Source organism: Callospermophilus lateralis, chromosome 14 (genome assembly GCF_048772815.1).
Source record: "Callospermophilus lateralis isolate mCalLat2 chromosome 14, mCalLat2.hap1, whole genome shotgun sequence".
In the NCBI taxonomy this organism is placed as follows: domain Eukaryota; kingdom Metazoa; phylum Chordata; class Mammalia; order Rodentia; family Sciuridae; genus Callospermophilus; species Callospermophilus lateralis.
In genome coordinates, this window is record NC_135318.1 from 79,805,337 (window position 1) to 80,086,367 (window position 281,031).

Here is a 281,031-nt window from a genome sequence, read left to right on the forward strand (position 1 = left end):
CATGTGCAGTGTTGATTCATCTTCACGGCTTTGGCTTTACAACGCTTGCGGGAAGCCGGACTAACTCACAGATTTTCCGCTTGAGGCACATGGATCACAGTCTTTTTGCACCTAGAGTCACCGCACTTTGGCACTCAGTATGCGGCCAATGTCAAGAGCAGACCCACCAACAGAGTTGAAGCACTCAGCCCAAGCGTAGAAGGGTCAGCAGAGAGGACCCTGCCAAGATGGGGACGCGGCCAGAGTCCATCTGTGATGTGCTGTCAAGGGATTGTGGGTGGCTCCAGGAATGCCTGTGCCCACCCCGCTGAATGGAGGCTGGAGTGGCCCCCAAACCACCCAGAGATGGGCTCTGGTGGTATCCCAAAGGAAGAGGCTGTAACCAGCAGGAACAGTCCAGAGTACTGTGGTGGGCCCCGGGGATAGTGAGGGATGGGGGCGTCCTGCCAAAGGTGTCTGTAATGAGGGGCAGGGGTGGCGTTTATATGTACAGAAGGGAGGGTAGTGTTTTGGGGGAAAAACCTAAATGCCATTCCGGAGTCTGGGAATTCAGGACTCTGCTTGGGCTCAAGCCTGCAGGACCTGCAGCCAGTGGTCATAGCGCAGCCGAGGCACTGTCCTCTCATTCGGGATGAGAGGCAAAGCCAGGACTGGGGGGCTGAGTGTGCAAGTAGCCACAAGGTCCTGGGTGTGTTGATGGGGGGTTTGTTATGCTCGAATTCGGGACCCCCAAAGACCACCAGAGACCCAAGATCGATGTAAGCAGCAAAGAGGTGTTTATTGTGAGCTAGCTCAGTCCTCCGTGCACACACACAGCAACTGGTGACGCTGAGAGGCCCCGAGCCCAGGGTTTGCAGCAGTTTTATACATTCTTTGGAGAGGGCAGGGACTTTACATACATCATAGCATCCCTTAGCAAATCATCACACACTGCAGGAAAATCAAATAACAACTCTAAAACATGATTAGCACATTCACTGGCGGGAACAAGTTGGGTAGGGGTGATTGGTCAGTACAAAAGGGATATTCATTTGAACTGATTGGTTTAAGCCAAGAGGGGTGTACGTGCTGAACTACATGGTTTCCCAACTTGTTATCAACCACCATAAAATACTGGGAGGGTCATCTGGCATCCCAGGTATTTCCCTGTCTCATGCTGATTGGTGGCTGCTAGGGGGCTGCTATGGATCCCCACCTAGCCTGACTGAGTCAGGGACACCTGGCACAGCAGATCTCTCCTGCTATTTGTAGATAAACAACTTAGCAGGGTGGGAATGTGCCTAGGAGTGCTCTGTGGGTCTTTCCAAGGACTAAGGTCTTGTCCCTTCCTTGGACAGGCTTTGCTCTGAGATAGAGGCTGGTTTTTCAGGTTCAGAGGAATTTTCACTTCGGAGGCAGAAGGAGAAATGAGGATCTGCCAATCATGAGGCTGGCTGAGGAGGCTGCAGAAGGAAAGGCCAAGTGGTCCGAGGGGAAGGAGACCCAGGGAGGCCTCTGAGCTATGGTGTGGGCTGGGCTGTGGGCATCAGGGCTACTGCCCTGAGAGCCACCAAAGGGGTGTGCTCGGCCATCCTTGTCCCTTAGTTAGCCTCCAGGGGTGGAGCCCTGGTGCCCAGGGTCCCCTCACAGTCCCTCATAAAATAGGCCCTTCCTCATGTTCCCATGAGCCCCCAGACCCTGTGAGCAGTATACCCCTGTCCACCACCCCACCCCACCCCACGGCAGGATGCAACATCTGAGGCAGAACTCCTTCTCCGACCATCCATGCCAGATGCCATGTGTATACACTCACGCCTTAAAATTAAGGATAAGCAGAGAGATGGAGGGGAGGCTGGAGCCCCCAGCTACAGGGGCTCTTCCCAGCAGGCTCTTTGTGCTGGGTCCATGTGACAGCGGTGCCCACATCTTCCCCAGAACAATATGTGCACAGGCTCTCCACTTGAAGGAGGGACAATCATCCTGGTGATCTTTGTCAAGTCATGAAACTGTTCCCCAAGGCTGCATTCACTCGGCTTGTGTCCCGTGAGCCATGAGGCATGGGGTAAGACCAACCAAAAGCCCTGCCCCCGAGTGGGAGACCAGGGCCCCGGAGACCAGGGCCTCTTACAACTGTAAAACGATGGTTTTCTCCTTCACTCCACATGGTGTCTTCCTTTGAGAACTCCAGAAACATTTTGTAGCCCAGGTTTTAGACAGAGCATCAAGTTACTTATAAACAGAAAAATTTTAAATCAATTTTATGGAATTATATTTTCACATAATAAAAGTCAAACAATTTCAAGTGCACAGTGTTTAGTTTTAAGAAAATGTCTGTGTCATGAAACTGCCACCACAATCAGGATGTAGAAAAGTCACCCCTTAATACTCCCTGCACATCTGCCCAGTCTTCTCACTCCATCCAAACGCCAGTCAGCTTCCTGTCCTTCTAGATTAGAGCTGTCTTCCTGGAGTTTCACATAAATGGAATCAGACATTAGGGACTCTTTCATCATTGCCGTGGTGTCTGGGAAGGAGAGAGAGAGGACAGCTAGGGACAAGACACACTCTTCAAGGACATGCCCCTGACGGACTTCCTGCAATTAGACTTGTTCCTGAAGCTTCTGTCTCCCCCCATAGGGCCATCAAATTGTGAATCCGCTATTGTATTGATCCACTGAGGAGCTCAGACCCCTCAAGGGGCAATTCCTCCCCGAGAGCTCCACCTCTGAGCATTGCTGCATGGGGACCGAGCCTTTGAGGACATTCCAAGTCTAAACCCCAACGGTGGCCTCAGCAAAGCAGCGCTCCTCTTAGGAGCCTGGTGGTGCAGAGCTCTGAGAATGAGTAGCAGCTAAGGTGGGAGCTTTGCCCTTTACGACCTCACCTGGGAATTCCTGCGAACCACTTCCCTGTGCAATAGGCCATGACATCCTCACCCAGATCCAGGGGACAGGGACAGACCCACCTCCCGCAGGGCGGGGTCAATGCATTGCAGCTGGTGTGTGAGACACCTGCACTGTGGGTGCCGCTCCATGTCAGTCTGCACAGAGCATGAGATGTGTATCACTAGCCCCACTCTGAAAATGAAAAAAACCAGGATTATGAAGGCCGAGAAATTCACCCCAAACTAGTAAGGCCCTGTGCTTGCTATCTGCTTTGCGTGTTCCTTTGCTCAGGACTCTCAACCCAGGCCTTTAGGACGGGGACCCACACCCTCCCCCATATACCTCCCTTCCCCCATGCCTCCCCTCACCCACTCCTCCCGGTCTCCCACATCTCCCCGCCCACACACACACCTCCCCTCCCCCACACCTCCCCCTTACCCCACACCCGCCCAAGTTGTTGAAGATGGTGGGTGGGGCCTGCCTCCCCCTGCAGCTGGCTGTCCCACAGCCCAGCGTTTTCAGCCTCCAGCTCTGCTGCCTGCTCTTGGGTTCTCACTGTTCCCTTCATGCTCAAGGCTGGGCTCTGCCTCCCTGGATTTAACTGTCTGTCTTCCAGGACGTAGCCCTTGTTGTCCCTTTCCATTTTTCAGGCCAGCCTGACGGTATGGATATACTTGGCCCATGCTGGCCTGGCCTATGACCAGAGGACTTGGACCATCTGAGACATCCACACCTCACCCAGTGCCTGTTTGATGGGAATAAGCAGTGACACCAAGGTCTCGAACAGGGCTGCCAGGGGACAGTGCGTTATTTTTCAGGGCTCTTGCTTGCAAGTGCCAGAAGTTTTGGGATCACCTGTGCCCAAAGGAGGGATATGCTGGGGACACTTACATAGCACAGGTAAGGCAGCAAGGACGCGGCCCCAGAGTCAAGAACCGAGGATAGAATACTGCTCTCCTTCTTCCCTTCACTGTGTCTGTGTCCACTTACATCCCTCCTAACCCTGAAGACCTTCTGCATGAAGAGGAGAGCAAGAGCAGCAGCCTGACCCAGACCTTTTCCATCCGAAGGGGATTGTCACAGTTCCTGGATCGCAACTAACAACTCTCAGGGGAGGGTTCTGATGGACATGCATGAGGAGGCACCACCCTGGACCAGTCCGCCTTGGCCAGGGAAGCAAGTGTCCACAACCAGACTGGACAGCTCCAGACCCATCCTCAGACCTCTAGACTGGACCGCTCCAGCCTTTAACACACAGAGTATTAAAATGGCTTAGTTACAGATTTTAATTAAATGTTTTACTTTTGCACATTTGTCATGATGGGTAAAATTGTGACATATGCAGTCAAGGGGAGAAATAAAGAATGTCCACACGCTTCTGCCCCGGTTCAATGCTTTACTCACTCAAATTACTCCATACATTTTCACTCTATAGGTTCTTAATCAAGAAAATGACAATCCTTAATGCTAGGTACTGCAATAGACATAACCAATTCACAGCAAACAATTCTAGATTAATTAATTCACAGCAAACAATTCTAGATTAATTCTAATCACTGCAAAACACCCTTAATCATGATAGGCTAATGACAGACATTCCCTCTGCATGCTAAGTTCAAAAGTCTTAAGCCTTCAGCTTTGTGTCCAGCGGATGCACACTCACTCAGACTGTGGTGACCAGGTCCGGAACCAAGGCAGGCTTTTCTTGGCGTGGAGTGGATGACCAGTTGAGGAGAGGGGCATAGGGAGAAGTTGTGGTTCTCTCCAAGGTCCAGACGAGGCGGTACTGTTTGAGAGCGGTAGAGCGAGGATCATGCAGAGGATCAGGAAATGATGACAAGTGATGGGATGTCAGGTCCTCATCAGGCTCTCTAGCTCCAGTGCATCCTTGTTCCTGCTGCTGAATCCCTGTTCACTTGCTCTATTATTTATACTAAATTTGGGGGCTTTTGACTCCCCTTTCAATCCTTATCAGCTACAACTGTATTTTTCTATGACATCATTTACCCTGGGATCAGAAACATCTGGTCTGGGGGTCTCCACCCTGATCTTCTCACCTTTCCCTCTTATCAGGGGAGGGCAGCCTGCCTGAGACTACACTCTGTTTATCAGGGTGAGGGGAAGTGACTTATCTGAGGCCACACAGGAGGGCTCTGTGGGTGTGCCTGGTGAGACTGCAGGTTTCAAACTAGAGTTTTTAAAATGGAGTTGCTTAGGCTCAGGCCTAAGGCCATTCTCACAACATGATATTCACATCTGATCATGTGACCATAAGACAGGGTCTTACCCAGGGCCTTTAACTAAGCACCCTGAAACTTCACCTTCATCTCTGGGTGTACCTGGACCTTATGTTGGGTTTCTGTATTAATATCAATATTTAAGGCAAAAGTCTGTTCGCCATCAAAATTCTTTATTCAGCCCCGGAATGGACCAATACGGCCGGTTCTTCAAGAGTGGATCAATCTCTTCATATTTTTGTTCATTTGCAGCTGAAACACTGAAACCCCTTAGGATCATACAAAAGATACAAATATGCAGGGTGCGCCCCCCTTGGGATGTGAGAGCCCCATAGGACCAGGGCCTGAGGGAACAGCAGAACCTGGCCACACCATCCTGCAGGGCACCTTCCCACCAAGCCACTGGAGGAGGTCTGCACCCTCTGCTGCTTCCCCTCCCCCAGGGTACCTGCAGTTAAGCTACAGATATTAGTCATTATATGGTGAGGCCCACATTACTACAGGAAGCCCATTCAATTTTCAAAAATTGAAGGAACGTTTTTTGGAAACTTTTTTGATAATATTATTTAGCATCAGGCATCAAAAGCGGTAAAAAACTTGTATACCTCTAAAAATTTGGTTTCTGGGAATTTATCCTAACAAAATCATCATAGATACACTTAAATAAATAGCTACCAATGTGTTCATTGCTAGGTTATTTTTTAATTGATAGAAATTGGAACTAGGATTAGGTGTGCTGGTGCACACCTGTAATCCCAAAGTCTTGAGAGGCTAAGGAAGGAGGATTGGAAGTTCAAGGCTAGCCTCAACAACTCAGTGATATGCTCAGCACTTTAGTGGGACCATGCTCAAAAGTTTTATAAAGGGCTGGGGGTGTGGTTAGAGGCAAAGTGACCTTGGTGTTCAACCCTCTGTACTCCCCCACCTCCATAAGGGGGGTGGGGGGAAGAAACAGAAAGAAAGAAGGAAAGAAATTAAGAATAAGATGGGGACATGGCTCAGCAAGAGAGTGCTTGCCTAGCACCTGCAGGCCCTGGCTTCAATCCCCATTGCCACCAAAATAAAATCAAATAAATAAAAATGGAGCTAACCTACGTGTCCACTGAGGACACTGGTTAAATACATGATGACTTAGTTATGAAACTCAGTACAACACACTGGTCAGAGTGGCAAGGTGAAGAACTGTGCAGGATCTACTTTAAGAGAAAAAAATGAAATACTTTTAAGGACATGGAAGAAGATCTGAGTAAATGAAAACAAACAACCTGCTCTTGAATAGAAAGACAAATGTCACGCCAACACCAATTCTTTTATATATATTTAGTTGTCAGTGGACACTACACCTTTATTTTTTATTAATTTATTTTTATGTGGTGCTGAGGTTCAAACCCAATGCCTCACACAGGTGAGGCAAACACTCTGCGTCTGAGCCGCAGCCCAGCTCCTGCCAACACCAACTCTATGTTGATCTACAAATTCAGCATCATTCCGACCGAGAAGAGAACAGTAGGACAGAGTGCAGAGGGCAGGGGGGGCCTCTCAGGTCAGCCAGCTGACTCCTCTAACATGAACCCCGAGGTGTAACACTGCAACCATAAAAGCAGAAAAATGGGGAGAGTTTTGAATTTTAAACTATCAGTTTTAGTGTGGGAAAGGCCCCTGCAGAATACGATCCGTGTAGTCCCAAAATTATGAAAATATGACTACATAAAATTTTGACAGGAAGAAATACCATGAGCCATCTGACGAAGAAAGTGACCAGCTGAGAATGACATCGAAGTGTGGATGATGGACAAAGCCTCGTTTCTCAATATGTAAACATTTAAAAATGAATCAATAAGGAAAACACCCCTAAGAATATGGGCATCTACCGTTACAGAGCTTCACGTCCCACGTGTTGGAACAATGTTTTTAAAACACTTGTACTTAGCTTTACTGAGGGGTGAGCTTCATCTGCGGCTGCCTGTGCCAGCAGCTTGTGCCCTTCCCCTGCTGCCCTGTGTCCCTCGGTGGAGGGGAGGGAGAGCACTGGGGACTGGATGGAGCGCGTTGTGTTCCCTACAAGCCTGGTCCTGTTAAAATGAGCCCCACTACTATGTATGACTCTAACACTCTGATAAACACACAAAAGGAGTCATTTCTGTTTATATAAAAACCCTGCCTGACCATTTTCCAAACGTCGTTGTGCCACTCTGCCTTCCCACTGTGGCCAAGACACGGGCCTGAGATGGCCAACTTATGGCTGCTTGACCACAGTTTGGAAGTTTGGTCGATCCACTCTGCTGCTTTGGGGCCCCTGCCAAGGCAGCACCTCACAGCAGGGCCAGTGGCAGAATAAAGCCAGTCACCCCTGGCCAGGAAGCAAAAGAGAAGGGGAGGACTGGCTTCTCCTGAGGAGCTCCCACTGGACCCCACCTCTGAGGCTCCATCTGTGGACAGCCCACGCTGGGAACAAGCCTTTAATACACAGGCCTGCAGGGGACAGTCGGGACCCTGCACCAGCAGCGGAGAATTCCAGCTGCTAGATCAGTCCTAGTAATTGTAGCCATTCTTCGGTGTCTGCAGAGAGAAACACCTCGGGTTCCCATTTCTATTTCCCTAATGATGGATGGTGCTAAACATCTTTTCATGCATTTTTATTTTGCCATTTTTATTTTTTTTCTCGGTGAAATGTCTGTTCAAATATTACATAATCTAAGGACTCCGCCTTCTTAGTCCACCATTTCTGGGCCTGTCTCAGTTGACTGATCTCGTCTGCTTGGAGTCAGGATCTCCACCTGATGATTCTTGTTTGTGTGTCACACTTTGGCTTAGCCCATTTTCCTGCTGTTATGACAGAACATCACACGCTCCATCATTTATTTGAAAAGGAAATGTGTTTCTCAGAGCTCTGGAGATTGGGCAGCCCAAGGCTGAAGGGTCACATCAGGGGCCAGTCTTCCTGTGGCATGGTAACCCAGCAAGGGCCTCGCCTGGTGAGAGCAAGGGGACTGGGGCCACAGAAAGCAGAAGAAGCTGCATTCCCTATGGCTAACCCTCCTGGGGAGATCCACCTCAACTCTCTCGGGGCCCCACCTCCCCAAACAGCAACGGCCAGGTAAATTTCCACCCACCTTCTAGAGGGATGTTTGAGCCATAGCAGAACTGTGGATTTTATTTTAGTGGGTGCTCAATTTCTTTAAGGTGTATGCCCAAGCACATGTAAGGTGCTTGGGATCAGTCTGAGCCTTTTGAGGCTTGATTTTAAATTTTAAGGAAGGTCAGTGTTTCAAGACTCATTTAGGCCCACAGGTAAGATGGTATCCTTCTGGGGACTCTGTGTGCTGTGTGCATGGTGTGTAAGAGGCCTCTCTGTTTCAGCTGGTGTGAAGATAACCACCCGTGTTGCGTGGCCTCCTTCTTCCCAGTACAGCCCCCCTCCCCTGTGGAATTTCATCCTGTGCCTGCTCAGGACTGGATTAGTTCAGCCTCTGCCCTGTGCGCCCGGGGGTCTAGCCACTTTGCTTCTCTAAGCCCTGGTCTCTGCCTCCCCTGCTCTGTGGTTGCTGGGCTCTGGGTTCTCCACCTGCTGGGACAGCGAGTGGTGAGTCCAAGACTCTCCTCATTTCCATCTCCCTGGTTTCTACTTGTTTACAATAGGAGGGCCTTTCCCCTGGCAATTGGCACTTCATGGGGGAAGCAGAAGTCTTTTTCCCGTTTTCCATTTAAAGAATCCTAGCCAAGAACTTCGCCCAGTTTGTCTGGTGACCCTCCTGCTTCCATGAGTCAATCAAGGTGGGGACGACAAAGGGCAAAGGGCGCAGAGTCAGGATTTTTAAGGTTGGAATGTGGGAGAATCAGACCCCTGTAAAAAGTGGAGAGCTCTTTTCAGAAGCAGGAAGGGCATGCGCGGAGGTGGCAGAAGCAAAGAAGACCAGGTTCATACAAAAAAGATCTCAGAGTGGAGCAGGAGACAGGCTGTAGGAGCCCCATGGTCCAGAAGGCTGAGTTCATTCCCAGCCCACATTTTCCAGGGTCAAGGACAACACAGAGGGCGCAGTGTGCAGAGATGCCTTGTGCAACAGTTGCACTGAGACAGATAGAGGGTTGCACGGCTCTCCTCTGCCTCCCCTCCTCTGCCCGACCGGGAGGAGCCCTCTCCCACCTCTCAGGAGAGAGCTGCGGCTGGTCTATTCTAGACTACACACATTTGAACCCCATGAAGAGTTTTATTTTGGTAACTGAAACTCCTATTCTTCGCAACAGTTGAACCTGAGAATTCCACCTGAAGTGTGGAGCGTGCTCTGGGAAGGAGGCAGTGTGGGTTCCATCCTCTTCTGATAATGCCCATAACCCATCTTCCAACCTCTCCAGGGTGTGTGGAGGGCCCAGGAAGGACGTCTCAGGAGGCCACCTTGGTGCCTGCTCTCCTGGTCTGGTTTTGGCATTCCATCTGCCTAGTGAGTGTTTCAAACCTTCCTCTGTGGAGACTTGTTTAACTCTTTCCCCTTGAGTGAGGTATGGTGAGGCCAGAGGCAGACCAGGAGAGGGAAACTGGAGTTCCACACTTCTGTTCTCCCAGTTCCCTGGGGGATCAGGGCCCAAGCAGGGTCACAGTCAGAGGAAGGGAGGACCTGTCAGCAAACACCACCCTGTGGTTTAGGAGGACAGAAAAGCGGCAGGAGGAATACCAGGCTCAGGAAGGGCTGACTGATGGTTCCAGTGAGCTCTGGCCAGAGCTGTCTCCAGTGTCTGGTCCTTGACCCTGGAGTCTAGAGTGGCCGCATAGTGGCCTGGAGCATGAGAATGTGATAAGAAGAGAACTGACTAGTCTCCAGCCAGGACCTTGAAACTGAGTCAAACAGCATTTACAAACCTCACATCTCAGGTGGGTTGTGGGTTCCCTGGAGACGCCTGACCACAGAGGACACCAAGGTGCACCAGTCTGTCTCCTGTCTCTCTCCAGCATGTTTGTATATACACCTCCACCTCTATACAGCCTCTATCTGTCTGGCCCTTTTCTGCCAAGGTCTGAGTTCACCTTGCCTCTTCCCCAAAGTCCTCGTGGGCGAATTCCTTAGAGAAGGCTCACACTGGGTCTCTCCTATGCTGCGGAATGTTACAGGCTGTGAGCATCAGCAAGAGAACAGGCACAGAGACAGCACCACAGAAGACCCGGGTTGCTGCAGGGTGGGAAGCTGGCAAAGCGGAGGGGGAAGACATAGCTCTCCTGTGTACCAGAGGGCCATCCAGGCCCGCCACAGGGTTGAGCAAAACTGGGCTCCCGATTGGAGTGCAAAATCTAGGGGCACCATGAAATTCAGTGGTCAAGACAAATACTATTTAAAGCAATGTTCTTAAAGTACATTAAAATGTTTACGTCGGAGCCACAGTGGCTCCTCGGGCTCCCGACAAGGGCAGCGGCTTCCAGTTCACCCAGCCCTTCAGCAGAGGCTTGAAGAAACTAAGGCCAGCAGCGAGGCCCCGAGAGTATGGTGGCGGGAGGAGACAGCTCATAGGAAAAATCCGAAGCACCTGCGGCAACAGAGCTAGGGGCAATTTGGGAACCTATGGCGATCCGGTTGTAGGCAGGGACGGGATTGAGTGGGGATTCAGGAATCGTCTAGGGAGACACAAGCCTAGGGTTGTTTCTTACACAGTAATGGCCTATGGGGGACAGAACCAAGAGGTCAGGTCTGGGTACAGGCCAGTCCCTCAGGAGACTAGCGCATTATCCGAGTGAGCGGTGACAGCATCCCACCCAGACAGGTGCAGATGGACTCCCAAAGACCCCGTGCGGATCTGGGTTTCCCCGGTGACACCAGGGTGGGCGGCTCCCAGTCTCCCGCAGGGTGCCCAGGGCGCGGACCCGCCCGAACTCTCCAGGGGCTGGGGCCAGCGGGCGGGGCGGTCCCGCCAGCAGCCTGACCGCGCGCCGCCCAATCGCTGCGGGCGCGGAGCCGGGGCTGGGGCCGCCGCCCGGACGTGCCGCGGCTGCGCCGACTGCGCGAGAGCCAGGCGGGCAGAGCGCGCTCAGTCTGGCGGCGGCGGCCGTGCGCTCACTGACGTGCCGAGCGCCGCACCGCCCGCACCGAGCCGCGCTGCCACCGGGCCGCGCCGCCGCCCGCCATGGTGTCATGGATCATCTCCAGGCTGGTGGTGTAAGTGGCCCTCGCCCCCTCCCCTCCGTGCCCCCTCCTGTCCAGCCCCGGCCGCGTGCCCCTGCTGCGCGGGCCCGGCGCCGGGCTATTAATACCCGGCGCCGCTAAATTTAGCAGGTACAGTAGCTGCCCGGGGCGCCGCGGGACCCGCGTGCAGAGTCGCCTGCGGCCGAGGCGGGGGCTGCGGGGCTGCGCCTCGCCGCGCCCCAGCCGCTTTGTTCCCGGTGGACAGACTGGCAGAGGCCCCGAGGGGCGCGCCGCGGTGACACGCGTCTCTTGGGGAGATGCCGGGGTCGCTGGGCACCCGCCCCGGCGCCACGCTTTTGTCGGGTGGAGGCGACAGACAGAGCCCAGACACGCGAGGGGTGCTGCCCAGAGGGTCAGCGCGCAGACGGTGGGGAGACGGAGGCGGGGCCCCCGGAGGTCGGAAAATACTCCTTCTTAGGTTTCTCAGATCCACAGCGGCAAAGGCAGGTGGGACACAGGAGGACGGCTGTGAATCTTGGGGTAGACACCTGCGTCCCCCAGGTCTGATTTCTGTTGCAGGGGGTGGGAGATGGGGCAGGCGTCTTCAGGAATGCTCAGGAAGTCTCCAGGTGACAGACGGCCCCCAGGGCGGTAGCACTGACACCTCCAGGCGCAGGAGAGCAGAGTCATCTGGGGTGAGGCCCGCGAAGTCCTTGGGGATGGGCGTGGGGGACGTTTTTATCCTAACCTTCCCCACCGGGGGCAGGACAGATGTGCCACCTGCTCAGAGCAGCCAGGGCTGGTATGGGCCTGGGGTGGCTAAGGGGCACGGGCCTCGGCTTTTCTTTGTCTGAAAAAGAGGGGTCTAGAGGATTGTGCCTCATCACTGCCTGCGTTTGACACATGGTCGCGTCCCCTCCTTCACTGATTCCAGAGCAGCAGGCGGGCAGCGCTCTCAGGTCCTTCCCAGCATTGTCTCGGGCACCTCCCGGCTCTCTTCCAAAGCCAGTGCCTTGCCTCTTGCCCCCTAGTCAGTCCCTCAAGGCCCCTCCACAGCTGCCGCCAACTGTCGTTTGGCTTGAGCTGTACCTTGAGAGGGCATGCTGAATATTTAGAGGATTCCTGCAGGCAGAGCCCCATGAATGACACCGGAAAGCCTGGCAGCCCTTGCCACGCCTCAAGCCTGGTCAAGGCCCTTCTTGCCTTCAGGGTGGACCGTGATCTCTACATTTACCAGTGGCTGCTGCAGGGCCCTCAGGGTGGGGCAGCAGAGGTTAGTGGGCCTGACTGGTGCTCTCTACGGGTCCACTGGGCTGGCGTGAGAGCTGAATGGGGACAGGAGACCATCTTCAGTTTTATCAGCACCACCTCCCAAAGAAGGGGGTGGCCTTGCAGAGTAAAAAGCAGAGGCGGATGTGGGAGGGGTCTCTGTGACCATTCTTTTCCCAAACAACCACATTCTGCAGAACCAGACTTCAGAGAATTTAAATGACCCTGAGAATTGCCACCCCCTCAGGTCAGGGGAGGGTTGGTGGGATTTGGGCTGTTGGTCCCACTGGATTCCAAAAGGTCAAGATGGGTATCATCTGTCCCCCAGTCCCCGATTCACTATTTAAGCCCAGTGTGAAGTATGAATTATTAGCTCCACTTTCAACAAGCAATAACACCTGTTTTACATAAGTAATACCTGCTCATTATAGGGTAACTAGAAAATGTGCATGAGCAGACTGGAAATCATGCACTGTAGCACTATACAGAGATAATTAACAATGATTTTGAGGGGCCTATTCTTTTTTAAATTTTTTTTTTTTGGTTGTGGTTAGACACAATACCTTTATTTTATTTATTTATATTATATGGTGCTGAGGATGGAACCCAGAGCCTGGCATCCTCTAGGCCAGTGCTCTGCTGCTGAGCCACAGCCCAGCCCTGAGGGGTATTCTTATGCATATATGCCCTTGTATTGACATTTTTGATCCAAGGGAATGGTTGATGGCCCAGGACTACACATCTAGGGGAGCATCTTAGGAAGGGGGAGGGATATTAGGTTTGGACTCAGAAAATCCATGGTTCAAATCCTACTTCTACCTCTTGCCAGTGGTCCCAGGTCCTAGCCCAGATCACCACAGAGCTTAGTTCACAAGCTAATTAGCCCCATGTTGCTGTTGCATTGATTTCTGTGACACACAATGGGTGAACTCCTCAGCACCTGGAGAGTCCCGAGTCAATGGTGACTCCTCTTGTCCTCCTAGGTACACCACAAGAGCATGGAAGAGCTCTGGAAGGGCTTTTTTGAGCTGGATTCCCTAAGGGCCAGTAGCCTGAGTAGGTGGGCTCTGGCTCCAAGCCCCGGTTTGGCATGAGCAGCTCTCCTTTGGCTCACTTTATATGTTGGGGTTTTAGGTTAACTATGATGAGGAATATATCTGGGTTTAACTGCTAAGAAAAACCACTTGTCTAGTCTGCCCCACTTCTCTGTCCAACTGCGGAGGGAAGGAATGTCCCTTGCCCAGAGACAGAGCTGAGCTGGAGGAGAGTAAAGAAACTGGACTTTTTATTCAAAACCCCTTCCACCTTGGGCACCCAGGGGTCATGCTAAACTGAGCTCTGTCCAGCTCCTGAGCTCCCTGGGAGAGCAGCCTACGGTTCTGTCTGTAGTCCCATTTCCTGTGAGCAGTCTTTTCAAGGTTGTGTCAGCCTTTGTCACATCAAAGAACATTAAAGGAAGACCTATTGCTGTGTTCTGAGGATGGAGAGGGAGTGCCTTCCTGTCTTTGTGGTCCCAGGCACCCCCCCCAGGGGCCTAGAGAGGAGCAGATGGCCCCCGGGGACAGCTGCCTGAGTGTCCAAAGGCAGTGGTGGCTTGTCTCCCTCTCCAACCCCTCGCCCCTCCGAGGGCTCTTTTTAAGGCACCTATGCCACCCAGCAAAGGTGGTTGCTTTGAAGAGATCAGAGGCCCTCAGTATAAGGAGGGACACTGTTTGGTGCTGTTCCCTGGGAATGGAGTCCCTGGGTGGGCATCATGACAGGTCTGTGCCCACTGGGCACAGTTCACTAAGTGGGCATCAGTTTGAGATGCTCCTTTCTTTCCAGTTACTATCCTCCTTCGCATACCTGGGAAGAATTAATAAAGAACTCTTCAGGTGGGCCCTGCAGACAGACAGTGGGACGTCTGCTCAGACAGGAGGCTGGGGGCTTGCTGCTCGCCTTGTGTAAAATACTTTGTTTTCTTTACAAACAGCTCAAGGCCTAAGCTACATATGTTTCACCCTGGGGAGGATATGTTCACATGTACCTCTAGGGAGGGGGACACAGACGTTCTGTGACTTGGGAGAATGTGCCCTTTTGTAGCATTTACTCCAAGAATCAAATGTTACTTCATTGTCTCTGGACCCAGTTTTGGCCAAGGTCCAGGTGGTTGGCTGAACAGAGCTTCCCAGCCCAAACCCCGCTCACTGTGCAGGGAAACAGGCTTACCTCAATAAGGTTTTCTGAATGACCCACAGCTGGGCAGGAAAAGAATTCCTTCCACCCTGAACATCTTTTTAGTTTTAGGAAAGCACAGGGTGGTGCTCAAGACAGAAGCTTAGCTTAATGGCTGATTATCTGGCCACGTCCCAGGAGAGCACTGTGGGGGGCTCCTCCTGGGTTAGGATGTGAACAAGCAGGAGAGGAAGGAATGTGGGTTGTCCTCAAGACGTCCAGATCACAGCAAAGCAAGCGCAAAAACACAAACCCTTAAACATAGGCTTAGCCCCTTGGGGGCGCTGCCATGTCGCCCCCTCAGGACCTCGGTCAGAGGAAAAGCTCAGGAGGGAGCGCAAGGGGCTCTGGGCCTCCCCCTCTTTCCTAAGGGCACCGCCCACCTGCCCACTTGGGGACCAGGTCCCAGGAGTCTTCCTGGCTCTAGGGTTCCTGCTCTTCCAGGCCCCTTCCCCCACCTGGCCTGGCTGTACCACATCTATTCCTAAGCAGGAGGTGTCCTCAAGGAAGTGACAAACACCAGCTTGGGCATCACTGCGGTTCAGCTGCCTCATCATTGCCCGCCTGCTGGGAAGTGGCTGCTGAGGCTTGTCCCCACTGTCGTATGGGAGGCTAGCTGACAAGGGGCCTCACCTGCTGGTTACCGGTCCTCCCTCCTTCCTTCTGAAAAGGGCATCTTCCTTGCAGGTGTATTATTAGGGGTGGAAGTTCATTGCCAAGGACGAGGACAAGCCTCACATGTGCCCTGGTCACCAGCCACCAACAAGAGCTGCAGATGCCTGCTGTTTAGCTCTGAGGATGCTCTCCTCTGCTTCTGGGCTTTCAAAGGCCCTAAGGGATGGGTGGATGGATAATTATATACAAATCATTTGTTCCTTCAGATCTTGTCTGTCTTCACACAAAATTACATTGTTGACCCTTTGGGGAGTTTTAGTGACTCCTTAGAAAAAGGGGATGTTGATAAAGGACAGAATGTTTGGTGCATGGTGGAGGGGTGGGGAGGAGCCTCGATGGGCAATCAGGGCAGCCCTTCAGGCGTGGCACGGGTGCTCAGGGCAGAGGTAGCACACCTGTTTCGTCTTTAGCTGTGGTGTGAGCTACCTGTGAGGAGCACGAGCCTGGGCTGGGCTCAGTGGGGAAGAAGTCCCAGATCCTGCAGGGAAGGGGGCTTTCTTCCTGCTGCTGGTCCAGGGTGGGTTCTCCCAGGCCTAGCCCATTCCCAATCAGGAGAAGTGTGCCCACTGTGAGAGGTACCTGACTGATAACCAGAACACCCGCTACCCTGTTCCTATCCCTTCCTGTCCTGTCCCGGCTACACCTTCAGACACCTGGCTCCTCGGGTCCCAGAGGCTGCAGCCAGCACAGGGAGCTGTCTAGCCAGTGCTCTCTATGCCACCTCCTTCCTCTTAGGATCATGGTACAACTGAGTACTCTCTCCTTTGCTCTCTTGACACTGACAGCCGGGTTTCGGTTGGTGGCACTGCCCTGTGCACATTTGCAGGTGTGCTCTTTCTGGCTCCTCGTTGGGGACTGTGACTAGTACTTCAGGCTGCAGAGCAGTCCTGTTCTCTCTGGTCTTACACCCGTCCACTCCTGCTCAGTGGGAGGGGCAGGCAGGGGCTCAGGCCCAGGAGTGCACTTCCCTGGACACGGCATTGGTCCAGAGGTGGGCATGTGACTGGACTGAGCCAGCAGAGCTTCCCAGGGCTTCTTGATTTGGAGCTGGGAGAAGAGCTGCACCTACAGGGCCCGGAGTTGGAAAGATGAGGCCATGGGTGCTGGCACCTGCTGAGCCCCAGCCCCTGGGGCAGGCGGATGGGCCAGAGTGGAGAGGGGGAAAGCAGAGGCGGGCAGAGGGACATGGCCGAGGGAGGAAGGGGAGTGTCCACTGGTTCCCCAGGTCCCGTTCCTATCCTTGCGTGGCTCAGTGTCTGTCCTAGGGCTGGGATGGAGTGGACTGGGTGGTGGTGTGACTCCCACCTATGTGGCTCGAGATACAGAGGTTCCTTCTGTGCTCTGTGCTCTCTGTTCACCGTGGGCTGGCCAAAGCTCTGCCCATGGTAACCTGGAAACCCAGGTGACGCCATCGCATTCTCTCGGGTGTTACTGCCACATTGGACACAGGATGGACTGTGAACTCTTAAGTACCTCCACTGGGAAGTGGAAGCCTGTCACCTCTGCTCTGGCCGTGCCTGAACTTGAGCAGTGGAGGGTCGTGTGGTCACCCAGGTGTCCATGAACAGCCGGGAACCTCCAGAGGTGAGCAGTGAAGGACCCCACCAGCTCTGCACACCTGGACCTGTCCTTGGCACCAACAGGCTGTCTGCCCCGCTCTGGGGCCCTGGCACTGCCTTTACCTTTACCTTGGAAATCTCTTGCTCCCTCCCTTTCGTTTCCTTTTCTTTGTTCTGTTTTGAAGTCAAAACAGGAGGAGGAAGACTTGGTGGTCTTCATGGTTTTCTTATTCTTTTTAGCCATACATGACAGTAGGATGTATTGGAAATTCCACAGTATGACTTACTCTATGGCGGATCCCAGTCTGTGGCTGGGCCTTGATTTTTGAAGAGAGATCAGGGAGTTTAAGGGCTGATGCCACCCATGGCCGGCGTGCTGGCCCCCCACCACCACTGCGTGCCTTCTCGTGTCCCCAGCTGCCTTTCTCCAGGAGGCCCCGCTTGCTCTCCTAACTGGAGGAAGAGTCCTGTCTTCTGGGTCCCCAGAGGGGCTTTGGTACTTTGCACCTTGTGATATGGTGGTCTGTGCACTTCTCCCCTTATGGGCCATTTTTTCCTCTCCCTCTTCTCTCTTTGCATACAGTAGGTGCCTAACATGTGCCTGTGGCTCACGAGTGAGTTACAGATTCCCTATTCAAGGTGTGGCCTGGACACAGGGTGTGGTCACCTGGAGTTCCAGGCGAGGGTGTGTTGGGGTTGGGGTACATGTCACCCACCCACATGAGGGTGCCCTCATTGGCTGCAGAGCTGGATTCGTCCCAGGCCACCTCTGTGTGCTAGGCTGTGGCTGTGTACTGGCCCCAAGGGGTCCTAGCCTGCTCTGGGAGGTCTGAGTGGCGTGACCAGCCAGGTACCTTGTACAGGCGGCTACTTAACGGCCACCAGTAAAATCTGTCACCTCTGGGCTTGGGGCTGGCATGGGGGTACCCAGTGAGCCTAGGGTGGGGCTGGCGGTTAGACTGCTGAGGACAGTGGGCTGCAGCCCTCCTGGAGAGAGGGAGGGCTGGCAGGCCGGGGGGGTTCTGGATTCTCATGGAATCTCGATTGGGTTCTGGAACCTGTGAGGACTTTCCATGAGCGCCTGCAGCTCAGAACCCCTGGCCCATGGGTCTCCCTCCTGAGCAGTTGGGGATCCTGGTTGCCTATGGGCACTTCCGCCCAGGCCTGTGTGCTGCGAAGGCCTCTTGAGAAGTCTCAGCTCCACCTTCACAAGGCCCCAGTCAACCGTGGCTCACACCTCCACGGCTGCCACCCCGCTCCAGCCCCAGACTGCTTACCTGGACCCTCCAGAGCCCTGCCGCTGTCCCCACTTGTGTTCCTGCCCCTCCATTGATTCACTTGAGATGTGCTGTTTGGATAAGGCTTCTGTGTGTGCCAAGGTTCACGTGTGAGAAGCTTGGTCCTCCGTGAGTGGCATTGGAAGTGGGCCTTTGGGGAGGTTCTTCAGCCCAGCTGGGGCATGACCTGTCCTCTCTGGCTTCCCTAACACGTGATTTCTTCCTCCCCATGTCTCACCCCATTGCCATTCACCAGGAAGTCACACAGCCAAGGGGTCCTCATCAAAAACCTGTGCAATGCTTTTGGGACTTTCAGCCTCCAGACCTGAGCTCAGTAAACTCTTTTTCTTTTAAAGTGAGCCTGCCTCTGGCATTTTGTTATAGTAGTTGAAACAGACTAATGCAAAATGTAAGATGGGTCACCTCTTTCCCCTGCTGTTGAATAGCTGTCTGTAAACTCACACTCCGTGGAGAACCCAGCTCGGATTCCTTACCATTTTCAACAGGCCGGGCTCCTGTCCCCTCTGACCTCACCTTGGGCTGCTCTTCTGGGAAGGTAAACCATGTCCACCCAGCAGGCTTTGCCCTGGCTTCTCCCTTTGCCCCCAGCTCTGCCCCGGGCTGTCCATGCCCTCCCCTGTCCAGTTAGGGCTCCGCTCACATCTCCTCCCCCAGAGGTCTCTACCATGATCACCTTCTTAGAACCCCCTTCCCGTCACCCCCTCCCCTGGGGTTCGTGGAACTGCGCTTTTGTTTCGTTTTCTTGTTCACATCCCTCTCCCCCAGCATTGGTCTCCACCACTGTCCACACTCATCTTGTTCACAGCTGTTTTCCCAGGCATGGAGCAGTCCTGAGCACACAGTAGGTCTTTAGAAATATTTATGACTATGAAGAATGGTTCAATATTTTCTTTGGGGTGAGAAGATCATTTTCAACACACAGTTTATAGAAATTTGATCTGTGATGGTGTCAGGAACTTAATCCCTCTACACCTTGGTTTTCTCATCTGTAAAATGAAAGATTTGATTTCTGTTCCTGGAAATATGTAAAAATAAATAGTCTGCAAACCCTCCCTAAAGCTGAATTTAAAACTTGTAAAAAACTTGGATGAAATATCACAGCAGCCCTCTTACAAGCTTAGCTGGACTTTTAAGTAATGACGGGTGGTTTCCAGGATACAGAGAGGAACCACTGAAGTTAGAAACACAGAGGACAGGTTACAGTGATGAAGGACTTGGCGGCCAGGTGTGTATATGTCATGTCCTTCCGCCCAGTGACCTCCTAGTGACTTGCCAGGATGGCAGCTTGAGCAGCTAGTCCCAGTTGGGGGCCAGGGCTCCACTTTCTGAAAATGTTTTAGTGTGGGAAATGGAGAGCTGTGCTTTGTGGCCAGGACGTGGGCCAGGGGGCACTAGAAGGCTTGACAGAAAGAAAAGATACCATTGATGGGCACTAACCATGCCTTGGGCTGCCTTACAAGGCAAGGCCTTCCGACCCGCAAGACTGTTCTGAATACTTCCTTTGTCATGGTAGGTAGTGGTGCAGGGAGAGAGAAGAGTTACGGGGAAGATCTTCAGTCTTGCTGGTTAGGACTCCACTCCTGCCCAGGAATGATGATTGATTGATTCGCTCATTGCTGGGCTGATGGATTCATTGATTTGCTGCCCTTTTATTGACCATTTGCTATGTGCCAGGCACTACTCTGGGCACCAGGGATATAAAGATGAATGAGTTATGGTCCGCCTCTGAAGAGCCAGTTTCTGGACATGGGACCTGATCTCAAGGGTACCTCCTGCCTGGCCAGGGCTCTTTTTACCATATGTACCTAAAATACGAACATAGGTACGTAACCTTCATTGTAAGAATGTATGCACTTACTTATCCTTGAGCTCTTCTGGTACTGGGGATTGAACCCAGGGTGCTTAACCATGGAGTCACATCTCCAGCTCTATTTTATTTAGAGACAGGGCTTTGCTGAACTGCTTAGGTCCTCGCTAAGTTGTTGAGGCTGACTTTGAACTTGGGATCCTCCTGCCTCAGCCTCCTGAGCTGCTGAGATTACAGGCGTGCCCCACCGCACCCGGCTCCATTGAATTCTTGACGGACATTTGGGTAGTTTCTAGATTTTTCTTTCCCCCTTTGTTCTTGGAAAGAGTGGTGCAGTAAGCTCTCTCACGTGTTCCGGGCTGCACAGGTGCCTTGGGATTGGAATGGCCGAGGCATGGGGCATCTGCATCTTCCCTCGACTGACTATGTAGCCAGCCCGGGAAGCCTTCCCTTCCTGGAATTGTGAGGATGTTCTTCTGTGTTACTCCTAATGGTTTTGCAGTTTTCCTGGCCCATCTGGAGTTGATGTCTGTAAATGACGTGAAACTGCAGCCAAAATTCTTTATTTTCCATGTGAGAAAGCAATTGTCCCAGCACCGTTTGTCCATCAGCAGGTTCATCTGCATGGCAGGCCCTGCTCTGGCATCTTGAGTTGTGTGGCCCTGGGTCAACAGAGACCTTCTAGGAACACCTTCTCTTTATGCTGTACACAGAGCCACCTGCCTGGCCCGCACCAGCACCTGTCCTGATCACCAGTGCTCTGGAGGGGTGTCTGGCTTAGTGAGAGTTGGTGTTGAATTATGTGCTTCATTCGACACACACACAGCTTCCCAAACCTGTTGGTATTTGATTGGAACAGCATAGAAGACACAGAGTGACAGAAAACTGACAGACGGGGGTACACCAGTCCACAGTGTGGCATCCATTTATGTAAGTCTTCTCTGACGATCTGCAATACAATTTTGTAATTATTGCTGTAAACGTCAGCCAGGCCATTCTTTAGATTTATTCTCAGGTGTGTGATGTCCATCAGTGCCATCATATTTAGGATCTTTTTTTTTTTTTTGGAGGGGTGTTACTGGGGATTGAACTCAGGGGCACTCGACCACTGAGCCACACCCCAGCCCTATTTTGTATTTTATTTAGAGACAGGGTCTCACTGAGTTGCTTGGCTCCTTACTTTTGCTGAGGCTGGCTTTGAACGCGTGATCCTCCTGCCTCAGCCTCCTGAGCTGCTGGGATTATAGGTGAGGCCACCACATTTATGGCTTGTATTTTGGATCTTAATAAAACTTCCATGTGCAGCTGCCTATTGGTGAAGTGGCCTCCCAGGCCTCGGGTTCTCCTGGATTCTCCTTGGTCACACCCTCTAGGGTGTCTTTGCAGTCACACTGGCTGCCCTGCACCTGGTGACTGCAGGTGGTGAACCTAGAGCCCTGGAAGGGCTGGGGTGACTGCTGGGGTTTCAAGGGTGAATGTCATTACTTGAGAGCCAGTTTGCTAAGAAAACTTTTATAAGGAAAGGTGTTATGTCGGTGCTTCTCGTGAGATCGCTGTCGGCCTGTCAAGAGGCAAACTGTGCAAATAATCTTACCGTTAGCTCCACCCAGCCCTCCTGGGTAGACTCTGGATAGTTTATGGAGATTGGGTTGCTTTCTCCAATAGAACTGGCCAGTAGCAGAGATCATCAGGGCCATCTTGAGTTGGTTTTCGTAAATGATGTGAAGCAGAAGCCCCCAATTTTTGTTCTTTTTTTTTCATGTGAAAAAACCAATTGTTCAATTTGTAATGGATTTATTTATTTTATAATCATTTATGATTTCTTTTTCTATGGGAAGATTTTAAACTACGAATTCAGTTTCCTTAATGGCTGTAGATTTCCTCTTTCTTCTTGGGTCAACATTGTTTTAGGACTTAATTTGAGTACATTTTTCAAATTTGCTGACGGCTGACTAAGCTGTGTCTCCGGCTGCTCCTCCTTCCGCGCTCCCAGTGGGCATGGGTCAGACCCGTTCCTGGGGCTCCTTCTGATGTCTTTCTCTGCCGCTGTTGCATTACGGACCCTGCATGTCCTCAGCCATGGCCAATCTGCTGCTGAACACATCCATCCATGTTGAAATCTCAATTGTCGTATTTTAGAAATCCTGTTTAGTCCAGTTCCAGACAGCGTGACTGCATCATATACTGCCTGTTCTTTTTATATATCTTAAATTCACTTTCATTCCTCTAGACATATTCGACATGTTTATGTTGGGTTTGGGGTCTCACTGTTCTGACATCCCAAATTGTCTTTGAAGGGCAGTTCCACCATCCCATCTCTGCTTCTGTTGGCTGTGTGTGTGTGTGTGCGCGCGCATGTGTGTTTATGAGTGTGTATGTGTGTGCATGTGTGTGCATGTGTGTATGAGCATGTATGCATGTGTGTTCATGTGTGTGTGTGTGCCTGCGCCTTACTTTTGCTGAGGCTGGCTTTGAACCTGTGATCCTTCTACCTCAGCCTCCTGAGCTGCTAGGATTATGGGTGAGGCCACCACATTTACTGCTTGAGCTGTGTATGCGTGTACATGTGTGCATGTGTGTACATGTGTGCATGTGTGTGTGTGCATGTGTGTATGAGCATGTATGCATGTGTGTGCATGTGTGTGTGCATGTGTATGTGCATGTGTGTGTATGAGCGTGTGTGCATGTGTGTGCACGTATGTGCGTGTGCGTGTGTGTGGGAGGTGTGCTGCTGGAGATGGAACCCGCGCCATGCATGCCAGGCAGATGCTCTGCCACCGAGCTGCCCCCAGCCCCTCAGAATCAAGGTAGGCTGTGAGTTCTGTACATCCTTTCCCCTGTGAGCTGGTGTTCCTCAGGACTTCATCCCTGGGAGTCCTTGGAGGCCTGGGATAGAGGCCAGTTCTTCAGAGGAGTTTCGCTTTGGCTTCTGCTGGGTGTCCAGGAATACTTCCCATATTGGACCACTGGAAAGCAAATTCCTGAAAAAAATTATTTTTTAAAAGTTTTTTTAAAAAACGTAGGCATGTAAATTGGGGCTGCTAACGTACATGAGGGCAGATTGCTGGGTACAGATTCTCGGGAAGTTTTCTCGCTGCTACTGTGGGACCTTCCTTTCCTGGACCTCCAGGCAGGTTGTGGGCTCTTCTCTCTTCCCCCTTCACTGATGGTGTAGATCTTTGGAGTCAGTATTAGTCCTCTAGAGCTGCTGTAACAAAGGCTACAAACTGGTGGCCTAAAAAGGCAGAAATGTGTTCCCTCCCAGTTCTTGGGGAGGCTGGACGTGAGCGTGTTGCAGGGCCGTGCTCTCCGGGGCTCTGGGGAGTACTGGACTTTGGCTTTGCTTCTGGGGCTGTCAGCAGCCTGGCCTCCCTGGCCTGCTGACACATCCCTCTGAGGGCTGCCTTTGTCATCACATTCTCCCCGGGTCTTGTGTCTCCTGCCCCCTTTTCTAAGGACACCAGGATACTGGGTTACAGCCTACCCAGCAACTTCCTCTTCACTTGATTACAACTGTGAGGACCCTGTTCCCAAGTCAGGTGACGTTCACAAGTGCTGGGGCTGGAACTTTGACGCGTCTCCTCAAGGGACGCAGGTCCAGCCTTACAGAGGGACGTCCTGAGCCAGCATTACCCTGTGTTCTGGGGACCCACAGCCTCACTTCGTGAACCGGGAGCTCCTTAGGACCGCACATTCCCAGGCTCCACACCTATGAAGGAGGACACCAAGGTCCACCAAGGTGGCCCAGGACCCAGCATGTTGATCCCCTCTCCCGACTAAAGCCTTGCCGCGGTGGTGTCTCTGCACCCAGCGGTCACGCCTACAGTCTCTAGTTCAGCTCGTCACCTCAGTGGGAGCCTCACTTTCCTGGGGCTCTCCTTGGACCTGGTTTGCTTCTTGGCATCCTGGCGTTGATATGGTATGTTGAGTTATTTACATTGCTTCCATTTTCAACTGTGAAAACCTTTGGCTCTCACAAGGAGTTGAAGGCTTGGCATCAAGCGCAACTGTTGGTTCTTACCTGGTGTGCTCCCTCTTCTGCATAGCCTGCCCCTCCTGCTGACCTGGGCCCCCCAGCACTGCCGCTTGTCACCCAAGGATGAGATTATTCCCTGAACTCGGGCTTTCAGACCTGTTGGTCTCCGGACCCCTTTACCATCCTAAAAACAAGATGTCCCTCAAAAGCTTTTGTTTATGGGGCTTATACCTTTTCAATATTTACCACGTCAAAACCTAAGATGGAGATATTTCAGATATGTATTTATTAGTTGAAAATAATAAAAACCTATTTATTTTACACATTAAAATACATAACACATGTTTATGAAAAATAGTTACATTTTCCGGAATGAAACAAAGTGGCAGGAAGAGGGCATTGTGTCTTTTGCAGGTGTCTTTTGGTCGAGGGCCTCGTGGAGTGGCAGGCCAGTCCCGAATGCTCACACTGTCCCAGCGTCTACACCTCCAGAGAGCCAGCTGCTTTGAGCTAGGCAGACCCTACCCAACTCCCCCAAGTCTCAGGATACTGCAGTCTTTGAGGTTTATGAGGAGGGGCTGCAGGGTCAGGAGAACATGGAAGACACTGGTACTGGCTCCCTATGCACACCCCAGGGAGAAAGAGCAGCTGAGGAGGGCGGGATCGGCTTCCAACCACGCAGGGGCCAGGAGAGTGAATTGAAGGAGCCGTTGAGGATGCCCTTGTCTGTCCACCTGTGCAACAGGTGAGCACTGTGGCTAGGCTTCCTGTCTTGGCCAGCAGGTGCCCCCAGCCTGCTCAGCCCACCTGCCGCCTGTCTCAGGAGAAGCTGGATCCACAGTCTGAGGCCAGCCTGGGCCAGTCCTGCCCGACAGCGCCCTCGGAGCCATAGGCTCAGCCCCTGTCTGGAGGCACTTGTCCAGTCTAAGCAGGCTCCGGGTTGGGTGGTGGTTTTCCTGCAGGTGAGGATGCCAAGGCCACAGAGTCCATGCCCTGGGCTGACAGCAGGGTGAAGTCAGCTGGGGTTCTGCATTCCCAGCACCAGGCGAGGAGCTGTGTGGCAGGGTGACATCGCTAGGGGTGGGAGCTCTGATCCCGGAAGGAGAACCAGAAACTGTGCCCGTCACTGTGGGCCGGTCTCCCTACCTCAGCACTCTACTTGGAAGTTTGTGACCTACTCTCTAGTGTATCGTGGGATCCAGGGTCACAGTGTGGTGGCTCCTGGGCTGAAACCAGCCCGAAGATGCCCGTTTGGCTTGCAGTTCTTAGATTTGAACAGTTCCCAGCATTTCAGCGGTAGAGATGCACCTAGACCAGATTTCTGACTTCCCCTGAAGACTCCGCAGACCTGGCACTGCAGGACGGCTCTTGGCGGGCACCATCAACAGGTGAGGGCTGGCTCCCTGGTGCCTGCTCCCACTCCCTCAGCCCCCGGTGCCCAGGCTGTGAGGTCACTGTCTTACCTTCTGCTGGTCTCTCTGTCCCTGGCTGGGAGCTTACCGGGCATCTCCAGAGCAGCCCCGGAGGCCATGTTCCCACCCCTGTTCTTCTGTTGAGGTGACCAACACTCACACTGGCTCCACGGGGTTATGCAGGAAAGCAGTCCTAGATCTTGTAATGGAACACCTGTTCGGGAACACCTATGGAGGAGGGGCACAAAGCACAGACACACACACAGGGAAGGTGCAGACAGAGGATGGTAGACAAAAGGGGTGCCTCCCCATCTCTGCTGTCATTTTTAATAACCCCAGAAGTTACATAGTGCCCCCACCAGTGACTACTTCAGCCAGTGTTCCTCTAACCCTGAGTGCTGGCTAACTGAGATAAGGTCCAGGTGGATGCAAACACAGATCCCCTGTCCTTCAAAGGATGTCACTGGGTAAATCAGGTAGTGCATCCACGCAGTTATCCTAATAGCCTCAGCGGGGAATCACTGGGCATTCCAGTCCTGGGAATCAGGGTGCCCATTGCCCCCTGGGAGTTTGCTCACTAGGGGACACTTCCCTGTCTATTTTCATGGTCAGAATACCTACAGGCTCTGCCACTGAAGAGCCCCGTGGCCTGCATGAGTGACTTGTCCTGTCTGGGTCCCAGTCTCCCTACTCAGAACAAGGGGGTTGGGTGCTACTTATCACATTGCTTAGCTCAAGAAATGGGGGGAGTCCAGCCGAGCTGCAAGAGGAGAAGGCAAGGAGGAGGGGTGATGGGGCAGAGAGGCCAAACCCTCTCGAAAGGGTCTCTGATATTCTGCTTTAATCTGTTTGCTTTGCTGTGATATCAACTCTTCTCCCAGAACTTTCCATCAAATTGACTATTTGCACTGAGGAAAAAGGGAAAAGGCTAAATGCTCACCGGGCTTTACACCTGTGCTGATGCCTGTCACTCCTGAGTGGTCCCCGCAGCATGCAGGGAGCGGCCAGTGTCACAGTATCTGTGCCTCATTCCCCTGACCTAAAGGCACACTTCGGTGTATTTGCCACAATGAAATCAAGGTGTACTCTGTGGACAGGGACCTGTACTGTCCCGGAGCAGTTCCTGGGCCGTCTGTGCACACAGTCTCACTTGACCCTGGCAGAGGCCCCGAGGGGTGGGTGAGCAGTCTGAATTTAGAACAGGTAAGGAATGTGCCCAGCTCTTAATCTCAGCCAGGACCCCAATATGAACCTGTCTGCAGCCTGTGTTCTCCTTGCCTGAGCGGTGCTGCCAATCCGTTGCCCCGTGAGGAGGAGGAGCCCTGGGAACGCAGGAGGACTGCAGGCCACACTGCTGGTCTGCTGTGGGAAGCGGGTACGTGCTCTTCCACATGCTGGGGTCCTGTTCTCCAGCGAGGGAGGCATTAGCCAGGTGGTTTGAGAGGAGATGCAGGGAATGTGGTGGGTGTGTCTGAGAGACCAGGCTGGCTTGGGAATTCCTGTGGGGTCTTCTGGGAGCTGGAAGGAAAGGTAGTCCCTGCAGTCAAAGCAGAGCCTTGTGTGTAGGGAGAGGCCAGCAGTGAGGAGGAGAGTGGGAAAGCTGTGTGTCTGTGTCAAACTTGAAGCAAGAGTTGACCCAGGGTCTTGGCAGAAGGAATGGACAGAGGCTGAGTTGGCAGAAAGTAGGGCAGAAATAATGGCAGGACTTGAGCCACAGATGTATACAGGGGAAGGCATGTTGGAAGTTGCAGCAGAGTGCAAGGGCAGGCACCTGCCCTTGGTCCTGGAGCTGGTGACAGAGGGGCGACAGGCACCAGCATCTGCCCTGGCTGGAGAGTGCCCCGTTCATGTCCACCTAGTCTCAGAATGTGCCCTTATTTGGAAACAAAGTCTTTGCAAGTATGGACCTAGTTAGGGTGCGTTCATACTGGATTGGGGTTCTTCCTGATCCAATGACTGGTGTCCTCATAGGAAGGAAATTTGGGCACAGTCTGAGACATGCAAGAGAACACCTGAGACACCTGGGCCAGATTGGAGGGAGCCGCCCCAGGCCAGGGCATGCTCTGCAGCCGCCAGAGGAACATGGCCTGCTGTCACCTGATTTCACACTCCCAGCCTGAAGAAGTGTGAGAATAAATGCCACCAAGTTTGTGGTGCTTTGTTATGGCAGCCCCAGGAAGCAAATGCTGTGTCCCTTGTCCTGAAACACCCCTGAGCCCTGGCCTTCCTATTGCAGGAGACAAGGGCCACTCAGCACAGCTGTCCTTGCAGAACCATCGCAGGCCCCAGGACTGTCCCTCTTCTTCCTAGTCCTCTTAATGAAGATATAGAACTCTGCCTTGTTGTGCAGGACCCTTCATGATGGGACCCTAGAGGACCTTATTCTCACTGTTCCTGTGACTATCCCTGCCTCGCGTGAACTTCCCACACCTTGACTGGGGTCACTGCTGGCTGCCCCTTCCTGATTGCCGTTCCCCATGCCCCTCCGCGGCTCTATCCATCCCCCATTGCCGCCTGCCTTCCTCCCCTGGACCCTTCTGGTTAACATGGATTCTTTGTTCTGCAACTTCCGCGCACACACCAGGTGCTGAGCAAGCAGCCCACACAGAACTCTGGAGACAGTCTGCAGCTTCCCCATTTCCTAATTCATGGATTAATTTCTTAAATTTCTGTCTGGCCTCTGGGGCTCAGGGCTTGGTTGCCTGAGGGCAGACAGCCTGTGTCTGTTTCCTTTCCTTATCTACAGGCTGTGCATGCTGTGATGACTTAACAGGTGGAGATAAGAGGCAGCTCAGCAGTGGTGAAAGATAATCTTCCTGGTCTGGGAAGATCAGAAAGAGGAAAGGTCAGCTGGGCACAGCGGTGCACCTCATTCCTGCTACTCTGGTGGCTGAGGCAGGAGGATCCCACACTCAAGGCCAGCCTGGGCAACTAGCCAGACCCTGTAGAGATAAGTAAATAAACAGGACTGGTGTAGCTCAGGGGTGGAGTGCCTCCCATGTTGATACCCAGAACTTTACCCCAAAGAAGGCAGAAAGGAACTTGATAGACTCCTTCTTGACCGTTAGGGTAGATGGCATGTCTGTGTCCATCCCTGGACCACAAGTTCCCATCCTTCTGGAATTCCAGACTGCTTATCCGTGACGCAGCAACGATGTCCTTGAGCACCTTCCCCGTACCTGGTGCTGTGATAGGCCCAGGGGAAGCCTAGGCCAGCACCACAGCCTGACTCCTACTCTCCACACGGTGGCCTTGTTGGAGGTAGGCCAGGAGCCAATGGGTACTTTCTGACCCGCTTCCCAAGCCGCTCCTCCAGGCAGCAGAGAGCAGGTAGTCCTGGAGGGCACGAGGGCCCCGGCAACCACATGTGTGACGAGTGGTGGGGAGTGGGGGAGGCCGACCGACTAGCCAGGCCAGTCCTGTCTCCCCTCCCTGGACGCAGACCTGGATGCAGAGGTCTGCTGTGGACCCAGGTCACGTTTGGGATTGTGGCTCCTCTGTGAGGTGTTTGCAGGTGGAGCCTGTGGGCATGGAGGAGTGGTGGTCGGAGCCCTGGGGATGGCTTCGCCACAGGAGGACACCTAGGCCAATCCTAGCCCAAGAGTCCTCACCACAGGCGTAGCCCAGGGGCGAGGGGAAGTAAACTGTGCTGCAGAGGAAGCCTTGGGTCTTGTTCTGCCCTGGTGCCTGAGTTGCCCAGCTCAGCGGCCACGTTCTGGGTGAAGGCCACTGCACAGCATACACCTGCCCAGTGTCTTTCTCTCTGGGTCTCTCTGCAGAGTGACCCTCAGCCAAGATAGCCTCTAGGATAGCCTCGGCAGGCCAGCTGAAGCCCAAGGCAGGCGCAAGGCCTTGGGGACAGGGCCTGGGCTCAGCTGGGGCCAGTAGGAGGCCCGGAGCTACAGCGAAGGTGGGCAAAGGGGCGGGGGGCGGTAAGAGAGCCTGTGGGGCTCCCCTAAAGGAGGTGCTGAGGGGAGCTCACCACAGGCCTGGGTGTCATGCTGGTCAGCAGCTGAGGGGTCCGTTGGGTGTAGGTCAGTGGAAGGAACCGACTGCGCTGGGGAGGGAACTTCAACCAGGCCACCATGAAAGTGCGACAGGCGTGACTGGGTCCTAGCTTGCAGATGCCCAGGCAGCAGCCATGCTTAACATGTTTATGGCAGCGGGGGCAGGGGGATGGCTGAGACGTCCTGAGAATATCCAGGCTGCAGGGGGCCTTGTATGCTCCCTGGGACTCTCTGGTTCCGGGTTCTGGATGTCAGAAGGCCCGCTGCCCGTGGGTCCACTCCACAGTCTCCATCGCTGACACCAGCTCCAGTTCTGTTGCTTCCAACCTAAAGACCCCTCCCAGGCCCTCCCATTCTAGCTAGGAGGAGGGAGGACAAGGGCTGGCCCCAGCCACCAGGGAGGGGCCTGCAAGCTGTAGTCTGTCCTAGGGCAGCTCCTGTTCCAGGCCGTCACTGCAGCCCTGGGGCAGTTCCAAAGCCTGTCATCCTCTGCCACGGGAATCCCTCTCCTATGTCAGTTGTGCCACGCAGTGGAGACCCACGGCCATCCTGGCTGCCGGTCCATCTAAGAGGCCAGGCGGTGTGCACTGGCCACAACCAAGGGCTCCCTCTTTGCATTTGTCTCCCTCCTGTTCTTGTGACGTGACCCACAGTGACATACCAAGAGCAGGGGACCTGAGCCCTGTCACAGGGAACACTTAACACCTGAGCCCAATTTGGTTCCTGTGGTTGTTTTAAGGTGTATTTTTAGATGAGTTCATTAATTGGAATGTGTGTAAAAATGGGGAAAATCACTGCCATTTCCACCTTGCCTCAACTAAAGGGACCAAAGGGAGCCTTCCTGGGCTATTCTACTTGTGAGGTAATTCATAAAAACACATCGTTGTCACCGTACACATTAAGATTCTGTATTCCACTGTCCCCTTAACACGGTCACAGCAACAGTGTCATATGTCTCATGAATCTCCCTGTTTTTTGGAGGTCCAGGAACTGGCCCTGGGTTTTGACCACTGAGCTGTACCCCAGCCCTTTGTTTTCATCTTTATTTTTAGCTCTTCAGGCATGTGCAACAGTAGGCAGAAGCCATGTGTTTGAGCCTAGTCCTCATTTGAATTTTAGGAAACCCCAAATGTCAGTGGCCTGCAACTGTGACAATATACATACTGCCTCCTTATGCAGACGCCCAGGCAGTGCAAACCTGAGCCAGTGGACACTGTTATGTTGATGTGCAGAGTGATGATCTTAAGCCAGTTTCCATGCACACACTCTGATACTTCTTCAAATCTGTTTCAGTCATGAGTATGAAAATGGTTAGATCTGGGCTAAAAATAATTCCTATAACCAAAAATAACAGCCTGGTGTTAATGCCAGCTGAGCTCCTTACTAGACCACCGTATTTTCCACCTACTGAGTGACACCTTGACACACAGGTGTTTGCATCAAAAAGGCCACATGCACAGTGGTGTGTCCTGGCTGGTTATGCACACGCTGTGCCCAGAGGTTTAAACTGGACCCTGCTTGCGCTTCCACACGCTTCAACCTTCTAACAAGTACTTTCAAAGAGGGCAGAACCGTTTGGAGTCACGGTTGTCATTCTTTTCCCTTCAGACCAAGGATGTGACCAATGACCTAGTGAGAGGACTTGGCTCAGCTTAAGGCAGTCCTGTCCATCTGTATGTGCCCTCTTTACAGTGACAGTCCCCTGGCATATACCAGTGTTGCTCCAGGGCCTCTGTGTCCATGACAGTGCGCCATCTCGCCTTCGTGCTGTGTGGGTGGAACGCAGGGCTCCATCCTCATGGCCACCTGCATGCTGCTGGCCCCACCATGGGCTTGTTTGGCCCTACTATTCAGGGCCGTCACTGATGACCTCAAGTTGAACATCCTTCCCGGGTCTTCACTGTGAAGGGCGTTGATCCCTGGGGTGTGGTCCCGAGGGAAGTCACCCACTGGAAGCCGGGCACCATTTCTCATTCCAGTTCTGACATCGTCTCATGATTGTCAGCTGCTTCTCTCCTCTTGAGGACCTAGGGCTGCCCCTTTCCCATCTTCGGTTTGGACGTCTGGGCTACTGAAGCAAATCTCTCACCATCTTATCCTGCAGGGTGAGGACGGTTACCTGGCGGATGTTCAGCCATGCAGTCTGTGTGTGTGATGGGGGCTAGGAGGGTCCAGTGCGCAGGGCACAGGGGCTTCTTTCTTGGGTTTGGTTCTTTATCTTCCCTGACAAAACCTTCGGCCCCTCCCCTACCGTCAGCAGGGCAGCCACCAGGAGCAGTAGCGACAGCAGGAATCACGTCCCTGCCATTGACTTCACATCACATCTGCTCTTCATATTCATGCTGAAAATGTGCTTCCTGAGGTTTGCAGAGGAAGTGACAAGAATCCACTGTGGGTGGGCCGTCATGTCCCAGAGGAGCGCAACTCCATCCCCGGTACTGCTACACGGACTCCCACCCTTCATGCTCTCTGGAAAGACTCTACCTAGAATCCTGGTCCTTCCAACCCAGCGGGCTTGTTCATCTGCTGCCTGGGATTCTTGCCGCTGCTCTCCGCCCAGTCCCGGGACCTGGAGGCTCCCCGCTGTCGATAGATCCCTGATCTCATCCTTAACAAGCTTGGTGAAGAGTTTCACTGGATCTATCCTGGTTGACATTGCCCGTTCCTCTGTGGAGATGGGTTTGATGTCAACCCATCTTCGTTAGAGGATTGAGCGCTGGCTCCAGCTGCTGTTGATTCCCAGGCAGCTCCAGGGTCAGCGATCGGGTGACACTCCCAAGCAGCATCTTTCTGGCCGAACAAACGCTCTGCCCAGGCAACACCAGGAACAGGCTCTGAAGGGGTGTTGGGAACCTACAGCCAGGAAGGGTCTCTGGGTTGGCCAGGGCGGCTTTGTGACACTCAGTCCCTCCCTTCTGGACGCAGTTCTTTTCCAGGATGACCACACTCCCCTCCTCAAGAAGAGGGACACAGCTGCCAGATGCATCCCACTCATGTGGCTGTGCAGCTCTGTGGTCTGATGCGGTAGAAGCTGGACATTCTCTAGTCGGGGACCGTATTGCTGTCCTGGCAAGCTCCACGTTCACTTTCTCTGGCCACCTGTGCCTTTGACCTTCCAACAAATCTCCTTCGAAATAAAGCCTGCCCCTGGAGACTGCTGGCATCAGTGGTGTCCAGATTAATCAGGGGAAGAATGTATGAACCCTTCTCCCCAGCATCCCTTGTTCAGGCTCTGCTGTCTCTCATACATTCATCAGGAAGCTGTCTGTCACCCCACGTGTCCAGGACACCTTCACACACTTGAAACTCACATCCAAGCTCCAGGTGGATGAGGGAGAAGCAGAGACCACAGGTTCATCAGACTCCCAGCTGATACCACCTCTGCCCATCAGTACCTGGCCCTGCCACAGCCTCAGCCAGGCCCCTGGGCAGCCCCTGGGACGGTGCCATGGTGGCTACCCACGAGCCATGGCAGAGGCCTTATTTTTTGAGCTGGATTTCACTAATTTCTTAGGTCCTCACCAAGTTGCTGAGACTGGCCTTGAACTTGGCCAGCCCCAACTGAGTCACTGGGATTATGGGTGGTTATGTCCATTCTAGAAGGCCGAGCACAGTTGACTCAGCTGTCACACAAGCCCCTCGGTGTGGGAGAACCATGAAGGAGCACAGGAGATGTCAGATTCGAGTGTCGATTGTGGCCGTTGATTGTCGTCTTGCTCTGTGTATGTGACTGCACGTAACGGTCAGCCTGGGGTCTTTTCTCCATGCTTGAGTCCATGCAGTGGAGTTGTGGATAGACACATGTGGCTCTTTCAAGGGCTTCTGGTGTATGTCATCGAATTCTTCTCAAGTAGTGCTGGTTTTCCCACTGCCCGCCCTCCCAGGCCCCAGCCACAGAGAGGCTGTCAGAATCTCACTGTGGGTCTTCTTTCCGAGAACCTGCATAAGTGAAGTGTGGGATGAAGACACGGGTTCTGTTGGCGTCCTCTGAGGTTGGGTAGCAGAACTGCTCCCAGCCACCAAGGTGTGGCTCAAGTGACACTCCACAGGGAAAGAAACGCACCTGATAAGGTTCCAGGAGCTGTCCCTGCTGGTGGGAACTCGGTGCCGGTATGAACTGGAGTGGAGAGTTTCTCTTGGAAATCCTTCAGTGGATAGTGTTAATTGTTTTGTATGATGAGTAGACCAGGTGACAGGCTGGGACTAGGTTACTACAATCACATTTCTCTGCTCAGATGTTTGTGTGTCCTGGGTTTGGGGAGGGGGAGGTTGGGGCTTGACTTGGGAGACCTGAGGATGCAGGGTGCACATGGGGGACTTGGCCAGGACTCGCACCCTCTGCAGGGTCTGGCTGCACTGGTAGGTGTGGGCCAGGTTGTGGGATCCGGAGCAGCCAAGCCGGGGTCCAGAAGGCATTTGCTCCTCTGTAGAATCATTCAGCAGCTAAGAGCAGAAAATATGGTGATTTTAAAAGCTGTGGGCAGGAAGGGAATGCCAAACGGTACAGCTAATTTAGAAAATAGTTGGGCAGGGCTTTTCATTAAGTAAAATGTATACATATGACATGTTTGGCATATGACCTGAGCACCTGGCCAGGAGGAACGAGAACATGTCCACGAGGACACAGGACACTGCTCGCATGACCTCAGCATTCTATCTGTCATGGTCAAGGGTTGGAGTGGGAGTGGCCTGAGGACAAGGCACCTAGGCGGAGGACTCTAGCAGTGAGGGGCAAGCTGGTCACAGGTTCTCACAGTCCCCCAGGAGTGGAAGGAGGAGGCCAGGGCTGCGGAGGACCAAGGACTGGCTCCACAGAGAGGTGGCCAAGAGGGAAAGTTCAAGGTGTGGAGCCTGCTGGATGGCACTGCTGAGGGAGAGAAGCAGGGGTCACACTGGACAGGAGGCAGATGGGCACCACAGATGGATGGGCAGAGGGCTCTCAGGTGGGGTCCCTGTGCCCGGCTCAGACCTGCTGAGGGAGAGAGCCAGGGATCACACCAGGTGGGAGGCAGAGGGATACTACAGATGAACGGGCAGTGGGTGCCCACGTGCCCAGCTCAGACCTGCTGAATGGTGGCCCAGAGGTCTGTTCCACAGGCTCTCCTGGTGAGCCATGCATGTCCTCGTGGGCAGCTGTTGAAGATGGAGAACTGTGTGGAGGTGAGGGTGTGCTATCCGAGGAGATGCTGGAGATGGGAGAGAGCAGGGGGCCAGTGTGGATGCTGGCCCTGCCCAGGGGGCACATAGGGCAGGAGTGCCCTGAGAGGGGACTTGGGCAGAGAGGGACTGAGGCCCTGGAGGCTTCATGGGTCAGCTCTGTGAGTAGCAACAGCCTGCATCAGACCATCTTGGGCAGAGGGGACATGCATAGGAGGGGCTGGGACCAAGAGCTGCCCAGGTCTCGAGGAAGCTCTCTGCCCTGCCCCTTTTTCTCCCCTGGGCCAGTGTCCACTCAGCTTCCCACCCTGTGCCTGCCTTAGGCACCAGTGAGGGCTGGGGCAGACTTGTCTGTGTCCTGCTTCTTCCCTCCTGCCCATCTGTCATAGCACGAAGGGGGGACGCTGGTGTCAGTTCTACTCTCCTCTGAAGGCACCCTCCTCTGCTCTGGGGAGCGCATGTTCAGGTGCGGCCACCCCACAGCTGCTCAGGTTCACACTGGGGAGTGCATGTCCAGGTGCGGCCACCCCACAGCTGCTCAGATTCACATTGGGGAGTGCGTGTCCAGGTGCAGCCACCCCACAGCTGCTCAGGTTCACACTGGGGAGTGCGTGTCCAGGTGTGGCCACCCCACAGCTACTGAGGTTCACAGTCTTTATTTTCAGCAACCCGCAGCTGTCTCTGCCCTGATCCTAAGTTCCCTGGGGTGGGGGACCTCAGGGGCCCAGGTTGGGCTCCACCGTGTCCACAGTGCCTCTGGCTGGTCCCTGGCAGCCCCTGGCGGGGTGGGAGGAGGTGGTCGTCATGGGAGACGCGTGCCAGGCAGGTCTGTTGTGGGTGTCTGTCCCATCCTTGCCAGCGCAGGCTGCGGGAGGAGATGGTGGGCGTTTGTCCTGAGAACAGAGCTCCTCGGCACCTGGAGCAGGCCCGGAGCTGTGCACCAGGTCCTAACCCTTGGCCTGGATGCATGGGGGGCACTGGGGGGGGGAGAATTGGATCCCTGTTCATCTCCTGGGTGCAGCCCCCCTCCCCCGAATGTCTGTGACTCAGTGGGAGCACCACGGCAGTGGACAGGGTGGACAGTGGACGCCTGAGCCTACGTTCTTGGCCAGGGGCGAGGATGCTGCTGGCTCCCTTCCCTGCTAGGCTCAGCTTGCTGCTGGCTTAGTGCTGCGCTGAGTCTGGGCACGTTCTTCAGGGCAGCGTCCAGGAGGGGGAGGCTTTGCTGGCCCCTCTCTGGATTGTGGTGACCTACTGCCCTCGCTCATCTGTCTGTCCACTCATTCACATTCACTGCAGCCCTACTGTGTGCGCCTGTGGGTCCACATGCTGGTCATCCAGCTCCATCTGAGGTCAGTGAGGTCCAGGGATGTTCCACTTATCCCCGAGTCCTGCTAGTGATGGATGGGCAGTGAGTGTGGCCAACAGGAAGGGGAAGGAAAGGAAAGGATTTTAAACAAGTAAAAATCACAATTGCCACTACTCAGAGGTACGTTTTGGAGGGGCCCTTAGGACATTTTGAAATTACCATGTCTTGCTTTTCCACTAAACATTAATACATTAATACTATTCTTTGTCCACAGGGTTCCAAGATAAGATTCTAGTGACCTTTTCATGTTCCATGGCTGATTCCGTCTTTCTTGTTGGATGATATTCAATTTTCAACATGGAAAACATTTATCCCTTAATCTCTGTTTGCCTCTGATGGTTTCTTTTGGATGAATTCCCAGGAGTGCAGTACTGGCCAGAGGAAGGCAGCGCTGTGACGGTTGAGAAGGACCTGCCTCTCCAGGACGCTCTGCCAGCCCTCCCCCCTGTGGGGTCTGAGGACTGGCTTTGTGGGGTCTTTGTGTGTGAGGTGCTGGGGTGGAACCCACCGAGCCACACCCAGCCAGGTTGGTGGATTTTAGAGAAGACGGGGAGTAAGGAGCTGAGCAACGAGGGCCTCTTGACTGGCCCTGGATTCAATTTGGAGGAAGGGGCAGCGATTCTCATGTAGGAGCCAGGGTGGGGGTGGGGGGTGGAGGAAGACCTGTTATGCCGCAGCTGGAGGCCTTGGGTGACAGGGACACTACTGTTCTGCGCCTTTCCAGGCAGGCTGGGCCAGGCGCCCTCTGCAGCCCTCAGCCGCGTGAAGTGGTCGCATGTCCATTCAGGTGGAACCTGGGCTTTGGAAGCCCAGCTGGGTTTGGAGACCCTCTGGGAGCTACAGAAAAGGGGTGTGGGTGAGGCGCAGGCAGCTTTCCCTGTTGGGGAGGCCATACTGTGTTCGATTGCATGGGCCTCCTGGCCGCGAGGGTCCAGCAGCAAGTGTGGGCTCTGAGGCTGAGTCACTTGCCCGCCACTGGCCTGGGAACTCCACTGCTGGCCTCTTGGGTGTGCACGTCTGTCCAGGCACCAAGAGCGCCCTTGCTTAGTCTTCTGACGTGGGTCGGAAGGAATGGGTGCCGTTCAGAGGACACTGAGAAACACAATGAGCTCCGACCAAGCTTTATTTCTAGCTGGTCACATATAGTGACGCCTTTCATGAATCATGTTTTAAGTTGACATTACGTAGTTGTCACTCGGTAAATTAAGAAGTGAATTAAGGGCTGCACATGAGTAAGACCGAGAGGAAGCCGCCGGCTGGTGAGCGCCCTCATGCAGGTCCTTTTAAGACTCTTGCTGCATGTGGTCCTTGAAGTGGGGATCACTGTCATTTCTTGTTTTGAAGAGAGGGGGATTTTTAATATCTCACGTCATCAAGCCTGCATGTGGTAGACGTGAGACGGGCTCTGTCCCCAGTGCCATGCCTGCCTGGTGTGTAGGGGCTCTCCCGCCACCTGCTCTGCTCCCGGGGTGGTGGGGCCGGTGCTCTGGAGAGCCTGCCGAGGCATCTGCCATGGCTTCCCTCTGCTGAGCGTATGGAGCCAGCCCCATGGAACTTCAGAGAGGAGCCCGTGGACAGCACCCAGCTTCTCTGATATCAGATCTTCTGCAGGGAAATGGAGAAAGGAGGTCGTTTTAGCTAAAGAGGTGAAGTCTGCACTGGATGAAGGAGAGAAAGCTGCAGGTAGCAGACTCAGGTCAGGGGATTGGTCTGTGGGGGCTGGCCTGCTGGGCTATGGCGCTTCTGTATCAGTAGGGTCCAGCGTCCTCCAGGGCCTGAGCTTCGACTGGGTGGGCCGGCAGGACTTCCTGTGGCCACACCAGCCTGGTCCTGGTGCCACCTCTGCTGCAGATGCTTCCGAGCTTTGGAGGAAAGATGGGAGTGGCGGGTACCCGGGCATACTGGTGGGCTGTGCCGGAGGGACACGCCCCATGTCCAGCAATCTGACTGCCGTCTCTGCTTTGTGGTTGAATTGTGGGGTCACTTATCTTTGTATTTTTCTTGTCCATATTTAATTCTTTCTGCAGTGCACACAAGTGAAGTATGTTTATGTTAACTCTGAGCAGGTTGAGCCCAGTGGTTAGCTTTGCCTAGGTCAGTATCCATTGGAGGTCTGCTCTGGGTGGCCCTGGGCTCAGTCCTTGCCCTTGAGGAATGTGCAGCCCCACGTGGAGGGACGGTGTGACTACAGGGCCAGCAGGCTGTGTTAAGGGCTGGGTGGGGCATGACCCTCCTGGGGCATCCCCGAAAGGCAGCACTGGACCCTGGCCATAGTGAGAGGTCCTCAAGCAGGGGCTGTTTCATCCTCGGGACACATCTTGTTCATTGCCACTAACATGGGTGAAGGAAAGGCCATGTCCTCTAGTGGGTAGAGCCTGGAACAGCTGTAAGTGTCCCACCAGGCACAGGGCAGAGCCCTGCCTGACCTCCATGTCAGAGGGCCACTGCTCTGACCCATGCTCTGGAAGCACACACAGGACTTTGGCAGACAGAGGTAGAGAAAGAGCACTCGAGGCCTGGAAGACGATGGCCAAGCCCAGTGGCAGACACACGTGCGGACCTGGGGGTTGGTGGAGGGCACATGAGGCTGGCGGAGCAACTGCAGCTGGGTGGTGGAGGCCTTTGGTGCCACGATGAGCAGTTTGGACCTTCTACTCCAGGCACTGGGGGCCTTGGCAGTTCTCGAGCAGCGGGATTTCTTCATTAAGAGTGGTGTCCCTGGCTTTGCTGTGGCTCGCTCCTCTGCACGGTCTGGAAGCTCCCAGGCCAGGCTTCTGGTTTGCCTCCCTGTCTATCCATCCAGAGGACAGCTCCATCAGCACTGCGCCCTGCTGATCCGGGATCCCGTCTGCTGGTGACAAGAGTGCAGGACAACTGATCCTTCTGAGCACTGTGCTTCCTGCTGGATTCCCAGGAGCACACCCCAGGGCGGGTGGCTGTCCAGAGCTCCTCCCGTGACCTCGGCACCGAGCTTGGTTGTGCCAGTGTTGGCAGTGTCTTCTCGCCACCTCAGGGTGCAGCTGGAACGTGGGGGTCCGGTTCATGTCCAGCGACGTCCCCGCAGCGGAAGCCACTGTAGAGGCCAAGGCTGGTCCTGAGTCCAGTGGAAGAGCTGGGAGTTGGATGCCTGTGCTGGGGAGGCCCTGCCCTGCACTGGGTGCACCCACGGTAGCACCTCACCAGCTCCCACTGTAGCTCACCCAGTGTCCCTATTGGCCACACCTGGGACCACAGTGTTTTAGAGTGAGGGTTTCTTCAGATTTTGGAATGTTTGCATATATTTAATGAGCTATCTTGGGGAAAGGCTCAAGTCTAAATACAAAGCTCATTTATGTTTTGCAGACACCTTATGTACACAGTCCAAGGCAATTTTTTGGGGGGGTGGGGGTACCAGGAATTGAACCCGGGGGCACTTAACCACTGAAATGCAACCTTGGCACTTTTTATGTTTTACTTAGAGGCAGGATCTCATTAAGTTGCCATCCTCCTGCCTCAGCCTCTGGAGCCACTGGAGGCACGGGTGTGGCCACCGCTCCGAAGGCAGTCTATACGTTGTCAGACCGTCTGCATTTTGACGGTGCCCATCATGTGAGGTCAGATGAGGTGTCATGCACCTGTGGCGTCATGCTGGTGCTCAAGGAGTCCTGGATCTTGGGGAGTTTCAGATTTTCAGATTGGGGGTACTCGGCCAGTAGTTTTCAGATGTTTTCTGAATGAAAGAAGAAGGGGGTCAAGGTGCGGGGAGAGTGTGATGGCCTGGGATCACCCAGCCCTCGGGGTCAGGGCTGAGCCTAGAACCAGGGTCCCTGACCCCTGTTGCCCTCCCCTGGGCCACATTTCCCTCCACGCCAGGGACCCAGTGCTGCCTCCTAGGCCCTGACCAGGCACTGGCTCTGCCCTCTGGGCCCCTCCTGTTTTTTGCTCCCTAGACCAATCAACCAACCTAAAAATACCCTGCCTTCTGTGCCTGCTGCTGGATTGCTCTGTAGGTGGGGACTCTGGCTACCTTAGCTACGCCCCCAGGTGTCCTTAGTGGAGTCTCTGCCTAGGTACTGATTGGCAGGCCAGGGAGGATGGGCTGGGAGGTGGGATGCTTCAGGGTGCTGAAGTTTGGACCAGCCACATACAGGGAAAGGGCGTGGCGTGGACTTGTTGGTTGTCTTCTATTTGGGGAGGGACCCAGGCTAGATCTCAAGTGTCCTTGGGACATGACAGAGCCTTCTAGAAAGAGGTTCCTCCCTGAGAGCAGATGGCAGAACCAGCGGATGGGAGGAGGGTGCTTTCTGGTTCCATGGAGACCCTCCCCACACCTGCAGAAATACCAATGGAAAATACATTCCCCTCCCTGCCTGACCCCTGAGGCTCTGTCCTGCAGGCAGTGCTGACCTGGTCTCCAGCCATGTGGCTCTCCTGGGTCTTAACAGGTGCACGGGGTGACAGCCCCCCACAGGACTGGTTGAGGAGCTCCCACCCTGGCTCCGTGCCATGTCCCCTGGTGCTGGGGCATCGGAGTGCATGTGCTGTGCTGGGACCTCCAGCTTCCCGGGAGGAAGGGCTTGCAGATGCTTGTTGCATTTCCAGTTACTTTAGGGCATGTCATCCCGCCTGACCCTCCCACCCTCCCCTGCAGGGACAGCAGGTGAGCTCCTGACTAGTGTCCAGGGTTCAGGTCTGCTCAGCCCTCAGCAGGCTCACTGGGCCCCCGTGCTCCACGGTCTCTGAGGTTGTCCCACTTCCCGGGCTGTGCCTGAGAGTTCAGAGGCTCACAGCCGGGCAGGAGGCCGCCACATCCCCCTCCCGTGTGCAGGCCACTCTGGGGCATGGAGCCTGGAGCATGGGCAGGTGGTGGCTGGAGCAGGACCCAGGGAAGTGTGCTGGGGCTGCCTGTCAGGTGGGCACCAGGCATGTGGCTTGCACCCTGGAGGGAGGTCCCCAGGGGTGGGGTGGACCAATCTGGTGTCAGCTCTCCAGCCTTGTCAGGTGGGCTTGTGTGTCAGGTGTATCATGTCCAACAGCCGGCCCTCAGCATGGCAGGACGTCTCTCTGCGAAGCTCAAGCTCATGGTCAAAATGCGTGTTCAGAATGTTCTCCTGACGATGTCCAGTTGAGGTCAAGACCTCTGTGGCTTAGTACCAGGCTGGACCTGGAGTCCTGAATGCCTGGGACTTAACCTGGGTGACCATTTCACTCCCCATGTTCCATTTCTGTCCTGGGCGGTGGATGGCAACAGTGAATTCCCGAGGTCCCACACATGTGGTGCCCATAGGCTGCCCATACTGTGGCGACCCAAGACTGCCCTGCTCACCACAAGGACAATTCTTACTTCCAAATGAGACTCCCTGGTGACAGGACGTGGCTCCCCGGGGCCATCCCATATGCCACCTGTAGCTATTCTGTCGCTTCTCACCTCCCCATGCGCAGAGCCAATTCTATCTGATATTCTTAGAATGTTCCTCTCCTTCCTATTGACCTAGTTATTTCTGTCCTCAGATTTGCAAAAGCAAATGGCACAGTCTCTTTCTGAGGCAGTTGAGAGGAACCTCTATTTTCTCAACAAAGCAAGCTGTTTGTTTTATTTTAACCTCTTAAACAGCATTCCACCAAACTTAGATCAGTTCCAAGGATCGTTGTTCAGAGTATTAAAAAAAAAAATAGTCATTGTTGAGACTGGGCCTCTCCTTGTGCACGGCGCCCAGGAGCTGGGACCTGGGCCTCCGGCTGGCGTCCTCCCAGGGAAGCGGGGCCTCCTACGTCATAGCAGGGCAGGTACACAGAGCTACCTGTGCCCCCTCTGCCCCTTGCCACTGTGCCACACTGTTCCCGGACCTCCACTCAGGAGTAGGCACAGGAGGACCCCAGCCAGAACCTTCCCGAGCAGCATCTGTGTTTGCTGACAGCCACACTTGCTCAGAATTAAGACACCCTGGGAAGCCTGTCAGAATCTGAAGGAGCCCTGGCGCCTTCCCAGCCTGCCTCTCCTGGGGTTTTGTGGCCTAATCGGGTGGCACTGGACCTGAGCCGCCGACATCTCTCTCAAGCCGCCTTTGTTCTTCCTGAGCAGGTGAGACTGGCCGGGTCTGGGCTAATCTGCTTTCCCCTAATTCCTCCCTCCCCTGGGTTAGGTGGCAGGCCATTGTTAGCTTCCCTCAACACGCCTGCTGACAGCCAGTGTCCTGAATCCCGTAATTACTTACAAGCTGCACAGTTATTTATAACCAAGCCACCTCAGATCCTTTGTACAAAAAACACCCAAGATATCAGAAACATTTCTTTCCTTCTTTTTTACTGGGGTTGGAACCCAGGGCCTCATGCTTACTGAGCACATGCTATCCCACTGGGCCACCCCCAGGTCCAGTCTTGGAGTTTTTTTTGGTACTGGGGATTGAACCCAGGATCACACTACCACTGAGATACATCCCCAGCCCTTTTTATTTTATTTTTTATTTTGAGATAGGGTCTTGCTGTTTCTGAGGCTGGCCTCAAACTTGTGATCTAGCCTCAGCTCCTGGTATGTGCCGCTCCACCTGGTAAAATAACTTCAGAGAGAACATATTACACAGCTATGTTGCTCTCTACAGCCAGAACCATTTTAAAAATATTTGCGTTGCCTACTAATCTCCGCTTCTGGTCAGCGTTGGTTTGCAGGTCACAGGCACACACTGTGCAGCCAGACTCAGGACTTCTTCACCTGTGAGTTGCACTTAGAAGCTCTGCCTGCTTCCTGCACCTGCTGACTCCGTGTGCTTCCCCCACCTGGCCCTGGCTTACAGTGGGCAGGAGGCCCCTCTGGAGCACGTTCTCATCAGTGGACCCTCTCGGGCCTTATCCTTGTGCTTGGCTCATCTCCCCAGCACCCTGTCCTCCTGGTCACCCACGTTGCAGTGTGTGTCAGAGTCTCCTCCTTCTTGGGGCTGAATAACCATCTGTTCGTGCACTGGTGGATCTCTTGCTGCAGTGGGCACAGGCCCCTTGAGGCAGAGCTGTCTTCAGGTCAGCTCTGTTCTGCTCTGCTCTCTCGCTTGGTGATCTGGCAGGTGAGGACTTAGCCCTGCAGCCTGCCAGCCTCTCCCAGTGCCAGGGTTCCCACGTGCCACTGGCCGGAGCTGTCCTGTCTGCCCAGGGTTGCTCGGTGTAGTCAGAGGGGCCACACCAGGACCTGTGTAGAGCAGGCTGCAGACTCCTGGGGACAAATGGTCACTTGGGACTTGGGAGAGGCCCTGTGCCGTGTGCTGGCCGCGCTGGCTGCACTCCTTGGGTGGCTCCTCCTCTCCATCAGAGCCAGCTCCTGCCTGTCTCTTCTGGCGTGAGGCCGGCCCCAAGGGAGCCCTCTCCTTGTCCCTTCATGGTGTCTTCTTCATGTCTGGGGGCTCACAGGAGAGGTTTCCTGGGCCCGAGGCTTTTACAGTGGAGGGATCAGAAAAAAAATCATAAAAACATTTTATTTGGGGCAGAGCTGGGAGTCCAGTGCACAGATGCTGACAAGCAGGTGCTGTACCGCTGAGCTACCCCCACCAGGTCACGGAATCCTGATGGCCTCGTGGCTGGGACTCAGGGTCCAGGTGGGGGACCCTGGCGCTCCACTTCTCTCACGTCCACTTGTTTGCTTCTCTATCTTTCTCTTTCCCCCCACTTTAAAGATCAGGGCACAGTTGGCACACAGTGAGGTCTCTGCCTCTCTACTGCTTCGGCTGCGAGCCTTGACAGACGGGCACCGGGGTCAGCTCTGCCTCGTCCCCAGGCCTGTGCCCCATCATCCCCGTGCCCTGACAGCCCCGTGCCCCGTCAGCCCCGTGCCCCCGACAGCCCCGTGCCCCCGGCAGCCCCGTGCCCCATCAGCTCTCCAGGCCGGCCTGGGGTGGGCGTCTCTTTCCACCTGTCTTCACCTCCTGGAGAATGTTCTGTGGACTTCAGAGTCCACACAGTGGAGATGCTGAGAGGGAAGCTGCAGTCCCCGAGAGCTCAGGGCTCCACAGTGGAGGCACCAGGCTGTCACCTTGCCAGGTCCCCGAGAGCTCAGGGCCCCACAGTGGAGGCACCAGGCCAGTCCCCCTACACTTGGCCCACGCATGTGCCCCACCGCCCACCCTGGGGTGAGGCACCTGCCACCCAGGGTTCTCACTTCTCTTGTGTCTGCTTGTTTCCTTCTTTCTCTTTCTCTTTTCCCCGACTTTAAGTATTGGGGCACAGCTGGCACACAGTGAGGCGCCTGCCTCAGGATGGAGCTCGGGCCTTCTTGAGGCATGGGTGGGATTGGGCAGAGCCAGCAGTTTGAAGCTGGGATAGTTTGGAGCCAGCAGCTCAGCAGCTCTGTGACTCAGGACTTTAGGGAGTGGACAAGGTTGCAGGTGGTGACTGAAGTCCCAGGTCCCAGTGCCACCTGGTGGCAGCAGGAGAGATCTGTCCCATGCCCCTGCCTTCCCCAGAGTCCCCCGGTACCCGCCTCCAATGGCCCATGCACACCGTGCAAACCTCTAGCTGTCCCCACAGAACGACACCCCCAGTCCTTGCCAGGTGGGAGCCAACAGGGCACCTGCTGAGCAGGGAAGGCCCCAAAGACACCAAGGCCAGTTCCAGAGCCCTGCACCCTTGTGCCCCCCTTTCACGGAAAGACAGGAAGACCTGTCCCTCTGGGCTTTGCAGAAGCCCTCTGGGAGGAGGAACCTCAGCCCTCTTGTGGGGGGGCTCTCAGATCTGGGAGGGGGCAGCAGAGACTGAGTTTGGCGGCTCAGACGGTCACTGTGCACAAACCTGTTCTCTTCAGCAGGACCATGATGACTGTTGTTAGTTAGTTTTGTATTTACATGTGTGCGTGGATGCCTTCCCTTCAGGGACCCAGAGCACACAGTAGATGCTCAACAAATAATCAGTGAGTGAAAAATGTTGTGGTGAAAAGAATTGGCATTTGAAGCTGGGTGGGGTTGGTGCACACCTGTAATCCCAGCAGCTTGAGAGGCTGAGGAAGGAGGATCACGAGTTCAAAGCCAGCCTCAAGCCAGCCTCAGCAACTTAGTGAGACCCTGTCTCAAAATAAAACAAAAAGAGCTTGGGAATGTTGCTCAGTGGTTAGGCATCCCTGTGTTCAATCCCTAGTACCCAAAATAAAAAAGGATTGTCATTTGAAGTTGCTATTTCTGTAGGGAAATAGGGACAGGAGCAAATAGCTGCCGTGCATGCACGTGTCTCTGGGGCCTGAGTCTCCAGCTAAGGTCCCCTTGTTTAACTCCACAGTGGCTGCTGGGCGCTGGCGCTCTCGTCTCCCCACTTGGGGGAGGCAGGGCAATGGGAAGAGTACCCACGTGCCCGCAGGCGTCAGTGCCGGAGCCGGTTCACTCTGCAGTCTGATGTCTAACGTCAGCCTCTTTCTGTCCCACACCATTAAGCTGAGTTTCTTAAGAATAGAAATCTCTGTAACTTAAAATAAAAACAAAAATGAGCCAGAGGTTTGAGCAGGATTTGGAGGGGCTGGACGATGGTGATGAGCGGCGGGGACTGGGGATGTGCAAAGTGGTTGTTCTCCGCTTACCTTGGAGGACTCTGTTTTCTTCGTTTCTAAGCTGGGCTAGGAGCATTTCCACAACCCAGCTGAAGTCGTTTTTTGCACACAGCTCCAACGAGGCCATAAAAACCCCTCTCGAGCTCAAAGAGGCTGCGTGGGCTAGGAATGGCTGAGGCCTTGGGGGCCTGGGTGTGGGTCTCGTGGGGCAGGGGATGGGCCCGCAGGTCCCTGACTGGAGGCTTAGGCTGTAGTTTGCAGTTGGTGAACGTGACTCCAGTCATCTCGGGGTGCCATGCAGATCAAATGAGCAAGGAAACCAATGCGATGCTTAGGACGGTGCCTCCCAGCAAGAGCTGTGTAGGTGTCCCCTGTCCTGTCTGCAGGGAGGGGCAACAGGGAGCTAGGGACAAGGCTGACGGAGGGATAGAGTCCTGCAGACCCTCACATCAAGGGGAGGAGAGTGGGGTTCATTTCTGCCCTGCCAGATCAGCTCCTCCAAGAGGGCCCCGGTTTGTGAGCTGGGCCTTGAGATGGTCTGTCACCTGGTGCATATATAGGGCCCAAGGGAGGAGGTCCGCACCCTCTGCTAGACCATGTCCACACAGGGATTCCTGTGGTTGGTGGCCGACAGGCAGTGTGTCCTAGTGGGGCAGAGATGGCTAGGGGCTTGGACAGAAGTAGTCCAAGTCGTCCTCTGACCAATTGTAAAACTCAGTTTCACTGAGCCCTGTTTCCCACCCACATCCTGAGGAAAACCGTGTCCTAGGAAGGTCAGAATTGCTGGTGCCTATGGGTGAATCTGCGCGTCCCTTGGGCACTGAGAGCTCATCGAGGCGTGACCTCTGGGGCCAGATGCAGAGGGCTGGTTCTGGCTTCCTCCCCTCCCCCTCTAGCCTTGGATTAGAAGGCCTAGCGGGGACCTGTGGCAACCAGGGCCCAAGTGGTTTGCTGTGCCTTGGAAACCTGGGCCCCTGGGCCAGACCTGGAGCTCTGTGTGCTGAAGCTTCTGGGTCCCTGTCCAGCATGAGTGGCAAAGGCCAGGTCTCCCACCACGTTTCCGGCCCCAGCCCACCGTGTTTCTGAGACCCTCCTAGCACGCGGGTATCGGTGGACCTTGGAGATGCCGTGTGTGGTGGATCCTCTTCTTGTCACACTGGGGCCTCTGACAACTAAACGTCCTGTAGCTGAGAGCTCAGAGGCCCAGCCTCAACTGGGCCATCCATCTGGAGACACAACTCAGGGCAGGCGTCAGCTCCTCCAGGTGCCCTCGTGCTGAGGTGGAATAGGTGATGTCCACCCAGCCCTGTGAGATTGGTGTAAGTGTCAGTGCCGAGTTTTGACCACGGGCACCGAGCGCAGCCAGCACCGGGTCTAGGGGCAGCTTCTCAGCCCAGCACCCCCCTAGCCACTCCGCAGAAGCCAGCGCTTTCCGCACCTCCAACCAGGAACGTGGCTTTTGTCCCTTTAAGTTTGCCTTTTCCAGAACAGCAAATCCTAAAAAGGAAAATCCACCTGGGGGGAATCACCCTGCACAGGCCACCGCAAGGCCTCGAAACTCCGTGGCTCCTGACTCGGCAAGGCCGGGTCTCTGAGTGGGGTTCCGGCACCACGAGGAATCTAGGGGGGTCAAGAGGCTCTCAGCACCACCCACGGCCAGAGGGCCTAGAGCAGGCAAAACACGCAGACCTCGACAGGGAAATTCACAGCGCATCATGAAGAGGCCTAAAGGAAAGCAGGAGGAAACGGAAGAGGCCACATTCAGAAGGAGAGAGCCTGGCAGAGATGGCGGCTCTTCCCAGCCAACATTAGAAATTCAAGGAAATCCAAATAAGGTTTCCCAAGGAACTCGACAACCTATGATAAAACAGGCAGGAAAAGGGCCAAGGATGGCCATGAGGATTTTAGCATCTCTGGACTTGCTCTGAAGCTGTGGTCATCACCATCATGGCTGTTCTTAAGATGCTGGTGGGGTGGTGTTCACACGGTGGCCATGGAACCCCTGCATGTCAGGAGGCTGACCACACAGCAGTGGGCAGGGACTCCACAGCTGTACCTGGGACGATTGGACGCCTTCACAGAAGAATGGAACCAAACCCCAACTTCCATGAACTCCAGATGATAAAAACCTAGTAGTGAAAAAGCAAAAGTTAAAAACTTTTACAAGAAAATATGTGTGAATCCAGGCACATTGGCCATGCCTATAATCCCAGCGACTCAGGAGGCTAAGGCAGGAGGATTGAAAGTTCAAAGCCAGCCTCAGCAACTCAGCAATACCTGTCTAAAAAAAAGGAGGTGGAGGGTGCTGAGGATGTGGTTCAGTGGCTAAACACCCCTGGGTCCCACCCCTGTTACACACACACACAAAAAAAATCCAGTCATGTTAGTACATTCCTGTCATCCTAGCAGCTCAGGAGGCTGAAGCAGGAGGATTTCAAGTTCAAAGACAGCCTGGGCAATTTAGCAAGATTTTGTCTCAAAATAAAAAATAAAAAGGGCTGGGGATGTGGCTCAGTGATTAAGCACCCCTGGATTCAATCCCCAATACCCCAAACAAAAATAAATAAATAATAAGAGGAAATATATGAGCAGACTTTCCTCAGTAAGATATGTTTAAAAGAGTGATATATTTGTTCATTTACAATTTAAAAATTTCTACACCACAAAAGGTATTACAAACAAGTTAAAAGAGTTTGTGCTGGGAAAAGACTTGCAGATCATCTGTCTGAAACAGATCGTCACCTAAAGATCACTAAGAAGATAACTTAAGGGAGGGACATCAACAGGCCAGGTATGCAGCTCAAGTGGACCACAGGCGTAAGAGGTCAGTCGACTTCACCTGCAATGAGGAGATGCAAACCCGGGTTCCATTTTGCACCCATCAAACTGGCAACGCATTTCAGATCTGACTGTATTCTTCTGGCAAGAGAAGGGGCATCAGGACTTTCACTCAGGAGGGAGTAAATACTGGTGTCACTCTGCTGTGGGTGGGCGTCACCTGGTGGAAGTGCTGTGCGTGTGACCCAGCAGTTCCATGCTGCCTGTGCCCTAAGGAAATTCTCCAATGTGCCTGAGGATACATGTATGAGGATGTCAGTCATGGCCGTGTGTGTCCTGGGGAGAATTGGAAAGAATTTACGTAAGCCGCAATGTGGTCATATAGTGAGGTGGCACATGGGTTCAAGAATGATCTAGAAAGACAAGTCTCAACAGGGATCACATAAAGGATCACAAAACATAAGGTTGGATGAGAAGAACACAATGCCTTGGAATCCATCCAGTGAGATTCTGTTCCTTTGCCCCAAACAGGGAGAACACGGTACTATCCATGCATAGCTCGTGTAGTTAACTCATTATGTCCCATCATCCTGGATGCAACACCTATAGAATTCTATAGAATCCCTATAAATTATTCAATATAGGTTATTACAAGTGTCCTATGTATAGGATTGATGGCACATAATGGGCTTAATAAAATAATGTGTGGATGATAAATACCAAATTCACAACTTTGGGGGCAGGGGAAAGGATCATAGCAGGAAAGTGTTTATGAGGGACTTCAAAGGTCTCTCACTTAATTTTTTTTCCATATTTAAAACAATTGTAACACATCTATTGGAATTCCAAAAGGAACTCGGGAACCACAAAGCACCCTTCCATTGGAATAGAGAGCAAAGTTGGGCATGGTAGTGCACACCTGTGACCCCAGCATCTCAGGAGCTGAGGCACGAGGGTCACAACTTTGAGGCCAGCCTCAGCAACTTAGAAAGACCCTAAGCAACTTAGCAAGCCCCCAACTCAAAATAAAACAGTAAGAAGGGCTGGGGATGTGGCTTGGTGGTTAAGCATCCTGGGTTCAATCCCTAATAACAATAACAACAAAAAAAGTATAGGCAGCAAAGCAGCCCAGGAGAGTCACTTCCATTAAGGTGAGAAAAAACGGGGCTGGGGATGTGGCTCAAGCGGTAGCGCACTCGCCTGGCGTGCGTGCAGCCCGGGTTCGTCAGCACTACATACAAACAAAGATGTTGTGTCTGCCCAAAACTAAAAAATACACATTTAAAAAAAAGAAAGGTGAAAAAAAAACTGATTCATAAGTTTTTACCAAAACCCTCAGGGAATAGTAATTATAATTTATATATTTTTAACATTAAGAACATAAAGCACAAAATATAATCAGTGTAAATTTATATTGCTTTGGATGTTCAGAGGAAACAGGATGAACTGGAAGAATTTTGTGCAAACTTGTTTTTTTCAATGCAACACACCATCTTTTAAAAATTCTTAACCATAACATGTGCATCCCGAGTCCACAGACCATGTATGTACCAATATACACACATGTGTCCATATGCCACGTGTGTACCTGCATGCACACGTGTGTCCCTAGACCATGTGAGTACCTGCATGCCCATGTGTGTCCCTAGACCATGTGTGAACCTGAATTACACATGTGTGTCCCTAGACCATGTGTGTACCTGCATGCACATGTGTGCCCATGGACTGTGTGTACACACATGCACATGTGTGTCCATAGGCCATTGTGTACCTACATGCACACGAGTGTCCATAGACCATGCGTGTACCTGCATGCACAAGCATCTCCATAGACCATAACCAGCATGCAGGGGGAGAGGTCGAGTGTGGGAGTACTGTTTCTTTAGAGTGGTTTGTTTTATGGTGGAATAAACACCTGTATAAATAGGCTCATTATTCTGCTTACACTTCACATTTTAATTTTAGAAAAACTATTGCTAGCGTTGATTCTAGAATGGTCAGTGCAGTTTAAACTGTTTAAAATGCAGTTTAAAATGGTCTTGTGGTTTGTGAGTCTTGGACTCAGTTGGCAATGGCAGCACTGGAACCTGTAGTGGAGCCCCAGCCTGTGCAGCGTCTGTGGCCCCGGGACAGCCCAGCGCTCCTCCGGGCACCTGGATGGTCAGTGTGTGAGAGCAGCACCTCCCTCCGCTCAGAGCTCCAGGAGGGGCCTCAGAGCTGTGTTCCCCGATACTGGCCCATGAGTAGGTGTGGTGCCCACCATCTTGGACTGTCCTTTTCTACCTGAGCACTTGCTAGGACACTGGGCATTCTCTTAGGGCAGATTGGCCTGGAGGTCAGGGAAGAGTCCATGGTGTGAGGACCAGGAAATAACTCGCTGGGCCAGGGTTTCCAGCATGTCCTGTGGGCTCTCGGCTGGAGAAGGCCTGTGGGGCGTCCTGTCCTGTGCCCTGTGGACATGTGCCCTCCAGAGGCCAGCAGCACCCTCCTGGCTATGATAACTGAAGGAGCTCCAGGCGCCGCCCAGATGCCCCTGGACAACGGAATCGCCCTGCTGGGACTGCCGCCTGGAGCGTTGTGATCCTAGGGAGCCTCTGGCCACCCCTGCGTTCTGGAGGGCTCAGATGGGTGGCATGGGGGGAACAGCCTGAGGAAGGCTTCTAACTGGAGCAAGAGGGGCAGGGGCACAGACAGGGGAAGGCGGCAGCAGGCGGGCACCCCTGAACTCTGGAGAGGGTTGCTGGCCACAGACATTGACATGAGGAGGAGGGTGGGTGCCAGCCCTGGGCCCCTGGCGCTGTGAGGCTCTGTCATGGACACCCCACTCTGCCTGAGCGGGCCTGAGCCTTGATGGAGCCTATACACATTTGACCACTCTCCTCCTGGCCTCTGCAGGCTGTCACTGGAGGGTGGACTACGTTCCTTGGGGATAAATGACAGTTGTTTGATCATTTCCTCAAAAGACACATATCAGGCACCCACTTGGTCAGGGGCTCTTCCCGGCGCTTGGACCCTGGTGGTGTGAACTGGGAGCCCCAGGGCCTTGGTCTGTGAAGGTCGTCCAAGATGTCCAGTCTCAGGTGACAGAACAGGCCAGCCCACTGTCCATTCCTAGCCTTAGCCCTAACCTGCAGTCAGCCCACGCGGGTGAGCATGCCCAGTGCCAGTGTTGCCTGAAATGTTCCTAGGGCTGCTGCTACTCAGGGCCACAGGCCTAGAGGGGCTGTAGACACCCCAGAGGGAGAAGCGCAAGGCTTCCCAGTGGGGTGCTTCTCTTGAGCTCCTGAGACAGGCCTTAAAGGGTCAGTGGGCTTTAACAAACCAGTCCTGGGCTGGGGAAGATCCTGCACTCAGATGGGGGCTCTCAAAAAGCCTCCAGAGTCACAGGTTGCTGGCACCTAGCACACTGGGACAGCTGCTGACTGGTCACCCGAGGCCTTGGGGCTTGGGGGTGGGTGGGGGGGCTGGGAAGGCACAGCATGGTGTGGAGAGGGCCTTGCGGGGCACCTGGTCTGGGGACACAGGCACCAGTGCCCCCTGGCTAGGATTGCTGCATTCACTGCTTTCCTCCAAAGCAGATTCAAGCTCCTCCCCCAAGGGGTGACATGCTAATTGTCATTGAGACCAAAATGCAAATTCGTCTGTGGTGGGACCCAGGGGCAGGGGCTGGCTCCCAGCTGACCTGCCCAGCCCCAGCCTCCAGGCAGGGGGAGGCCTGCCTGGTGGACACAGGTGACATTTCCTCAGAGTGGATAGTGAGCCTGAAGCTTTGCTGATTCAGCCCACGCAGTGGCCTCCCTCTGGATGCTGAGACCTCAGACCCAAGGTCAGGAGTGTCCAGGATGGTGTGACTTCACCCTGGAGCTTTGTGCAGTGAACGCCTACTTAGCGAGCACTTTACCCTGTGCCGCTCACATCAGACGGAGCAGACCATCCGGTGCTGTGGACAGGGCATGGAGTGAAAGCACACAGTCCCACTGGTACTGTGGTCCCTGCTCCTGCTTTTTTTCCCATGGTGTGGGGGTGGAACGCAGGGTCTTGCATGTGCCAGGCAAGCGCTCTACCATGGAGCTACACCTCCACCCTTTCTATTTTCGTATTTTGAGGTAGGGCCTCACTAAGTTGCTGAGGCTGGCCTTGAACTTGTGGTCCTCCTGCCTCAGCCTCCCAAGTTGCTGGAATCTCAAGGTGTGCTGGGATGGCCACCCTGACTGGCTTGCTTCTACATTTCAGGAACAGTGGTTAATGTGGGGTGGGGATGCGCTGGGGTTGACCAGGTTACGGTTACAATGGGAGAAGCTTATTCTGGCTACAGGATCAAAGATCAAGTCCAGTTGGGCACGCTGTGTGGGGCTTCAGAGGGGGTCAGCAGCCGGAGTGGAAAGGTGGCCTTTGATTTCAGGGATCTTGGCTGCTCAGCTGGACCTCCACACTTGTGGCCTCTGTGACCCCCAACCATCCTTTCATGTTGACAGACTACAAGTTGAAGGAAGCAGAGGTGGGCTGGGCCAGGGGGTTTCCAGGTACAACCTCCATCAGCAGGAGGACCTGGGGGCCCAGGTGGGAGGGACCCAGCCCTACAGCAGCCTTTCTGTGCCTGGAGGGCGGTTCCTGGCCCCGAGACAGACAGCTTCCCCCAAGTAGGATGAATGGAAGCCACACTTCTGCTTTCCCTCTCTCCCATACAGGCTCATATTTGGCACCCTCTACCCTGCGTACTACTCCTACAAGGCTGTGAAGTCCAAGGACATTAAGGAGTATGTAAGTAGAGCCCTTTGCTGCACGGCGGGGTGGGGGGGAGTGAGGGCTGGCCGCAGGGTTTGCCCTCGGTAGTGGGCCTGTGGCTGGTGGAGACTCCTCTGCAGTGGGTCCCAGTCTGGGCCCTGAGTGTGGTGGGAAAGCAGAGCTGCTCAGCCAGAGGACAGGGTGCCCATGCATGAGTGACCTCACCACTCTCAGCCTCAGTTTCCTTGTTGGGACACACTGTGGACCCTGGGGTCAGCCTAGCATGGTGGGCAGGGTACCTGTCCTGGGGTCTTCCTGGTCTTCTTCGGCCCTACTCCAGCCTGCGGTTCCTCCTGCTCCGGGGTGGGCCTGTTGCTGTGTCAGCTGTTTGAGAGCAGGCGCTGCTCACCACCCATCGGTATCCCCAGCAGCTTGCAGAGTGCTGAGCACGGGAGAGGCTGCAGAGGACCCCTGGTTGGAGGGTCCTCTGGACACTGTCCATGGACATGCTGGGTCCTTTCCACAGAACTGCTAGGCCACCCTGATTGACAGGCATGTGTGGTGGGGGAGAGAAGGTGCCCTCACCCTGGAGGACACACCCAGCTCTTTTCAAGATGGTGGACTTGGTGGAAGCCTGGTCAAGGCCTGGCTCTGAAGTTCAGTGGCTGCAAGGCTAGACCAGTGCCTGAAGTTCCAGGAGCCTCCGTGTCCTCCCTGGGCAGTGGGTGGGGGATAGCAACTGTCTCTTGCTCAGATATTACCTGGCAAGTTTGACGCAGGTAAGGAAATCATTCAGAGTGGGCCTGGAGGGCATTGCTGCAGGTTTCCCGGAGCCCTGATGAAGAAGCCGGCCACCCTGGCCACCAGCCACTTTGGCCCTCTCTCCCAAGTCCCCAGTACTCCCTGCCTGGCTGGTGCTCTGCTGCTCCTAAGCAGGGGACCGGAGGGGTGGTTCCTCTGGAGACAGTCCCTGGACTGCGTGAGCCTGTCTCAGCGAGCACACTGTGGATAGCGGTGACGCTGCTGGCACAGAACCCGCAGGGCTCGTCTGACTGGGCCAAGGCGAAGCCCCAGTGGCCTTTCCTCCTGGCTCTTCCCCTCACAGGGAAGCGGGCCAGGGAGGGCCTTGTGGGTCAGCACGGCAGGGCTGACCCTCCACTCCCCAGGGCAGAAAGCCCCAGCTGAGCTCAGCCTGGTGTGCTGCTCTGTGTTACTGAACTCGCGGGGGTCTGGCGTAGCCGGGACTGGCAGCCGTCAACACCGAGTGGACACTGACGCCGGGCAGCTGTCCTGTGGGCCCCAGGGGAGATCCGAGGTCGGGAGGCTTCTAGGTGAGAGTGGGGCCAAGGAAAGTGGAGCGTCGGGGTCCCTTTCTCTGCTCACACTCAGGTCACACACCACACGCTCAGTGTCACACACAGTCACAGTGTCATAGCCAACGTCACAGGCACACGTGCTCACACACCCACACTTGCTCTCATTCACATGCACACACACTCCTTTCCCAGTGGCCCATTTGAACAGAAGAGGAGCTGGGGGTCCTTGACACTCTCCCGAGCCTCCATCTCGCAAACACACCTGCTGGAGACACTCCCTGGGCTACCCTGGCCTCTCTAGCTCCCTCCTGCTCCCTGCTGGTGACTGTCCCTGGGCTGCCCTGGCCTCTCCAGGTCTTCCTGCTCCCTGCTCCCAGGCTCAGCAGAGCCCCTCCTAAGTCCCTGCAGGGCTCAGTGGTCTCCTTTTCCCTGTCAGGTGGCAGGTCACCAGGGACCCCCTGCCGGGTCTGCAGGCGCAGCCTCTTCTGGGCCTTGTCGGGCGGGCCTCCTCCTTGGCAGACTCTGCAGGAAGCCTGGGTCCTCCTCCTGGAGGCCACCTACACCCTTGGCTGGTGGTCCCCACTCCAGAGCCAGCCTCCCATGTCCCTGGGCGCTCTGTCACATCCCTTCTCCTTCTTACCAGTTAGGACGCTTCTCCTCTTCTAAGGACAAGTGATTACCTGGGGCCCAGGACACCCTTCCCTCCGGAGGCCTTAGCAACTCCTCACGGCCACCTCGTGGGGCTTGGGTGTGGGTGTCCTGGGGAGCTGTGCACCACACCCTCCTCCCCTGTGTCTGAATGGCCAGCGCCCTGTGGGAGAGAGCACAAAGTACATGAGTTAGGATCACTAAGTGATGCAGAACATGGGAAGGGAGAAGGTAAACCCTGCAGTCCGTCCTCACGAAGCTGGTCAGGAGATCACAGCAGTGTTGGAATCTAGCATTCAAGATGATTTCTAAAGGATGAATCGTGACTCTCAGACAAATGAAAATAAGGGCATGTTGAAGATTTTCTTGAACTCCTTAATTATTGTGGTGACCCATAGGGTGTAAAGTGGTTCAGAGGTGCTTGGGTTAACACGCCAGATCCCTGCAGAATCAGGATGCTCAAGGCTCGTGCTGGGTACCCTGCACTCCACAGAATCCATGCCTTCCCCTCCCCGGGTTCCTCTGGCCCTTCCCTCTTCTGTCACCCTATTCATGCCTGAGTGTCCTTGGTTGGCACTTGGTGAGAGGGCTCTCTGTGCACACTGTGAGAATGAAGGCCTTGTGATCTTGCCTTCGCAGGGTTTAGCAATGAGCCACCACTTTCACCTCCAATGGGGACAGTACAGGGAGCGCCCACAGTGGACCCCCAGTCCATCTACCCTGGTCCCCCTGACAATCAGGATTGTCACTGCATTGAAGCCTGCAGGTTGCCCTGTACCTATATTCCAGTGAGTGTCTTGAGGTGGCCAGGTGACATTTTGTTGGAACCATCTCGTACTCCTGGTGGATGCAGCCACCTCTCAGGTAATAAAGCCATTGAAAAGCAGTGTCAGAGATTTGGAGGTGAGGGCAAGGGTGCCATGGGTGAGCTGGACCGCAGCCTGTGTGCGTGAGCAGGATCCCGTCAGACGCCGGCCCTGGTCCCGAGGGTCCCGGTGAGTGGCACACTCTCACGTCTGAAGCACTCTTGAGGCAGTGCAGGTGGTGTGGCTCTGTGGACCACATTGTGAGCCGCGAGGAGCTGCCATTGGGCTGAACTAGGAGACAGGTCACCCTAGCTGCTTGGTTCCTGAGCCTGGAGGCCCTGGCTAGGAAGTAGGGCCATGTGTGGGTGACAGAGTCAGAGAAGAAATGCACCCAGGACAACACACCCACCCAGGAGAGGCCAAGCATTCCGTGGGGCTCCCTGCCTCAGGGCCAGGCTGTGGGGTGCACAAGAGCGGAGGCTCCCCAGAGCGTCACCTTGTCACCCCATCTCTGTGCTCGGAGGAGGCCCCTGGCGAGAAGCAGTGAGTGGGGTACAGCACTGAGAAGGGCCCTCCCTGAGCCCCTGGCCCCAGTGCTGGGGGGGGCCTGGGTGTGGCCCCCTCCATAAGGCTCTGTGGGAAGGTAGAGGGAGGCAGGCTGAGAACCAGTGGGGAGCCGTGTCAGCTGGTGCTTGGCCACGGCCACGGTGGCGGTGGCTGGACATAGGTTCCACCAGTGAACACCCGATGGAGGCAGTGGAGAGGATGGCCCTGGACGGGCTCTTGTGTGTGGAGGGTGTACATGGGACGAGTCTTGCTACTTCCACATGCTGTCAGTCCCTGGGAGCGGGCCTCCTGCTGTCGGTGAGGCCACGGAAGCCCGAGCATCAGGAGTTCCCACTGGGGAACCCATTTCCTGGTGGTCACAGGCGAACACGATTCCCATCTCCGGGGCACCCTGTCGGGCTGCATGTGACCCCTCAGGTCCTGTTTGGGGGAAGCATTTTAAGGAGGGGGGGCATGATGGGAGCTTCTCCAGGCTGACAGTCCCCCATGGCTCCTCGTTTCTGGGGGCTCAGCCTCCCTGCTTGGTCTGTCTTCTGGGGACCTGTTGGGCCCCCTTGGGTGTCCTCTGGACACTCAGTCCATCCTTCGCCCTTCTCCCTAATTGGCTTTCTTCACCTTCTGTTGGGTGGTGCTGTGTCCGCCTATCACTGGTGCCCGGCTTTGGCGGGTATCTCACAGCCACGAGCAGGGGCCCTGGCAGGGAGCATGGGTCGCCTCCCAAGCTGTCTTCTTCTCCAAAAGCCATTTAGATGTGTTTCCCAGTATGCCTACCCGCTGTGCACCTTTGGGAGCCATCTTCTCTTTCCCACCCACAACGCCCACATCAAAATCATGTCCACCCAGTGCCCGATGTGTGCCAGGAGTCGGAGGAGCGGGCCAGGTGCTGGGGACATAACCACATGTGAGAAGGGCTGCTGCCACCTCAGGGAGCTCCATCCACAGAACAGCAGAGCAGCAGCACGCACCTCCGCAAGGCTCAGTGAGCGCTGGACAGCCTGAGGGGCACTGGGGGAGGGATGGGCCACCTGGGCTCCAGGCACTTCCTAGAGGCTGAGGCTGAGGCCAGGGGTGAACCTGGAGACAGAAAGTGGCACTCTTCAGGGAAGTGGAGTGGGTGGGCGTGGGCAGGGGTGTAGCGGGAGCCTGGAGTGAGAGGCCAGGGCCGTCAGTGCTTTTCAGAACCAATGCAAGGAGTTTGGGTTTTTTTTCACAACAAGGAACCACTGGAGGGTTGAGCTAGGCCAGAGGATCGCCCATCTGGGATCAGGTCACTGTGCCTGGAGTGAGAGGGCAGGATGGAAAGGAGGGTGGGGCAGAGCATGAGGGGCAGCCGCGCTCTAGACAGGTCTGAAGTGAGGCCAGCCAGTGGGTGGGGAGAAGACGGGGTCAGGGGGAGCTAGAGGTGAAGGGTGCCTGGTCTAAGGTAGGCCAGGGGTCTAGAAAGCCCCCAGCAAGGGGTGGAGAGCCCGAGAAGCGGCCAGTCAGGCAGAGAGACGCCGGACAGTTTGGCCTTTGTGGCTTTTCAGGGGTGAGGCCACCAGCAGTTCCTGGCACCCCTTTAAGAATTATGGGGTGGAAACCCTGTGCTCAGGGGGTGCCATGTGCCCTGCAGGTGAGGACAGGCCGGCTGATGGCAGGGCAGGTAAGCTGCAGAAGCCTGGCTGACCACTTTCCAGGAAGGGATTTCCCTCCACTGGTCCTCCTGGCGTTTGCCTGGTTTCTCATCGGGGTGTCTAGCTTTCCTCATGTGGACTTCCTTTCAACAGGTGTCCTTAGCTGTGTTCCCAAGAGACTCGGGGAGAGGGTAGATGGCCTTGTTTTCCTGGCCCTGCCCTTGCTCCTTGCTGCATGGGGAGGCAAGGGGAGTGCACAGTGTCCCGACCCATCCCTCAGCGCCCTAGTCCTGGAGGGTTCCCGACAGCTCTCTGTTTTCCTACAGAACCTGTGGCATTCCCAAGGACTTCCATGATGACATGGCCTGAGAGTGGCAGGGGAGAAAACCTCGCTTGTCCCTGGGTCTTGAGGGCCACAGCCTGTTTCCTCAACCTTGGGGATGGGTTTGTCACAGGACTTTCTCTTTCTTTTGGTAGATATTTTGTTATCAAGGTGGGCAGGTTCCCTCTCCCCACTTTGCCGAGAGCGCTCATCACCGTGGTTGTTAGGTTGTCACCGCGGTTGTTAGGTTGTCCATCACTGCGATTGTTAGGTTGTCTGACACCGTGGTTGTTAAGTTGTCTGTCACCGTGGTTGTTGGGTTGTCACCATGGTTAAGTTGTCTGTCACCGTGGTTGTACTCATACGCGGCTGTCTGTTGCCCTCTTGTGGAGAGTGAGTGTGCCAAGCAGGCAGTCCAGATGTGACAGGGCCCCTCCAACCTGGGGCAGTTCTTACCTGTAACAACCTGTCACCACGGCTGTTAGGTTGTCTGTCACCGCGGTTGTAAGTCGTCACCGTGGTTGTGAGGTTCACTCTCTGTTCTGTTGTGCTGCTGTGCTGTCTCCTGGTACTGGGACGGAGCCCAGGCCTCGCGCATGCTGTGTGTGTGTCTACCGTTGCCTGATGGCCCTGCCTAGACTTATTCCTTATCGATTCAGCTTTTTTGATAAATAGGAGCCCTTTGTACCTTCTCTTCCTTTTTCTCTTTTCTTATCTTTTTAAAAAGCTGCCTGCCAGTTTTGACATCTAGGTCATCTATGGATCTGTTTCTGTGACACTTCTTCTCATACTGGGGACTGTATCTTCCTGTCCCTTTGCCCATGGGGATTTTTATTGTGCTGGGCTTTGTGTAGGACACATGGTAGAAACTCAGCCATCTGTTGCCCTCTTGTGGAAAGTGAGTGTGCTAAGCAGGCAGTCCAGGTGTGACTGGGCCCCTCCACCCTGGGGCAGATCTTACCTGTATTTCAGTTCTGCCTTTAGTCCGAGAGCTGATCCCTTAGTGCTGACATATAAATTTTATTCCTAAAGTTGGCCCCCAGATGTCTCATGAGAGCTTCCAAAATATTGCCTAGGTCCCTCAATGAGACAGGACTTGAACTCCACGCGTGCTTCTCCTGCAATGAAGAGAAACAGAATTCCTGCCCAACTCCCTCAGCTTTCTGTTGATTTGCTTGTTTCTTTAATGCCAAAGTAAACATTTCGGAGTTTCATTGGTTCTGTGCCACTCAAGAGCTGGCCAAGGATTTGAAGGCACATTACATGTAGACTTGGGGGCCTCCCGACTCTGGGATTTCCTCCTCTCCACTCTGGCAACTCTGGGCCTCACACTCCTTTCTCCAGTCTTCACCCAACAGGCTGCTGAGTCCCAGGCCTCGGCCTGGATTGTCTTCAGGAGTTCCAGTGGGGCTCTCCCTCACGCTCCCCTAGGGCTGGCCCCTCTTCTCTGCCTCTGCCTCATTGCTCAGGGACCTTCAAGTAGTGGTTTTGAAGGGTTTTGCTGAGGCTCAGCAACGGCTGTCAGGAGGTCAGCCCGGCCCTGGCCACTGCACAGGGCTGAAGGGGAAGGAGCCACAGGGGAGCCAGCCGGTAAAGGAAGCACTCAGGGGCATTTTGCAGGAGCTCAAGAGAGAGGGAGGGGGCAGAGAAGAGAGAAAGGACGTCACCAGGGAGGGACTTGAATAGTCTTGCAGGTGGCCCTGGGGCCTGCCCACAAGAAAGGGTTCTAAATGACACTTGAGGATGCTTGGCCTGGTACAAGTCCATCCTGGGACATCACTGTGGAGGCTATGGTTTTGGATTGCCAGATGGTAGTCCTAGCACAAGGGCCAGGCTGTAGCCTGGTCCTCCTGGTCTCTCCCTACTCACCTGAGGCTACGAAAGGCCGCCAGGGTCTAACAGGGTCGGATCTGACCTTGAGCCTGGCTGGCTGTGGGAGGGCCATTTGTAGGCCCCATTTCTAGCCCCAGCATATGGAGTACAGCTGGACGTGAGCTGGGAGGGGCGGGGAATGGACAGGGGCCACCTGGGTGCCACCAACACCTGCCCTTTCTCCTAGCTCTGTGCTGTCTCCCTGCAGGTCAAGTGGATGATGTACTGGATCATATTTGCACTTTTCACCACGGCAGAGACATTCACAGATATCTTCCTGTGCTGGTAAGGACTCTGGGAATGGAGACATTTCCAGGACAGTTTTGCTTGGTAGGAGGCGGGAGGAGGGGAGGGAATGGGAGTTAGGGCTGAAATCCAAACCTTGGCGCAGGTGCAGTCCTGTTAATTGGATTACTTTTGATGATGAGGTCTATAAAATTTGTTCTTCAAGTACATATTTATTGAATGACCTTCAAGAGCAGGTGTTGTCCAAGGCACTAGGGATACGGGCAATACAGGCCCAGTCCCCCAATTAATGCACTGGGTAGAGGATTTATATGTCAAAAGAAAAGAAAAAAGGAACAGGGGACGCAGTGGTGCCCACCTGTCACCCCAGCGGCTCCGGAGACTGAGGTAAGAGGATTGCACTTTGCTACTAATGTCTTTTTGGTGGATATTTAATTTGGTTCCTATTTTATAAGCAATACAGCTATGCTTAGCAATGGAATGATTAAAAATCATCAGTTCTTTGCATTGATGTGTTGTATCTTAGGTGAAGGGGCCGTGAGTAGTGCCTAGTATCCTGTTTATGGTTAAAGAGCTGGGACGCACACACAAGTGAGAATGTGTATTGAAAGGGAATAAACAGGGCCTGAGTAGCTCAAAAGCACTTCGCAGTCTTGTCCCACAGACCCTAATCTCACAGCCTAGGCACAGGCTCTTAGGGTAGGCCATACACCATCAGGTGCTCTTCCTCGTAGCTACACGGAGGGGCCTCCTCTGACTACAAAGCTCATGCAGAAGTTCCTCTTCCAGGCGTTCGGGCTGCACATGCATTCACATGTTGTGTAAAGAAGCACACACCAGCCAGGCATGGTGGTGCACACTTGTCATCCCAGCCACTAGGGAGGCTGAGGCAGGAGGACCACAAGTTCCAGGCCAGCCTGGGCAACTTAGGGAGACCTCAAAATATAATTAGGGGGGCTGGGGCTGGGGCTTCGTGGTGGAGTGCTTGCCTAGCATGTGTGAGGCCCTGGGTTCAATCCTCAGCACCACTATAAATAAAGGTATTGGGTGCAACTACAACTAAAAAATAAATAAACATTTAAAAAAATATATATATATAACATGTACACTCAGAAAAATGAAAAATTATTTCTTATCTGATTCAAATGTATGATGTCAAGATCATTGTATTGTCATGTATAACTAATTAAAACAAATTAAAAATGGGGAAAAACATATATAAATAAAATTATGGCTGAGGATGTGGCCCAGTGGTAAAGATCATTGTATTGTCATGTGTAACTAATTAAAATATATAAAATTAGGGCTGAGGATGTGGCCCCTGGTTCAATCCCATTAAAAAAACATAAAGCACAGGAGGCTTGCTCACAGCTTCTCTGTAGACCTGGCCACCCCAAGACCGTCCATCTCGGGGCCTGGGGGCAGCCACTGAGACAAGGCTGTGTGAGGTGCCCCAGGGCCTCTGTCCACTGTGCTTGCTGGGGTGCGGTGTAGAGGGGGGCATATGGAAGGCTGAGGGCTCCTGGAGGGCAGGTAAGGGAGTCTTCGCACCTGTGATTGTGTTGCCCAGCACTGCCCCTGAAAGGTGCACTAGCAGGGGACGTTCTCACTTAGGAAAGGGTCAAGGGATGAGGTCTAGGGGTCGGGTGGGAGGAGACTCTTCCTGCCACACTCCTGGGCCTTTGGCTTGGTTTTAGCTTTGTGCTGCCTGACCTTCTTCTTTTACATAATAAATAAAGGAGCTGCAGCATTACAGGCGCCCCTGGCCGCTGTGTGGCCTGTGTGGTGCCTGAGCTCAGACTCACCGGCTCTCCCTGGGCCTGCAAAGACTGTTTTCCAAGGTTCCTCCATTGTTGATCACCAGGGCACTCCTGGGGAGGTGGTCAGGGGGAGGTAGGGGAGGTGGTCACAGGGGAGGGGGGGGAGGTGGTGGTCACAGGGGAGGTGGTCACGGGGGAGGTGGGGGGGGAGGTGGTCATGAGGGAGGTGGTCACACTGTTCTTTCAAAGCTTCCTTTTTCTGGGCAAGAAACATGAAACAATCCTGCCAGGAAAGTGCCCCCTCGTTGCTGAGGAAATATTCTAGAAGACCTTATAGAAAGCAGAGGGGTCGGGACCTTAGTGAGGAAAGGAGGAGAAGGTGGAGCTGCAGATTGGGGTGGGTATTCTGTGTGAGCAAAGCCTAAAGCGACTTGTTAGGAATTGTTCCTTTTTGGTGGTGCACACCTATAATCCCAGCATCCCGGGAGGCTGAGGCAGGAGGATTGCAAGTTCAAGGCCAGTCTCAGCAACTTAGTGAGGCCCTGTCTCAAAATAAAATAAGGGGTGGGGTGTGGCTCAGGGGGGCTCCCCTATCGGAGCAGGTACCTGGGGAGGACTTACCTTTTTGAGTCTTTTAAGTCTGAGGACTTACCCTCAGACTGTCACAGGTGACCCCAACATAGCATCATGTTTTGTTCTAATCAGGTGTGGTGAGCCGCAGAGACATGGAGATGACTGTCAGGAAGGAAGACGTTAGATATGCTCAGAGATCCCTAGAACAGGAGGAGGGCGTAAACCACCTGGAAACTAGAAGTCTAAAATAATTAATGAAGAACAAAATACAAAGAGTCAGAAATACATTTATGAAAGCGGAGCCCTATACATCTAGTCCCCGTGGGTGCTGGAACGAGACCAAGGAAAGATGGCTCTGGAGGGTTATTTAAGGGGGACATCAAGGGCAGGGGCAAGGTTCCAAGGGTGAGTCTGGCTTCGTGATGTCAGTCAGCAGGTTGATTGGTATCTCGTCAGGTCATACCCATCTCAGGTGCTGTGTGGGCCCCGGCAGAGTGGGATAGAAATTCACACTGTCCCTGGGCAATTGGCCAGAAAGAATGTCCACTGGTCATTCCCAGACACCAGATGTTCCTATCCACTAGGCTCGATGTGCGGTGACCCACACGTAGCCCATGGAGGGCTCGTGACCCAGGAGACTGAGCCATGGGTGCATGTGCGCAGGCGTTTCATGGGCAGAGGAGGAGCTGGGACTGGCCTCCCTATGTGGGCTGAGGTGTCCACGTGCCCAGCCTGGAGTTTCTGGGAGCCTAATGGAGGCGCGTCTTCTCATCTCCCCAGGTTTCCTTTCTACTATGAACTGAAAATCGCGTTTGTGGCCTGGCTGCTGTCCCCCTACACAAAAGGCTCCAGCCTCCTGTACAGGAAGTTCGTGCACCCCACGCTGTCCTCGAAAGAGAAGGTAATGTGCATCCCAGGAGTGGAGGCCGAGGACACGGTGCGAGGGGCAGAGCACCAGGTTGCAGGAGCCCCCTCGCTGGGTTCCTGGAGCCCTGATAAGCTGTTCCTACTAATCCCTTTTTAAATTGTTTCTGTAACACTTTGTTTTCTTTTAATTGTTTACTTATTATTATTATTTAATTGTGCCATGCGTGGGAGACAGTGTAGAACTCAACACCTGGATGCGATATGCAATGATCAGCCAGGGTAGTGAGCGTTTCCACCCCCCGAGCATTACTCAGCCTCTGAGCCTTTCAGCTCCTCTCCTGGCTCTTCCTAAAATATACCAGGGCCATTGTGAACTGCAGTCGCCCCACCTGCCATAGAACAATAGCATTTACTCCTACCTGTGCATCTGAACCCAGCGTCCCACTTGCCTCCACCTTGGTCTCTATCCTACATTCAGATGGCTGTGTTCAGCAGCCACCTATGAGGCAGAACATGAGGTGCTTGTCTTCCTGTGTCTGAATTAGTTCACGTAACACACCATCCTCCAGTTTCTCCACTTAGCTGCAACTGGGAGGACACATTTTTTTTAAGGCTGAATAATATTCCATTGTGTATGTGTACCACATTCTCTTTATTGATTCTTCCTAGATGAGCCTCTGGGTTTGTTCCATAGCTTAGCTTTTGTGAGCAATAAAATGAAGGACAGAAGCTATATGATCATCTCAACAGGTACAGGAAGAAGCGTTTGACAAGATCCCACATGCCTTCATGGTAAAAACTTCATCATGACAAAGGCCATCTAAGCAGACTCACAGGCAGTGTCATATGAGTGGGGAAGGCTGCGAGCCTTTGCTCTCAGATCCAGGACAAGAGAAGGGAGCCAGTTGGCCCCTGGAGGTGAAACACCTAAGAACTGGTCAGAAGCCCTGAGAGCCGATAGGCAGGAGGCAAGGCCATCCCTCGAAGGGGGAGGTGCTTCTGAAACCAGGAAGAGGCCCCGGGCTCCGAGTCGCTGGGGTCACAGGCCTGCGCCACTGGGCCCGCTGATTTCTTTTCTTTTTTTTTTTTTTCAAGTATGATTTTGGACATGTTAGGAGTAGTGGTGAAATACTATACAGATGTTATTTATCATTATGGATTGTAACATATTTCCGTCAATTAAAATGAGAAGTAAAACATCCATTGCAGTTCACTGCCCCCAGCTGAAGTCCCTCCCCTTGGCTGTGGTTGGCCTTCTCCTTCTGCAGATAGGATTTTAATGTAACTATTTACAATTTTACATGGAATCCTTTTTGAAAATACTTTTAAAACACAAGCTGGGAGTGGGGGAATGTGCCACCCATATGTGGGAGACGGAGGCAGGAGGTTCCTGAGCCCAGGAGCTTGAGGCCCAGCCTCCAAGCAAAATCAAACCCCTTGACATGAGTAGCAGTATTTATGTTCTGAGGTCTCTGATGTGTTTGCACATGATACACGTCCACATAGTCTCAACAGTGCCCGCCACAGTGGAACTGTCCCTTACCACTGCCCACACCGTCTCATCTTTTCCTGGGGAAGGTGATTCTGCAGTGGACATCACCAGGTGCACAGTGTGGTTCCTTCTCCATCTTGGAGTAAGATCCCAAGGACAGGATTATCGGGCCAAAAAAGTCCAATATTGTGTAATTCATCGGTTGTATTATTTTCTAATAGATCAGGCTCCATGGCACACATCTGTAATCCTAGCAACTTGGGAGGCTGAGGCAGGAGGGTTGCAAGCTCAAGGCCAGCTTCAGCAACTTAGGGAGACCCTGCCTCAAAATAAAAAGTAAAAAGGGCTGGGGCTGTGACCCCTGCTGGTTCAATTTTCAGGACCACAAAAATACAATAGGAGCCCCGTGGAGCTGCTCCCTACAGCCTCTGGAGGTGGAGAGCCCTGTGTCCCGTCCTGGGGAACTCTGAGTGGAGGCCAGGCAATGGCTGAACAGGCTGCTGTGGAAGTTTCTGGAAGCTCTGTTGGAGTGGAGCACTGTTCCTCAGTCCCCTAAGGGGGATTAGGGGAGTGGGTCCATCTGGACCTGGCCTCTAGTCCTGCTCGTCCTCCCCCTCCCCCAGCGCTGGGCCTCCCCTGCAGCCTGATTTCCAAGTTCAGGGCCCTGCCTCTCAAGAGCTGCTGAGTCACTTCTGGGGGATGGCAAGGTTAGAGGGCCGTGGAACGGGAATCCCACTCCCTCTGAGCACAGAAACACTGCATGCTGGGCTTCGAGCCAGCTGGAGGCCAGGTGTCATCATCTGGCTGAGTTCTGAGATGAGCTCCTGAGCCTCAAGCAACCCCAAACCAGTCAAGAAACCAGTGCCGCCCTTGGCTTTGTGTGGAGGAGACCTCAGCTGGTCCCTCACCTCTGCCTTGTTGAAGGGCACCAGCGCCTTCCTGGTTCTGCTTTTGCTCTGGAGTCTGTGAAATGGTCACCCTGGTCAATAAGTAGCAACGGTTTCCTTCTTCATCCTAACCCTCTTGTCCCCACACACATGGCCATGCTGGCTCATAGACCTCAACAGAACAGCAGGACCCCAGGGCCACCTGCAGGGGTCAGCAGACCACACTTCCACCTATGAATCCAGCTCCGCGTGGTGCTTTACGGAATGACCTCAGCCAGGCCTATTGAGCCACGGGTTCCATGTCATGACTGTACCCTTTCCCCAGGAGACTGTGGCGGCCTTGCAGCCATGGTCTGCAGGGTCGGGTGGGAGTCTACCCCAGCTTCTGGCCGTGGCTTCTGGAGCAGCCACGTCCAGGAGGCAGGGGCTTCACAATCCCAGGCCCTGCTGGGCCAGCCCTGGGCTGGTCTCTGTCCACTCCCTGCCCCTCGCCCGTGTCCCTTTGGTCTGCACAGCCCACAGCGGTACTGGTGGCTCTTGGGTCAGTGAGAATCCCACGGGGAGCTACCAGCCTGGGAGCTGGGAGGGCAGGAGATGGCCGCAGCTGCCTGCTCAGCGCACCCATCTTCCCTCTGACAGGAAATTGATGACTGCCTGGTCCAGGCGAAAGACAGGAGCTACGATGCCCTCGTGCACTTCGGGAAGCGCGGCTTGAACGTGGCAGCCACAGCCGCTGTCATGGCTGCTTCCAAGGTACCATGCTGCCCGCCACCTGGGCCCCAGCCCGCCCTGCTCCGAACAGGTGCCAGGTGGGGCAGGCTCAGGGTGTCAGGGCTCCTTGTCCTTCTGGGGTCCTTTGAGAATCTGACGGGTGAATCCCGCCATCTTTCATACCCACCACCCGTGTCCACACACAGGACTTGGACCGTACCCTGAGCCCTGAGGTCCCAGCCGGCCGCGGGATAAGGGCCCTCACCTGCTGGGAGCTGGGGAGGCCTGGGGGCAGACAGGAGGGCACGTCCCTCAGCTCCAGGGTGCACAGGGTGCCACTGGACTCCAGTGGACGGGTACACAGACCACCTGAGCAAGGGGCGGTCTCCCCGCTCCTTTGGCCCAGCAAATGCAGGAGAAGGAGCCCAGGGCCCCAGGGTGAGCTGTGGGTCCCCATGTGAGGGGGACGGGCGAGCCTGACAAGGAAGAATGTGTGGAGGAGCCCGTCCATGGGACAGCGATGTCACCCACGTGCCTCCCCCCCCCACCTCATCAAGAGCCCTCTCTGCCCCTTCCTGGCTCCTTCTCTCCTTCACTGTCATTCCTCTTGGTCATTGTATCAGCTGCTCTTCATGTCCTCAGACCTGAACAATTAATCCACCCAACATGTCCTCTAGGAGTCAATTTGGCAGGTGGCCCCAGCGTCTCCGGGTGACAGCCGGGTGACAGCCCCTTCCTGGGAGCCCAGTTGGGGGCTCGAGGTCTGCCGTCAGCTGGCAGCGGGAGAAACAGCTGCTGCGTGTCGGGAGATGCGTGGATGGGAGGTGGCTGTCTTAGCAGAGGGGTGTTCTGGTCTCCCATGGGGGTGGCAGGGCTGGGGATGGGTGTGCAGCTGTGGGAGGGTACAGACTGTGCTCCACGGGTTCTGCGTGCATGGCAGGATGAGGTGTCGAGTGCGGGCAAGAGGGAGGTGAGAGTGCAGGCAGGTCTGAGGCTGAGTTGGCCGCGCCCTGTGCCAGGCAGAAGCACTGCAGGTTCATGGGACTGGGCGCAGAGGCTGTGGCTCTTTAAAAGCACCTCTGCCTGAGGCCAAGGAGCGCTGCAGGCAGGCTGGCAGGGTGGCCGTCCACACATGACTGGCTCCTTCTGTGTCACAGACCGCAGGGAGGCGTCCACTGCACACAGCCGGCCCCCGCAGTGCCGCAGTCTCTGGCTGGGCACAAATCACGAGTCTCCACACAGCTTGTAGATTCAAACAGCAATTCTTTATTCCCGAACTCACACCGGCCGTCTACAAACACGCTCTGGGGGAATCCACGTTCTCTGCCCAAATCCACTCTCTCCCAAATCCACTCTCTGCCCAAATCCACTACTCCTGGGCTTCTGTCTCCCAAAATATACTGTCTGACCCTAAGAACTCAAGAGGAACTCAGCAGCAGGATACGCCCTATTCTAAAGGGGGAACACCCTAATCTCCTATTATGCTAAACTGCCCTATTCTAAAGGGGGAACACCCTAATCTCCTATTATGCTAAACTGCCCTGCTCCTTGAGCAAGGTCACCTTTCAGAAGTCCTTCCACTAGACAGCATGGGAGTAAGCTGGCAAGGAGATTGTCATACCTACTTGGCTGATGGCTCCCAGCACCGCAGGGCCCTGCCTACCCTCCTGTTATAGCTGCCCACACTGCCCACGCGGTGAAAGAGCCCATGAGCGGCTTTGCAAGGGGAGTTCTGGGCGGTGTCCCAAGGAGATCCATCAGGACCCAGGAAAGTCCTGGATCCCTAGAGCCTTCCGTCTGCAGTGCAGCAGAAAGGAAAGAGAACAAGGAATCGCTACGTTCTCAACACATTAGGACGGCTTTGCACCAGGAAGCCACAAAGCCCCTCCTGGTCCCCCTCTCAGTCCTCTTCTGGTCTCTCAGAAGGAAGACGGGCATGGCTGTGCTCAGTGCAGAGTGTGAACGTGGCACAGTGTGGGGACGTTGTAGGTCACTGGCCACCCAGCTTCATGTATGTGGGTTCTGTCCTGCTGGTGACTTCCACAGGACGGTCCTTTCAGGTCTGCCTCAAGCCAGAGTTGCCAGAGCCTTGTGCCACCCTGGATGGGTACTGCTGTCCCCAGACCACTGGGGGGTCCAGGGCCCACGGCTTCCCCAGCCTGGCACCTCCAACAGCTCATCTGGGACTGAGCTCTGGAGAGAATGCCTCTGGCACCTTCCAGGTGGACCAGCAGGGCCCACAACTTCCCCAGCCAGGCACTTCCGATGGCTCATCTGGGACTCAGCTCTGGAGAAAACCCCTCTGGCTCCTTCCAGGTGGACTGACACAGAGAAGTCTGGTTCAGAGGAGAGTGTGCTCTGCTCTCTACATGTGAATATTTGCAGAGAAGAAAATGTCTGTCTTCCAAAAACAAGGCCCTCTGCTTTTGAAACAGATGTGTACTTAAAAAAAAAAAAAAAAACAAAGTAGTCAAATCCAAAAACTCATGGCGGCTGGGGTGCCCATCAGTGGCTTCCATAGCAACAGTGGATCATGCCAGGCAGAGTCAGAGGTTGGTGACTCACCAGCCAGTCCAAACCTGGCGTTCATGTCCAAACCACCTCGAAGCTTTGTTTTATTTTGTAGTAGATTCTCAGATGCGCTGAATGAGACTCTCAGGCCATGCTCAGGTGCGTCTCTATTTTAACAAGTTCCCCAGGTGATTTTTAAGGGGCTGGCCCTGCACAGGTCGCAGAGCCAGGAGTTCAGGTGACTAGGGTGAAACAGCTCACTCTGCACCTTTCCTGGGACTCAGACTTAACTCCTTGAAGCATGAGGAGTGAAGGCAGTCGTGCGTGTGTGTGCGCGCGCGTGTTTCCCCAAAACTTAATGGCAATTGAGGAATGTGCACACATGCCAGCTAACTTTGGGGACACCACGTGTCAGCTGACTATGGGGACACTCAGAGGTTCATCAGAAGGCTCAGGCTCAGCGCACATACCTGGCCTGTGAGCCTGCTTTGAGCCATAGGTACCGTCAGCATGTGTCCTCACTGACTGACCTGTCCCTGCACAGCGTGACTGTGCTGAGGACTGCAGACGCTGGCCAGGTGAGGCGTCCAGTCTCTCCCCTCTCCCTTTCTATCCTGCCACAGCTCCCAGGAGGATGCTACGAAGCCTAAGGAAAGATCAGGATATCTTGTAAATTCATCATCATGCAAATATAGATTCTTATTAATGCTAATATATCTTAGAACTGAAAAAACTAAAATGAAAAAACTAGACACAGGGATCCCCCAGGACTGCTGACCCCTCCTGAGGGTCTGCATCCCTATCCCGGGGGATGCACCTCTGTCCAGGTGTCCTCTGCTGCTTGGCTGGCTCTGCTCCTGGCCCCTGACTCCACCAGGGGAAAAACTGAGTCCCAGGACTTTTCAGGACTAGAATTGAACATCTCTTTTTAAAAAATAACACTCTCTAGGGGGCTGGGTAGAGTGCTTGCCTCACACATGTGAGGCACTGGGCTTGATCCTCAGCACCACATAAAAACAAATAAATAAAATAAAGGCATTTTGTCCATCTACAACTAAAAAGACCCTTAAAAATAATGTTTTCTAAATTTATTTGTTCAGCAAAACACATTCTCACGTGAAAGGGCGACCCTGGGAGAACTAATGGAACAAGTTGCACAACTGTGAGTTCTCAGGCCACCTTATGCCCCTTGAAATCCGAACAGTACACTAGTCCCTTCCATCCACTCACTCTCAGACCTGGTGAGCCAACCTTGCTTTGATGTGAAACTCGAAAGGTGACGTTGTTTAGCCCCTGAAGACCCTGACCCTAGAGCAGTGCTGACAACACCAACCATTATAGTTGCCCACTGAGAGCACTGCCAGTAAGACCCACATCCTCTCAATCAGGGACTCTTCTCCCACAGTGGGTGTCCAGGTGTGGGGTCCCCAACCCCCAGGAGTCCCCCAGTAGTTCTCTCCTATGGAATGTCAGTGTCTCAAGGTGAGGGGCTCTGCCTTCCTCTTTGCTTCCAGCTTAGAACATGAACAGCACCAGGATGATGCCTAGCTGCCTACCTCATCGCACCTGGTCGAGGGCTCTGAACATACACTTCTTTGATCCCTTCCTTCCTGCTGTGTCCAATACAACAGCCACATGCCACATCTGGCTATTTAAATTGAAATTAATTAAACTAACCCTAAAATTTGATTCCTCAGTCACTCTGCCCCCGTCCGGAGTCCTCAGTAGCCATGCTGGCTGGCACAGCATATCACATTTCTATGGCTGAAGGAAGTTCCACTGGGCAGGCCTGCCCCAGCCCTCTGTTAACACTCTTGGGTTCTCCTCCGTCTTGTTTCCACCCTGGACCTGTAGCTGCTTTGGCTTTAGTAGGACACCCCCAACCCTTACCCATTGAGCTCTTGGGCCTGTCTTTATAAGGTTTGCTGGGAAAATGGAGAAGCTCAGCTGTAGTGGCACCCATCCTGTGGCCCTCCGCCTCCCTGGTCCACCCAATGTGGCTCCACTCTTCAGACCTGCTCCCCAAGCTCAGGGGCTTTGCCTGCAATTATGGCCTGCAGCCACCAGGAGGTGACCAAGCATCTAAACAGCCAGGCCAGAACCACCAGGAGATAAAGGATCATGTTTTCTTCTAAAAAAAATTTCTCAATTTGCCATAAAAGATAGTTACAGAATCGGGCTGAGGCTGTGGCTCCGTGGCAGAGCACTTGCCTGGCATGTGTGAGGCCCTGGTTTCCATCCTTAGCACCACATAAAAATAAACAAAGCCATGCTGTCCATGAGGGACTATAATAAAAAAAGTTTTTAAATAGTTATAGAATAGTTTAACATAAATAGGGAAAAAAAGTCCCCTCCTTGCCTCCCTCCTGCCCTCACCTCTTATCCACCAGTGCTTTATCTAAACCTCTAGCTGAGTGAAGTGCTGCTTTTGAGCCACAAGCAGACTTTATTCTTGGGATCGGAGTCAGTCCAGAAGCACGTGCCCTGTGATTTGGGCTCCTGGCTGACCAGTTGATTCCTTGCCTTTGTTTTCTCTCTAACAAAGAGCCACCTATCCACAGCTCACCAGAGGGCAGGCACTGATTTTACTCCCCCGCCTCAGCCTCGCTTATGAGTCATTTCCAAGGAGGGAGAGAAAGCAAGGGCTGTACCTCTCCAGGTGCCTGTGCCCTTTCTGGGTCCACCTGTGACTGCTGAATCTGTGGGCCTGGGCTCCTGTCTGCCCCTCCCACAGGGGAAAGCTCCCTGGCGGCTGTGCCAGCCCACATTGCGATAACCCTTCTTGTTCGAGCGAGGACTGTGGGACATGGGTTAATATTTAGGACTCACCACAGCAACCAGCTGTAAACACCAGCATGCTCTGAGAGGTGTGGACAACCTGCAGAAGACACTTGGAGGGGCTGCCTGCCCTCCAGCTCCCGCCGCGCTCACACCGCGCTCACACCCAGCTTCTCACCTCAGAGCCAGTCTCCGTGGGACCCAGGAGGCTCTTCCCGCTGCCGCTTGATCCCAACCTGGAAGACCTAGTCTTGCAGCCAGCCAAGCAGGAGGCCAGGGCAGGAGCTACGGCCCAACAGACAGCCCCTCTGTTCTGTTAGCCTGGAGGGTTAGCCTGCCTGAGGGCGTTGGGGAAGAGGCTGGCCCAACCTACAAGGTCCAGAAGACAGCCTAAGGCTCTCACCAGGGGATAGCCACATGGCCTCTTGGCTGTGGGGCTTGGAACCCTCTGCCCTCCACACATGCCCGCTCCTCCCTGGCGCCTCCTCTACATGGTGGGCTCTCTGCCCCCGGCCTGCTCCTCCCCCTCTAACACATCTCATGCTTGTCCCTTCAGCAGCCATAAAACACCCGGCTCCCCTACTGGCTTCTCTGCCCAGGGCTTGGGCCTCGGCACCCTTAGTGGACACTCCCTAGTCCCAAGTCTGCCCTGCCCTGGGCCTGTCTTTCTGATGACCACGCAGTCACCATCTCTCAGGATGCCAGGCTCCAGGTCTTGGCCATTCTAGAGGCACCACCCTTCCCCACTTGACCTTCAGGTCCTGGCCGTTGGACTTCCTCTCCTCTCCCTCCTCCCTCGGCTTGGACAGGTGCTGCAGCCACTCAGAGTCCCTGCCCTTCCCACTTCCTGCCTGAGGCCTGCTGTCCGACTGCTCCCAGCATTGGGCCTGGCTCTCTTTCCTTTGCAGCCCTTGGTACTTGCCCACAGCACCAGCCCCTGTTCTCGGAATCGCCACTCTCACTACGCATAGAGCCGCTCTCCTGCCTGCCTTTGCCACGTTCCTCCTTCTGCTTCTCTGAAATCCTGTCCACGCCTCAAGGTCCTGTCTGCCCGCTAGAGCCTCCTGTGCTCCCAAGTGGAGCTGGGCTCTCACACCCTAGTCCTCTTCTGTTGTGGTCACTTACGTTTCATCCTGCCCACGTCCCTGAGAGGTGCTCAGTGGGTGCTGAGGGAATGGAGAGTCTCGCGTGTTCTTAGCTGCCTCCCTAGGGTGGGCTTCCGGGACAGCAGACCCAGGGAAGGGGCCAGCCCTCCTCCTGTGGTGTCCTGTGAGCCTCCACTCTGCCACGGGGATGGCGTGGTACCTGCGGTGGAGCAGTTCTGAGCCAGTGCACAGCAACCTCCTGAGGGCAGGGCTCATGGCCAGTGCTGCAGAAGGGCCACCTGTTAGGCTCCTGCTCCTAGGTGAGGTGGTCCTCCCAGGCTGGTCACGACCTCTTCACTGTGGAACAGAATGACACCAGCCAGGCACTGGCCCTGGGCAGCTGCAGCGCAGACTTGGGCGGGTAGGCCATTTCCACTCTGATCCCCTCCCACGTGCCCTGGCCTCCTGGCTGGGCTTTCCCTATCAGGGCTTCCTCCTCCAGCTCCACTGCCCCAGATGGAGGGTCCCTGGGGACACCTGCCATCTGCCCATGGAGAAGGAAGGCAAAGGGGTACTGCTGTTCAGGAAGGGCCTCAGCCGCCAGGGCCACAGCCTCTGCTTAGGGAAGCAGCAGAGCTGGGCGCCTCGGCAGGGTCTCCCAGCTCTACCTGCTGAGGTTCCCAGCCTGGGTCCCATGCACCACCCCACCCACCTGAGCAGAGCCCTGAGGGACCACCACCCACCAGTGAGGGTCTCAGAGTCGGCCACACCCAGGCTCTGCAGGGTGGGCTCCAGCCTCTGACCATCCTCTGTCAAACCCCTAAGGAGCTCGGAGGGTGCATTGTACCCCAGGACTGCCAACCAGGGTGCCAGCCAGGGCTGCCAGCCAGGGCCACCAGCCAGGGCCACCAGCCAGGGCTGCCACACAGGCTCCCGACCCGAGGCAAGCATGGCAGCATTTAGATGCAAGTTAAAGAACCTGGACCCCATGCTGTGTTTCCATAAGATGCTTCCGTTTCCATGAAGCTCTCTCCTGTGGAAAGACGTTGGAAAACGCGTGACCACAGCTGCACTTGCCACTAGGGATGGATGTTTTGTCCTGTGGATGTCTGTCCTGTCCTCTCTCCCTTCTCACTGTCCACTCACTAACCCCCTGGGCCTTTGCTCTAGGGCGGCTGGGCCAGGTAGAGCGTCCAGCCAGATGCCCATCTTGACAGTCATGTGTGCAGGTCCCTCCAGGTGGTCTTGACACTGTCAATGCCCATCACTGGGCACGAGCAGTAGACCCTGGCCCTTAGTGCTGCCCTGACTCCCTGCTTCTCCCTCTCTGGGGCTCTGTGGGCACCCCACTCCCACTGCCCCACCAGCCTTGAGGGTTTGGTTTGCCTGCTGTCCGTCACTAAGGGCACCTCCCAGAGGGAGCCCGGGAAATCCAGTCCTTCTTCTCCGTGTCCATGTGCCAGCTGCAAACTGAGGGAAAAGAGGAGGAAGCCCTTGGGCCAATCCTCCGTGTGTGCAGCCTTAAGTTTTCAGAAGGTTCTGACTGTTCTAACATCTGCTTTTAATACCCACCCACTGTTCACCTCCCCGCCCCCACCAGGGATGTGTTCAGGTTCTGGTCAAAGAACACACCTTGCCACCAAAGCCCGGTTTTCCATTCCTATCCCGCGACCTGCACCAGGGCCTCCTCTTCCAGGTGGGCCCACACAGTGTCCTGAAGGTGCCTTGGGCTTCCCACGCTGACACCCTGGCCCTGCCCATCCACCTTGCAGAGGCCTCCACTGATGGCCCAGTGTCCAGCCAGCAGTGTGACCTCCCCCCCCCCCGGCCCGTCACATGTTGCTGTCCTTATTCCTGGCCCACACCTAGCTAGAGCTGACCTCCTTGGACAGACCCCATGGCCCCCACCCCACCCCTACGCAGGACGCCACAGCCCTGGCATCCCAGCAGGGCTGAGCCAGTGACGGGGAGCCAGTGACCAAGCCTGGGTGTCCCGGGGGGGTGAGAGGGTGACCAGCCCTGGGCATCCTAGGGGGGCTGAGAGAGTAACCAGGGAGCCAGTGACAGCCCTGGGCATCCCAGTGTGGCTGAGAGAGTGACCGGGGAGCCAGTGACCAGCCCTGGGCATCCCAGCAGGGGCTAAGAGAGTGACCAGGGAGACAGTGACCAACCCTGGGTGTCCCAGGGGGGCTGAGAGGGTGATCAGCCCTTGGAATCCCATGGGGTCTGAGGATGACCAGGGATCCAGGGAGCAGCTCTGGAACCCCAACAGGCTGAGCACTGACCAGGGAGCCCTGAAGGAGGGCAGGAGGCGGACGCGGCTCTGACCACTCCACATGTCGTCTGTGCCCACGGCTGGGGCTGTCTCTTCATTTGTGTCCCCTCTTCCCCTTTATCAGGTGGCTCGACTCTTTCACTTTGCCTCCTCTCTGGACCACAGGGAAGGGCAGGTAACCCTGTGGAGAGGTGTGACTAACCCCAAGCTGACCCAGTTGTGGCTGAGGCCCAGCTGTCCCTGTGGCCCTGGTCTGGCTCAGCGGCGGTGGCTTCCTGCCCCATGTGTGCGGTGCTTGTGAACCTGTGGTCCTCCGGTGCCTGGTGGTGTGTCATTAGGTAGCGTCTAACGCCTGCTTAACCTCCAGGGTTTCCTCCCTCGCTGCCTGGACTTGCCGGGGCTGCCGTGGTGGGCGCCTGACTCCTTCTCTGGGCTGGTGGGTCCCATCTTCCTCATGAGCAAGGCTGGCCTCCGTGCAGCATGAGGAGGCTCCTGCCTGGCTCTGGGGGGTGTGTGCAGAGTAGGCCTCACTGTCAGCGTGGGCGCCAGTGTGGGGAGTACTAACCTGTCCAGCTGTGGGAGGGACCTGGTCTTACTAGTGGCTGCTGCCAACTGCTGACCACTAAACCGGTTGCCATTACTGTCACTGTGCCCCGTAGAGCATTAGATTCCGCGTGGTGTGGATGGGTCGATGCTGTGTGGTGCCTCTCCTGTGGCTCGCGGGTCCCCGGGACGAGCACCTCCTGGAGGGGGGCAGTTGGTCCCTGGTGGAAACCCCATGTCCTCCCTCTCGGTTCTGTTTTAACTGTTTCCTTTGCTGTTTCCAACCCTCCCTGCCAGTGTCTGGTGTAGGGGCATATGTGAGGGTCACACAAAGCCTGTGCTCATGAGATGGGGACCCCAGGGTGGCCTTGAGGACTGACGGGTGAACCATGCTGCTTCGTTAAAGGGAACACATGTTCCCAAATTCTTCAGGGACAAGAGGGGGTGTGGTGAAGAGTGAGGCCCACTCCTCGCAGCCGCCTGCCCGGAGGCCTGGGAAGCGCGCCTCCATGGTCAGATGCTTGCGTGGCCCCCACCCTGTAGCACACAAAACTGCACCAACCCCCACTGTGGTGGGTGGAGGGTGCCGCTCAGGGGTGACCCAGGCTGAGAAATATGCTTCTCTTTCCACCTGGTCCACATCTTCACCCAGCCAAGCCCTCCAAGGCCAGTTCATGGGCAGGACCCCAGGACTCCTGGCCTCTCACTCTGCACCCCCTGACACTCTCATGCACTCCTGTGGCCATACCCAAGACCCCCCTCACAGGATGCTGTCTGGGACCTGCAGATATATCCGGTGGGGTGGGGTCTCCTGCTGTACTGTACTCAGGCAGCAGCTCAATGAATGGTGACATGGACATCTGTTCAGCTCCCTGACCCTGGTGTCCATCAAGCAGAGTAAAGGTCCAAGTCTGCAGTAGCCAAGCTGGAGGGGAAGCACAGCAACTAACTGTGCTGGAGTTAAGTGACCAGCATGTGGCCAGACAAAGCGCCTGGCTGCAGTAAGAGCAGCCCAGAGCGCAACAGTTAGCCAAGGTGGCTCTGCCCTGTGCAGCCGGAGCCCACTGTGTCTAAGGACTGTGGCTCTGGCATGCTGACATCTTAACTACCATCTAAGAAGGCAACTGTTGCCCATGAAATTGGGACACAGTGCTAACTCGTTTTCAGGAGCCTTCTGATTTCCGTAGGGGACAGGGTGGATAGAGAGCTACTCCTGTCCTATGTATCCTTGGCCCTGCCCCGTCAGTCTTTGCAATGCTGGTGACATAGGACCTTGACTGGCTGACTCCTGGGAGAGCAGATGGACACGTGTGAGGCCCACTCCTGCTTCCCTCAGATCTGAGCATGTGAAGAACCGGCAGCCACACTGATGGAGTCTGTCCCTGGCCATTTATATGGGCTTGGGTTCCTGGGGCCCCTCCCGGTCTTCTGGGTCAGAATGATCTTCTCCTTCTCCAATTTCAACAGCAGCTTAAGTGCCTCAGAAAGTAGTGGGGGGGCTCTGTAGGGGTGCCTGAGGGGGTCATCTCATCGAGTCCTCACCAGCACCCAGCTGGGCAGCAGCTCCTCTGCAGATGGGTTCTGAAGTGGAGAGGCGGAGGGCACCATTTGTGCCACAGTCCAGTGGAGTACAGACCCTGCCTCCCCACAGCTGTGTCCTCGTCTCCTCTTCCTGTGGCCTCTGATGTGCACTTGGGTTCTTATTTGCACTTTTCTCTTTTCATAATTTGTCGGACACTGAGCTGTCTTTTTGCCCCTTCCTATTAACACCCGATGCAGGGTGCTACCATGGAAAGTGCCCAATAAATCGCTGCTCAGCGTATGAGTGAATAACAAGGAGAGAGCGCACCAGCAAGCGGCCACCTGGACCTGCCGTCAGCCTCACGCAGCTGCACTCAGGCATAATTATCTGAATATCTGCTCACATTTCCAGAATCAATTTCAGCCTTCCAAACTCCAAATGGCAGGCTGGGGTGTTGCTCAGTGGTCAGCGCTTGCCTAGCATGCCCGAGGACCTGGGGTCCATCCCCAGCACCACAAAAATAAAGAAATACATTACACATGTCACAGAAACATTTCTGGATAAAGTGAGCTAACCATGGCTGCTGGCTGTGAGGTTTGGATGAGGCCCCAGGAAGTGGGGCCTGAGAGCCTGCCTCCTGCCATCTAGAGCAGAGTCTTAGTTCATGTAATGTTCTCCAAGCATTGCGTGGCTTGGGCTGGTGCACTTGTTTGTTGGTCTCTGATTATTTAGAGTTTTCTTTGGATTACTGTTGATTTGCAGCACACAGTTTTTGTACTCTGGTAGGTTAGGAGCTGCTATCTCACCTCCTGAAGAACTGCTGCTTTATTGACCCTGATGGTTCTCCTAGCACCCCCGCCCCCGTCAGCTCTCCATATGCTCCTACCTTGGCTTCTTTATCCTGTCTGAAACTTCGACGTCAGCGAGTCAGTGTGCTTGGTTGGTTTAATTATATTACTATGATTTTTTATTAAGTAACATGAAAAATTATTAGGCCTGTAATCCCTCTCACTCGGGGGGCTGAGGCAGGAGGATCAAGAGTTCAAAGCCAGCCTCAGCAACTTAACAAGACCCTGTCTCTAAATAAAAATAAAATGGGCCGGGGGACATACCTCAGTGGTTAAGCATCCCTGATACCCCCACAAAAAAAGGAAAAAGAAAAAGATCTCTGCAAGCCCTCCCCCCCATCTCTGACAGCCCCTGCCTCGCAGTGTGGGCCCGGGCTTGTTCATTGAACTCACAGAGGCCTGAGTCCTGCCCAAGCAGCTCTGACCACTTCTTGCTGATTTGGGCTCTGTTATTTCTGTGTACGATACTGTCCCCACCTCCTGTGGACCTCCAGAACCATTCTTCCCTCCATTATCCAAGTAAACTACCTCTCCTGTCCCCACCACCACGGGCACCTGAGGCCATCAGCACGGGCTTCTGAGCTGCCTCAGTTCACTGACTTGCCTGAGCGTTGCTGCCCATCACTCTTCCCCAACCCCAGGCATTTCTCAGTCTCCTGCCAGCCCTGTCCTACCCAGCTGAGGCCCATCTGGGTGAGGCTGGCCCTCGGGTGCCACCAGGAGCACCTCACTCTCCATCGAGATGCTCTTCCTACACAGCCAGTATAATGATTTTTCCTGATTTCTTAAAATAATGATGCCCCTCCCAGGACTCACTCTGTGGCTCCTTCAGACAAGGAAGTGACCATGATCAGTGGGTTTTAAAAATAGACCATTTTCCTTCCCGTCCGCACCTTGTGGATATTTTGCGAAGCGCAAATACACAGCGTGAACAACGAGCCTCACGAACAGTGACAGCTGCACAGACAAAAGAGGCGAATGTCGCCGTACATTAAAAAGCCTGTTCTATTTCCCTTGAAAAGACCAAGGACTGAGCCCGTCAGGGTCTGGCTTTCTGACGAGATGCTTGTGTGTTGAGAACCAAGGAGACGCAGCTGGATGAGGACCTTCCTGTGCGCGTCCAGGGAAGTCGCGTGGCCCCTGGTGGCAGGGCCTGAGGCGTGGTCCCCTCGTGGTGTCTGCTTGGGTCCTCAGCTCTCCATGGGACTGTCCCCAGCTCTCCGGGCTGACTGTCTTGTGTCCAGCACTGCCCTCTGCAGGGTCCATCTAGGCCTTGACTCCCACCTCGCTGGCCCTCAGGTCAGGGCTCCTGGCCTGGCATGTCTAGCCTCTGATGTGTGTCCCCTGTGTTGTGCCCAGGGCCAGGGCGCCTTGTCAGAGAGACTCCGGAGCTTCAGCATGCAGGACCTCAGCACCATCAGGGGAGATGGCGCCCCTGCTCCCTCCGGCCCCCCTCCACCTGGGCCCGGGCGGGCCAGCGGCAAACACGGCCAGCCCAAGATGTCGCGGAGCGCTTCCGAGAGCGCCAGCAGCTCAGGTAGGTGCGCTCCACTGCCCCTCTCCCTCTACCATGGCCTTACTTCTCTGAGAGGCCAGTCCACCATGGGCCGTGCACTCTGGCCCTGGCCCCTGGCCCTGCCACCAGCAGAGGTGTCCATCAGACCGTGCCAGGCCAGCCAAGGGGCAGTGCCACTCACCTGGAAGCTGGTCTGGGACTCAGCTCAGGGGCAATAGGTCACCTGCATCAGAGGGTTCTGCCTCCATTTGATCCCCTGGAATTTTTGGGGGGCAGTAGTGCCAAGCCTCGAGGCCACAGAGAGATGGACGGGGCCCTGGAGCCCCTATTGGTCTCTTCTTCTCTGGCTCCACACTCCCAGGGTCTCACCGTCTTGAGCACCTGAGTGCCTCCTCTTCACCCCACGTGGGCGGCAGCCCTCTTCCCCTGGACATTTCCTTTCCTTGTTCTCTGCTCTTCCCGCTCATCCCCGGCCACCCATTCACTGCAGGCCCCTGTCCCCGGACTGGCCAGCCCCCCCGGGGGTCTCCGTAGGTCTGGGGTGAGACCAGACGTGGATTTCTGTAGAGGGGCCGTGCATTGGGGACCCCAGGCATCTGACCCATCTGTGTGGGCTTCAGGCTCCTGGACAGCGGGGCATGGACTGGGGTGGAGCACTGGGTCAGAGCGCACAGTGTTCCAGATGTTCCCAGGAGCTGAGGGCAGCCTGGGCTCTCAGTAGAGGGTCCACGTGGGATGTGGGGCTGGTGCTGGGTCAGCTCTCCCCTCTGAGGCATAAGGGGTGGGAATGGGCCATTCTTGTGCAGTCTGTGGCCAGGACGTGTGCCTGGCGTCTGCCCCGCCCTAAGCATCCCCACGGGACCCCCGGCCCCCGAGACCCCCGTGTGCTGAGGCCTAGCCTGCAGCAGGCTTCCATCCTGCAGACCTGGCTGAGCCTCAGGGGTGTGGAGCATGAGCCTGTGCTGCCCTGGGAACAGGGACTCAGTCAGAGCCAAGGGCCCCCAGGTGCCCTTGGGATGTCCCCTGTGCTCCTCTGCGGGTTGGAAGACTGGATTTTTGGTGAGAGGTATTTTAATCCTAGAAACAGGGCAGAGCTGCGGAGAGGGCCTAGCCACAGGGTGAGGGGCACCTCTGGAGGGTTATCTCCTGAGGGGCCCCTCAGAACCCTGCAGGACGGGCCTTGGGGATCACACAGTCTAACCCTTCAGGCGGAGCCCAGGCAAAGGACTGTCATCAGGGTCACCTTTGGTGGGCTGCAGGCGGGCACAGGCTCCTGGCTACCAGGCAGTGTCCTCGGGTCGTCACCACACCAGGCTTCACAGTGCACCCAGCTTCTGACCCACTGAGCACTGCCCAGGAGTGGCATCGCCTCTCCCATGATCAGCTGCTGAGCCTCAGGAAGCTAGAGAAGAGGTCCAGAAGCCAGTGCAGGGACCCTCGCCGGCACGTGATCTGGGCAAATGCTTGTCCTCTCTGAACCATGGACTCCTCATCTACACACAGGAATGCCACTCTGGACCCAGCCAGGTGGAGTGCTTAGGACTGGGCCTGGGGCCAACGTGCAGAGACCACCGTTACCCATGCTGGTATTTATCTCACCCAGGAGAGCGCTTTGTAACACCCAAAGTGTCCAGGAGGGAAGGGGGCTGCCGGCAGTAGGGAGATCCTTTGCGGGATGAGCTGAGCTGGAGTCCTGCTGTGGGAGGAAGTGGTGTCTCTGGCCCTGCAGCCCCTGTCCCCGTAGAGTCAAATAGAGGAAGCAGGCCCAAAGGGGTCATGCACCGTGCCAGGGCTGCATAGCACCGGAACCCGGGCCTCCTGCCTGGAACTCCCTGTGGGTGTTCAGAGCAGAACTGTGCGTGAGAGGCTTGGGTGTCTAAAAGAGGATGTCTCCTGGGTCTAGAGCATGCTCTCTGCCCAGCACCAGGTAGACAAGGGCTGGGGATGATTGGATTGGGAGTTGGTCTGCACCTGGCAGCAGAGCCACCCTGGTGGCTGACGCTGTGCTGCAGTAGCTACTTCCGCGTTGCCCTCCCCTGGGCTGGTTTGGGGACAGGGAAGGGAGATGCTGATCCACAGTGAGGCTGGGTGGTGCTCTTCCCAGATGTTGTCGGGCCTAAAATAAAAGCCACCTCAGCAAGGAAAGGTGGCCCAGGCCCAGGGCAGGGGCAGGAAGTCAGCCCAGCCTGCGTGGCCTCAGATCCACAGGGGTTGGGCAGGGTAGAGCTGGGGAGCCACGGGCTTCTGCCAGCTGGGCCCGGACTCCAGGACTCCACCAAGCAGAGGCTGTACTTGTCCCTGCGGGGCCAGGCCTGGCCATGGAGCTTCTCAGGACAGTCCCCATGGGGCTCCAAGGAGCCGATTGCGCAGCTTCTCCTTTACAAAAGGGACAAGTGACTCTGATGGGCCGCTCAGCACTGTGAGGAGGGCACAGGGACAGGTGCAGGCTGAGAAGGCTCCTGGAGAGACACGGGAGAGGTGGCAGCTGTGCCCACGGAGTCCTGCGGACACTGGAGCCACGGATGGGATGCACGGGTGGGTCCTGAGCGCGCAAGGCCGTGTGAGGAAAGGACAGAGCAGCGTGAGGTTTAGGTGACGGTTCACACAGGACAGAAGTGTGTGCCCTGCCACAGGCAAGCCTGCAGGGACACACTGAGCAGGAAGATGCCCTTCCAGGCAGGGGGCTGCTGCCTAGTGAGGAGGAGAGCGAGTGAGTCTCAGGAGGAAGGCCGCCAGGCCCCAGCAGGAGGCAGAGCTCTGCTGGACCCATGGGACACTGGGGAATGAGGAAGAGCCCTGTGCGTCTTGAGAAGGGGGCGCAGGAAGCTGTGATGGAGGGAGGCAGACGGTGCCTGCGCGGCCCTCTGCTCTGCAGGCTCCTGGCAGGGGACCCAGGCTGCCTCCCTCTCTGGCTGCCCGTGCCCCCTGCACAGGTGCCCAACACACCTGGCACGCAGGGCGCTGCCTGTGGTCTGAGGAGGACGCAGGCCCTGCCACCAGGGATGGAGAAGGACGGTGCTGCCCGGCGTCCCACGCCCAGGCAGGTGCTGCCAGTGCAGCCACCCCACTTTCTCAGCGTGTGGAGCTTCAGGCCCTTGAAGGGACAGGGCAGGCAGGGACTGAGGTTGCCCTCCCTGCAGAGGGGATGGGAGGGACGGGGCACTATGCGTGGGACGCCTAGCGCTGGCCACAGGGAAGGGCACACAGGGAGTCGGAAGAGTGGATTTGGATCAGAGCAAGTCCTTAACGAGCACCCACCATGTGCCAAGGCCCAGCTGTGCTCCAACAGCCAGGGAGCAGGTGGGACAGCAGCCAACCAGGACTTGGGCCAGACGGCCAGACACTGCGCACTTCGGGTTCAGGGACTAGTCTAGGCAGATGTCCCAGAGAACTTTCTGAACCCGACGGTCTGGAGGAGAGGCTTCTGGGAGTGGGTGGTTAGAGCGATTTCCTGGAAGATACCTGAACCTGCCCACACCTGCCCTAGGGCTGCAGGATGCGAGGCCGGCTCTGGGCACCAGGGGACCGCTGCTTTGGAGCAGAGACCCTCTTCCTGGGAGCCCCGTGCTGAGCGCACGGGGATCCCCACCCTCTCGGCCTCCCTGTGCCTGGGGCTGGCTCCTGGGTGGGGTCCTCACTGACGCTGCCCCCGTTCCCACAGTGTGCACCTGCTGCGCCACCTGCAGGACCCGGAAAGGTGAGTAAGCAGCGTCTCCAGCCCCCGCAGCTGCTAGCTCGCCTCAGGAGGGCCTCTAACCCGAGCAGGGACCTCGGCTTCCTCCCAGCTGCATGGCCAGGGGGCCCAGTAGGGTCACTCCTGCAGAGCAGACACACTGTACTCCTGTGGGTAGTGTTTGGGGCGTGTGCAATACCTTGGGGGCTGCAGTCAAGATGGCGGCCAGTGCGCCCTCATCTGAGGGGTGGAGCTGGAAGTTCACATCAATGTGGCCTCTAGTGGCCGTGGGCCAGAGGCCTCAGTTCCTCTCCACATGGCCTCTCTAGGGCCGCTGATGTCCTTGCAGTGTGGCAGATGACTTGGCCCAGAGCAGGTGATCCCAGAGAGAGGGCAGGCAGGAAGCCACAGTGCCCTTCATCACCTTGTCTCTGAAGTGGCCAGTTCAAAGTTCTCATCCTGTTTGGTGGAAGTGAGTCACCATGTCCATCCCACATCAAGGGCAGAGTTAACCTCCAGCTCTTGAAGAAAGGAGTAACACAGCCAGGGGCTGTGGCCATGCCTGTAACCCCAGCAACTTGGGAGATGGAGGCAGGAGGGTTGCAAGTTCAAGGCCAGCCTCAGCAACTTAGTGAGACCCTGCCTCAAAATAAAATAAAAAGGGCTGGAATGTGGCTCAGTGGCAGAGCACCCCTGGGTGCAATCACTAGTGCTCCCCCCCCCCCAAAAAAAAATGTGTGCAGTTATTGCTCAGTCACCACACAGTCATGCCTCCCTGTACTGTGGGAAGTAAGGCCCAGGAACTTGCCAAGACTCTGCAGTGCTGGAGCCCTGTGGTTCCAGGGGTGTCGTCCTGGTGCAGCCAAGGGAGCCCTGGTCCTGCTTTGCCACTTACGAGCTGTGCAGCTTTCTGTGAATCTCCTAACTACTCTGCGCCTTAGTTTCTTCATCTTAAAATAGAGACAAAGGTCCCTGCTTTCCTCGCTGTCTGCACTGTTGTGAAATGGTTGTGCAATGGTTGTCGAAGGACTACTGTTTCCAAGGACTGCCGTTAGTGGAAGCACCACACACTAGAGTAGCCAGGAGACTCTAGGGAGGGAAGAGGCCTCCAGTTCTGGACAGGGACGCCTGCTGCTGCCTTCACTGTGTGTGACAGCTTGGTGGCCTGCTCCTGTTTGCCTGGCCTTAACTGGACACACCAGGGACTAGACGGTGCTGGACTGTCCAAGCCCTTGTGGCCCTCGCTGCTCCCCAGGGAGCATGCGGCTTGGCTCAGAAGGAGGGAGGCCCCAGCCTGCAGCCTATCGACTGCGTGAGGACACGGGGTGGGCACACACTGCCCACTGCTGCCTGGCCGCTGGCTCTGGTGCCGCTGGGCCAGCAGAAGCAGGACGCTGTTAGGTGGTGGGTTGGGCTAGATGGCCTCTGCAGTTGCAGCAGGTGGTACTGGGGAGGTTCACTGGGGCCATGAGAAGGCCTCAGTGCACAGGATGCTTCCCTCCAGGTCCCCTGGAGTGGTGTCCTATGGGGGCCGCTCTGACCGAAGCCTGGGCCCACGAGTTGTCCCGAGGACCCCTGAGCAGAGCGGGAGTCTCCTAAGAGCTGTAAATGCAGGTCCCAGCACAGGACGGAGGGTGGAGAAGGACGAGGGGTGGCTGGGAGGCTGATAGGCGTGGGGGGCCACGAAAGCCACCCAGGAGCGACAGAGGCGGCTGCTGATCTGTGCTGTCCTTTCTGCCTATGCACCTCGTTCCCTCCCCGCCCCTATAGCCAGTTCCCTCCCCACTGCCCACCTCCCTTTCTCTTCCTCTGCCATCAGGCCCCACCTGCCCCCATGGACAGAGAACTACACTCGGGATGGCCACCCAAGCCCAGGCACAGAGCACCCCTGGGAAATGGTTTAGGGGGGTCATTCCTCTTGCCATCTGCTAGGGAGAGTGGTGGGAGGAGAGAGTTGCGCTGGGCAGTGTCTTTCCTTGGCCACGCAGGAGCAGCTGTGTGTGTGTGTGTGTGTGTGTGTGTGTGTGTGTGTATGGGTGGGTGTGGCTCTTGCCCCAGGGCCTCTCCTAACTGTGTTCTTCTCTCCCCATGGCGGTGGCGGACGTGGATGTAAGTGTCGCGGCCTCCTGGGCATGCTCTCCAGACATGTTTGCTGGCTAACGTGTGCCGTGTGGGGTGCTCACTAACCCGGGGGGGCTCTGCTGCTCTGTGGGGGTGGTCCAGGGCTGGCTGGAGCAGGGGGTCAGGGAGGAGCAGGAGGTCAGGAGGAGCAGGTGGCCAGAGAGGAGCAGGAAGTTAGGGAGCAGCAGGAGGTCAGGAGGAGCATGAGGTCAGGGAGGAGCAGGAGGCCAGCGAGGAGCAGGAGGCCAGGGAGGAGCAGGAGGCCAGGGAGGAGCAGGAGGTCAGAGATGCTTGCCCTTCTGCTGGGGTATGGCCAAGGTCCTTCTTCCCCACAAGGAGGAGGACAGGAAGCTGAGACTCAGACTTACCAAGCAGCCCCCTGAGGCTCAGAGGCTGATTGAGGACACTTGCCCTTGGGAGTCCTAGGGGAAGAACATCACACTCTTGCCATCAATGGCTAGGGCCTCCGTGGCCAGGGGTGTTTCTCTTCTGGGAGCTGTTTCCGGCCCCCGACTGCCCATACCAGTGTCCCTTGCTGCAGCCTCTGCTCCGCTGGGCACTAGCTCTCTATTCCTGCTTGAGTAGCTGGGCTCACCTGCACTCTTCAGGGCCTGGAGGGTCACTCTCTCTGACCCTTGGTCCTTGCTGAAGGGCGCAGTGTGGATAGCACGCGGGAAGCCCCTCTGATGGTCATTGTTATCCTAGTAATATGTGAGTTCCTTGTTCACCAACAGTGCGTCCAGGCCAGGAGAGTGGGTTGACTTGTGAGATCCCCTAGGATCTTGAGGGGACACTGGGCCACCTTGGCGCCCACAGGCATCAGTACAATGAAAGCCCTGGGGCAGGACTGAGAGGGAACCACATGTGGGTGTGCAGAGGCACAGACCCCACCACACTCAGCCCCAGGCCCAGGATGGGGACTGCCTCTGCAGGCCTGCCTTGCTCAGGGGGCCTTGGGTCCTGGATTATGTCTCGTGCTCCTCCTGTGTGTCCAGTTGATGGGTGCCAGCTCTGACTTGGGGCCAGCACATCAGAGGACATGGCTGCTGTGCACCCAGCCCTGGGCAGGTGCTCAGAGGGTATGTGGGAGAACCAACATGGCCACACACCTCAGGACACTGTTGCTGGCCTGGGCTGGGAGCCCACGGGAGAGCCAGGCTGTGTAGCACCAACGGCTTGGTGCAGACCCTAAGCTTTCCAGGTCTCTGGTGCGGGAAGCCCTTGGAGGGTCAGTCTTCCCAGAGGCCTGTGAGATCGTGGGCGTTTAATGTCCTGAGTCTGGCTGGACTTGGGCAGGGAAAGGACCCGAGAACAGCCTAAACACAGGGTAGACAGGCTGAGGGAGGCACAGACTGAACCGTGCCTGGGAGATGGATGCCTCAGGCCCTCCCTGAGGTGCAGCCTGGGCAGATCCCTCCCCAAGGCAGCCGTGCTCTGGTGCTGCCCCCCGCTGGCTGCCACGGAGAAGGGCAGCAGAACGGAAGAGGCTGTCCAAGATGAGGTGGTGTTGCTTTGCTGGGCCCCTGGGCCCCTCTGCAGCCAGTCCCCTTGGTGGAGACAGTGGACTTGTTGGCTGAACTTTTTTTTTTTTTTTTTTTTTTTTTTTTTTTTTTTTTTGGAGCAGTATCAGGTGTCCTAGGAGGAGCTCAGGTTTCCATCTGCAGACAGAAGGGTGGTTGAACGAGGTAGGCGAGGGGCCCTGGCTCTGCCTTCTGTGACTGGCTAAGGCAGTGTGTGAGGCATAGGAGGCCGAGACTGTGGACATCAGATGAACTGAGCGGGCAGGGACAGCTTACATCTCAAGGCAGGACATGGGCAGACTCTGCAGGCCTCCTGTGGGTTCTTCAGGGCAGCCTGAAATAGGACCCTTGCTGTCTTATTTTTCCAAAGCAGCTACATTCAGACTCCTTCCTGGGCTCCTTTGCTTTCCAGGGCGGGGGCCTTGGAAGTGCGGGTCTGTGTGGGTCATCACTATGGCTTCCAGGGTGCTGCCTCCTGTCTCTAAGAGTGTGGAGCTGGCCACCCAAGTGCAAAGCAGTGCCGTCACGGTTGCATGTATGATGTAGGTAGCTGGGTTCCCGCGCGTCACCCAGCTGTCCTGTCTAGAGCACAGCCTTCCCTGGCCAGCCGGGACAGCCGCAGGTCTGGACCACGGGGCCGCAGTGTTCCCACCTCCTCGGCTGGTGTGGGCTGAGCGTGAGTTGCCCTGTGCCCAGTGCCTTGCCATCGTCCTCTCACAGCCCTGGCCCTGCAGGGAGGCCCCAAGTCCTTGGTGCCTCCTAAACCTGGGCTGCGGCTGTCCTAACAGGCCTGGCATGTGGTGGAGCCTAACCCCACCCTGCCCGCCCCTTCCTCGCTGATGCCTCCTGCGCCCTCTCTCCTCGTGTAGACTGTACACGCACATTCAGTGGTTGAGGGAGATGTGGACGAGGGTGGTGTGAAGGCCTGGGAGCCCCTCCAGGCCCACAACCCACTGGCGTTCTCTGACGACGAGGAGGAGGACCTGCTGGATTTCATGTACAAATATAAAGCACCAAAGAGGATGGATCCGCCCCTGGAGGTACCGGCGTCGGGGGCTGTGGGTTGGAGCGTGTGTCTGCCCAGGTGCTTTGCTCTTGAGACCTGGGTGCCCCAGCAATGGCCTCTCGGGATACCCAGCACCCCCTGGTGCTAGGGTGACAAGATCTCCCTTCAGCAAACAGGCAGGACCCACCTAGGCGCCAAGGCTGGGGCAGTGGGAGACAGAGAGGAGGCAAGGGATCTCGTTTCCCTTGACATCAGCGCTCTTAACTGCGGCGATGTGTGAGGAAATCGACCTGGAGAGTCTTGGGAAAGGGAGAGCCCAGACCTCGCTGCTTGGTGTCTTTACAGATGGGCCTTCTCTTGTCATCTCCAGCACACCGAGGCACCTGGTGCAGAAAGGCTGGTCATGAAATGGCCTCGGGGCACAGCCCTTTAGAGTTAGCAAGGCGATCATGTCCACAGGTGTGGACGGGTGTCTGCAGCAGGAGGGCCACACAGGAGCTCACAGGCCTTGCTCTGAGACATGGGGGGGACTCACCAGTCATGTCTCGGGGGCAAGGCCAACAGACTCAGGGACCCCAGAGACATCCTCTCTGTCCCCTCAGTCTCCTTTCCAGTTCCCCATCTGCTGAATCCTGAGGTCAGGGTGGGAGTCCCTCCCCAGAGTGGAGACCCCTGGAGTGAGATGAGGAGGAGTTGCAATGTCCCCGCCTAGCACAGTGGCCAAGTGTCCTGGTCACCCCAGAGCCGTGCTGGGACCACCCCTACCTGCAGGGTCCACCAGGCTCCTTCTGAGATGAGGCACACATGGGCCAGTCTTTGAAAAGCTGGGAGTGGCTGGAGCCCCACCTGGCCCGGCCTTTCAGGCTGGTGGCCGAGCCCCTCTGCTCCTGGGTTCTGAAGCTGCACAGCCTCCTCGCCGCCTGCTTTACCTGCCAAGAGGCTGGAGTTAGGAAGCGGGGTCACCCCACTATGGGCCTGTGGCCAATGGTGGCTGGTGAGGGGGCCCACGCCTGCTCTGGTCCATCCGCTCCCTCCCTTGGAGCAACCGCCAGGCACTGACCTGGACGTGGGCCTGCCCCCAGGAAGCAGAACGCCCTCCACCCATACTCAGGTGACGAGCCATCATGGGCAGCTCGGTGGGCCAGAGGCAGTGAGGCAGACTGCTTGCGTGTGGCGAGGACTCGGGAAAGCCTCTGCAGAGGGGGCTTTCCAGGTGGTGCCCAGGGGAGAGTCGGGAGGTGTAAGAGGATGCAGAGTGGACAAAGCCCATGCACAGGCACGGGCTGAGGGGCTCTGCAGGAGAGGCCTTCCGGTTCATTTCCCAGCAGCTGGGGCCTATGTCCCATGGAAGGAGGGCCTCGTGTGAGAGTCCCCTGTGGGCTGAGGGGACCCTTGGTGCAGTTCACTTGCCTGTGAGCTGTGGTTTGTGGAGCACAATGGGTTTGCATCCTGAGCGGGCACTGGGCCCTTGAGGCTGTCCCAGGGGACGCAAGGCCAGCGCGGAGGAAGTGCAGACGTAGCAGAGGCCAGAGCAGAGCAGTTCTCCTCTGCGTCACTACTCCCCTCTGCGTCACTGCTGGGGATAATGAGACAGTGCCCTCTGCACAATGCTCCCCGGGCAGCCAGGGACTGGGGCCCATGGAGCAGCCCTGTGGGAGGCTCCGCTTCACGGGGTGCGTGGAGGCCCAGGGAGACCCCTCTGCTCACTGCCGCACTCCTGCTGATGTCCCCATGCAGCCCTGGTGCCATCCTGAGGTCACACGTTCGTGCCACACGGAGGGGTGTCTGTTCTTTTCTCTCTGCCAGGCACCGCCTAGACTCCTGAGATCCCGCTTCAGGAAGAAGAGTACCTCGTCCTTGGCCACCGAAACCACGTGAGTGAGATGAGCCATCGGCACCAGATCCACAGAGCGTCTCTCCTCTGCCTTAAAGAGCTGGTCACCATCCAGATCCACGCGCGGACTTCGCCTTGCCTCACGCCCTTTGCCTCTTGGGATTTCTCTTTCTTCCCTCCCCTTTTCTTCTCTTCTTCCTTTGTTTTGCTGGGGAGAGGCTAAGGGAAAGGTGATAGTGGGGTGACTGTCATGCCTTCTGAGGTCGGTATGTCCCCTCCACTGGATGGTCACACAGAGAGCAGTGTGCTTTCAGAACGTCAGAGATCTCCCCTGTGCTGCTGAGTTGTACACTTGTAATTTATCTGTTGCAGACTTAGTTTTTAGTCCTGTAAATGCAAACAAAGCAATTTTTTTAAAAACTTTTTTTTTTTTTTTGTTCTTGGTACTACTCCTTTGGACTCTGATGAACATATTTATGGCTTTGGCTTAACATAATGAACTTGCAAGGGCTGCCAGAGGTTCCAATAAGTGAGAAAACTGTAAAAACAGAATTGTTAAAAAAAAAAAAAATCAATTCTAGATCATGTCTCTGATGTGCTTTTAAAGCTTTCAAATCCAGCTACCCTGAAGGAAGATGGTTCCTTCTTGCCACAGTTGCAAGGCGGCAGCTCGGAGGGCAGGGGCTGGAGAGCCCAGCAAAGCCCCCGGGAGTGGGGAGGGCACAGGAAGCTCCACTCCTGCCTGGGTCTGGGCGGCCTGCAGAACCCCTGTAGGGTTTCACTTGGCAGTCTTCCTGGGCATGGGCACTTTGCAGAGCTGCTTGAAGAATGTTGAGGGTCTCGAAAGTGCTTGGTGAAGTACTGTTTCTCCCTCGTAGTGATCAGTGCTGATCTCCCCAGGCAGAGGAGCCTCCACTGAGCACCTTGCAGAGAACAGAGGCAGAAACAAGTGCTGTTTCAGATACGCCCCAGCAGGCGGACACACCTCACCAAGGGGGCTGGAAACCCTGGGCAGCTGTGGCTCCGCCTTCTGCTCCCTTCCTGACCTGCGGGATGTGAGCGGAGCCAAACTTGGAGGTTCCACACAAGCCAGGACCCCTTCCAGGGCAGTCCAGCTCTGAGGGAACTCCCTGCTTAGACTGGAATTTTGAGCAGCACCTGGATGAAGTGACAGTGGATCTGAAGTAGCTGCCACCCCAGAGCTGAGCCAAAACGTAGGACTAGTGTATTTGTGCTTAGAGTTGGTGTCCCTGTGTCTTGCATGCCTTGGCCACCGTGCAGGTCTCATACAATTGGATTGTGTTTGTTCTTAGACTCGCCCTCAAGGCTAGAGAAGTAGTGTCCCAAGTCACTCAGAGCTGTCAACCCGGCTGCAAGCAGGCCCAGTTAGAGACCCACCCAAGGCCTGCACACGGGCTTCTGTCGTGCAAAGGGGTCTAGACCAAGTTGACTGTGGCCAGACATACACACTGGAATCCCTCCTTCCCACAGGGCCTCTGATGGTGATTCTGAAGTTTATAAAGATTTACGAAAATCCACCTAAAAGTAGTTTCGAGGCTGAGAGGTCAGAGGCCTCTGCTCTCGGTCTCTGGCCCACACCCCCAAATTCCTGAACCTGCTAGGGAAGAAAATCCCTGCGTGGTCCCAGACGAGGAATGGTGTACTCTTTACAGTGTGTTTACTTAGTTGGGCATACTCAGTGTGACCAGAAACAAGTGCAAAAAGCTCAAGTGATGCAGCTTTCTACCAATTTTTTTTTTATTATTTTGCCAAAATAACAATAGCTTTAACAATGGGTCATGCTGTATTTTTGATTCTACAATGGAAAGGTGGACAGGTCCAGACTATCAAGTGTGCCAGAGCCAGCAGGGTGCACCCCACCTTGTAGAAGCTGTGCAGTCAGTTCACGGTCAGAGACAGATGGGAGGCACCTGCTGCCGAGTGCCCTGTGCTTTCCCGGTGCCAACTAGGGAGTCGCCTCTTGGGGACACACACGCACACCTGGGAGCAGCCGTCATGCTTTTGGCAAACGTGTTTCCTCACCCACCACGCTGTGTATCTGTGTGAATGCGAATGCCAATCAGTGTGCAAGTAGCGGTGCGTTCTGTTTAGAAGATGCCACCGGATGATTTCAGTGCGTGACTTACGGACACACTAGCTCGGAAGTCTGACTTCCCCTTCATGATGGTTAGCTGCTGGCCTCCAGCACCTGTTGCTTCTGAGGTGAGTGGGATCTCCTGCTCTCCATCCTCAGCAGAGCCTTGCCACCACCCCCCTCCTCAGCCCTGCTGGCCTTTACGTGGGTCCTCTGTGATACTGTCCATGTGTCTGTGCAGTGCGTGTACACCACCACCATAAGCCCTCCCCTGGCCCCGCACAGCACTCGAGTGGCAGAGGACGCGCTTCACCCTGTGGCCGGACACGCAAGGAGCAGGCGCTGTGGACAGCGACTGTGCTCCCTGCTGCCTCCACAGGGCCATCGGAGATTGGACTGTGCATCGAAGGGATGTGAATGACAGTATTCCAAAAGCTGACGTTTGCTGTTTTGTTATAATGCTTGAATAAAGTCTTAACATCTTTCTTTTAAGAAATGTCCTTGTAATATTGGGCTTGAGGAAAGGAAATGTTCCTTAAAAATCTGGAAAGGCCAGGACCAGTGGTATGCCTGTGATCCTGGCAACTTGGGAGGCTGAGACAGAGGGATCACAAATTTAAGGCCAGGCTCAACAATTTAGTGAGAACATGTCTCCAAGTTAAAAAAAAAAAAAAAAAAAAAAAATTGGTCCTGGGGATGAAACCCAGGGGTGGTTTCACCCCTGAGACACATCCCCAACCCTTCTGAGACAGGATCTTGCTAAGTTGCTGAGGCTAACCTTGAACTTTCAATTCTCCTATCTCAGCCTACCAAGTCATTGGGATAACAAACATCTACCACTGCACCCAATTCAAAGGAAAATTCAGAAAAGGGCTAGGGGAATGCTCCTGGGTTCAACCCCAGGACCGCGCGTGTGCGCGCGCGCGCGCGCACACGCACACACACACACACACACACACGGAACCTAACAAGGATTAGAAACAGAATGCTCAATCACCAGTTGGCATGGAAACTTGGCCCCATGTGAACTGCATAGGATTATGGGAGGAAGAAAATTAAGTGATACTGTGTTTGCAAAACCAGATGATCTCCCTGACAGCATCAATTTTACAGTCTAAAGATCATCAGTGGAGACTGGGCAGCTGTGAAGACAGAGTAGCTGGCTGCAATTCTGCAGAGACCTGTGGTCTGTTGCTTTCCTCCTGAGCACTTGTCCACCTACAGACGGGGGCACCTGTGCAGATGAGGAGAGCGCTGTACATGCACAGCGCACGAGGTGGAGTAGTGATGACTCAGCCCTGCAGGGCCCACCCTTCAATAGTAACAGGTGGGCTCAAGCCTCTTGGGTGGCCATGGAGACTTGAGAATATCAAAGCCAGGCCCATTTTCGTTGTTCTTATAGTCCCAGAGTCTACCTGTCTGACACAAGAACTGTGCCTGTTTGACAAGAGGCAGCAGAAAAGAAGCAGGTTCAGAGGGCAGCAGGGAGGAGGGGGGATAGGAAGGCTGGAAATCCATTCTGTTTTTCATTGAGCCAGATCCAGTGCCAACAGATTAGTATTGACAAACAGCCAGGCACAGTGGGGCACACCTGTGATCCCAGCAGCTCAGGAGGCTGACGCAGGAGGATCAGGAGTTCAAAGCTGATCTCAGCAAGAGAGGAACTAAGCAACTCAGTGAGACCCTGTCTCTTAATAAAATACAAAATAGGGCTGGGGACATGGCTCAGTGGCAAGTGCCCCTGAGTCTAATCCCTGATACCCCACCCCCCAAAAAGAGTTGACAAATAACAGAACAGCAGTTATAAAATGTCAAAGATGAGCTGGGTGTGGTTGCCACACCTGTAATCCCAGCAGCTTGGGAGGCTGAGGCAGGAGGATTAAGGCTCAAAGCCAGCCTCAGCAACTTATTGCGACCTCAGCAACTTATTGCACTTCAGTGAGACCCTGTCTCTAAAAGAAAGAATAAATAAACAAATAAAATTTCAAAGATGAACTAGGCATGGTGCAGTGGTTACTCCTGTAATCTCAGTTATTTGGGAGGCTGAGGCAGGAGGGCAAGTTCAAGTACAGAGCTGGGGATGGCTCAGGGGTAGAGTGCTTGCCTAACATGTGTGAGGCTCTGGGTTCACCCAGGACTATAAAAACAAACCCAAAACAGGTGAAATAATAGTGTTACAAATGATTTAGTACTTACAGTATTACATCAGTCACTGTTGATTTAGATTAAGAATTTCCTTTCGCTGTCAGAAGACTGAGGGTGACAGAGAGGACCCCGGGAATCTGACTCCTGTCCTGGGACGCATGAGCGTACCTTTGGGAAACTTATTTAATGCTGAGCTTCTGTGTCCTCTAATTTAAATCAGGAGTCCACGGCGATTCCTCTGCATGGCTGGCATGGAGTTCAGCAGCTCTGTGATTTGGGCCCAGTCTTATAACTACACTGGGACGTGGTGGGTGTCCAATAAATTCTATACTTGAATAGACTATCCACACACTTTCTGAATTACGAGCATGCTTGAATATCATTTAATGAGAGCTGTTTTACTATCAAACTAGAAAATAGTTTTTTTAATATTTATTTTTTAATTACAGGTGGACACAACATCTGAATTTTATATTTATGTGGTGCTGAGGATGGAACTCAGGGCTCACGCATGCTAGGTGAGCACTCTACCTCTGAGCCCCAGCCCCAATAAAATGGTTTTGATAAGCCCTCCTATCCCCAGAATGGAGTGCCCACGGGCCCATTTACCTCAGCCCTTCTCTGGATGCTGAGGCCCTGCCTGCTGGTCCTCCTCTCTCCCCTGCTGTCCCTGGCCTAGAGAAGCTGAGTTGCTCTGAGGCCTGCAACAGACACTAGTCGTCCATGTTCACATCACCATGGAGGCTGGGAAAGGGTCCTGCTCCCTGGCTTTTAAGATACCTGTTCACCCCACAAGAGGCGTGCCAGAGAGCAAGAGCCTGTAACAGACACACATGGCCCTCTGGCTTGAGAACATTCTACTGATGCCCCTTTTCACTCAACGACCCCCAACTTCCTGCTGATGCACCTTGACTTCAATGTGCTTACCTCCCTGGCAGGAGAGGAGCCCATCTTGCCAACCCTGGAGGAAGGGGCCGGCCGGCACAGCGACCCCCCTCATTCTATTTAGCAGTGGCTTTGACACAACTGTGCTTTCTGAAGCGCCTCCCGAGGAGTCTGCTGAGGGAGCTGAGAGCCACTACCAGCCCTCTCCACAGAAAGCCTGTGTAGCCACCTGCATCGCTCCTGAAATCACCTCCCCCTCTTAATTCTACAATGCATTTTTGGAGTATTTTGGGAAGAGTTTACTCTTACATATGAAAATATGAAACCTCAAGAGGTCAAACTGAATTTGAGAAATACAACGTCCCTTGAGATGTGGGTACAAAGTCTTTGTCTTGTACAGCCCAGTCTCAAGAGGGCACCTCACACTGAAAGGTTACGAATTTACTCTTCTATGAAAACATCCCGCACCAAAAAACTGCATGAGGGGGCTGGGGATGTGGCTCAAGTGGTAGTGCGCTCGCCTGGCATGCGTGCGGCCCGGGTTCGATCCTCAGCACCACATACAAACAAAGATGTTGTGTCCGTCGATAACTAAAAAATAAATATTAAAATTCTCTCTCTCTCCCCCTCTCTCATTCTCTCTTAAAAAAAAAAAAAAAAAAACAAAAAAAAAACTGCATGAGAACCCCCGTGAACCATGCACTCAGAACTCAAGAGGCCAGGCGTGCGCCTCTTGTGCTCATCTCTAAGCAAAACTGCTCCTGTCACCAGTCTCTGCTCCCAGTGAAGCGGCAGACAACCGAATGGGCTGGGAGCTCCTGATCTAGGAAGAGCCGATCCCTACACCAGAGGTGACACCAGTGAGGCCTGGGTATGTGGGAGCCCCCCAGCTGGAGTCTCTCCACAGATGAAGGTCAGGAGATAGAACCTCAAGGCTATAGGCTGCAGTTACTGCGAGGGGATGGGAGCTATGCCTAAGCAGAAGCCCTGCAGAGGGGAGCAAAGAAGGCAGGCTGCCCACGTGCTGAGCCAGCAGGAGTGGTGAGCCAGGCGCCTGCAGAGTGGCAGCCTCCCCCCGGCCCAGGTGGGGCTGCCGAGAGGGTCCCAGCTCCTCTGAGGCTGTGTCCTTAGATGGGGTCACTGCTGGGACTCACCAGCTGGCATTAGTCTTCTGACCTCGCCCTCAGTTTAGATTCCTTGCATCTAAAGAAGCCTAACTGGGGTGACTAGTGAAACCAGCACTGAGGTGAAAAACCACGCACAACCTTGAACTCCAGTTCCTTGGCCAGATCCCAGCACGCGTAATCACTCACTGTAAGACTTCCTCAGGTTTAATACTGGTGTTGTGTGTTTGACATCAGCCAGTACAATTCACTTCAAGTCCTAGCTCACTCGTTAGCAAGGCGTCACGAGGACAGAGCCGAGACTCTTCTCTACACTCTGAGGTTGGTGCGATCGTGGTACTTTTGATAGGGGTCATCGACGTACCAGTTCCGCCTCTTCCAGAAAGATGTCGTCATCTTATCCAGGAGTTTACTCTGGGTTTTATTGCAGAACACGAATTCCCTCAAGCGTCTTTTTCTTGCAGCTGTCTTTTTCCATAATTTTTTTTTATAACCAGCCTGCGAGATAATATTACAGACCAGACATATATCACATTATGTAAGAAATGACAGGTTATTTTCACAACTCACGGTTCTTGGGCCCAGTGGGAACAAACCCAGACTTCCACAGGGCTGAGAAGCTTTGGGGAGACATTTTTAGTGGGGAGAGGGTAGAAGAAGCATTTGCAGTTTGAAAAACATATATTAACAGATAATTTAATGTTTCAGAAAAAATTATTTAAATTAAAATCACAGAAAATAGGCTGGGCAGGGTGGTTCATGCCTGTAACCCTAGTGATTTGAGATCCTGAGGCAGGAGGATCACAAGTTCAAAGCCTGCCTGGGCAACTTAGCGAGACTCTGTCTCAACATAGAAAATAAAAAGGGCTAAGGAGGCAGCTCAGTGACAGAGCACTCCTCGGTTCAATCCTCAGTACTGAAAGAGACAGAAAAAGAAACAGATAAACCTTTTGGGCAATTTCTAAGAAATGGAAGGAGGGAATAAATAATGAACATTAGCCACACCTGGGTGGAGCTATGCCAAAGAAAATACTTTGTTTTCCTACATTAGAATTAACCAATGCAGGTTTTTTTGTTGTATTTTTTTGAAACATTTCTTTGAACCAGGCATGGTGGTACACGGGTAGATTGAAGCAGAAGGATCAATTTCAAGTTTGAGACCAGCCTCAGCAGTTTAGTGGGGCCATGAGAGATTTACTAAGACCCTGTCTCAAAACTAAAAATGGTGTGGGATGTGGCTCAGTGGTAGAGCACCCCTGGGTTCAATCCTCAGTTCCAAAAGAAAAAAAGAAAAATCCAGTTTGGTGAAGCAGGTTGTTCTGCACACAGTATACCGCTGGGGGCACTGAACTGGAGCAGGAGTTATGGCTGGAGAGTTTGATCAGGCCCTTTATAGTCACGTAAGGGGTCTGGAGCCCAGTAAAAGGGATACAGGAAGGAAGGAAGGAAAGCCAGCCATTCTACGCAGGACCAGCGAGGGCTGGAGATAACTAATATGATCACAAAGGAGAGCAACTATCTCTAAGGACTCCACAAAACTTGACCCTCAGAACTCAGTTCAGCTGCTCCCAACGCTGACTGCCATGGGAGACGGCCCACCACTCTGCTCCTCCCTGGAAGATGGTGCTGCTGACTGCTGTGGGACACGGCCCACCACCCTGCTCCTCCCTGGAAAAATGGGCTCAAGAGTTTTAGCCAACCGTTTACCAACAAACCCAGGACTGCTTTTGAAATGGGATGATCTGTCAAACAAGGAGGGGCCCGCCACAGCAAACACTGTGGGCAACACAGGGACGCTGTCTCATGGGATCACTGCAGAGGCCTGCCAGGCTCCATAGCCAGAAGAGCTCCGGGTAAGGCAGGACAAGGCGTCGAGAGGTGGAACTCTGCATCAGGATGTACTCAACAAGGCAACAGCAGGAAGACTCACCTTTCTCCTCAGCCAAAGGCCAGAATGAAGTCGAAAAAACCGGTAGATGACAGCTTTCACAGTCTTTCTCTTGCCCTTCCGAGTACTGCAGTACGTCAAGGTTCTGACGGGAGGCTTGAGGATGTTGGGGAGCAAAGGGGCCACTCTAGAATACATTTTAAAATGTTAACGAGTGATCAGACTGATTAAGGGATAACATCTAGTTCCACACAGCATTCAGGAGTAAGGCGGCTCCACTTAAATGGAGGGGAACTTTTAATATACAATATACTCCAATGATTCCACGAACTACATGCAAATAAGAACAGCAACTACCAGCTGGGCCAGTGGCTGTGCCTGCCATCCCACTACTTAGTAAAACAGCAAGTTCCAAGCCAGCCTGGGCCATTTAGCCGGACCCTGTCTCAAAATAAAGAATAAACAGGACTGGGAATGTAGCTCAGTGGCAGAGCACCCCTGAGTTCAATTTATTACTGCAAAAATAAATACATAAATTTTAAAAAGAATATCAACCTTCACCAACTGCAAGCCTTCTAAAATCCACCCCGGCTGGAGATGCAGCTCAGTGGTAGAGCACATGCATAGCACAAGCAAGGCCCGGGGTCAATCTCTAGCACCAAAAATAAATAAAACCCATTCCTTCTTCAGACACTGTGAAAGAACTTATCCGACTATATTTTAATTACCTGATTTCTAATCCAACTACCCACCAGATATAAACTCCTTGAGGACTTCAATGTGTCCTTTTGTCCTTTCTGCCAAGTATGGTGCTGGGCACCCAAGGGTGCTTACTTGCTGACCAGGTAAAGAACACACACCACCCAGCCTTATAGGCTGAGCCTCTTGTCCAGCCTCTGATTTGCCTGATGCTTCTATCAGGAAACCACTTGTGCATCAGGAGAATGCTCTGGGCTGGGGATGTGGCCCTGGGTTTCATTCCAGCATTGCAAAGGGGGAAAGAAACAAACTTTTAAAAATGTGCTCTGATTGGCAGTTTCCACTGCTGGCACCTGGGTATGTGGATGTCAATCTGAGCCTCCCACTCGGTCAGGCACAGCCGTACAATCAGCTCCAGACAGGAAAACCACATCATTTGGTTCTCTGATGTCTGACAGGAATGAGTATTTTTTTATTTTCTGTGGTGCTGGGGATCGAACTCTTGGGTATGCTACACAAGTATTCTACCATGAACCTCACTCCCAGCGCAGGCATGAATGTTCTTAAAATTTTCATGCATTATATTTATTGAAACACACTCTACCTATTAAGGATTGTAAGATGCCCACACGTCAGGTTTCCCACAAGCCTGGGAGCAGAGCAAACGACGGGCGTCTGCACGTGACTGAGCCGCCCAGTGGACAGCACAGAGTCAACACAGGCACTCTTGGCACTGTTCCTACAGGCTGAGGATGCCAAGATGTTCAGGGGCCGCAGGAGTCCTGTGAAAAGAGGGAGCGCATGTGCTTACTCTGGTACTCCAAAACCAACATCAAGATAAGTTTAGGGCTGGGGATGTGGCTCAAGCGGTAGCGCGCTCGCCTGCCATGCGTGCGGCCCAGGTTCGATCCTCAGCACCACGTACAAACAGAAGTTATGTCCGCCGAATACTAAAAAATAAATATTAAAAAATTCTCTCTCTCTCTCCCTCTCTCATTCTCTCTTTAAAAAAAAAAAAAAAAAAAAAAAAAAAAAGATAAGTTTATAGTCAATACATCACAGCAGCCAAGGGATGAATGTGGTTAAAGTGTTCTGCGCATCAGACTCACCCAGGGAGCTTCCCCCTTTATTACTGAGGTATATCTTACATATAGTAAATTTAATCCATTTTATGTGTTCAATTCAATGATTTTTAGAAAAGTTAGAGAACTGTACAACTGTCTCTGTGGTCCAGGCTGATGTGTTTGGTACTAGAGGACAAGGTATGTGGGAGATTCATTCCCACAGATCTTAAGCCTGGGGAGGGGGAATAGCAAGCAGGTCAGACACCCCAGTGGAAAGAACAGAGTTCGAGAGCAGCATTAGAGGCGAGAACAGAACAGGCACTTGAGCTTCCTCTCAAAAGTGCACAGAGCCTCTGGCTGTGGTGAAGCACAAGTGGGGAGGCTGAAGCAGGAGGACGTAAGCAACTTAGCAAGACCCTGTTTCAAAATAAAATATGAAAAAGGGCTGGGAATGTAGCACCATGATAAAAAGAGCCCCTGGGTTCAATCCCCAGTCCCAAAAGGGAGGAACAAACTTCAGGTAAGATGAACTGCAGCAGCAAAGACCTGGGGGCGGAAACAAACACAGGGGAGGAGACCAGATCTGTGGTGAAGCTGCATATTGCTGGCAGGGCTGCAGTAGAGAGGCCTGGGGACAAACAGTGGGAAATGAGACAGAGCAGGTCAGAAGGCAGGATGGAGAGGACAGAGGTGAGCGGATAGGTACAGTTTTCGTCACTGTGTGGCCATTATGCAAATGACAACCTCTCTGAGCTGTGACTGCACTAGTCCACTAGACTGTGTCTCTTGTGGGACTCAAGAAGGCACCTGCTGGCCAGGAGTAGTGGCACAAGCCTGTAACCCCAGCAGCTCAGAAGGCTGAGAAAGGAGAACTGCAAGTTCAAAGCCAGCCTCAGCAACTTAGCGAGGTCCTAAGCAACTCAGTGAGATCCTGTCTCTAAATAAAATATAAAATAGGGCTGGGGATGTGGCTCAGTGGTCAAGTGCCCCTGAGCTCAATCCCCGGTACCCGTTCTCCAACAAAAAAAAAGAAGGCACCTGCTAAAAAAGTTCCAAAGATGACTGAAATGTCCTAAAGCTGGAGTGCATGATAGCTGCACAACTTGCTAAACTTATTAGAAGTTCCATTAACTTGAACACACAAAACTAGTAACTTTAGATTAGGCAAATTCTACCACAATGAAGGTGGTTTCTAAAAAAGCTCCACATGAGTCGGATCTCAGCCAGGACCCAGAACCACTGCCTGTTGTCCACTGCACTGGTCTCGCCTGACAAACAGGCATGTGGGGGCGGAAGCAAAGTGCCAGGGTTTGATTCAGAGGATCTGCGTTCTGGTTTTAGCTCTATTACTTGCAGTGTAACCATGGGCAGGTTACTTAACTCCCTGTGCCCCAGTTTCCTCAAATTTAAGTTAGGTTAATTATGGAGTGATAATGAGAATTAAATGAGATAAAACATTAACGTGATTGGAGGAGTGGTTGGCCTAACAATACATTAATGAACGCCAAGAGCTGCGGAGTCTGATATGGTGGGGCACGCCTTCAATCCCAGCTACCTGGGAGGCTAAGGCAGGAGGGCTGCAAGTTGAAGGCCACCCTGGGCAACTAGCCAGACCCTGTCTCAAGAAAAGGGGGGCAAAGGCTGCAGGTGTGATTCAGTGGTAAAGTGCCCACCTGGCAGTGCAAGGCCCTGGGTTCAATCCCAAGCATGACAAGGACAACAGAAAAAGAAAGAAGAAAAAAGACAGACCAGGGTTAGAGAAGACACTGGACACACCTAACAAAAAAGAATACACATCCCCAGAACACATGAGGCATTGCTAAAGTCAGTGAGAAATGCAATGAAAAATGAGCAAAATATTTAAGTGGATATTTCATAAAATAAATTCAAAAGGCCATTACACATGTGTAAACATAATAAGGCTCATTACTAATCAGAGAAACACATATTTAACTTCACTGAGACACCCCTACATTGTCATCAGACTGACAAAAATGTGTAGGTGTGACAATACTGAGTGTTGGTGAGGATGGGGAGCCTCCACTACTGGGGTAACCATAAATGAGCACATGGTGTTGGAAAGCATTTTGGCAACACCAGGCAATGCTGAGTATACACACATACTCTGGCCCAGAAGTCCCACAGCTAGTTTTACACACGCACCCTTAGAAACACTTGCACTTGTGCATGGGGACACAAGATCAATCAGCTTTGTGAATGGCCCCCAGACTGTAATCACCCGAGTATCCGCCAAGAATAGAAGGGAGGGTCATGGAGTAGTCACATAAGAGAATATTACATCTAGCAATGGGAAAGCACTGACTCTATGTGTGACAGGAACCATCTCATACAGAGGCAGATGCCAGAGAGTGTGCTGTACGAATTCGCCCGACAGTTCAAGACAGGCAAGGGAACTTCTGTGCATTACTAGGAGGTGCACATAACAGATGCTAAAACCACTAGGGAAAGGTCAGCCAGGTAACAAGAGCGGAAGCAGGGCACTCTGGGGAGGCGGGCAGGGGCGGAGGGGCTTGTCCTGATCCGGTATGAGCTACATGGGTGTGAGCTACACGGGTCTGCCTTGAAGCTGGTAAGCCACATGAATGATCTCTTATAGGTGTTATAATCTGTGCGTGTGCACACAACACACTGCTGCCTTCTCTTCTCATGCACACTCACACTCACACACACACACACTGTCCCATGTAAGAGCTCTCCCCTGTGGCGGGGAACTGCGTGCAGCGCTGCTTCTCTTCTCTTCTTGGGCACACTCCTTCTTGGGCACACTCACTCATACTCACACTCACACACTATCCCATGTAAGAGCTCTCCCCCATGGCGGGGAACCGTGCACCACTGCCTTCTCTTCTCTTGCACACTCACACACACACACACACTGTCTCATGTAAGAGCTCTCCCCCGCAGCGGGGAACCGTGCACCGCTGCCTTCTCTTCTCTTGCACACTCACAGACACACACACACAGTCCCATGTAAGAGCTCTCCCCCGCAGCGGGGAACCGTGCACTGCTGCCTTCTCTTCTCGCGCACACTCATACTCACACTCACACACACTGTCCCCCCTGAGAGCTCTCCCCCGCGGTGGGGAACCGCACACCGCTGCCTTCTCTTTTCGTGCACACTCACTCACACCCAGTCCCCCCTGAGAGCTCTCCGTGGCGGGGAACCGTGCACCGCTGCCTTCTCTTCTCGTGCACACTCGCTCACACACTGTTCTCCCTGAGAGTTCTCCTCCGAGGCGGGGAACCGCGCACGGCCTGCCCTCTCCTTCCTGAGCGCTATCCTGACACACAGGGTCAGTCGCTCACCGGCCGGGCGGTCTGGACTGTAGTCGGCGGGGACAGACGCGGCCTCGCCCTCGCCCTCGCCCCAGGACCCCGCGGAGGCCGTGTGCGCCCGAGTCGCCCGCTCGCACCGTGCTCCAGGAGCGCGGGGACATTGCCTCTCTGCTCAGCCTCCGGCCGCCAAGCCCACCCCGTCCCGCTGGGCCCCTGCGAAAGCAGGGGCGCCGCGCACCGCTCTCACCGACCCGAAGCGGCTCTCAGGGCTCCAGCCAAGACCAAGGCGGCCATGTTGCCGCCCTCGCTATGGCGGCCGCGCCGGGTCTGCAGGCGCCGAAGCACAGGGGACGGGCCAGATCCGGGGCCGAGTAGGAGGAGTTCGGAGGGACGAGGGCGTGGCCAGTGCCGCCTCCGCGAGGTAGGGAGAGTGAGTAGGGGAACCGAGAAAGGGAGGGAGAGCACGCGAGTCTCGCTGGGATGCTTGAGCGTCCTCCGGCCTCGTCCTCCCAGCAGCTGGGACTCCCGGAGCGACCGCCGCACTAGGCTTCTCAAAAAAGTTCTGAATGCGTGTTGGAAAGATCTATTTAAAGTTCACAACGTACTTGAAACAACTTTCTTTCCGCTCTTTTATTGAGCTTATTTTGGAGAATAATACTTGTTAATCTTCCCAAACTGGAAGATATTAGGATAAATGAACGGGAAAAAAAATAGCAATGTGATGAAAAATCCTTTTGGAAAAAAAACTGAATGGCAATTATAAACCAAGTGGATGTAAATATCCTAGACATCTTGCACACATTTTTAGTTTTGTTTTGGGGCTTCTCTCTACCAAGAATCTAAAACCTCAGAAGCATGTGTATTTTTAAAATTCAGTAACACACACTTGTTATTTTACAGTAGCATCTCAACTGCTTCAATAATCCTACATTCCTTATTTTATTCCTGAAAATTAATAATCATACATACTTTTCTGATATTCATTCATTCAAATGGGGAAACCCAGCAATGAAACCCTATTCTGTGACATCTTCTTCTTAAGAAACACCCAGAGATAGTCCATGCATATACAACATTTATTGACTGGTGGAAATGGGTAAGGACCAAACACCTTGTCTCAAGGAGTCACACTCAATAAGGTCACAAGTATAGAACATAATTAAGACAAGGTTGATAGGGGCTCACTGGGGCAGATCAAAGGAGAGGAGGGAGGCTTCTGGTTGGAGCCATCTAGAATGAGGAGGTACATTGTAAGATGGACCTTAACAATGGGGAGGATTTTAACTAAGGTAAGGACATTCATTTAGAGGGGTGGTTCTTAAAATTTTGGTTTTAGAAACTTTTACACTCTGGCAGTCTGTGCTTTACAAGCAACTTGGGCAGCTGAGGCAGGAGGATCACTGAGCTCTTGAGTTTGAGACCAGTCTGGGCAAAAAGCACAGTCCCATTAAAAAAAAAAAAAAAAAAAAAAGTTCATCCTCAAGAGCTTTCACTTATATGGATTGCATCTATTGGTATATATGGTATTGAAAATTGAGAAAAATTAAAGTTATTGTGTCAATTTCCTATGACTGCTCTATCAAGTTGCCATAAACAGTTGCTTAAATGACAAAAATTATCTTATAGTTCTGTGGTAAGAAATCCAAAATGAGTTTCACAGGGCTAAAATCAATATATGCCAGATGCTGATCTCTTGGTGTCTTGTTCTCAAGACAACTTTTTTTTTCTTTGGTGCTGGGGATCCAACCCAGGGATGCTTTGCCACTGAGCTGTTATCAGCTTCATATTTTTTTTGTTTTGAGACAGGGTCTTACTAAGTTGCTGAAGTTGGTCCTGAATTGCAATGCTTCTGCATCAGCTTCCGTGGGATTAGAGTCCCTGAGATTACAGGTGTGCACTACAGAGCCCTGCAAGAGATGATTAATCATATCTACAGAATTCCTTTTCTCATGTAAGATAACATACTCCAGAGATCAGGAAAAAGTAGACATCTTTGGGGGACCATTATTCTGCTTGTCACACTTAGTAATTTATTTAAAAATGATAAGCCAATCAAATTGGCACACACTTGTAAATTCTAGCAACTTGAGAAGCTGAGGCAGGAGAATCAGAAGCACATGGAGGCTGAGGAGTAAGGATTTGATATCACGAGGAATTAGAAAAGTAATTTTTAGGGCTGAGATCTTGAAGCTGAAGAGGTTGCTAAAGAGGTTGAGGTGTAAGTCGTGGATGTGGCTGGACAGGGCCATAGGAGTACTTTAGCGCTCATTGGCATGGAGAGGTTCAAGGACGAGTGTTGGGTCTCAAGGACGGGGCGGGACTGTCAAAATACTAAACAAAACAGGAGGCTGCTCTGGAGCCTTTAGGTGATGGGATTTGAAAACCGAGTATCATGTGATTTCTAAACGCACGGAACACACACAGCCATAATTATCTTATTCTTGATAATTTCCAAACTAACTTCTGTTTTGCCAACGAGTGGTAGCGCGGTTGGCCTCTGTAACACACTCCTTCGCCCTAAGTTACTAGCAGGACCTGAACGTGCTGGCGAGCACAACGGCAGCCAACACCGGTGGTCTCTAGGACATCAGGCGACGGCACTGGTAGTCCGCCACGCTGGAGCCTAATTCGTGTTCAAGCCCACGTGCTGGCCTCACCAGGCTCGGCGGAACGGCGTGAAGCGGGGACCGCGCCGGCTCGCCTCCAGCCCACCCTAAACCGCGGCCAGCGTTCTCTCTAGACCCACCCGGAGCGCGTGAGGCAGAGGCCGGCCCGCACCGCGGCCGTAGCACCACCCCAAAGCGAGTCGGCTCCATTGTCTACGCAACTCGGCCGAGTAGCCTCCCTCCTACGGAACCTCCAGCTGTAGGAGACGGCGGGCGGCTTCTCGCTTTAGCCTTCCCGAGAGGCACACGCACCTGCCGCACCGCGCAGCTCGGGGTCCAGGTTTGCTCACCTAGGGACCCCGGCTCGGGCTACGGGACCGCGCCCAGCGCTGCTCGGAAGGAGAACCCGCCCTTCCGCCGCAGGGCGAAGGGCGGGGCCGCGCGTGCGCAGTGGGCGGGCGGCCCAGCGCGGCGGCAGAGCAGTCGCGGGCACGCATGCACGCGGGCACGCACGCACGCACGCACGCACTGCTTCTCTCGCGCCGCCGCGGCCGCTCCCGCGTACACCGGCCTCGCCGTCGGCTAAGTCAGGATGCTGCGGGTCTGTCAGCTGTCTGGCGTGAGCGCCGCCGCCCAGGTGAGCGCGGGCTCCCCGAGCGCGCGTAGGAAGTGATTCCGGGCGGCAGCGGAGAGCGGGCCGGGCGCCGCCGGGTCGGGCAGGGGCGTGCGCGGCACCGCAGGACGCCGGGACTGTCGCCGCTGCGGGGCGGGGACAGGGACGGAGGGGGCCAGCCCCCAGGCCCGGCGCCTGTTGAGCGCGGCGGGTCCCGAGGTGAAGGTCAGGTGGAGGACTACAGCTCCCGGCTGGCCGCGCGGCGGCCGGCCGCATCACTAACGCAGAGGGGTCTGCGCTCCCCGGAGCCCGCAGCTCGAGGGTCCCGTCTGTAACCGGCTGGAGGGACTCGGGATGCCTAGGAACACCTCGGGCTGCTCTTACACTGCAGAGCAGCTTGTCGTGGATGGAGCTGAAACCCCTGGTACTCGATTGAGGAAGGACAGAGTCATGACCTTGTGCTCATTTTGAGATGAGCCTGGGGTTCTGCGTCTCCAGGCGCAGGGACGACTGTGGCTGCCACTCAGTTTTGTTCTTTCTTTTCTTTTTAGTTTTTCATAACTTATCAAAGTAACTTCTTAAAATTGAAAATAAGAGACCTATTTTCATTGCTCACGGTTTGCAGAACATCGTTATTATTTTGGCAGAATGTTGTATTGAATTGGATATTGTGACTCCTGTACTAATCAAATAAAATCCCTAGCCTTAGTGAGTTAGAAATCATAAAAATCAAGCCTTGTTTTTCTCTTCTAGTTAGCTTCTCTCCCTATTCATTGCTGGGGTAAAATAAAAAAAGCAGCCTCTTCCACAGGGAAGTGGGGCCTTATTAATTTTCTATTGCTACAAGTACCACAAATTTAGCTCCTTAAAACAACACCCATTGGTTGCCTGACAGTTTCTAGCCTGGAAATCTTTTGTGAATGATTTGGATTTTCAGAATTACACAGGCTGCAATCAGAATTATGGCCATGCTGTGGTTCTTATTTGGAGATTATTTTCCAAGCTTATGCAGTTTGTTGGCAAAATTAAGTCCCTTGCAGTTGTGGAAGTAAAGAAGAAAACAACAACATTTTCTTGTTTCCTCTTGTCAGACACTGCCCTCGGCTTGTAGAGGCTGCCATCAATTTCTTGCCATAAGGCCTCCATCGGCCATTCAGTAATATGCATATTTGCTTTTTTGCAGGCTACCAGGAGCTTGTCTCTCAGACTTCAAAGTCTCCTTATTTCCCTGCCTTTGCTCTTTAGACCTAGTTTAAAAGGCTTATATGATTAGGCTGGGCCCACCTCAATAAATTTCCTTGCCAGTCAAATCAAAGTCAACTTTTTAAAAAACGTCACAGTAAAATATACATACTTCCTAGGTCTCAACAAGGATTTCTAACTGTTAACCGTCTTGAAATCACTATCTTATAAAATTCTTTGGTTTATTTTTACCAGCTCCTCAATCATTTTATAGATTTGATAGTATAGTTTTGTGTAACTCTGCACCTTTGGCTTCTCAAGTACTCTCTTGGGTTCCATCTTACCCTTTGTATCTTTTTTTTTTTTTTTTTTAACTGAGTCAACTTCTTGTTTGAACTTTTATTTTTAAAATATTTTTTAAGTTGTGGTCCTTTGTTTTATCTATTTATTTATATGTGGTGTTGAAAGTCAAATCCAGTGGCTCCTCATACATGTAAGGGAAGTGCTCTACCATTGATCCACATCCTCAGCTTAGTTTTTGAACCTTTAAATACACTCTTCCTTCTCTAGTTATATACTCTTTTTTTTTTTTTTTAAAGAGAGAGGGAGAGAGAGAGAGAGAGAGAATTTTTTAATATTTATTCTTTAGTACTTGGCGGACACAATATCTTTGTTTGTATATGGTGCTGAGGATTAAACCCGGGCTGCACGCATGCCAGGCGAGCGTGCTACCGCTTGAGCCACATCCCCAGCCCTAGTTATATACTCTTATTGGGGATGACATTCACTCTCAGAACTTTAATCCCTAAGCAGATGACTCTTCAGGCTCTTCTTTGTAGCTTTGTATTCAACTTTCTGAATTTTCATTTAAATTTATCAGTTGTATACATACTATTCCACTTCATCAAACCCCATCTTAAATGTCTTTCTGATTTTACTTTTACTGTTCCCTTCTAGATCAGTTCTTCTTTTTTAAATGAGACAACTTTTTTAAATAGCTTTATTTTATTCATTAATTTTTAATGTAGTGCTAAGGATTGAACCCAGGACCTCACACATGCTAGGCAAGTGCTTTACCACTGAGCCACAACCCCAGCCCATGATAATTCTTTTTAATGTGGAGTGCTTTACCACTGAGCTACCTCCCCCTGTTCTGTTCTGTTTTTATTTCCAGACAGGGTCTTGCTTAGTTGCCCAGGGTGGCCTTGAACTTGTCATCCTCCTGCCTTAGCCTCCTGAGTCTGGGATTACAGGCCTGTGCCACCATACCAACTAGAGTCAGTCCTTAATATAGTGGTTGTAAGGGCTTTAGCAAACATGTCATAGCCAGGTGTGCTGGCAGAGGCCTGTAATTCCAGCTACTGAAAAGACTGAGGTAGGAAGGTTGCAAGTGCTAAGCCAGTCTGGACAACTTAATGAGACCCTGTCTCCAGATAAAAATTTGAAAAAAAAAAAAAAAAAAAAAAGACTGGAGATTTACCTCAGTTGATAGCACACTAGATTCAATCCTCACTTCCACAAATGAACAACAGAAAAATTCCTGTCATGCTCTTCAGTGACATCCCATCACACTTGGAATGAAATCTAGTCTCTACTTCTCCTGCCAGGCCCTTCATGGCCTGGCTTTTTTTCATATCCCATTTTTTATACTCTGCCTTACTCTCTGGTGTCTTCAGCACATGCCTCTCTTCATGGGTGTTTCTCTGCCCCCAAACTTCCCATGCATCTTTGCGTAGCTCACTCCCATTGTGCAGGTATTTTCTCAAATATAAGCTTCTCTTCAGAGAAGTCTTCCTTATAAGGTAGACTTAAGTGCTGAGCGTGGTGGCATGGTCCTGTAATCCCCGCCTCTCAGGAGACTGAGGAGGAGGAGCCAGCTTGGACATCTTAGCAAGACTTTGTCTTAAAATAAAAAAGGCCTTGGGCTGTATCTCAGTGGTAGAGTGTCCCTGGGTTCAATCTCCAATACTGCAAAAAAATAAAATAAAAATTAAAAATTAACAAAGAAAATAGACTGATGACCGCTCTCTTTCCTTGCACCACTGTTTTTACCCTCATCCTCCTTTGTTTTACTTTGTAGCTCTTAGCACTACCTGACATCATAATGTGTATTTGTGTGTTTGCTACATTTAACATGCAAATTCCACAAAGGGACTGTGTCCATATGGTTCACTGCCATTTTTCCAGTACTGACAATAGTCTCTGGCTCCTGCTAGATTCTTAATAAATAAATATTTTTGACGTTTGAGTAAAAAAAGAAATGTGTTTCATGAATTTTTCTTAATCTCCATAAGTAAATGTGACCTCCTTTAAAATCTCCCATTGGTTTTGGAACCTCTGATGGTGTATTAAGCTCTCCAGAGAAACAGAACCAACAGGCTATGTGAGTATGTATTTATTTATGTATGATAATGTGGGTTCTTGTGGTCATGGAGGTTGGCAGGTCCAACACCTTCAGTGTGGCTTATGGGCTAGTCTCGGGAGAGCCAGTAGTACAGTTTTAGCCCGCAGGTCACCAATTTCAATGTTAAATCTTTTCTAAAAACACCTGCCAACTTGACCCAAAACTAACCCATCACAGATGGTATCTTATTCTTCAAGTCTGGACTCACTCTTAAATTCCTTACACAGGAGTATTCAGGAAAAATTATTTGTTCTCTTTCTTTCTTTCTTTTTTTTAAGAAAGAGTGAGAGAGAGTGAGAAAGAGGGAGAGAGAGAGAGAATTTTAATATTTATTTTTTAGTATTTGGCGGACACAACATCTTTGTCTGTATGTGGTGCTGAGGATCAAACCCGGGCTGCACACTACCGCTTGAGCCACATTCCCAGCCCTGTTCTCTTTTTTTTTTCCAGAAATGAGCTTTAGAACCTTGATCCTTCCTGAGTTTACTTCTCAGTTCTGGTGCTTTCTTTTTACTCTCAGTTGCGGTATCGCTTCCTTCACATGCACTGGTCTTTTCTGCGAAGAGGGAGGAAGAAGAGGGAGAAATGCTGTTGTCCTTCAGGGTCAACTAAGCCCGCCTATTTAACTGAGACCAGGTTCCGAAGTCTAGGATTAAAATTGCCTGTAGTAGAGGTAGGCTGCCAACCATATGTGCTAGAAAAGGTTTTGCAGATGGTGCAGCCTGTTTGCCCATACTGATACTGGAATCCTTTAAACCACTCCTCATTTTCATATTCCCAGACTAATGGCTTTCAAACAATTTTGAAATACAACTTATATAATTTAGTATACTGAGTGAGATTATATAAAATATTCATGTTATGCACAGTGACCAAAGAAGTGTCACATTTATTTTTGTTTTTTCAAAACAATCTAAACAATTTAAAATTAACTAATAAGTCACAATTTAGTTTTGCTTTTTAGGATTGTTTTGTAAAATGACACGTTTCAGAATTAACCAAAGTATATTTCTGTTTCAGGTTAGTTTACCCACGTAAGTCGAGTAAACCACAGTGTATCTCCCTTAGTCTAGGATGCACATTCGCTCTTCTGCAGTGCTGTTTAGTCTGCCATTGCCATAACTGAAGAGTAGTTTTCCTCTTAGACATACAGTATGTTTATATTAAGAGATAATGTTGCTTCAGTTTCAATCTCAGTGAATTTTTTAATGGATGTACTTTTTAGCCTTAATGCATGATTCTTTATATATATATATATATTTTTTTTTTTTTTTTAGTTTTCGGTGGACACAACATCTTTATTTTTTGTGTGGTGCTGAGGATCGAACCCAGCACCCCGCACATGCCAGGCCAGCGCGCTACCGCTTGAGCCACATCCCCAGCCTAATGCCTGATTCTTATAAAATGTTTTAAGTTAACCATAGTAAAAGTTACATTATGTGTTAATTTGTATACCAGCTGTGCAAGGGGCCATTAACTTCTGGGTGCCTTTGGTTTTGGTGGAAGGAATCCTTATGACAAGACACACCAAACAGTCAGTTATGGCAACCAGCAGAGTCAGTGGAGGAAACCTGGAATCTGCAGGTAGGGTTCCTCTGAAGTCTGTTGTTACAGGTTTAATATCGAGGTTGTGATGTTGCAGTGTGATTTCTTTCATATGTTCACTTCAATTTGGTAGAACTAAAGGAATAGAGGATCCCTGCAAGAACGTTACTAGAGGGTTGGATGTTTTCTCTTCCTTTTTGGTTTGTTTTTTGTTAAAATCATGTTTCTGCAGGTTAGGAACAGCAGTGATAACTTCATAACTCTTATTACAAAGTTATATGTTCAGACTTATTTCTTTGAAACAGTATTCTTCTTTTTAGATCATTATTAATAAAAAGGAATTCAAGAACTAAAAAGTAGCCAATATTTACAAATAAAGAGATACTGTAACAGTACTTAAGAGAGTACTCTGGAAGCCAACCTTATATTTGGCAAGGACTTCTTAGATATGACATCAAAAGCACAAGCAATGAAAGAAAATAGAAGATAAATTTTGTTTCATTACAATTTCAAATTTTGTGCACCAAGGGACACTCAAGAGTGAAAAGAATGAGAAAAAAATATTTTCAAATTATATATCTGATTAGAGTCTAGTGTTCAGAATAGGCAAAGAACTCCTACAACTTAACCCTAGAAAGACAACCAAAATAAAAAATAGGTAAAGGCTGGGCACAGTTGTGCAAGCTTGTAATCCCAGTAACTCAGGAGGCTGAGGCAGGAGTAGTGTAAATTTAAGGCCAGCTTCAGCAACTTAGTAAGTCCCTGACTCAAAATAAAAATTAAAAAGGGCTGGGGAATATAGCTCAGTGGTAAAGTGCCCCTGGGCTCAGTCCTCAGTATCAAGGGAAAAGAAAAATATTATGATAAAGTGATTTCTATTCTTTTTTTTTTTTTCAAATAGAAGTGAAACTCCTTTTGTCACCATTTTGGGTTTCTTTTGGCCAGAAAAGATATTTTTTCACATTTTATTTTTTTAAATCAGGGTTCATTTTATAATTTATGGTGTGTCATTTAATAGAAACCATTTTTTTCTTTCATGGTGGTACATAAAATAAATTTCTTATCAATGTTTTATGAAAAAAGTTAGAATTTAAGGTAACCTTTAAAAAAGCAACAGTATCCACAAACATTCCAAAAAAATAGTGTGAGAGGACTAACCTTACCAGATTATAAACTTAATTCTAAGATTTACTTGTTAAAAGTTTGCTTTTATTTATGAATAGGTAGATCAGTGGGACAGAATAGGAAGTCAAGGTTGTAGAAGAATTTAGGTGGACATCACCCTGAACTGGGCACTGGGGGGCCACCATCATGGGACATGGAGGAGCTCAAAGGCAGTGCTAGGCCTCTGGTGCTGCTGACCCCAGCCATGGTAACTGCGGTGCAGGGCCAGCAGAGGCTTCAGGGCAGACTGACAAGAGGCAAGATCTCAAAGAGAGGCCATTTCCCCTTTGGAGGAACAGATTATTTTGACTGAACAACTTGAAGGAGAAAGATGATGTTATTGTTAAAGGGATCTCAGAAAATGTGACTTGAAATGAAGTGACCTGTGGATGGAACAGCAGCACAGGGAAGGGGTTGTCTGGTAAATAGTTTAGTGAGTCCAACTGTTTTTTTTTTTTTTGGGGGGGGGTATTGCCCTGTTAAACTTGATCAAATAAAGAACAGTGGATTGTATATTTTAAATTACCAATGTAAAAATCCCATGTCTAGATACTTTTCCAATGGCTACCTAACCTTGCTGTACATAGTTAGAGACACTAGTTCTAGGACCTGATCCTTTTCTCTTTCTGGCTAGCATCTGGAATTGCCCAACAATTCTTTTTATTTCATAGAGAGAGGAAAAAAATCCCTGTCTCAGTTACTTCTGTGGGCAAATGTTCTCCTGAAGAGTTTCTGTCCTCTCTGAGTGGTCTTGGTAGAAGCCCTGTGAAGGTCGGTGTCCAGAGCTTAGGATTATTACTGAAAAGCACTTTTTTTGTGTGTTATGCAGTTTGTGTAAATTGTCACATACAATACTTTTGTGCGAGTGGGAAGGGGCTGGGGATTGAACCCAGGGCCTTGCACCTACTAGGCAAGTGCTTTGCCACTGAGCCCCATCCCAGCTCTCTTATATAAAGTACTTTAAGATGCACAGTGCAAGCCGAGAGAGAATGTGGCATGAGGGAATATCCCCTGAATATTCAGGATGTTGGTTCCGATTGATGACTTTGCCTTGAAAAGTACTTCTGACCCTGGGGGAGGGAGGAGGGTTGAACAGTAATGTCTACTCTAGCAGAAAGTTGATTCACATCAGTGAATCCACTAGAACACCTACCTTGGAGGAGTGGGCGGAGGGTAGAGGGACCTGATTGTGGAACTAGAGGACTGGGCCTTAGTGGACCTATGACTAGAGCAGGGGCTTCTGCAGTGGTGAGGAAGGAGCTGTGTTGTGAGTAGAGGAGCATCTGTCCTTCTGTGACAAGTGCCAGAAATAGGTAGTAGCCAATAGGAGCACCTCAGTTTCTTTGGCTCCTGAGTTCCTATGTGAGGGTTTCTTTTTTCAATCTCTGAAAGAAAGCAGGAATGTAAGATAGACCTAAATAAAAAGACAACTATTATATTTATTAACTTTATATGTTGTATACATATTATATTTGGTCAACTACAAATTTATACAAACACATTTGTACTAATAAAAATTATTGTCAACCTCTATTACATTGTCAAAAGTTCTTACATTTTTTTTTTTTTTTTTAAATGAGATCTGACTGCATTGCCCAGGCTGAACTCAAAACTCCTGGGCTCAAGTGATCCTCCCAGTCAGCCTCTTGAGTAGCTGGGACTATATTACATTCCACCCAATTTAATTTAATTTTTTTTTTTTTTTTTTTTTTTTTTTTGGTGTGGGGATTGAACCCAGGGGCACTTAATCACTGAACTGCATCACTTTTTTTCCCAGTTGAGGATGGATATAATAATTTTATCTTATATATTTATTTTTATGTGGTTCTGAGAATTGAACCCAGGGCCTCACACGTGCTCTACCACTGAGCTACAACCCCAGCCCTGAACTGTATCCTTTTTATATTTTATTCCAAGACAGGATCTCACTGAGTTGCTTAGGGCCCCACTAAGTTGCTGAGCTTGGCTTTGGATGCGCCATCCTCCTACCTCAGCCTCCCGGGCTGCTAGGATTTACAGGCAGGCACCACTGTGCCTAGCTAATTTTAAATTCTTGATGGTAACCCAATAAAAATTACAGAGAGAGAGTGTGTGTGTGTGTGTGTGTGTACGTGCATATATATATATATATATATATATATATATACACACACACACACACACACACACACATGTATATACGCACACATAATTATAACCGGTATTCCTTAGGTATAATTTCTTTTTTTCTTTTAATATTTTAACATTATGCTAAAATACGTAAGGCATTTTTAGCATTGTATTTCTCTTAATGTAGAATTAACAGTAGAATGCAGAAATCTTAAATATTCACTTTCTGAAGTTTGATAAATGCAAATACTTGTATGAACATGTATCTTTTGGGAACACAATTCAACCCAAAAGCTGTAGGACCCTTTAGATAGTAAAACATTAGCATCACTCATAAGTTTCCTCAGGCCCCTTCCCAGTTACTCTCAATCTCCACACGCATAAGCCACTGCTTATGTTTCTTTCTACCATGGATTGCCTTTGCCTATTCTGTACCTAACATAAATTTTCTCAAATGAACCTTCGTGCAGGACTGTGAGGTCATGGCATTGTTTGTGTAAGTGGGAAGCTGGAGAGCTGGTGCATGCATTCAAGCCCACCTCTTAGACACAATTTTATTAAGGAACCTAGAGAAAGCATTTCCCTCCTGACTTGTTGCAATTTGATCTTTCCATATGATATTAAAAAAATATATTTTAGGGTGGAGGGTGTAGCTTGGTGGTAGAGTGTTTGCTCAGCCTATGTGAGCCCCTGGATTCAGTCCCCGGCACCCAAAAAAAAATTTAAAAAAATATATTATCAATGCAATTAGTTTGAAATTTCAAATTGATATATGTGAATAGTTTATCAACACCTTCCCCAAATAGTATTTGGATGCTAATTCATTTGCTGATTGTAAGGAATTTATAGATTGTAGGGATCCACAGATTGTTAAGAAACACTTGGGTTTTTTTTTTAATACTTTATTTTTAGTTATAGATGGGCACAGTACCTTCATTTTATTTATTTATTTTTATGTGTAACTGAGGATCAAACCTAGTGCCTCACACATGTGAGGCAAGCACTCCATCACTGAGCTACAACCCCATCCCTGGGTTTGTGTTTTACTTTGACTTGGGTTTGTGTTTTTACTTTGATTAAAACAAATCAGGAGGGCTGGGGTTGTGGCTCAGTGGAAGAGTGCTCGCACCTCATGTGTGAGGCACTGGGTTCGATTCTCAGCACCACATATAAGTAAAAATGAATTTTTATTTTATTTTATTTTATTTTTATTGGTTGTTCAAAACATTACAAAGCTCTTGACATATTTCATACATTAGACTCAAGTGGGTTATGCACTCCCATTTTTATCCCAAATACAGATCGCAGGATCATATAGGTTACACATCCACATTTTTACATAATGCCCTGTTAGTAACTGTTGTATTCTGCTACCTTTCCTGTCCTCTACTATTCCCCCTCCCCTCCCCTCCCATCTTCTCTCTCTATCCCATCTACTGTAGTTCATTTCTCTCCTTGTTTATTTTCCATTCCCCTCACAACCTCTTATATGTAATTTTGTATAACAATGAGGGTCTCCCTCCCTTTTCTCTCCCTTTCCCTCCCACCTCATGTCTCTGTTTAATGTTAATCTTTTCTTCCTGCTCTTCCTCCCTGCTCTGTTCTTAGTTGCTCTCATTATATCAAAGAAGACATTTGGTATTTGTTTTTTAGGGATTGGCTAGCTTCACTAAGCATAATCTGCTCTAGTGCCATCCATTTCCCTGCAAATTCCATGATTTTGTCATTTTTTAGTGTTGCGTAATACTCCATGGTGTATAAATGCCACATTTTTTTTTATCCATTCATCTATTGAAGGGCATCTGGGTTGGTTCCACAGTCTAGCAATTGTGAATTGTGCTGCTATGAACATCGATGTGGCAGTATCCCTGTAGTACGCTCTTTTAAGGTCTTCAGGGAATAGTCCGAGAAGGGCAATAGCTGGGTCAAGTGGTGGTTCCATTCCCAGCTTTCCCAGGTATCTCCATACTGCTTTCCAAATTGGCCGCACCAGTTTGCAGTCCCACCAGCAATGTACAAGAGTACCCTTTTCCTCACATCCTCGCCAGCACTTGTTGTTGTTTGACTTCATAATGGCTGCCAATCTTACTGGAGTGAGATGGTATCTTAGGGTGGTTTTGATTTGCATTTCTCTGACTGCTAGAGATGGTGAGCATTTTTTCATGTACTTGTTGATTGATTGTATGTCCTCCTCTGAGAAGTGTCTGTTCAGGTCCTTGGCCCATTTGTTGATTGGGTTATTTGATATCTTATTGTCTAGTTTTTTGAGTTCTTTGTATACTCTGGATATTAGGGCCCTATCTGAAGTGTGAGGAGTAAAAATTTGTTCCCAGGATGTAGGCTCCCTATTTACCTCTCTTATTGTTTCTCTTGCTGAGAAAAAACTTTTCAGTTTAAGTCCCATTTGTTGATTCTTGTTATTAACTCTTGTGCTATGGGTGTCCTATTAAGAAATTTGGAGCCCGACCCCACAATATGTAGATCGGAGCCAACTTTTTCTTCTATCAGACACAGAGTCTCTGATTTGATATCTAGCTCCTTGATCTACTTTGAGTTAACTTTTGTGCATGGCGAGAGGAGGGGATTCAGTTTCATTTTGTTGCATATGGATTTCCAGTTTTCCCAACACCATTTGTTGAAGATGCTATCCTTCCTCCATTGCATGCTTTTAGCTCCTTTATCAAATATAAGATAGTTGTAGCTTTGTGGATTAGTCTCTGTGTCCTCTATTCTGTACCATTGGTCCACCCGCCTGTTTTGGTACCAGTACCATGCTGTTTTTGTTACTATTGCTCTGTAATATAGTTTGAAATCCGGTATCGCTATACCGCCTGATTCACACTTCCTGCTTAGAATTGCTTTTGCTATTCTGGGTCTTTTAATTTTTCCATATGAATTTCATGATTGCTTTATCTATTTCTACAAGAAATGCCGTTGGGATTTTGATTGGCATTGCATTAAACCTATAGAGAACTTTTAGTAATATTGCCATTTTGATGATGTTAGTTCTGCCTATCCATGAACAGGGTATATTTTTCCATCTTCTAAGATCTTCTTCTACTTCTCTTTTTAGGGTTCTGTAGTTTTCATTGTATAAATCTTTCACCTCTTTTGTTAGGTTGATTCCCAAGTATTTTATTTTTTTTGAGGATATTGTGAATGGAGTGTTTTTCTTCATTTCCATTTCAGAAGTTTTGTCGCTGATATACAAAAATGCCTTTGATTTATGCGTGTTGATTTTATATCCTGCCACTTTGCTGAATTCATTTATTAGTTCTAGTAATTTTTTTGTAGACCCTTTTGGGTCTTCTAGGTATAGAATCATGTCCTGCAAATAGTGATAATTTAAGTTCTTCTTTTCCTATTTTTATGCCTTTAATTTCTTTCGTCTGTCTAATTGCTCTGGCCAGTGTTTCGAGAACTATATTGAATAGAAGTGGTGATAGAGGGCATCCCTGTCTTGTTCCAGATTTTAGAGGGAATGCCTTCAATTTTTCTCCATTCAGAATGATGCTAGCCTGAGGCTTAGCATAGATAGCTTTTATAATGTCGAGGTAGGTTCCTGTTATCCCTAGTTTTTCTAATGTTTTGAACGTAAAGGGATGCTGTACTTTGTCGAATGCTTTTTCTGCGTCTATCGAGATGATCATATGGTTCTTATCTTTAAGTCTATTGATGTGGTGAATAACATTTATTGATTTCCGTATATTGAACCATCCTTGCATCCCAGGGATGAATCCTACTTGATCATGGTGCACAATTTTTTTGATGTGCCTTTGTATCCGATTTGCCAGAATTTTATTGAGGATTTTTGCATCTAGGTTCATCAGAGATATTGGTCTGTAGTTTTCTTTCTTTGAGGTGTCTTTGTCTGGTTTCGGAATCAGGGTGATGTTGGCCTCATAGAATGAATTTGGCAGCGCTCCCTCTTTTTCTATTTCCTGAAATAACTTGAAAAGTATTGGTATTAATTCTTCTTTAAAGGTTTTGTAAAACTCCGCTGTATACCCATCCGGTCCTGGGCTTTTCTTGGTTGGTAGTCTTTTGATTGCTTCTTCTATTTCATCCACTGATATTGGTCTGTTCAAATTGTATGTATCCTCCTGACTCAGTCTGGGCAAATCATATGACTTAAGGAATTTATCGATGTCTTCACTATCTTCTATTTTATTGGAATATAGGTTTTCAAAATAATTTCTAATTGTCTTCTGTATTTCTGTAGCATCTGTTGTGATATTGCCTTTTTCAACCCGTATGTTAGTAATTTGAGTTCTCTCTCCTCTTCGTTAACATGGCTAAGGGTCTGTCAATCTTATTTATTTTTTCGAAGAACCAACTTTTAGTTTTGTTAATTTTTCAATAGTTTCTTTTGTTTAAATTTTGTTGATTTCCGCTCTGATTTTAATTATTTCTTGCCTTCTGCTACATTTGCTGTTGTTTTGCTCTTCCTTTTCTAGGGCTTTGAGATGAAGTGTGAGTTCATTTATTTGTTGGTTTTTCCTTTTTTAGAGGAATGACCTCCAGGCGATGAATTTCCCTCTTAAAACTGCTTCCATTGTGTCCCATAGATTCCGATATGTTGTGTCTGTATTTTCATTTATCTCTAAGAATTTTTTGATTTCCTCCTTTATGTCTTCTGTAACCCATTGATCATTCAGTAACATATTGTTCATTTTCCATGTGATGTAGGATTTTTCCTTCCTTCTTTTATCATTGATTTCCAGTTTCATTCCATTATGGTCAGATATAATGCATGGTATTATCTCCACCCCTTTATATTTACTGAGGGTTGCCCTATGGCATAATATATGGTCTATTTTTGAGAAGGATCCATGTACTGCTGAGAAAAAAGTATATCCACTTGATGATGGTTGATATATTCTATATATGTCAGTTAAGTCTAGGTTATTGATTGTGATATTGAGTTCTATAGTTTCTTTATTCAACTTTTGTTTGGAGGATCTGTCCAATGGTGAGAGAGGTATGTTGAAGTCACCCATAATTATTGTGTTGTGGTCTATTTGGTTCTTGAACTTGAGGAGAATTGTTTTATGAACGTCGCAGCACCATTATTTGGTGCATAAATATTGATAATTGTTATATCTTGTTGGTGAATGGTTCCTTTTAACAGTATATAATGTCCTTCCTTATCCCTTTTGATTAACTTAGTCTTGAAGTCGATTTTATTCGATATGAGAATGGCCACCCCTGCTTGCTTACAAGGACTGTGTGCGTGGTATATTTTTTCCCAACCTTTCACCTTCAGCCTGTGTATGTCTTTTTCAATCAGATGTATCTCCTAGAGGCAGCATATTGTTGGATTTGTTTTTTTTTTAATCCATGTTACCAGCCTATGTGGCTTTATTGGAGAGTTTAAGCCATTTACATTTAGAGTTACTATTGATATTTGGTTTGTACTTCCAGCCATGACTTGGGTTTGTGTTTTTACTTTGATTAAAACAAATCAGGAGGGCTGGGGTTGTGGCTCAGTGGAAGAGCGCTCGCACCGCATGTGTGAGGCACTGGGTTCGATTCTCAGCACCATCTTTTTTGTGGTACTGGGGAATTGAACCCAGGGGCCCTCTACTACTGAGCTACATCCCCAAACCTTTTTATTTTTCATTTTGAGACAGGATCTTGCTAAGTTGCTGAGGCTGAACTTGAATTTGTGATCCTCCTACCTCAGGATCCCAAGTTGCTGGGATTATAGGCATGAACCACACTGTGCCTAGCAGAAAATTGGTTTTTGAAAATAAAATAATATTTTGTTCAGTGAAGATATTAGTAATGAAACTGTGGTGTTTTCTCTTCTAGACTTGTCTCTGTGGGAAGCTTGTCCTCCGTCCATTGCGACCATGCCGAAGATACTCAACTTCCAGCAGTTCTGGGTATGCAGTGCCTCCTTGAAACCTAGCTTTTTACTGTATGCGACTGAGTGGTGTATATGTGTGTTTTTTTTGAATATAGGAGTCGCTACTTAAAACCTTTTATTAAGGAATGCAGTCTTTCCCCTTACCCATGGTTTCAGTTAACTGTAGTCAACTGAAATAACATCTCACATGATTACAAGAAGGTTGAGCTTAGTAGAATCATACTCGGAGAGAAAGAGACCATATTCACATAACCTCCTTTATTGTTAGAATTCTTCTATTTTTTATTAGTTATTGTTACCCTCTTAACTGTGCCTAGTTGATAAGTTAAGCTTTATCATGGATATATATGTTTAGAAAAAATAGCATATGTAAATTCATTACTGTCTGCAACTTCAGGTATCTTCTGGTGGTTTTGAAATATGTCTCCCCTGGATAAAGGAGACTACTGTACGTACACTGAAACTTGGCTATAGTATTTTTGGAATGCCTTCTGGAGCATTATTTATTGTAGGTGAAACTTTGCTAATGCTGTTCCTTTTGGATAGTGGTAGTTGGAAGGCATTGAGGCAGACTCCCACCCCACCCCACCCTCCCAGGGTAGTCTTCCATGCTATAGCAGTAGGTTCCCATCCTGAAAGCAGCATGTTATAACATAGGAAAAGTTTGTTAATTCTGTTTGATATTTTTTCATCTTATGTTTGTAAAGGGTTTACTTTATTGTATTTTATACAAGTGCTTAATTAAGGAACAGGAGCTTTAAACATTATTAATAGTTCTTTTTAGGGGAGCCAAAAGAAATAATGTGAACATCTTGGGTTTTGATTAACTTCATTCCTTCTGTCCTAGATATTATTGTTTTTTGTTACCAATAAATAAATGTTATTCTATTGCAAACATGTTATAAATAAATCAGGAGGCTGGGTATGGTGGCACATGCCTGTAATTCCAGCAACTGGGAAGGCTGAGGCAGGACAATCAAGTTTGAGACTAGTCTCAGGTACGTAGTGAAACTCTGTTTCAAAGTAAAAATAAAAAGGATTGGGGATGTAGTTCAGTGGTAAAACATCCTTAGGTTCTATCCCCAGGATTTAAAAAGAAAATCAGGTAAAGGTGATGTTTGGCTGTGATGGTGAATCAGGGTAGAGAAGCAGAGGTCAGAGGTCTTTGAGACTCCTTCCCTGAGGCAAGTAGATGCAGGAGAGCCAGGAAATAATACGTGTATGTGCTTCCATTCCTTCCACCCAGGTTGACTGCAGGCAGGATCGCTGGAGCGGGTCTGCTGTTTGTTGGTGGTGGTATTGGAGGTACCATCCTATATGCCAAGTGGGACTCCCACTTCCGAGAAAGTGTAGAGAAAACCATTCCTTACTCAGACAGACTCTTTGAGATGGTTCTTGGTTCTGCACCTTATAATGTTCCATTGCCAAAGAAGCCGGTAAGAGTTTTAAACATTTTTTCATTGTATCCTATGGAATAGTTTTAAAAAGCAAGCTGTTTTCATCTTGAAAATAGTACACATGTCTAATTCAGTGCAGCTTGCCAGGTGCGTGCTAGTTCTCTTCAGACTGAGCTGTTTAGTAATCTGCACAGGTGAATTCTAGCCTTTGGGAGTTTCATAGATACTCTGAATGTGTGCCACAAGGATGAATGGAGCCACAAGGATGATCACTATGCTTTCTACATGGGTGACTGGAGGAGGTGTGCATGGCAGAGGTAACTGGGTACAGTGTGGTTGAGGGCAGCCCGTACCCGAGCAGCTCTCAGGCTCTTAATTGGAACACTAAAAATATAGTGGAGAGTGGCCATGATACTGAACCCCCTGGTGTGGGCAGCAGGGGCTCTTTTCAGACTCTAAAACAGAGTCACAGAATTTTCAGCTATATGCTGGTTGGTTGACAGGAATATTTTCCATGTTCTTTAGAGTTCCACTCCCCCCCGCATACATACCATGCTTAACATTTTGGCTGGGGGTAGGGGGTAAATTAAACTCAGGGGCACTCACCCACTGAGCCACATCCCCAGCCCTATTTTGTATTTTATTTAGAGACAGGGTCTTATTGAGTTGCTTAGTACCTCCCTTTTGCTGAGGCTGGCTTTGAACTTTCTATCCTCCTGCCTTAGCCTCCAGAGCTGCTGGGATTATAGGTGTGCACCATCACACCTGGTGAGGCTTAACTTTTTAAAAAAATCATCTTAAATATTTCTTCACTGAAACACAGTTTCTTCTTTAAGCACACACACACACACACACACACACACACACGCGCGCGCGCGCACACATACACACACACACACACACACACACACACACACACACACGAGCATGGATTTGTGGCATCGGTATTAGGCATTTTTTTATGCTGTGAGGCTAGATGTGGCTTATCAGTTCTTCCTTAGGAACTGTGTGGTCTTCTTTTCTCCAGAATCTCACATGGTCTTGACAAAGCCTGTAACACAGAAAATATTTGGAAAAACAGATATTCTCAGATTTCCTCCCCACTCCCACCCCAACTCCACTTTTTCAAGTATTCCTTGCTAGTTTTTTGCATCATTTATTCTTTCATTGGAACTTTAAAATATCTGTGGCAGAGGGAGATAGTTGCACAGCTGCAAAGAGCAGAATCCTGTGGATTTGATCTAAAATCCTGGGTCTATTTTAAGCTATAGCACCCCAGAGAAATGACTGGGAGCAGTTCTGGGGACACACAATTCTGGGGTCAGACTGAACAGTGGATAGCAGTGGGATCTGTTTGCTCAGCAGGACTTCAGATGTCCTTCTTTGAAGATGAGTGCCCTCTCTAGATGACTGTGGGATCCTGCCATTCTGCTTAGGTATCTCGCAGAGTATTGCCACTTGGATTGCTGGGCATGGCTGCACTGCACCACCTCAAAAATCACATTTCTCGTGGTTTGCTTTTTTTTGGTGGTCTTGAGGATTAGCCCTCAGGCCTTGAGCGTCACTGTGCTCCACTCCCAGTCCTCTGATTGGCTTTTTGAATTGAGGGTAGTCCCAGGCTGTCAGGTTGCTGGTGTAGAATTCTCTTCATCATTATCCTTGTTCTCCTAAGTCTCCTATCTTGTTTATATTCCTTTTCTTTTGTCACCACTGTCCTCACCCTATTCTGGCCTTTGTCACTTTATATCCAATTATCTTTTGAGTTAGACCTGTTGCTCTCTCCACAGTCTTTCCCATCTTCCTCCCAGTCTCCATTCCTAGATTCTCCTCCGAAACAGTCTAGGCCGTTCTCATGTCAGTGCCAGAGAGCCCTGTAAAATCAGCATTATCACATTCATGATGCCACTTATTAGGAGTGTTCACACATTTTCTATTCTTTAACCACAGACTGAAAGGTAGAGTGCCCTTAGAGGTCGTTGCACTCTGAGTAAGGAGCACGCAGCCGTTGGGGCCCTTTGTTGCTGGGTCAGTGGTCTTTGCTTGTGCGTGGGCTGCCATGTGGTACCCCGGCAGTCTAGGTCTGAATGGTTCTCGTGTAAACCCTCAGCTTTATTCCAGTTGGCCTTACAAAAAGGCCTTGTATTTTCCACATCGCCGTGTTAGTAAAGTGGCAGTTAGTTCCAGGCCCTGTTCTAAGAGCCCTGGTTACAGCAGAGAAGCAAACAGAAGTCCCTTGAATTTGCGCCCTTTCCCGAGGGCGTCTTTCACCCAAGGGCTTCACTTCTTTGCCTCTGTCCTTCACTGCATGGGCCTATGTGCATCTGCTCTTCAGCTGAATTTTCATGGTATTAGTGTTTTTATTTTTAAAACATTTATTCTACTATTGTGCATTGTTACCAACTTGTTGCTTTCAAAAACTATGCATTTCATATGCATTTTCGTGTTAACCCTTATAGTAACAGCATGATTATTTACTAAAACAGAATCTTTGGGAGATGTGGAATAGGACTTATCTAAATGAATACATGTTATGTTCTTTGGTGAAACTTTTTTTTTTTTAATAAATACTATCTATCTACCTATCTATCTATTTATCTATTTATTTATTTATTTTTATGTGGTGCTGAGGTTGGAATCCAGGGCCTCACACCTGTGAGGCAAATGCTCTACCACTGAGCTACAGCCCCAGCCCCTATCGTGGAACTTAATATTCAAAAATGTCATTTCTTATATCTATTTCATTCAAATTTTTCTTAAATATGAATATATTTGAGAGAAGTCATTTTATCATATACACACACATATAGTCACTATCACAGCTCTAGTAAGAATTCTAATGGATTTTCCTAATTGGTAAGGAAGTAGATGAGATGATTTTAGTTTGATCCCCAGTACCGCCAAAAATAAATAAATAAGAAAGAAATTTTGTTAAAGTTCATATGGACTAGCCAAGAACATTCTGGAAAAGTGTTGGGATAAGGAGGGTCAGAGGACACTTTTCCAAATGTTGATTTTGTTATAGTGCTGCTTAAATGAAACAGGGTTTGGCACAGGACTAGAAATGAGGAGTCAGACGCAGTGGCACCCATCTCTAATCAGCTGCTCAGGAGGCTGAGGCCAGAGGATTGCAAGTTTGAGGTCAGCCTGAGCCACTTAGAAAGACCTTGTCTCAAAATATAAAATAAAGGGCTGGGGCTGTAGCTCAGGGATAGAGCCTGCCTTGCACATGTGAGGTACTGGGTTTGATCCTCCACACCACCTAGAAATAAATAAATAAAGATGTTGTATCCATCTACAATTAAAAAAAATATTTTAAAAAATAGAAATAAAAAATAAAAATATTGGGATGTAGGTTAGTGGTAGAGCACCCCTGGGTTCCATACCAGTGCAGGGCGGGGTGTGTGGGGAGAAGAGTAACAGCTGGACTGTGGTAGAGAAGCAGTGCATGAGGCCTGGGATTGGATCCCCAGCATCACAAGGTAGTCAGTCAGTCAATCAGTCAAACAAGCCCTCAGCAGTGGCTGCTCTTCAGGTATGCAGACAAGGACGTTCATTGCTGTGATGTTTGTAGAGCTAAAACAAAACAGGAAATAATTAAATGTCTGTAAGTAAACTATTTGACTAAATTGGGGATACCCTTACTTGAAGATAGTATGCAACCAAACGATTCTTGACTTGGAAGAGAATGTTCGTGATATATTGCTGAGTGGAAAAAAAAATCAGATTACATGTTAATTTTTATAATATAACCATATTTTAGTTTAAGGGAAGAATTGTATATAGTTATATATTATACACACACATAATTTTGCTTTATTACTTGGCAAATATGGCATTTGCTTAATATGGTTTTCATAGAGTTGTTGATGCATTTAGAAAGCTAAATTTAAAATTTGACAAAGTCATAAAAATTAAAACATTTAAACCTACAGTTGCCTAAATTCAGAATTTTGACTACTATCTGTGATTATGAAATGCATACTTTTGGCCCAGAGTCTGTTGCTGAATTTCTGAAACTTTAACCCAGTGCCCTTTGAGACTTTTTTTTTTCAAAACATTATTTTCTTATAATAAAAATAATACCTAACAAAAAGCTGAAAAATACAGATAATCTACAAGAAATATGATTACCTGTAATTTTACTCTGTAGTGCATATAATGTTGTTTCTGCTACTCTTTATTTTTCTAAACATAAAAGTTTTATGAATAGTTTTTTACTTATTTAAACATAATGTTTTTTCAAAATTTAGCATTATATCATAACTTGTTTTCAATCTTGCCATTTGTTCTCACAAACTATTTTTGAATGGTGACAAAATGTTTAATTTTCTTACATTTTAACTGGCACAGGTTGCATTCAGTAGCACATCATTTAAAAAATATTATTATAAAATACAGTTAACATTTATATTAAAAAATGATTATCATTTCCATTTTTAAAAACCTATAGTGGAAGCTGGGCATGGTGGCACAGGCCTGTGATCCCAGCAGCATAGGAGGCTGAGGCAGGAGGATCACGAGTTCAAAGCCAGCCTCAGCAAAACTAGTGAGCAACTCAGTGAGACCCTGTCTCTAAATAAAATACAAAATAGGGCTGGGATGTGGGTCAGTGGTTGAGTGTCCCTGAATTCAATCTCTGGTACAAAAAAACCCTATGTGGAACTTCTGTATTTAATCAAGATGGAACAAAAGAACCTGATTTAACTTTGCTGCTTGAAAAATCTATAAAACTGGACAAAATACAAATAAACTAATTATAACATGTAAAACACTTTTTTTTTTTTTGGTGGAGGTACATCTAAAGCCCTTTTATAAGCTTTATTTAGAGACAGGGTCTTGCTAAGTTGCTTGGGGCCTTGCTAAATTGCTGAGGCTGGCTTTGAAATCGTGATCCTCCTGCCTTAGCCTCCCAAGCTGCTGGGATCACAGGCATGACTACTGCACCCGGCATAAAGCACTTTCGTGTTTTGTGTAAAACATGTTTTCAGACTCTGTCCACCAGTAGAATAGTTGTGCTAGAGGGGAATTGGAGGTGATCCCTAGGACCGCCTGCTCTTGGTGCTTGCGGGGTTTTTCCAGACTGTAGCATAGGAGGATAATCCCAAGCAAAACCTGGGAGTCTACAGGGTGGAGCAGGTGGAGCTGTGTCTAGGGAGGTCAGGGTGACTGCAGCTTAGATGGTGGAACACTAGAGAGAACTGCCAGAAAAGAGGCCCATGGAGAGATGCCATCTCTGGCAAGGGAAGGAATTGCCATAGGACTCTCCAGGTCCTGAATTCTTCACTGTGAGGTCAGCTAGACTGGTTTTGGAGGTTCCAGTTCATGACCAGTTGGGTGTGTTGCTTCTGAGCCTGAGGTGAAGGAGAGTGTGATGGCAGAGTGGCTCACCTCATGGCAGAGATGTGGGGGAGGGAAGGGGACCAGCTGGTGAGGCACGGAACAACCACTCGCGCATGTTGACATTAGTTTGCCTGTTACAGTGAGTGCGTGTTTCCTGATTTCAAAAGTAACTTTTTTCTTTGCAGTGTTGGGGCAAAAATAACATTTTAATAAAAAGAAAATGGTTATATTTCTAGTTGAGAAAATGGACATATTTCTAGTGGTGTATTTCAGAACCCCTTCTGTTTAGCAGTCATCTTAGAGATTCCCAAGACCCACTGCCAAGTCCTGGGAAAAAGTAGGGACAGCATAGGTGGTCAGCGTAAGCATTCCTCACTCAGCAGTGTTCTCCAGCAAGTCACCTGCAGTCTTCTTGATGAATAGTGCCTTACATTGAAGGTGGGCGGTAACTGGGAGAGAGGAGAGCAGGTCTTGCTTGCGAATCAGTCATGTAACTTAGTGTGTAGTCACAGGAATCCTGGAGAACAAAGAAACAGCTGGCTTTCATTTTGACTCCATGCCTCTAACCAGTCATCTACTTCTGAGCCTTGTGCAGAAGACACCGTGATATGATTCGGGAAGGAGTGGAAATACCTTGGTGTCGTGCTTGTGAAAACAGTGGCATGTGGAAGGGAGGCCAAGTGGACCCCTCAGCTGTCTGAAAAGAAGCTTTTGGTGCTGCTGAAATGTGGGCGAGGGATGATGGCTTCTCTCAGTTTGGTTAATAAAACATAAGTTGCAAATGTTGATAACTTTATTTTAAAAGCCTGAAAGATTTGACTTTAAATATTACTCTATGTTACCATTTTTAAAAACAGGATTTCATCTTAAATGTTGTTTTCATTTCCAAGATTCAATCCGGTCCACTAAAAATCTCTAGTGTGTCAGAGGTAATGAAAGAATCCAAACAGCCTGCGTCACAGCTCCAAAAGCAGAAGGGAGACACTCCAGCCTCGACAACAGGTACTCGTGTTAGAACCATTCCTCTGAGACCATAGACCATAGGTCATTTCAGTGCATTTAGACCCAGAGTCAGCGGGAGGGCCCTGCCTGTAAGGGCTCAGGGACCCAGCTCACATCCTGGAAAGGAGGAGTCTCACCTGAACCATTGCTTATCTTAGGGGTTGAGTGGGGCATAGAATTGGGTGTTACTATGAATAGTTATTGAGCACTAATTGTCTTGTCTACAGTGATTTTATTTTTCCTTTTCCCTCTTCCCTCTCTGTTTTTCTCTCCCCAATTTGCATTTTAAGATTTATTCTCTTTTTCCCACCTTTTTCCCCCTGCTTCTTCATAAGTTTAAAATCCTGTCTTCTTTCTTAATGATGTGTTTGTTTTTGTTTTTGATATAGGGTATTGAACCTAGGGGCAGTCAACCATTGAGCCATGTCCCAGCCCTTTTTATTTTTTATTTTGAACAAGGACTCACTAAGTTGCTTAGAACCTTGCTAAGTTGCTGAGGCTGGCTTTGAACTTGGAATCCTCCTGCTTCAGCCTCCCAAGCCACTGGGATTAAAGGCAGGTGCCAGTGCGCCTGGAGTGAAAGTGTTTTGTGTAATCCCTGCAGTACCGCTTGCTTTTGGGGTTTACCAGTAATCCTGTCCTAATTTACAGCACCTGGCTGATAGGTCTGTTCAGTATACTCCTCAACTCCTTGTTTCTGTTTGGTTAGTCCTTTCCATGACTAATCACCCGACTCCATTCACAAGTATTCACTGAGAATCTGTTGCATGTCAGACGTTCTTCTAGGTAGTAGGGACATAGCAGTGAACAAAACAGCTCAGAATCTCTGCTGATACTGTTGGTGGGGTGAGGGAGGGAGATCATGTGAAATGAAACAGGCAGAATATATAGGGTGTCAGGATGCTGGGAGAGAGTGTTGCCATTTTAAATGGAGTGGGTGAGGAAACCTGACCTGGAAGATGTCCATGAACAGGTTAGAAGGAGAGAAGGGAGGCTGGTGGGGAAACACATTCCAGGAGCAGGCTCCTTAGTGCCAGGAGATGCTGAAGCTGGGAGGAGTGAGAGGGAGAGCAGCAGGCCCATGTGGCAGCCTCGGGCCATCCCACACAGTTTGCTTCACATGCCAAGTGGAGTGGGGGTGCTGGAGGGTGCCCAGCCGGGGAGTGACACCTGACTTGGAACAGGGGCTCACTGTTGTTGGAGCAGATGAGGGGCCCAAAGCAGAAGCATGGGGACCAGGTAATGTCTCTCAAGTGGAGCCTTCAGGTTTCTAAAAAACAATTTGTGTCCTATTTTATTGCTTTTTCTCATTTCATTTCTAGAATGATATTTTTCTCTTTGTTTATAAATTTGCAGGCCCTTGATTTCTTAGCCTTCCTTTTTAAAAATATCATTTCTGATGTGATTTTTTTTTTCTTGGACTAATTTCTTTTCTTTCCAAACCTACTGTCAATTGTGACATTTTCTTCTTTGTTTTAAAACTGTCATCTTGTTCCTGCTCATACCTCTTCTTTTATCTCTGCCACTCTTCAGAGCAATTTAAAATATCCTTTGGTTCATTGCTCTCCTGTACCTTTTCATTGCAGGCTTTCTTTTCATGTGCTACTCTTCACAGTACATAGGTCTCCTGCACACTTACTGTGTGTTCAGGGCTTACACTGTTACTAGAAGTCTTGTGTCAGATTGAGGAGGGTAAAAATGCAGATAGATGCCCACAAGACTTCTGTCTTTCGTGTTTTCCCACTCTTTCTCAATTGTGTGTGTTATACATTCAGTGGACCGTGCCCTGTTTGTGTTTTACTCACACACAAACATGTAGATGCATTTGTGTTTTTAAGAAGCCAGATGTGAAGTGGGAAGTAATGGTAGTAGATTTCTTTTTTTTTTTTTTTTTTTTTTTGGTGGTGCTGGGGATTGAACAGAGCAGTGGGCATGCAAGGCAAGCACTTACCAACTGAGCTATGTCCCCAGTCCATGGTAGTGGATTTCTATAATACCTTGAATAATATATATTTATAGCACCTACAGAGGCAGCTCAAATTATTTCTGCAGCAGGTGATACCCTTTCCGTCCCAGCCCCTGCGGTTCAGCATGAGGAATCTGTAAAAACTGATCGCCCTGAAATTGGTGGAGGAAAACCCACACCTGTAACCTCAGGTAGTTTAATTATTTACATCACTATGTAAACATACATTTATATTGCTTTTAAGTTTGCTGACTTGCTTAGGACATTTTCAGAGTTTGTAAGTCTGAATAAATCTTTGAAAATAAAGAAGTCAGCGGTGGAGTCTTGTTTCTTCATCTTGGAATTGCTGAGATGATGACATGGTTTTGGAATTCTTAGCCACAGAATGCCCCGGGCTGATCTAAGTGGTTATGTCCTATTAGCTCTTGTGTGTAATTCTGTCTGAAACTTGATTTCCTCTTATTTACTTATGCTGCAAGAGGAAGCACCCTCATCCCCTGTAAGGGAGCGGCCACCCGAAGAAGTCGCAGCTCGCCTGGCGCAGCAGGAAAAGCACGAGCAAGTTGAGATTGCGTGTATGTAGAGCGGCAGCCTCGGACCTCGGGTCACCTCCCTGCTGCCGCACACCAGCAGCACAGGCTCATCGTCACTCAGTGTGGTGCTGTTTGTCTCCTTAGTGTCATTGCTCTCCACCACCATCTCTTCATCACTTGTGTTCTTCATCTAAACTGCTTCCACCCAGGCAACAAGGGCTGTGTGCTGTTGACAAACACTCCAAATAATACGTGCACTTTCTCCATTTGTTTTATGATTGTTAATGCTGAAGATCCTTTTTTCCCCCTCCACTGAGTTTGGGGATTGAACCCAGGGGCACTTCACCACTGAGATGCATCCCCAGCCCTTTTTATTTTTTGAGATAGGTCTCATTAAGTTGCCCAGGCTGTCTTAGAACTTGGGATCCCCCTGCTTCAGCCTCCTGGGCAGCAGGGATTACAGGCCTGTGCCTCCATATCCAATCGTGAGGATTCTCTATACTCTTTGTATTCTTTATACTCTGAGGAATAGAAGTTGATTGTTCATGTTTTAGCATGTTAAACTTGTAAATTTATTTGTCACCTAGTCTCTGGACTCTCACTGTTAACCCTGTTCTTCCTGTGTGTGGGGAGGAGGATACTGAGAATTGAACTCAAGGGTGCTCTACCCCTGAGCTACATTCCCAGCTATTTTTCACAGGAGGATAAATTATTTTAATAGACTGTCATAACCACAAGGGTAAATATCAGCTTACCATTGATAACATTTTTGTTAGTGCATCATAGTGGGGTTCATTTTGATATCATAGATGCATGGAATTTAATTTGCTCCACTTAAGTCCCTAGTACTACTACTTTTTTTTTTTTTTAAAGTTGTAGATGGACACAGTACATATTTATTTTTATGTGGTGTTGAGGATAGTAGAACCCTGTGCCTCACATGTGTGAGGCAAGTGCTGTGCCCCTGAGCCCCAGCCCCAGCCCCAGTCCTAGCACTATCTCCTTCTCTCTCCTCTCTGTCCCCCTGCTCCCCTTTCTCTGTTCTCCTGGTCTTCCTTCTACTTCCTTACTCCTTCTACTTATTGTTGTTTTGGGTTTTTTTTTTACTTGGTGCTTTACAGAGACACATAAAGGTGGAATTCCCTGTGGCACATTCACACAGACGTGCACAGAGCATGACCTCCTCAGTTTCCTTCTGCCCCACTTACCTTCCCTCTATTGATTGGGATCTGCCTCACTGCCTGTTTTCCCCTTATTTTGCTCTAGCTTCTGCATATGAGAGAAAATGAATTCAACTGTTGACTTTGAGTCTGGCTTATTTCACTCAGCATGATGTTCTTCAGTTTCATCCACTTACCAGCAAATGCTGTGATTCCATTCTTTGAGATTGAGTAAAATTCCTTTGTGTATATATACCACATTTTCTTTATCATCTGTTGATGGGCACCTGGGTTGGTTCCTTTCGCTGTTGTTAATTGCACTGCTAAAAACATCGATGTGACTGTGTCACTAGAGTATCCAGGTATTTATCCAGAACTAAAATCAGGATAGCTTGGTCATATGGTGGTTCCATTCCTGTTTTTTTTGAGGAATCCCCATACTGCTTTCCAAAGTGGTTGTATTAATTTGTAGTCCTACCAGTAATGTATAAGTGACTTTTTCCACACATCCTTGCTGGCATTTATAATTATTTGTATTCTTGATGATTGCCATTGTAACTGGAGTGAGATTTGATTTGCATTTCCCTGATTGCTAGAGATGTTGAACAGTTCTTTTTTGTTTGTTAGACATTTGTATTTCTTCTTTTAAGAAATGTCTTTTTAATTATTTTGTCCATTTCTTTATTGCCTTTTTTTGGTGTTAAGTTTTTTGAGTCTTTTTATATTCTGAATGTTAATCAGTCCCCTGTTGGAAGAGTAGCTGGCAAAGATTTTTTTCCCATTCTATAGGTTTTCTTTCATGCTTTTGTTTCCTTTGCTGTGCAGAAGCTTTTTAATCTGATGCTGTCCCACTGATTGATTCTTGGTTTCATTTCTTGATCTTTGGGGGTCTTGGTAAAGAAGTTGGTACCAGTGCCAGTATATTGGACTGTTGGCCATATGTTTTCTTCTGGTAGTTGCAGAGTTTCTGGTCTAAATCCACTATAGTGTTTGATCCACTTTGATTTGATTTCTGTGCTGGATGAGAAGTAGGAATGTAGTTTTGTGCTTCTACATATGCTATCTGATTTCTCCAGCACATTTGTTTAAAAGTCTATCTTTCCTCCAATATATGTGTTTGATCCTTTGTCAAGGTTCACATGGCTTAAGGTTGTGGGTTGTGTCTGTCTCTTTATTCCATTGATCTTCCTGTCTGTATTGGTGCCAGTACCATGCTGTGTTTGTTACTGTAGCTCTGTCGTGTACTTTGAAATCAGGTATTGTGATGCCTTCAGTGTTGCTCTTCTTGCCTGTATTGCTTTGGCTGTTCTGAGTCTTCTATTCTTCCAAATGAGTTTTAGGGGTTTTTTTTTGTTTTGTTTTCTCTTTCTGTGAAGAACATTAGGTATTTTAATGGGGGGATTCCACTGAATCTGATTACTCTTTTACAGGTGGTATAGCCACTCTGATAATATGAATTCTGCCTATTCAAGAACATGAGAGGTCTTTCAATCTTTTAAGATCTTCTTTAGTTTCTTTCTTGAATGTTCTCTCTTCATTGTTCCTTAAATTTTCAGAGGTTTTGGTAAATTGCCAAGGATAACTTCAAACTTGTGATCCTCCTGCCTCAGCCTCCCAAGTCCCTGGGATTGATTGCAGGTGTGTGCCTCTGCAGACATGTTAGTACTCATGTCTGTCACTGGTGAGATGTGGGGCATTGTGCACATTTCTGGTTTTCAGCTCACAAACATGTGCCTTTTTAAATTTTAATTTTATGTTATTTTTCAAGAGTTTTTAGAAAGATAATAGCTACCTCAAATTTCCTGTCTGTACAGTACTGCTGTGTGTTGGTTTAAAATCACGATGGCAGCTGTTGTGACTTCTTTGTTTCTCCAGAGAGTGTCCCTGTTGTTTGCCTTCTGCCTGTTTCCCTACTCTTAGGTTGGTTCTTCGTGGCTCTGGGGAGCCCCCATGTTAGGAAAGGGAAGAGTGAGCATGGGTAGAGGGCAACACTTTGGCTCAGATTTGAACTTTAGTTTTTGTTTCCTTTGCATTCTTTTGAGATCTTGGCCATATTACAGATAGTTAAGGATGTTAAATAAATTACTTTTCAATAAGTGAAATATTTCAGTATGTTTTTCCCCACTTCGTTGAATATTTTTAAATTTGTATGTTTCTTCACTGTTCAGTTTTCTCCCTTTATCACATGGGCATCTTGAATTAAGTTATAAATTTGAGATGCGATGTTTTTTGCCTTATCTTCTCCTTTATTATTTTATTTTTTCGTTCAGCTTCTCCTGCCTTTCATTTTCCGAGCAAAGTGGGAATGTCAGGTTTTGACCCTCGGTCTCCTCCTCGACCTTACTCCTGGGGGTGTGTGATTCTCACCATGGAGCAGAGAGTGGTGAACAGATGGTGGAGGCGGTGGTGCCACGTGCCTCTGTGAGGCAGCGGCCTGCTGCTGTGCCTGGACGTCCACCCTGGAGGCCAGCGTGCCCCTTGCCCCCACTTGCTCCCCCTGCTCTCTGCCTGCCCCATTGCAGCCCCCTCCTTTCACCTGTGTTACAGAGGTGCCCTGTGCTCCGCAGACTTGCCCCTCATCTCCGGCTCAGCTGCTCGTGCACATGCTCACCATTTGTCTTTATATCATCTGCTCGGTGTTTCGTAGTTTCGGGTCATCTCTAATAGCAGTTATTATTAAATTGGTATTCTCATGGCCTTCTTTCTTTAAATAGCTGTTTCCAATTTAGTATAAAATCATCCCTTTACTTTTGGAGTATAAGTCTTGAAGTTTCTTTGGAGGTATTTTGAGGCAGCATATACAGATGTGATCTTACGTAGGTGGCAACCCCTCCAGTGTTGATGTCTGCTCTTTTTTGTGCCCTTTTGCCTAAAATCACTTTCCATTGCAAGCTCCCTTTCCTTTTTTTGTTGTTTTTTATGCTTGTGAGTGCGTGCGCGTGTGCGCACACACACACATTTTCCCCCCATTTATTTCATCTTGAATTTTGGTAATACATGATTTTTTTCTCTTGGGTTTTCCTTCTTGCTAAGGGATTGAAAATAGGCACCTCTTTTTCTCAGTCAGTCTGTACAATTGTTATTTAAAATGAGGAAAGCTGGTGGTGATATTTATATATAGCCTTTATAAATGTGTTCTTTCCTTGTTTTTTTCATTTGAAATGTGTTAGCCTTGTTTAAGCAATTTTTTCCTTTAAAATCCCCAGTTTTTATTTGAAAAATCTCACATGTTCATAAAAGTAGAAATAAGGTAATAAATCTGATAGATCTATCATCCAGATTATATTATTATCTACATTTTACTGTACTTTTTATTGGTACTGGGGATTGAACTCCGGGGTGCTACTCTAAGCTACATCCCAACCCTTGTCATTTTTTTATTTTGAGACAGTGTCTCCCTGAATTGCTCTGGTTGAACTCAAACTTGCGATTTTCCTGCCTCAATCTGCCAAGTAGCTGGGATTATACCAGCAAGACTAGTTTACCATACTTTTAAAGTGAACTTTGAACCTACAATTTGGGTCCCTTGTGATTTTATTTTGTTTTACATGTTTTGGGGAGTGCAGTGGAGACTTTGTAGGAAAGAAGGATGTTTTGGGGAGTGCAATGGAGACTTTGTAGGAAAGAAGGAGTTTTTAAGGTTATTAGGGGGAAGGACTTGTTTTTAACTATTCTTTTTTTCTCTAGCTCTAGCCAAGAGCTTAGAAGATGCTCTGAGCCAAACTGCTTCCGTCACTCTGCAGGCTATTGCAGCCCAGAACGCTGCCGTCCAGGCCGTGAATGCCCACTCCAGTGTCCTGAAGGCAGCCATGGACGATGCCGAGGTGAGCCGGAGGCTGAGGTGTCTGACATATACCACACAGGCTTCTTCCTCGTGTTTTGGCTTTCTCCTGCTGAGCAGAAACAGTCTAGAATAATTGTCTTTAAAAAAACAAGCTGAGAGCTGGGCACAGTGGTGCACACCTGTAATCTTAACAGCTCAGGAGGCTGAGGCAGGAGGATCACGAGTTCAAAGTCAGCCTCAGCAAAAGCAAGGCACTAAGCAGCTCAGTGAGACCCTGTCTCTAAATAAAACACAGAATAGGGCTGGGGATATGTCTCAGTGGTTGCGTGTCCCTGAGTTCAATCCCTAGTACCACCACCACCCCTCCCCCCCCCAAAAAAAAAATCCCAAGAAAAGTCTTTAAATTTTTTAGTCAATTTTAGGTATGGTGCTTTATTTTTATCTCATAATACTAATATGGTATAGTTCAGATTTGCTCTGATACTCTTTTTGTTTGTTTGTTTTTTGTTGTTGGGAATTAAACCCATGGGTGTTCTACTCATTGCCCCAGCTCAGTCCTATTTAACTTATAATAAACACTTCAAACAATAAAGCAATAAGCTGTGAATCTTAGCTGGGCATGGTGGCATGTCACATTCCTGGCATGAAACACTCAGGGTCACTCCAGAGGAACTGGGCTGCACAAAATAACCACACAAGAGACAGAGATACCTTTTTCTTTGGGGTCCTGTGATGGCTCCTCTGACCTTAAGGGTTCACAGAGAGAGCATATGCTGACCCCTTTTATTGAGGAGAGCCATTCAAATGAGGCAAGGAGTCAGGTTTCAGAGGGTTGAGTGTAGCTTTGTGGTGTCTGCTGTCAGCAGGTTGACCAACATCTAGGAAGGCCACACCCAAAGGCAGAGTAAGAGAAGGGGACCCACAAAGAGCGTTTCCATGGAACATTCTATCCCAAACAGGGCAAAGGGGTAATATCACAAAGGAACAGGTGAGCGTAACTCAACCCATGGGGCTGCAAGAAGGCACACCTATGCATGAAGACACATTTTGTTACATTTTTACGACTTTCAAAATCGAGGCCACAGTCTACGGCCACTTTGATGTGACCAGATCACAGGAAGTGACCCACAGAGCCTCACCAATCAGGAAAGGAAATTTCTGGTCACATAGTACAACGGCCTCCCACAGTGGCACATACCTGTAATCCTAGCATCTCAGGAGACTGAGGCAGGAGGGTCACAAGATTGAGGCCAGCCTCAGCATTTTAATGCAACTCTGTCTCAAAGTAAAAAATAAAAAAGGATGGGTTGTAGCTCAGTGGTCACATGCCTCTACATTCAAGTCCTAGTACCACTGCCTCCTCAAAAATAAATAAATAAATAAATAAACAAAATAAACTCCTGAAAACACCCCAGGGTAAAGATCATGCATGACTTGTAAAATTGCACTGCACTGTGATTGGGTGGGTGTTTAAACACTGAAGCATGCTGTACACTGTTTCAGTGATATGTACCTCCAGCATGTTAAATCAGACTACTGACAGTAATTGCTGGAAACTGCAGCCTTTGAAAACTTAAGAGAAAGCTGCATTTTATTTGAAGTTCAAGGAAAAATATAAATATCAGAATTTGATCAGTTAGCACAGTGGAGACTGCCCAGGCTGTTTAATGTGCTGTTTATACAGATATGAGAAGGCTTGACATTCCATGGTGTCAAGCTGGGTTACAGCCCAAGGGGTGAATGTGCTTCAGAAGAAACAGCTGGGACCTTTAAATGCCTGTTTCCACTTTGGTGTAAGGCCATGTGGGGTAGTGTTTCCTCTTCCCAGTGAATGGACACTGTGTAGTGCATGTTTGACAGCACAAAAATCTGTTACAATCAAGATTTTACTACTCAAGGACACTATATGAATATAGCAGTTAACTAAGATTAGGGAGTGTTAGCTAATGTTAGAAAATAACTAGGAAAACATATGACCACTTTTTTCAAATATTAAAGATGGATTTAAGTCTTTCTTCTGTAAAAGAAGCTGTAGGTGCACATAGTATCTATACGACATTCCAAATCACTCTCTCTCTCACAGCTGTATTTGGAATACTTGGACTTGCCTGGCTGTGGTGGGGTGGCTGCCCCTTGGACCTCTGTAGCAGAAGTACCTTCAGTCAGAAAGACAGCGAGGCCCCCAGACGTGCCATGGACGTTGGCCTGTTTGACAAGTCTGTCTAGTGGTTAGGAAGACCAGATCCTGGTAACAGCATATGCTAGAGTCTTGGAAAATTTACTCCCTACGAGATGCCACACAGCCCACACCATAACATCTTTTATTCTTAGTGCTGGGTGGAAACCAAGGCCGAGTGCTCCATCACTGAGCAGTGCTGTGCCCACCCCCGCACCCATTCTTGGTATACTTTGAGGATGGCTGAAGAGGGGATTCACTGAAGACAGCAGCTTCATTATTCACTCCATAACATTGAATTTGCTTTGTCACTTCCTTGTAACAGTTCACTAGAGGTGTGGTGGCACACACTTGTAATCACAGCTACTTGGGAGATTGAGATGGGAGGATCAAAAATTCCAGGCCTACTTGGGAATCTTAGCAAGACACTGTGTCAAAATAAGAAATAAAAAGGGCTGGGTATGCAGCTCAGTGGTGGAGTGACCCTGAGTTCAGTCCCCAGTGAATAGAGACACAGAGAAGAAAAGTACCAAAAATTTCTTCGAATACTATTATTTATTTAAATATTAAATAAACAATATAATATTTATAGCAGAGGTCTTAACCTGAAGTTGTGTCTGTGGATAGAATTTAGTGGCTTGTTGAATCTGGAACAATTTTATTTTCCCTAGCCTGAAGTTGAAATGCTGAACCATTTTCCTGAGGTATGACTATCTATAAAAGCTGCTGTAGTTCAGTTTCCACTTGGGTCACAACAGAAAGTGCTTCTCACACCGCATTGTGGTGCTTGCAGCTTTGTTTTCAATATGTCTGCTCATCACTACTTCTCAGTTGGGATATTTCTTCTTCTAGATCTTGGTTACTACTTCACAAAATTTTCAATAATTTTATGATTGTATTTCAGTGTATTTCGAGCTCCGTTTTGAACATTTTGTAGTTTGATTTAAAGGATTTAAAAATGTTATTCTGAGATGCTCCTCAGACTGCCTCTGTGGTCCAGTGCACTGAAAACAGTTAACCCTGCCTCAGGGGGACTGGCCTCCAAGTTCTGTTGATGATGGGTATGACTTTAAAATGGAGGCCAGATCCGGTGTCACTGAGGCTGAGTGAGAGTCCCTCTGCCAGCCCTCTCTGGAGCAGCCCAGGGCTGCAGAGGCAGAGCTGGAGATGTGGGGTGAGCATGCAGGCCCAGACCCTCTCTGAGTCTGCACTCCTTATCCAGGCTGCAGCAGCCCCCATGCAGATGTTTTGAAACACGATTATTGAGACAATTCAGTCGTCTTCCTAGGTGAGAATATTGCATCTGTTGATAATCTAGTGTGCTCCTCTTCATCTCCAGGTTCCCTGCATAGTGTCAAGAAAATGGGCTAGAGGGTGATTTTGCTTCATACCTGAATGTAATGCATGCAGTTTAAACTATATGCATTTGGAAAAAGGAAAGAGGAAAAATTAGCCCAGCAACATTCTGCTCATTCAGTGTGTGCTACCAATCTAGGGGAGGACAGAGCTGTTACTAGTCCACACCACAGTGGTCTGGGTTGCCTGGCACCTCAGTGTGAGCAACATGTTGCATTGAGTGTGATTATTAATTTTTTAAAAATATGCCATGACACCCAAATATAAAACAGGTTTGCTGAAAAGCCACAGTTACTCCCAAAGCTGGGGACGGAAGGGGGATGTTGGATCTGCCAAAGGGAGATGCACACACATGCACTTTAAATTCAGCCCGGGACCTTGCATAGGCTGAGCAGGCTCTTTACCACCGAGGCGCCCCTTCGAAGCCCCTTTTAAAAACATATAAATCACAGCCAGGTGCAGTGGTGCACGCTTGTAATCCCAGCAGCTCAGGAGGCTGAGGCAGGAGGATCGCAAGTTCAAAGCCAGCCTTAGCAACTTAGTGAGACCCTGTCTCAAAAACTGTAAAAAGAGCTGGGAATGTGGCTCAGTGATTGAGAGTCCCTGGGCTCAATCCTCAGTACCAAAGGGGGAAAAAAAGTGCGTGTGTGTGTGTGTGTGTGTATATATATATGTATCACATGCAATTAAATTCACCTCTGGAGATTTTTTGTTTTGTTCTGTTTTTTTAAACTATCATTGATTTACACCTTAATGTTTAGGGAGTCTGCACTACTCCAAAACATTAAAAAATGCTTTAGACTATGATTCTGGTAGTCAGACCTATGCAGTTAAGAGAATGTTAAGTGTTGGCACTTTATTGAAGAATGATTTTAGAATTCACGAACAATTCATGGAAAGGTCTGGGTCATATTTTCTTTTGAGAATTTAATAGCAAATATCTCTCTTTGGAAAATAGTTGTATGCAGTGGGTTGCATACTTCTTGTGTCCTTGTTTGTTTACACATAATCTTGTGAAGAACAGTTGACATGGGCGGCTGTGGAGTTTTTGTGCCTCACCAGGAGGCTCAGATTGATCTCCTACTGTGGTGAAACTTGGCATATAAATATTTACGGTTGAATTTCATGTCACACACTTCTGTATTTCCTCTTTTTGGCTTGTCCTGTGGTGGTCCCAGCATTTAGGCATGTTTTTGTGATCAGCATTTTCTGTTCAGGTTGCAGGTGAAAAGAAGTCTGCCCAGTGGCGCACGGTGGAAGGCGCCCTGAAGGAGCGCAGGAAGGCCGTGGATGAAGCTGCTGACGCCCTTCTCAAAGCCAAGTAATTACTCATGGACTTGGACAAGTAATTAGGGCCTCCTGGAGGTTTTCTACCCTCTGAATGGAATAAAGAGGAGGCAGAGAAATCTTTCTCCCTTCTTCTGTGCTCTTATCTGAACTGGCATAATCAGGAACATGTAGGTTCAAGAAGAGAGAAAATGAAACATAATTAAGCCGAAATAAATTTGGCAGAAATTGACATAAAGGATCTCATAAAATCAGGTTTGCTGTGGCTTATTGCTTAGGGGGTATGTCTACACATTTCCTGAGCTTCTGCTGTAATCTCAAAATTTTGCTGGAATGGTTGGGAAGTTCCATCAGAATTTAGAAGGTGGGTCACAGTCTATCTGTTGCAATACAAGAGCCCCGAGTGTGTCTTCTGCTGCCCTGACCTCGGCTGAGGGTTTCAGCTCTAGGTGAGAAAGGCTTCTCTGCCTATTGACCATAAAAAGCATCAAGTGATTTTTTGGTTTTTTGGAATTATATTTCTTAGGACTTTTAACAAATGTATATGGTATTGTCTTTGATAAAATTGATAAGGAGTTGTACTAAACTGTGTTTTATTTTATTGGTTTCCAGAGAGGAGTTAGAGAAGATGAAAAGTGTCATTGAAAATGCAAAGAGAAAAGAGGTTGCTGGAGCCAAGGCTCACATTACAGCTGCAGAGGGGAAGCTCCTCGACATGATCGTCGGTCTGGACAGTGTGGTCCAGAAGGTCAGTTTCCTAAGTCTTTGCAGTGTTCTGTTTTTAAATATAGTTATTCAATCAAAATACTTTAAGAATTCAGGAAAACAATAAAGATTTCTATCATCTCCTCCCCTTCCCCTGCAAAGACTATTGTTACTATTTTATTTTATTTTTTCAGTTACTGGGGTTGAACCCAGGGTCTAAAATAGGCCAGGCACATTCTCTACCACTGAGCTATATCCCTGGCCCTTTTTTTTTTTTTTTTTTTTTTTTTTTAAGAGAGAGAGAGAGAGAATTTTTAATATTTATTTTTTAGTTTTCGGCGGACACAACATCTTTGTTTGTATGTGGTGCTGAGGATTGAACCCAGGCCACACGCATGCCAGGCAAGCGCACTACATCCCCAGCTACATCCCCAGCCCTCCCTGGCCCTTTTTATTTTGAGACAGGGTCATGCTAAATTGCCCAGACTGGCCTCAGACCCCAGGTAGCTGGGATTACAGGGTGTGTGCCATTTAGTTGTTACTGTTTTTAGAAACCTGTTTTGAATGTGAAGTAGATTATTCAGTATTATTGACACTTTCTATAATAATAGTGGTTTTGGTCTCCAGCTGTTGTCACTTAGGTAAACTTCCATCTTGGTGCAGATCTTGGGCTAGGATTGCACTCAGGTGATCTATGTGGGTAGTTGCAAGACCCAGAGAAAGGGGGCAGAGGGAACAATATGATGGGAAAGGGCCTGTCCCTGACATTGGAGTAGGAATTGGAAGGAGACAGAAGAGGTTCGTTTCCCTCTTGCTGAGCTTTGGTTTGCGGGTGTTGCCTGCACATTCCTAACCAGACCTGAGGGATGTCTGTGGTCCTCATTGCTCAGTTTAACCTATGATACCCCTGGTGCTTGTTCAGGTTCAGGCTGCTCAGTCCGAGGCTAAGGTGGTGTCGCAGTACCATGAGCTGGTGGTCCAAGCCCGGGATGACTTCAGACGAGAACTGGAGAGTATCACTCCAGAGGTCCTTCCTGGGTGGAAAGGGATGAGTAAGTACCATTGATGCATTGGGACGGTTCTTTCTCCCTTTGACTTTTAGCACTGCTCAGCTACACCTGCTTCATGGACTCCACGCTCCTTTGAAACATGCCATTGGTACAGCACACTGTTTCAACCAGTTGTGACAGGTGGCATACTCTGACACTGCTCCTGTAGCTTTCCCCCTGGCGAACAGCGTCAGCCAGTGTTTAATTCCATGATGGTACAACCTTGATTCTACTAAAATGCTTTGCATCCCTGGGATCGTTCAGTCCTCTGGTCCTTTAAAGCTATTTGTAAAGAATTGCTTGAAGCACACCTGTGACTGCTTTGTGTAATAGCACCATGTTGAGAATTCCCCTGGGCCCCAGTTCCTCTAGAGAAGGAAGCCAACCATTTGGCTGTCCCTTGGAGAGCTCAGGCTGCCGGGGAAAAGGTCTAGTAAAACACAAAGACATTAAAGTATGGTCCTCGCCCAGAGGACATTGGGTAGTGTCTGCAGACATTTTGATGACACAGCAGGAGTGTTCCTGGCCTCTGGTAGGAGAGGGCCATTGGTGCTCCAGAGGGCTGTCTGGCCTAGAATGTCAGTACTGCAGGGTGGAGGAGCCCTGTACTCAAGAACAGTCAGGCCCCTGCAGTGCTGTCTCTGGGTCATGATCAAAGATTTAAAAATGTTTAATTTTTAAAACACATTCACATGTGGCACAAAAATTAAAAGACCCACATGGCATTTGGTGTGCTTTGCTTTTCACTTCTGCCCATGGCCATGCCATTCCTCTGAGGGTAGTCAGTGACTGATCCTTGTGTACAGAATACATGGCTTCCCCATGCCCGGCCCTCAGGGAGACTCCTCAGGGCCTGCACCACGCATTGTCGGTACATTTGTTACCAATTGTTTTGCCCTCAGTGTTCTCATTCCTCTGAGTTCTTAAGTGTCCTGGTGGTGTTCGTTACGTCCAGTCCTTTTTCTGGGCTCTCTGTAAATGGACAGTGCCACACATGTGGAGCCAGCACTGTTGAGCAGTGTTCTGTGCCTGGCCCTGTGTTCTGAGCACTCCTCCTGTATTGGCTCATTATGGCTCACAGCAGCCCTATGAGCTGTGTTGTTATGATCTCCATTTTACAGAGGAGAAAATGGAGACTCTAGGAGGCCAAGTAATCTGGCCCAGGTTAGAGGTAGAGGCAAGATTTTTTTGCTGCCTGCTGGCCACACAGTCCTTTGCTGGAGTGATTCATACTGGCAGTGTAGGGCATCCTTTTGGCCTTGAGAAGAGGGGTGATGTGCTTCCCACTAGGGAGATGAGAGTAGGAGGCCCGGTGAAAACTGCTGCCGTGATCTGTGGGCAGAGTGGCACGGGCATCTGCTCTGTGTCCCAGGCCCTGAGTGGAGTGGGTAGGAACGAAGAGGAGCAGCTTGGGCTGCAGTGTGGCTCCCAGCGTCTGGAGAAGGTGAGGCGTGCACGCCCTGGCCCAGCGCTTCAGCTCGGCATGTGCTGCAGGGGACTCAGGCCTGTGCAGGAACTGCGGATCTGCCTCAGCACCTCTCCAGTGCAGATGTTGAGGACAGGGTCCTTCGCTGTCATGGAGTTTGTAAGAACATGAAAAACAAAGCCGAGTATCTGTAAGAAATTAAAAAAAAAAAAAAGGCTGAGTCTCGCACCTGCCCCAGGAGCTCCAGGCTCAGAGCTCACGTTATGGGGGTTGGGAGAGGAAGCCACTGAAGGGGCAGCTGGGTGTTGCCGGGTGGACTGTCAGCATTCAGGGGACCTCCCCTTCATGGCAGTGGACCACAGAACACGGAGCCATGTGTATGTGCCACATCAAGACTGGCCTCGCCCTGGCCTTGTGGAGCCTCTCCAGTCCTTCCTGCAGTGTTGGGCAGATCCTTGTTCCTTTAGTTGACTTACAGAGGAGGCAGTTGACTTTAGGACTGCAGGGTCTTTAGGAATTGCCTGCTGAGAGCTCTCTGAGCTCTGCTGCTCTCCTCTGGCCTGGGGCTCATCCTCTGGCGGAGTAGCATTCAAACTTCACAAGGTTACAAGGTTCTTCTTTCTCCTTACCCTCAAATTGGACAGCGATAGTTTTTTTTTTTTTTTTTTTTTTTTTTTGCACAGGTTAAATGTGCAAGTGTTTAAGAACTTCTAAAGAAAGAAAACAATTCTTTTTTTTTTCTTTAAGAGAGAGGGAGGGGAGAGAGAGAGAGAGAGAGAGAGAGAGAGAGAGAGAATTTTAATATTTATTTTTTAGTTATCGGTGGATACAACATCTTTGTTTTATATGTGGTGCTGAGGATCGAACCCGGGCCGCACGCATGCCAGGCGAGCGCGCTACCACTTGAGCCACATCCTCAGCCCAGAAAACAATTCTTGAGTATTTGGAATGTCAGGCCTGGTTCTGAGAACAAACAGGACTATTGGCTTGCTCTGAACTAATGCAAATGGGAGGGATGGAGGAAAGCTGGGATTTCTGTGATAACTTGATCACTTTGGTCAAAGAGAAATGAGTCCCCTTAAAACCAAGATTAATTTTAGTATCAGTGGTTCTCTTGTTTCTAAAATATTATAATTTACCTTGATATGTGTTGTTTTAAAGTCCCTTTAAATTTTATGAAATAAACTATTATTTTGCATCTCAATGTTAAAATACCTTTTCCTTGTGTAAATTTCTTGTTCTTTCTTGTCCCTTTTGGATGTTCTTGTTCAATGATCAGTAAGCAAAGTATGTACATTTCTTTTTTTTAAATGGCTCTTCTTTTTCTTTGTAGGTATTTCTGACCTAGGTGAGTAATAATGTGTATTTTATGTTTATTTAAACTTTTATTTATTATACTATTTTATGTGGTGCTGAGGATCGAACCCAGTGCCTTTCTTGTGCTAGGTGAGCGCTCTACTGCTGAGCCACAACCCCAGCCCCAATGTTTAAAGGAATTTATTTTGAGTCTTAAAAACTCAAGTCTTTTGATTATGACTATTATTCTAAGCCATCTAATTAATATCAAGTAGAATTGTTACATGTGATAAGTCTGAATTAGGTAATTTTGGCAGCCATTTGTTCTCAGGAACAAACGTGTTCCAAATGATTGGGAGCTGTAGATGTGAGGGCGTGTGTGTGTTTTCTTAGGTTTAGCTGTTGTTTTGAAGAATTCCAAATGCTTGAAAGCAGGGAGACAGGCACCATGACCTCCCTAGACCCATGACTCGCCCTTGGCAGTCGTCAGCCCCGGGCCAGCCTGGTCTCCTGTGCCACATCTCCCCCAGCTCACGTCCTTGCACTTGTAAGTGCTCCTAGTATGTTTCTGAAAGCACAGTCACTGTGACACTGTCTTGCTGACACTTGATCCCATCCTGTCATCAGACCTCTCCCCACTGGCCCAATGGCCTCATGTGGTACATGTTTACAGTTTATTCATGTCTCTGTCCAGAAGAGGGCACCCACTGGATTCACTCAGTAAGTCCCTTAGGCTCTGTTGCTTCTCAACTTACCTGTTACTGGGTCATTTGTCATAGAGACTCCCCTACATTTTGTATTTCATTGTTGGAGTCATAGTTCTTGACCTGTGGCATGTTTTGGCACCATCGTGGAGTGTGAAATTGAAAAAGAAAAACAAAAAAAACCAAACTATAAATAATCCAGGATTTAAGTCCAAATGAGAATGTTTAGGTGTGAATATTTTTAAAAACTCCACAAGTGATTCTGTGGCCAGCTCTGCTTGCAGATTATTGTCTTAGATAAATTGTGTTGAAGAAAAGGAACTAACAGTTGTTAGGCAAGAGTGAGAGAATTTCAGTTTGATTTGGGTTTTGTAGAACACAGTCTTTATTTGGATGGCTGTTGGGACCAGTACTAGTTATGCGTGAAAGAAGGTGTAGAAGTGTTAGTATGTATGAGCTTTATTTCTTGGTACTGGGGATGGAACCCAGGAGCACTCTGTCACTTAGCTGTCCCTGCTTAGCATCCCCACTCCATGTCTTTTTATTTTTTATCTTGAGACAGGGTCTTGCTAAGCTGCCAGGCTGGCCTCAAACTTGCCATCCTCCTATCTCAGTTTCCCAAGTCATGGGGTTTGCAGGGATTTGCCATCACACCTGGCAAACTTTAGCTTTAGAAGCAAAATGATAGTAAATTGGAAAGCTGACTTAAGTTGGTTCAGGTTTGAAGAGCTACTCTGGGTTCTGGAAAAGAGCTGGTCAGGCACATCTAAGGCTCACCTGAGTTCTTTTTGCAATTGACATCCAGTTGTTGGATGCTGGCTGTCAGTTACTGATCAGGAGACTTTAAATCTCTTCACACTAGCTACATTTTGTCTTTCCTTACAGCTGTAAAATCATAGTCAAATGAAGCAAATGCCCTTGCAGTGATGTATAGTGTTGGTGGAATCATCACCTTGATGTGGTTATCTGTTTAGCTGACAAGCTGTCTACCGATGACCTGAACTCTCTGATTGCGCATGCACACCGTCGCATTGACCAGCTGAACAGAGAGCTAGCAGAGCAGAAGGCCACAGAGAAGCAGCATATCGCGTTGGCCTTGGAGAAACAGAAGCTGGAAGAAAAGCGGGCGTTTGATTCTGCAGTGGCAAAGGCATTAGAGCATCACCGAAGCGAAGTGCAGGCTGAGCAGGACCGAAAGGTAGAGTCTGAGACTCACTGCTTGACAAGTAATAATTAGGGCGTCCAGCCAGACCCTGGTCCGCAGGTAGCTCCGCCCAGGTCCAGACAGGCAGGTCCAGACAGGAGCTGCACCTGTCCGTCTTCACAGTGGCGCTTCAGCCCTTGTTCTCATGGTCAGTACTTCCGGGAAGGACTGACCTAATGGAGTTCCTATAGCTTGAGCAGATACGGAAGTGTGAGTGCTGATAAGCTGCTTGGATCCAGGATGACCTGGTTCATCTCTCGCAGCAGTCTGTCCCTAAATAGCATTACCAGAAGAATCAGTTGAATTCTGAATATTTTTTTAGGCCTTAATTTTATTTATTTTTATGCAGAGCTGAGAAGTGAACCCAGTGCCTCATACATGCTAGTCAAGCACTCTGCATCGGCGCCCAGCCAGCCCTGCGTGTGTTTCTGCCGTATTGTTAGCGAGGGGTGGTAGTTACCAATGAAGGCAGCAGCTCCTGAGCTATCATTCTGGTTGGCAAGCACGGCAGCTCATCCTCCCTTTGAAGCCTGCTCTTCTTAAGCTGTAGAGCCTGCCCTTCCTGGCCTTTCTCCCCCTCGTTGGCCCGGTTGGCCTCCTATACGTGGCCTCTACCTACTGCTGGCACATTGTGGAGCCTGTCTTCACTTGCTGCCTCCAGTGCTTGCTCTCCTCCTGTGGCAGGAGGCTAAATGCCATCTATATCAGACAACCCACTCCCAGCCAGCAGTCTGCTCCATAGTCAGAGCACCTGCCTCCCAGCCCCTTGGCTTGCTTCTCTCTAAATGAGTCACCACCTACCTTGTTTGAGCCAGAGCCCTGCATGGTTATTCTCCCACTGCCCCATGTCCAGTCCATGCCAGGTCTTCATCCAGAGTAGACCCCAGACCTGTCCACTTGGCTTCCATCACCTCCCCCTTCATCCAGGTGACCATCGGTTTTCGTACCTGTTTCACATCTACTTACGCAGGCAACACCATCTGTCCACTTGGCTTCCATCACCTCCCCCTTCATCCAGGTGACCATCGGTTTTCGTACCTGTTTCACATCTACTTACGCAGGAAACACCGGTCGGCACCACACTGCTGAACACCCCTCCATTAATGTCAAGTCCAGATTCTTCTTGTGGTTCTGGGATCAGAACTAGCCCCTGTGCGTGGTAGGCAAGCACTCTCCCTCTGAGCCTCACCTCCAACTCCAAGTCCAGGAGTTCAGAGTCCTGGCCAGCCGTTCCCTGAGGGCTCTGGGTCCCCCCCTCCGGCCACAAGCCATCCTGCCCTGCACCTCTCTGCTGAGCTCTCTGCTGGCATATTCCTTTCCCTTGATCTTCCTGCTCTTCACCTGCCGCATCTTTCAGCCTTAGCTCTGAACTTGGATGTGGTCTCCACAGCAAGGCCCTCCTGGCCTTCAGTGGACAACACAGTTCTGGACTGGTTTCTGCCCTTCCACCCTGTGTGTCCCTGCTGAATGGGAGGAGGTGGGAGCTGCTATTGACCACTCCTGCCCAGAGCCACACCTGGAGAGGGCTGCCTGCGTGGGGTGTTCCTGGGCTAGGGGGGCGCGGGTGAGAAGTGTGCCGGCCTGAACACCAGTGCCTCAGTGTCCACCACTGCTGGTACTACAGACGCAGTGTCCACCACTGCTGGTACTACAGACGCTAGAGTGGGGTCTCGGGTTTCATATCCTGTGCCTCAGAAAAGAGCCCCGAATTCAAGGTCCTCAGTGCTCACTGGCTTGTAATGTGACTCATGGCAAATTGTTAGGCAAGACCTGCTTGGCTTCTCATATTTTTGGTTTGATGTGGCCCATGTTAAGTCTAAATTCATTTGAAAATAAGCTGTTGGAGAGCACTGCTTGGATCCAGGATGATCTAGTTCATCTTTCTCAGCAGTCTGTCCCTAAAGCAGTATCAGAAGAAGCTTTTGAATTCTGAATTTTTTTATACCTTTATTTTGTTTATTTATTTTTATGTGGTGCTGAGAATTTAACCCAGAGCCTTTGATTAAAAGAAATTGTTTGGCAGGGCTGGCAGTGTGGCTCAGTGTTACAGTGCTTGCTTAGCAGGCATGAAGCCCTGTGTTCCATTCCTAGCACACACCCCTCAACAAAAAGAAGAAGAAGAAATTACTTGCAAGATACTAGTTATCTCATTATTCACCACTGATAAAGTGGAGGCCTGAAGTGTCCCCTGAGGTCACGTGGGCCAGAGTTCTGCAGTCTCTTGCTTGTCAGGGTGTCCTGATTCGGGGAACAGTCTTTTGTTTGTGTGAGTTTTCTGTTTTCATGGGGGCAGCCTAGTATGTGAGGGAAGCACAAGTCTCCAGGCCACATGGACCCCACCTAGACTCTGATATCATCCAGCTGTGAGGCCTTGCTTGAGCTGCTTGGCAGGTTCAGCCTGGAGTCCTGGAGCCAGGGAATGAGAGTGTTTGTGTGGGCCTTGTAGGGGATCAGCACACAGCCACTGTCACCATGGTCACCCGGTCTTCTGCTTCTCCTATGGAGAACTGAGAACTAATCATTGCCATGTTTGTCCTCACAGGTGGAGGAAGTCAGAGATGCTATGGAGAATGAGATGAGGACCCAACTCCGCCGCCAGGCGGCCGCGCACACTGACCACTTACGAGATGTCCTCAGGGTGCAAGAACAAGAGCTCAAGTTTGAGTTTGAGCAGGTGAGGCCCCTTGGTGAAGCTCAGCTGCCCCATGGCCTCTTCCTCCTGTGTGGTGCTGGGATGCACCCAGGCCTGGCCATGCTGCGCGGGCGCTCTGCCACTGAGCCGCACCGCCCTTCTCTCCCTCTAGGGTTCCAATGGTGTCACCTGGCCTTGTGGGGCCTGTGTGTATCTACAGAACTGTCACTCTTATCACGGGGTCTGTGTGTGGGGTGGTCGAGGAGTTCCGGGGTGCGCCTTGCTGTGTGGGGCTGCCCTTCCTGCCTCCTCTCCGTGGACTTCAAGCGTGTGCTTGTGTTCAGACTGATGACCAAGAGCTTCCCAGAGAGACGTGGAGGCCACAGCAGAGTGTCTGATGCCTCTAATCCCAGCTCGCTCCTCCCCACCTGGCATCTGCAGGAACTCGAGCAGGTCTGTCTTCTAAGGAGTGAGGCTTTCTAAGTAAGGAAAGCTAGGAAATTGGAATTTGTGACAAGATAAGTTCCATTTGGGTTTTTTCTTCAGAGAAACATGAAGGGCTAATCTCTTCAGTAGAGGATTAGAAGATGATCTGTGTTACCAGCAACACAGTGGCTGACTTTTGCAGTTGACAGTTGGTTTCTAGCTTGAATAAGTCCCATGAGAAAACCAGAGAGGACGATGCACCACATCTGAGCCTGCTCCTGGGGTGCGGGCCCCGTGGTGGGACGGAAGGCCCCTTCTGGGGCAGCGGGGCTCTTCTCCAACCACTTGTGCTTCATTTCAGGACCTGTCTGAGAAACTCTCAGAACAAGAGTTAGAGTTCCGTCGCCTCAGTCAAGAGCAAGTTGACAACTTCACCCTGGACATCAACACGGCCTATGCTAGACTGAGAGGAATCGAGCAGGCTGTGCAGAGTGAGCAAGTCCCTGCCTCCTCGCCGCTTCATCTCAGTGCGGCTTCCTGGGGTCTTGCGTCATGGGCAGCATGCTGACTCTAAAGTCGCTCTCCTGCATTTCACTTATTTCCTGGGACGTTGGCCCTAGATTTGAGAAGCATTTAACAGGTGTCTAAGAGGAAATCAGATAAGGGGGTGCTAAAGGCCAACTCTGACTGATCTGTACTACAGACATGAGATAGTTTTCAGGCTGGTCACCCCACAGTCTTGCTTGTGTGTCTGGTACTTGGTAGTGAAGGCCAGGGAGGACCTGCTCTCCTCCCTGGGCACTGGAGGGCTTTCTGGAGGTGATGTGCTAAGTAACCCCTCTTAAGTGGATAGGAGTTATGCTGAGGCCTCATGTCACGTTCCAAGGGACACATGCTGATGGCGAGAGTCCTGTGAAATACATTTTTTTGGGATATAATTGAATCTCATTTTGCCATATTAAAAAACAAAAAAGCACAGTACTTGGGAGTTTTCAAAATCCAATCCTGTCTTGTGAGTTCATTGGGAAGTCTTCCTCCCTGTTCTGTCCCCAGTATTGGGGGTTGAACCTGGGGTGCTCCATCCCTGACCTCCACCCCTAGCCTGTTTTATTTTTTTATTTGGAGGCATGATTTCCCTAAAAGCCCAGGTTTCCTTGAACTTGGGATCCTCCTGCCTCAATCTCCCAAATGGCTGGGATGACAGGTTGGAAGTATTCCATGTTTTTTGCAGCACAATTTCTGGTGACCTTAAAATGAATCTTAATAGTACCATGTTGCTTTTCAAGTACTAAACACAGAATATCTGACTTAGCCCACGAGTAGTAACGCGTGTACAGTTTGACCATGTTCTGTCCTGGGGCCTGGGGGAGAGGGGAAGAGTCGGGGCTTTGCTACACACAGTCCCCTGGTCTCTCCATGACTCCAGCAGCCATCCTTGTGGAATTGTGCTGAGCCAGCTGCCTTGCCTGAGAGGTCCTGGGGCCTCTGCTGCCCTCAGGGACGGGCCTGCTGTTGAATGCATTGAGAAAAGACTTTGCCTCTCTTCCTTTGCAGGCCACGCGGTTGCTGAAGAAGAAGCCAGAAAGGCCCACCAGCTCTGGCTTTCCGTGGAGGCACTGAAGTACAGCATGAAGACCTCGTCCGCAGACACGCCCACTGTCCCGCTGGGCGCTGCGGTGGAGGCCATAAGAGCCAACTGCTCTGACAGTGAATTTGCCCAAGCCTTAACTGCGGCCATCCCTCCAGAGTCCTTGACCAGAGGGGTCTACAGTGAAGAGACCCTGAGGGCCCGTTTCTATGCTGTTCAGAAACAAGCCCGTAGGGTAGCCATGATTGACGAAACCAGAAACAGCTTGTACCAGTACTTCCTGTCCTACCTGCAGTCGCTGCTCCTGTTCCCACCTCAGCAGCTGAAGCCGCCAGCAGAGCTCTACCCCGAGGACATGAGCACCTTTAAACTACTCTCATACGCCTCCTACTGCATCGAGCATGGTGACCTGGAGCTGGCAGCCAAGTTTGTCAACCAGCTGAAGGGGGAGTCCCGACGAGTGGCCCAGGACTGGCTGAAGGAGGCCCGGATGACGCTAGAGACAAAGCAGATAGTAGAGATCCTGACAGCGTATGCCAGTGCCGTGGGCATAGGGACCACTCAGGTACAGCCAGAATGAGGCCTGGGGAGTGGGCAGCGTCACCACTTACATCAGAGACAATAGCTCTAGATGAAGGGTTTGCAGCAAGGGTCCCAGAATTGTCTAGAAACCTGGTTCTGATCCTGTGTGAGTGTCCACACCTGTTGCATCTACCCTCAGTCTACCTGCTATCATGTCACTGAACTCCAGGGTGCCCTCTTTGCAACTTGTGTAACGTGTCCTGCTTCTCAGGTGTTACTGATGAGGCTCGTGAGCCAGTCCAATGATGTTTGTGATCCCCACTATTGATTCTGCCCTTGGAGCAAACTGAATAAAGCGACACAGTGGAAACCAAGCCTCTTGTCACTTTTTAAAAGTGCCACTGCTATTTTGTTATTGTGTGCAGAGAACATTCCTCAACAGCAGCCACAGACCTGGGAACCCTGGTCCCAGTGTCCAGGCAGTGGGCTAGGGTCACCAGAAGACCAAGTCTTGCTTTTCTTGGCTTTGAAGTTTTAGTAAAGCAATTGCTGCTGGTCCAACTTGAAGGAGGGATGTATGTGCCAGGTGCCTGTGTGTTTATAATTGGGGACCCATCTTTGTTGTGATGCTGCTTGCCACCTGCAGGAGGAGGAAGTCATTCCACGTGGGACACTGTGCCCCCACTGCTGTGCAGCCTCACAGAGCAGTCCTCCAACCCCTGCTTCTGTCCTGCGCTATTGCCCAGGCTTTGCTATTGCCCGGGGTAGGGGTAGTGAGCCTGGAGTCTTAGCAAAGGGATTGAATAATTTTGGGTTTTACCTGGATCTTCCTAGGACCCAGAGGACTTTCTTGTTTCCCCTTGTTAAAGATGGGGGTGATGGCCATGTTGGATAACCAAGCCTGTTTTCCTACCACTGGACTTTCACTTCCTGAAGACTCACACTATTACATAAAAATATTGCCCGTTTTTTCCCCTAAATTGCCATTTTTTATTGGGGTTTATATGTTCATAAACTTAACAAGGAGGCATTTTTATCTGCTTAACAATCTGCAAATTATGGTAAGGTGCTTATATTTCTGCTGGTATTCACCAGCCCTTGAACTTAAGTAGCATTGACCTCATCTTTGATTTTGGGATAGATAGGCCTAGATTGATGTTAACATTCCTTATGTTCCATCCAAAATATTCCTTATATTCTTAATTCAAAACACATAGAGTCTTGGACTGGGACACCTGGCTTTATGGCAGGCCCTTTGTGGGTGAAGGCCTTCCAAGCTATTTTCCGGACCCTAGGGAGTGGCACAGAACTGTAAGTACATCCACTTGCAAAGTTCAGCTTACTTGTCACATCAGAAGTTCTTGAAATATGGGTTGTAAGGAATTTTCTTGAAGCCCAGAAGAATGGCCTTTAGGTGTATTTATCTGAGTTGACCAGAAGCAGGCAGCACTGAGGGGTGAGGCTGGATCTCCATGTAAAACCACTGACTTCTGTCTCAGCTCCCCACCACCCCAGCTGAGGTAGGAGGTAGGTGTGGCTGAGAAGAGGAGGCTGCTTGGCCTGGGTTCTTTGCTGTTTGAAGAATAGGCAGCCAAGGACCAGGCTGGGGAGGTGGGCAGGGCAGGGCAGGGCAGGGCATACAGGTCGGCTGCACTGCAGCAGTCTCTGAACTGCTGGTGTCACTGCTATCTGAAGGCCACTCAGAGGAAACTCCCACTCTGCCCATGTGCCTCAGCCTCAATCTGATCTCCCGCTGCCCTGGGCCTGACTGGTGCAGGATGGTGTGAATACTTCTCAATGCAAACTTTCCAACTTAACACTGAAAGTCACTCAGGCTTCTGAACCAGTGATTTAGAAGAATGTGTAACTTTAGGCTTTTTAAAAACTACTTCTGTATTCCTTTGATTTATACCCTCTGCTTTCTCTAAATGGTTCTGGAGAGAATAGTCTCCAAGCCCCAAAGGATGCACAACAAGAGCATTGAGTTAACACAAAGGAAAACCTCAGGCCACTTATCTTCCCAAGTCCAGGGGTCACCCTTCACCTGACCACAGGTCTGTGCTTGATGGATCTAGACATGGAGAAAAGGGGGTCCCCTGCCAGTGTGTGAGGGGTGCTGGCTCCTCCAGCCTTCTGGGGGGGGGGGGGGAGATTTCTTGGGGTTGTACTGGGGAATGAGCCCAGGGATGCCACTGGGCTATATCCGTGTCCCTTACTGAGAACAGGGTCTTGCTGAATTGCTGGGGATGACTTTCCCGTCTCCTGAGTCACTGGGATTATAGGCACGTGCCACACTGCCCAGTGTGTTGGTTTTGGAAGAGTGGCGAGACTCCATTGGTACCAGTGGTGAAGTTTGAAATTTACTGCTCTTGGACATTCATCTATAAAAATCCTGAATTTTGCTGAGCTCTAGAAAGCATTCCTGGGCTCGATCCCTAGCAGTACTTCCTCAGAAGTGTCCACGGCTGGGCAGGTCCAGCTGGACAGCACTTTGTGATGGGCTCCACTGTGAACCAGCAGGCTGTTCAGGTGCTTGCTGCACAGACCTTGGGTAGTATTCCTTTGACTATTCCATGTCCTAGCATGTGGCTGACACCAGCCAATATATCTTTCCCTTGCACAAAGTCTGAGATGACCCTGCCCACTTACACTCCTGATCACGACCACAAGTCGTTGAGATTTCAACCTTGTGGACCTACACAAGTAGGTCCCTGTGTGCTCATCTCTGCTGCAGTGGAACATCACAGGCACCTCCCAACTGCCCGTGAGGGACTTGGAGGCCACCAGCCTCTCCCTTAGGTCCCACTCAGCACCACGCCTTCCTCCCCTGCTGAGGGTCTGGCCATTCCCACCAAAGCCGAGTTCAGGTGTTGTAGGACAAATGTCCTGTGCAGAACATGGGCACACAGCCCGGGCCCTACACTCACTTTTCCTGGCCTCGTACTTGGTTGTGTCCGTACAATGGCTGGGATCAGTGAATCTTCTGCCAAGGGTGACGTTCAGCACTTACTAGGACTCCAGGGCGACTGGAGTCAGCTTTTACTACCATTGGGATCTCCTGCCTGCACACTGAGAGATGTGGTAAAACAGCAGGAGTCCTCAAAATGTCCTACTGAGCCAGGCACCCGCAAGTCCGTAGCTCGCACCCACTGATGGTGTCCTTCTGAAGTATTGCCAAGGCCCACACCCTCCTCAGACCCCGCCCCTCCCTCCTGTCCCAGGGAAGCCTTGCCCTGCTTGGCTCTTCCTCTGGATTCACTTGCTGCTCCTGCAGAAGCTGCGTCTCTGTGCCTGTCCCAGCTTCAGGAAAGGCTGAAGGCTTCCTGGGTTTTATCACGGCTCTTTATGTGCCCCTCAGCTCTGGGGTCACCCACCAAGAGCAGCATAGTGTATCTCCTTTAAATACTGAGGTTTTTCTGAACTCAAGTCTGGTTCTAGCTGGATCTGAATCACAGCTTAAAATTCTCCTCCATATGTAACTTGTAAACACAAACTCTCCCTAGGTAAGGGTCAGCTGAGAAATGTCTGTGGTCCTGTTCCACTGGAGTGGGTCTTTGAAGAGGAGGGGTCTGGGGCTTCGGTTGGGGCTCAGCAGTGGAGTGCTTGTACCCATGTGAAGGCCTGGGCTCGACCCTCAGCACCACATAAAATAAAGGTACTGTGTCCATCAACAACTAAAAAATCGGGGCTGGGGATGTGGCTTAAGCAGTAGCGGGCTCGCCTGGCATGCGTGCGGCCGGGTTCGATCCTCAGCGCCACATACAAACAAAGATGTTGTGTCCACTGATAACTAAAAAATAAATAATAAAAATTCTCTCTCGGGCTGGGGATGTGGCTCAAGTGGTAGCGCGCTTGCCTTTCATGTGTGCGGCCCAGGTTCGATCCTCAGCACCACATACAAAGATGTTGTGTCTGCCGAAAACTAAAACATACACATTAAAAAAAACTCTCTCTCTTTAAAAAAAAAAATTATTATAAATAAATAAATAAATATAATAAAGGTATTATGTCAATTACAACTAAAAAATATTAAAAAAAAATTCTCTCTCAAAAAAAACAAACAAAAAACCACAACTAAAAAAATCATTAAAAGAAGAAAAAAAGGGGGGGGGTCAGAGTCCTGTGGCACTAAGACGCCCTTATTTTAAAACAAGTGCCTTTCAGGAGAGCAGCGTGAAGCTGAGCTGCAGAGCAGATGGAGAGCCACAAGAAAGGCAGGCCACACAGCCAAGGACTCTGGCACATTGCCAGCTGGCCACCCACAGGTGCCAAGGGCCAGTCCTGCTGGCAGGCTTCCAGGCCACCAGCTTCTCCCTTAGGTCCCACTCAGCACCATGCCTTCTGCCTGACCCCAGTCCACTTCTAAGTGATTACCACACTGGAATGCCCACCCTGTGTGCTCCATTAAGACGCTTCCAGGGGAAATGGGAACCAGGTTCTCAGGATGTGTGGGTCCTGGCCTAGGGAGGATGGCAGGGTGGCTGTGACATAGGACATACACCGCACAGGTCCAGGGCAGCGCATGGGGCACACAGAGCAGCTTGTGAGGGAGGAAGTCCTGGTGGGGCGGATGTTCCTGAGAAGCCCGACAAGCAGCACCAACCCCTTCAAGAGGGCACCACCTGCCCTGACGGGCCTGCGCTCAAACTGTAAGTGCAGCACAAGGGCCAGTGAACAGGAGAGCTGAGACACTGTCCTCTGTGGTGCTGGGGACCGCCCTGGGCTCCACCATGAGCCCCGCTCCCTCCAGTGGGCAGCCTATGGCGAAGGCTGTTGTGGGTTTTTTAAAGGACACACACACAAGACACGCATACCAATCGCTGGGTTTACTTTGGCTCCCCCCCCCACTCGCCTGCTCTAGTGCTGGGGGACTGAACCCAGGGGTGCTCACAGGCTCTTCCCACCTCAGCCTCCCCAGCAGCTGGGATGACAGGTATGCACACCACTGCACAACCCAAAATGGCCATTTCCAGGTTAACGAAGCCAACATGACATGACGTACTGCATGCAAAGCTCCCGTCTATCCCCGAGACCCGGGAAGTCCCAGCATCCGGGGCGTAGGGGTCAGGTTTGGCAGTGAGGGAGCCGGGAGGGTGGCAGCTGGGGGTCACTCCCTCAGCTAGCACAGCAGCACGTCAACCATGCCGCACGTCCACGTCCTGCTTCCTCTGGCCACTGTGAACGCTCTGGCAGTGTGGCCGAGGCCACCTCACTTTCACCTGCCCTTGCTACTGTCACCATCACTGCTGTCCCCGTCGCTGCTGTCACTGTCGCTGTCGCTGCTCAGAGCAGCCAGGTGGCCCAGGGCTTTCCTGTGGGGAGAGGCGAGGTGCTGCTGCAGTGCACCCGTGGCCAGTGCCCGGTGGACTCCACAGTCCCAGTCAGCAGGCACCTGCAGTCGCCCCACAGGGTAGAAGAAGCCCAGCCCTGCCCGCAAGCCTCCCTGACCTCAGGAAAGAGGGAGCTGTGCCTTCTCCACGCAGAGGACAAGGGCTGCTCCCTCAGGCCCCACTCACTTCTGTTCTGCGCTGATTGCAAAGTCCGCCATCACCCTCTGGGTGAGCTCCTCACAGATGGGCAGGCTGAAGGCACTTGCCAGCCTCACGACCTCGAGGGCCTGGGCAGGGCTGCCGGACACTTTCGCACTGTCCATGAACTCACGCAGCAGCTCGTTTCTATGAAGGCAGACAAGACACGCACATGACCACTGACCCAGAAGTGCTGGGGACTGAACTCAGGGGATGGAGGCCTTCTGAGGCATGCAGGCACAGCGCCCTCCAGGGTCACACCCTCCACGTGCCCAGCGCCCAAATTGTGGGCCCCACGACTGGCCCCAGCCAAGCCCGCGTGGCTGGCTCCAGCCCAGGCCAGCCAGGCCTGCCCATCCACTCACCTAGGGATCTTATTGTGCTTCCTGAAAAGCCCCAGCATCCTCCTGTGCAAGAAGAGACCAGACACTGTGACCAGCAGAGCAGCAGGAGGCAGAGGGCCAGCACCTGCCCTGCCCATCTTTCAGAATCGCCCCAACCCACACTCCACATGGTCAGCTCCTCAGGAGGTCTGGATGTGACCGGTGTCAGAAACTGCTGGTGCCACGTCCTTCTGCAGAAAACAGCTTTCCTCCAGGGTGGTGCAGAGCAGGCTCAGATTGCGCGGTCTCGTGTAGGTGCCGCCACCAGCCTGCCACATGCAGGACGGAGGCAGACACATACACTCAGCTCCCATGACTCAGCTGAGGTCCGTACCCCTGCGCCAATCATCACAGCCTGCGGCTTGCCGCACCAGCCAACATAGGAAACGCACGTCTCCACCTCCAGAGACAGGCGTGTGGCAGAGAAGCCACCCATCTGAGACACACAAGTAACCACCATACTCTGGAATGGCGGTCCCATGTTCAAGTCAGAAGGCAGGCACAGGGGCCACCCTTGCTTCCTGAACCTGAGACCTGATCACCTCTGAACCCAACACAAACTCGGCAGCTCTGCCTGCCTATAGCTACCTTACGCGGAGCCTTCGGCAGACTTTCCTGATACTGAAGGAAGGGAGACCATTGGACACTGAGCCAGCACGAGGCGGTGCTGACAGACACACAGCCAGGGCACGCAGCACATGCCTTCTCACCAGTCCCACATACAGCCCACATGCTAAGGTAGAGGACAGTGCAGGCAAAGTGCTTGCAGGTAATACGTCAATAACCCAAGTGACCAAGGCATTTTCCAAAATGAACATATCTGACCACTTTTTTCCATTTCCAAGCCCACAGACCCAGAAAGCAGAAAAGCCAGGTAGGAAAGAGAGAGAGAGAGTTCTTGGCCCATATGAACCATGCCCTCCTCTCGAATATTCACCATGCATGTTGGTGTTCCAAAACTCTGATTTTTAACCTGGAACCTCTAAGTTCCCATCCCAAACTCCCACATTCTGGTTTGGCCTGGTAGGGTAAGTGTTCTTCACACTCGCCTGAGGCTGGGTACTCACCAGGCTTCCTGGATCCTCCCGGCCCGTAAGAGGAGGATGGCCACACAGTTGAGGGGGGTGGCGGGCCAGTCGGGAGCAGTCTGCCTGGCTTCCTGGCTCTCATAGGTGGATCTGATGTCGGCAGCGCAGTCAGCAAATGCCGCCTGGAGCTGAAAGGCTAAGAGTCAGCAGAAATGCCCACCTGGTCCCCTGGGGAATTTAAGTTCAGGAGAAGCAGAGAACCACCAAACGTCTCTGAGCTATGTGTTCTATCAGCTGACCTTGCTGCATGCATGGCACATAAGAAGTTACAGTAAAAAGATAAAGAGCCTGTCCTCAATCATTTGATCAGCCATACCGCTCAAGGTCCACCATGCAATCTCTCTCTAAAGCAGGTTGCTGTTCACTGTCAGGACACTGATGGACAAGACACCCCCACTGTGTGCTGTAGGCCAGAGGAGACAGTGACTTCAGGAAGGGACTCTACTAACAGCAGCATGTCTACATGCATCTTAACCCAAACCTGGGTTTGGGTGGCAGAACACTCCCAAGGGACCTCAGCACAGAGGGCAAGGCGGCTGGTGCCTGTGTACTGTAAGGGTGACGAAGCTGCAGCTGAGTCCCACTTACCTCCACAGGGTGCTTATCCCTTGCCATAAGCATCAGGATCTCCTCTCTCAGGTTGCTGCGGTAAGTGTGGCCATATTCTTTACTGTCTTAAGAACAGAAAGAAACATGAGAGTGACCACCCAAGCAGCTTCTGGCTGGCCTTTGTCCCCTTCAGCAACCACTTTTATCCTGTGGGGGTAAAAACAATAAGCTGCTGACGTCACCTATTCCAGGTTTACCCCAGAGTCCCAGAAGACCAGAGTGACCCCAGAATCCCAGAGTGGGCCCCAGAGTCCCAGAAGACCAGAGTGGCCCCCAGAGTTCCAGAATCCCAGAGTGACCCCAAAGTCCCAGAAGACCAGAGTGACCCCAGAGTCCCAAAAAGACCAGAATGGCCCCCAGAGTCCCAGAAGACCAGAGTGGCCCCAGAGTCCCAGAAGACCAGAGTGACCCCAAAGTCCCAGAGACCAGAGTGGCCCCCAGAGGAGCAGTGAGGGCCAAACCCCACGTCTCAGCCAGTGCTCAGCACAGCAACCACGCCTTCCTGGTGCCACCAGCACCTCATGAGCCGCTGTCCCACAGCACTGGGGACCTCCAGGGTTCCCCCAGACACAGTGAAGGAGCAGAGCAGGACTGCGGCCGCGGTTTCTCACACAAAACCAAGGCAGAGAAAAACCAGCTTCATATTAACATGGTGCTCGCCCAAGGCAGAGGGACGGATGTCCCGGTCTCAGCCTGCCGCTTACTTGCACGTGAGGCAGATCAGGCTCACACCCATGACTGAAAGACAGGGACGCAGAGGAGCCAGAGTGACAGGCATGGACTTAGAGTCGGCCTGGGAAGAGCATGCCCTCCGCCAGGTCACAGCACAACAGCGGCACAAGCCTGGGCCTGCTCCCCTCACCAGGGGATGAACACAGGCTACTCAACACAGCAGCACTTTCCTTACACAATAAGAAACATAGCAGATGACCTCGAAACAGACATCAAGGAATGTTTTCGATTCAGCCAAAATGGAAGTTTCTATCCCTAACAATAATGTTAGCATCTCAATCAAAACACAGGCCACTGAAGTAGGACGGACCTCGACACAAAGCCAACACTGACCTTTCCAAATCTGAGGAATCACTTCTAGTCGATTGGCCACATCCAATGCTTGCAGAAGACCTATCAGTACTTGGGAATGGGGTAAGAAGACCTAATGAAAAGGAACACAGATACAACTTTAAAGCACTGATCAGTGGAGACACCCACAGGTCCATCTGCAAGGACAGAACAGCCATCTTACTGAAGGTATCAGGTCCTTGTACCACTTCAAGGTGACATCGATGTGTTCCATTAGACAAAGCAGACCGAAAAACTTGGAACTGTAATGGAGAAAAGAAGTACATTTAGTCTAAAACCTCTACATCTAACTACAAGGTCATGATCGGTGAAGTCAGAGCAGAGTTACACGATAAAGGCTGGGCAGTTTTCAGCATGCACACCAGTGTGATGCACGGCTGCCCTATCAATACCTGGCCATTCCTAGCTGCCTCGTCCATGCACTCCAGGTCTTGGCAAGCAGATACTGAAAGCAGTGTGTGGAGAGTCTGGGCACAAGAAAACAGTCCCCACACCGATAGCAGGCTGCCCCTTAGGTTCACGTCCCCAGAGTTGTGGGATGGTATTTTTTAAATGGTATAGGGATTGAACCTAGGGCCTCACGGACAGTGGACAAGCATGCACACCAGGCTGCATCCCCACACTTGCTTGTTTATATATTTATTTATTTTTGGTACCAGGGATTAAACCCAAAGGTGCTTAATCACTGAGCCACATCCCTGGCCTTTTAAGACAAGGTCTTGCTGAGTTGCTTTGTGCCTTGTTAAGTTCTGAGGCTGGCTTTGACCGTGTGATCTTGCTGCCTCAGCCTCTCTAGCCGAAGGGACCACAGGCATGGGCCACATCTGGCCATGCCCTGCTCTTCTTTTTAAATTTTACTCTGAAGCAATGTCAAAGTTGTGTAGGCTGGCCTCAAACTTGTCATCTCTTGCCTAGGCCTCCTGAGGAGCTGGAATTGCAGGCGTCCACCATATCTGGCTTAAATTCATGTTTTTATCTGCCTAAAAGCAAATCCAATAATGTAAGCTCTCTGAGCTCCAATACCTTTATTTATACGTGTTGTTGCGAATCGAACCCAGTGCTTGATACATGCTAGGCAAGCACTCTACCACTAAGCCCCAATCCCAACATCTTAAAATTTAAATAAAAGCAAGGTATTGGGAAGAAATCCCACTACGACAATTTTTTAAAATATAAAAGGCATTAAGGAAAAAGACAAGAAATTTTAAAGTGTTACAAAGAAAATAAAATCTCAAAGCATACACACGTGAGATTTCAAAATCTGGCAATTTAGGTACTGCTTTAATTTCTAAGTGCTCAATTAACACGACCTATTAAATAATAGACATGCTGCCTAAAACCAGAGGTGAGATATGCAGGGCCAAGAATCTCCCACTTGCAAAATCTACTAATTAAAGGACACATTTCCTGGGGCTGGGGTTGTGGCTTAGAGGTAGAGCGTTCGCCTAGCACGAGCAAGGCCCTGGGTTTGATCCTCAGCACCACATAAAAGTAAACAAACAAAATAAAGGTATTATGTCCAAATATAACTAAAAAAATAAAATATTAAAAATAAATAAAGAACACATTTCCTACACTTACTAATAGAAATTCCGACGAAGATCAGGTCCAATGAACTTCCGGTTGTCTCCCGTATTTAAAAGGCCATGTACTTCATAAGCAAGTTCTAGATCCTTGAGAGATGAGCACTGAAAATTTGCAAGCAGAATACTGATGTTTTATAAGGCAAACAGTGGCTCAGAAAGAAAAGTACAGTTCTCTTCAGAAATGCTTATATTGAATCAATTTACTGACAACAAATAAGTTATAATAAATAGGGAGAAAAATAAATCCCAAGCTTTGTGTATTTTATTTAAAATAGTTCAATTTACTTTTAGAAATAAATCCTACAAGAAAAAAAGAGAGCCCTCAATCCAGCACCACTGTACTTACAAAACCCACATAAAATAACTAACTCCAAAGCCATCCAGGAGAGTGATAGCTCTTCTCTCCTGCAAAACACTACTGTCAACACACACACCGCCAGGGAACAGGGTCTGAGCACACACACACTTGAGCACCCAGAGGAAAAACCAGGACAGCCACTAAATGGCAACACAAACATCCCCGGGAAGCAGGCTGCACCCCATTCACCCTAAAGCCACGTGAAATTTGCCCGGATTAACATGACAAAATGAGACCAAAATAAAAATCAATTTTTACCAACTTAAAAGGTTAACTCAGAGGCAAACAAAATATTCCAAAAACTCATCTGAACAGAGGCACCATGTGACTTAAAGTATAAACTTTGGAGAAAGAGGAAAAACAGAAGTGAAGACATGCTAAGACCTGTATGGCCAGGGAGAGCCCCGTCCTCCAGTTAGGTCAGTTAAACTGGGAAAATAAAGCTAAGCAAAGACTGGTACTCACGACACTCATAGCCGACTGAAAGAACATATCTGAAAAAGTCCATGGGAACTTTGGTTACAAGGAATAAAATGTATTTTCAAGTCAGTAACATTAATAAAACTTCTGACAACTAAGTAGGTTGTGTGCCAGGTAAAGTTAACAGAAAAAAAATGATGAGAAGTATACAGCCGGCCTTCTCAGATGTCACCACCTAAACCCTGCCCTTGCCAAGGCCAACCCGCATCAAGAGCTGCCTAAGGCCAGGAGGGAAAATCAGCAATTTCAATACATACCGTCATCAAGGTCCTTTGGAGAAAAAGCCTTTCCTGCTAATTCATTCACTATGTCATAGATGATGAGGGATGGTGCTTTTGCAGAGCTCCCTACAGAACAAGAAAGAGAAGGGGTTCACCAAATCCACTTCCTGCACCACCCCCAGCTCACAGCAGCCCGTACAAAAGGGCTGCCTCCTTCCTGCACTGAGCCTCAGGCCTGGCCAAACGCCTGCTACAGGAACCAACCACTGCCCCTGCAGAGCACAGTGCTCCCAAGACCCAAGTCAGCTTTGTCCATAAGTTCCAGCCCTGGCCTTTGGTTTTCTGTCTCAGCCTCTTCTCAAGCAGCTCGGATATTCATTGGAGGGGAGCAAACCCCTGTGCATAACATACCCCTCAGCAAGCTTAGAAAAAGGTCAACTGCACAAGCAATGGATCGTATGAGCTCACTATTAACAGGTCAAAAAATTCACCTACAGCATTTCTGGTCATATAATTCTCTACATTCCTACCTTTCCACACACCTAATTAAAATACCAGTAATAAGTGCAGGGCTATCTTGCTATGTTTTCCTGAAGCATGTGGCCATTTGCTAACATTCCTTTCTACTAGTTACACAGTATTGCATTTTAAGTGTATTTCTTGTTACTGCGGACTCTCTCCCTTGGGTAGGTCTACGAATTACTAATGCAGAAAGCCAACTGATAATATATAAGACCAATCAATACTCCCACGCCCACCATGGCCACAGCTGTCCATTTAGGAAACACAAACAACCTGGACTCAGGTGAGCAACAGCAAAGTCGTGCATGATGGTAGAGAAGAGAAACAGCCTTTGGGCTCAGAGCACTGGCTTCACAGTGGTCTGATCAGGGCTGAGTAGAATTCTAGAGGTCACAGTTATCATGGAAACTTTCATCTGTCACCAAAATAAACCAGTTGCGTATTTGTTTTTATTTTTTTAGTGGTAGATGGACAAAATACCTTTAATTTATTTATTTTCACATGGTCTGAGGATTGAACCCAGTGCCTCACATGTGCTAGGCAAGCGCAGCACCGAGCCCCAGCCTCATGTTTGTTTTTTTCTTAAAGACAAAAAAAACCCTTGCCTATAGATGGGGGTGAACACTTTGCAAAATTGGTCCTCCAAGGCAGAGAACAAGGTTCCTTCTGCTGTTTCATAAGGCCTACCACAGGAAGAAATGGCTTCGGCTGTCACTTCTGAATTCAAGGGCTCCTTCTCAGGCTGGGGACAAGGGAGTAAGAACCTAAAGACTCCTCAGTGCCTGCAATGTGCCTTCGAAGCATGGGACAAGACACCATAACAACCCTCTTGCTGTCACTTGTCACCCTGTCCCTTTCTACAGGGGTGGTAACTAAATGAGAGAGCTGAAATTCAACCTGGTGTTCCAAGTGCCTCACACACACAGCTCCCATAGGAACTGACCTAACACAGGTGACAAAGGGAGCATGAGGTCCTCCCAAAGGCTACAAACACAATCACTGAGAACGGTGGCCACTAACTACACAGGACTGCTGAGCTCTCTGGCACCAAAATTTTAAATTTTCCTTTCTTTTAATTAACCAGCCACACGTGGCTACTGTCTTTTGTATACACAGTTCTAGAGACCAAAAGGAACACCAGGCTGAAACCCTCTGTCCACCCTCTTTCTGTTCCAACAACACAAGTACACTGTAAACCTGCCCTCCAGCTCCGAGTTCACATCTCATATCAAACAAGGTGACCACCTTAAGAAGAGCTTCTCGCTCAGGCTACAGGGGTTAATTTGTGAACTCTCTAATCTCACTTCACATGCACAGAAGATAATCTGCAACAACTAATCACACAAACGTAGGGAGCTGTTCTACCCAAATTAAAATAAGATTATCATACATACCTGGTTGGTAGAACACCTGAATGATGTGGTGGTATGTTGCAAGCGAGGGTTCTCAAAACACCAGGTGGATGGAAAAAAATAAGAAATGAAAGTAAAAACATAGCTGTTCAAAATATAGCTCACTGCAGCATGCTGAAGGGATGTGAACGCTGAGGGACCCTGCCCGCTGTCTCAATATCGCAGAGGTGCAAAACCCAAGATGGCAGCCCCTCCCTAACACCTCACCAAGCAGATTCCCCGTGAGCAGTAGGGCAGAATGGTGCAAAGTGATGCCCGAGCACCCTTCCACAAGCCCCTTCTGAACACGCCACACCAGCAGCATGTAGGTTCAACCCCTTGTCATAGGAAAACGTCTGTCATGCAATTTAAAGCTAACCAACAGTGATCAACTGTCCTCAGAACCAAGAGCTATAAAACTGTATCTTAATTTGCTCTAAAGGACACCAAGATGAAAGTACTTTGGTTGTCCTTGGAAATCCACGGGGAAACGGCTCAGAGGATCGAACCCCAGCACCAGACCCTCAGAGGATCAAGGCCTCCTCAACCCCAGGGCTCTGAAGGGCCAACTGAGTACACCCAGGTTGGGAAGAAACCCCTCACAGCATGCAGCCTGCACCAGAACGCACAGATTGCCTCTGCTCAGTCTCTGGCCCTCAGTGAGGACTCCAAACGCGCCCTCACCTATTCCAATGGCCTTCATCTCACGCAAGGTCTGCAAGGCGGGCATTCTCCCGAAGGCATGAAACCTCCGGAGGCATTTCAGAAGGGTGTTAAAAGTCTGCAGGTTTGGTTTGACTTTCTGCACAGACATGTGTTTCAGCAGCTCCTAGGTGAATCAGAAGCACGAAGTAGTTCTTAAGCCTGGGTGGACAATTTGTAATGAACGTCGTACAAAGAATGTCAATGACAAAAGGAGAGAGAAATTTAGCGTTCTGGCTGTGTCTGAAGCAGGCCAACGATCATATGCAACTCATCTGACAGGAACTTCACAACAGACACACAACACAACAGCAACAACACTGACATGAGGCAGTGACAGGGGTGTCCTGAACGCCTGCCGCACGCTCTGTTGCAGAACGTCAGCCGAGGGCAGCAAGCATGGGGTGGCACGGGCCGAGGCGACCCACCCTCCTTACCAGCATGCCGTTCCACTTCTCCTCAAACTTCTCGTTGGCCATCAAGGCTCTCGCTTCAATCAACGCATTGAAGGTGTGAACATCAGCTAGAAAAGAAAACCAGAAAAACAACACCTGGGGCTGAGGCTCTCCTCTGATCAGTGGTCTCCAGCATGTCCCTGGGCTAATCTACATGCCCACACAACTGGACCTCTGGACCACAGCCACAAAAGAAGGCAAAAGGCAGGCCCGTGACTGAGGCCAGACCCAAGGACTTCCCAAGGGCTCTTAGGAGAGAAGGAGAGGAGAGGGACAGGAAGAGCCGTCCAGCTCACCTCGGAGCCTGCTGTTCAGTAACTCGGTGTACAAGTCCAACGCCTGTGTGTATGCCTGGTGCTGGAGGGGGAGGGAAGGAGAAGGGTCATCAGCTGCTCCATCAGAGGCCTGCGCCCCCTATGTTCCAGGTGGCACCGTAGCAGGGAGCACCAGAGCAGCCCCTTCCCCAAGGCTCGCACTCAGGGCCCAGGCTCTGCCTGGAGACTGAGGTGTCAAGTCTGAGGGTGAGGGAGGATTGCACCACCATGTCCAGTGGGCAGAGGCTAGGAGCCACTAAAACACCCCATGAAGCAGAGGACAGTCCCCGTGACAACTTGACCTAAAACATCAGCACAGGCTGAGCATTGCATCTGGAACCTGAACAGCTGCAAAGCCCAAGACCTCTGAGCACTGACGGTGCTGCAAGGGGAAACCACTACCTAGACCTCGAGTGACACATGACAGACACAACACAGGCCCAGACGTCATGGACAGATGCAAATATTCCAAACGCTTACTCCTGGTCCCAAGCCTTCTGCATAGGAATAAGCAACCTGTAGCTCTGAGGATGAGAAAGCCGGCCCAGTGGACTTTACAGAGGAACATAAATAAATAAAACCAAGCACCTTCACCATTCCTCGGATCATGGTGCAGTAGGAACGTGCAGTCTTCTCTGGCATTAGTGCAAAGATCCTCTCGGCGTTGTTTCTGGCTCTAAAGACAGGAAATCAAACAGGAGCCAGGGTGCAGGGCAGCCCATGCCCAGCTGCAGCAGGCACTGCGGGTTTACAAGCTCAGGCACCGCAGGCACAGTCTCACATCAAATGGTCCCAATACCCAGAGTGGGAGACACGGTGCCCTGGTCTCAAGGACCTTGAGTAAGCCACCCAGGGCTCTGTAGACATAAAGGCCAGCCTGAGACAGGGCGCGTGGTGTGGCACCCCCCAGGAACTCTCAGGGGAACCACTGACAACAGCTGCTCCGAACCCCTCATCGTCTAGCAAATGCACGCCCCCTCTCCCTTTATTAGAAAGAGAGAGAGCACTTAATACAAATTACCCCAGGACGCGAGCCCAGATTCCAAACGCCATGCTCTTCAGCATTCCTAATCATCACAACCTAAGAAATCTGCCCCATCCTCTTTCAGACTCATCCCTCCCGCAGGGAGTCTGATGTCAACGCACTTTCCCTTTCCAGACGGCCACACCTCCAGGTTTGTGTATGCTCTCAAATGCAGTCAAGTGTTACGCACAGTCCTTCAGAACTGTGGACACAACTACTTGGCTGGTAGGCCTAATTTGGCACTATATTCTAGCATCTGCATTTTTAGTAAATAAAAGCTTCAAATCTTTCAGAATTAGGGATACTTATTCCAAAGTAGCACTAGTGATGAGACCCCCACAGGAACCAGAGTAGGTGACAGCCACACTGAGCTAAATGGGGAAATCAGGACGATGAGCACTGCCCAAACAGTCTGTGCTGCAGGCTGAAGGTGATGCCCTTGGGAGAGACAAAGGTCTCCGTCACATGCAAAGGACTCTGAACCTCACAGCGGCAGCAGATCACATCCCCTTGGGGGTGCTGGGGCACATCCCACCCATCCAGTGAAGCTGCAATACAGGATTCCGATTCTGTGTAACCTACTTCCAAGTGACTCCAGCCTGATGAGCAGCCTTCACACTGGCTCTTTTGTTATTTTCCTCTGTGGTCTGCTCCTGCAATGAAGCATCAACAGAAATAAAAGGTTAGACCACAGAAAGCACTCTCCCAGGCTCACCACTGAAAAGGCAGCAGGGACTCAGGGAAAAAAGGAAAAACAGATCCAGGAGGAGGCAAGAGAAACCCACCAAATGCTTGTGCCCAGACAAGCATCAGCAGAGGACAGAGGAAGAATGAGTTGGCTCCAGAGAAGGAGGAAAAGCCCAGGCCCTGAATGGCCCAGACAAGACAGAGCTGGAACTGCACGCCAGAGCACAGCCTGCGTCTCAGAGGCCACACCTGGTTCCCCATCAGGGCACAAGCCAGTGAAGACACAGACTCAAACCCAGTACCAGGGCCAAAAGACGTCAACGCCTCCTGGCGCCACACTGCCCAACACTGCCTGGGCTGGACAAGGGGACACTAGGAGGCCAGGAGGACTCATGCACTACCCTGTGTCCTGCACTGCAGAACAGTTATGCTGACGAATGACCCACGCCCACTGCAGGCAAGCCCAGCGCTCAGAGAGAAGCACTTTCACAAAAACACAGGTTGAACATCCCTTTGTTTAAGATCCTGGGGACCAAAAGTCCTTCAAATTTAAGATCTTTTGCATTTCGAAATACGTGCATGTATATAACGAGATAGCTTGGGAATGATCCAAGTCTAAACATGAAATTCATTTGTGTTTCATCCACATCTTAGACACTAAACAGTGAAGGTGATTTTATGTAATATTTATTTCTAGTACCTGAGGTGACTCCAAGTAGTCCTGTGTGGATTTTCCACTAGTGGCACTCAGAAAGTTCAGATTTAGGAGCATTTGCCTTCAAAAACTTGGGTTAGGGATTTCAGACTAGGGATGCTTGCCTGTACCTTGCTGTACACACTGTCCCACTTAGTTGGCGACTCTACCCATACTCAGCCATGCATGAGTGGTCTTAAGGGTGACTGACACCCACCTACCCCCTCAAAGAGTTCAGCACACACTAGTGGACGGACGTGGATTACATTCAGTACCTCAGCAGTTATGGGTATAAAGACCACAAGAACAATGTCAGCCTTGCTTCTGCTTACTTGATACAGAGGGTTCCTTGGAATCGACTTCCAGAAGAGAAACCTGTGGGTTGAGAGGCTACATACAAATCCACCCAAGCAACCCTGCATACAGGCCCAGAGCCTTTCCTCCCTGCTCTTCCACACGTGCATGCCGGAGGGTGCCAGCGCCACACAGGCTTTCCCTGACCACCAGATATCATGCTGGCACCGTAACTGACAGAAGGGCATTTCTGGTCAGAGCTTTGCCTGAATATGTAGTAGGCGAACACAAAATTTTCAAAGAAGGAGACTAGGGTTAAAATAATCGTACGCCCCCTCCCACCATACTGGGAACTAAACCTAGGGTCTTACCCAAGCTGGGCAAAGTGCTCTACTACTGAGCTACAGCCCCAGCCCTTTTTATTCTGTGTTAAGACAATGCCTGTGAAGTTGCTGAGCCTGACCTCCAACTGTGATCCTCTTGCCTCAGCCCTCAATAGCTGAAATTACAAGTGTGCACCACAGCACCCAGCTCTCCTTCCACTTTGTATCAAAGCCATTTTATGATAAATACTAAACCATGCCATGCCTCAGTACAGACCTCATACAACCACACTGACACATGGCATGGGAACCCATCTAATTTCAAGAAAGAACTTTAAAAAGAACAAATAAAAAACAAGGTGAAAAGCCATTACCAATTCTTCTGACTTCTCAGTTTGTTGAAAATAAAAATCAGCTGGAGGTTCTTGGTCACCATAGTAACACAGTAAATCCAAGAGACTGTTGGTTGTTTCAAGGGACACAGTAGTTCCTGTGGTTAGAAGGGAAAGAAACCTTCAGACACCCCAAAATTGAAACCCGCACATTAGAACTCTCTACTTAGGGCTGGGGATATAGCTCAGTTGGTAGAGTGCTTGCCTCGCATGTATAAGGCCCTGGGTTCAATCCCCAGCACCACCAAAAACAAACAAACAAACAAACAAACAAACAAAAAACAACAAAAGAAGAACTCTCTATTAGTGTGCTTTTGGACACATATTTAATATATCCCACCTTACCAATTTCTGAATATGCATGGACTCAAACACCTAGACTGATAAGACAGCAAAAAAATCCCAACTACCCTCGAACTCTAACATAAAAGATTAAAATACAAGAGGAAGGCTAAGCTTGAGCCCAGTTACTTCATGTACTTACATACTTAGAGTCACTATCTCATGGCTTTAACAGTCATTTCCTACAGAACACTGCCAATTACTGCTAGTTACCCTGGCCCAGACCCATGTGAAAACACACACACACACACCCCTCCACCAAACCACTAGCCCAGAAATACGAGCATAACTGCCTAATTAGATCAGTCTTTTAAAAACTGTTGTGAAGGGCTAGGGTTGTGGCTCAGCGGCAGAGCGCTCACCTAGGACAAGGCACTGGGTTCGATCCTCAGCACCACATAAATGTAAAGCAAAGATATTGTGTCCACCTAAAGCTTAAGAATTAATTAATTAATTCTTAAGTGAATATCTTCTTAAAAATTAATCTTCCATAAGTAAGTCCTATAGAAAAATAAATATTAAAAAAAAACTTGTGAAAATGTTATGCTCCTATTTTGGCACTCATTAAAAAGGGAGAGACTGGGTATGGTGCTGAACATCTGTAATCCTAGCGACTTGGAAGGCTGAGGCAGGAGGATCGCAAGTTCGAAGCCAGCCTTAGCAAAAGCAAGGCGCTAAGCAATTCAGTGAGACCATGTCTCTGAATAAAATACAAAACAGGGCTGGGGATGTGGCTCAGTGGTGGAGTGCCCCTGTGTTCAATCCCTACCTCCCTACCTCCCTGCCCCCTCAAAAGGGAGAAAGGACAGAGAAAAGATGAGAGATAAGCAACTCAAGGGCCGAGGTTGTGGCTTAGCATATGAGGTGGTGGGTTCGATTCTAAGCACCACATAAAAATAAAATAAAGGTTATTGTGTACACCTACAACTAACACAAATATGAAAAGAAAAAAAAAAGGCAACTCAAGCTTCTAACAAAATACACTAAAAATTATAAAACTGCCCACTAGGACACTGAAAAATGCAAACTGCAGAAGAGGTGGGTGCAGGCTACGGAGCGACCCTCAGTCTCAGCACTATGAAACCCTGGGACATAGCCTTTGAGGCAGTTTCCTTTATAAAGTTACCATAGGACACTCCAGTTCACAAAGTGCCACAGGATTAGGTACATGGGAGGCCTAGCAGACTATCTGGGACATACTAAGTGTTTGATAACAAAGTTTTCTACAGTCCCTCCCTGATGCACTGGCTATTACTGAGCTACGGTTCTGACAAACTGTCTTTATAGGATGCTCAGTGAATATCTGCACATACCCATGCAGTGGGGGTGAAACTAGAAAGAGACGAGCCTTAACACCAGGAACTCTGATCAGGCTCTTGGCAGGTGCTGCTCACAGAGTCACTGTCTGCTGCACACCTGGTGTTAGTAGGCTACACAATAAGACTGGCACACAGCATTATGCAGATGTTTCTTGTGTTCAAATGTGTACTGGCTGATTTCAGCTTATTTTCCATCTCTTCCATGCTTAATGGATTTTTATGCTTCAGATTCCAAAACCATAACTCTTGCCAGCTGACCAGGATGACTTGCAGAGCTCCTCAGTCATGCTCTCCAGGTGTGTCTTCCTGGAGGCCCATCAGATCTAACTCAGAGTGCACAGGATTGATTGTAACCTAGAGGCACTGAGGAAATGAGTAACTTTTTCTAGGTCACAGATAATTCAGTGTTAGAGTTAGCACCAATATCAAAGTCCCCAATCCCAGCTTAGTGTGCTTTCTTTTTGGAGTATTTGTCAACTGTGTGTGGTCCTGCCTTCCAAATACCAAGGGTCCAGGAAAACTGAATTCGGTACGTTCAGATCTCAGGTTAGAGGTGGACACAAAGAACGGCTATATCACTTCTCCACAGTGCCACAGTACAAGGGCACAACAAATCAACAGGGCTGAAACTCTACCTTCCTGTGCAGCCAGAGCAGAATGTCAAACATGGTTTGTTAACTATGCAAACGGAATCGACACAGACATTCAGCAGAAGGCACAGAGCCCCTACCCTTCACTCAACATTAACTGGCTCATGCCACTGCGATCTGTGTTCCCAGAGCAGCTTTAACCCAACTGAGTCACCTGCTTGCAAGAGCTGATCAAACATGTCCACAGCCGCCTTCACTTTCTTAAGCTTTATCCGTTCCTTCAGGGCAGCTTCGCTTACATCTTCGATCTGAGGCTCAAAGTACTCTGGCATTAAACACTGGGAAGACAAGATGGTGGACATTACCATAGGAGGCAAACGGGACAGGACAGCCACACAAGATGTCTACCCACAGGCAAAAACCTTAGAGCCCCATGCACTTTCCTGCACCAGATCTCAGCCAGCTCTTAACATGCACACCTCACTAGGAAACCCAACTAGAAACCACCAAGGACAGACACAAAACCTTTTCTCCAATCCAAAACAGACTACTCAGCATGGCCTACTCTAAGATTTAAAAACAGCCTAACGTAACCGTTCAGGAAGACCCCTACTTCCAACTAAACTCCCAGCTTCAGGCTGACTGACTATATTTTCCCTGCTAAGACCCTCTTCCTCCTCCAGGCCCAAGCTTGGTTAAAGATGTCAGAGGACATCTAGTTCCCTCAGGCAGAGAACCTTCATCCTGAATGGTTTTTCTTCTACACATTCAATACCACCAAGGAATACTGGCTTCACTTATTGACTAATTGATTCCAGTTCTTTAGAATGGGTACTACTTTATCCCAGGCACTCAGGTGGGCTTCATGGGACACAGAAATAAAAGAAAGGCATTCTACATTTCCGGTCTAATGAAGGAAGCAGATACAGAAATCATGACAGGGCCGAGGATGCAGTTCAGAGGCAGAAAATTTGCACAAGGCCCTAGTTCAATCCCCAGCACTGGCAAAAAAACAAACAAAATACAATATAATGTGAATGGTACTGCCCACCACACAAGTAGGGGACCTTTGGAAGGCTTCACACAAGAGTGGCTCCAGAGCTGAACCAAATTAGGCACAGGAAAGTAACTGTCAGTCAAAGACAAAGAGGAAAGGGCGGGCCAACAAGTGGTCACTCCATACTGTCCTAGCTCAGGACTGTAACATTTTCACAATCACACTGGCTTCCTAATCTGTCAATGGGAGTCACAGCATGAGACAGGCAGGCTATCCTTGGGTCTGAGTTCTGGGCAGCAGGGTGATGTGACAGGAGACAAGATGACTCTCCAGATTAGCTTTTGGCTTGCTCTCCATGTGCTGATGTCGAGCACATGGCCCAGCACACAGCAGGCATTGTATAAACGCTCACCACGGGGCTACAGGATAGAGAGGCTATAGGAAACAGGAAGTTCCAAGCACAGGGGTCGGGGCTGGATGTGCAAGAGGCCAAGTGAAATGCAAGAACTGTTGATGCAGCAGAGCACACAGGAGGGAGGTGGTGACCCTCATGCAGGGCAGACAGGTGGGAGGTGGCGACCATCACACAGGGCAGGCAGGTGGGAGGTGGTGACCCGCACACAGAGACTGATACACCCATGCCTGAGCAATGCAGAGACCGAGGAGCAGCACAGAGGGAAGACCCCAGAGTGTGGCGTCACAGAAGTCCAAACAGAGAGAGAGCAGGGTGAAAAGCAAACGCATGCAAAAGGCACTGAACAGTGAGTAAAGCTTTCACTCACTTACTAAGCACCAAGAGCTGTCACTGGCCACCATACTTGGTCTAAGTCACATTTATATAGTGTTACGTGAAAAAGGCACCACCCTCCTTACCGGTATATGAGGTTCAGCTATGTCCTTCTGGAAATATTTGGGATGTGAATTAATAATAAACTTTGCTGCATTCTCCCCAGACTTCTTTGCCAATAAAAATGAACGCTGTATTAAAAAAAGATTTAGATACAAATTGGAATTTGCATGTAATTTAGACTCAAATAAGTTCAAAGGTAAATTCTGAGCAAGAATTATTCTCCCCCCACAAGAAAGGATGCCACAATACACGGACTCCCAATGAGAACCCCAATTACAGGGCCTCCCACACTCTACTGAGTGGGCCTGACTTCAGGCCCCGTGCAACACATCTTGACGTGTATAAAAACAACACAGCCTCACCCAATCGTCCGCTCCGTGTGAAAAAGTCCTAACACGAAAAACCAAGCCAAAACTCTCCAGAGAAAAAAATCAAAATCTTTTTGATAAAAGTAGAATTTATAAAGTCCACCAATTTAACAGCATCTACAAACTTTTCAAAGGTTTCTATAACTAAATTGTGTATGTACTCTTATACACAAACCAGTAAAATAAAAAAACAGCATCAGAAAAGTTGCATGAACATACTCACCGACTCCACAGAGGACGTTGGTATAAGGTAAGGGTCATCTTGAAATGTGTAGGGGACGGCCGTGGGGTCCTGAGGAAAAGACACAGGCACTCTTCCAGCTAGACCATTAAGACCTCCCATCAGGGTGTTGTGGCACACATCTGTAATTCCAGGGACTCAGGAAGCTGAGGCAGGAGGCCTGCAAGTTCCAGACCAGCCAGGGCAACTGAGCGAGAGCCTCTCTCAAAAATTAAACAGGTCTAGGAGTATAGCTCAGTGGCATAGCACCCTGGGTTGGGAGGGGGCTCATCAGTGTCAGTGATCACAAGTTCTGCACAAGAAGTCTTAATATATACTCACATGCAGGAACACATACACGTGGGTACACATTAACATACACACATCCAGAGACAGAAGCCACACACATCGACACCTATACTGTCCCATTGGCTCTGCAAGAGTTGTGTAAAATTATGCACAACTCAACGCAGACAATGGCCCAAACCCAGGGCACTGTTAAGGTGTGAGTAAGGTGGGACCACTGAAGGATCCTCTGCTTTTCAAAGTTCTGCACCCACTCTGTGGAACAGGATTTCCTGCACAGCGTGGTCACTGCCCATCTAGGCTGAACTCCACCCACAAGTTCCCTCCACCAAATGTAGGAAACCACTGGGCCCTCTGGGCTGTGCACAGCAGTGTTCCAAGGCTCTATACTTGTCAAAGCTGCCCTCCAGCACTAAGGTCCCCTCTTAGAAACAGCAGCACAATCCCTCCTCTACTGTTCTCCTAGGCTGATCCTACTGGGGCCTTCTGGGCTCTGTTCACAGTGAAAGCTCAACTTATATTCCACAGCTCTCCTCTGTGCCCTAGGGGTCTCCAGAACCTGAGGCCCTTAAGGGAAGGGGTTCTTATTGGGACCTGTAGGCAGGTTTCTTTCTCCTCCTCCTGTACTAGTTTTCTGCAGCATTGTGAAAGCCCCACCTCAGCAAGGCTCCTTTCATCTGGTTCTGCTACTCACTGCCAAGCTGCCCCCTTGTGGCAGGGGCACTAGTTCTCCAAGCTGGCACAGGGACCACATCTATGGTTACCAAGGCACTATCCCTCAGAGACAGGCAGTTCAACAAGCTCGACCAGTGATTCAAACCCACTGGTGTGGAGCTGGAGGTACAGCGCAGCAGTACACTTGCCCAGCATGCACAAGGCCCTGTGTTCAAGTCCCAGCACCTTAAAACAATCCTTGGTATGATAGAAAAACACGACAGTAAGAAACAAAGGGCGTGGAGCTAAGTGAAGATTTTAACGCAGGAAATAGCCTGGCCAATCACTTTAATGGCCTAAGTTTTCCCACTTTTCAAATGAAAAGACTGGATTAATTTTAAATAAACTTCATGGATTTGCAATACTTTGATTCTGAATAATGAAGATCAAATGTGTTAACAGCCATATTAAAACCAAGAAGTCCCACTTACCCTATTGACTGTGGATGCAAGCGCCTGAAGAACAGCCACTTTATCCCTAGGAAAAGAATCACAGATTGACCCTAATTGGACTCAAGGGAAGGAGTGATCCTACACTCAGGCAGTTACCGGTAACAGCTCAGGCCTGGCCTGGCGCCTGTCCCTCCCGTTCAAGATTGCAAGCTAGAAGACGTGGTCAGGTCCTCTTGTTCTGCCTGCAGGTGGTCAGCACATGCCTTCCTCGCTGTCCGTACCCACCCAGAGCGAGTGATGCACACTCTCGCCTCCTCACACCACTTGCTGACTTCCTCTTACTCCCTCCCTGTGCATCTGGGTTGCAGCTGTGTAGACACTCTTTGTCTTACTGCCAACAGTGGCTCTTCCTCAGGCCAGGAGAAGAAACCACAGGCTCCACCTGCAGCTATGGAGTCACAACCCCCAGACACACGGAGGATGGCCATGTGCCTCCTCACTGGACTCCCAGAGGACTCCAATATGCCTCCCAGTGTGGGGCAGCTCTCCACCACACACAACCCCATGGGAGAACTGCAGGCCAGCCGTCCTGGGCGCCTGTCACTCAGCTATTGGAAAAGGCTTAACTGGCATCAAAGTCAAATGACATATTTTGGTTTCAATTCTATTTTTAACTTGTGTGTTAGATTTAATGTGGTCCATTTCCAAAAGAATTACAGTAAATTTAACAAACCAGAAGTAACTGTTTCTATTTTTTTTTTTTTGAGAGAATTTTTTAATATTTATTTATTTTAGTTCTCGGTGGACACAACATCTTTGTTTGTATGTGGTGCTAAGGATCGAACCCGGGCCGCACGCATGCCAGGCGAGCGTGCTACCGCTTGAGCCACATCCCCAGCCCCCAGAAGTAACTGTTTCTAATTAAAGTTTGACCTAACATTCATAAGAACGTAAGTCATCAGAGACCAAAGAATAATAGAGCCAAGTGTGATGGCACAAGCCTATAATCCCAGTAGCCTGGGAGGCTGAGACAGAAGGATCATAAGTTCAAAACCAGCCTCAGCAATTTGGTGAGGACTTAAGCAACTCAGTGAGACCCTGTCTCTAAATAAAATGCAAAACAGGGCTGTGGATGTGGCTCAGTGGTTAAGAGCCCCTGGATTCAATCCCTAATACTAAATTAAAAATTTATATTAATTCCCTGATGCACATAACATCCATTGAATTTTCTATCAATTTTAAAGTCACATGGATATAATTCCAGCACATGATAAAGAAACACTCTCTCAGAGCTCAGGGTTCCTTAACTAAACCCTACACTGGCATAACTGAGTCTCTTCATAACGTACTAACAGATGGCAGTGAAAAAACTCACCGATTACCACTAGTTCTTTTTAAAAAGGGTTGTTTTTAGAAGTCATCACAACGAACATATTATCTTTGAAAAGTAATCTAGGTTTACAGGAACCTAAAGTGCCTGGTATTACCTTAAGATCTCAGCCACGAGGCTGGTATAATCCCAGGATTTTCATAGGTACTTTTACACGCACATATATCCATAAAAGAAAAAATCACGTCACTTTGCACATTATAAAAGTTCGAATGTACTATTCCCGGCATAACAGACCTAATTAATTCCTTTAAATGTCACATCATATGACGACCATTTTTACTACTCACTTAGTGATCGATGGGCATGTAGGTTGTCTCCATTTGCTATTCCCAGGTATGGAGAATATGTTCACTCACATCTCTGGGTATATACACAAGTGTACTTCTTGCCAATCAGTGTTCACATTTAAAAATTTTGACTTAAAATAATTTCCCTCCAGTCATTCCAATTTTCTGGTCCATCAATAAATATATGTAGCTCTCATCTCTCTACATCCTCTCCTTGCTAATCTAATAGGTTTTAATTTACATTTCTTCAATGAGTCCAGTTGCCTATGCACTAATCATAATTGGCTCCCACTCTCTCTAAAATAAGCGCCCAGTTCAGATTAACCCATTCAGAACACTGCCTTTATTGCATCACATTCACACTCACTCACTCACCATTACTCTAAACAATTTATCAAAGTCTTCTAGGCACTTGTGTGATCTGGGAAATCAGAGCCTTAAAATGCCTCATCTCTACAATCAAGCAACAAGAATTTGTCCTAAAAACATGGAGTCCTGACCTGGAAGTCAGAGGCTCTAGAAGGAACGAAGCACTTTTTGGGTAAAGCAACAGAATACAGATTTGGGGCTTTGGGAGACAAAGGGTACTGTCTAAACTACTCAGTTCTGTCGGTGTGGCATAAAAGCAGCTAGACAATATGTAAATAAGTGAGATTGTGGGGCTGGGGATGTGGCTCAAGCGGTAGCGCGCTCGCCTGGCATGCGTTCGGTCTGGGTTCGATCCTCAGCACCACATACAAACAAAGATGTTGTGTCCACCGAGAACTAAAAAATAAATATCAAAAAATTCTCTCTCTCTAAAAAAAAAATAAAGTAAGATTGTGCAGCCCAAAACATGTATCACGAATTTGAATCTCATGTAATTTTTATGTTACCTTGTCTTCTTTTGATTTTCCCAACTGTATGAAAACATAAAAATCATTTCCAACTTGGAAAACACAAAACCTGGCCTTAGCCTGCTGACCAGTGCACCACTCATTTCCCTGTTCTATTGGCACCTTCTCCCCAGGCTGGCCTGGACTCCGACCTCTAGGTGCATCACAATCACATGCCCCTGCCTTGCTGGCCTCTGTATCTGTGGGCCACATACTTTATGATCCATAAGAACTACTGGCAGAATATGCATTTTTAGCAAAATCCCTAGGTGATTCTGATGCCAATAAGATGACTCCACCTATTCGAAGACACTGGTAAATGTCTACATTGTCAAAAGAAACCAACGCAATGAGCACAACATGCCCACTCTGGATATCACATTCCACATCCCTCTAACTGTGTGCATGGTCCACACTGACAGGACTACTCGGTGAAACGTGAAGGTGGCTCAGCAAGGTCGCAGCATACCCTCTGAAAGCTCCCTGTTCTGGACTTCCTGCAGGTCACTCCTCGGGCCAGGAGGTAAAATGGGTCAAGGGCTTTGGACTTTAATGCCCTCGGGGGACTGTCTTATTTGTGGATAACTACATTCTTCTCTTGATTCTGATTTTTGGTCCAGGGAAGACAGAAGTGAACTTTAGTGTAGCTATATAATGAAATACTACATGGCTGTTAAAAATTAAAGGCTGAGGATAAAAATTACATCTAACGGTTCAATTCTAAAGTCACACGCTCAGCTTATATAAAAAAAGACCACACTGCAACACTGGAAACAGCAATCTCTGCAACAGGCACTGTTTGCAATGCCCTTTTAACCCCTTAGGTGAGCACTATGGTTATTCACACTCCACTCTGGCAGGAAGTTGAGCAACGTGGGACTGTCAGTGATTCTGTTTCCTTTTTGCATGTTAGAGCTATCACTCCATTCCTCTTTTGACCATGACCTTGCTTACTTTTGTAATTTAACAAAGCCTTTTTTTTTTTTTTTTAATGAACCTGAGTCTTTAAGTTATAGTCAGAATTCTAAGACTTGGCTTTTGAGGGACCTTTAAGTGTATTCAATAAAATCATATCACAACAAGCAGTACTGAGAAGTTTCAGTTCATACATATTCAACAATTGCCGTGTAAGCGACACAAGGCAATCTGTTTAAGGATCTACCCAGTGAATAAAAGAGCTAACTTCTACCTGGTTTCCCAAGCACGTGAGAGAGAACTCACTTAAAAAAAGAGATTGATCTAATATTGAAACTCGTGATTTTCCGTACACACCAGCTCAGATAGTTCAGAATGCCTAAATCAATCTCATTCTTCGCTCTCCACCCATCTTCCTGTCTGTCCTTCACACTCCCAGGTCTCTCCCCTCTGGCTACTCCCTTAGCATCACCACTCCTAAACTGACCCTCCGCCCCACTCACACTAAGCACACAATCACTTATGGAATGAACACCAATTGAATACTTACCAAGTTTTCTTCTTTGGAATGACTACTTGTTCAATTCCTTAATGAGAAGAAGAAAAAAATGAATCAGTTTCCTACTATTATAACTACAACAAACTACAACATGTGGATTAAAAATTGGAGCGACTTCAATAGTTTTCTTAAACATACCTGTTACATCAGTTCCTTCATCCTTTGGTAGGGCTGCACTCTCAGAATAAAATCTGCAAAAAATAAAAACCTGAAAGCTAATGCTTGTCAATCAATCAGCTCACCCTCACTTATGTGCATTTTGAGCCCAAATTTTCCAGTTACCATGGATCCCACAGACTGGATAACTCTGTATAAGTCAATATATGCCAAGAAGACATGGCCTAATCAGCATGTGGCACTATTACTAGAGAATGAGTACAAGATACAGACACAAAACAGTCAGAATTTTTTGAACCAAGAAATTTCATCATAAAAAATTAGAAAAAAAAAGAAATTTTTAATAGCACTAAACAATCTAAGCAGCTGGTTTGAGATACAAGATACTTTAACTATGGGGACTCAGAATACTTTGAGGTTAAGAGGAACAATTTAGTGATCTTGCCCTTATAAACAGGCCTACCTCTTTGTAGCAATCAATCATGGCAAAGCTAAGATCACCAATGACCTTATACTCCACTTTCTTCAACAACCAAGAACATACTGAATACATGAGGCATAATTTAGACTTGAAACTGCTGACAGCTTCCCAGAGGCTCAGAAATTGTTATTTACCCCAAATATAGAATCACTGACGCTCGATTCAATTTTAAATGTCTCATTCGGGATAACTATATTTCTACTTTATTAACATACTAAGAAATTAATCAACACCATATAGACAGTATGAACAGCTAATATTATCCTGTGGGTTTTTTGTTTTTTGCATATTGGGGATTGAAACCAGGGCTCTCTACCACAGAGCTACTACTTGACTCCTTTCATTTTGTTTTAAACTTTGAGACAGGGTTTAAGTTGCCCATGCTGGTCTCAAAACCATGATCCCCCTGCCTCAGTCTCATGTGCTGCAGGCTTGTGCCATGTGGCCCAGCTTTGAATATTCCCTTCTTAAACAGCATCCGAACTACCTAGATAAGTAAGCTGGGATAACATTTTAAAAAAAACAAAAACAAAAACAAAAACAAAAAACTTCCTCTTTGAGTGTCTGTCTCAGGCATCATCTTAAAATATTACCTGTCTATGCTAAGGGTGTTTCAGAAAAGAATCATTTTTTTTTTTTTTTCCAACCACACCGTTTCTGAACGAGAGATTAGTATTGCCTTGACCATCAGTGGCTAAAGGCAGGTGCTGTGTCAGGCAAAGAAAACGGACAGAAGAATGTCAACTCTAGGCAAGAGCAGGAAAACAAGCGCTAGGATTGAATCGCAGAGGGTTCTGCAACACCAGTAGAGGTGACTCCTCCTTTTTGAGGGTAATTGGGGAAAGGACATGTAATACACACATGGTAAGTTACAAATCCCATTTATTCCGCAGAATTTTTTCCGATGGTTCTATTTAGCTACAATCCACTCAACAGAAAAATCTGTTATCCAACCTGGGAAAATACAAACCGAATCTAACATCAGGCTTTTCTTGGGCTGGGGTGGGGCAGCTCCGAGGTCGAGCTTGAGGTCCTGATTCAATCCCTCGCATCAGCCATCAGGTAAAGCAAACAGGCCTCCCTCGGGTTCTCGCCCCTCGGGACGGCCTCCCATTTCTAAGAGCCACCTGTGTACTGAGCTCAGCGGTTACGTGGACAGGCGCGTGTCTCAGCCCTGCTCCCAGACCGAAACGCTATGTGACCAGGCATTTGGGGCTTTTCCGTTTTTATAAAGGCGGATGATTTCCTCGTCGAGGTCCCGCGGCGGTGCAGCGCACGTGGTCGCCGCCGACGGCTTCCTCACTCGGGAACGCATACGAGTGCGCGGGATCCTCGCGCCGCGGCTAAACTGTGGCGGGGAGGCGACTTCCTAACTCGGAGGGCTGGCAGCAGCCCCCTCTGCGCGGCCATCCACGCCAGCAGTTCCCGGCCCCGCGCATGTGCTGGCCGCGGGATTGCAAAGGGCCGACCGCGCGCCCCCGAGCTCGCGCATGCGCTCGCCGTCAGTGCCGTCGACCCCGTAGCCCCCCGGGGAAGCCGGGCCAGCTTGATCCAGGCCTCCCTCGTGGATGCCCCGCAATGCTCTCACCTGCAGCCGCGTTCCGACTCACACACGCCCGCCCACCGACCCCGCAGAGGCAGACGAAGGGCGCCGCGGACGCTCAGACAGCGCGCAGAAGCCGCCGCCGCCGCCATCCCGCCGCCTCGCAGAGCGTGCTGGGAAAGCGTGCCCCCTACCCGGGCCTGGGAAGCAGGAAGCGCCACCGGGAAGGGGGGCGCGTACACGCTCGGCTGGGAGGCCGTCTACAGAGCGGAGTCAGAGCGCCTCACTGGCCTCCGAGGAATTTCTTAAAGTAGTACCTCAAAGTCTCGCGTCTTTTTGGCTGTTTTCAAGGTAAAAATGGGAGTCGGAATCCGAAGCCATTCTGCCTGTCCCCCCCGCAGCGGGAGTGATGTCGTCCGCGCAGGCTCCGGAGGCCGCGTCCGCGCATGCGCAATAAGAACCGCAGCGTGGCTGCGGACCGGAGGCTAGGAGGGAGTCTATTGAGGTACCCCGGGCGTCGCGCTGGCAAGGATGTCGGGCTCCAGGCACACGCCCTGGCGGCGGCTGCAGGGCGTTTCCTTCGGGATGTATTCGGCCGAGGAGCTCAGGTAGGCGGGCGGGCGGCCGGTGGGCTTCGCGTCGGCTCCGTTCCCTGTCAGGGCACCCTGCGGGGCTGGCTCCGGCCATCACGCCTTGCCAGCACCCCGCCGCGTGTCCCGCCTGGCCGCCGGGTCGGGACCGTAGCATTTCAACTCGCGACTATACTCTGAACACGTTCTCCTTTAACTTTCATGAGAAGTACCTTTGCTGTCCCTGCTTCGTGGTGAACTTGTCCGCCCACTGACGCTTCCTGGCGTCCACGTGCGCTCGTCCGGCGCCAACCACTCACTGGGGAATGAATGTTGGCGTCCCCGGAGGTCCTTCTCTGGTCACTTTTATTTTTTTGTAAATATTGCCCCCCATACAGTATCAACATTTTCACTACTGGGACTCAAATTTAAATCTCCAGCGCAAACATCTTCCTGATTAGTCACCTGATTTCCCATTTACTCAGCTGCTTCTGAATAAATATTTGAATTTCACAGAGATCTTAAACTCATACATCAAAAAAATTAACATTCATTCCCCACCTCCAGCTGAGGGAAACCTGCATCTCCAAAATGGTGATACCTCTGTCCTGACGTGTAGTTTACTTACTGAACTCTTGCAGTGTGTGACCTGCATATTTGTCATCCTTCTTTTCACCCCCATTGCCTTTGCCTTAGACTAGATCCTTTCCTAAACTAAGAAATTAGGAATTCTTTCCTAAGGAATTTGAATTCTTTTTCTCCCACCTTCTCCTCTTCACCCTGTTGCCTATCCAATCCCTTCACATTACAGTCAGAATTATTTTTTCAGAGTGTTAGCCTTAAAACTCTCCAAAGGTTTTCTGTTGCCCTGAGATAAAAGTTACTTTCTTAGCATAGCCCACTTAGACTCCTATGATTAGGCCAGTGCTGATTTTTAGCTATGGCATGACCCTTTTCTCGCCCTCCTGGACCTCTTGGATACTGCAGAAACTGCTGTCATATTTCAGCATCTTCAAGCTGTTTCCTCTGCATGCAACATCCTTTTAGCCAGAGGGACTCACTTCACTCTGTCCCCACCAAGCCTAAGATCTTGGTTTAGTGTCCTTGTTTTCTGAGATCTTTCTGTGTGTCCTGCCTACTTTCCATGCATATTTATATTCGGTTCTTTTCTCTATCCTTGAATTTTCTGTATGTCTCCTTCCTTTCTTTTATCCTCCAGTCTGGTTGAATGCATGGATGAACTCCTGAGCTACCAGTCCAGTCAGTAACATATGCTCACCCAGAAATTCTAGTACAGTTTCATCCAAAAGCAAAAATGTTTTAGGTTGCTTGAATTCTTCAAAAGATAATTGTGGAGTTTTCAGAGAAGAGCATGAGCAAATTTATATTCATTGCTAAGATCATAGACATGTTTGGATTTGGAGTTGAATGTAAAGCTAATACAGTTGTTATACAATCGCTCCTCATGCCCCTCTCCCTCTACTTTTTGGCAACCAACGTTTTGCTCTGTAGCTTTCCATCTCAGTCTTCTTCATTTTTTATCCTTAAATCTGGTTGAATAAAAAGGTAAACTCCTGAGCTACAGGTATCAATGATAATAATGTGCTAGCCTAGAAATTCTAATCATGTCATGTTATATTTTAGCAGATTTCTATCAGAGTAAATGTCAAGTCCTTAAAATTACCTGGAAGGGTCGTTCTACTCTTCTGGTCCTTGACCTCACCTCTCTTCCAGGTACCCTGGCCTCCTATCCCACCATGCACCCACTTCAGAATGTCTGCACTTTCCTGCTGTTTCTATAAGGCCCTCTCTGCTCAGTGACCGCATTTGCTCCCTCATCTATTTCAGGCGTTTTCCCAGGTATCTCTCTGGCGTGGGCTTTTCTGGCCACTGGCCTACCCCTGCGTTGTTTGTCTTCCCTCCCTTGCGTTATTTTCTCCAGCATTTTCTGTCTCCTCCCCCCATTAGAATGGAAGGCCTACAAGCAGGCATTCTTGTCTGTTACCCAGCACCCAAACCTACATCTGGCCCATGGTAAACATCCAGTAGGTGCTTGTTGAGTGTGTGATTGAATGGCTAGAGGAGCTATGCTCAGCACTTGGTGACCTGAGTTTTTCTTGATTTCTTTTATCTCCTTAGGAAATTAAGTGTTAAATCCATCACAAACCCTCGGTACCTGGACAGCTTGGGGAACCCATCAGCAAATGGCCTGTATGACTTAGCTCTGGGCCCTGCAGATTCCAAAGAGGTGTGCTCCACCTGTGTGCAAGATTTCAATAACTGCTCCGGACACCTAGGCCACATCGAACTGCCACTCACAGTGTACAACCCGCTCCTCTTTGATGTATGTGCTGCCCAGGGCGCATGGGTCTTGGGATTGTGTGCTGATGGGATTGTGAGGGCCACGTCTCCCCAGCAGGGTGTGTGGGAGGAGGTTGCATTCCTATACTGTGAGTTCAAGTGTTCTCTAGAAAGAAAGGGAGTACCTTGAGTAGCAAAATGCAACACAGATCGGGGTCCTTTTTATGAAATTCTTGGGACCAAAAGTGCTGTGGATTTTACTCTCAGATTTTGGAACATTTGCACATACGTGTTGAGACCTCTTGGGGATGGCCTCCAAGTCTAAACATGAAGTTCATTCATGTTTTACATGCACCTTATATGTACAGCCTAAAGACAATTTCATGAAGTGTTTCTAAAATGCCTGTGTTTTAACTGTGACCTGTCACATGAGGTCAGATATGGAATTTTCCCCTTCTGGTTTCGTATTGGGATTTTTGGATTAGTGGTGCTTAGTCTCTAGCTTCATTTTACCTATAGCCCTAACTGAAATTTCAGCTTGATTCCAATTGAGAAGAACCACAGCATGATTCTATTCACTTAGGGGGAAAATGTTCAGATTTACCCTCTGCAACTTTTGTTACAGGGCCTTTGTGCCTTTCAAAAACCTGCGTGGCTCCTCCTAGTAACAGGGAACTTGGGTGGAAAGGCCTTTGAGTCCGTAGGGTCTTGTTCAGTGGCAGGAGAAGCAAAGCCCCAGGAAGCCCAGGAGTTAGATGAAAATGGAGCTACTGTCTAGGGCCCTGCTCCTGCGTGTTTAAGCTAACCCAACCTCCAGGAGTGTTTTTTAAGCTGAGGTGGTGGCGTACATGGATGTGATTTGTCTGTTAATCTGTTAAGAAAAGTTGTTTCTCCTAAGTAGTTGAGTTAAAGTAATTCCCAACCTCAGGCTATTCATCTTAGTAAGTAAATTTCAAATTTTAATGGATTAAAATGAAACCTTAAAAAAAGAGAGGAGAACATTTAATTAGGATCAGAAAGGCCTTTCTACATATCTAGGCTGCTGTGGCATTCTTAAGGGAGCGGAATCTTGTGAGTGCCCTGGGAATCCTGTGAGCACTTGTCTCTTTTTAATGTCTTGTATCTTTTTATCCTCTCTTTTCAGAAACTCTACCTGCTCCTCCGAGGCTCCTGTTTAAACTGCCACATGCTGACTTGTCCTCGGGCTGTGGTTCACCTCTTGGTCTGCCAGCTGAGAGTTCTGGAAGTTGGGGCCCTACAAGCAGTCTATGAGCTGGAGCGAATTCTGAGCAGGGTACATGGAAAGTGGTGGCCATGGGAATGCAGAAAGCCAGGTGGTGGGAACTGAGATGTTTGTATGGTGTCCTTAATTGCCACCCTGCTAGTCCCCAGAATATGTGATCTTTATAACTAGGTTGCAGGAGCTGGGCATAAGAACCGAGGCTCTACAGTGGTCAGAGTAGTGTTGATGCGGATAGCAGGGAGAGGCGGTATAGTGAGCCATCTCCTGCCCGGACCCGGGTCTGTCCATGAGCCAGCCATCTCCTGCCGGGACCCAGGATCCTGGAGGGACCCAGGCCTTTTGATTATTACAGCCCTTTGGGCTGTAGAACATTCTAATGTAGGAAATTCTTTTTCGTGATGGTGAATTTTTTTGGAGATTCTGGGGCAGCTGTCCCACAGCGTTTCTAACACTCTGATTTGTCAGATTATTCCTCCTTAGATTGGCTTCTGGTAAGAGTGCAATCACCAGGACCGGGGAGAGTTTGTATTGTGTTGTTTTGGGGGATGCATGGTGTCAAGTTATTCCACTGATGCTTGTGCTGTGTGGCTATTTCGGGATAAGGTGGGGATCCCAGGGTCTCTGTGCTGCAAAGAGTGTTTTTTTCCTTTCATAATTAGCATTTAGTGTAGGCTTTCTGGTGCTATTTTAAAAACCTTATTAAAAATTTCATTTTCTGTGTTAGAATACCAAAATACTATTAATTTTCATTTGAAGAAACCTTTCAGAACTGTTTTATCAACTTTAATACTTTTCCTGTAGCTGCTTTCAGATTTTAAGCACAGTCACATCACCTGCAAAATCTGCTTTGTTTCTCTGGTATACCTTGCTCTGGTGGCTGTTTGTGTTACCAGGTTGAAGAGGTAGTGGACGTCCTTATCTTGTTTGTTCTCACAAAGAGAAGGCGCTGGCCTTTCCTTCGCACTCCTCTTGAGTACTGAAGTCCTGAAGACTCTAGGAGGGCAGAACAAAGTGGCCTCCACAGAGGCAGGGCCCAGGGTGGAAGTGTGCCCTCCAGCAGGAGAGGAAAGCACTCTGGGGGCATCTAGCAGAAGCATTGGCCTACAGAGCTAGAAGGGGTCCCTGCATGTGTGGGCAGCCCTGCAAGGAATGCCAGTGCTCAGACAGGGTGAGGGATGTTCATTTGGAATAAAGGGTCAGCATGTGATATAAGGCCAGGTCAGTGAAAAGGTACCTGTGTGGTGACCCCAAAGAGGGTAAGGAAGAGGCCGGCTAAGGGGTTGGATTGGCATGGATGTGGGGGTTCCACACAGAAGAGGGTGGTGGCAGCCATGGGAGAGGGTCATGTGCATGGAAAGGGGTTGATCAAATCAATCGGAAGTGAAGGACAGTGCCAGCTGTATTTCCCCTGTCAGGGAGAGCAGGAAGCTAGAGTCTGTCCTGCAGTGTGGAGATCAGACGTGTGTGTGCGTGCGTGTGCTTGCCGGTGCTATGTGGTTTGCCCCTCAGAGGTCTGGAGTGTGGTCGCACACACATATGTAGCATGAGACCATGCCCTGCTGACAGGGCCTCTGAAGAGATGGCCATCCTGAGGCTGGGACGGCAAGTGCCAGAGAGCATGATCGTGCTCAGAGAGTAAGGGGAACACATCGGAGAACACAAAGGCACACATTAGCTGAATCTGGGACAATTCTAACATAAAAATAAGTGACAATAGTAAATGATTTCAACACATGGAATGGAATAGGAACCCATGAGTTCTCACTGGTGTAAGTGGAAGAGTGAGTGTCTAAAGTGCAAGTCCTGGGCCCTCACACACTCAAGCACCACGCCATCATCTTCAGTAACAGCAGAGGCTGGGGAGTAGGGGCTCCACAGTAGGGGAGGTCAGCACTCCCTCATGCAGGGAGAAGGATGGTGCTTCTGGGTGTTCTGCCAAGATGGCCCGGCTGACCTTGACCCTGAGGATATATCCTGTACCTGAATTGAAGTACAGTCACGGACCTTGCCTGTAATGTGCAGAAGCCTCAGTGCCTTCAGAGACTGAGGAGCTATTGAGAGGGAGAGATTCCAGACGTGACAAGGAGTATAACAGGTGGCTCAGAACGGAATGCTTTTTTTTTTCTTTAATTTTTTTTTAGTTATGCGTGGACACAATATCTTTGTTTGTGTGTTTATTTTCATGTGGTACTGAGGATCAAACCCAGTGCCTCACATGCCTCACATGTGTGAGGGAAGTGCTCTGTCACTGAGCCACAAACCAGCCCAGAACAGGATGCTTTTTGCTATAAAAGGATGCTATTGCATGAACTGACAAAACTTGAATGGTATCTGAGGATTAGGTGGTAGTGTTTTATTAATTTCAATTTACTGATTTGCAAGTTTTTTTGCTTTGGTGTTTTTTTTTTTTAATTTTTTTATTTTATTTATTTATTTATTTATTTTTGAGAAAAAGGAAAAGAAGGTTTATTACTTTGCTAGGAAAGAAGAAACACAGGGGGCTTCTGTCCCAAAGGATGTGATTCTGCCCATTAGTGGGAACATAGGGCTTTTAAAGAGGTGGCTCAAAGGCTACATTCCCTGTGCTCTCTGTTGGAGTTGACATACATTAAAAAGTCAGTTGCAGTGGCAGAGCAGCAGGGGCTACATTCAAAGCATAAAGTAGACACTGTTACACTTCCACAGTCAACTTCTCCATTCCATTTCTATAGGAAAATGGGCAATAGTATCTCCAACTGCTTCCTTATTCTTTTAACTAAGTGACATGGTGAAATTACTTAATTACTTTCTAATGGTGACTTAGGATTCCTGGCATAAACTCAACTTGTTCTTGATGTATTTCTTTTTATATATATTACTGGATTGGATTTCCTAATAATTTCTTAATGATTTTTGCATTAATAATCATGAGTGAGATTGGTTTGTCAATTTGCTTTCACATATTGGCCTTTTGAATTTGGAAATGTAGATTTTCCTCAGCCTTAAAATGCTCTGGGAGAGTTTGTGGAAGATTGGACACACCGTGTGTCAGCAAGATGGTGCTGGGCATTTCTCCTTGGCAATGTCCTGACAGTCATCTCCACTTGACTGTAGAGTAGCAAAACAAGACCCCACCTGACCTAGAAACTCCATGCCCCAAGAGGAAGCAGTGTCTTTAGAGTTCTGTGGGCTGAGCTGCCAGGGACCCCCCACCCCCAGGACATGCCTAGTCAGGGAGGCTAGGGGATGTTGTTCTAGGTCATCATCTTTCTAGTCCAGATGCAGTCCCAACCAGTTGGAGTCATTTTTGCCCTCAGCAGTATTGCCTAGTAACACAAGTTACATTTCTACATTTAGCCACATTTCCAGGGGAACAGAGCTAAAAAGGGGGGTGGTTCTTAAACCTTTATTCTACTTAAAACTTACTCTAAGTAGCATTTTTCTAGGGATTTGTTCATCTCATCTAAAGTTTTAAATTTATATGCACTAAATTACTTGAGGTATCTACTGTCTTTGAAATTCTTTTTAAAAATATGCACATAAAAATGTGATTGTTTACAAAATGAAGATATTGCCCACATCCAGAAACCCCCTCTTCTTCCCTGTCCTTCTGCAGGGACTTTGGATGTATTTAGAGATCTGTCAGGAAAGAGTTCGAGGCCTGGGATGCAGCTGCTTTCCTCCAGGGAGGCGTCTGGTTGCTTCTGCCATGTGTTTGGCCGCACTGCCAACCTGTACTGTTCTAGTTCAGGCTCAGAGCTTAAGGCTCCCTAGACTACCTGAGTGTGAGGGCTGGGGATCCTAAGGAGGTGGCCCTTGGGTCCTTTCTTACTGTGTGTCGCGGCCGATGTCCTGTAGATTTCTGTCCTGGCATTGGCTCTAGGCTTTGATTGCTGTCTCTTACACTTTTTGAGGGTGTCAGAATTTGCTAATTGGAAAATGTGCCAAGTGCTGTCATATCACAGCACCAGGGAGCCTTGTGGACATCTATGTCCATATCTTCCTTGGAGGCAGAGTGCTCAGCCACGCCCATGTTCTCTGTGACCTTGCCAGGTTTCTGTTTTCCCTTCAGTTTGTCCTGTCAGGACCTCAGAGGGTTAAGATTATAAAGCCATCATATCCGTTTTGGTCCTTTGCAGTCGTGGTTTATGCTGATTTGCTCTGTGGAGCCAACGCATCAGTGCTGGAAGCAGGTGTTCTGGGATGTCACAGCGCCTCCCTGCTCTGAGGTGCAGTGTGGCATCATGTGCTGCTCTTCTTCCAGGCTCGCTCTTCTCCCTGGCAGAGCGCGCCTGGTGGAGCTGCACGTCAGACATATGCTTTCTTTGCTCTGATAATACAGTTTTTCTTTTTGTTTTCAGTTTCTGGAAGAAAATGCTGATCCTTCTGCCTTTGAAATTCAGGAAGAGTTAGAACAGTACACAACCAAGGTTCTGCAGAACAACCTCCTGGGGACTCAGGGTGCACATGTGAGTTGTCACTGTGTCTCTTCCTATGACACTGGGTTCTTGGTGTTATTACCATGGTTCCCTCTGTACTTTCATTTGCAAATATTGGCTACCCAAAGTAGGTCTGGATTTAAATTCCAGCTCTAACTCTTTGGAGGCCTATGACCTTGCAAGTTATGTAATTGGCCCTAGATGCCCATTTTCCCATCTTTACTGCCTGCTGCAGGACCAAAGATAGGGGGTGACATAGGTCATTCAGGTATAGTGTCCGCCAGCACCCACTCTGAGAATATGAGCTGTTTCCTTCTCTCCACAGCACTGTATAAGCATCCATTTAGTCACTGAATGAACGAATAGGGTAGACAGTTGACTGCAGTACTGATCTTGAGACCTGGTTCATCTTGTGCACAGTCCTCCCACCAGAGGTTCTGATTTAACTGGTCTGGGGCAGGGCCCATGTGTAGGTTGCAAAGCTCCTGGGGCCTGTTTGCACTGGGCACACAACCATGTGGATGTGCCTTCCTCAGAGCCCAGGGCTACCTGAGGTGTAAGCAGCACAAACAGCAGCTGCATCCAGAAAGCTTTGGTTTAAAAATTAGAGTAACTGGCATTTGTTGAGTACTTTTTGTGGTACTGGGGATTGAACCCAGGGCCTGGCTCATGCTAGACAAATGCTTTACCATGGAGCTACCCCTGCCCCCCAGCAGCTTTGGGAGATTTTCATCTAAGAAAGTAAGGGTGATTTCCTGTGGTTAAAAATGATGGAAACCATGAGATGAAAATGGCACTCCAAGTCCTCTGTTTTTTTGTGACAGGTGAAAAATGTGTGTGAGAGCAGAAGCAAACTCATTGCTTACTTCTGGAAGGCACACATGTCTGCTAAGCGATGTCCCCACTGCAAGTGAGTATTGGGCACCTGCCTTCCCTTCCCTAGGATAAAAGGTGCTGGCTGGTCTCTCGCCGCACTCCCGGGTGTCTTGTGGGGCAGTGTTTCCTTCACCACTATGTCCTTACCCACAGGACTGGGCGGTCAGTTGTTCGAAAGGAGCACAACAGCAAGCTGACAATCACATATCCAGCTGTGGTGCACAGGAAGTCTGGCCAGACGGATGCCGAGCCCCTGGGTAAGCTGCTGGGGTCTGGAGGGGGCTCCTTGACAATTTTACTCCTGTGTGGCCATCGTGTGTTCCACACCTTGGGAGTACCTGGTCCTGTTGCTGCATGCTCCTCTGCCATGTGTTTGTAGGGCCAGCAGAGGAATGGCGTCCAGGCCTCTCACCCAAGAAACCCAGTGGGTCAGTGCCCCACAGTGCCTCTGGCCTCGGTGCTTATTTTTCTGAAAGATTTTTGAATAAGAAATATCAGAATATGCCTTGCAAATATGTTGAAACATTTTAGTATAAAACAAATGTAGGTTTATTTTGGAGTAAAATGTGGGCAAATAATTTTAACAACTATAAGCATTTAACAAAAAGTGCAGTTTGGTTCAATACTATTGAGTGAATTACAGGCTTTATTTGAAGTTCTCCAAAGAGGCTGATGTGGCTGCTCACCAGGACCCTGTGGGCAATCTCCTAGCTCTGCTCTGCCCTTGGGTAGTTGAGAACTAACTAGGACTGACCGAGGGTGTTCACTCTTCTGTTTCTGTAGTGGTAGGCTTCATATTTTTCTTAATTTATTCTGAAATGGTGAGGGTTACATAAAGTATTCCTGGGAGTGCTGAGACTAGTGCGTGTCACTCAGTGTATGTGCTGTGGGTGTCTGTTTCTAGTCAAGACTAACATGCCAGGGCAGGAAAGCACATCTGTGACTGCAGTCGGCTCTGCTGTGTGCTATGAGCGACTCAGCGATGGCTGCTTCTTGGAGCTTTGATTCCAGCTCCGTGGAGTGACCATGACAAACCTCTGGCCCAGGTAGAGGGAGTCACATGAACAGAGGTCCACAGCAAATGCTCTGTGCCTTTCCCAGGGCTCTATGTGGAGCGGGCAGGGACATGGTTCTTCTGGACATGTGAGTTTTGTCTTTCACAGTGAAGATTCTGGCAAGGCAGGCAGTAAATAACAAATCTGCCTGTTATTTTGTAATAGCCTTTTTACTTAAAATCATTCGAGACTTACAGAGGAGTAGAAAACATGGTAAATAGAGTCCCTGTGTACTCTTTATTCAGTTTGCCCTAATGTTTCAGGTCACCGTGTGCATTTGTCACAATACTATTGAATGAATTACAGGATTTATTTGAAGTTCTCCAATTTTTTCAGTATTGGCATTTTTATGTTCGAGGACCAGTCCAGATACCACATTGCATTTAGAAAGCCAACTTAGATTAGTGGGTAACAGCAGCACAAGAGTGGGTTTTCCTTCGCTTACCCATAAATAGCCCATAAGACAGCTTGTTCTTAAAACCAGTAGGGATTTGCTGCTGTGGCCCTTAGGATGCTTTAGAAAGTGCTAATAGGTCGAGAACAGAGATGATCAGAATTCTGGAAGATGGCTGTTTTGGGGGCCGATTTCTAGCACTAGTCTCCGGTGCTTTCAGCTGTATGAGACTTCTGAAGTCTTCTTTCACTGCCACCCTGAGCAGGGGTGGTGCGGCCAGAGGTCCCTGCCCTGGGAATGTGAAGCAGTAGTCTCTCAGCTCTGGGGTTAGATCGCTGTGTTTAACAGAGATTTGCTTATTGGACACTCAGCATCATGCCCAGGACTGTGGGGTCCAAGGGGGACACAGCTCCAAGATGGACACTAGGCCATGTGGCCTCTGCTCTTGGAGGAGGCTGCAGGTGACCAGTGGCTCAGGGAGCAATTTGGTATTTTTCCATGGCCTGGTCATATTCTGTAGACCACAGGAAGCCACTAAGTGAGGCCTGTTCCCGCCAGACCGCTGAGCTGTATGGAGTGCCCTCCGCGCTTGAAGCACTCTGCGCCCCCAAATCCTTGAGCGTAATAGCACTTAATAAGGACTCTGGCACCCAAGAAGCCCCACCCATTGAGACCTGTGCTTTCCCAGATTATCTGACCTCCAGACATTTCCCATTTAGCATCTGTTGCAGGCAAAGGAAGCCCTCAGGAGGCTCTCTGAGGTCCAGCTGGGCAGACGGCACTGTCGCAGGTGGTGGGAGTGCTTTGTGAGGAGCCTGTGTGAGGAGGTGACCTCTTGTGGCTGGACACATAGTCTGCCTCAGGGTGGCCTGCACAGCCATGGAGAGACGACTGGGCAGAGCTGGGGAGATTCCACCAGGCTTCCTGTGCCCTCTGGCCTGTCCAGGGGGCAGAGTCAGATGCTCACTTCCAGAAGGAGCACAGAGCTATTCTGAAGGGAATGGGCTCCATTTTCCCACGGCACGCTCAGCTTTCCAAGGCTGTGGCTTTCCCGGAGGTCAGAGCTGCTCCTCTTCCTGTGCCTGTGCTTCCTTCACTTGCACTCACTATTGAAATGTTTTGTTTCATGGGTGTCAAAACAAGTGTGCAAACTCCTTGACCCAGCAGTTCTATATGACTTTATCCTAAGAAATTAAAATACCCACAGCGACGTTTAAATAGTGGAAAGTAGGACGCGACTTATGGCCCGTTAATAGAGACTAGTTAAATAAATTATGATACATTTATTGTTGTCCAAACCACAGATTTCTCTGAAAGCTTCTGATGACACACCCTCTGCAGATTATAAAGAAAGTAATGACAGAAATAGAGATAGAATGAAACTAAAATTTATTTATTTATTTATCTATTTGTTTGTTTATTTATTTATTTATTTTGGTACTGGGGATTGAGCTTGGGGGTGGGGGACACTCAACCACTGAGCCGCATCCCCAGTCCTGTTTTGTATTTTATTTAGAGACAGGGTCTCACTGAGTAGCTTAGCACCTCGCTGTTGCTGAGGCTGGCTTTGAACTCACAATCCTCCTGTCTCAGCCTCCCAAGCTGCTGCTGAAACTAAGATCTAAAAGTATAGAAAAAGGCAAGAGGATGGGGTGTTTCTCCTCCCCCCACCCTTTTTGTTGTAGTACTGGTGAATTGAACCCAGGGGCACTTTACTCCTGGTTCTTTTTCTATTTTATTTTATTTTGAGACAGGATCTTGCTAAGTTGCCCTCGCTGGTCTTAAACTTGTGATCCTCCCTGCCTCAGCCTCTAGAATGAATCACTGGCATTGCAGGCGCGGCCATTGCACCTGACTAAGAGTAGAGTTTCCAGTATAGGTACCTTCGGGGTGCAACGTGCTTAAACCAGTGGCTCTTTAACATCTTCTGTGAGCCAGACGCTGTGTCAGGGCTTAGGAGCACAGGCAAGGCATGGTTCCTGCCCTGATTATTCCACAAAGATCAATCAGGTGGAGCAATCTCAATTTCAGTGAATATATCTCAGAAAAGTTTGATAGTTTTGACACTAGAAAATGACACTGCTTAGTTATCCTTGTCAGTCAGCTAATCGAGCTCTTATATAAACCAGAGGGCTGGAAAAGAACATATAAAAATGGTAGGGCTGGGGTGTAGCTCAGCGGTAGAGCGCTTACTAGTGTACACAGGCCCTGGGTTCCATTCCCAGCAACACCCACTCCGCCCAAAAAATAATGGTTGTGAATTTGATAGGAGAGTAGATGTTGTTTTCTTTTGCTCATTTTTCAGGTTTTATAAGATAGCTACATTGTTTTCATTACTTTAGATTAGAGTAAGGGGGAAGTCCAGGGCTGAGAATATCCTGTCCTAAAGATTGACTTGTGGTCAAGTTGCAGGCTTTACAGAATAAAGACAAAGAATTGATAAAATCAGCCAGGCATGATGGTGAATACCTGTAATCTCAGTAGTTGGGAGGCTGAAGCAAGAGAATCCAAGTTCAAAGCCAGCCTCAGCAACTTAGAAAGACTCTAAGCAACTTGGTGAGACCATGTCTCAAAAAATAAAATAAAGGCTGGGGATAAGGCTCAGTGGATAAGCACCCCTGAGTTCAATCCCTGGTTACCAAAAACATTGATAAATCCGATTACTGAAGGAGGACTTGGTATTGACTCACAGTGCTCTGATTTCCCCTCTTCTGCTGTAGGAATTGAGGAAGCTCAGATGGGAAAACGAGGGTACTTGACACCCAGCAGTGCCCGGGAACATCTTTTCTCCATTTGGAAGAACGAAGGTGCTTTGCTGGGCAGCCCCTGTCATCTCCACGCTTGTTAACCTGCCTTATTAGTCCTGTTTTTCTTAAGGCTGCCCTTGTCATCGCTATCTCCTGAAGTAGACCTGTGGGTTTGGGACAAGCTTCAGAGTACATTGAATTTGAAGCAGGGGCCCAGCACTAAGAACTCGGCCCTGATTGTAACTGAGCCTGGTCATTAGGTGAGAGCTGCAGTGGCCTCACTTGATGCAGATTGACAAGTGTTGGAAGGTCCAGAGTGTTCCACCTTATGCTAAGTGCCCATTCGTAAAAGTCCTTTTAAAAGATTGGGGATTCCTTTTCAGAATTAAGAATAAACTTTTTTTAAAAATTAGGGTGTCTATACATTTTAGTTCCCTATAACAAGGAACACCTGGTTCACTCTGATTCTGTAACGGGGCCTATGCAGCATGTTCAGGCTCTGGCGCTCCTGACACACCAGTAGCAGTGTCAGAATGATGGCCCCACTAAAGGGCATCAGGAAAATCTCCAGGGACTGACGTTCCTGTGACAAGCCCTGGCACATTGGATTCATTTTCTCTGAGCACTTTTTTATATCACTAGAAACTTTATACATCTCTGATCACAGAAGAGCCTCTTGACTGGCCTTTGCGTGGGATGTTTTGTAAATGCCGGGGAATAGATCCTTAACCATATAGGAGTTTCAGGTTTGGGGAGGGCATGTGAACGGGAAGGCTTCCCAGGCCTGCCCCTTGGTCTCTGGGAAGCAGCATTTGCTGTCTTGCTGTCTCCGGTTTGGTTTTGGGAGAAAGGGTGCCATGGGAGGGCGGATGTCCTCTATTCAAGTTTTCCTCTCATCAGTGGCTTCGTGGCTGTCCTCACATACAGACTGACGTGGTCTGCTTGGTTTCTCTGTTTCAAACACAGGGTTCTTTCTGAATTACCTTTTCTCGGGACTGGTTGATGTTGGCATGGAATCCAGATTCAATCCGAGTATGTTCTTTCTAGATTTTGTGGTGGTGCCTCCCTCCAGGTAATGCCCTTCAGTTTCCTTATGTCACCTGATAAGCTTGGCTGAGGCGTGAATACGGACTTGGGGAGGCCCTGGGAGGGTCATGTGCTAACCATCGCACAGCAGTCCTCTGTAGGCTGTGTGGTGGGCTCCTTGCTTCTGACTGCAAGCCCTGGGCGGGAGGGTGGCCCCTGTTGAGTGTGGTGTGTGTGCTGCCCACAGCAGGCAGGGTGGGGGCTGCAGGACAGGCCCTTCTAACACTGGGCATTCCTCACCCTGTGGTCCCCGCAGGTATCGCCCTGTCAATCGCCTGGGGGACCAGATGTTTACCAACGGCCAGACGGTGAATTTGCAAGCTGTCATGAAGGATGTCGTTCTGATCCGGAAACTTCTGGCACTGATGGCTCAAGAACAGCAGCTGCCCTGTGAGGTGGCAGCGCTCAGCACAGATGAGGTCAGGACCACACACTGTGGAGGGCGCTGACAGGACCCTTGGTGGGGCTGTGGGTTTGGGGACATGCACGAGCCTGGAAAGATCGGGCTGTGGTCTGCGTTCTGCCCATGGCTGCCATACCAGGTATCCTTTAGTTAAAGTCCCTTTAATTCTGTGTGTGATTTGTGGTGGGTTCACACCTCAGCTGTTCCGAGCCACCAGCTGCTGGCAGCTCCAGGAGAAACGACCCTTTCCCTCCTGGGTCACACTACTGGAACTCTGCTTTGGGCTCACTGGATCCGGAAGCCAGTGTTTAGAATGGCAGTTTTACAGGGTAGGACTGTCACAGCTGCCGACTCAGCACTGAGTCTTCAGTGGGTGTGTTGATGGATTGGACACTCAGCTTGCTGAGATCACTCAAGGATTTCCCAGCCCAAGGGTGCTCTCTGGGTGCAGATAGACATGGCCATCTCCAGCCTTGGGTAACAGGGCCAACCAGGTCTGTCATGGGGTGACACCACTGTTCCCTGGACCTTGTGCTCTGGGTTGCCCAGGCATTCTTCTTGGAGCTTTCTTGGATCAGCCATTGTAATATTTTAATACATCCCCCTGTAAGAGACCTGCCAGCTACAGGCTAGTCCAGTTTGAGAGGGAAGACTGTAGGATAATCAGATCCAATGACCAGGGCTGAAAATTTCATCTTGGTGTCCCTTGAAAATTGGAGCACACCTTTTTTGGGAAGAAAAGGCTTGGTCTCTGCAGAAACAGCATCCTTCCCAGTTCCAAGGTCAGTTTCCCTCTGATTGATGGGCATGTTCTTGTTTCTTCCCTTTGGCTCCCTTGTTCCATTGCCTTGATGGTGGGACAGTCCCTGCTCACTTCACCAGTAACCTTGGGGCCCTGAGCCAGTGAATGTCCTAAGCAGTGGGTCAGGCTGGTGGGGGACCACCTTGTCCTGTGCGGGGGACAGAATGCTGCCTGCAGAGATAACTGCCTTCCCTGTAACTGAAGACTCCTCTTCTCTGGGGACAAGCCCACTTCACTGCTGGTTCCCATAGGAGTCTCATCCACTTCCTCTGGACCCACCCTCCCCAGCCCCATAGGTTTCTTCTCTCATGGGACCCATACTGGAGGACTCAGGTGATTGTCTCCTGGGTTATGTGCAGCCAGAGAGGAACAGATGGTGGCCAGCCACCAGCAGTAGGTGGTGCTATAGGGCAGTTTGTGGCCTCTGTGTATTTATGTCCCCTGTGCTGGTGGAGGGAAAAGAGGAAAAGACAGAACCAGGGCAGAAATATCCAAATTTTCTGGCCAGGCACAGGGGCCATACCTGTAATCCCAGCTGCTTGAGAGGCTGAGGCAGGAGGGTCACGAGTTCAAAGCCAGCCTCGACAACTCAGTAAGACCCCGTCTGTAACAAAATATTTTAAAAGGGGCTGGGGATGTGGCTCAGTGATTAAGCACCCCTGGATTCAATCCCCAGTAACAAAAAAAGCCGGAAATATTCAAGTGCTCATTGCTTGAACACTCAGAGGCCTAGGAATTAGCCAGCAACTTAGCCCATTTAGGGACCTAATCATAATTAATGGCGTAGAACACTGTGGCAAACATTATTCCTCTTCAGGAATTGTTCTGCCTTCATTTTTATAAGTACATTGGGTCAAGTTTTTCTGAAACCATAATTAAAACTGCAATTCCATGTGCAACTTAGTTATGTGGCAAGATAACAGCTTCCAGAGAAGTGTGGATGTGGGAAAAACTTGGGTTCCCCTTCCTTGGGCACCAGCTTTTGGTGCTTAGCATCTGCCCTGAGAAGGAAGCCTGTGTCCACACTGAGCTCACCCTACCCACAGAGAGGCTGGTGGGCGCGTAACGAGCCTGCAGCCCACGGTGCACACTGGGAAGACAGGCTCCTCAGCACTCCCACCTGTCCCTCCGTTCAGAGGCAGCTCAGGGCATGTTTGTCAGGACTGGGAGAGGAAAGAAAAGTAAAAGAATCCAACCTGGGTTTTCCCCCACCATCCCTGTTTTCTTGGCCTTATTTTTCCCAGGAAAAAGACCCTTTGGTGGCTATGGACCGGTCCTTTTTAAGTACACTTCCAGGCCAGACTCTCACAGACAAGCTGTACAACATTTGGATTCGCCTTCAAAGCCACGTCAACATTGTGTTTGATAGTGAGATGGACAAACTCATGATGGAAAAGTACCCTGGCATCAGACAGGTGAGCATGGGTTGGATTCCCGTTACTGGCTGACGAGGTGAATAATGTTGAAACAAGGAAGCAAAAAACAGTGAAATTTTTAAACGATGTTTCCGCTCCATATAGATCTTGGAGAAGAAAGAAGGCCTGTTCCGAAAGCACATGATGGGCAAGCGGGTAGACTACGCCGCCCGCTCTGTCATCTGCCCAGACATGTACATCAACACCAACGAGATCGGGATTCCCATGGTGCGTGTTTTGGGAACTGCGGGCAGTAGGCAGTGGTGCCGAGGAGGGCTGCTGGTGGCGCAGGAAGCCACAGTGGCTCAGCTGGAGTGGTGCCCATCTCTTCCCACGTGGGAAAAGCTCTTTGGGGGGACTCGAGGCTGCCTGATGGCCTCCAGACACCTGCACACAAGGGGACCCACGCCTGCCACATTACAGGCCCCTGCTCTTCTGTCTCTGTCTAGTCTCCCATTTAATGAGGGCATGACAGGAGAGGAAGGGGGCAAAGGGGATTTCCTTCCCGTCAGCTTACATGGTGCCGGGACTGGAGAGAACCCAGAGGAGACCTGCGCACTGCCCGCCCTCAGCTGCCCCTGCTGTCAGTGCCTTGCCCCCCACCCATTAGTGTTCCCTGGGTGAGCAGGCTTCCTCTTCTCACTTCTCCCCTAGTCCGAGCGTGTGCTCATTAGCAGCAGCCCTTTGATCGACTTCCCCTTGATGGACCTTGAGGTCAGTGGAGGTGGTTTGCTTCCTCTGGGCAGTCGCGTTTCCTCGCATACCCCTCCCCCCCCCAACCTCTCCGAGGTGCTGGTAATGAGCACAGCTGAGCTGAAGAGTTCTCTCTGGGGCACACACAAGCTTCCTGGGCAAGGATGTGATGTGTCAGGAGGCAGGGACGGTTTAGTCCTACGCCCACTGCCACTGTCCTTGGTCCAAAGGCTGGGCCAGGGCAAGGAAAGTCTACAAAGCCATGCCTCCCAGCCCAGGGAGGAGAGGCTTTGGGCCTATTGTTCGCCCTCTGTGCCCAGAGGTGGAAGCTGCCCTGCTGGCTTTGACCTCATGGTGCCTGGAGCCTCCCTGGCATTAGAGAGACCTCCAGTGTGGTCTCACTTCCTCCACAGGGTTCTTGGTGGGCTTCTCTCTTCTACATCTGGGTTCATGTGGTAATAATGGCTCATTCCCCAAGGAGCGGCTCTGAGGTTACCTGCTGGGTGCCTTGAACCTGCTCCACGTCTCAGGGCCACGGAGGCCTGGGAGTGTTCCTAAGGGTAGCTAGAAAGAGCAGGTGGGCCCCCCCAGCACAGCCCTCCTGCATAGTACTGCTGGTAGGAGGCAGAGCTCGGACAGGGAGACAGTGCACTCCTTCTCAAAGCTGTTTCCCAGGGTAGAGGCAGGTGGTAGCCACACAGCTGTGTCAGCACTGTCAGGGTGGAGAGTGCAGGGAGCAGAGCACAGCTGGCCAGGAGGCCTCAGAACACCTTGGCAAAGTCTAGAGGAGCTGCCTCTGCTGTCCTGGAGGGATTCGTGCACTGTGTCCAGCAGCTGGGGCCTCGCTTGGCTAGGGAGCGCCTTCTTCCCCGGGGTGTCTTGCAGCCTCGTGTCGCTGGGGCACCCGCATCTTCTCATGAGTCAGAGTTGCAAAGCCTCCTCATCTCGAGTGCCTCCATGCTTGCAGCAGCTGCTGGAACTGCCGAAGGCAGGGCTCCTGATGCCATGTTTGTGCTTTTAGCCTGTGGTGTCTATGGGCAGGAGGGGTGTGTGGGATTTCGGGCAGGTGTCTGCCACCCATCTCCTGTAAGCATCTCTTGCTTTAATCCCTGCTGTGGGTGCTTTGAACTCATTGGCACAAGACGGAAAGATAAAATTTAATGGTGTGCTAAAAATGTTTTACTGGGTAAATTGTAGCGTTCGGTCATGCTCCTTAGACTACTGGAGGAGGAGGCCAGTGCATTCCCATAGGAGAGCAGGTGCAGACAGGACATTGCTTCGGTGGCTAAAGGGTTCTCTGGACGACGCAGACTGCTCCCCATATCGTGGGCATGTCATACAGACTGTGGAAGCAGATTTTGGGCAGACCCTGTGACCTGAATTTCTGTACCTATTCCTTGTTTCTAGGTGTTTGCCACAAAACTGACCTACCCTCAGCCAGTGACCCCCTGGAATGTCCAGGAACTGAGACAGGCAGTCATCAATGGTCCCAATGTGCACCCGGGAGCCTCCATGGTCATCAATGAGGATGGCAGTCGCACAGCCCTGAGCGCCGTGGACATAACCCAGCGTGAAGCCGTGGCCAAACAGCTCCTGACACCAGCCACAGGGGCACCTAAGCCCCAGGGGACAAAAATTGTGAGTAGTGGGAAAGTTTGGTCAGGGGCCCAGACAGCTTCTATCTGGCTCCCCCATGCTGCCTTCGCCTAGGACTACTCAGAGGGTGGCCTCACATCAGCAGGGGCAGCATCCCCAGAGTGTCTGAGAAATGGGCACTCCTTGTGCTGTGTGAGGAGCTCAGGGTAGGGCTCAGGTACCTTGCTCTATGGGGTTTCCAGAGAGGTCTCCATGCTGCACCTTAAGAAGTGCTCTACACCAAGGAGACTCCTGGCAGCGAGTCTTAGGTGGTGCCTCAGTTTGGGGCAGTGGTGATACCCACTCATGGTGCTATCACAGTCGTGTCCCACTGGGGAGAGTGTGTGAGTGACAGCAGTTCTGCTGGGGGCCTCAGGGCTGCCTGCCTGGTAGGCACCCTTCTGCTGGGAGGGGAGGCCACCAGCCCTGGCCAGGCCACAGAGGCAGAGGTTGCTAGACGAGGTGGATTCGATTTGAGTTAACCTAGGGCCTGCCTGCACTAGGTGTGGCTGACTGGTTGGTTTCTTTTTGGCAGTGGGTTCAAGTGCTCCAGTTTCTAGTGGCCTTGTAGAGACTCTGAAGGAACAGGTAGTAACATACTCTTGGCCTTGTCCCCAAGGCTGCTGGCCTGCAGGCCTCTGCTAAGCCTCCTGCTCTCCTGTCAAATGGCTATGCTCAGGTGGAGTGGTACTCTCCCTGGCACACAGATACCAGGTCACCTCTCAGCTCTCTCCTGATGCGTCAGGTGAGATTTGTGTTCAGGTTCGTAGGCTTGTTCTGCCTCCTGAGTGCCTGGCCTTTTGGCGGAACGTGCAGGTCTCAGCAAAGCCCCTTTTCCCCCTCAATCAGAGTACGATTCCCGGCTTCGTTGGCCACACAGGCTGCAGGTGAATGGTGTCTCTGCTGGTAGAAGTGTATGTATGAAACCAGGTGCCAGCTGGCTGCTCCCACATCCCTCCTCATCTCTCCACTGCTCTGTCCTCACCACCTTCGCACCAGCTCCTTTCCCTGGAGTTGCTGCATCCCAGGAGTTCCAGGGCAGGGTGTGTTCTGCGCCCCCTCCCCAGCACCTTGCGTGTAGGAGGCACTTAGGACACCACCTTGTGGCATACAGATCCAGCTTGAGGTGTAGGAGGCTCTGAGGTGCGAGGACCACATTGGATCTGATGATCAGACTCAGAGGCAAAGATAGGAAGGAACTTTATAAAAGAAAAACAGAGCTGGGCATGGAGGCACATACCTGTAATCCCAGGGCTCAGGAGGCTGAAGCAGGAGGATCACAAGTTCAAGCCAACCTGGACAACTCAGTGAAACCCTGTCTCAAAATGAAAAGGGCTCGGGATGTGGCTCAGAGGCCAAGCACCCCTGGGTTCAATTCCTAGTACTGGGGAAAAAAGAAGTGGCTGTTTCATCAAGACCTGTGCACTCAGGACAGCCTACTCCGTCTTCCGCCATCTCCATGATGTCCCAGTGCTGCTGCTTCATGGAGTTAAACACCAGTCTACTGGGTGGTCACTTCAAGACTTTGGTTATTGTGTTACCTAAAGATTATGGCAGGGCTGAGGCCAGGAGGCATCTGGGCAGGACAGACCGAGGTCTGGTGAGAGTGAACAGCAGATAGGTAAGAAGGAGAGAGGCTGGGCTCCGTTCCTTTGTGAGGTGGGAAACTGACCTTTCTCCTGGGCCTCACGAAGCAGGAGGGAATGGACAGCATGGCCTTAGCTCACTCCCTGTCCAGCGCTGCAGAGGTCAGCCTTGGCCCCAGGCCTGCCTGGAGATTGACCTGGACACTAGGGCATGCTGATTTTCACTACGATATTTGTTTACAGACGAGAGAAAGGAAAGGCCTTGGGTTTGTCTTGGCAGGGGAGTGCCTGTCCTCTGCGGTGTCTGTTTGGGTTGGCTAGTGTCTGTCAGACTGGCCCGCAGGCCTTCGTAGATGCAGGGAGTTGGCTGGGCTTTTGGGCCTAAGCCACAAGTCTGGGAGCTGCTCCCTAGAGAGGCTGAAGGAAGATGACTTTGGGCTATCTGACGTAGCCAGTGGCCAGTGCCCTGGGAACCCTGGGTTGAGATTTCTGTGGAAATGTGGGGAAGGAAAGGCTCAAATTCCTCTGGGAGCTGTAACAAGACAGACTTGGTGTGTGAAGGTTTGCTCTCTCTGTTTCCGGAGCCTGAGGCCAGCAGGCCAGGAAGCGGGAGGCTGGGGAAGCACCTTCTGGCCTCTCCAGTGCAGCCTCATCAACGTGGGCAATGTGAGAGGACACTAGGCTCGAGCTATCTGTTGTTTCCCCCAGCCTGTTGTCTGCTGTGCCCTGAGGAGATTCAGGGTAGGGGTAGTTATCACCAAGTGCCCATCACCCAGTTCCTATGGGCTGCTAAGGAGGGCCCTTCAAAATGCTTGAGGTGGACCTTGGCACTGTGGTGCACACCTGTAATCCTAGTGACTCAGGAGGCCGAGGCAGGAGGATTGCAAGTTCAAGGCCAGCCTCAGCAACTTAGTGAGACCCTGTCTCAAAATAAATAAAAAGGGCTGGGGATGTGGCTTAGTGGTAAAGCACCATTGGGTTTAGTTCCTAGTAGAAAAAAATGAATTCTAAATGCTTTAGAGTTCAGCTTTATGCAGTTGTTTTGGGTGTCATTGTGGGGTGTTATTTGGGAAGCCTGGTCGTGAAAGTGAGATGGTAGAAGGCTCTGCAGGCCTTGGGTGCTGTTAGAGGGACCAGCTACTGGTGGACTTGGGAAGTTGTCTTCAAGGGTAAATCACACGCGGTTCTTGCTCTCTCCAGTCTGCCTTTGGTTTTCACTCCATGATGAGAACACTGCTTGTACACTGTTTCTTGCTTTCTTCAAAAGTAACTGAAGGTCTTTTAAAAATTGCATGGAAATGGCACCCGTGCACATGAGAAGAGGCATCCTGAGGCATCGGGTCAGGTGCTGAACTGCGCCCTCGTCCTTCCTGTGTGCCCAGGTGTGCCAGGAGGCAGGTGTGGATTGTTCTGTCCTGCTGCTCATGTCCGCCTGGGTCTTTGGTCTGGCTGCCATACGTCCCTGTCGCCATTTATAGGCTGGTGTGTCGAAGGAGGCCTCTGCAGGAATGCACCCTATGATGTCCTGCCCCTCCTCAGGCTCCTGGCACTCTGAGTCTTGCTGCTGTGAGTGCTGCCATGTGCATGGAGTCTGCAGCTCAGTCTGGCGCTGTTTCTGCTCAGCAAGGCTCCGAGGAAATGCGGTTCAAATGGTCTGATCGTTATTTTCAAACAGCGTCCCCACACAACTGAGGCAGTTTAAGTTTATACCTTTTGTTTTATTTGTTTGGAGGCAGGGCCTTGCTGGGTTGCCCAGAGGGGTCTTAAACTGGTGAGTTCAAGTGGCCCTCCTATCTTGCCTCCCAGCTGGCTGGGACTGCCGGAGCTACCACGCCTGGCATCTTACTGATTTTTCAAATGCAGAAAACGTGCAGGGGGCATGCACCTGGGAGTCGGACTCCTGTCTTCCTGCCCTGGCCGTGCCGAGTGAAGTTGGCTCATTGCTTCTAAACATGGAAGGAACCACGGTAGAATCACACATTACGTGACTGAGGGGTGAAAGGACCGCAGGCCCGTTCAGACCCGGGGGTTTCTTGGCTCCACACAGGCCCTTGGCCTTCAGGACTCATGTCCATGACTCTCAAGATGAGGTCTCGGGAACGCAGGACCCTGGAAAGGCTGCATGTCCCTGAAGAAGTGGCAGTTATCAGACAGACTGTGGCCTCACCTGCTCTGGCCTGTGAGCACAGAGCCAATGTGGGCTCTGCAGGGCCAGGGCCAGGAGCCAGAGCGTTTCTCAGATTTCTAGGGCTTTGTATTTAGTTGGCTGGAGCCTATGGCAGGTAGAGCCCACTCAGCCGAGGTCAGGTGACCCCTGAGGGGCAGGGACACTGACTTCCCCTGGCCAACCTGCTGTCTGCCTTACCCCAGGTGTGCCGGCACGTGAAGAATGGGGACATTCTCCTGCTGAACCGACAGCCCACCCTGCACAGGCCCTCCATCCAGGCCCACCACGCCCGTGTCCTGCCGGGGGAGAAGGTCCTGCGGCTGCACTACGCCAACTGCAAGGCCTACAACGCTGACTTTGACGGCGACGAGATGAACGCCCACTTCCCCCAGAGTGAGCTGGGCCGGGCCGAGGCCCGCGTGCTGGCCTGCACTGACCAGCAATACCTCGTTCCCAAGGTAGGCCTGGCCCCACGGCCTCCACAGGCACTGCCAGCAGGACGGGGCACTCTGCACTGGGCCCCTTGGGCCACTCCAGGGCAGGGCCCACAGGACAGAGGGCTTGGTCCCTCTGGGTGGGTGTTCAGCCCTGCAGTGGCCTACAGGTAGGGAAGGGCCTCGGTAGGAGAGCAGCTGGGCTTTCTGACGTCGTCTGGTCATCCTGGGAAGCCAGCTCAGCAGCTGCACAGCAGGGCTTGTCTGGTGCTGACTTGGGTTTGGATTACATGGCTCACTGGCCCCTGGCAAGCATCGGCATCTGAGTGCGGTGACCATCGCCAACTCTGGTCCTCTGGGTTGTGACTCGCCCAGGTTTTAGGAGGCGACTTGACCCTTGCAGCACTTGAGGGCGTCCTCTCCTTGAATCTCTTGCTTCACGTCAGGGGTAGCTCATGGGGTTACAGCTGTCCCTATAGACGGGGAAGGAGGCAGCCTCGCCTGGGCCACTGACAGACCTGCTCCAGGGTCGGGAGTGCTTAGGGAGGAACCGGAGCTGGGCGGGGATACAGAACAGGTAGGGTACTCCACCTGCACAAAGGTCCGAGGCCCTGCCAGGCGCAACAATTCCCAGTTGTGCATCATTGACTTGGGTTGTGGGGAGATTGGCAGGACTGGCCGTAGGATTCGAAGCACAGGTGCTGTTTTACCAGCCTTGCGCTCTGCCTTCCCACAGTCCCAGGAGCGTGGCTGAGGACACCGGGCTGGGCGGGGCCGGACAGGGTGCCCCCAGGTGTCCATGGGCAGGCTTCGACCCAGGGGTCCTGGGCTACCCGCAAATGCCCCCTGGGAGTGGCCTTCCCAGGTGTCCAGGAGTCCTGCTCCCGCCTCAGCCCTGCGGCATCTCGTGGGAGCAAAAGGGGAAGGCAGGATGGTGCTGAGGGCCAACTCGGTCACTGGGCAGCTGGAGAAAGAGACGCACTGACAGGAAATGCCCTGTGGTCCTTTCCCTTCAGTGATCGCAGTTGGGCAGCTGCAGCAGTGGTAGCAGCTCAAAGGCGGCCCCTGACGGGCCCTGGTACACGTTATCGTGCCAAGCCTCTCCACGGCCTTACGAGGTGGAACGCCAAGAGAGAAGCCCGCCAGCCCGTGAGGAGGCCAGGGCTCCATCCAGCTCCTGTGTGCCACTGCACATGAGCTTAGCCCCTGTCATGGCAGGGGTGGGTGGGAGCACGGAGCAGACCCCTCCAAAACGGCCACTTCACCCCCGGGGACTCTGCCAGGAAGCAACAGGTTCTGGGGAGCAACCTGTGGCCATTGGCTGTGTGGGGACTAGAGGCGTTCTGCAGTCCCGAGCCAGTGAGGTGGGGCTCTGCACCTGATGTAAGTGAGTGGGTGCAGAGTAGCAGGAGGCTCCCGCGCCCTGTCTCCCGTCAAGCACAGGGCTCATCGCCTGTGCGCCGCGGGAGCCCAGGTGGGTGAGCTCACATCCTAGGCCTGAGATTTCTCTTCACTTTTGTCGGAAAACAAGCTTTTTGACGCTTGACCATAAAATCCAGTCGTTAGCATAAATACCAAGAAGTGGAACCCTTATTTTTGTTCAAGGTTGTCGCGACCCCTTGCCCGCAAGGAAGACGCAACTCAGGAATCTTCTTTCAGCAGTTTATTCAGGCCTTGATTTAAGTATCTCTTAGTGACTCCCTTTCTTTCTCCTCCTTTCCCTGTCTCTCGAGGGCCCAAGCACAGCCTAATAAAGCCTCCCACGTACCAATCTTAAACCGCCGCGTGGGTCTTTCTTATAGGGTGGCAAGAGATAGCGTGCCAACTCTCCACAAAGGAATTTGATTTATCACAGGCCACAGTGGAAGCCGGCGCCATCTTCTAATGGCGGCCACAATTTACAACAATGGCTTACTACACAAGGTTATGAAAATGCAACATGTCTTTGGTGACAGGGTCCTGAGATGACAAGTGTCAGTTTGATTAAACTGGTCTTTTTCTACTTGTGATATCAGGATCAAACTCGGGGCTCACGTGTGCCAGGTATTTTGGTCATTTTGTTGGTGTTGTCTTAATTTCCCTTTTACCGTTTTGAAGTTCTCTTCCTTAACCGATCATAGAACCAGATGAAAGGGTACTTTATTGTTGGCTGTGTGTATCAGGTAGAGTTTCATGGTGTTGACTTACTAAAAAGTGAGGCAAAAGGGATGTCAGCCATTTCTTTCCCAAGAAAACAACTAAACTTCGTTTATTTATTTTTGAGAGCATTATAATTATACACGGTATTTGGGTTCATTGTGACAAAATAATACATGCAAGGAATTTGATTTCAACCCCCACCCCCCCCCTTCCCTTTCCCTCCCCGTTCTCTGTCCTCTCCTGTGTTAATCTTCTTTTCACTCCCTTATTTATGTTTGATTGGCATTTTCTTTTTCATTTTTTTGCGGGGGGGGGGGCATAACTGGGGATTGAACTCATGCCCTCAACCACTGAGCCACACCCCCAGCCCTATTTTTTATTGTATTTAGAGACAAGGTTTCATTGAGTTGCTCAGCACCTCCCTTTTGCTGAGGCTGGCTTTGAACTCTCAATGTTCCTCCCTCAGCCTCCTAAGCCACTGAGACTACAGGCGTGTGCCATGGCACCCAGCTGGATTGGCATTTTCTGTGTAGACACAGAGCTGGAATTCCTTCTGGTACCTTCACACCTGTATGGAATTAGCTGCTGCTGTTTAGTTCCCAGTTTCTGCCCCTTGCCCTTCCTCCCTCATTCTGCTTCTGCTGCTCTCCTGATCGCCCCATGTCTTTTGATACCCCATCTTCTCCTGCCACCTCTTTCCCTGGTGTTGCTCTGCCTTCCACAGACAGGGGAACATTGCTCTTGACTTTCTCAGGCTGGCTTGTGTCACACAGCTTGGTGTCGGGCATTTTCACCCACTTACCAGCAAATGCCGTCATTTCTCTGAGATTAAACTGCCCCCTTCTGTTCGTTGTGCTTTTTGAGGGTCAACACTCTGGAGATGTGGGGATTTTGTTTGGTTTTAGTACCAGGGATTAAACACAGGAGCACTTAATTTTGAGACAGGTTCTCAACTGAGTTGATTAAGATCTCGATAATTTGCTGAGGCTGGCTTTGATTCTCCTATCTCAGCCTCCCAAACTGCTGGGATTATAGGCATGCTCCACCACGCCCAATTCTGTGGAAAGCTTTTAAACAAAGCTTCCTGACTTTTCTTTAGCAAATTCAAGACACAAAGTATTCTGTTATCTAAGCATTCTGACCAGAGACATTAATTTTAATGTCATTTTGCTGTGATGTCATGGAACAAGACAGCTGAGAATTTTCTGGGTTTTGAATCAGGTGTTTTTTCCCTCTGCTGGGCAGGAAGCCAAGGTTCACATGTGTAAGGCAAACTCTCACACTGAGCTGCATCCTCAGCCCTTTTTATTTTCTTACAGGGCCTCACCAAGTTCCTGAGGCTGGCCTTGGTTTGAAATCCTCCTGCTTAAGCCTCCCAAGTTGCCGGGATTATATGTGTACACCCCTGCATCCAGCTTTAATTTTATTTTGAGACAGGGTCTCTCTCAGTTGTTCAGTCTTGAACTTGTGATCTTTCTACCTCAGCCTCACAAACCGCTGGGATTACAGGCTTGACTAACACACCATGTAATCCAAATGGGATTACATGTACATCTTTAGCAATAGTTTTAATCCGCATTCCTCCTGAGAACTTGTGATTATTGTATTGAAGACCCTTTTAGTAATTTTCCAGTCATGTGTGAGTCTGCACTGAGAGAAGGCACTGTAGTTATGTTCTCACGTGTAACTCCTGATTATGTTCTTTACAAGGAAAAACAAAGAAAGTCTGTGTCTTCCCCCGAGGACTGCGGATAAGTCAAATGCATAATGTTGGTCTGGATTTTCCCCCAAGCCCAACAAGACTGTCTTTGGTGCGGGAGCGAAGGTTTCACTTGTGCTAGGAAGTCAGAGCCTTTTTGGAAGGGCCGTGTGCCCTGATCTTGCCTTACACCCTTGCGCCCGCGGCTCCTTCTCAGCTCATCTAGAATCATGGCTTTTGGGTTCTCTAGAACCCATCCCTGTCCTATTTAGATCCCTTGACAGTTGGTATGTGCAGTCAGATTCCTGTTGCTTCTCTGTAGGTGCAGTTCCGCCTTCGTTAGGAACTTGGCCATAATATTGGCTATGACTTAACAGTAATCAGATGAGAGGTCTTCAGAGCCGAGCTCAGGTTTCCTCAAGTTCCCGTAATCATGGGAAAGTCTGAAAGCTGCCTCTTCCTGATGTGCATGGTGACTTTTTGGCTTGAGTGTGCCTTCTGTTGTCATGCATGCGAGCCTGACAGGTGCAACCCAGGGCCTGGGGTCTCAAACACTCAAGTGTTGTGCCACCAGACTTTGGGCTTGATGAGGTCCCTGTTTGGGCCTCTGTTAGATTGTGGTCTGCAGGGCCCACCCTGAGCCACATGCAGCACTTTGGACATTGTGCAGGCAAGGCCCTCTGGCCCTACCCAGGACCTGCCTGGGCCCTAGCCTCCTGGCAGCGCCCTCTTCCACCCACCCACATTATGGCCTGTCCTGGGATTGCATCCCATGCCCATGGGACACATGTTGGTCAGTGTGTGCTTCCCGCCTGGCTGTTCCTTGTGTCTTACTTGATCCATGGAGTGGGCCCATGGGCCTCCATGTGTACAGTAGGCTCTCAGCAAATACTTGTTGCATGGATGATTGATAGGTAGGAGAACCATTTGTGTGAAAATACTAAAACAAAACCAAAGTAAAAAAACAAAATTGCAGCTACCAACAGCCAGACCAGATTTATGCATAAATGTCAAAAATGTGCTGGAGTAACTAGAACCACATGGTATTAGGCATTGAAGGCCTGGGGAGCTGAACAAGTTCTAAGTGGTTTTCACACAGGACAGTGGCCGACTGGCCAGAGCAGGAACCATCAGTGGTCACGGCTAAGGAAGCCTGGTACGGGCATGAGCAGGGTGTTATGGGAGTTACGGGTGGACTCTTTCTATCTAGAAGGTGGCTTCTGAGCCTGTGATTAAGAATTAGAGTTGGCTTGGAGTCCATCTTGTCCTTCTCGTGTTTTGGTTCACAGGATGGACAGCCATTGGCAGGTCTGATCCAGGATCACATGGTTTCGGGTGCAAACATGACCACTCGAGGTTGCTTTTTTACCCGGGAACAGTACGTGGAGTTGCTGTACCGAGGACTCACAGACAAAGCGGGGCGCGTGAAGCTTCTTCCTCCTGCCATCCTGAAGCCCTTTCCACTGTGGACCGGGAAGCAGGTAAGTGGAAGGAGTCGGTGTGGGTGAGAAAGGTGACCTTCCCGGAACAGTGGCAGGGAAGATGCCTGAGGCTGGGGTGTGGCTCAGCCTAGAGCGCTTGCCTAGCATGAAGGAGGCCCTGGGTTCCTTCCTCAGGGCCGCAAAACACAACAAACCAAAACCCTAAATCACTCTGTCTCTTCGTTTGGGATCCCTCAATCTGAGTGGTTTCTGACCTACTATAATCCAAACATGCTGGTCACAGCCACGTTGGTGGCAGCAGTGGTGACATTTGCTGGACGTGAGGAGAGCTTTGCTGAATTCGGTAGATGCCTCACCAGATTCACCTCTCATGGCCAACCTGCAGCTGGTGGTCTGCGGGAGGGAGATGGTGATCTCACACTTGGGAGACCAAAGACACTCATCCCGGACTTCCCAACTCCCAAGTGCCACATCATACTTCTCTGGAGGTGACCAAGTCACTGTGTGTGACACTAGGGTGAGACAGGTGTGTTTTCCACTCTTGGCTGGCCTCCGCCTTCAGCTGCCCGCCGGGCAGCTCCTGGCTTCTCCTCTGTATCCAGGGGTCAGGAGGGTGGTCTCTCCCGCCCTTCCTGCTCTCCGGAGGATCTCAGTGGGTGAGGTTCATCCTGGATACACTTCTGTTGGTCCTTGTTTGAGATTCTGTTAGATTCAGTTTGCTGCTGTTTTGTTCAGCATGGAGTTTGCATCTCTGTTCTTAAGGCTATTGGACAACAGTTGTCTTATATCTTTGTCTGGTTGTGGAGTCCCGGTATTAGGCGTCATAGAATAGTATCTGTTATTAAGTGTGCTGTTTTGGTATCTGGAGTCGGGTATCAGAGAATAAGTTGGGATGTGTTCCCTCTTCTGTTTTCTGTAAGAATTTGTGTAAAATTGATGTCATTTCTTCCTTAAATGCTTGTTGAAAATCACCGGCGTCAGCATCTGGCCCTAGAGCTTCTTTGTATGATGATTTTAACTTTAAAAAGAAAAGAAGTTTGTTTGACTTAGGTGTGGGAAGGATGTTTTATTGAACTCCTGTTTCTTTAATAGATTGCTGTTTTGAACACTTCTGCAAAAGTTTATGTACAGGGAATTGGACTCCTGATCAGGAAGCAGGACCTGGGGTCCGTCAGTGGTGGGTGCCTGCCTGACCTGTGTGAGAGAGGCCCCGGCTTTGTCTGCAGCACCACGGAACAGCCACGGGGCCACGGGGGCTGCTCTCCTGAATGGATTCTGGCTGCTGTTGTGGGGTCACTGGCACCAGAGCGGGGTCTCCAGGGGCTCAGGTCCAGCTTCTTGGCATCCAGAGCAAAGAATCGTGCAAGGTGCCAGAGACTGGCAGGCAGGGCAGAGGTTTACCAGAGGTAAAGGTAACACTGCGAGAGCAGAGTGGGTGGGGCTGTGAAGTGGTTCAAGGACCCACCTGCACAGTGGAGTTCGCTTTTATTGGGCTGTACTAGTGCCCCCCACCTGCTTCCCTTGGTGCACTTGGGGTTGATTGGCAGCTTGATTGACAGCTGAATTTTATGTAATTTCTACTACCCCTGCATAAGTTCCTTTTTCCTGTAGAAAATGGCACAGAAGGATAGCCAACTGCAATGCTAATAATACATTAACTAGCAATAAGTTAACCCTTGGACAGTCCCTTGGGCTGTTGTGCAAGCCCAAGACTAGAGGTCAAGTCCCCTTCTGGTCATCTGACTTCCTCACTTTAACCCCAGGAAGGGGCTTTAGGTGGATTGTTGGGAGGGTTCTGGGTGGAGCTGGGAGCCTCCTCCCCTTGTCCCACCTCCTACCCAACAATGGGAGTCAGTCTTTATAAAGGATGAGTTTGGGCTGCATGTGCCTTCTCCCCAGCCTCCAGAACTGGAAGGAAATCCATTCCTGTTCCTTAGGAATCCCCTGCCTGTGGTGTGTTGCAGCAGCACAGACTGGACCAGGACATGTGGCTATTTGGGCTTCTGTGTCTTCTTGAGTGAGCTTTCAAGGATTTGTACGCTCCGTCTGAGTCATTGAACTCACGGCATGAGGTTGTCTGTGGTGTCTCTTTGTCATCCTTTTCCATCTCTCTCACTCTGACATTGGTGGTGTGTCTTTCTCGGTTCCTGATGTGTCTGTCTAGGGTTTATCAGTTTTATTGCTTTAGAAGCACTGGTTTTTAGTTCCACTGACATCTCTGGCCTTCTGTTTTCTGGTTCACTGATTTCTCTCTGATCTTTATTAACTTTCATTTTGGCTTTGGGTTTCTACTCTTTTTCTAGTTATTTCAGATTGAAACTGAAGTCAATGATTTTAAGATCTTTTTTTTTAAATATAGACATTTTGTGAGTAAGTTTCCTACTTATATTCTGCTTAAGAGTCATTTCACAACTCGTGGTATATTAAAACCTTTGTCCACTTCAGAATACTTTCTAATTTCCCTTTTGATTTTTTTGACCATGAATTATTTTTAAGTACCATCTTTTGTTTTCAGATATTTAAGGATTTTCCCAGTATCTCAGTACTGAGTTCCAGTTTGATTGCTTTGTGGCCAGAGACCATACGTGTGATGATTTGAATTCTTTTAAATTTATTGAGACTTGAGTTAGGGGTTGAAAATGGTCTGTGAGTTTGCTGTGTCCCTGTTGACCGTGTGCTTCCTCGCCTGGTGTCCAGTGTCTTGAAAACCCATGCATATTCATGCTGCTGCTAGTTCTGAGGGAGGCTAAATCAGGTCACATGCTCTATCCTGACCGGTCATAGAGATTGAGTTAGCAGATTGGATGAGAAATTTTGCAGTTTGAAATTTTTGTACAGATCAGCATTTTCGGAGATTAGTGTTTTCCATAAGGATCAGGAAGTACTTATTTTTGGCTTTGCTGGCCATCTTCTGGGCTGCAGCTACTCAGGTCTGCCACTGTAACAGGAAAGCAGCCGAGAACAGTGTGGAAATGGAAGGACATGGCCATGACCCAGCTTAGCTTCATTTGCAGAAGCAGGTAGTGCAGTGGGTCACATCTGGCCTGGAGGCCATGGTTTGCAACTCCTGGCTTAGTTTGCCATTTGTGTTTGTCCCTCTATTATTCCTATTTATTTGTCTTTATTTTATAAGCCATCACATTATCTTGGAAGTCAGTGGATTTCTATGTAATTATTGTCTTGAATTTAATAGTATTTTGTTTAAAAATTAAGTAGTGTGTTCAAAATAGAACCAAACAGCGGACAGGGAATATATAGCCAAACCCACAGGTGATTCCTTCCCTGTGACTGGGAGTCTAACCTGAGACGACATCAGGCTGTGGGCAGGCTGCTTGGGAGAAGCAGAAAGCCAGCTTGCCTAGCACCAGAGCTGCCAGGTACGCACACCCCCTGCTGTGGTGCCAGCTGCTAGGAAGGCAATTCTGAGGGCTGTGGGTGGTGCCACAGGGCTCTCGGCACCCGCTGCAGCCTGCACGGGCACACAGGGAAAGCCTTGTGGGAAGAAGAGCCCAGCAGGCTGCCTTGGGGGGTCAGGGACAGCTTCTTTCTCTTTTTTAATATTTCTAGGTTGTGATGGTTACTTGAAACAACAAAATTAGAACACAGACTCATGCTTGCTTCCCCATTTCAGTGCCCGCCCCACCGGGAGGATGTCAGACTGTTTCTTTGCAGGTGGGTGAGAAAGGCAGGAGCACTTGCGTGGTGAGGATTCCTTCAGGGGCCAAGCGTTCTGCAGAGAAGGCCGGCTTGAAGTCAGGAAGGGAGAGCTGAGTTTATTCTGCAGCCCCATTTGTGGGTGTGGTGGCCTGCAGCCCTGTAATCAGTTGTTGGGGAAGCTGAGGCAGGAAGGTCCCAGGTTTAAGACAGCCTGGGCAATCTGCCTCAAACAAATGGACAGGACTGTAGGTGTGGCTCGGTGGCAGAGCACTGGGTTCAGTTCCCAGTGCCAAAAAAGGAAGGAAGGAAGAAAGAGCATCTGCAGGTCTCCGCAGCTCCCAGCAGGCAGCTGCATGAAGGGCACAGAGTGAGCCTTCCCCCGACTGTGTGAGGAAGTGTCCGGCACCCAGGCCAGCCCCAGCCTTCTTCTAGCTCCTGCGCAGCTGGGGCCGCGTCTGGAACCTGATGCGAGTGGAGTTGCATGGCTGGTCCTCCCTCTGAGCCACCCATGCCACTCGTGTGGTCACACACAGTGGGCTGTGGTTGTCCTTGCTTTGTAGTATCCCACATGTGCATGTGTCACCTGCATTTGTCCATCTTCCTTGGGTGGGTGGACATCTGGCCGTCTTCAGCTGGCCTTTCACACAGGGCTACTCGGAAACCCCAGCACATGTCTTGTTGGTGTCATTCAGAGGCAGACACCAGGGAACACAGCTGCTGGGTCAGAGGCCATCTCACTTTTCCAAAGTGCTTCAGAGAAACACTCACCAGCAGGACACGAAGCTTCTGGCTGCCCCATCCTCAGCAGAACTTGGCTTTACTGCTGGGTGGGGCTTGGGGATTGGACCTACTGGATTACCCGTCTGGATGAGGACATAGTGACATCTTCTCGTTTCTCCACGTGCTTAGTGGCCATTTGGATATCATCTTTTGTGAAGGGCCTGTTAGAGTCTTCTGCCTGTTCCCTATTCTGTCATTGTCTTATTGTAGGTAAAAGGCTTGTTGTCTGTCTGTGTGGGGTTCTTTGGTGCTAGAGATTGCACCAAGGTCCTCTTCCTTGCTAAGCATGAACCTGAGCTGTCTCCCAGGCCCAGGGAAGAGCTGTAAAACATGTATATTGGTGTCAGTCCGTTGCTAGATGCAGGGATTGGAAGCACCTACTTAATGGTTACCTTTCCCCTAGTTCTAATGGTGGGTTCTGTTACATTCCGTAGTCCCTGGACCTTGCACTCTGTGGCAGGACGGTTTGCCTGCCCCTGCACTGTCGCCCATAGCCTCATGGGTCCACCTGTCATGCCTGGCTCTGGAGTGAGGCAGGGTGGGGGGTCACTCCCTCCCGTGTTCGCTTGACGGCTATTGTTGAAAAGTCCTGCAGTGCTCCTCAGTGTCTCCTGGTCATGCACCAGACAGTGGTGTGGGTCAGTGCCAGACTCCGGCAGCTCCGCAGGTCTCGGCTGCGTTCACTGTGCCACGCTACCTTCGTGGCTCTAGCTGGATGTGAAATCTAGCTAGAGAAGGGTTTCCTTCTAGAAGAACGGTTTCCTTTCTCGCCGCATCCTCGCCTGCATTTGTTATTTTTGATTGGTTGGTTAATAGCCACGTAACTAGAGTAAAATGGAATCTCATTGTAGTTTTGGTTTGCTTTTCCCTGATGGCTGAAGATATGGAGTACATTTTCACATGTTTATTTGCCATTTGTATTATTCCTTTTGAGAAGCATGTATTGAGGTCATTTTTTGGTTGGATTACTTGTGTTTTGTTGCTTATTGTGTGTGTGGTTTAATATTTTGGGGGTTTTTTTTGCATATTCTAGATGGGAACCCTCATCAGATAATTGGCAGCCACCTCCTGTGCTGCAGGCTGTCTCTTTTTTTTGATCGTTTCTTTTGTGTGCAGAAGCTTTACAGTTGGCTGTGTTCCCATTTGTCAATTCTTGCTTTATTTCCTGTGCTGTTGGAGCCCTACCCAGGCAGCGTGGCCTGTGCTGCTGTCTTGGAGTGTCCCCGTGTTCCCCTAGTAGTTTTCAGAGTTCCAGGTCTGCATTAAGGTCTTTGATCCATTCAGGTTGCCTTCTGTACAGGGTGAGAGAGAGAGTGTAGATAACCAGTTTGCCCAACACCATTTGTTGATGAGATAGTTGTTTCTCCCAAGTGTATACTTGGCATCTTTGTGAGGAATCAGTTGACTGAAAATGCATGGATGTCTTTATGGGTCCTCTGTTCTGTTCGATTGGTTTGTGTGTCTGTTTCTGTGCCAAGAGCATGCTGTGTTTGAAACTGTGGCTTTGTGGTATGTCTTGAAATCAGGGATTTTGATGCCTCCAGCTTTGCTCTTTTTGCTCAGGATTGCATTGGCTATCTAGAATCTTTTGGGCTTCCATGTGTATTGTTAGGATTATTGGTAATTTGGGGATTGCTTTGAATCCAGGTAGTTTTGGATAGTATAGCTATATAGTAGTGATTCTACCAATCTTTTCCACCTTTTGGTGTCCAGTTTCTTTCTTCAGTGTTTTGTAGTTTGATTTTAAAGATCTTTCACATCCTTAGGTTTATTGCTAGTTGTGTGTGTGTGTCTTTTGCAAATGGGAATACTTTTCTTGATTCCTTTCTCAGTGAATTCATTACTGGCATAGAGATAAGCTACTGAATTTCATATGTTGATTTTATATCCTGCTACTCTATTGAACTTACCAGTTTTAGTAGTGGTGGAGTTTTTAGGGTTCTCTATGTGTAGAGTCCTATCTGCAGAGAGGGGAACCTTGACTCCTTCTTTTCCTATTTAATACCTTTTATTTCCCTGCCTTGACTCATTGCTCTGGCTGAGTAAGACAGGTCAGAGTGGAGCCTGGCCTTGTTCCTGAGCTTAGGGGAAAGGCTGCTTCCCCTTCACTTGTGCTGTCTGTGCACTTGTCCTCCATGGCCTTTCTCACGTGGAGCCGTGACCTTGCTTACTAACTTTGTCATGGAGGATGTTAAATTTTACCAGGTGATTTCTTTGCATCTTTTTTTTTTTTTTTTTTTTGATAAACGTGATTTTTGTTCTTGATTTTTTTTTTTTTTAATGTTCTCTGTTACATTTATTGATTTCCGTATGTTGAGTCCTAAAAATCCTTGCATCCCTGGAATGAAACCAACTTCATCATGGTATGTGATCTTTTGAATGTGCACTTGAATCCAATTTGCATGTATTTTATTGAGGATTTTTGAGTCTGTGTTCATCAGGGGTATTTGTGTGTAGTTTTCATTTTTCATGTCCTTGTCTGGTTTCAATAGCAGGGTAATGCTAGCATCATGGAGTGAGCTTGGTTCCTTCCCTTTTTTCTTTTTCTTTTTCTTTTTTTTTTTTAAAGAGAGAGGGAGAGAGAGAGAGAGAATTTTAATATTTATTTTTTAGTTATCGGCGGACACAACATCTTTGTTTTGTATGTGGTGCTGAGGATCGAACCCGGGCCGCACGCATGCCAGGTGAGCGTGCTACCGCTTGAGCCACATCCCCAGCCCGTTTCTTTTTTTTTTAATATTTATTTTTTAGTTGTAGGTGGACACAATACCTTTATTTTATTTTTATGTGGTGCTGAGGATTGCACCCAGTATCTTACACATGCTAGGCTGCCACTGAACCACAATCCCAGTCCCTGGTTCATTCCCTTTCTGTTATATTTCCTCAAAACAAAACAAAACAAAACACTTGCTAAAATTCAGCAGAGAAGCTGTCTGGTCTATTCCTGGGCTTTTCTTTGTTGAGAGACTTTTTATTTTGATGCAATCTCATTCGTTATTGGTCTACTTAGGTTTTTTTGTTTGGTTGGTTTTTAGAGATAGTTTTTAGTTGTAGATAGACATAATATCTTTATTTTGATTGTTTGTTTATGTGGTGCTGAGGCTTGAACCCAGTGCCCCACACGTGCCAGGCAAGCACTCACCACTGGGCCACAGTCACGGCCCTTCCTGAGCGTTTTTAATACTCTCTCGGTTCAATTTCAGAGGTCCTACATGTACAGAAATTTGTTCATTTCTTCTAGATTTTTCCAATTTATTGGCACTTATTTTTCAATATATCTTGAATTTCTGTGGTATAGTGTCTCCTTTGACATCTCTAATTTACTTACTTGGATCTTTGTTTTGGTTACTTTAGCTAAAGGCTTGTCAATTTCGTCTTTCCAGAGAACCAACTCTTTGTTTCATTTATGCTTTTTTTATTGTTGTTGGTTTTTGGTTTTGATATGTTGTACTTTCATTTTCATTTGATCCAAGGGATTTTTAAATTTCCCCTTTGACTTCTTCAGTGATCCTCTATTCGTTCAAAAGTATGTTGATCAGTCTCCACGTGTTTGTATGATTTCTGAATTTTTCTTGCTGTTGATTTCTCATTTTATTCCATTGTGATAGAGGAGATGAGGCGTGTGCTTTCAGTTTCTTTGAATTTGGTAAGACTTGCTCTGTGAACTAATATGTGGTCTATTCTGGACAGAGCCCCATGTGCTGACGGAGATCATGTGAATTCTGCAGCTGTCAGATGAGGTAGTCTGTCAATGTCTGTTAAATCCACTTGATCTAGAGTGTAATTTAACTCTGCTTATTCTGTTGTTTTCTTAGTTTTGCCTGGTGAGAGTGGGGTGTTGAAGTCACTGCAATTGCAGTGTTGGGGCCTGTCTCTATTAGGTCTCTTTGTATTTATTTATAAAACTGGGTGTCCAACATTCAGTTCATACAAACTATAATTGTATCTTCTGGATTAATTGTTCACTTGAACAATGTATAGCAACTGTTTATCTCTTTTGATTTTGTCTTAAAGTCTCTTTTATCAGATATAAGTATAATTACACCTGCTTGTTTTCAGATTCTGTTTGCTTGGAATATCATTTTCTATTCTTTCTTTTTCAATCTATATATGTCTTGAGTCTTGAATTTTTTTAATATTTATTTTTTAGTTGTAATTAGACACATTACCTTTATTTTATTTATTCATTTTTATGTGGTTCTGAGAATTGACCCAGGACCTTGTACGTGTTAGGCAAGAACTCTATGGCTCAGCCACAACCCCAGCCCCAATTTTTTTTAATCCATTCAGCTGATATATCTTTTTAAATTGGAGAATTGAGACCCCTTACATTCATTTATTACTGAAAGGTATATCCTTGTTCCTGATATATTACTGACTTTCTCCTGGTTGTCTGAATATTCTTTGTTCATTTCTTCCTTTCATTCCTCTTTGGAGTTTAGTGACCTACTGTATTGGCAGTGTCACTCCTGCCGGGCCCTGCTTCTACCCTCACGCACTCTTTGCTCTCCCCTTTCTTCCTTTGGCCTGCTGGGGAGTCTGGTTCAAGTGCAGGGGCTGCTTGGTGTTTCATCTCCTCTCATGTGTCGTTGGGCGAGTCCGGGGTAACCTGTGCCCTGGAGGGGAGCTGCCTCTCGCCTGCCTGAGAGCAGCACTTGTGGTTGCAGGCCTACAGGGCCTAGCTTCTCTTCTACCCTCAGCCTTCCCCTTTTCCTCCAGGTCGTGTCAACACTGCTCATAAACATAATCCCCGAGGACTACATCCCACTGAACTTGTCCGGAAAGGCAAAAATCAGCGGGAAAGCCTGGGTGAAGGAGACTCCTCGGCCTGTTCCTGGCTTTAACCCTGACTCCATGTGCGAGTCCCAGGTAGGGCGCCCTCGGTGCAGGTTGGAGACCCCCCCCCCCCCCAAGGCTGAGACAGAAGTGGAGGCACGCTCATGGGAGTGCCACCTGCCTCAGGAGCCGAGGGCTGTGCCCAGGGTGCTGTCCACCATTGCTTTGGGCAGGATCCAGAGTGTCTCTACCATCTAGCCTGCAGTGTGCGCCCACTGGTGTGAACCAGCCAAGCTTGGAGACGCAGAGCCCAGGTTTCCCTCAAGACCACTTAAGAAAGTTGAATGCTCTGAGGTCCCAACACCCCAGCTGCAAGCCTCATGACAGGGTCAAGAGGCCTCCCAGGGCAGTGAAACCTGGGTGCCCCATGCTGGTTCAAGAGAGCAGGCCAGTGGAACATGCCCACAGCCACTGCATGTCACCGGTGGGCTTCATGGTGCTAGGACTCTTTTTCTTGTAATTAGCTTCTAACCCTTTAGCCCTGCTCCATGAGAGTGCAGATTCGGGTTGAGAGGATACTCCAAGGGTTTTGTTCTTGCCCAAAGGGTTCCAGGGAAGTGCTAGGGAGGGATACCTAAGCCCTGCTCCCAGCGGCCACGTAGCAGCTCTGGTTCTCATTTCCACGCACTTGACCTCAGTACAGGGTGGGAGAGCAGGGACACTGAGTACATTGGAAAGTGTGTGTGTGCGGTCCCTGGAGAAAACTTCAGCAACTGCTGGTGTGTTTGCCTCCTGTTCCCTGAGGGATTCGAGGCAGGTTACCAAGAGGCACCCAGCTGGAGGGAGGCTAGTGCCGTCAGAAGGGCACGTGGAGATGTCCCTGCAACCTAGTGCTTCCCACAGGTGCTAATCCGCGACGGGGAGCTGCTCTGCGGAGTGCTGGACAAGGCGCACTATGGGAGCTCCGCCTATGGCCTGGTGCACTGCTGCCACGAGGTCTATGGGGGCGAGACCAGCGGCAGGGTCCTCACCTGCCTGGCCCGGCTCTTCACCGCCTACCTGCAGCTTTACCGAGGCTTCACCCTGGGTGAGCCTGGCCCCCCCACCCATAGCCACGACGGGTCAGCCACTTCTGCCCTGGCCCTCCCTGCAGCTTGCTCCCCTGGGCCTTTCCTGCCCTCACACCCTCTTGGACTCCCTCGGCCCTCCCTGTGCTGAGGGCTTTCCTGTTAGTGGTCTCCTGTGGCTGGGAACTCCACTGGGGTAGGCGGGTCTGCTGACCCTGAGCCCAGTGTGTCTTGGAAGCAAGAGGCACTGTCGTGGGGAGTTGGCTCTGACACAGGAAACAGGTGTGCTGTTTCTCTGCACTGCCATCCTGTCTCTGGAGTGGATGGCAGTGGAGGGGCCCGGGGATGCCGTGGTGGGCTCCGCTGTGGCAGAGGGAGGCGCTCTGCTTCCTTGGCTTGCTCAGTGCAGATGTGCTCCACAGGCTGCTACAGGGGCTCAGCCCTGGGCCTGTAGTGGGGCGGCGCAGCACCAGTTCACTCTTCAGTCACGTGTTTCACGTGGAACGGCTTAAACGTGTAATGTCCATAGGTGGGAACACAACACCCCGCTTCCATTTGCAAGGAAACACATTAGTATCAACTTGAAGTGTATCTTCGTAGACTTTTTTCCAGTGCAGATATATTCAGAGGAAATGAAACGCTTTACTACATACTGTCCTGTAATCTAGTCCCTCAATACCATCACTCCAAATATATTTTAAAATGACCTTTGGGGTCAACTATTATCAATCCACACCCTCATGACTAGTGACTACAAGTCATTCCTTTAGTGTGGATGTTTACTTGTTTTTCAGTATTTGAGGGATATTGGTTCCAAGCTGCTGCCCCCCCATAGCAAAATCCACAGATGCTCCTCATGTGCAGTGGTGTCGTGTTTCCATATAACCTACGTGCATCCTCCCCTAGACTTGAAACCGTCTCAGAGTTCAGATACCTCCTGCTGCGTAAGTGTCATCTGAATAGCTGTTAGGCTGCTTTGGAAGCCTCTGTGTCTGTTCCTATAGGTGTAATTATTTCTTTCTCAGATATTTGTGGTTGCAGCTGGTGGAGGCCACAGAACTCAGAGGCTGGGCTGTCCTGTGGGGTGATTATGCCATCCCTGTCACCATACATTTAGGCTGGTGTGAGACCCTGGGACAGGTGTCTGGGCCCATACGTCCAGTTGATCTATCAGAATGAGGATTGCAAATTGCTGGTCTGCCTGAGCTGAGAGGCACCGTCCCCGTCCTGGTTCTTGTGATGGGCTGGTCACCCTCTTCTCATTGGAAACTATACTGGAGGCCCCAGGGTCTCCAGGAAGGTACAGCGCGAAGCCTTGGAACCCGTTTCATCCAGTGGCCTGGCACAAGTAGGACTGTCTGCTGACTAGAGAATTAAGAGCTCTCCGGGTGGAAGCTGCAGCCAAGGGCCAGGCCAGCAGCCCTGTTTGGCTTGACATAGAACACAGCTATGCGGTGACCACACATGCTAGAGACCTATTGGGGACAGGGCTCTGGGTGGGTGGGCCATCTGTCGCCTGGGCAGGGTGGCCTGGAGAACCCATAGCAGGCCCACTCCTTGTCATGGCTTCTTGAAGTATGTGTCCCTCCCCACCCACTCGGGTTCTCTGCACACCCTCGTGTCTCGGGCTTCGTGTCTCCAGGCTCCGTGATTCAAGTCCTCAGGTCTCAGGCCCCTGTGTCTCTGGCCCATGTGTCTCAGGTCCTCAGGTCTCAGGCCACCAGGTCTCATGTCTCAGGCCTCCGGGTCTCAAGCCATCACATCAGACTTTGCAGACATCTGAGCCCAGTTCTGAGTGGTCAGTGTTTGCCTTCCTGTTCGGATGTTGGCCGGGGGACTCTGGGGTCCTGCTGCACTTACAGGTGGAGGCAAAATGTGGTAAAGTCGGCAGCGAGCTCTACCGGTGTGACAGCTCTATAGCCCATGGGCCCTAGGGTAGACCTGAGTGAAATCACCAGCTTTGGCCTCCTGAGGTTGCTGTGGCAGGGATGGGGGAGCCTGGTTTAGGCTAGACACTCTGTGCCTGCACACCACAGTCACCATACAAGTGGCCTGGGACATGAGGCTGCTGGGTATCCTTGTGGAGATATTCCCAACCCTTCCCTCTGCCCCTAAACCTAGCTTCCTATCCCAAACCCCCTCATGTCCTTGTAACAGGGACTTACTGGGTGATAGCACAAGAGTGGGTGTCTACAAGCACAAGTTGGGGACTCAAGTCTCAGCCTGTTTTGTCACTCATGAGAAAAAGATGATAAGGTCGGAGATAGTGGCGATCTGAGATGCCATGAGCCCAGCGCTCCTGTGTCTGGCCTTGGCCCAGAACATCCCCCAGTTCACGGGCTGGGAGAGGCTGGGCTCATCCACCCTGAGCATGTTTGTTTCATGTCACAGGTGTGGAAGACATTTTGGTTAGGCCAAAGGCGGATGTGAAGAGATGTAGGATCATTGAGGAATCCACCCACTGTGGGCCCCAGGTAAGTGGGGTGGGAGGCCATGGCCTGCCCTTGGGCCAGAGTCCTGCAGAATGAAACCCACACCTCCTCATCTGACTGCATCCCCGCCATGTCCTCACTTCCTTTAGGCTGTCCGGGCTGCACTAAACCTGCCAGAAGCCGCGTCATGTGATGAGGTCCGAGGGAAGTGGCAGGATGCCCATCTGGGCAAGGACCAGAGGGATTTTAACATGATCGATCTGAAGTTCAAGGAGGAGGTGAACCGCTATAGCAATGAGATTAACAAGGTCAGCCTGGAGGTGCATGGACTGTCCCCACTTGTTTGAATGCTTTTTTTTTTTTTTTAATTCCATTTGGTTGTCATTCAGGATTCTTTGGGGCAGATGGCTGTTTAAGAGGTGACTGGTTAGGATTTGAGGTGGGATGGCAAATCCATTGTTTGAAGAGCCCGGGACCATGTCCTGCCTCCCTGGTAGGCCTGGGAAGGCCTTGGACTGGCGTTGAGAGGGACTGACTTGTGCAGTATTTCTTATGGAGTGAGGACATCGAAGGGATCTGAAGGGGGGCTCTCCTGTGGGCCGCGGCAGGTGGACGTGCAGGGTGCGGCAGCGCCAGAGAGAAGCCTGCTCCAGGTCCGACTGCTCAGTGCTCACATGTGCCCACAGGCGCATGTGGGGCAGTCTGCTTGGGGCCTGGCCTGGAAGTCGACATGAGGAGCAGGAGCTCGTGCACAGGAAGCCATACCAGTCCCCTGGCAGTCGGGCTGTGGCCCGGCTCCCTGGCCCTGCAGCAAGGAAGAGACGAGGCCTACCCCAGCTCACACCAGCCTTGTCTGTGGGGCCCTGCACACGAGAGGTGGTATTCTGGGCGCCTTCAGCAGGACCAGGGCCAGGAGGCGCAGCTCCCTGACTGAGAAGGCTGGGCTGGAGGACTTATCGTCAGAAGTGGCCATGGGTGGCTTATTGTCCCCACCTCCTGTCCTTCCTGTTTTTCCCACCCAGGCTCTGCCCCTCTATGTTGGACTGGGTTTCAGGTGCCCTTGGCATCTTCCCATGTCCCCTCCTGTGAATCTGCCAGCATCTGCTGGCCGTGGAGCCATAGTCAGGCTCCCCACTGGGTGCTCGTGTGGACACAGTATGACACTAGTGGTCTACCTGGTGGTGAGGACTGAGTCGGCCTAGCAGGGCATCGCCTCAATTTTATGCCCACCTAGTACCTTTTTAGAGCCACCAGCTGATGGCACCTCCTCCTGCTTCTCTTTGACCAGTGAATGGAGCTCGCCACTCCTGTCTGGGGATGTGAGGCGGCCAAGGGCCGAGGTGGGGGCAGCATGGGGGTGGAAGCCCACTGAGGCTTCCCCTGCCCTGGGCAGGGCATGGCCTGTGCCTGGCATGTGTTCCAGCAGATGGCCTCCGCTCCAGGGCCCACCTGACCTCGGGGCTGGGGCAGGAGGTGGAGGAACCCTGATGCGCCTGCTTCCCTCCACAGGCGTGTATGCCTCTTGGCCTGCACAGGCAGTTCCCAGAGAACAACCTGCAGATGATGGTGCAGTCAGGGGCCAAAGGGTCAACTGTGAACACGATGCAGGTAGGCACAGAGGGCAGGCTGTTGGCAGTGGGTGGCTCCACATTCCACATAGTACGTGGTGAGACTGAAGGAGTGAGATACAGAGCAGCGACTCGTCACACACAAACACACCACTCCTGACAGATCATAAGCTGAGTCCCCTTCAAAAACCCGAACTTGAGTGGGTCCTGCAGCACCCTGTCCCTGGGTGAGTGGCGAGCAGCAGGAGGGTGAAGTGGCCAAGGGCCCTCCAGAAGGCCCAGTCGGTGGGGAAGCCCCAGCACTGCGCCCTCATGGCACGTGCCCTCAGCCAACACCTCCATTGCCTGAGGTTCCCTGGACCTAGGGTGAGGGTCACAGTGCACTGCTGCTTCCTGCACTTCCCACCAGCACCCCAGACCCTCCACATGCAGTGGTGATTCTGGTGGCGGCTTCCTTCCCAGCCTTACTCCTTCCATGAGCCCAGATGTCTACCTCAGTCAGGAGAAGGGGACTCAGCTGCCATGTTTTGAGGTGGCAGCTTCCCGGGTGTCCCGCCCCGTCCTGAGTCGGCCTTATCTCCTTCCCCAGATCTCATGCCTGCTGGGACAGATCGAGCTAGAGGGGCGGAGGCCCCCACTGATGGCGTCCGGCAAGTCGCTACCCTGCTTCGAGCCCTACAGGTTCACCCCCAGGGCTGGCGGCTTCGTAACTGGGAGGTTCCTCACCGGCATTCAGCCCTCTGTATGTGTGGGTTTCCCGTGTGCCATCTCCTTATTCTAGACTCAGTGCCGAGTGACCTGGGCCCCAACCATGGCTTTACATGAGAGTGGCCAAAGACAATGTCAGGCTGCTTGCTGCCTGCCCACCAGACCTGAGGGCCCAGAGGACCCGACCTTTGGGGGGGGCAGAACTTAGCCCAGTAGAGGCATGCCCATAATGAGGAGGTGCCCAGGACGGCCACACAGCCTCTCCAATCCTCTCGGCTGCCATAAGAGCTGGAGGAGGGGGCCTCTGTCTTCCCAGGAGCCTGGGCTACCACAGGGAACCACATGCAGGTTCGTTGCACAAAGCCCCCGTACCTCCCTGGGCTCTTTCACGGCGGGAGGTGCTGGCCAGGGAACATGCCCAGTACTCCTCTGGAAGGGAAGCTCCCTCTGCTCCCCACCTCAGTGGAGCAGCTTTGGGTGTTAGTGCCTTTCAATCCCCTTGTGTCAGGCCACCAGGGCAGACCGCCATCCAGTGCCAATCATCCAAGGCCACGGAGGCCCCCAGGCTCTCCTGGCCATCATGGTCTCTGGTGATGGATGTTGGAGGCTCTTGTAGGCTGCAGCCCCGAGCGCTTACAGAGTCCTCCTAGTGGGCCAGCATTGCTGTATGTGACAGAGTAGGAGGGGGGTCAGGAAGCCACTGCCTTCCCCAGCTCCTGCGGGGTGGGCTGAGGACAGCGGTGATGAGCTGTGACTGTGGGCTGCTTCCAGAAGCTTGGAGCATGCCACACCGCACTGTTTGCCTATTGGGGTGGAAGGTAGAGCGGACGTGGGGCAGACAGTGCCAAGTAGGATGTGGGGTCCTGTCCTGAGGATGGGAGCTGATGCTTCTGATCCTGCCCTGGGCAGGAAGAAGCAGAGGCCACTGGAGCTGTCCAGTGTCAAGAGCCCTGGAGGCTGGGGAAGGAGAGAGACACCCATCAGGAAAGGCCGCGGGTCCCCAAGCGCACGTTCAGTACCTGTGGTGTTCCTGTCCCACTTTCCCGCAGGAGTTCTTCTTTCACTGTATGGCGGGGCGTGAGGGCCTGGTGGACACAGCAGTCAAGACCAGCCGCTCCGGCTATCTGCAGAGGTGAGAACCGTGTGCCTACGGCAGGGCCTGCATCCCAGGGCCTTGCTTCCACCTTCAAGGACGATTCTTGGGATCATGACAACTTTTTTCTCCAGGGTGGCCAGACAGACCAGCAGGTGTCCTTCCCACCTACTGGTCTGCCATCCCTGAGGACATGGGTGCCGGCAAGGGTCTTGAGTGGGAATGAGCTGTGCCTGCCTCTGAGCCTGCAGTTGGTGTCCCTTTGGGCCTAGGTGTCCCTTTGGTGTCTTCCCCTGCCTGGAAAGGGGACAGGCAGTCCTCGTCCCACCACGGTGGGCATGTAGGAGTCGAAGATCAAGTCCAGACGAGTCCTGACTCCAAAGAGCCAGCAGAACAGGTGGCAGAGCCCTGCCTTCCAGAGACCCTCCCTTGGGGTCCTTCTGTGCCTAGAAAACCCCCTGCTGGGACCTGGGCTGGGAGTGGAGAGTGCTCAGGCTGGGTCCTGAGAGAGCCCCATTGGCCAGCAGGGTGGGGCTGTTCCTGCAAGCTCCAGCTCTGCCCTTCCTTCTGCTTCCCCCTGGCTCCAGAGACTACAGGGGAGAGTAGAGTTGAAGTGGCCTTTGGGGAGGAGCCTGCGTGCAGTCAGCAGTGCCCAGTAGTCAGCAGTGCTCAGTGCACCCAGGCTTGGTGACCACACTCCATGGCTTGGCCGCACGGCCACTCCTTCCTGAGCAGCAGTTCTACCTCCATCCCCAGCCACTCCGAAACACACGTGTAGCCTAGGAAAACCAGGACATGAGTGGTCAGGCAGATCTGGTCCTGCCTGGCTCCATGTGCAGGCAGGAGGCACCAGGCCCTGCTGGAAGAGAAGGGCAGGAGCCATGGAGGTCAGGCACAGGCATCTGCGGGAGCACTGCTAGCAGAGAGGGTGCGGGCAGGCTGGCTGTTGGGGTGCAGGGTGGGTGCTAGTAGCAGGGCTGTGTGGCCAGCCCTCGCAGAGCTGGCCCTCAGGTGGCCTCCTGACAGGTGCATCATCAAACACTTGGAGGGGCTGGTGGTCCAGTACGATCTGACGGTCCGGGACAGCGACGGCAGCGTGGTGCAGTTCCTGTATGGGGAGGACGGTCTGGACATCCCCAAGACACAGTTCCTGCAGCCCAAGCAGTTCCCCTTCCTGGCCAACAACTACGAGGTAGTCCAGGTCCACTGCCCGGGCCTGCCCTGGCTGCACTCAGGGTCTGAGGGCCTGATAACCCTGGGTGCCGCCATGGCCGTGTGGCCTCTGGAGTCCAGTGGGAGGGCTGTAAAGCAGGATCTCAGAGCCCTGTGACCTGGATCATGTGAGAAGGTGCGACAGCCGCGGGGTGAAGGCAGGTGCTGCGTACCAGGTCCTGAGCTACAGTGCTCGGTGGACACTGTCCAGGGGCGGCCTCACCACGGCTTGGGAAGGTACGCAGCAGCCTGCCCGTCTTATAGCAGAGGCAGCCTTTGAACCCAGGCCCCAGCACTCGTTTCCACGTGGCCCAGTAGTGACCATTGCCTTTGACTCAGCATCCCATAGTGCAGACTGGGAGCGGAAACAGCCAAGCCCTCTGAGAGTGCTGGGCTGATAGCAGGTTTGAGAGAGTGCTTGGGTGCAGAGTCCTGCCTCTCTGGGGCCATTCCTGTCCCCACATTTTCTTCCCAGAGGCTCCCCCTGTTACTGGAGGGCCCTGAGCATGCCAGTCCCTCCTGCATGCCCGCGGCTCCTGACACCGCCACCCCAAGGCTGTGTTAACACGCTGAGGCCCTGATTGGCAGTGGTGCTTCGTCTTCGTGGGGGCACTTTGAAGGCTCCCTGGGGCCCCAGGAGGCTGTGCTCAGGCCCTCTGCCACCCCTCATCCCTCACGGTACCGGTGTCCTTTGTCTTCATCATCAGGTGATAATGAGATCGAAGCACCTCCATGAAGTCTTATCCAGGGCAGATCCCAAAAAGGCCCTCCGCCACTTCAGAGCTATCAAAAAATGGCACAGCAGGTGTTCCAGCGGGCCTCTGAGAAGGGGAGCCTTCCTAAGCTATTCCCAGAAGGTCCAGGACGCTGTGAGGGCGCTGAACCTGAAAGGCGAGAACAGGAATGGTCGCAGCCCAGAGGCCCAGCAGGTGACGCTAGGGTGCTGTGTCCCCAGCGCCTAGCATTTCCAGGCTCTGGGCACCATCACGGCTGAGGGTGGGGGCTGCTCCTGAGATGACGTGAGGTGACAAGGCCAAGACCAAGTGGCACTCACTGGGTAGTAAGTTGGGTCTCTGACAGGGTGTCTTGGGGCTCAGGGTTCTCCTGGGCTGGTGCAGATGTTGGAGGCGGGCCCTGGTGGGACCCTGGAAGGGACAGCAGTGGTGCCCAGGGCCTCTCCCTGCGCTGCTGCATCCTCCTGTGGTAGAGCACAGCTGGGAGCCAGAAGCTGGCTCTCTGCCTTGGGGACACCCGTGTGGGAGGACCTGACCAGGCCCGTCTCGGCCTCTCCTGGGCCCCTCACTGCCCTTCTGACTTCATAGAGGAGTCACAGTTGGGCAATAAACGCTGGAGGCGGTCTGCCTGTGCCTGCAGCCAGGACGAAGAGTCCCTGGTCATGGTCATGCAGCGGGCCCTACACAGAGGGCTATCTCGTGTTAAGTGTTGGGGTGCTTCTGACCTCACACAGGAAGGCTCATCCTCCTCTCGCCCTCTCCTGGAACCAGGGCCTTTGAGCCCCCATGCCACTGGAACCCCAAGAGAGCACTTCCGCAGCTGAGACTCCTCCTGCCCTCCTGCAGGTGTTGCAGATGTGGTACGAGTTAGATGAGAAGAGCCGGCAGAAGTACCAGAGGAAGGCGGCCCCTTGTCCTGACCCCAGTCTGTCTGTCTGGCGCCCAGATATCTACTTGGCATCTGTGTCAGAACATTTTGAAAAAAAGATTGATGACTATAGTCAAGAATGGGCACTTGAAGCAGAAAAGAGTTACAAGAAATCGGAGCTTTCTCTGGACAGGTGATGACCTTGCTTTGTTGCCTGGTGCCTATGGAAGGAGCTCTGCCTCTCAGGCCCTTCCCCACCCAGCCTAGGAAGAGGGCCACCTCCAAGGTTGCCTCTAGCAGGAGGGAGGGAGGTGAGACTGCTAGGGCACCGAGCACGCCCTGAGGCTGGCCAGAGCAGGGCAGAGAACACTCCTCTCATCTGGACCAGTACCTGAAAGGGGCACCGCTGGGACAGAGGTCTGCAGAAATGACGCTCCATTTGGCAGGGTAGACATGGCTAAGAGTCAGGGTCAGTGTGTTCTGCTCCTGGGCACTCTGTGGCCCTGGGTGAGTCACTCACTGCCCAGGGATACTGTCCTCAGCTTTCCATGAGGACGTGGATCCCGTGACCGCAGTGATCCTTTGAGCTGCGGATCTCTGGCCTATGAAGGGGCTGAGGGGAGGCTCAGAGGGATTCTGCAGAAAGGGAGACAGCCCATGGGCTGAGTGAGCCAGCATGATGGGTCACTGCATCAGAAGGGCCCAGGAGTGCCTAATAGACGTTGGTCCTGGTTGTTCCCACCAGCTTCCTGAGGACCTTGAGGCCATCTTCCCTGGTAAAGCACATGCCCAGGCTGGTGGGGTCAGGAGTGGGCTCACACTGGCCAGGAGGTGGGGAGCAGTGGAGGATTTGGGGGGACCAGATTCTCCATATGGACTGTGACATGGTTACCTCAGCCACCAGCCGGGCTGTCCCTGCAGCTCAGGAAGGGCCTGGAAGGACTTACCAGGAGGTGCAGCTTTATTGCTGCCCACCGCATACCCCCATTCACCCGCAGCAGCTCATACCGCCTCTGTCGAGCCCCGTCCTGCCTGGGCGTGGTCAGCAGAAACACAGCATGGCTACCCCCGTGTGGTCTGCAGCCACTTGAGTAATGGAGCTCCTCCTGCCCCTGGTGCCTTGTGAACCTGCCTGACCTCTCCTGTCTGGACCAGGAGGCTTCGGCCCTCTCCAGACTATGCCAGTGGGAAACAGGAATGAGGGATGAGCCACAAGGGGACTCATCAGAGTCCGAGGGGACCTGCAGTCACTGGTCTGGGTGGATGTGTGACGTTCTCACGAATGTCGGGTGCTGCATCCCCAGCTGGAGACGTCATCGTGTAATTTTAGGACATTGCAAGGTCACTAGCCAGGACCCAGAGGTTAATGGGATTTTTCACCTAGGAAGCCTAGAAAGAGGCTTCTGGCACTGTGGCCACTGCATGCCTGCCCTGTCCACCTCCAGGTTGAGGACCCTGCTGCATCTCAAATGGCAGCGCTCACTCTGCGACCCGGGTGAGGCTGTGGGCCTGCTGGCCGCCCAGAGCATCGGGGAGCCGTCCACGCAGATGACCCTGAACACCTTCCACTTTGCAGGCAGAGGCGAGATGAACGTCACCCTGGGTATCCCAAGGTGCGGGCACAAGGGTGTAGGGCTGGCCCTCTACGAAAGAGGCTGCTTCGTGAGAGTGAGCGAGCATGTGACAGACAGAGTCTTGTCAAAGTGGAGGTCAGCACTGGAACTGGGGGAGCTGGTCTGGTTTCTGTGCCAGACGGATACCTCGGCCTTCGAGGATTGCCGCTGCTTCTCTGCCAGTCCTGTTTCAGGTTTCTGGGCCTTCTTGTGGAATTGCACAGGGCCATTTTGCTGCCCAGCTCCAGGAACACCGCCCATGTAGACCCTCACCCTCACCTGCCAGGTGCATGCGTGCACACTGCGGTAAGAAAGCCACCAGGCAAGGGGAAAATATGAGTCAGTCCGCCATCGTGCACTCTCGTTGATGGCTTCCAGCCTGTGGAGTGAACGAGGCCTGATGGACATGCCAGACGGGCCTGAAGGCTGGCTAAGTGCCCTGCGTCCCAGTCACCCTGCGAGAGTTAGGCTCAGCCCTACCCTTGAGAGGGATTGACAGTCCCTCACTGTCTCACAGCAGGCAGGAGCTGGGGTCTGGTTCAGCATATTGCTCAATGAGATTGCAAGGCCACTCCCATCCCAGCACACCACTAATGTTTCTAGAAAAAGCTTCATGCAAACAAGGAATCTGGTTACCTGTCATGAGCAATTGGGCCCTTGTTCTGTGACAGGTTAAGGGAGATTCTCATGGTGGCCAGCGCCAACATCAAGACACCCATGATGAGTGTGCCCGTGTTCAACACCAAGAAAGCCCTAAGGAGAGTGAGGAGCCTGAAGAAGCAGCTCACCAGGGTGTGCTTAGAGGAGGTAACTGACTCAGCCCAGCTGCACTCAGGGTAGAGACACCATCCTGAATTGTCCCCTCTGCAGCAAAGACCATCCCAGCTGCTCAGCCCTTGGCTATAGTCCCAGCAGTGGGAGAGATGCTGTCTCTACCAGGTGCTGAGCAGGGTAAATCAGGAGGCTCTGGAGATAACCATTAGTTCTAGGGCACCCCATGTCCCCACAAGAACGGCTCACCAGCCCTACAGGAGCCCGGGCCTTGAGGCCCTGCCGTCCTCTGGAAGCTGCTGGAATCCGCTCCCTCCACCCCCAAGGATCCATGCTAGCAGAGCTCACTGGAGTTTCCTTAGAATTTTGGCCTGTGGCCCAGCTGCTGTCCCCCCTAGAACCTACTAGGTTTCCTGTTTGCAGTGGGTCACTGGGGCTGGGACAAGTCAGGTCCATCTGTTCATCTGGTTCCAGGTGTTGCAGAAAGTTGACGTCCAGGAGTCCTTCTGTATGGGAGAAAAACAGAACAAATTCCGGGTGTACCAGCTGCGGTTCCAGTTCCTGCCACACGAGTACTACAAGCAGGAGAAGTGCCTAAGGCCTGAGGACATCCTGCACTTCATGGAAACGAGGTCAGGGCTCAGGCCATGCTTGTAACTGACCTTGGCCTAAGAGCAATCCTGTTCCAGGGCTCCAGGGGTGGGGTGCATTTGTCCATTGAGCCCTGCAAGGAAGTTTTCAGGAAAAGAGCGGGCCCTGCCACTTAATCTGGAACCCTTGTCCAGTCTGGCTTGTGGGGATGACCCAAAGACCTTGTTGGCCCTTATAATCCCTGAACCCAGGTCCTCTCCTGTGCCAAGGGGCGGGAGCAGTTCGTCTCACTGTAGAACTGTGCCCAGCAGAGAGGAGGAGCCAGCGTGGTGTTGGTGTTGGGTGGGCTGTGGGTGCACGCAGCAGCGAGGCCTGGTGAGCACCCAGCAGTTCCTTGCTGCCCAGGAGCCCACCTCTGTAACCAGGGTTGCCACCAGTATCACAGAGAGCCTCTGGCCCCTGATGGTCATGGGAATGAACTTTCTTGGACATTGGAAAGGTGTAGGCTGGATCTCTCAGATTGCAAAACTAAATAGCACGTGTACATATTTGTATCAGATGAAGGAGAGAAGGGCACAGGCCATATGCCAAGAGTGCTGGTGTCAGGACAGGCAGGAGGCCCATGCAGGCTGTCTTAGTGAGTGGCTATCCCTTGCAGGTACAGGCCAGACGTGGCCAGATTTTCTGATTTTTGAAACAAAAAAGCCTTCCTCCTTTTTAAATTTTCCTTGGTGATGATCACATGCTTTTGCTTTTAGAAATACCACCAACTAATTCCCATTTTATGAAGACTGCTAGGCCTACACAGATCCCCTGTCTTGGCAGGACTTGGCCCCTGACCGCTGCCTCTAACCCCAACCTCTCCCGGGTGCTCCCAGAGCTGCTCTCACGTGCAAGACAGTGGCAAGCAAAGGAGCGCGCTCCCTGCCCTCCACCCATGCTCTTCTCTGTCTCTCGGCCCCCACCTCCCTGTGCCCTAAAGACGAGGTGGCCCTGTACACTGGCCCTGTGGCATTCATGGCAGGGGCTTTGGGGATAACCTTCTTGGGTGTACGCTCAGCTCTGTGGATGGTCCCTGGCTGGGCGTCCCCTGCAGCAGCGTCCTCCCCGGGCAGGAGGCTTACTCCACCAGGCAGTCCTCATGCAGGCTCCAGCCTGCCAGTTTGCCCATCGGCAGAGGAGCAGGTACGGCCGAGTTCTGTGCTGTCCTGGAAGTCCTCTTCTGAGAAGTGGGACTTAGGAGCATAGTCCACGAGGGTGAGTGGGCGGGCCAGCCCTCTTCTCCTGAGGCCCTGGCCTCCCCAGGACAGACTGAGCTCCTTCTGCTGGTGGTGCCTCTTGGAAGTGGAGTAAATCACGCTTTGTTTTTTGTGTTTATTTCTTCCTGTAAGTGATGGCCCTGCTTTGTTCAGAAGTGAAGGATTTTTTTGAGCTCCAAGTTGGGTTTTGCTTGTGCACTTGAAAAGCTGTGATGGACCCGGCCAGTGCGGGTACTCTGAGGGGCAGTAGTCCTGGTGACTCCAGCAGAGGGGCTCTGAGCGCCCGGGCAAAGATAGAGAAGGAGCAGGCTGTATCTGACCTACGGTTTGCAGGGATGCAGCCGTATGACCGCCTCAGAGAGCCTTCAGGACACCCCAGGGGCCACGAGTGCACTCAGAAGATCCAGCCTCCCTGGGGCTGCCCTCCTCGCTCCACTTCCTCCCTGCTCCCTCTCCCCCTTTCCTTTGGCTTCTCCCCCTCCCCTCCTCCCTCCCCTCCCAGCTCTAGGACCAAAATAGGGATGCATCCCTGGAGGGAGATGCCTGAGCAGTGGCCCTTTCTGTGAGTACCTGTTGCTTGGGGACTCTGAGAACTATCTGGAAGGCAGGCCAGGGGTGAAGCAGAGAGCTGTCGGCGCTGGCCTCTGGTCCCAGCTGGTGTCTCTGCTAAGTCTGACTCTCCGAGCAGCAGTGCTGGCCGTAGCCAGGCCCCTGTGGACACTGCCGAGGGTCATGTTCCCAGTGTGTCGTCAGTTGTGTGGGGTGGGAGGCTCCCTTCAGTTGCTCACTGACAGCTGACCTTGGAAGCTGTCACCACGGACCATCGCTTCCCTTGCTCTGGGCAGTCACAGAGGCAGAGCATATGCACACCAGGAAAATGTCCTGTAGCACGCCTTCCACGTGCTGCCCGGTGGCCCATCCACTTCCCTCAACCAGTCCTGGTCGCTGGAGACGGGGATGGAGGTCAGGGAGGCTAAGCTCGGGCTGGGGCCAGGGAGGCTGCTTAGGAGTTACATTGGCAGTCCCACCTCGCCTTGAGGAGTGGTGCCTCCAGCAGGTGGGCTGCGAGCCAAGGCCCCACGACACCTGGGGCTGAGGCCACCACAGTCGAGACAGTTCAGGGGCACCTGAGAAATGGCGCAGTGACTGCTGCTCTGCAGAGCAGCCTCTGAAGCTCCTTACAGGCCAGGAGCCCGTCTTGCCACCCCTGCCTGCCCTGGGCCAACTCAGGGTGGGCTCAAGTGGACTCCTGGCTGGATGTGCAGGCTTTGTCCCCCAGTTGGGTGTGCTTCAGTGGTCTGATGAAAAGCTCCTGTGGGGACAGGATAGGCAAGACCCTGAGGGACCCTCTAAGTGGTGACTGGAGGCAAGGCCCCAGCTTCTGGGTGACCGTTGACTTTGGTCATACTGACCTGCTTCCAGCCTATAGACATGGTTGATTGCCACAGAACAGGTAGTCATTTGTCCCAGGCCTTCCTTCTCACAGTCAGGAGCAGCTCCTCTGGTCGGAGCAGGTTCTGGAGATGCTCCTCGGGGAGAGGCAGGGAAGGTCCTGGTGCCACTGGGTTCCTGATCTACGGCCAATTCTGGCATCCTGGTTAGATGAAAGCCACCGGGGCTCCCCTGACAAAGGTGTGCAGGGAGTGAGTGAAAGCCTGCGGACTGTCACCTTAGAGCCGTGACACTGGGTCCAGCAGCACCTTCTGCAGAGCAGGCCCATCGCCATGGAGCTGGTGCTTCCTGACATGCTGAGTGCCACTCAGATGAGGGCAGAGCGAGCAGACAGGAGAGGCTGGCTCTGCTGAGTGCTGTCCCTGTGGACATCACTCACCTCCTGCCTGGCAGTCAGGGGAGGGCAAGCATGCTGGTATTGATGGAGGCGCGTGGCCGCCTTCTCACCGCAGGTTCTTCAGGCTCCTGATGGAGTCCGTCAGAAAGAAGCACAGTAAGGACTCCAGCTTCAGAAGCGTGAACACTCGGAGAGCCACACAGCAGGACCTGGAAGGCACAGGGGAGTCGGAGACGAGGCGGGTAAGTGGGGCCACGCAGCCAGACCCAGGGCTGGGCGCTGGTGGGCTCGCAGTCCTCTCCGGGAAGGGCCATCCCTGCTCAGTGCTCTGCGGGCACTTCCCCAGGTAGGCTGGTCCTCGGCATTTTTTTGTTGGTCTCTGAGCACCAGCAAGCCACGTTTATTCCCGGATGTGATGGTCCCAGCCAGCCCTAGGTTGGGGCCTGGGGACACGCATCTCTGCTCACAAGGAGCCTGAGGGTGGGCGTTAAGTATTGGCCTGCAATGAGCCTTTAAAGTCCTTCTGGCCTCTTTTTGCTCTGCCTTTGACTTGGAGCCAGCCTGGGCTGCTCAGCGAGACCCTGTCTGAGCAGAAGAGTTGGGGTGCAGCTCAGTGGTCGAGCACCCCGGGCTAAATCCCCAGGACCATGAGAAGGGGGAAATGCACGTCTTTGAAGTGGTGCGTGAGGAGGTGAAGATGAGGGAGGAGGCTGGCCCCCAGGGCAGCAGGTGCCCAGAGGAGCTGTAGGCGGAGGCCAGAGGCTGTGGATCCGCAGAGCGCTGGGCACTGGAGCCAATCACTGCTCTCCTTGCCCCAAACTGCAGGGTGAGCAGGAAGGGGAGGAGGAGGAGGAAGGGGACATCATGAACGCTGACGCCGAGGAGGGGGATGCTGACGCCTCCGATGCCAAGCGCAAGCAGAAGCAGGAGGAGGAGGTGAGGCTCTGGCTAAGGCGAGCATGGTGAGGCCCTGTTCCCAACACTCCAGGGCTCTCCCCAGCTCCCAGGTCTCACCCTGTGTCGTGCTGGAAACCCCCAGAACTAGGGAAGCCTGGGCAGACGTCAGGCCATCTCCGTTTTACGGTGCAGGTGTGGCGGACCTTTTCCCCAGCCAGTCCCTGTCACAGTCCCTGCCAGGACAGGGCAGGCTAGAGGACTGAGCGTGGCCTGGGGAAGGGCAAGGGAGCTGGGAGTGTGGGCAACAAGGGGCACGAGCTCTGCAGGGCTGGTGGGCCCTGGTGGCAGCTGTGCACTGTCGTCTCCGCCAGGTGGATTACGAGAGCGAGGAGGAGGAGGAGAAGGAAGGGGAGGAGGAGGACGCACAGGAGGAAGGGGACGCTGACGGTGAAGGTGGCCCCCAGGCCCGTGAGCCAGATGAGACCACAGGCTCGGGCCCCAATGAGGATGCGCCCCCGAGCCCTCCCCTCTGCCCAGGGCCCCAGGGAGCCGAGGCCGTGGAGCGTCGATTGCAGGCTGTGCGGGAAGCCCACTCTTTCATAGAGGATTACCAGTATGACACAGTGGAGAGCCTGTGGTGCCAGGTCAGTGGCGCCCAGCTGGGCCCAGCCCCCGGTTGGGCTCCCCCTGCACACAGTCCCTGAGAGCCTATGGCCTCTAGGCCTCGTCTCAGGGCCCTTCCAGAACCTGGCAGTGACACAGACCTCTACCCAAAAGCACGGCCCACACGCGTTCCTCTGGTGGCTCAGCGACGGTGTCTCCTACACATGGGGCCTTGCTCAGTCCCCCAGACACTGAGGCTTGCTTCCCCCCCAGCAGCAGGACCCATCAGCTCCCCACAGGGACCCTGGCCACCACCCCTCTGCAGATGTCCCTATCCTCCCTTGGGTCCAGCTGAGGGGTTCCACTGAGGGACAGCAGGGTGCAGCTGAGTGCCCCTAAGTCTTGGCTGCCTCTGGCGTCCTGCCTGGAACGTGGTGGGAAGGCTCAGCGCCCTGTGGCCAGGACCATCCCCCTACCTGGCCACGCCTGGGGCTGCGAGCGTCCACCTAGCTCTGCTCTTGCTGTAGGTGACCATGAAGCTGCCTCTGGTGAAGGCCAACTTTGACATGGGCTCGCTGCTTGCATCCCTGGCCCGCAGCACTGTGGTCTACTCCACCAGGGGCATCACCCGGTGCCTCCTGAGTGAAACGACCTCCAGTAGGAACGGGAAGGAGCTCGTGCTGAGCACAGAGGGAATCAACCTCCCAGAGCTGTTCAAGTATGCTGAGGTACTGTGCCCCTGCCAGACCCCGTGTGCGCCCTCGCCCCCTCTGGGGCTCCTGGGCACACCCCTCCTCGGCCTGCTGAGTAGACCGAGTTTCCCAGACCCGTCTGAGTACAATTTTATTTCTTGAAATTACAACCTTTTGAAAGTACTTGTCAGAAACTTTGCTGCCCTGCTCACCTGGGTACCCCCAGCCTGCTCATGGGCACCAGGGTTTCTCCAAAGTCTGAGGAGCCTTAGGTTGAGCAGGAAGAGCCTGCACTCCCCCAGTCAGCCTCGGGGCTCCACGCGGCTCCCTCGCAGGGTGTGTTGAACAAGGACCAGGCAGGTGCCTGTCCCTCCTGGCTTCTATGGACGGTGGCTTCTGCTGAGGCCATGCCCCCTCCAGCCTGGGTGCCTGCAGGAGGCTTGGAGCCACAGGCCTTGGCAAGGCCTTGCAGAGCCCCGTGGCCGACCTGTCTGCCGTGCACCCTGAGGAGGCCTGTGCCAGTCGTCTGCTGAGGGTGCTCTCCTCCTCTAGGGTGTGTTAGAGAGTAGTGAAGGAGGTCCCTCCGCCCTGAACCTCCGCACTCTGGTCGTGGTAGCGAGCAGTTGGAGCATGGCCAGCCTGCCTCTCCTGACTTCTGCCATGCTGCACCCGGCCGCCAGCTCCGAGGGTGGGGGTCAGGGCACTACTCCTTTCTTCTATCCTCAGGTGCTGGACCTGCGCCGCCTCTACTCCAACGACATCCACGCCATGGCCAGCGCGTATGGCATCGAGGCCGCCCTGCGGGTGATTGAGAAGGAGATCAAGGACGTATTTGCCGTGTATGGTACGAGCGCCTAGGGAGACCTTCAGGGTGCAGCCCTTCAGAGCGCTGGCAGCCAGCCCCCACCCCGGCGGAGACCTGGTGTTGGTACCGAGGCCCTGGCTGCGTCTGGTGTACTATCTCTTCAGGGAGCTCCCTGCAGGGCTTGGCCTGTCCTGTCGCCGGGCTCCCTTCCCAGGGAGAACTATGGTTGGTTCTCGCATCCTGCGCTGCTGCGGGGGAGTGGGAGGCAGGAGGGGACAGGGAGCTGAGGAGAGCCCAGTGTTGGCCAGGCCCCAGTGCCGACCTGGAGGCAGTCTGGCCAGCGTCCTCCGTCTCTGCTTGACCGCAGGCATTGCCGTCGATCCTCGCCATCTCTCCCTGGTTGCTGATTACATGTGCTTCGAGGGGGTCTACAAGCCCCTGAATCGCTTTGGTATCCAGTCAAACTCCTCCCCTCTCCAGCAGATGACATTTGAGACCAGTTTCCAGTTTCTGAAGCAGGCCACCATGATGGGTTAGTGCCGGGCTGGTGCCAGGCCTGCCTCCTGGCCCTCGCATGGGGACCTTTCCACTGCACCTTGCATGCGAGGGCGGGCTCAGGGTAGAGGGTGGCAGCAGATGGGACAGCCTTCCTGAAGCTCCCCCTGGAGCAGACCCACACACATGACCTCAGCCTCAGGGACTCAGATCCTGGGCCCAGTCACACCACCTCATGTGGAGTCCCCAGTGCCCTCACCTCACCCCCAACTTTCCCTTGGCCCTCTGAAATGGGTTTCGTGTCTCTTGCAGGGTCCCATGACGAGCTGAGGTCCCCTTCAGCCTGCCTCGTGGTCGGGAAGGTCGTCAAGGGTGGAACAGGCCTGTTTGAGCTCAAGCAGCCCCTGAGGTAGCAATGGTCACTGCTGCACAGCTGCCCACCAGGAGGCTTCACGGGCATGGCTTGGCCCTCACCCGAGAGCACCAGAAGCTCCAGCTCCAGGGCAGAGAAAGCAGCTTGCCATGGGCTGGGCACCAGCTGCACTCTACCCATCTCGGGGTCTCTAATGAGGTTCCTGATGTCTCCTGTGTCCCCATGGGGCCAGGGCTTCCCTCTTCTTGAGGGAGACCTGGCAGCAGAATCCCAGACAAGCCCAGTTGCTCACTGGAAAGGGTTTTCCAGAGTAGGAAAGATGACCTTGCTGCGAGTGGTCAGTCACTGCAGGCAAGATTTCTGGGGTCTCCTGAGGAGCAGGAACATGGACACTGCTGCCTCAGGACTCCAGGCTGAGAGCAGCGTGGCACCTTGTGCCTGGGGTGGGGCCCTGGCTCTGCTGCTGTGCCCAGACCAGACTGGCCTCACGGCTGGGAGCACCTCTCCAGGGCCCAGCAGCTCACTCCCACCAAGCCCAAGTTCCCCACTGGGGCTGGGCTCTGCCAGCTGTGCCCCCAGCACCTCAGCAGGCACCCTTCTCAGACCAGAGCCACTGAGAGGACTAGTGCAGGCGCTTGGTGACACCAGAGGCAGTTTCTGCTTTTGTCTAGTGTTATTCCAGCTCTGGCTTGATAATAAACATTGAGGACTAGCTGTTGGGAGGAAGGAAAAACACTGTTTCTAGAATTTTTTCCCGTTTATGGTTTCTGCGTTTGAAATTGAGAAGTCTGAAGCAGGAATTTCTTGGCAGTTGGGCCTCAGGGCCTTCCTCCTGCTTTGGTTTGGGAATGTGTTGGGAGATCTAGCCCACTGCCTCTCCCGCCTGCCCCTACAGTGTCCCTTGCAGACCAGTGCCAGACATCGTGGGGGAGGACCTAGGCCAGCCTAGGTGTGGAAGTGTGTTAGGCTGTGGTCAGGGGTTCAAGGTGGGCCTTGCCAGGGAGAGGGGGCATCGACCTGTGGTGGGACCCAGCCGTGCCACCTCTGCCCACACTGGCAAAACTAGTGGAAACCAGGACCTCATGGTGGGGTCTTCCAGACTCAGCAAGGCTTGGGCACAGGAGTGGGGTCCCTGTGGGGGCCTGTCCTGAAGAGGGACAGCCTGCTAGGTGGAGACCTCCAGGTGATCTCGCAGCTGAGTGTTGCCAGATCTCACAGCCCACCCTGGGCATGAGGTGCAGGAGCAGGCTGAGGTTCAGCACACCCTCACTCTGCTGAGGTCCTGGTCCCTAGGGAACCACCTGCGTCCATCAGCGCTTGCTCTGTGGGTGATGCATGAGGGGCCGTTTTGGGGTGCACTTGCCCTGCAGATGGGGCCGTCCTGGGGTGCACTTGCCCTGCGGGTGGTGCTGGTCAGCAGCAGGGGCCATCCTGGCCTGTGGGTGGTGCTGGTCAGAGGCAGGGATCATCCTGGCCCTGGAGGTGGTACTGGTCAGAGGCAAGGACTGTCGTGGCCTATGTGGGGGTGCTTCGCCAAGACCAAGGAAGAGGATCAGGCTGCAGAGTCGTTCTAACTGAAACAGGAGACTGTAGGGCATCCACGAATGGGGCCAGCCAGCCACAGTTTCTGGCACCCCCTGGCCCTGCCTCAAGCATGGCCATGTTCATACCTACTTTCGTCTCAGAGTAGTTCATTTTCACTTACTCTCTCCTTTCTGGGTTCTCGGTGACAGTGACAAAATCGTCTCAGCAGCCCTGCAGCTGTGCCCATGACCTTCCATCCTCAGTCATGTGAGACTTAACAGGAATGCATGAGGCACCTTCCTAGTCCCTGTCCCAAACTGAAAACGTTCCTTCTCCTGAGTCTATTCTGTGTTGCGGGACAGGACCCCCCAGGCGGGCACTCTCAGCCAAGGGTGATCTGCCCACAGTTCTGCAGGTGCTGGACCAGAGCAGGCTATTGAGCAGCCTACCGTGGACATGGTGCTTGGTATCTTCAGGGACCCTTCTCCCTGTCCTGTGCACCCAGAAGTAGATGCTGGTGTGAGACCTTCCCACAGCAGCCACTCCACTCTTCCCTCCAGCGTGCATGGGGCTCATCCTCTGGCCCTGTCTTGTTGGGCCTGTTTTCAGTACCCATTCTAGTGGGTGTGAGGAGGTTTCTCTTCTGTGGCTGATCTGGGCTTTTCAATTAAGGGTCGGGACCTTCCGAGAACCTTCACCCACAGACCACCTGAGCTTAGGAACCCACGTAGGAAGCCTCAGATTTCAGTTTTTGAGCTAAGAGTTGAGCAGAGCCTTGTCTGTGGGAGTCTAGAAAGTGCTCTTGAGGTAGGAGAGGCCTCTCCTTGGGGGCTGGTTAGAGAGTGTCCTGGCCCTGGGGTAGTAGCTTAGGCAGCAGAGCTGCTGACCCCCCATGGCTCCCTCTAGCCTGCCACCAGAATAGGCAGGGCCAAAGCTGCCAAGGTTCCCAGGCCACCCACCCCCCTCCCTTGGTGTCCAGGCCCACTTAGATTGGAGGAACCTTTAAGACTGTTCCAGGCCCACATCCAGAATTCCTGATGTCATCAGCCTGCCTGGGCCTAGGAACCCACAGTCCCAGGGTGGACCTATGTGCAACTGATTAGCCCTGGACTTGAGCCCTAACTGGAAATGGCAGCCTCATCACCTTTCAGTGTGGTAGTCTCTCCTAAGTGATGGTCCCTACCTACACAGCATGGACTGTGGGCACTGGGCAGGGGTTGGCAAAGCTCTACACAGGTACCCTGTGGGTGCCCTGCTAAGGGGCTCCCGGGAGGCCTGTCAGCTGCTCCAGGGGCCCCTGACAGGATGGACAGGTGCAGGGCTCCGGCAGCAAGGAGCCAGTGGCTGCCTCCCAGCCCTGGGTCAAGAGTTGGGCTTAGAAGTCTCCAGGGGCCCAGGGGGACACCTAGCCACAGCAGCAGCGTGAGAAGTTTGTACCTCGGGAACGGAACCTTCACCAGTGGGAATCGGACCCAGTCTCTAGGCAGCACCTTTGTCCTCAGGCTCTGGTTGTGAGGGAGCCAGACCTACTAGGACCCACAGTGCCCCAAGGCAAGGCCTGGAGTGTCAGGCTGCTGAGGTGACTATCCTCGGGCAAGTGTAGGAACAGCTGGTTGTGTGCTCATTGGCACTTCACCATTTGTTCCCACCCAGAGATTGCAGTCATTCCTCTGCACCAGATGTTGCCCCAGCCCACATCCATCCACCTTGGTGTTCCCTGGGCAGATATGAGACCCTGCCCTCCTGCAGCTTGGGGCTCCGGGTTCCAAACAGCCAAGAGGAAAGGGGCCTTGTGGTGTCGGGCCAGATGTTGAGGTGTACAGCAGACGTGGGGTGACAGGCACTCTGTAGGACCAGGTGTAGGGTGGATGAGCACATTGTCCACTCTGCATCGGTGTGCCCAGCCCACCCTCAAGACAGTGGAGCTGTGAGGCTGTGCTGTAACAGGTCAGTGGGCTGAGCCACAGGTGCTAGACTTCCCGTGTGACCCACTGAAAGTGACCTGGCCTCTGCACCTCTCTGTTCCCTGATGTGGAATGGCAATTAAACAGTCTTTGTGGGGCTGTATGCAGCCCAATGTTGGCCTAATTCCAAGTGGCTCTCAATTGGGGCTGTCCTGGCTCCAGAGGATGTTGGCAGTGTCTGCTGACATTTTGACCATCACAGCTGGAGGGAGGTGCCGTGGGCCTCTGGCGAGTTGAGGCGGATGCCGCTGAGCCTACGGTGCCCAGGCGGTGTACATGGCAGTCATCCAGCCCCAGTGACAGAGGTGTAGAGGGGACACCTGCCCTGTACACATGGACAAGCAGTCTCTTGTGCCCGTTGGACTGTGTGCACCCCAACCGCCTCAGTTATTAATCAGCGCTCCTGGGTGCTGCTGCAGCTTGCGGTCCTGTGAAGGAGCCCAGTGCCTCTTCATGCTGTCGGTGGTTCTCATTTGCACTGCTGAGAACTGCCTGTTTACATCCTCTGCCCATTTCTCCACCAAAGTGTTCCTGTTGCTTTTACTGTCGATTTTAAGGACCTGTTATTTTGGTAGATAAAGCCAACTCTGCATTACAAACGTTTCTCTCAAACCATGAAATGAGTGAGATGATGCACGTGAAGAGTTCATCCCGGAACCACACTGTGGTACAGCCATCCCTGGGCTGGCATGGAGGGCCATGCCAGTGGTACCGCTGCTTGGGAGGGAGAGGCAGGAGGAGCTCAGGAGTTTGCGACCAGCCTGGGCAACCTAGCAAGACTCTGACTCAAAAATAATAAAAACAAGAAAGGTCCTGTCCAACACCCCAGCAGTGGTCACCCTTAGACTAGAGTTACAGCAGCTAAAGCATTTTCTGAGATTGGCCAAAATAGCAAACTACCCATTGAGGGACTAACAGAAGACTGCCCTTGTGTTGATGTATTCAGGCGTGCCACAGGACTTTGGAAAAGTGGAAGATGACCAGAAGGCAGGCGCCATATCACCACCCCTGCCTGCTCTGCCTCCTGAGCTGGGTCACATACCTCACTGGAAGCTCGCCACACCTGCTAGATAGCTGCCACTCACCCTGTCTTTGGGACCCAGCCAAGGTCGTCCCTCCTCAGCAGCAGCCACTCAAGAACATAGTCACAAGTGTGCCATGGAGTGCGGGTCCAAGACCAGGCCACAGGCCCGGGCAGCTCCAGTCTCCCTAGGCCTGCTCCTCTGCTGTCCTGGTCAGCGACTGCCCTGCATGCAGCCCGGCAGGCCCTCAGCAGGCCCAGGAGTGCCTCTGGGAGCTGCAGGTGAGGTGTGGGGGCTGGCAGCTCCCAGGGGAAATCAGTGATGATCACCTTGAGGAATGAGGAGCTTGAGGCTATGGCCAAAACCACAATCAGGGAAGAAGAGGTGTCATTTGAGATTTGAGAAAATGTCACAAGGCTTGGCAACTAGATGTTATTCAAGGTCTCAGGACCTGGGTGTGGCTGTACCAGACTCAAAGGACTTCTTTAGTACATCCCATCACTCCCCACAGGAGACCACCTGGAGGGTGCTGGCCTCTGCACTCCCTGTGTCTTCCTGAAAGCCCCCGGCCAGCAAGGAGAGAGCTGCCCAGGAGCGGAGGTGCAGACTAGGTAGGCGAGCCTGCCTTGGCGCTGCCCAGGTGCTGTGCTAGGGGACACCCCCTGGGAGGTGTCTGGCCCCAGGTGTCTCTTCTGTCTCCTGCATTGTAAACAACAAGGTTTTTCACATCTCTTCCTGCCCATCATGTATAGTCAACAGGGGGCTCCAGGAGCAGGACCAGGGCTGGGTGGCCCTCCCAGGGACCTACAGCAAGGCAGCTCGTGGAAGCATCACCCCACTCCATACAGACCTCCTGCCCACGCTGCCTCTCTTGCCAACAGAAGCCTAGTCTCAACCAGGCTACAGCATGGCTGGCCATAATGAGCCCTCAATGATCCCAGCAGCCCCCGCACCTTTGCTCTGGCCCTCCAGCCCTGGCCAGTGGCCCACAGGTAGCCTCTGGGTGCCACGACCAGCATGGCCAAACTAGCAGGTTCCTGCAAGGGGCAATGGGAGGTTAGAGAAATAGAGACAGGTTGTGAAGACAACAGCTGGGATTGGTGGAGTGCTGCTTTGGTGGAGAAGCAGGTCTCCGGAATCACATCAGCAATCTTTATATATGTCTCTAAATGCAGGCATCATTCTTAGTATTCATGAAAGTTAGAGTCAGCAACAGGATGCAGCTGTTTCCCCAGTTACATTCTGCAGTTGCAATGTGCAGGGTTAGGAGCTTTGTGCAGCTCTCGAGAGTCCAAGAGCAGCAGAGCTGGGGAGACACTGTGGTGGTCTAACAGGGAATTCCCTCCTTCCCAGGAGCTGTGGGCCTGAGAGCAAGGTCGAGGCCGACAAGACTCCAGCACAGAGCCTCCTCGTGAAGGGCTTTACCATAGCAACTTGCATCTGTGCACAGAAACTTTCCCAGGCACCACACATGCCACGGCCATGAAGTCATCAGGAACCCCAATCTCAGACACTGGTCTCCCATTCACTGTCACTGCTCCCCACATCTGGGAAAACGCATTCTTACACATCCTTCCGTTCCTGCATGGTCAACCTGTTGGGGCCAACTTGGATTCTGCATCAGATCTTAAAGTCAGGATGTTGGCCTCACTTGTGCCTTTTACCATGTCCCTCACTGAGAGCCAGCACGCTCCTCTTCCGTAACTTGAGAAGACAGGGCGAACTTGGAACACCCCCTCCGGGCCTCTGATGCCTGGAACAGGTCAACACCTTCCTCTGGGTTCCTGTCACCTGCAGCTGAATGCACTCCCCACAGCACAGGGACTTCTGAGGATTCCAGGGCCCTGGCGGGACCTCCTGTCACAGCTACTCCTGCCTAGCGCCTGGGCACGTCATCGACCCCCTTCACGCGCTTCGAAGAAGGGTTCAGGCCCCTGCTCTGGGCTTTGTCCCCCACCCTCCTGGCCACACTCATCTGCGTCTGCCGCTGCTCAGTCTGTGGTGATTGGTCACATGGCAGTAGGACACCCAGGAGAGCCGCAGGTGCTGTGAGAGTTGTGGTGCCACAGTCACTGTCACAGCTTTCAAGGCCACCCGCCACCCCAGGAGGCTGAGGGGTGGGGGAAGCCAGCTGTCACAGAGCCTGCAAGCCCCGGGGCCAAGGCTTTTCAGCTGCCCTGTGGTGTATTCATGTCCTACTGTGACAGATCAGGACAGACTGAACAGCCGCAGCAAACGTGCCTGCTCCAGAGCCCTGCAGACTGTTGCCTGGGGCTGTGGTCCCCTCTGGCAGGTCCCTGAGGTGCAAGACCAACCCTTGGCCCATGCAGGCGCCTGATGTTCCTGGCACAGGGTCCTCTCCCAGTGCGGCAGTTGGCTAGGAAGAGAGCACCTGCCGCTGCCGTTTCTGCCTCTAGATTGCCTTTACTGTGAGTGCCGCAGTCTGGCTGGGCACAAAATCACGAGCCACTCACAGCTTTGTAGATTCAAACAGCAGTTCTTTATTCCCGATCTCACACCGGCCCTCTACAAACACGTTCTGGGGAAATCCATGTTCTCGGGGAAAATCTCAAATACTCTCTGAATCCCGGGAGAACTCAACGGGAACTACAGGAGCAGGCACACCTGAGGCAGCAGGATATGCCCTATTCCCATCAGGGTACACCTTAAACCTGGAACCGCCCTAAACCCAAGGAGAGCCCTAAACCCTGATTCGCCCTAAACCCGGATCCGCCCTGGTCCTTGAGCAAGGTCACCTTACATGCAATGTCACTGCAAAATGTCCAAGGCAAGTCCATTTCCACGAGTCCTTCCTCTAAGCAACATGGGGTACGCTGGCAAGGAAATTGTCATACCTACTTGGCTAATGGCTCTCAGCACGGGGTCCTCTCCCAGTGCGGCAGTTGGCTAGGAAAAGAGCGCCTGCCACTGCCGTCTCTGCCTCTAGATTGCCTTTACTGGGAGGAAGTCCACCTGGTTTTACAATCAATCATCTCAGCCATTTTCAGGGGTACAGCAACATTAAGCAAGCACAGGCTGGTGTGTGACCGTCACCACCATCGACCTCCAGACCCCCCATCCTAAGAAAGGACCCCTGCAGCACTGAATACCAGTTCCCGTGCCCCTCCCCCAGCCCTGGGCACCTAGCCTTTTGCTCTCTGTCTGTGACCTCAGTCTCTGCAGGACCTCACCTCAGTGGAATCTCAGGGGTTACCCTTCCTTAAAGGGCTCACCTATCTGGGCCTAGTGACCGTGCCCACCATGACTCCCTCCTGATCAACTTAGAGTCAACTTAGGTCTTAATTACATCTGCAAAATCCTCTACCTTGACATAAATGCAACCTAAGAACAGGGTGACAGCCCATCATTCTCACAGATCCACTTAAACTTGAGGGGAGGGGCTCCACGGGAAGGAACACTGCCTGCCATGCACGGCCTCTGTGTGAGCAAGCTTTCTGTGCCTGTAACACAACACCTGACAGAATCTGCTTATCAAAGAAAAAGGTTTGTCTCAGCTCACAGTTTCCAAGGTCCTCTTCAGTATTAGTCAGCCCATGGCTTTGGGCCTGTGGGGAGACAGCCCGTGTGCTGCCAGGGTGAGGGGGAGCAAAAGCAGCCACCTCATGCCAGGAGGCCAAGAGTTCGAGGAGGGCTGGGATCCACGGTTCCCAAGTGACCCCAGGGCCTCCCCAAAGATCCCACCCCATCCCAGTGGCTTCACACGGGGCCAATCCTGTGGGGACACTCACTCTGTGAACCACAGCAGCCTGTGATGCTCTGCGTGACCTGGTCTGTGTCTCCTGCTGCTCTGCCCCAGCCATCATGCTCACCTTCTGTCCTCTGCCCACCAGCCTTCCTGGGCCTGAAGCTGACTGCCTCCTACCTCTGACCCCAGCCTGGGTCCCAGCTGTGGGGCCAGGCTCTAGCAGCCCACCCCTGGTCACTGGAAGCTCCCGGTTTTGTTTAGCACCTCTTTGTCTCCGAAGGCCATTGCTGGCTCAGAGGGGCTGAGGCCATGTCTGTGGAGGAGGGGGCACGAGGGATGCCTTGGCTCCCTCAGCCCCCTGCCTCCTTCCACCCAGCGCATTGGCCAAGACTGCTCACACCTCGGGCCCTTGGGTGCATACTGGCTCCATGAAGCCTCCGCCCTCCAGGAGACTCCAGATGTCCTCAGTAAAGCTAGTCCCAGACTCCAAGAAAGGAAAATGAAAGGCCTTGGGCAGCTGAATTCCTAGTGAACTCTTGTCAGTGCTGGGGACAGAACCAGGGACCCCACATGTGTGCACACGGCGAGCCCTCCACCCCCAGCTGTCTCCAGCCCTGAGTGAATGCACTCTGGTTTCTGATGACCCTTCTGCTTTCTTCTAAGTACTCAGGGTAACCAACCAACCAACCATTCTAGAGTTTTCCCAGGGATAGAAAGAAACGTGCAGGTCTCTTCAGGTGTGTCTCATGGGTCACCAGAACCTGATTGCATGACATCTATCACCGCAGTGTCCAGGGGTGGGCCTTTGTTATGTGGGACTGTTGCAGCTCAGATGGAGGCATCATGAATACTCAGAGCTCAGCATGTGCATGTGCGTGTGTGTGCGTGCGTGTGTGTGTGTGTGTGTGTGTGTGTGTGTGTGAGACCACAGATGGCTGAAGCCATCCAATGGTTGAAATCACCTCAGAATAGCAGAGCACTGGCGCTTCCCATACGTGCAAATGCAGGCGGTGCCAGGGCAGCCAGGGCTCGCCGCCTGAGATGGCAGCTGAGCCACATAGGCATCACCTGGTGACACCAGGAATCCCGCAGACTTTGACCTGACCTCCAATCCCAGCCGCCACTTGAGACAAGAGGGGCCCAGATTTGCCTGTAAAGAGGGAGGTGACCGAGGTGGGAGGGAAAGGGAGAGAGAAGGGAAATTGCATGTAAATGGAAGGAGACCCTCAGGGGTATACAAAATTACATACAAGAGGAAGTGAGGGGAAAGGAGGAAAAATATAAGGGGGAGAAATGAATTACAGTAGAGGGGGTAGAGAGAGAAGAGGGGAGGGGAGGGGGGAGGGGGGATAGTAGAGGATAGGAAAGGCAGCAGAATACAACAGACACCAGAATGGCAATATGTAAATCAATGGTTGTGCAACTGATGTGATTCTGCAATCTGTATGTGGGGTAAAAATGGGAGCGCATATCCCACTTGAATCAAAGTGTGAAATATGATATATCAAGAACTATGTAATGTTTTGAATAACCTACAATAAAAATTAATTAAAAAAAAAATAAATAACCCCCCCAAGGGAGGTGACCACACGGTGGTTTGATGAGACCAGGGAGCAAGTCCAGGTGACAAGGTCCTGGTGAGGGTGCTGCCCTGTCTGACACCAGCAGGAGCCAGCAGCTCCTCGGGGACAGACTTGGCAAAATTGCAGTGGGCTGCTCACAGAGGGGTGCTCACAGTGAGGTGCTCACAGAGGGGAGCTCACAGAGGGGTGCTCACAGGGGGGAGCTCACAGAGGGGTGCTCACAGGGGGGAGCTCACAGAGGGGTGCTCACAGGGGGGAGCTCACAGTGGGGTGCTCTCAGTGGAGTGCTCACAGAGGGGAGCTCACAGCGAGGTGCTCACAGTGGGGTGCTCACAGCGAGGTGCTCACAGCGAGGTGCTCACAGTGAGGTGCTCACAGTGAGGTGCTCACAGAGGGGAGCTCACAGAGGGGTGCTCACAGGGGGGAGCTCACAGAGGGGTGCTCACAGGGGGGAGCTCACAGAGGGGTGCTCACAGGGGGGAGCTCACAGTGGGGTGCTCACAGGGGGGAGCTCACAGTGGGGTGCTCTCAGTGGGGTGCTCACAGAGGGGAGCTCCCAGGGGTGCTCACAGTGAGGTGCTCACAGAGGGGAGCTCACAGAGGGGTGCTCACAGAGGGCCCCCGGGGAACACAGACTGCTGTGGTGGCTCCTCCACCCCAAGAGCCTGCTTCTCAGGGTGGCGGGAGCTCAACAGGAGGGGTCTCCTCCCCGGGGGTAAGGTTCTGACGGGCACTGAGTGGCAGGTGGAGAGAGTGAGGTCAGGGCAGTGGAGGGCGGCCGGGCTGCCAGGGGGGAAGTTCCTGCAGGAGGGTCCTGAGCCAGGGACTGACAGAGGCCTTGACAGACCCGAAGCCGTGGGATACTTTGATCAGGACTGGCGTGGGCGGGCAGGCTGGAGCCAAGACAAACTGACAGAGGTCCCAGGAACAGACTGGCCAGAGACCAGAGCCAGGCTCCCGGGCCAAAGTCATATGCAGCCAAGTGAGAGGTGCAGGAGCCAACGGGATAGGGCAGGGAGCTTGGGAGTCCTGGGACCAGCCCACGAAGGTCAGGCTGAACACAGGAGGCTGGCAGCCTCCCCCCTGGGAAGTAGAGAGGCCCGGGTCTGGAACACTCACACAGGCAGGCCGTTGCCTCAGGGGTCAGGTCCTTAGAGAAGAGGCTGTTCCAGGGCAGGGCCACGGCTTTCTCTTCCAGATGAGTTCTGGAGTCTGCTCAGTTCCTAGTGCTCCTCTCCAGCCCAGAGCTTCCAACCCTCACCTCCACAGGGCGGGAAGGGCAGGGAGACAAAGGCGCCTCCCTGGGTCTTATTGCAGCACGAGCCGGAGGAACAGCACCAGTCACCCCTCACCAGGCAGTGACTTGGGCCTGAGATCTCATCCCTGGGAGGCTGAGGCAGGAGGATTGCAAGTTCAAAGCCAGCCTGGGCAACTCAGTGAGGCCCTGTCTCAAAATGAAAAATACAAAGGGCTGGGGTGTGGTTCAGTGGCAGAGCACCCCGAGTTCAACACCAGTGATATCCTCCCTCCCCACCCGCCAAGAAAGTCACCCTCCAGTTCCTGGTGGGCCTAGGAGAACAGGGTGGCCCGCAGCAAGGCGAGACCAACGGGAACTAACAAGAATGGCAGCGAGAGCAGAGGTGCTGCTCCCCGAGGGCCAGACCCCCACCACCTGAACCCCGCCACCTCCACCAGGAGGGCCGGACCTCACCACCTCCACCAAGAAGGCCAGACCCCCGCCACCTCCACGGGGAGGGCCAGCGCAAGGGGCCTGGCGGCTGCCCCTGCCCTCCCAGTCCTGCTGGCACCCACAGTGGCCCAACTCAGCCAGAGCCCTGGGCAGGGCAGGATCTCCATGGATACAGCCCCACAGCCGGTCCTGGGAACAGGCCAGGTGGAAAAGAGCATGGTGGGTCTGCAGCAGGAGCCTGCCAACCTTGTCCTTAAAACACAGCAGCAGGGCCCTCCTGAGCTCTGCCTTCCAGCTCCAAGTCCACTGCACGCTGTCTGGCTCCGGGTGGGGAGGGGACCCCGCAAAGGCGGGAGCTGCAGGCCCTCTGGTTCCTGGTTCCAGTTTTCTAAGAGGCCTGTGTGTATGTGTGTGTGTGTGTGTGTCCTTTTTCCACAAAAATCCCCTGACCCCACACAGATTTCCCCTCCACGGAGGGCAGCTGGAGGAAGTCCCCTTCTTGGGTGCACATCACTTGAAACAGGGGGATCAGAGCCTGGAGCCCACTGAGTTCCCGGAATCCATGGGACCGCCCTTAGAGGTCGCGCCACTTTCCCTAGCCAGCGCAGGACCCAGCAGGACCAGGTGGCTTGGTGGGGAGCTTCGCCCACTTGGGCTGGACTCCACACGCAGGCTGAGCTGGCCAAAGCAACTTCCAGAACCAGAGGGGAGCCCCACTCCCAACCAGGACACCCAGCGGGGAGCTGGCCGGCTGTGGGCACTGGAACATCCCGTCGGCACTTGCCCAGTGGGACACACACACAGAGGAGAGTGGACAAGAGGGGTCACCTTGGACCTGCAACCCCAGCCAGGGTTCTCAAGCTCAAGGCCAAGGACAGGGTAGCCTCAGCACTGCCCCACAGCCACTGCTCCAGCCCTGCAGGGACCAGGAGCCCACGGGCAAGGGCTCCCAGCACCGCAGCTCCAGGCCGCCCCTGTCGGCCTCTCCTCCTCAGAGCAGGAAGGTGAGGCGAGGTACAGTCCCCACCAGCCTCAGTGGCAGGAAGATGAAGACATCTCAGAAACGCTGTGTCTGATCTCAAGCAGCCCTGGCATCCGGGCTGGGCCGCAGCTTCCCTTGGAATAACCAGCTTGTTTTTCTTGGACATTCCAGGAACTAGCCAGCCACCCCAGCTAAGCCCCGCAGGAATATCAGGGGCCCTTGTCGGGAGGGCTGCCCACACCTCCGCCCACTGGCTGTCTCCTTCTCCCCACCAGCTCCACACTGGGCTGTCAGGGCACTGACCCACTTCATAGACGTCCTCAGCAGGACCCACCGGCGGGCCTCAGGGGCACCAGACCCTTTAATGTAGAGGCTCAGAGTCGATCCCCCACCACCCAGTGAGGCGAGGAGATAGGCATCACTCTACAGGGGGCACAGTGAGGTCCCGAGGTGACACGGCTTGTCCAGGTCACCAGCTGGGGCTTGTGGTCTCCCAGCTCTGGTCCCATGCCCAGCTGGACTGTCCACCCACAGGGCCCCTGCGTCCCAGAGCCACAGAGCTTAGGGCCCATTTGCTCCAAGGCAGGCGCCCTGCTGGCCCTGCGGCTATCTGTGAAGGTGGCATCTGGGGACAGGGCTGGCTGCAGGTGGGAGAGGGGGCTGTGCCCTCCCTTTCGCTGATGATACCTGCTTTGGGTTGGGCTAAGGGTTCCCACCCTGGCTGTGGCTGCCCTTGGGATCCACTGGGCTCCAGGCTCCTGGTAGCAGGAGCAGGGAGAAGGGCCCGGGGGGAGTCCTGCCAGTGAGGGCTGCTCCCAGGCTCCTGGCCAGCACCTCCCTTCAGCAGCTTCCCTGTAGGCAGGGTGGGAGGAGGACTGGGCACTTCCGCAGCTTAGCCTTGGTCAAGCAGTCCCCAGGGTCTGGCCTCCTGCAGGGGAGGGCCTGCTGGCGAGCAGGGCCTCTGCTTTCCAGCCTCGCAGGGGACAGCAGCGTACTGCCCCTCCCCTCCCAGGGCCTGGCCTCATTCCTGGGCTGACTTTGGCTTCCCAAGGAGGGGGAAGGGGCCAAGGTGGGCAGGGTCTGGGTGGGCGATCCTGCCCCTGGTGGACGAGACCTTGGCCTCCTTGGCCTGGGCCAGTGAGAGGAGCTTCAGGAAGGTGCTGAAGGGGGCTCCCAGGGAGGGGCCCACTCAGGGGACAGTGGGCTCATTGTGGAGGACTGGGCTCCCGGAGGTTTCCACGGTGGCCAGAAGCTGTCTGTGGCCACAGTCAATGAGTCCTGCCTCTCCCTGGGCTGGGGACACGGGGTGGGAAGGACCTGCCCCTGTGGCCTGCAAAGGCCCCTGCCACCAGACTATGGGATGGCATTCAGGGGCCGGGGAGCCACCAGCCACCCTCCTCCCCTCCAAGTAGGACTAGGAGGTCCGGGCTGGCCAGCTTCAGGGGTGCTTGCTGGGGAGGGATGACACCCACTCTTTCATGCATTTCTCCCAAACCTAAACCAAGAATCACCCCCCTCTGAGGACTCACTGCAGGAGTGGCCAATTGTGGTCCAGGCCCGGCTACTGAGCCCCGAGGCCAGGCTGCCCCCCACTGTTTTCACCCTTGACTCAGGGCAGTGGATGGCAAGTGCAGTTGTGGGTACACAACAGAACACTGGGCAGCGACCTGGGCTGTGGGGAGCCCTGGCCTGGAGCGGGGCCCTGCAGGCGGAGGCCTGGGCTAAACTGAAGTGTACCCCGACTGAGAGCCCTCATCCCCAGCAACACCTCCCCCCACAGCCTCCCTTTATGGGTCGTGCCCTGCCCTCCAGCAGTGAGGGTCATGTGGAGGGGTGGAGGCTCCTGGGCAGAGACCCAGGACTGGGAGGCAGGGAGGCCAGGAGCCCCATGCCCAGGGGCATGCCACACCCCCACAGTGAAAACCAAGGGCCCCACACCCAGGGGCACGCCGCACCCACACAGTGAGAACCAGGAGCCCTGTGCCCAGGGGCACGCTGCACCCACACTATGGGTTTTCTTCCATCCATTTCCAGAGCTGTGCTGAGAGGGAGGAAGGTAGGTGGTGACAGCCGGCCTACAGGACAGTGCCATGGACAGGCAGCCCCAGATATGCCTGGCACAGTGAGTCCCTCACTACCACTCCAGTGAGGGCTTCGTCCCTAGCAGCAGAGGGACCTCACGGGCACCATTCAGCAAGGAGGCCAGGCACCAGAGTGTCTGCCAGAGGGGCAGCAGCTGCCCTGAGCGGCAGCGGCCTTCCAGTGACAGGGACCTCATGTGCCAGCCCAGGGGATGCGTGCACGGCCCCTGAGCTGGACTCCGAAGACGCCTACTCTTTACACGTGGCCTTTAATTAGAGAAAGGAGAAGTGCGATTTCTCCGGAAGTCGTTTGCATGTGAGGGGATCTAGGCTCTGGTGGCAGTGGAACCAGTTCCTCTGGAGGCCGGAGGCCAGGGGCCTGCAGATCCCCCGGAGCTGGGGCTTTCCTCTGGGCCAGCTCTCACTTCTGCATCTGAGCCTCCGGGTTCCAGAACCTCCCCCGTGCAGGGGCCGTTTTAGATGAAGAGCTTCCTCTCAACCTAGAGTGACCCTGGCCTTCAGTCCACAGCAGGGCATCCTGCCTACGAACAGGTCCCTTGGGCTGTGCTGACCCCACAGGACAGAGCGTCCAAAGGCCTCTGTGGCTTGGGCCCCTGCATATTTTTCTCCAGAACCCACAGAATTTGTGGGTGGGTGGAGTTGGCTACTCTGTCCCACTCTATAACTTCTGACATTCCCAGGGGACCCATACAATGTGTCCTTCTCATTCTTTCAACTTGTCTTTGTTTATTTTTTTTCAGTCAGGGCCTCACTAAGTTGCTGAGGCTGGCTTTGAACTTGCAATCCTCCTGCCTCAGCCTCCTGAGCCACTGGGATTACAGGCGTGCCCCACCACACCTGGCTTCAACTTTTTATTACACATGGAAGATTTCCACGCTGGAACGAGTTCACCCACATCACCCCTATTCTGCTCAGCTTTTGGAGACTCATAGTTTGGTCCAAATTTATAAAAATGTGGTAGGCTAAAAGAAAAAAAATTACCTAAAAGAAGCTATCGGCCCAATCAATAACAGCTTAATATTATTCATTTTCTTCTTTGAATGTTGTTGCTTTGTTTTGTTGTTGTCCTGTCTCTCTAAGGCGCCTAGGTCCTCACTGAGTTGCTGAGGCTGGCTTTGAACTTGAGATCCTCCTGTCTCAGCCTCCTGAGTCGCTGACATGGCGCCCACCCCTGAACATAGTTCTTAAGAGCTATTTAGAGCTGCTCGCTCAGAGCTCCCTCCACGGGCCTTGGTTTGTTAATAGCCTCTAGATTCAAGCTCTCTGAGCATTTCCGGGTGTGTTCAGAGTCTCCCATGTCCTCCAGAGGCTGTTCCCAGTGTTGTAAATCGCCTCTCTCTCTGTTCTCGGCATCTGGGTGTCATCAGGCCTCCACCAAACCCCAGGAAGGCAGACTCCCCACCAGCTCCTATTCAACCTTGGTTTTCCCAAGTCCTTCCTTCGCAGGGCCGGGCAGCACAACCATCCCCAACTTGGAGGGCTTAGATCTTTGTAATTGAAAACACCTTCATGACACCTGCTGCTGGCCAGGCTGACCCCCATCTTGTGCAGCTCCTCAGCTTCATGCTCCCCTTCAGCAGGACAAGGGTACTGCCCACATCCAGGCCTCTCCCTGAAGCCATGCCAAGAGCAGGTGGGTGAAGTCCCACTGCCCTGGGCATGCTAGAGGCGAGACTCTCTGAGCCAAAGAAGTGGGTAGACACCACGGTGGGCTCTGGTGACAGTGGAACCCCACAGAGCGGAGCCTCGGCCTCTGGTCAGCTGGTGCCACCTGTCTGTTGCTTCGATGGTGATCTGTGGTTGTCCTTCCGGAACTTCCAGCCCAAGATCAAACACCTGTCAAGTCTGGGGACTGAGTAAGTCTGGGCCTTCTTGAAGGGTTCCGGGCTGCTCCTGAGTCTCCTCCTCATTTTTGATTTCACAGCGGATTTCCCTATTCAAGTCGGGTGGGCGCCTCAGCGAGTTGGCAGGAGTCCTGAGGTGTGTGTTTGAGGGGGTTCCGCGGCCTCATGCTCCACGCCAGCCCAGGGCAGTCCCTGCGTGATTTGAAAGACCCACCCCAACACACCCGACAGAAGCCATCGCGACGGCCCTGGCACCCTCGGGGACTGCTTCTGGCACCCATGGGCACCGATGGCAGGTGCTCCAGGCCCCGGCACGGGCATGGCATCCGCATGGGACTTGCACGCCCACCCCTCACCCCACGCTGGCTGCCTTCCAGTGCCTAACGTGGGCGGCTTCCGGGCCGGGACACGGTTGTCACCCCAGCTGTGGGGGCTCGTGGGAGGGCTGTGCCCCTTCAGGACGCGGGCAGAGCTGTCAGATGCGCATGGCTGAGTTCAGATGGGGACAGCCAGCTGCCGTGGGGTGTGTTTTTAAAGTCCCAGCGGATCTGAAGATGGCTCCGGTGGCTTTGCTATAGCAACACAAGGACACGAGGGCCTTTCTTCTCCTTCCTTCTCGGCCCTCCCTGGACAGGTCGTACTGGTGTAGAAAGGGTCCAGCAGGCCGGGTCAGTTCAGGAAGTTGACCTGGTGTCCACGTGGGGCACTCAGCCAGACCTGGATCTGCGTCCATCCCCCAGTTTCTCTTCAGATTTTGGAGTCAGTTACTTTTCCCTGGAGGTTAGACAGATGCAGGAAGGGCCATGGGGTGCACTTAGGCTGCGCATGGCCAACGGCCGTTGCGGATATGTCCTTGCTTTCTCCGCTTTGTGGACTCTTGACCTGCTTAGAGTTGCCATGGGTGATGTCCCAGCCTCTGTCCTGCAAAGCAAGTGGCCCACTGCCTTGGTGAAGTGGCAGGTGACCAGAAGGCGAAGCTAGAGACACTCTCTCAGGAGTGATGACCCTTGAGGGTGAACATCAGGCCTGGACCCCCAAGGCCATTGGCTGCTGGTTTTGAGACTCCGTGCTTCGGCGTCCCCTGGGCCCAGCTGGAGGACATGGCTCTGTCCAGCGGGAGCCCAGGCTGGGCCGCGGTGTGGCTGGGAGCCTGCTGTGCCTGGCAGGCCCTGGGAGGGCCAGGGCGGGCAGTGTGGGCAGGTTGTCCCGGGCCCGTCTGCACACTGCTCGGGACTCATTTCTTTAGCGTTTTTCTCTAAAGCAGATCCACGCTAAGTCAGTGGACCCCAGGAGCGGACTCCCAGGAGTCCCCGGGGCCTGCACGGCCTTCACCGCAGCCTGCCCTGGGCTCCTGCGCTCCACTCTGGCTTCTGGCTTTGCTCCCCAAGGCCAGTTCCTGCAGCTGGCCAGGGCAAGGGGGCACTCACCGCACCCTCCCATCAGACCCACAGTCACAAACTTAAAGACGCAGCTCCTAGACACTTCCAGAAGTGACCTCCACTTCAGGGCCCCTTAGGGGGTGAGTGCCCGCCGTGAGGCGGTCCTGCCCTGGGGATGGCCATGGTGGACGACACCCTCTTCTGTGCCACCATGTTTCCCGCGGGACAGCTCACAGGGCTGGTGCACTGGAGCGTCTGGCCGCGGGTGGACGGGCATTTTGAACATTTTGTAGGCCAGTGTACTTCAAGGTCCACCTTAGAAGCGTGGCCACCATCGGTCTCTACTGCACAGTGCACTCAGGCTCTCAGTGAAACTCTGTTGAAGGGAAACATGGTGGCTCCAAAGAAAAAATATTAAGTGAATGGAAAACGTGATCCTCAGAGATGGTCAAGCAGAAGGCGGCGGGCGCTTGAAGAGTAGCTGTGGGCTGTGGCTCTGGAGGCCGAGGACAGCCTTGAATGGCCATGGGCGGGAGGCGCTCTCGCCCTCCTGGTCCAGGTACCTGCAGATCCAGTGAGGGGTTTCAGTCCCCTTGGGGATTGGACGTCCAGCACGGTGGGACTGTGTCCAGCCCACAGGAAGGCACGGCCGTCTCGTGGGCAGACCCAGTGAGGGACCAGGCGGCTAGGGATCTGGAGCCATGAAGGACAGCGTGTCCAGGACAGCAGGTGAGAGAAGCTCCAGAGCTTCCTCTACACAGGCCTCCCTCGGCCTTTCTGAACAGGAGCCACATTTCTATTCCACGCTGAGCCTGCGTCATGAAGCTGGTGTGGACCCTCTGGGTCTCGACCCAGTGTCACTGGGGCTGTCCCCCAGGCGTGTGAGATCAAGACAGGCACAGATTGGCACAAGGTGGGCATGGCAAAGACGTGGCCAGGAATAGGGACCCTGGGAAGGTGGGGGCAGGAAAGAGAGTCTGGGCAGCAAGGGGCGGGATAGGGCCTCTCGGGCTGTGTGTGCAAGGGGCAGTGGTGGGGTCCTCTGCCGACTGTAGAGGCCAGCAGGGCAGGCCATGGGGAGGTCCGAGCAGGAAGGGGCCTCTACTGACGTCCTCTCCTGGCTCCTTTGCTGTCACACCCAGAAGGCGTTCGGGGGCACACACCCTCACGCCTGCACCCGCCTAGGCCCCTCCATGCACCAACAAAAGCCAGGACAGAAGTCCTACTCAGATGGCCACAGGGGCACTGGACAGAACCCCCTCTTCTGCTTACAGTGGATGTCTACCTTGGGCACCAATGGGGTGAGCCTGGCACTGTGCCCAGGTGCCCCTGCCCCATCCTGCCTCCCAGGGCCAGCTCAGGACCGTCCGCCCAGACTTCCGGGTGGACAGGAGCTGGAATTCTTTCAGCTTGTCTCACGCGGGTGGGGCCTGCAGGGCAGGGGCGGGCAGGAGACGCTGGGTGAGCTGAGGGTCAGGGGAGAGTCCAAGGCCCAGCCAGCAGGACTTGTCTCTCTGGGCTACGAGGAGGACACCAAGAAGTCAGCAACTGCCCAGGTGACCCAGCAGGAGCCTCATGTGACCTGCCGTGTGACGCCAGAGCCTGCACATGCCCTGTGGGACCACGCCACCTCCCGTCCACTGGGGTTGGCTGCCTGCTCTGGCTCGTCAGAACAGGGTGACCACTCCCAGCTGAGGGGACGCTGGAGCAGATGCAGTTGGCACCCCTCCATGCACACAGGGACCTTCTCTAGCGGGCGCTGTGACCTCTGCCTGGGGCCACGAGTCTGGGACACTGCCAGTTATCGCCCCTCCCCCATCCTCGGGAACAACTCAGAGGCGCCCCCCTGGCCTTTCCCTGAGATGTCCCTGCTGAGCCTCGGGTGTCACCGCGGGTGCCTCTATGGCTCCTTTCTCCTGCCTCCTGTCCAGTCTCCCGCCTCCTCTCACCCACTTCTGGTGTCCCTCTCAGGGAAATCATGTGCACAGGGACAGGCCCTGGTGCTGCAGTCTCCTGGGGAGCCCTATCCATCGTGGTTTGGATCTGCGATGTCCCCTGAAGCTGAAGCTGTGGCCCCAGAAGGTGGCACTATCGGAGGTGGGAGAGAACTCAAGCCATGAGTCAGAAGAGGCGGGTCTCCGGGTGACTCTGGAGGGCATGTTCTGTCCCTGGGCTTGGTTCTCTCTCTGCCTCTTGGCTGCCAGGAGGTGGGTGGCCCCTGCCACCTGGTCCTACACCATAAAGTTCTGCCTCACATGGCCCAGGAGCAATGGAGCCAGCTGACCATGGAGCCAACTGACCAAGGACTGAAACCTTGAAACCGTGGGCCAAAGTAGATCTTCCTCCCTCCAGTTGATTCTCTGAAGTTTGGTCACCTCGGCGGCAGGCTGACTGACACAGTCTAAGTGGGCATGTCAGAGGAGGGAGCCTGTGTCCGGGGGCAGGGCTGTGACTGGGTGGTTCCTCCCTCCTTCCAGGCCCTGGCAGACCTTGCCGTCAGATACCACCTTCTCTCCTGGAGGTGCACCTGGGACCACTGACAATTCCCGTCTGCCGGGGACAGGGTCAGCTGGGATGAGAGCACCAAGCCCCCTGGCCTCCAGCCCTTGGCTCAAAGCAAACAGACCCCCAGGGTGGTGGAGGACATGAGGTGAGGGGAAGGCAGGGGTCCATCCCCAGCGGTCTGACTTCCACCAGTGCCGTTCTTAGTTGAGCATCAGGGCGGGATGAGCAGAGCCCGCAGCCCCTGCAAGATCTCCTTAAGGAAAGGCAGCAGAATACAACAGACACCAGAATGGCAATATGTAAATCAATGGATGTGCAACTGATGTGATTCTGCAATCTGTATATGGGGTAAAAATGGGAGTTCATATCCCACTTGAATCAAAGTGTGAAATATGATATATCAAGAACTATGTAATGTTTTGAACAACCAACAATAAAAATTAATAAAAAAAAGAAGAAAAAAAAATAAATAGATGAAAAGGAATACTTTAAAATCTTAAAAAAAAAAAAAAAAAAAAAAAGATCTCCCTAAGAATGCAGCTGCAGACCAGGGGGTACCGCAGTCTGGCTGGGCACAAATAACCAGGGTCACGAGCCATTTGTAGATTCAAACGGGAACTCCTTTATTCCCCGAACCCAACGGGAACTCTCTAGAACTGCATGGAAACTCCGCGAGAACCAATGGGAACTCCGTGAGAACTCAATGGGAACTCAACGGGGACTCAAAAGTAGCGGGCACCCGAGGTAGCAGGAGCCGCCTTATTGCTGGACAGCAGAGGTTTATATACACAACTGAATACCCAGCTTGTTTCAATTAGCATCATCTAGTTACAGCAATCAGTCATTATCCTAATAATCATACACATTCTAACTCAATTATCATCATCTTAATGGCTCGCTGGCCCTACTTCTCAACCACTCCTCTGGCAAAATGCCAGGTGCCATCCCAACTTGACTGTGGCTCTCAACAGCCGGGGACCATTTCCTAGTCCTTGTGTCCTGACCTCCTTTTAATCTACAAGTAGCATTACGTCCATGCATAGGAGGTGATTTTCTTTTTTGCAGGGGTTACTGGGGATCCAACTCAAGGCCCTGGACAAGGCACTGAGCCACAGCCCTATTTTGCATTTTATTCAGAGACAGGGTCTCCCTGAGTTGCTTAGCGCCTCGCTGTTGCTGAGGCTGGCTTGGAACTTGAGATTCTGCCTCAGCCTAGAATATGAGTTTTTGATATGTGCACATGCGTTGGAGAAGGAGGAAATCAAGCGCACACTTGCTCCAGGGAGAAGAGTGTTTAAAACCTGCTCTCCTAGGGACCTCCCAGTGCTCACATTGGCCAGCGTCCCCAAGCTACATGCCAGGCCTCCAGGACTCCTCCTGAACTGAGACTCGTGCCCTTGACCAGTGTCTCCACACTGCAGACTCCACTCTAGCCTCTGCCCTGTGAGTCCAGGTTTCCAGGTTCTACTTGTAAGGGAGACCAAGATGCTTGTCTCTCTGTGATTCCTCTGAGCAGAGTCCTCCAGGTGCACCCATGTTGGTCACAAAGGACACAAAGGCCCCTGACCTTTTTCTATTTTTTAAGGCTGAATAGTGTTCCATTGTGGGCATATACCACCTCATCTCTATCTATCTGCTGTGGATTGTGTGTCCTGATTTCCAGATTTGGACACTGGTGACCCTGTGCCTGGGGAGACTAGGGTGTGAGGGGCAGCAAGGGCCTTGTCCCTCGGGAACTCCAGCAGTGTCGTTCCTTCTCAGGGCTCCTCTGAGCCTCTGGCTGCTGGAGGCCTTCGCTCCCTCGGGGGCTCCTTGGAGGTCTGGACACCTGAGCTTTGGGAATAGAGAACCATTTCCTTTCTGAAATGAGACATTTAAAAACTCAGCACTTTTGCAGGCTTCCTCTTTTCCTCTAAAGCATTTCTGGAAGTGCTACGATCTTTCATCTTAAAAACATTTTTCACAGCATCTGTACAGCAGGCGGTTGGGCCCCTGTGTCCCCAGGCGGCCTGATTGTGTCCAGCTTCCACCCGGCACAGGGGGATCTCTGCTTCCTCTGCTGGGGGGCTGCGGCTCCAGGGGCCACCAGAGATCCAGGTCACTGTGGAAGCCTGGCTCAGCGTCCCGATGCCCCAGCTGGCAATTCCAGTGTGTCTGCCCCGTTCCCTGCAGACACGGCTTCAGCCTTTTTCAGGACACGTCATCTGTCCCCAGCATCTTTAGTGAAGCTCACCCTTGAAAGGCCCTGGGCAAGTGGCTGGGGGATGGAGAGGAGGCTGGGGCTCTGCGGGCACCATGCTGTTCTCCTGGGCAGCACTCCCACCCTCTGGGCTATCCCTGGGTCCTCGTCCCTTACAACCCTTACTTACGGCCTCTACCTCATCTGTAAGGGGGATTCCAGCCCCTGCAGGCCCTTAGAGTGGATGGAGGATCCAAAACAAATGAGAGAAGGACATGGACGAGGTTCTGGGGAGGCCCCTGACCTGCGTTAGCCGCTGTGAAACCCTAATAAAGACCCTGTGGGAGCCTCCACTGGTTAGTGTGTTGCTTGAAGGCCAGCATGTCCTGAGGCCCTTCTGCCATGGTGGCCAGCACGGCCACAGTGTCCCTAGGCAGCGGCACCTCAGGACCTCTTGCTGGCTGCAGCAGCTGCTGCTGCAAGCCTCAGCCTCAGGGTGCTCTTTGGTCCTGCACCAGGTCTTTCCCACGCCCCTACTCTGTGCCGGTGACTATTGTGGGCACCTGGTGTCAGCAGTGGGCCGAGGAGGCCAGCCTGACTTTGGGCGCAGGGCTGGGCAGAGGTGGTGGAGAGACCACTGGAAGAATTGGGTTTAGGGGTCAGTCGATCACTCCCAAGGGCAAGGAGACAGGAGGGGCTGGCCTTTCATAGGGGACTTGGTCCTGGGGAAAGCCCGGGGCCCTTGGGGCCTCCCAGGAGGGCAGGGCAGGAGGCTGTGGCAGTGGGTGTGGGAGAGGCTGCTGTTGAGGATCTGGGCTCTCATTTTGCAGTGTATGGTCCCCTCCTCCACAGGAGATCTTAACTAGGCTCATCGGGAACCCCCATGATAATGGTTCTGACACTCTAAGCAAAAAAGTTCTGTCAGAGGATTTGCAGCCTGGGGGGTAATGGGGGGCTTCCCAGAGGCCGCTGACCTCCAAAGGATCCCACAGGCAGAAGGAAAGGGGAAGGGGCTCTCCCTTTCCTGGGTGCTGGTTTTAGCGGGGTGCCCTTGGTGGGCACCAGGCCTGGCTCCACTGTTCTGGAGACGCTTCTTTGTGTGGCCCTGGGCAGACGGGAGCCCCTCACCCTCCCCGCGCTGGGTGTCAGTCTGAGGCTGTCTGTTTCAGGCTTGGGGGGTGATAGCGAAAGCTATCTGAACCTGGCTGCTGGGGATACACCTGCTTCCTGCTTTTTCCTCAGCGTCCAGGTGTCTGTCCCCCAACAGCAGGAGATGAGAGCCACAGGGGAGTTTTGGATAAAGGGGGAAGATGTTCTGAATTGAGTCTGAAACTTAAAAAACAAAAAAGTTGACTTCAGGCCCTTCAGGGCTCCTCCCCCAGCTCAGGCTGCACTGGGAAGGGAGAGGTGCTGCTGAGGGCCTCAGGAGGGAGTCCTGGACTCGCTGACCAGCTGCTCAAGGGGCAGAGGCAGGAGGGAGGAGCAGGCTGGGTCCCAGGGGAGGAGACCAGGGGCTCATGCTGGGGGCGAGGGGGCTCCTGCAGCTCCCTGGAGTCGGGAGTCCACTGATGTTCAAGTCTGGAGTCTGGGCAGAGGTCTAACTGCAGCCCCGTCCATGACCAAGGAAGGGTCCAGGCAGCTCCTGGGCACCCTACTGTAAGGGTCCGGGGAATGTCGGGGGAAGAGACCACCAAGAGATCGACTCATGCAATTGCAAAAGGGGGTTTATTGAAGAATCCAGCGCGCTGGGGTTCCGTGCTCACTCAACAAGGGAGAGCGGCCCAGAGCCCTGAGCAGGGGTTGAGCAGTGCTTAAGTACACTTTTGGGGGAAGGCGGGGGCTTCGCATACATCAGAACAAATCATCATGAGGCGCGGGGAAAATTAAACAACAATTCTCAATCATGATTAGTACATTCGTTGGCGGGAACAGGTCGGGCGGGAGTGATAGGTCAATCCTAAGGAGGAGGATACATTCAAACTGATTGGTTTGGGCCCTGAGATGCCTATGTGCCAAGCTGCACAGGGTCCTAGGTTATTAAACAACTAAATGGTCAGGGGAAATATCTACTGGGCAGTCCTGGGAATTATCCTAACAGCTACAGGAATTTCAGGTTTCAGATGTAGCATAGAAACTTAACAATACCTGGTCCTTTACATTTTAACTCAGGCTTTGCAGCTTAGAAACTTTACCATACCCGGTCTTTTACACTTTAACTTCAATTTCTTTTACTCTTACACTACATCTGCAGTCAGAGGCCAGGGTTGTAGGGGGAAGCCTGGGGCAGTGAGTCCAGCTAGGGCATGTCAGGAGGCTGGGTGGGCTACCTGGCCAGGGACCATGCCCAAGGGTCCTGATAGACAGCAGGATGGGCTGCAGGGGACCTACAGCAAGTGGCAGGGTCAGGGGCACAGCGTGAGGAGATTCCAGGTGGGTGGCAAGAGTTTCTCAGGAGGGTGGAGGGAGGTGGCCTGAGGAGAGCAGGGGAGGTGCTGCCCACTGGGGCTGGGGCCTGGGCTGGCCAGGGGAAGCGGCTGCCTGGGCTTCCCAGAGCCCTCCTTTCACTTCCCATTCCAGTCTGCAGGGCTGCCTTTTAAGCTAAACTTTAAAAAATTTTGTTTACAAAAACACTCTTCTCCCTGAGGTCATGTCCAGGGAGATCACTAAATCTGTGTTCCACTCCCACAGTCAGGTGACCTTTAGAAACATGCAAACCAGCAGGACTGAGGTCAGCTCAGGCCAGGGCATCGCCCTCCACAGCCATTGAGGAGGGGAGGAGGAAGACAGAGAGAGCAAAGGAAGAGAGGGAAGGAAGGAGGGAGGAAGGGGAGGAGAGGAGGAAGGGGGAGGGGAAAGGAGGAGGAGAGGGAGGGAGGAGGGGAGGAGGAGGGAGGAGAAGGGGAGAAGGGGAGGAGGGAGGAGGAGAGGAGGGGGAAGGGGAGGAGGGGGAGGAGGGAGAAGGGGAGGGGAGGGGGTGGAGGGGAGAAGAGTGGAGGGGTGGGGGAGGGGGGAGGGGAGAAGAGAGAAGGGGAGGGGGGAGAGGGGAGGAGGGGAGGAGGAAAGGAGGGGAGAGGGGAGAGGAGGAGGGGAGGAAGGAGGAAGGAAGTGTGGGAGAATGGAGGCTAAGAGTCCCACCAAGGCTGCTGGGAGGTGGTGTTTCCTGAGAGTTTTCAGAGAGAAGCCCTGGGCTTATCTCCCACCACTGGTCACACATCTTTGCAGCCCCAGGGTCCAGAACAGATCCAGTAGTGCCTGTGCCACGGATTCATGATTCAGCCAAGCCAAGAGGTCTCCGACCCTGAGGACCTGGGGCCCCAGCTCTGCTCTGTGGCTACTGAGCTCCAACTGCCTCTTTTTCCTCCAACATGCGTATTCTTTGGCTTTTATTAAATGCAGCTCTGCTGCTAATACCCTGCAGAACCTTGTCTCCCAGCAGCCCCACGCTGGCACTGGACCCGGCTGGACAGGGGCCAGGAGTGGAAGGAGCTTCTCCCTGCCAGTGCCCTTTGATAGTCCCTGCCAGAGGCAAGGATCCCAGAAGGCGCCTCAGCTGTGTGAGACCCTAGTGGCCTCACTGTGTGTGGGGGGGTCTGAACGGGGAGTGAGGCGGCTGGAGAGCAGTAACAGAAAGACTGGAGAAGCCCATCTGTCGGGAAGGAGCTCTGAGACTCCCACAGAGTGCGTCCCAGTAGCACTGATCCTAGGATCAAAGCCTAGCGAGGTATTGAGGACAAACAGCTGGTTCTCCGGTGTCTGTGGGCTAGGGTCCTGAGTGTCGTGGGGCCCTGTGTGAGGACCCCTGTCCTAAGAGCACCAGGAAAAGGAAGAGGAGTGCTCCCAGCCTGAGGCCCTGGAGCAGCTCAGGGGATGCCCATGAACCTCCATCTATCCATACCAGTTGATGGACAGCCAGGCATCCCTTGCACCTGTCCCCTCCCTGGGGCCCGGGGACCACTGGGGCTTCTGCCAAGAAACTGAAGCTCAGGAAGAGATGTTTTCACCGGGGACGTGGAGGAGTACCCCAGGAGGCCAGCCTTCGCAGGCTGGCCTTGACCTTCTCTTAGTGCCATGCTTCAACCGTGAAGGGAACTCTCCTCCAGCGCCCATTGGCCTGCCCACAAACCAGCGGTGGACACAGACACAGCTGGGAAGGCCACGGTCCTCCCAGAAGCAGGCACAGGGCCTGAGATGGAAGCGCAAGGAGAACCAGGAGGAGAGACCCTGGGGAGGCAGGGAGGTCTGGGCTCAGGAGGGAGGCTCATACCGCTCTGCAGATGGGGCATTCTGCAGGGTAGAGGAGCCACACCAAGCCCCAGCTCCGTGGGTTCTCCGTGGGACTCTGGGACCCCAGGACCTTCCTGTCCTGCACAGGCTAACAGAAAGGCCAAGAGCTTGGGTCTGGCTACTCTCTTACCATAAGGGCCAACCAAGGGCTTCCCTCAACTGTGTGGACCCATTCCTGGCAGGTCAGGTACCTTAACACCCAGGGCTCCCCCGGCTAAGGAACCGAGTCGCTGCCCAAGGCCCCAACTCGGGAGGGACCCCATCTGTCACTTTGTCCTTGCTTGCTTTATTGAAGTATCTGAGGCAGGCCGACTTTAGAAAGAAAAGAGGTTTATTTAGCTCTTGACTTTGGAGGCTGAAAGTCCAGCAGCGCTGCACAGGCTCTGAGAGGGCCCTTGAGACACCCTGCAGCGGCAAGCCAGGAAGAAGGCAGCGGGAGGGAGCCGGTCAGCTCCAGTGTGATGGCAGCTCAGCCCCCTGCCAAGAGCAGGTCCCCGCGTGGGCCTCCTGCTGAGCCACTCCTGAGGACCCTCTCAGTGCCCAAAGTGCCACACAGGGACCAGTCTCCCAACCCAGGGACCGCTGGGGGACTCTGGAACCATATGGAAACCATAGGGCAAGGGCAGTTAGAGGCAGGCCGCCTGACCTGGACGCTGGCAGTCTCCTGGCAAAGGGCAGTGGCAGCAGCTGGTGGGACGTTGTTATTCTTATTATTTTTGATATTTTCAGTGTCGGCTGGGCCCAGCTCTGGCCTGAGTCCTATCCTGAAGGCCACCCTCCAGCCCTGCTCCTGGCCAGCCTGCTCCCGGCCAGCCGGGCAGTGCCAGGAACAGGCCCCTTTTGCATGCCTCTCTGGCCCGTTCCTGTGGCCATGGAGCACCCTCACTTCCTCTCAGGCAGAAGCAGCTGGGCTTCTCCTGCTGCACCCTGCGTGTCCCTGGGCAGCCTCAGACAGACTTCGTTGCTGTTTGGGGAAGGGTAAAACTTCAGACTGTCTTCAGACGGTCCCTCAGAACAGCTGGGCTGAGAGTCCCCTGCAGAGCAGTCAGTGCATGACCGCAGGCCCTGCCGCTGACTGAGCAGGTCTGGGTGCGTGTCCCCAGGTGGCCATGCACTGACTCCCTAGGGCAAGTGAGGCCTATCTGTTAACTGGCTCATCTGCCAGTGCGGGAAGAGTCGGGGACGTTCTAGATGGCTCCAGATGCTGCCGGGAAATGTGGTTTCCTGTGCAGTCCTCTCATCCAGGGGTCAGTCTGTTTCTCGCTATCCCCTTCCTACACCCACTTGGTGTGGGGAGGAAGACAGAGGTTGAGAAAAGAAGAAGGAAGCAATGAACATGATCTGTCTGGGGTAACCGCTGCAGGCACCCCTGGGGAGCACGAGAGGGAAATGTGTTGGTGTCTGGCCCTGAGCTGCAGGCCTGGGTGGTCCCGAGGACAGAGCCACCTGCTGGGCACAGCAGCAGAGCCAGAGCTGAGCTCTCTGGGCAGGTCACGGCCTCACACACAGCTCCCTGGACGGTGCTTCCTTTGGACATCACGGTCCCCCAGGATGGAAGGCTGTGCTGCTGTGTGTCACTGAGGAACCCAGCCACAGAACAGGGCCTGACCCAGAAGGAGGCTGTTACCAGTTCACGGACCCTAGGAGTCCTCCCAGCAGTGCCTCCCGAGCAGCACGAGCCGAGGTGGGGGTCCCAGGCATCGAGCCTTATCAGCCACCTGGGAGGCTTGGGCAGGCCGCTGGGCCTCATGGACCTTCTCCTCCTATGAGGGTTGGTGTCTGAGGTCCTCCATCAGGACCCTGCTCTTCCCACAAGGCATTGTTCCAAAAGTTTCTACATTGCCAGGTACCACTCCGGAGCTCCTGCAGTGGCAGGTCAGGAGGTCTATTTGGACGCCTGGCCCAGGTCAGCGCTGCTCCCGGGCGGGAGGGGAGTGCAGGGTCCCCGGCATCTCTGGGGCTTCTGAAAAGGGAAGGTGTGTGCCCCAGATGAAAGTGTCCACGGTGTTCTCCACACGTGAGGCCTGCTTAAATACAGAGGCTGGGTCCAGGTTGCAGGCTGGGCCCACAGCCACTCAGGTCAGTGCAGACCTCAGGCAGAGCCTGCCTACTACCTTCCTGTTGTGGAGGACACCCCTGCCTGGCTTTCCCCAGGCACTTTCTATTGTTTTATATGACAGGGGCTCAGTAGGTGGCCCAGCCTGGCTGGGATTAGAGCTGTGGCCACAGCTGGGGCCATGTTTGCTCATCTCTTACCCAGGTAGCCATTCGTGGGCCCTTCTTTCCTATTTCAAAATAAAGTGGGGCCTTGGTGCCCTCCCGCCTCATTCCTGGAGTTGGTGATGGGCGCGTCCTCTCTGGCGTGAATTCCCTTTGTGTCCTGAAAGGCACACACCTTGGAAGTGCTTCAGCTGAGTCTCTCGGGGTGTGTTAAACTGAGGGTCACAAACCCTTCCCAGGGGCCTCCCCTGCCTCCTCCCATCACAGGTCGTTTTCCCCACTAAAGATTAGTTTTCTCTGAAAAGCTTTTTTAAGTTAGCTGTATTGAATTATAAGTCACACGCGGTAAAAGTCACAGATCTTAATTTTCAGAGTCTCAGATGTAACGTACACATCTTCGCAGCTGCCATCTCTTCCCTGTGACATTTCCCATGCCCCTTGCTCCTCGGTGGCCAGCTCTGCTCCCCACCAGGCCTGGGCCCACGGATTGCTGTCTGGTGCTGAAGTTTTACTTTCTCAGAAGGTGAGGCGAACGCTGTTGGGCAGACATGGTGATCCTGCCTGCGGCCCCTCCATGGAGCAAGGCCCTCTGCAGACCCGCTGTGTCGTGAGTGGTCCCTCCTTACAGATGAGGAGGAGTCCCTCCTGCTGACTGCACCGTGATGTGTTCAATCCACTCACCCGTGTGTGGACATGGGGTTTCCAATTCCTGGAACTCAAATCTCCCCTAAACGTAGCACCAGGGTGGTGTGGAGGGAGGCCGCCAGGGAGGAAGAACAGCCATCTTCTTGGGATGGAGATCCAGGCACAGTAGATAAGGGGCCAGCTTCTTGTCAGTGAAGGGCCTCCTGGCTAGTTCTCGTGTCCACGACTGGGCTCCCCTGGCAGCTCGGAAGCGGGCGTGGCCATGCTCCAGGGGAACTTCAGGGACCAACACCGAAGGCAGAGCATCATGAAGTAGTACCCTTCTTTTGATTTTTTTTAATTCTTTAAAAATATGAAAACAGTCATCAGCAGGACACAGTGGCCATGCCTATAATCCCAGCGGCTCAGAGGCTGGGGCAGGAGGAATGCAGGTTCAAGGCCAGCCTGGGAAGTTTAGCCAGACCCTGTCTCAAAATAGAAAATAAAACAGCTTGGGGTATAGCTCAGTGGTAGAGCACCACGGGTTCAATTCCCTGTTCTGCAAAAAAAAAAGAAAGAAAGAAAGAAAGAAAATCCAACCCAAACAGGCCTGGAGGGTTTTACTGGGGACCCATGACTTCCAGGAAGCCTAAATTCTACCAGAGCCCAGGAAATGACTGGCAGTCTAGCTGGCTTCGAAGCTGGCAAGGGTGGCGCAGGTACTGGGGCGCCGGCCCTGGGAAGCAGACCCTGAGGTTAGGAGGGAGCACTGTCGCCCTGGGAAAGAGGAAGGGCAGGGAGCTGTCAGGCTCATCAGGTCTGAGGGACCCTGGCAGCCCCCAAGACCTCCAGAGCAAAGGCTACTGGGTGGGAGGCCTGCCTGGGGAAGTGCCCACCCATTCCTCCCTCCGCTTGCTTACTCATGGAAACACCCTGAGAAAAGAAAGCCCTTGTCTTGTGACTGCACATTAACAAAACCAACAGAAACCCACAGCCTCATTCCACTAAAAACCTAAAGGAAAGAGATAATGCCCCCAACAAAATAAAAACTATTGGCAAATTGCCAGGCACGGCGGTGCACACCTGTCATCCCAGCAGCCCAGGAGGCTGAGACAGGAGGATCTTGAGTTCAAAGCCAGCCTCAGCAACTTAGCAAGGCCCTAAGCAACTCATTGAGACCCCAAAATAGGGCTGGGGATGTGGCTCAGTGGTCAAGTACCCCTGAGTTTAATCCCTGGTACCCCCTCCCAAAAAAAAGATTAGCAAATAGAATTCAATGATGTTTGAAAAGGATTATACATAAAGAATGCAAAAATAGTCTTAAGCAGAGACTCTATTAAGATAATTTGCTACATTAATAGATTGAAGACATTCCCATTACAATAAGTGCTTTCATAAGTGGATTTGGTAAAATGTCCTTGTATTTCAGAATACAAATGTGAAATTCCTAGGAGCTAGACATAGAAGGGAGCTCTTGCACCTTGATCAAGCCTAACTATCAAACACCTGCAGCCCGAGTCCTACTCAGGGGTGACAACTAACAATGTTCCCAGAGAAAATTCAGGAAGCAGACAAGATCATGCGTGTTCACTTCGTTAAAGAGTCTGCCGATGGTCCTCACTGCTCCAGTAAGAAAAAGAAGAACCTTCATGAAGCTACAAGTTGCTGCCCATTGGCCTGGACTGCGGGTGGTGGGGGGACAGCAGCTCTGCAGACCTCTAGCCCCAGGAGAGGCCCACTTCTGCTCTGGAGTCCTGGGGACTGCTCCGGGGTGGCCAGGCTCACTTGCTTGCTTCATTTTTTCTTTTTAAAATTAGAGCATTATGGCGCAGCCCTGCCTCCCGGTCCCTAGGGCAAGTCACAGGGTGTGGCCTGTGCATAGACCTGTCCGAGCCAGCCCTTCCAGAGCTGGCCTTTCCTCTGGGGAAACGGACGTGGAACTCTATGTCCCCTTCAGTTTCCAGGGCTCCGAGAGTCTCAGCCCTGAAGCAATGGACCGGGGCGGTCCCAGACCGGCCACCTGGGCATGCTTCTCTGTTGTTGGCCAAAGTGTGGAGGACCCTGACTGACAGCTGCGGTTCTGACTAGGGAGGGGCAGTGCCCTGGGGTGGCAAGGTAGAGGGGGTTGCGGCAGTGGGAAAGGCCAGCAAGCTGCCGTCCCCTGGGCTGCCATCCCCTGGGCTGCCGGGCCCTGGCTGCTGTCCTCTGGGCTGCTGTCCCCCACGCGGCAGCAGCTGGTACAGCGGAGGGAGGCGCAGGACAGGAGAGAGCGTCCTTCACAGAGCCTCAGAGAGGACACTCCAGGACCCAGCGCCGAGGAAGCTGTAGAAACCGACTCCACCGGGCGGAGGGTGCCAAGGTGGGAGGCCAGGGCCAGAAGGTCTGCCACAGGCCACCGCCAGGCATGACCAGCACCGCAGCTGCCCCGGCCCTTCACCCCCAGAGACCTCAGCATCATGGTCACTCCGCTGAGGCTGGCTGTCCTGAGAGGGGTCCAGCACACATCAAGGGCAGCTCGGTCTGGGAGGGCGGGCCAAGCAGGTGTCCACCTTGAAAGGGCAAGAGTGACCCTGGCCCGGAGGCCTGGAGTCAGAGCTGCATTCTAGGGCAAAGGGAGGCCTGCATCTAGCTCGGGGTGATGCGGGCCACGGGCGAGCCTCAGCTGGTGACGGGGACTTGCTCTGCGCCTGGGCCACGCGTGGAGGGAGCGGCCCTTGCCTGACTGTCCTTCCCTGGCACGTGTCACCCGCTGATGACGTGTTTGGGGTGGGAGCTCTTAGGCTCTCAGAGGCAAGGCCGGACCTCCCTGCCTCCACCATTCCTGGCCAGGAACCGGGCCTCGCCCTGCCTCAAGTGTCCTCAGGCTGCAGCTGGGCAGCGTGGGCAGTGGTGGGCAGCATGGGCAGTGGTGGCCTTGCAGTTTCTTACTTGGATCAAACCCAGGAAGGACGTGCCCACAGGTGGCAGGGAGAGAGGGTGAGAGAGAGGGACACCACTGAGGGACCCCAGGGAGCACAGAGCCCCCTTGACCCTGTGGCCAGGGGCACTGACTGGACCCCCCCAGGCCTCCCGAGCCTCTGGCCAGGCTTAGAATCCAGCCATGCTCTCTCCTAAGGAAGGGGAGGAGCTCGTGGGGACGGCTGTGCCCGCAGCCTGGCCCTGACAGGCCTCCTGCCACCCTCCACCTCCCACAGGTCTCCCTTGTGTCACAGCCCAGGTTGTGTCCTGGACACAGTGGTCCCCTGAGTGAGGTCACCAGGCCTCAGAAAGAGCTCTTTCTGAGGCCTGGTGACCTCACCCAGGGGACACAAAGCCTCTGGAGTTGTTTGTCTGTGGCTAGCGGAGCCCTGTGTTGGCCAGGAAGCCTCAGAGTCTGTGGACCAGGAGGCGTCCATTCAAGAGCCTGGTGTGTGGCCTCAGGGAAGGGAGTGGAGAGGAAGGAGGCCAGAGGCAGCTCTTCCCTCTGTCCAGGCCTCAGGGCCCCACCCTGATGTGAGCCCCTGGTAGGCCAGGCAGAAATGCCCCTAAACACGGCTGAGCATCCCTTACCAAAACGCTTGGGACCAGAGGTGTCCTGGATGTTGGATTCTGGGATTTGGGAACATTTGCATATACATAGAGAGAGCTCAGGGAGGGGCCAGTGCTGACCTCCCGGGACCTCGGCTACTCACGTGTACCTGACTGTTCTCACCCTCCCAACCTGCCCTGCGGCTGTCCAGAAGCATTTCCCTGAAGGGCAGGGGCACCTGTGCCCAGCAGGAGAAGGCGGCTCTTGGGGGGTGAAGGTCCCCTGTGGTATCTGGAGCCTGGGACATGCTAGCTTGCTGCCTGGGTGTCTCCTGTCTGGGCAGCCGCTCCGTGGCCACAAAAGGGGCTTGCCTTTCTTTCTCCAACATGGGCTGCGTGACGTGACCCCCCGCACGTGCAAGCTGCGGCCCTCACTTTCCCCTGGGCTCTCTGGGGACATGGCCCCTCTGGAGGGTAAACAGAGGCAGGCAGAGACCTGAGGGAGATGGCCTGTTGGGGGTTGGCACCATGGGGTTCTCCCGGGGTCCTGGGGTCCAGGCACAAGAAAGTCTGCATAGAACCTTCTAGACAGCAGGCTCCTGGCCGGCCTCCCTCCTCCCCACGACCAGCCGGAACTGTGTGAAACCCCACCCTGAGCCCTCCCTGCCCACGACAGCCAGGGCTGATCTCGCCATCACCTCCCCAGCCCTGAGCACTCTCTGTGCCAGTGGGGGAGACGGTCCACATGGCTCCACCTCCTTCCTTCCGCCCATCACATGCCACATTCCTGATGACTCCGTGTTTGCAGATGCCATACCTCTGCTGGAAATGGCTACTCGTCTCCTAGATCTGGAATAGATGCCACTGCCCTGCGTCTTCACCTCCCACGGCGGTGGCCTGTCCTCCAGCTGAGTGCCAGAACTAGCAGGTGCACAGGGAGGTGCAGCAGGGGGTCTGAGCTCTGCCCCATTCAGAGGAAGCCCTTTATCTGCACACAAGGCCAAAGAGGCAGTGCTTTTGGCTGAGTCAGAGCCCGTGGACCAGTGCAGTTCATGGACTTCGGCCAGGCTTAGCTCTCTGTAGTTGGTTACTGCTTAACAGAATTTGTGAAAGTCAAGCCCAATAGCAGCCCACTGGGATTGAGGAGATGTGTCCCCAGCAATCAGTGCTCTGCATTACCCCACCCTGAGGCCAGTCCCCTCCCTTCTATTACAGAGCAAGTGGCCATCTAAGGAGCCCAGGGCAGGTTGAGGCCGGGGCACCCCAGACACAATAGAGAGTAAAAGGTGAGGCCAGGTGGGTACTACCCTCTGATGGAGGAACAGGGACCCAGAGCCAGCTCCACACCTTTATTTTATAGGTTATCATCCAAAGGTTATTTGTGAGAAAGTTTTGGAAAGCAGGCGGGCTTGAAGGTCACAGCACGGGGGAGACATTCTTGTTACCTTGCTATGTTCAGCGTCCCTTATCCCTGGGAGCCACTGTAGTCATTCAAGGTTGAACTTGGCATCTGTGCCCAGGCTCTGGGGCAGGATCACAAGTTCAAAGTCAGCCACAGCAACAGTGAGGCCCTGAGCAACTCAGTGAGACCCTGTCTCAAAATAAAATAAAAAATAAGGCTGGAGAAGTAGCTCAGTGGTCAAGGGTCCCTGAGTTCAATCCCCAGTACCCAAAACAAAGCTGATGTCTCTGGATGTTTGCCCAGGGAGACCAAGGGCTGGCGTCACCCTAGCAACTGGGAAATGTCAACCCTGTACTTTGCAGAGGAAGGTGGACTGTGCTACCTCTGTACGGGGGAATCTGAGCACAAGGGCACCAAGGTCATCAGCTCATCAGGCTCCTTGATTCACTCCCCACAGGTGGCCACAAAGACCCTGGACAGGGGCTTCCTGTGATAGTAGACACAGGGTGAGGGTGGCAGGGTGGGCTGCCCGGCTATCCCAGCTCTGCCTGCAGAGCGTGGCACCCCCGCCTTCCATCTCCCCGACTGCCCATGGGGGTTGCATTGCTGTCTTTCTTACGTTCCTCTCCCCAGACCCCAGGCTTGCGTGGATGGCAGGGTTGGTGGCTGTCTATCTTTGTCCCAGGGGCTGCCAAACCCAGGCAGGGCTAGTTTGGAGTCCCATGAAAGGGGAAGACGTCAACCGGGACTGGTTGGCTGGGAACTGGACTGGCACCGGGCGGGATTTGGTGGCTGGGTTTGTTGTGTGGCCGTGGTATGACGCTGGGTGGGGGAGTTAGACTGCTGTCTGTGGGAGAAGGTAGCTCTGCTTGTCCCCTTCCCTCCCAGAAGTTCCTCTTCTCTGACCTGGGCAGGAGCCTGATCCATCTTCCAGAGGAAGCCCTGGCCCAGACCAGCCCTGAGGCCCTCCTGTCTGTCTCAAGTGGACGGTGCCACTGCGGGTATGTGAGCTAGGCCAGGCCATAGGACTGACATGTGACCGTGGGTGCGAGGGGACTTCCACGCTCTACAGAAATGCTAATTCTGGAACCTCATTTAGACTTTGCCCACTGAAAGGCCAAGGCTCATTGTCGGAGATTAAAACGCACACACAGATAGCAGTGACAAAGATGAAGCACCTATTGCAAGTTGGTACTAGCTTATATAGAAAGTGAGAGTCAGTTATCTTAAACCAGGAAGCTCCCCGAGCCAATCATAGTAAAGGTCAGGTCATCACCTTAGGTGCACACACATCCGCCCTGCATAAGATTCATGGGGGGGCACAAACTGTCCACGAGTGCAGAAGACGGGAGGGCCAATTAGAAAATTTTCAAAATAACTTGTTATCCGCCCACTGGCAACTTGCCCGCTGCCATGTTGCAGTAGGGGTTCCTTATCTGAAAGGCCCGGGGAGTTCTAGCCGCCTACTGGCAATTTGCCTGCCGCCATGTCTGAAAGGCCCAGGGAGTTCTCAGGGAGACTCCCAACACCCACCAGTCCAGCAGACCTGAAAAACTATCTTGAGGTTTTTTGATTTTCTTTTAAATTTTTTAAAAGTTGTTCTAATGAGCTCTACATGACAGTAGAATGCACTTTGACACCTCAAACATGAATGGAGTATAACTGCACAGGCTTCTGGTTGTTGAGACGTGCATCCATGGGTCACATAGTCAGATTCGCACCTGGGGGACATTCGATTCCTTCTCCTCTCCTTCCCACCCCCATGTTTGGAGTCCTTGGAAAGAGTCTTTTCCTACACGGAGGTTGTGGGGTTCCAACAAGTGCAGACTTGCTTGTTCAAACCACCGCTGTTCTCACTGACTTTTAGTGGAGAAGTCAACTTTGTCACTCTGCCCGTCTGCCCTTAGGATCTTGGTCCCTGGGTTTCCGCAGTTCTACCACGAAGTCTCTCTTATTTCTGCTGCCCTGGATTTGGGGGGCTCCTGAATCCGACAATTCATGGTGGACCGTTTAGAGGAAAGTCAAGAATATGTGACAAAGAACTCAACATATCTGTGACCTGTAAAGAGAAGACAATTGCTCTCTCACGGTCAGGCGGCCGAGTGCGGGGGAAGGCTCTGCTGTTGCGGGCTGGCCATCTCTGCTCCACTGCCCTGTGGCCCGAGGCCTCCTTTCTCAAGGTCCCATTGACTTCTTGAGCTCCAGCCCTCACGCCTGCATCCCAGTCCTCAGGGTGGCGCGCGGGAAGGAGAGCTTGTCCTTTTTTCTCCTACAAGCCTTTCACACAACCGCCTGTACTTCAGTGCCCAGACCTTGGTCACATGTCCCCACATAGGTACGAGGAGACTGGAAATCAAAGGACTGCGGTAGGTTACATTGCGTCCCTGCCATAAGGAGGAGAACGAGGCTTTCGGGATGGCAGCTCACAGTCTCTCCCAGGGCTTCCACTCGGCCACCAAACCCCACTTCACATCCCTTCCTGTAAGCCGCCACGCTCAGCCTCCAAGGAAAATCAACGAGGTCCAGACGTCTGGATGCAGACAGCTCCTCCCATCAGTCCCCGGCTCTTCATGTTCTAGTGGCCTGTAAACAAGACAGTCCATCCAAAAAACTATCACTGAGGGGAGAGGCCAGGGCGATGGCGGTGTCTTAGACGGCGAGGAAGGAGCATGGTCCACAGTGACCGCCAGGTCCTGCTGGGTGGGACTAGTGGTGACTCAGCCCTGGCAGTGGGGACAGACACTGGGCAGCCCCACAGTGGCCCCAAGATCTCCCATCTGGGGTGAATGCCTGGCTCCTGTCCTTAGTGGCATGGCTCCCCTTCCCTAGGCTGTCACCTGTCCCCTGTCCCCATGTCCCTGTCCCTGGGTGCAGAGGAAGGGGTGGTTCTGGAGCTGGTGGTGTGCCCAGGGGCCTCTGGCCTGCAGGCTGGGAGCAGGAATGTGCAGGCGCTCACCTGCCACAGGCTGGGCGGCCAGGCTTGGGGTGGCTTGGCAGGCCAGTCTCCCTGATAACCGAGCAGGCTCCCGAGCTTTATCCCTCATCTGGGAACCAAGGGGACTTCTTCCATGGCCGGCAAAGTGCAGCAGGTGACCGGAGCCCCACAGGCTGCCCATGAAAGGGTGCGACCAAAGCTGGCATGGAGACCCGGGAACAAAGAGATGCCAGCGATGTGGACTGTGCTGAGAAGAGTTGCCAGGGAGCCCCTGGGCACTGCCACCAGCGTGGCCGGAAGGAGGCTGCCAGGCCTCTGAGAGCACCTGCCTGGCCACGTGCCCTGGGCTTTACATGGACCCAAGAAGGCAGGGTCCGTCGCCCATGTGGGTTGTGATCTAGCTTTGACCCATCTTGTCTTCCCATGCCCCAGCCCCACTTTTGAACTGGGCATGTTTCTTCTGTGCCAGTGCCTACTGGGCACGGATCACTGCGGGGCTCATGGCACGAGCTCGCCTTGAGCCTCAGAGAGACTGGACTTGGGCCACACTGGAGCCGTGAGACTGGGGCCCTTGGAGAGGTACTGGTGCACTGTCATTGTGATAGGGACATGGGTGTTTAGGGCCCCGGTGGCGTGCTGTGGTTTGGGTATGAGGTGTCCCCTGAAAGCTCCTGGTAATGCAGGAATATTCAGAGCTGAGCGATTCGAGGGTAAGAGCCGGGACCTGAGCAGTCTGTCCTAGTTTATACAGCTGGGTGGTGGCTGTAGGCAGGTGGGGTGCGGCTGGAGGAGAGGTCACCTGGGAGGGTCACCTGGGAGGGTGCACCTTCCTGTGGCCCCTTCCCTCTCTCTGCTGCTTTTTTTTTTTTTAAGTCTTTTGACTTTTTATTACTCAAAGAAACTTCATTTTTTTATTTAGCTTTCTGACTCTGTGCTTGTGCCTTCAACACTTTCACAATGATTTTCTGTTCCTCGATAAGGAAGGCCCGCTTGAACCTGTTCACCAACACATTTCTCACACAGGGGACCACCATAGGCTCTGCTGACATATTTTTTTGTTTTGGACGATCTCATGAGGACTTCAGGTCTCACAGCACGAGCCCTCGAGGTCTGCCGGGCACACACCACACATAGATTCTGGTGCTTTCCCGGCTTCCTTGTATAAAGATCAGCAATTCTGTTACCAGGGGTTGGAGACAGCCTGGTTTTGTTAGAGGCTGTGTTGTAGGAAAGCCTACGACGGTTGTCAAGCGCTGAACCATTCTGAGTACCTCTAGACACTGTCCCCTTTCGCAGCCATCCTCAGACACCCCACAGTCTTCCCCACCCTGCCTTCCATGGAGGGGATGGAGGGGATGGTCTGAGCCTCCGAGAGACAGACAGTGACGCAGACGCCCCTGTTGATGGAGGGCCTGGGAGGACTCTCTGCGGGGACCAGAGCTTCTGGGTCTCGGCTGCCGTCCTGCCAGCCAGCGCCATAGGGCGATCCCTGCAGATTGACCTGCTTTACCAGAGGGCTGCGTGGGAGCTCTGGTGGGTCCCAGGTGCCACCATCCCGGGTTGCCCTGGGGCTTTCGCTCCCTGTGGGTGTGCGGTGACTGGAGGGGATAGTAGTTTGCATCTCCTGCACATTTCCCTGAGGACAGTGACACCAGCCTTAGCGGGCTGCACTGTGCTCCACGTTGCAGATGTGATCAAGTTAGGGATTTCGAGCAAAGGAGATTGTCCCGGATTCCCTGGTGGCCCCTGAGTGCCATCGAAAGTCTTCCTGTAAGAGAGGCAGCAGGAGCTCAGACACTCACACAGGAGAAGCACGGGGAGACAGGGCCAGAGTGGACTGGCCCAGCGTAAGCCAGGTGCCAGCAGCCACAGGAGCCCAGAGAAGCCCAGGGACAGCTTCCAGGAGCTTCTGGAGGGAGTGACCCCAAAGTCTCTCTAAAGGATTTTTGGAGAAACTTGTTGCATTTAGACCCACGTTCCCCTGGAATTCATCGCCAGGGGTCTGTTAAGGTGGGTTTTGCCATCTCCCCATTCCACCGCTCTTCAAGAGGCCGAGACCCTTTCCTGCCTCCTGTGGCTTCTCTTCTGCCAGCCGTCAGCCGACTGTGCTACTTGCTCAGGACATGGAGCACATTTTCAAGGGTTTATTGGTCGATTGTGCATCTTCTTTGGAGAAATGTCCATTCAGACCATTGTCTACTAAAAAGCTGACTGGGGCTGGGCTGGGGCTCGGGGTAGAGTGCTTGCCTGGCACGCGCAAGGCCCTGGGTTTCATACTCAGCACCACATAAATAGAGTAAAGACTGGCTGTCCTTCCATCACTGAGGGGTAGGGGCCCTCTACATGACACAGTCTAGGTACAAGCCCTCAATCAGACCCACGATCTGCAAAATCTCCCTCTCTGTGGGTCATCTTTCCACTTGAGCGTGACTTTTGAAGCGCCAACGCTTTTAACCTCCAGGAAGTCTCATGTGCGTGCTCTTTCCTTGTATCACTGTGCTTGTGCTGCTGCCGCTAGTTCGAGGTCCTGAGGATGTATGCCTGCTGTCCCCAAGGGCTCTGTGATGGTGGCTACCACACCGTGCACACGTGTGGGGCATGAGCAGGGTCCAGCCTCCGCTCAGCACGTGCACAGCTACCTGCACCGCTGGCTGGAGACCTCCTTTTCCCTGCCGACTTGTTTTGACACCTTGTTGAAAATCAATGTGAGGATTTAATTCTGGGCTCTTAGTTCTGTTCCAGGGATCTATGTCTGTCTCTTCTGGTATACCAAACAGACCCCAAATCACTGCAGCTTTGAGGTTAGTTTTGAAATCAGGAAGTGCAAGTCTTCTGACTTGGGCTTTGTTTCTGAGATGGTTTTGGTGACATTGTTCAGAGATGCACAAAATGTCCCATTGCCTCAGCAGGCTCCTTCCTCGTGAGACCATTGTGGTTGACCATAGAATCTGCTCCCTTGGTTGCAGTTAACAAAGGGTTTGATGAGAACCAGGGGTTCTGGATAGGGAATGATTTGTGCCTCCCTTTCCTCCAGGGTGTGTTTGGCAACATCTGCAGACATTTTTCACCTGGTGACTTCCCATTTGGTACAAGGACATCCTGTATCTTTATTTGCTAAATCCAGCAACCCTGCCCGCTGCGTGCAGCCAAGTGCCAGGTCCCCAGCCGACCTGTGAGCCCCCTGCC

General features: G+C 51.9%; 5 protein-coding genes, 1 non-coding gene and 1 pseudogene across 26 annotated transcripts; 3 read left to right on the plus strand and 4 right to left on the minus strand.

The window, feature by feature from the left end:
- The first annotated feature begins 11,103 nt into the window (after positions 1-11,103).
- On the plus strand, positions 11,104-92,565 carry Reep1 (receptor accessory protein 1). 8 transcript variants are annotated; one of them, XR_013088624.2, is made up of 12 exons: positions 11,104-11,241; positions 52,911-52,983; positions 60,300-60,376; positions 63,451-63,571; positions 66,556-66,669; positions 79,549-79,726; positions 81,209-81,291; positions 83,367-83,402; positions 87,889-88,059; positions 89,832-89,899; positions 90,738-92,082; positions 92,196-92,565. XR_013088624.2 is itself a non-coding variant. In XM_076833327.2 (11 exons), exons 1-11 carry the CDS (start codon positions 11,210-11,212, stop codon positions 90,748-90,750), a joined length of 966 nt encoding a protein of 321 aa, XP_076689442.1. In that variant the 5' UTR covers positions 11,104-11,209; the 3' UTR covers positions 90,751-92,565. The 8 variants fall into 8 exon arrangements, 7 of the variants coding, with proteins under 7 accessions (XP_076689442.1, XP_076689444.1, XP_076689443.1 ...); XM_076833327.2 differs by having other exon boundaries at positions 90,738-92,565; XM_076833329.2 differs by lacking the exon at positions 87,889-88,059 and having other exon boundaries at positions 90,738-92,565.
- A 3,734-nt stretch (positions 92,566-96,299) lies between these two features.
- Mrpl35 (mitochondrial ribosomal protein L35) lies at positions 96,300-103,414 on the minus strand. The gene is made up of 4 exons (XM_076833335.2): positions 103,308-103,414; positions 99,300-99,477; positions 98,039-98,183; positions 96,300-96,606 (listed from the first exon to the last, which is right to left on the minus strand). Exons 1-4 carry the CDS (start codon positions 103,348-103,350, stop codon positions 96,418-96,420), a joined length of 555 nt encoding a protein of 184 aa, XP_076689450.1. The 5' UTR covers positions 103,351-103,414; the 3' UTR covers positions 96,300-96,417.
- A 2,706-nt stretch (positions 103,415-106,120) lies between these two features.
- On the plus strand, positions 106,121-152,478 carry Immt (inner membrane mitochondrial protein). Of its 10 annotated transcripts, none has more exons than XM_076833636.2 (15): positions 106,127-106,299; positions 120,494-120,567; positions 121,798-121,987; positions 128,179-128,290; positions 130,310-130,447; positions 130,736-130,831; positions 135,637-135,773; positions 140,483-140,586; positions 141,165-141,300; positions 142,180-142,309; positions 145,066-145,080; positions 146,707-146,930; positions 149,479-149,610; positions 150,356-150,485; positions 151,549-152,478. In XM_076833636.2, exons 1-15 carry the CDS (start codon positions 106,255-106,257, stop codon positions 152,160-152,162), a joined length of 2,277 nt encoding a protein of 758 aa, XP_076689751.1. In that variant the 5' UTR covers positions 106,127-106,254; the 3' UTR covers positions 152,163-152,478. The 10 variants fall into 10 exon arrangements, with proteins under 10 accessions (XP_076689759.1, XP_076689760.1, XP_076689751.1 ...); XM_076833639.2 differs by having other exon boundaries at positions 106,128-106,299; positions 130,343-130,447; XM_076833640.2 differs by having other exon boundaries at positions 106,128-106,299; positions 130,346-130,447.
- A 4,437-nt stretch (positions 152,479-156,915) lies between these two features.
- Positions 156,916-182,666, minus strand: Ptcd3 (pentatricopeptide repeat domain 3). 4 transcript variants are annotated; one of them, XM_076832554.2, is made up of 24 exons: positions 182,552-182,666; positions 180,504-180,556; positions 180,357-180,393; positions 176,376-176,421; positions 174,928-174,996; positions 174,360-174,464; positions 172,704-172,827; positions 170,221-170,336; positions 168,431-168,501; positions 167,413-167,500; positions 166,807-166,867; positions 166,493-166,578; positions 166,038-166,182; positions 165,357-165,407; positions 163,477-163,566; positions 163,205-163,233; positions 162,377-162,483; positions 160,959-161,037; positions 160,778-160,868; positions 159,692-159,777; positions 159,083-159,231; positions 157,998-158,039; positions 157,621-157,779; positions 156,916-157,416 (listed from the first exon to the last, which is right to left on the minus strand). In XM_076832554.2, exons 1-24 carry the CDS (start codon positions 182,656-182,658, stop codon positions 157,320-157,322), a joined length of 2,088 nt encoding a protein of 695 aa, XP_076688669.2. In that variant the 5' UTR covers positions 182,659-182,666; the 3' UTR covers positions 156,916-157,319. The 4 variants fall into 4 exon arrangements, with proteins under 4 accessions (XP_076688669.2, XP_076688670.2, XP_076688671.2 ...); XM_076832555.2 differs by lacking the exon at positions 156,916-157,416 and having other exon boundaries at positions 159,083-159,239; XM_076832556.2 differs by lacking the exons at positions 156,916-157,416; positions 157,621-157,779; positions 157,998-158,039 and adding an exon at positions 158,068-158,284 and having other exon boundaries at positions 159,083-159,239.
- On the minus strand, positions 158,243-158,373 carry LOC143380836 (small nucleolar RNA SNORD94). Its single transcript, XR_013088711.2, has one exon. It is a non-coding gene; the product is annotated as a small nucleolar RNA SNORD94 (small nucleolar RNA).
- A 324-nt stretch (positions 182,667-182,990) lies between the features above and the next one.
- Positions 182,991-241,344, plus strand: Polr1a (RNA polymerase I subunit A). 2 transcript variants are annotated; one of them, XM_076833634.2, is made up of 35 exons: positions 182,991-183,114; positions 184,810-184,935; positions 185,215-185,419; positions 186,521-186,670; positions 190,960-191,067; positions 191,862-191,947; positions 192,067-192,170; positions 196,083-196,169; positions 197,076-197,181; positions 197,452-197,614; positions 199,645-199,815; positions 199,921-200,043; positions 201,916-202,146; positions 206,100-206,354; positions 211,458-211,649; positions 220,767-220,916; positions 221,727-221,910; positions 224,282-224,364; positions 224,472-224,630; positions 225,832-225,930; positions 226,480-226,632; positions 227,648-227,730; positions 228,718-228,883; positions 229,611-229,832; positions 230,484-230,698; positions 231,951-232,118; positions 232,790-232,925; positions 233,364-233,521; positions 236,644-236,770; positions 237,354-237,464; positions 237,797-238,069; positions 238,556-238,756; positions 239,447-239,564; positions 239,893-240,057; positions 240,333-241,344. In XM_076833634.2, exons 1-35 carry the CDS (start codon positions 183,038-183,040, stop codon positions 240,431-240,433), a joined length of 5,256 nt encoding a protein of 1,751 aa, XP_076689749.2. In that variant the 5' UTR covers positions 182,991-183,037; the 3' UTR covers positions 240,434-241,344. The 2 variants fall into 2 exon arrangements, with proteins under 2 accessions (XP_076689749.2, XP_076689750.2); XM_076833635.2 differs by lacking the exon at positions 184,810-184,935.
- Positions 241,345-278,756: 37,412 nt separating this feature from the next.
- On the minus strand, positions 278,757-279,107 carry LOC143380547 (large ribosomal subunit protein eL34 pseudogene; annotated as a pseudogene).
- Between the last annotated feature and the right edge of the window lie 1,924 nt (positions 279,108-281,031).

Excerpts from the sequence above, each read along its gene's own strand:
- Mrpl35 (XM_076833335.2), bottom strand. The coding sequence starts at position 103,350 with ATGGCCGCCTTGGTCTTGGCTGGAGCCCTGAGAGCCGCTTCGG. Across the intron at positions 98,184-99,299 it reads CATCTTACAATCCTTAATAG|AGTGGCCCCTTTGCTCCCCA; the intron begins GTAGAGTGTGTT and ends AATGTATTCTAG. Across the intron at positions 96,607-98,038 it reads GCCTTTGGCTGAGGAGAAAG|GCTGGTTATAAAAAAAAATT; the intron begins GTGAGTCTTCCT and ends ATTATCTCGCAG.
- Polr1a (XM_076833634.2), top strand. The coding sequence starts at position 183,038 with ATGTCGGGCTCCAGGCACACGCCCTGGCGGCGGCTGCAGGGCGTTTCC. Across the intron at positions 192,171-196,082 it reads GACGGATGCCGAGCCCCTGG|GAATTGAGGAAGCTCAGATG; the intron begins GTAAGCTGCTGG and ends CTTCTGCTGTAG. Across the intron at positions 202,147-206,099 it reads AGCCCCAGGGGACAAAAATT|GTGTGCCGGCACGTGAAGAA; the intron begins GTGAGTAGTGGG and ends GCCTTACCCCAG.
- Ptcd3 (XM_076832554.2), bottom strand. The coding sequence starts at position 182,658 with ATGGCGGCGGCGGCGGCTTCTGCGCGCTGTCTGAGCGTCCGCGGCGCC. Across the intron at positions 180,394-180,503 it reads TGAAGGAACTGATGTAACAG|GAATTGAACAAGTAGTCATT; the intron begins GTATGTTTAAGA and ends CTTCTCATTAAG. Across the intron at positions 161,038-162,376 it reads CTTCGTCGGAATTTCTATTA|TTCCAAGTTTTTCGGTCTGC; the intron begins GTAAGTGTAGGA and ends TCTCCATTACAG.
- Immt (XM_076833636.2), top strand. The coding sequence starts at position 106,255 with ATGCTGCGGGTCTGTCAGCTGTCTGGCGTGAGCGCCGCCGCCCAG. Across the intron at positions 130,448-130,735 it reads ACCCACACCTGTAACCTCAG|AGGAAGCACCCTCATCCCCT; the intron begins GTAGTTTAATTA and ends TTATGCTGCAAG. Across the intron at positions 150,486-151,548 it reads AATCGAGCAGGCTGTGCAGA|GCCACGCGGTTGCTGAAGAA; the intron begins GTGAGCAAGTCC and ends CTTCCTTTGCAG.
- Reep1 (XM_076833327.2), top strand. The coding sequence starts at position 11,210 with ATGGTGTCATGGATCATCTCCAGGCTGGTGGT. Across the intron at positions 79,727-81,208 it reads CGAGAGCGCCAGCAGCTCAG|GAATGCCACTCTGGACCCAG; the intron begins GTAGGTGCGCTC and ends ATCTACACACAG. Across the intron at positions 83,403-87,888 it reads CACCTGCAGGACCCGGAAAG|ACTGTACACGCACATTCAGT; the intron begins GTGAGTAAGCAG and ends CTCCTCGTGTAG.